General features: G+C 43.3%; 2 protein-coding genes across 11 annotated transcripts; both read right to left on the bottom strand.

Annotated features, from left to right (window-relative positions):
- Window positions 1–25,686: 25,686 nt before the first annotated feature.
- On the bottom strand, window positions 25,687–37,256 carry LOC146822960 (serpin B6-like). Its single transcript, XM_085606341.1, has 3 exons — window positions 37,138–37,256; window positions 26,591–26,654; window positions 25,687–26,091 (listed from the first exon to the last, which is right to left on the bottom strand). Exons 1-3 carry the CDS (start codon window positions 37,254–37,256, stop codon window positions 25,687–25,689), a joined length of 588 nt encoding a protein of 195 aa, XP_085462467.1.
- Window positions 37,257–67,984: 30,728 nt separating this feature from the next.
- On the bottom strand, window positions 67,985–251,435 carry LOC146822959 (serpin B6-like). 10 transcript variants are annotated; one of them, XM_085607120.1, is made up of 8 exons: window positions 251,236–251,284; window positions 250,695–250,767; window positions 202,866–203,043; window positions 196,643–196,780; window positions 166,855–166,972; window positions 153,247–153,389; window positions 111,126–111,293; window positions 67,985–69,062 (listed from the first exon to the last, which is right to left on the bottom strand). In XM_085607120.1, the coding sequence occupies exons 3-8, from the start codon at window positions 203,031–203,033 to the stop codon at window positions 68,655–68,657; spliced, it is 1,143 nt and encodes a 380-aa protein (XP_085463246.1). In that variant the 5' UTR covers window positions 203,034–203,043; window positions 250,695–250,767; window positions 251,236–251,284; the 3' UTR covers window positions 67,985–68,654. The 10 variants fall into 10 exon arrangements, with proteins under 10 accessions (XP_085463246.1, XP_085463254.1, XP_085463247.1 ...); XM_085607128.1 differs by lacking the exons at window positions 250,695–250,767; window positions 251,236–251,284 and adding exons at window positions 226,871–226,946; window positions 248,956–249,063; XM_085607129.1 differs by lacking the exons at window positions 67,985–69,062; window positions 250,695–250,767; window positions 251,236–251,284 and adding exons at window positions 85,225–86,140; window positions 226,871–226,946; window positions 248,956–249,079.
- Between the last annotated feature and the right edge of the window lie 36,923 nt (window positions 251,436–288,358).

The raw sequence follows: 288,358 nt of genomic DNA, 5'->3' as shown, positions 1-288,358 counted from the left end.
CCTGCTGTGCAGTTGGAAAGCAAATTCATTGTGGCGGAGCGGCCAAAGAATCAACTCAGCGCCTGCCGTGTGGCTGAAAGATCGCCGCAGCCTAAGTCCTGAGCACCGCATCACTAACGTGCGGTCCGAGTCCGCCGTGGGCACTGCTGAGCGGCGGGGAAAAAAATCAACGCATCACCTGCTTCGCGGCTGGGAAATCGACGCAGCACCTGTTCCCGTGCCGCCACATTGACTTAGCACATCTAAATTTTCAACACATCGTCCCTGTCCACCAAGCTCTTCATTGCCATTGCCCAGCAGTAAGGAACCAAGACTGCGTGTCTGGAGAGCAACGCATCATTTTCCCTCACAGTAAGCAAACAACGTATCACCTTTACTGACAGTAAGGAACTGATGTATTACCTCCCTTGTGCTGCAGTAAGGAATCAACACATCTCCTTCCCTGGGAGTAAGGAACCGACACATTGCTTTTCTTTTTCGGCGCCTCACCTTCTCTGCGCCTGTTTTTGTCTTTGATTTTGATGCATCCCAGGTATTTCGTGATAACAGTGACGTATCTATAGTTTCCTATGAACTAAACTATTTTGAGCCCTTTAAAAGTTATACCTTTACTTGTGTATGTTGGATTTTTGTTGTTTTGTTAAGATAAATATTGGGGTTTTTTCTAAACTGGTGTTTTGTTCTTTTATAGTGTTTTCTCACTGTTACTGTGTCTGTAGGCACAAATGATTTATACATAACCTCTGCGAGAAGCCTGACTGCTCATGTCAAGCTACCAGGGGTGAGCAGGGGTTATTTTAGCTGTGTAATCCCCTTTTTCTGACTAGAATAAGGGTCCCAACTTGGACAGGGTGCAAACCACTGTCAACTAGAGATCCCTGTTTCTAACTAACACCAATGATCTCAGGTAATCCTAATAATGTCCTTGAGGATACCATTGTTAAGATTATTGCTAGTAACTCAGCTCAGGTTCTCCACTTGATCTCTGTTCCTCTTTAATGAGAACTACATCACAATGCAGTAACAGTACACTTCTGACCCCAAAACTCAGCTAACTCTCCTCTCACTTTTTAACTATATGCATGGCTTTGAACATGTACATCTCTCCCTTGTCTTATGGCTTGGTCCATGCTATACACATACCAGATATATACATATCTACCCTATGAGGATTATTAAGACCTTTAAGCACTTGCATGCTCCCCACTTTAACTTTCAATGCAATTCTTTCAGTGAGGGGAAATTCCAGTGGCGTAGAAAATACCCATTATTTGCTTGAAAAATCAATTTTCAAAGACGTATATGCATCTCAACGAAACACACCAATTCCACATATAATCAATATGTACAGGTGACCCATATCATAGATCAGAGTGCACAGTGGCAGAAAAGCAATAGCTTGCATATATCCATGTGGACCAACGGACCAAGAGGGGCTTCAATGGTCATAGTTCAATCACTAGCCTGTCAAAAAGACAATAACTTGTCCCAGCAGGATCAGGCCCGGCTCGGCGAAGGTAGGGACGATAAGGTGCCCACATGTTCCTGGGTCACGCCATAGGTAGTTGTTCCTCTGCATATTGTTCCGTCATGTCACCACTAAAGGCCACCGATCGTAATCATGCCATTACCGCAGCACTTCTGGAGCTCAATCATACTACTTCCTCTTAGCCAGCGCAAGTATTATGGACAGGAGAAGCCTGTCTGCATCAGGTGTAGACAACACATCCTCCAACAAGGCAAACCTGAAGGGAGGGGTCCAGTACAGTGACGATGATTTCATGTAATGCTTGAAAAACATCTTGCAACTACTGGTGCCCGTTCACACAGCCCAAGGACAGGTGTAGGAAGTCTACACCTCAACCCCACACCTTTTCCATGCACTATGTACATTGCCTCTGAATCTTACCAAACGTGCAGATGTATAATATTGTTGATGAAGAAAATTAAAGTGCATCAATTTATGCCAATAATTCACTAGAGTATCTTCTACCTGCATGCAACAGTATGCCCATGTTTTATCTAGAATTTCACAGCCCAGGGCTATCTTTCACCTCTCCCTGGTCTCTGCTAGGAGATCGCCGATCGCAGCGAGGACAGCAGAGTATAGAAAGGATATGGAACGACCCTCATCCCTGTACTTAATATACACAGTAAGAAGCAAGATTTCAATTGGTTGTGCAGAGTATATGGTGAAGCGCACCTTAACTGCTGATCACAATCTATGGTAAGCTAAGATCGCCAGGGAAGATTCCTCTCTTCAAGCCTTGAAGCTAGTCAAGGACATGAAGCTTCCATTTTCCAAGAGATCACCAAGCATCACCAAATTGATTCTTTGGAGCAGAGCGTTGAAATAACATTTACAGGTTGGGGGAGAAAATAGTTATCCAGCAGGGGAATGAGAGGAGAGTATGGACAGTCTAGTCCGAGCTTTCCTTCCAGGAGCCACCATGCCCAGACTGTGCTGGCGAGCACATCAACATCTGCCCGTGCCATATTGGGCTGAAGTGACATCCCAGCCAACACATCCCTAGATCTAGCAAGGGCCCGCTCTGCTCTAACATGTGTAGCAGGGGGTGTAGAAGCAGTCCAATCACGCATGAAAGGCACCTGCACAACTAGATAGTAAAGGTAGAAGTCAGGTACCAGAGTCTACCATGCCTCAGCAGCCTAGTAAGAATCTACCATCTCCTTATATAAAGCCTCTACCGCCATATTAGTCTAATGAGCATGCTGCTCAATTGTATGAAAAAACATTGTGGGAGTATAATTGGAATATTGGCAAATAGATATGAGGACCACAGCAAAACCACCTATTTAATCAGGGCGATGCGGCCCATCATGGAGTGAGGCAGGCACTTGCATTTGTAATTTATCCCAATGCCTTCCCAAAATTAGCTCTTATCAGCTCAGAGCAGTCACGGGTCACCCAGATCCCCAGGTATCTAACCTCGTCTGGGCTCCACTGCAGGGTGTTCATCAACGATTTTGTCAGTACAATCAGAAAGTGGGAATATGTCAGACTTGGCCCAGTTAATACAGAGGTCAGAGTGTTACCCAAAGCAATAGCGGATGACATCTCGGAGTATGGGCAATAAGTTCTCTTACGGGCTTTGAACATATCGGATGACGTCATTCACATATAGCGATATGATGAGAGAGCCACTCTCAAGCTACGATGCTCAGGTAGCTCCGGAATGCTAGACACTAGTGGCTCTATTGCCAGAGCAAACATCAGGTAAGATAAGGGGCAGCCCTGTCTTGTACCATGTGCTATCTGAAGAGCGCTTGAGTGAAGTTACCTGACCCTAACTCTTGTGCTGGGAGCTGAATAAAGCAAGGACATCTGTGAGAGTAAAAAGGAGCAAAGTCTCATTCAACGCAACACCTCCATCATAAAAGGCCATTCCAAAGAATCAAATGCCTTTTATGTGTGTAGTAGAATGGCCACCATGGCCAGGTCTGGGCCAGCCCTATGCAAGACAGCCATCAACGTTTGCAAGTCAAAAGCTGTGGATCTTTGTTGTATATAGCCAGACTGTTATGGTAAGACCAGGAAATGCATGAGTGGTTGCAGCTGCATTGATATCTTATCATCTGTCTTCAGCAATGACAGTGGCTTATACAAAAAGCATAGCTCTGGGTCCCTTCCTGGCTTCTACAGCACTGTACCGATAGCCTTCATAGTAGATGGTAGAGACAAACTTTAGCGATCACAGCATCATACACATCGAGTAGTCAGTGCCAGTTGGTCTATATACATCTTATAAAGATCAACTGGTAAACCATCTCCACCAGGGGCCTTCCTGCTGGGCCATGATTGCCGTCTTGACATCCACAAGCGTTATCGTGGAATTGAGGAGGTCTCTTGAGCATTCCTGGTCAGTCACCTTCCCCAAATTGTCTCACTCGAGCTCTGTGCCCCAGATATAATACCTCCCTTGCAGCTTCTTCCCTGAACTCACTAAGCATCTCCTGCTGCTGTGCCAATGTACCCCATCCCTCCCAACCTCATACTGGTTCACTAGATCCTTGAGCTGTGGCTCCAAGCGATTGAATCTGCACCTGACAGATTTAAAGATCCCAGCCACTTTCACAATGCGTATGCCCCTTTTGTAGGCTTTAAAGGCCTCCCAGAGTGTTTCCAACTCATCTACTGTGTTTTTATTCAACTGAAAGTATTCTGTGATTTCTCTCTTATTTTACCACTGAATACAGAGTCTTACAATTCACTACATTTGAGACATCAACTGAAGAATCGAGAAGCCGGGAAGTAGCTAGTCAGTACCAACAAGACAGAGGAATGGTCGGACATTGTATGAGGGAATATCTCCCCAATGTGGAGCATAGGACACCGTGAGAGCACAGGAGCCAAAGGTCTAGGTAGGAGGGTACGCTGTGCACTTGTGAGTAGCACGTGTGCTTTTGATCTCTCAGATAGAGCAACCGCCGGGCATCTACCATGTGCAGAGCTGCATTGGTTGTTAACGGGTCAAGCTGGCCCGTGAGATAGGATGAGGTTTCTGCGAAGTTCTGTCTAGCAGTGATGGAAAGTTATGTTGAAGCTCCCTCATATCACAGGCCAGTCCCTGTATTTAATGCAGAGGGTGAGAATCTCATCAAAGAACTCTGGTGAGTCCACACTGGGGCTGTAAGAGTCACCAGCAACAGGGGGACCATCCAGTCTTGCCGCCACAGCTACTAATCTACCCACTGCATCTTTCAGGATATCTATAATGGTAAAGTCCAGAAACCTCTGAGCTAGTACTACCACACAGTGGGCATAAGTGGAACATGAGGGGGAAGTACCAGTGCTTCCCTTCAGGCAGAGGAGAAAGTAGGAGAGCCCATGAGTGAGCAATATGTCTCCTGCAGTAAGGCCACATAAATTTGATGCCTGTCTAGATAGACTAGGACTTGTCGTGCTTTAGATCGACTGTTCAGACCTCGCACATTCTATGCAATGAAAATCACCATGAGAATAAATCAACATGATCTTTACCCAACCTTCGCACTACCTCTGTTCTACCCAAGCATGGGGTATTGCAGAAATGTGAAGAGTAAGATCCCTGCATTGCTGAGTAGAATTGGTTAACATAGATTCACAACAACCTTAAATAATCAAAGTCCCCCAGACCCCCCCAAACACCCACCAACCCCAACTGTCAGAGAATACCCACCCAAAAGCAAACCAAAACAAATATGAGAGCCATGCTAGGAGCAAGGCTGTTTGTGTGCGCTCCACGCTTGGGGGACCTAGGAGCATTGGTGAATCCTCAGGCATGGTCTACCATAATGCGTATCTGTTCACATATTAACCAGTGGCAGTCAACTCCCATTATGCAGGGTGGCTGGAAGCCCCAACATTTAGCTTCATCATAAGAACATTAACAATTTCATAGCGTCAGTAGTGGAGGATGGGACCAATGATATGAGGTTGAGAGCAGGATCCTGTGCAGAGAAATTTAGATACTGTCCCATATCATAGATTCAGTTCACTGCTTGTCAATTCCAGGTGACAAAGGTTCACCTGAAGCTGGCAGACATTGCTCGATAAAATTCAGAGCCTGCTCAGGATTCAAAAAGAAGTGCATCTTTCCCTTATCTTCCAGTCAAAACTTAGCCAGCTATAGCAAAGAGCATTTCAGCCCCCTTACTCACAATATCTTTTTTAACCTCCATGAAGGTGCACCTCACCTCCTGGGCTGCTTGTGGGAAATTGGATTAAAAAGAATTGACAAGTTCTCAAACTGCAGGTCAGGGGTGACAAGGTTGAGCCTCAGAACAAGATCCCTGTCCCTGTAATTGAGGAGCCTTGCAATGATAAGCCGAGGAGGCTGGCCTGGTTTAGGGTCCGGGGCCAGGGAGCAATGTGCTCTCTCAACAATAAAAGCAGTGGAAAAATGGGAGAGCTCAAAAAGCAAGTGTCAAGAGCTCCTCAATGAATACTTCCATATTACCAGCAGTAGCTGACTCAGGGGCTCCCAAAGTACATTTATTGTTTCAAATCAAGCGCCCTCCAAATCTCCATTCTGGGTACAGAGTGTGTTCAGTTCACACTGCATTTGTGTCAGAGCCCCCTCCATGTTGTGCTGTGAGTCTTCTGTTTCCGATATCTGAGCCTCTGCCTGGGTCAGCCTGGAGTTGTGGTGATCATTCTGCTCCTGGAAGCCATCAAGCTGCGTTGCCAAAGAGTCAATCTTTGCGTCAACGGCATGCAAACTAGCCTTTACATCTTGCAGGGCCTGGGTGACAGGGTCCAGCTGAGCCCTAGATGGGGCACTAGCCTTCTCAGCACTAGGCGCGGTTGTGTTCTTTTTGTCACAAGGCAACTTGGATTGCCAATGGTCAGCTTTGCCCATTATGAGACTTCCTCTCTCCAGGTTCTGTGTCTCTGAAGTGGCAGGATTTAAAAGGGTACTGCAGCCTCCTTTGCGCCCCTCTTCTCACAATCACGGGGAGACGTAATCTGTGGAGCCAGTCGCTAGGTAGTGATAGGGACCAACAGGCTGCAGCCTGTGGCACAGCAATGCGCAGCCCAGAGGGATTGGGTATGAAGAGCCCCAACCTCCACCCGCTCAGCACACCAGTAGCAATACTAGCTCACAGGAGATGAGTTTTGAGGAGGCTGATTACAAGGAGTAGAGCTTAAAGCCTTGTTACACCACAGCAGGGCTGCGTAGGTTGCACGGGAACAGGAGGCACCAGGCTTCCTGATAGCAGAGCTGGCCAATAGGCCTCAACAGTGCCTCCCCACCAACCACCAGTGCCCGCTCACCCTAGTATTGAGGCACTCAGACCTACATTCTCACCGAGCACCCCTGAAAGCCTCAGCAATCAGTTTGGGTTCATGTCTTCCAGGGGCGGCATGTTGCTGCAGCCAGTTTGCTTACGCATACAGGCTGATCACTAATCCGGCTCAATCAGGCTGCCCGATCATCTTCTAGGGGTGCTTGTTGGCGTCAGGAAGGCAGGGTAGCCCCCAAAATCATGAGGAGATTTTTTTGTGCTGGTAAACATGATGTAGTGGCATGGTCTCAGCTTTTGTTCAGGCAGGCCACTCGAGTTTCGAGGCTATGCAGCCATCTTGGGAGATGGCTCCCAAGCGTCCCCCTTTTCTTGAAAAATCTAAAGTGGATCCTGCGAGGATAACCAACTTTTTTCCTTTATCATTTATGCCTTTTCCAGTCAAATATACAGAAAGGATGGTAAACAATAACTTATTGAAGACTGTTTTGCTGCAGAACCAGGTCAGAACAGGCTTATGTCTAGCAGATAACACAAAGCAATCCTACTTGATGCACTGAAGAAACAGAATTATTCTTAACTAAGGAAGCTCAACCAACCAGGTTCTTTTGAATCTACCCGAAGCTTTTGACCCAATTAAGCATCCAATTCTCTTTGAATGCCTCTAGCAAAAATTCGGTGCAACACTGTATCATGGTTTACTTTGAATCTTTTATTTCCCGGCACACTTGGACATCATCTCTTCCTCAGATCACCCCATCAGTAAATCCATGCCCACTGGGCTACCACAGGCACTGTGAGATAACTATGGATACCTCATATATAAACTACAAATTATGCGAGGTACCACTGCAAAGCTTATCCTGGGCCTTAGCAGAAGGGCACACATCTCCTTAATTCGCTTTCTCCACACTGGATCCGCATAGCTAAGAGGCTAACTTTAGCTCTTTGCACTAGTAACAGGTTTTTTGTAGAAACTGGTGCTTTATTTGTTCATATAAGTTTGGTTGCTATGTTACTCCAAACATGCTCCATCTTTGTTATCACTCGCATCTGTAAAACATTTCTTGGGGAAGGTTCCTTACTGCTCTTATGGCGTAAACTTGAAATAACCTTACAACCTGTCTTAGATCTCCTGAAAATCGCTTGAGTTTCACACAAAAAAGTTAAACCCGCTTCTGTTTACAATCTAGTGTTTTATATGGCCTTTTTTTTGCTCTTCACTTTAATTTTCAGCATCAAGACGTCCTGTTCCTGGTTAGCAGAGGGCTTTCCAAAATCCAGTAATAAGAATCAAAATAATAATTAATAACTCCTGGATTCCAAAAGCACAAACATTTGTTCAAAGAATATTTAAATACAGAAATTCAGCAGGCTCCAGAATAACCAATCATTGTACATGGCAGGAAAATACCTTTTTTGGGGGATGCTATGGTTATTTACTGCTGTATAACATTGGTCAATTAATTTGCTAATATCTTAGAATTCGGTATGAAATGGATAAGTTGAGATGTCAATTATTTTATTTCGATTAAGGAAGCAGTAAATAGTCTTCCTTCAGTTTTTTTTTATTTGCATTTAAGTGTGAATGTATTGAATGGGGATCAAAAGCTTTATGTATGTTGTCTAATCCTGCATATCTTGGCAAGGCTCTTATAAAGCAAAAATAAACTGATTGTATTATTATAATCCATGCATTTTAAAGGTTGATGGCATTGATCATTAGGAAACTCAGCAATGTATGAGGATTACCTATCATGTAACTTTCCAAGTCGGATCTTTTTTAAGTTTAAAGTGAAAGTTTATTAAAAGAAATTGCAATAATAACATTTAAATAACAGTATGATCATTGAGTATATAATCATGAAACCTGAATAAAGAACATAACATAACACAAGCAAGGAAAGTAAATGATAACAACGACATAGTTACTCGTCAATAAAAAATATAAAAGTCAGAGAGTAAAACATAATAAACAGGACAAAGTTTCTTAACCTAAATAAGTCAAGGAGGCTTAGGAACTTCTTCAATTTGAGGATTGTGAGTTTGTGTGTCATGGGCAGATTTACCAAAAACGAGGTGACAGGGAGCCATAGAAGGTCTCTTTTATTAGCTAATGAAATAGGGTAAATGTATGCCCTATCAAGTCTATGGTGGTAGCATACACTGTACTACCATGCTTGAAAAGACACTTGAGAAGTGTCCCTCCAAGATTTGGTGATTTGTTGAAAAGCCACTGCAAGAAGTAAATCAATTATATGAAATTTGTGGGATTGAGATGACCAATAATCAGAGGTGCTGCCCAGAAAAAGGTTAATAAAATTAAACGGAAATTGTGAATTAAAAATGGAATTTATCAGTCTCCAAACTTTTAGCGAAAAGTCCTATATGAGAGGGGATTCAAATAACATATGTTTAAGGTCTGCAAACGGTTGAGAACAGGACCAACAATGGCAAGATATTGTAGAATGTAATTTATGAAGTTTAACAAGGGTAATTAATAATATATTATAGATAAAAAATAGTTTTTGGGTGGTGTTAGCCGCTCTAGAAGACTTTCTTATTTTGGACCAAAGCTTATTCCAAAGAGAAGAAGGAAAAATGGTTTGTAGATCTTTTTCCCAAAAATGTTCCACTTCAGTTTTATCCCTATCTACTGGGGTGAGAGTTATGTGTTTATAAATTTGAGATGCAGATGGTAGAGTGTCTAATAATTTACATATAGGAGAAGGAGAGAAGGAAGATCATTATTCAGAAGAGAAATTGTGAAAAGCCGTTTGTATTGTTGAAATGAGTAATGTATATTTTATCTTCGTACGAAATTGGAAGTGAAAAAAGTGACTGTGCTTCAGAAAAAGAAAGACAAGAACCATCATGATATAATTGAGAAATCCTTTTCAAACCCTTAGACTACCAATCTTTCAAAAAAATAACTCTATTGTTAATTTTAATCGAGATATTGTACCAAATGGATGAGGCTAAAAATGTATCTCTAGGTGATTTGAAGGAAATAAAAATGGGGGAAAGTAGTTTACACGTATTTTTGAAAATTGAAGAGGATAAGAATGAAGGCCTAAAAGTGAAAGACAAACATTCCAGCAAGGAAAAAGGACTGAAATACAATTTCTACAGATCTGCCCATAGAGGTATAGATATAACATCCTTATCCTGCAATAGCAAGGCAGAATGTGTAAGACAAAATGCTTGATGGTATTTGACAAAGTCTGGAATATTAACTCCTCCCAAATGTTTTGGCTTTTTAAGCTTACACAGAGACATCCTAGAATTCCTCCCATTCCATAAAAATTGAATACATTTTTTATAGTAAGTTTGGGGAATATTAACAGGAATATTAGAAATGTAAAATAACATAATAGGGACAAGCATCATTTTGATGGAACCAAGACGTCCCCACCAGGATAAAAATAAGGGATTCCAGCGAGATGTAAGTTCTAGGAAGATTGAAGACAAAGAGTTAAAATTCAAAGTGACAGAATTTTTAACAGAGTCCGAGAACAATAGCCTAAGATATTTAATTTTATATGGATTCCAATGAAACGTAGATGCATTAAAATCAGCATGGAAACATAAGTGATTTAAAGGAAGAATTTCACATTCGTCTGCATTTAATTTATAACCAGAGACTGATGCACAGCTTTCCACTTCTGATAAAATGGCTGGTAAAGATGACTGTGGGTGAGAAATAAGCAACAGGATGTCGTCAGCATATGCTGAAAGTTTAAGTTGAGAGTTTCCATACGAGAATCCAGTAATTTGTGGATAAGAGCGTATCTTTATTGAAAAGGGTTCTAAAGCGAGAATAAATAATAAAGGGGAAAGAGTGTAACCCTGTTGCACGCCTCTATGAAGTGAAAAATAGGAAGACATCAGGCCGTTAACTAAAATAGAAGACCTGGGGGGAGAATAGAGTAATGAAATAAGTTGAATAAAGTTGGGACCAAAACCAAACCAGGAGAGAGTAGCAAAAATAAAAGACCAATTAACTCTGTCAAAGGCTTTTTCCGCATCTAAAGAGATCGCTGCTAAGGAGGACTTGTAAGATTTGGATTTACTGTTAACATTAAAAAATAAACGAATATTATCGGAGAGGAGTCTACCCTTAATAAAACCACATTGTTCCCTCCCAATTAAATAAGGCAAAAAATTCTCGAGACAAAGAGCTAAACTTTTTGCTAAAATATTATAATCTAAATTGATTAAGGAAATTGGACGATAATTTTTGCATAATTTATGCTCCTTACCATCTTTAGGGAGAAGGCATATCAATGTCTCTTGAAAAGAACCACTGGATGCCTTGGATAAGTAAGAGTTGGTGTAATTTAGGTATAAGAAAAGATGAAAAGCATGAGTAGAATTCAATAGTTAACCCGTCAGGTCCAGGAGCTTTGCCTTGTTTAATGGAACGAATAGCAGTAGAAATATCTTGTATCTGAATATCTTGCTCTGCTAAAGAAAAATCTAAATCAGGATGAGTAGGTGTGGGAATAGAGGATAAATAAGTGGAGGCATCATGTATGTCCGACTGAGAGTCTGGGGAATAAAGTGTCTGATAAATGTTTGTAAATTCTGAAAGAATATCTTCGCTCTTATGTAGATTTTGATTAGAGGGAGTAAGAATGGAATCAATAATAGTACATTCTTTCTTGATTTTGAGGTAATTCGCAAGGAGTTTGCCTGATTTATTTTGACCACCATAATACTTCGCACTGGCCTTAAGTAAAAAAGAATTAGCATTGACTGTAGAAATGTAATCAAATTCAAATTTAGCTTTCAAAAGATCATTCAAAGTATTCGTAGATTGGGAGTTATAATCAGAATATTCTAATTTCTTAATTTGTGAAGTGAGAGACTAATTTATTAGCGGCTGATTTCCGTTTTTGAGATACAAAATTGATAATAAAGTCTCTAGAGGCGGCTTTAAAAGCATCCCAAACAACTTGAGGTGATATCTCAGGGGATTCATGTTTCATAAAGAAAGTCTGAGCAAATTATTCAAAAGCACGTGTAAATGGTGAGTCTGACAAAAGAGAGTTATTGAACCTCCACCGTCGGGTTCCCCGAAGAGGAGGCAAAAATTCCAGATCTAAAGTGACTGGTGCATGGTCACAAATCAATATTGATCCTATATCGGAGTCAATAACTCTCTGGGCAAGATTATTGGAAATAAAAATATAGTCCAACCGAGTCTGAGAAAAATGGGCCAGAGAGAAAGAAGTATAGTCTTAAAGAGTGGGATTACATAATCTCCATGCATCAACAAGAGATCTCTGGGAGATAGTCGATTTAAATTGCGAATGTAAATGTGAAGGAATACATTTGGTTTTGGAATGTCTGTCTAGAATAGGATCAAAAATCATATTACAATCGCCACACACAATCAAATATTCATCAGTATAGGTCATCAACTTAGATAATATTCCTGGCCAAAAAGACATATCCGAAGTAGTAGGTGCATAAAGATTAGCAATAGTGACTGGAATTTTATCAACAAGTAAAGAGACTGAGACCCATCTGCCATCACAATCCACATCTTGGGTAAGCATTTGTATATTAAGACGCTTATGACATAAATTGCCACCCCATTACGTTTACCCGAACCTGGAGAGGCAAAAACCTGACCAACCCATTGACGCTTAAGCTTCGCAATCTCTTTATCTACAATATGTATTTCTTGCAATAAAACAATATCTCCCTTTAAAGAAGAAATATGAGATAAAACCCTTTGATGTTTTATAGGGGAACCTAAACCTTTAACATTCCATGAAATGATTCTTAAAGTCATTTATCACGCAATATTAAATCTATAAAAATTATAATATGTAACAATAACTGTCACTGGTGTTCCATAAAAACAATGTGAAGATACTAAGAGATAACTTTGGAGCAATGAATGCATAATAGAAAACATTGCAAATAGAATAAAGATTAGAAATAGAAAATGAAAAAAGGAAGAGGGAAGAAAAATAGAATAACGTGTAGAACTGCTGTTGAAAAGCCTTAGAGAAAGAAAAGGAGAGAAGAAAGATAAATAGATATTTGATGAAAGCCTCTGTAAGAGAAGAGAAGAGAAGAGAAGAGAAGAAGAAGGATAGAAAGAAAGAAAAAATACAAGAAAGAGAACCATGTAAAAAGAAAAATACCAAAACCATGAATAAGCTAAAAAAAATAACATGCCAAAAAACACACAAAAAGGTCGAGGGTGGTGGAGCTACAAAAGGGGGATGGTACATCAACCGGAGCTCTCGCAACGGACGCAGGAGGAAGACAAAATACCATCCGACGAACGGGTACCACATGAGAGGAAATGAGAAGATTGAACCTAATGAAAAAGAAAAATAGAACACGTTGCAAACAAAATAGCAAGTACAATATACAAACAAATAACCAGAACATTTTAATAGAGTATGAAAACATAACAAAATGAATCCTTGGATCTTGAGACTTCCATGTCCTCCTGTCTGCAATTCTCCAAAAATCGTTGAAGAAGACGGGGATCCTCATAGGCTGTAGTTGTATTCTTATATGTGACCTTAAAAAGACTATCGTGGATAAGGCCGAATCTGGCATTGATGTTTCGTAGTGCCGGTCTCATGTCCAAAAATTGCTTCCTGCTATCTGCGTTGCTTTGGCATAGTCTTGCGAGAAGAAAAGAGTAGAGTCTTGCCAAGAAATGTTACCTTTGACCTTAGCGACTTGTATGACTTTCAGCAAATCTGTGTATTCCAGAAAATACAATATTACTCCACTTGGTTTACTCGATGAAGCTGTCAAATGCGAGACATGACCCAAACGATGAGCTCGTTGGATCTTCAAAGGTAGAGAGACTGGGATACCCAAAAGCTATGGAAGAAAAAATTGAAAGAAGGAGAGAGGATTATTTCCTTCAAGTCCCTCAATGAAACCATAAATGCGTAGATTGTTGCGTCTCTGTTGCGGTTTTCAAGGTTTTCAACTTGCTTTTGAAGACTTGAAAGTTGAGACTGCATAGAGGGAACTTGTACTGCAGTAGAATGAAGAGAATCCACTTTATTCTCCAGTTGGACAACCCTACTCTCCATATGAGACCATTTGTCATCTAGTTGCTGGAAACGGATATTAGTCTCTTCCACGTAGGGCTTAAGCGCTCAATTTTCTTCCAGAATTAATTCCATTGAGATTGGGGGGAGGAGACACTGTTGGAGAAGGAGGGTCCTGTTTAACCCTCTTCACAGGCGACTGCGTTGATGTGCCAGGCAACTTCGATAAAGCTTTAGAGGCAGGCAATGAAACATTAGTCACAGGTGAGGTCAACAAGACCTGTTCTGAATCAGACATATTATCCTGGAGAACACTGAAGGGATTATAATCCACCACAGGATTAGAAGACATTGCCTTGGAGCGTTGAGCAGATTTAGTTCTACCCATACATAAAAGTCACAAGATATCAGAAGCAAAAAAGTTGGAGAGAAATGTAGCAAAACAGTACATATCCAATCAAAAATATCCAAGAAAGCCAAAGGTATCAGGAATTACTGAATATATCTCGAAAGTTAGTCAGTAGGCATAAAGTAAACATTTTAAACGAAGCTAGTATGCAAAAATCTGAAGGTAAAGCTTGAAAAGCTCATTTTCATGCACCTGAAATATATTTCCTCATTCTGTGAGAGAAAACGCCGCTCGCGGCGAAAACAAAATGGAGGACGCGAATCTCAACTCACCCCCGTCGGCACATGAAAGCAATAAAACTCGTCTGCTTACCGCGGGACGTCCTGGGATAAAGGAAACTGTAGTGAGCAAGTCCACCGTTGCTCCACTTCAAGCCATTCGTCGAGGATTTAACCGCCGAAAAAAGAGAAAAGCTCCTGGTCCGTTATGGAGCTCACGAGAGAGCAGCCATCCTGGACGGCGTCCAAGCCACGCCCCTCCAAGTCGTATCTTTTTATTGAACAAAGTGAGAGATTTGCAGATGTGCTGCTGATTCACCCTGGTCTAAAATGATTAGATCTTCTTATGTTCACCAGGATTGACTCATGTCCCTCAAACACAGAGGTCTTCAAACCTTTTGATGCCGAGACCACCCTGTCAAACCTTTTTAAGCATAAGGACCCCCTCCTGATAAAAATTTCAAGAGCTTGGTAATCCCCATCATTGACAACCATCGACAACCATAAACACCCCCAATTCCCACGCAAATCATTTTTACAGTTGGGAAATGGTATTAAACAGTGTTTAGCAAACCAAAGGTCAGTGAGCGTGGGGGCTTGGTCAAAGGTGTGGCTAAAAACAAAGGGTCTCATTTATGAGGAATTTGCGTAAGGCAGTGCAGCAAGTCTTCTTGCTGCGCTGCGCTGCCCTATGCCAGTTTACAAGGGTAGGAATGCACCTTATTTAAAATATGGTGCATTCCTATCCTTTACCCCTGATTTGGTGCACAAATAGCTGCCTAGCGTCAACATAGGCAGGATTGTTTTGTGCAGGAAGGGGCACCTTCCTTCACAAAAACAATCCTGAGAGGGGTTTTTCACTTTTCATGCTTGCTGCAGAATGCAGCACACATCGAAAGAGGAAAAAACTAGGAGAAATGAAAAAATTTCTCCTCGTTAGACATGCTGTAAGGAGGTGTAAGGTTTCGGCGCTGCCCCAGGTTTACATGATTTTGTAAACCTGGGGCAGGATCAAAATCCATGGATGTTGCATGGAAACACCCACTGCAATGCCCATAGAACGCCTTCTTGACATAGAGTAAGGCATTGCAGTGATTTGCGCTGCTTTGTCTTATTCCATATCTATAATGCCATGCAAAGCCAGGCATGGTGACTTTGCGTCACCTGATAGATATGATTATGATGCTAGTGCTGCCGGAGCTTCAAAAAAAGTGTCGCTCTGGAGGCGCAAGCCTCTCGTAATTCAGCCCCAAAATATTTTGTTTGCTTTTTAGGTCTTTCAACATCAGGTATCTACATATAAATATTGGGTAGCTTAAATGAAAAATACATTTTAAAAAGTTGTTATTCAGTGGAATATGCACTGTAGTACATTATGAAACCTCTATCACTTAATACACTGCAGAGGTTTGTGTGTAACCAGAGAGCCACAAAATAAAATTTGATTGGTGCAGAGGAGAGTAGTGACTTGTGTATTTTTAGTGCTACGAGGTTACAGCCTGTGACAGAAAGCACCGTGAATGTGTAAGTCATTATTTTATACTTGCATTACACACATTATAAGATAGACTGCTACAAACTGTGCAAATAGTTTTAGGATAAAATGGAGCTTCCAAAATGTAGACTTTAGTCATACCAGACCATAAGTAATGCCATTTTTATTTTTTGCATAACTGTCCCTTCAACACTTTCTCAGTGGTACTAAGCCCTGTGTAAATTATGATTAAAAGCATGCACTTCACAGCCTAGTTGCTAACTATTCGTACTATCACTAAAAAAAAACAAATCTTTGCAATCACAATGCTTGAAGTGAATAGAGCAATTAAAGCCAGAACCACTCTTTACATTTCCAGATTAACACCTAGTGCACATTCGCATTTCATTCAAGCAAGCAGGCACCCTGGAACGCAGGATTGTTTCACATGTCTGCCCCGCCTCTTTGTTTCACAGCACAGGAGACTCAATTAATTTTAGCTGAAACATTTTAACTATCGGAATGAAGCATCCCAGACATTTGTCTTATTCCAAAAGGAAGAGCACATGTCTTGGAAGTGAGGCCTAGAAATGCACAACCCCTTCCAAGACTCCAGAGCCACCCTGGAGGTCGCCCCCCACAGATTGAAGACATCTGCTCTAAAGAGAAATTGGCAGTTGTGGAAAATAAATCTTAAATTAGCAGTGGCTTTTGAGACTTGAGAAATATTTCTGAATCATTTTCTCATTGAAGAAGAGGATGGAGACAACAAGATTGTTCTAAAGTTCCCTTGAGTCTGAAGACGAGGCTTTTCTAAACAGTGCATGACCAATGCTTATTTGAGAAGGATCAGGGATTTTGCAATTACCAAGCGATTCATTCAGTATGGGAGATTAGTTGGCACCAGAATTTTGGTTGTTTTGTAATTAAACCTGAGAAGCAAGGTTTGACGGGTCCTCCGAGACTTATTTGGAGAATATTTCCATGGAAAAGGATTCAACATTTCAAAAGTGGACAGTGGTGGTTTTGAACATTCCTAAGTAAGCTGTTTGTGGGGAGTTTTATCCTACACTGTTACAGACTCCTATTTTAAAAATCATTTCTACCTGGTTATCTTATTTTGCCACCTGTGCCCCTGACACTTAACACTGTTACTGTTAATAACTGTAAAGCAGGGAACAAAGGGTTCCTGTAGAAAAGTCGAAATATCAAAGTCTCTCAGTCAGCCTCATGCCAATGCTTGCTATACAAGGTGTGTCACAAATTCCTTCCCAATATATGCTGTTATACAAATTTTAGGTCAGGTATGTTCTTTTGTTTATTCCACAGAAGAGAGACATGGTATAAAAACGAAATATTCCTTCAAATAAGGACGGTCAGCTATTTGGACATCAACAAGAGTTTTCAGTTGTTTTGTGTGGTGATGCAGAATTTGATTTTTAATAGTCATGTATTCCAGGAGGCCCTGTGTACCAGGCGTAATATTTGAAATTTGATTCAGTGAAAGTTTACTGCAGGTTTCATGTCTTCTCACAGGACCTAAGCTGCTATGAGATTTTAGCATAAGTAGCATTTCCATAGATTACCGAATCAGAGCTTTAATTGGGCTGTAATAAATTAGGTTTGTGTGAGGTTGTGAAAATTTATATTTTTGACAGTTTTAGTTGGGTAATGTCTTGTTTAACCAGTTGGTTTATTTGGGGAGTAGAATAGTTGACTTTCAGTTAAGAAATTGCATCAATAGTGCTAATGTCCAATGATTATATCTTACCTTTTGCAGATCTCAGTCAGCAGTTGCTGCTAGAACATTATGTATAAGTGATAGTTAGAAGGAATCTCACAGTGTATTTCATGGTTTTCTCTGGAATCTCTGACCAGCCAGGATTGTATGTTGTTAGACACATGTAGATGTCACTGGCATTGGCAATAGATAATTGTGTGATCTTAAGAGGGGACATCCATTAGAGCCTAGTTACTTTTCGTGTTTCTTTCATCACCAATATTCTTAGAAATAACATGTTCATCATAAGTCTTCCATTGTTAACTGAATTGCAAACTTATAGCCCGTTGAGTTTCCTGTTTGATGCTGACTTTTGGTCTTCCTATCTAATGATGTGGAGATGTGTGTTACCGCTATGTATGTCAAATACACATAGCATCATCACTCGTTGGAATATTAGAAAGACAAAAGAGGTCACAATGCTCGCAGAAGAAGAAAATGTAGACTGCAGTTTATTGCTTGAAAATGTAGACAGTGACCCGCATTTGCCCAGCAAACGGCCTCCTTCAAGGTGTCAGCAGGAGTGTATCAAAGCAAAAGAAAAGTGGGTGTCAGATCATGAACAGGTATATGCACTAGAACGGTTAGAAGATCCATGGACGGGGCCTACTCATGGTTATTTTTTGTGTTGAGTAAGAGACTAAGCAACTCATAGAAGAACTAAAAATGATGTCTCATATTTACATGTTGAAGGTGTAAGTTATCAGTGATACTATGTACAAGTGGCTCACATTCAAGACTGTTGCAAGGGCACTGCTCACATTCTCAGCCCAAAACTGCTTTCTGGGAGACTTATTACAGAAGACCTATAAAGGTGATGCTCTGGACAGTTTAGGATTAGGAACTACTTTCCATGGTTCCTCCACAGTAAAGATACCTACTGTAGGTTCCAGGATGCTCACTGCTCACCTACTAGTAGTCTATATAGTGAGTACCTGCAAAATAGGTAATTGTGGGTGTCAACAAGAGTCCGAAGAGTCATTGTTGCATTGAGACTCTATAACCAACACTAGACCTCCAGCAGGTCTAGGCACATGATGGAGGACCATGATATGTATGTAGCTTTCCCATCAGCTTCTGTGTTCCCAGAACTATGACAAACCAGGTAACAGCAAACTGGGCTTTAATAAAGAATGTTTTATGGTCAACTAGATTGGCAGCTTCAAAGTATTCAGAGTATTTGCTAAAATAAAGGAACATCAATACCGCAACATTTATATACATTTATAACCCTTAAATATTGTACATCAAATTTTTATTAAGATTCAATGGAGAACTGAGGACAAGCAAGACAGTGACTTCTTTTGTAAGGACTCTACTTAATTGTACTATAACTAGTCTTCTTTGGAAAAGTGTAAAAATGGGTTATTGTTGCAAATACCTACAGACTGCAGGACAAGTCCTGCTGCTTAAAACAATAGAAAGTTAATTCTTGTGATGAACAAATTAGTTACCTTCAGAATTGCTCTTTCTGTTGGATACGCAGTCTAAACATAGATTTCTCAACTTTTGAATCTTTCTAGACACCAGACTGGATTTGGAAACTCTAGCAACAGATCCTGTGCATTGCGATTTCATCGTGACATGACATGGAGGTGCATATTGGTGCCACAGAGGTGAGCTGACATGAGTTTATTCACTGGAATTTTCCACACCCTACCCTCAGACACGGAGTGTGACTCAGAGATTGAGAAACACTGGCAGTGTGCACATTTAAGGTGGAGCCATATTAACTCCCAAATATCGGCTCTACAATATGTGAAGGAGGTCAGGTGGCGAGGAATCGGCAGTTAAGATGAGTATCCATCCAAATGAGTACTACTGAAGGTAAACATGATTGATGGATTCTTCCAACCAAAGATTTCTCACCTTGTAAATTGATGCCAAAGCAGATCCCACTCCAAAGACAGCGGTCTGAGGAGCGGATTTTTTACCAGACGTTCTGCAGGACAAGGTGGGCAAAATTACCCTCTCTGCGAACCTGAGAATCAAGTACAGTAGAGTAAAGCATGGCCAACATGGCTGCCTGGTAGATGCCCAAAATAGGAACATCAAGAGCCTAGGCTTTAGTAGTGGTTTTTGCACTGGCAGAGTGAGTTCTAAAGACTGCAAGAGGGTCTTGTTTGACCAAGGCATAACACGGTTTGATGCAAAGGACAATCCACTGCGACATGCTCTGTTTATGAACCTCATTATTTTTCTTCACAATTGCAAATCCAACAAAGAGCTGCTCTTCTACAATGTACTCCATAGTTCTATCAATGAGGATGCTAAGGAAGCCACAGTGGATCCAAAAAGTGTGGCCCCTCCTCCATCTTAGACAGATGTGGTGGAGAGATGAATGTAGGGGAACCTGATGAACTGCCCCTCAGGGAAGGGGGACATCTTCCAAAAGAAAGGATGCTCAACCCTTAGGTACCAACAAGTCAGGGTGGAATGCAGTGCTTAGTTTGAGCTGGTGGTTGCAGTTGGGCCCCACTGGCACACGTTTGGGGACCAGCACTTATTAGGTCTCGCCTGACGAAAGCAGCGCATGCGCTGCTCTCGCCACGGAGAGCACCTTTTGTAATCGATTCAGCCAAAGCTGAATGCATGCGCATCCAAATGGACAAAGATGGCTGCTCTCGCCATCGGCAAAGCTAAACATGCATGCATGCGTAGGGAAACAAATGCACGCGCATGTGGGCAGCCGAATGCCATCTTTGTGCACACGCGCGTGCATTTTTTTGTAACTATGCGTGCAAGGAGGCGTGCTTTTGCTTTCCCAGACAGGCTAAAGGGCCCGGCAGCAGTGCTAAGGAATCCGCCATTGTGCATGCAGCCACCGCTCGACCCCAGAAGCTGGCGCGAGGCTTCCCATGAGCATTGCTTGTTTATTAGCGCCAGGATATCCACCCAGGCAAGTTGTGTGCTTTACAAGTACACATAACGTCATTTAACATAACATACAAGTTATCAACACTCGCAATGAGTGAGACTGGGAAGTCTCTGCATATTCTAATGGTAGACAAGCTTAACACGGAAGAACTTCTCTAAATAAGGCAACTAAGTCACCACTTTCGTGTACACAGACAGCTAGCAGTACGTCTACGAACTACACCAATGGATGTGAAAATACTGGGAAAACATCAATAATAAAAATGTGGTTTTATACTACATCACATATGCAGGACGTATAACTATTTCGTAACTGTGCTACATTTTTTCTGTTCAACATCTTCCTATGGAACCCTAGGACATATCGTTTCTTTTAAATACAAGGAGCAGAGACCTGCAAAACGTTAGTTTTTGATCTCCTTTTCCCCACATCAACGTCAGCTTGCGATGCAATCTATATAGTGATGCTCATTAAAGATGGCCACCAGATTCCACCATATCTACCACTTAAGCCCTTCTCTAGTTTTGTCACCTCCATGAGTGTCTCCTGCAGGCTGTCCATAGTGTGCGCACTGGGACTCGGTGACGTAATACCGCCACGTGCGACGTGCGCGCCGCCTCCTGTTTGGAACTTAGCGGCAAGCAAGAAGACACTGAAATCATGAACCAGCACCTGCAGGAGATCCGAGAGCGGCAGAAGCTGCGCCGCCAGCTTCTGGCTCAGCAGGTGAGGGAGTTTGGCTTTCAGTCTGGAATGGAAGTCGCCACGTGTTAGCCGCCGCTTAAAGACGTGTGATATGCACCGAAGTCCAAGCAACGTAACAGGCATTTGTCCTTGCCATTCTACTGCCCATCATTTGGAGGTGACACCATAATCTGATGGGCATTACTTTCATTTTGAGCGTATTGCCTTTTCGGAACTCATCTTCATGTTACAATGAAGTAATATCGCCCATAGACTTCTGTTGATTAACCCAGCCTGCAAACCTTTTCCAAGAAAACGTAATCTTCTTTGGGATCAGTTTTCGATCATTCCTGATGTCACTCTCTTTGCGGACTTAAACGGTTGAGAAAAAAAAGGCATCTAGCTCCCAGCATAAGTCCTGGCTACATGTGGAACAAGCATTGGCATAGCAAATAGGTCTTGCCTTTGGGAGCTTATAAGTATTTAGTTATGCAGCACAATATCATTGGTACAACAGCATCAACTGTTGCATGGCTAAAAACTTATAAGGTCCCAAAGGCAAGACCTATTGGCTATGCCAATGCTTGTTTTTCTTCACTGGACTGCCATCCAGAGCAGGAGAGAGAAAACATAACAGGGGAAATGAGGAAGAGAAAGAAGAAAAAACAGTGACAAAGAGGAAAATCAGGGATGAAAAGGAACCAACAAGAAAAAGTGAGATAAAGAGGGTTGGAGTGTTCGAAGGTGGATTAAAGAGGCACAAGGTGGAACCAAAACTATACAGCCTTGGTATTTAGCACCCAGCCTTTAATAGCACCAGCCTCAAGCTCTAAGCAAACCTTTGGGACCCAGCACTTAATCTTTTATAATTAAGTATTGGAGAATTGTAGTGTATGGAGGCTGGACTGAGAAGGCCTGTATCTCACAGACAAAACATGCCGATGTGACTGCAATAAGAAACATGGTCTTCGGAGTTAGGACCCTCAAGGTAAAATTATGTACTGGCTTGAAAGGGACACACATTAAGTAAGTGAGGAATACATAGGTGTCCCACTACAGCATAATGAAAGGGCCAGGGAAAACACATGTGAAAAGTCTCTTCAAAAAATGCATTTGAATAAAGAAGACAGATCAGGCAAACAAAAAGAGGGCCAATAAGTAACCATTAACCAGGCCAACACTAAAGATTTGTTGGGCCAAAAATAACACAAACAAAAAGATATCACACAACTAAGCCTGTAGAGGGTCAACCTGTTCTCCATGTACCATTCGATGAACTTGAACCAATATTCTGAGTACATCAACATAATGGAAGGGCAGTGAGGAGCCAAAATGACAAGTACCACCTCATATGAAAGATCATAACTTCCCAGTTGGATCCACCCAGTCTCCGTGTATGGAAGTGTCAATAGTGGAAGGATTGATGCAGTACTCTAGCCTGTTACTATGACAGCAGATCCTGCCTAAGAGGTAGTTTAGAATATCAGACCATCCTGGGCCAATCCATCGCCACCAAAATCACATGCACCAGTCCAATCTGACTTTCTTCAGTCCCAAGGGATCAGCACCAGAGGCAGAAAAGTAAATCACATCTCCAAGAGACCAATTAGAAGGAAAGTCTTGAGTGCAGAAGGCCTGACTAAGTGTTTTGAAAGGTAGTGAATAGACTAACCGAGCATGCCCTAGCGGGTGAAGATTCTTAGTTCCACATCCCGGTGTAGACCAGGAAGAACCTAGAATAGCAATTCAGACCCTCTTTGCCTCAGGTAAGAGTTTGATTGTTTCCTTGGTGAGTAACGTCATCATTTATTTGGTAAGAATATAAGCACAACCCACTGCCTTCTGAACAAAAGTTGGAGAAATGTTGGCAGGGAGATGCCCAGAAAGGGAAGGGCAAAACTTACTGAACAATTTCAACGACTCAGAGTAATAGAATTAAATATAGTGCCACTGGGGTAGACAGTGCTATATACTACCAGATTCTGGTCCTAAACTTCTGGCAACAGGCAAGGCCCTGCAAAAAAAATCTCCAAGACATCCAATTCGGCTGATGGAATTGGTGTGTGGGGATAGTCACCCCAAGAAATGAGCTGCTGTATTTAAGGTGTTCTAGTGCAGAGTGTGCCTTTTCGGCAAACAATAGAGCTCATCAAAAGGCACTTTCTTGACTAAGGCTTGCTTGAATGGCTCCAGAAAACCCAGTAGCATGCATCCAAGCATGGCATCTGAAGGCATGGTGCCCATAGCCAAGGCGACAAAATCCAAGGTGGCCGGACCCAACTGTAAAATATTTTTTGCCATGTCCTGGCTATCCTGTACTGCCTCAAAAAGGAGTTTTGTAAGAGTTCTGACAAAGCAGGTGCAACCACACCCACCATGTGCCACCAGGCATGAGTGTAGTAACACAAAAAAAATCAGCATTCATAGATCTAGGCACTAGGCTAGCTGATGAATACTCTCTCTTGACCATAGGATCTATTCAATTTAAATCTCGGTCTGCGGAGCAGCAAGAAAGAATTTGTATTGACTTTGCTCTGTAATACAAGGCTCTTAAGATTAATATACTGTGTCAGGAAAGAAATTAGATCACCTGGCACAGGTGTGTGTCATCTTACAATAGGGTGATTTAATGGCAGGGTCTAGGAAAGCTTAGAGCAGGCCACCAAGATGAACTCAGTCAAGACCTTGTTAAATTGTTAAATGACTGTAAGGACTATGAAGTCACAGGCCGGGACTGCAAACGTTCCATCGAGAGGATGATCTTCGTCTTTCATGCACTCTTTTCAGTTGAGGGAATTCAGCTCCATTTCTGCTGAAGAATCCAAGGGACTAGAATTTGGGATATCAAGATACAAGCCTGTGTCAATTTAATGAGAAGGAAGCAAGTGGTCAGCCTCCTTGTCATCATTATCATTATGGGAACAAGTTCAAGACCTTTAAGAGCATCCAAATCAGAGACGAAGAGGATCTACATTCTCCTAAAATATTGACTCCTATGCAATGGAACAGGAGGAGAGTCTTCCTCAAACTCAGCTTGCGTCTTGTTTATCATATATCAAAACAATTGGCGTTGGATCTGTTACCAGTGCCTCTGACGTCAGCGCCATCTCCAATAAGGGCACAACTGTTGGAGTCTGTGGAAAAGGAGTTGAGGCACCAACTGGCATGGCCTCAATTTGTTCGGGTCAGTTTGGGGAGGACCCAATGACAGAAACTCTACTAGAGACCCTGCCTGAGTTGTGTGGCCGAAAAGCCCACCAAAAGGATCCAAAACAGCCTTCAAGAGCTGCAGTATCATCTCCTTAAAGGCTGTTATTTGACAGATTCAACAATTGCATCAGCTACATAACTGAAAATTAATCAGAATCAGATATCAAAGCTAGGATCGGGACTAGAGCACTGATTATGAGGTCTCTCCTTGGAGCAGGAGCATTAAAAAGTCTAAGGGCCTGATTTAGATATTGGCAGACGGGTTACTCCATCATAACGGTGATGGATATTCCATCTGCCGAAATATAAATCCCATAGGACATAATGGGATTTATATTTTGGCAGATGGGCTCTCTGTCACCGTTATGACGGAGTAACCCATCTGCCAACATCGAAATAAGGCCCTAAGAGTTTTGGGTGGACTTCTTGTGTTTTCTCTTCAACGTCTGTCTCCAATGTGTTTTAGACTTACCTGAGGAGGGTAAATAGGACAGGTTAGGGCCTGCGATTTGGAATGGGATCAACAAACGTTTCCTCTATTTTGTTATGTAGCGTTTACCTTTTTGCTTCCTGATGGCCTTTGAGTGCATCAGAGATCATTTGACATAGGACTTAGTTATGCTTGAAACAGAGGAACCAACACGTGGCATGATTTAAACACTGTGGTTGTGCGTGGAATTTTGGAGAAATATTTTTGGTGAACAAATGGCATGGACAGATCTCCAGATCCACTTCAAATTGAGCAGAAAACGAGGTACTGACATCAGCACTCAGTGGTGATGCCTACATGAGAGTCCATGTCGTATGGTCAGGAGGCAGGATAGAGTCATTACTGAGGCCTATAGCACCAACTCTCAGCATGCAAGAGATATTGTGTTTCCTGTTCCAGTCTGGCACCTGGGAGGGATTCACAAGGTGAGGAATCTGCAGATAGAAGTATCTATCAGAAATCATTTTTTCAGGTATATATATTGTAGTTTACATTCAGTAGCAGTTCCTCCTGAAAGGACAACCATACAATACTAAATGGCATGGAAATGCATCAACACAATACAACCCATGCCTTGCTCCAACAAAATCCTTGGGATGTCAGCATTTAACAATGAATAACCAGATTGTGTGTCCTAAATTCTCATCTTAACAGTCAAATGTTGCATTGCTAAGGGTTTCTCAAAACCCACCAATCAGTCAAGAGTGAAACATAATATTTTCTGGAATGGAAGTAGGCATGTTTATGGCATTTTTCCTTTCAGGGAGAGCAGAATCGGCCACAGAACAGGAGGTTGCGTGTCTTATTGTGTCTGATAAAAAACAGGAAAGGATGGTTTACAATGAATCTTTGCACAATGATTAGACATTCCACCATCATGAAAGCTGCAGTTGCAGCCGCAGCTTCTGTGCCTTCCTCGTTCACATCCACAAATGCCTTGTGAACCACCTTGGATAGGACCAGATCATTACTATCAGACATTCCAGAGAAATCAGAATTGACAACATCAAATGCATCCCTCATTCCCAAACTTTTGAGGGATGATTTCAGATCATAATTCTCCTCCAGCTTAAATCGGGGTAGATATAGCTCCACCTCATCAGTCTTCATAATTTCTGGGTTTGTCCAATCTGCAAATTTCTCATAGGTAAGTTGGTGTTCAAGCTGGAAAAAAAGACAAGAACTGATTTGCAAAAGAGAGCATACATTGCTAGTCAACACACATTCTATTGATTTTAACAACTTTATACTTTTCTAAATGCCAACATTTTCAATAATATGTAGACTCAGAAGTGCAAAAGCTCTTACTTTGTAATACAGCTGTGTTAGCCACAAAATCCCTTAAAATGACAAAAAGCAGTATGAGATAGGATGAGAAAATTTAAGTCAGAACTACCTAGATTAACAAAGCTTTAACAAGATTAGAAGCAGATTGAAAACCTGATTTATTTAAATATGTCACATAGGTAGTGGCCAGTATTTACTAGAAACAAATACTCCTATATGTGTTTTTCATCCTAAAAAAATACAACAGACACTGACTGCCTTGAGAAAATATGAGGCCTCCAAAATTTCCTCAAACCAGTGAAAACAGTATTGGAAGACAACGCATTTATATCAAAATGTGTATTATCTTCTAAGCCCTCCAGGCCTAAGCTTCTACTTCCATCATACACTGTCTCAGAAGATACAATCTTTGTAATTTTCTTCGTTCTTCCACAGCAAACCTACAAGAGGTACCAAAATTCATCAAAAACATAATTAGTGGTCACAGCTTCGCACTGTACTTGGCCAAGCTATGGCACACTCTTCCGGAAGCAATCCGACATGAATCTACCATACTTTTAATTTAGATGTTCTGTCAAAACCTGGCTGCCTTTTTTTTTTTGCAAGCTTGTCTATCATCTCAAATACTGCTAGCATTGCCTGCTCCTACATGTCTAGCACCAAGAAACCAGGGGTTAACAAATACATTAGATTAAAAAAAAAAAAGCCCTTAACACGGACTAGTTATTTAGGGTTGCTAGTTTTATGGCTTTACTTATGGATGGTGTGGGATGGGATACACACAAGTAGTATCTACAGGTCTGGCTTTAGAGATGATGGCCCTCGGTGGGACAATCTTGGTGGTACCTCCCAATGACCTCCTTCTCCACTGATTCCCTCACTACCACCCTAAGCAGTGCTCGTCATCTCTCCAGAGCCCCTCTCTTATATGTATATTATTGTTTTTATAGCACTACTTATACCTGTGTACGGTGTCAGAGCACTTTACTTCTCACACACACACATTGTACAGAGACAATGAATCATATATGTGTAAATCAGTGTATAGGAAATGTTACATAAGACAATGAGAAAAAGAAAGTGTAGGAATCACACGTCATCCATCATAGCAGGCAGTATATTTTAAGGGCGCTTGTCTGGATAAGCATAAATTCAGGATATAAAATTTAGCATGTGGCTGAGGTTGGCTTTAATAATAAGAGTTTACTTCTACCCAAAGGAACCCTTTTTAGCAACAGTAGGACAATGAAAGACTGTGGGAAAAAACATAATGTTTAACCTATAATTTGCAGTTTGCATGCAGCTGTTTGATCATAGTTAATATTAGGATTATAATTTATGACCTACAAGTAACAAAAAGTTCCCTGTGACAAAGGCAGAAAAAAACTGAGCTATCCACATAAAATAAAGTTCTGTGATGTGCATAGTACACGTTCTTTGCAGCAGGCATACTAACCCCTTGTGCGGCTTTATTTATGAGTCAAAACTCCCACTGGATAACACTCTGATCTATCCCCAGCAGGACCATTAATCACCAGAGTTATCATGACACCTATTGTTGCCGGAAAATTGCTGGACACACAACACATCTGCAGCAGGTACCTTTAAACCCATAAAAGATATCAAAACACAGCAATCCCCAAGCTCTGCGCACGGTGAGATGGCATTGGTTGCACAGCCCGGAGTATCTACTAGACTATGGCAGAGAAATACGTCAAAACACAAATGTCTTTCAGCAAGTTGTACAGGAATACATGTTTTGTGAAACAGTATGCATGGGTGCCTTATAAAATGAAGGGCCTGGGTTCAGCGCAGTGCACATACATGGTAAATGAGTGGGGTCGGTACATAGAAGATGTAAGCAACTTTAGCAACTCGAAGCCTGCCAAGAACTCAAGGTTCAAGAAGTTATTGTTTTATTGAACAGTATTCCTGCCCTAATCCTGCAAGAAAATATTATTGAGCAGTATACTGTCCTAATCCTGCAATAAATTAAACAAAAAACAACAGGGGATTGGGCAGTAAACTATTCCAGATAACCATGTTGTGGGCTTCGTGATTTTCATTCTATTAGAGAGAGACAATGCCACGGAGATGTTAGTGGAAGTGCCTACTCTCTTAGGCTCTCGTGCAGGACAGACGAGAAATAAATTAGAATGTTCCTTGAAGAGATGGACACGCACTTCTTTTATGAACATCCTTTGTTTGGATAAGTTATTTTCTGAAGATGGTTCTGGCTTTAGAGGTGGATGAAATGAGCCACACTTTATTGGGGTAGTCAACCCAAGAAAAACACAGGAAGTTTTCAGTGCAGAAAGAGCACATGAATATGTGCCCTCTCTTCGATCCCAGGTTCTCCACGGTATGCCGGATCAGAATGTACTTGGAACATTTAGAATTTTAGTTTGAAGATGTAAAAGTTGTATGTCAGAAGGTGCGTGCATGTTAAAACTCCTTTGTGCTGCCAACTAGTCCTTATCGCAGTTCCAGTTTGGTACTTTTAACTAAAAAGAACTGTTACAAGTACAGTGCACCAGATCTGGAATGATGTGTTTGCATTACTCCAAAAAATGTTTTAAATGTTTTCATAAGAACACTTAAATACACAATTCCTACATTGCTTGGAATGGCCAAAGCGTGTTCTTTCCAAAGACATACCTCTTATGTATCATACTATGTGCTTTATAATTCTAATATAATACTATTTAATTTGGAATGTTCCTGTAAAAGAGATGAGAGTATTTATGCGTATGTTTACACATGTTCCAGACTTTGTTGTAGAAGAGTCCTTGTGAGGTCACCAAAAATGAACATGTGCTGCTTGTGGGGAAAGGACTGGAAAACGTAATACGCTGATCAATTTGCCATGAAATATTATTTGTTAAAAAACTGGGAACTCATTTATGATATGATATGCATTAAATTGCCTTTTTTTTAGCCCTAGAATCACCAGTGGGTGCAAATCTTCCTACTATTTTAAGAACTTCAACAACAGTAGGTTTTAGTAGTAGGATTAAGATCTGTAGATCACAAATATTATTTGGGTAGGCGATAAATATAATAACTTGTTGCAAGTTTATGAAATAAGGAATATTATCATTAGTGCATTATGATTTTAAAAGTTGTGAATAATTTTTTTAAGTAATTTAACTGAGTTTATTTAAAACCATGACAATAGAATAAATATAAGATACTTCCAACAGTAACAATTGAGAAACAAGTATATACCTAAAATAAATAAAGAATAAGATGTATGAACCCTAGGTCCAGTGATCATTAAAGTAAGTAAAATATATGTTATTTGGAGGGCATGGGAAAAGAGCCTATATTTATATAGACATTCGGTTTTCAAACCAGTATGTGAATCCTGGCCCAGAACTCAATGCAAAATTGAGGAACTTATTAGTCACAGGGCTCTGAAGGAAATCTAAAGATGTCTATGATTGTTATTTAATTGTGATATAGTTCTGTATATAATTGTCAAAAATTTAACCAGACCAGCCATTAGCATGCCGACTTCACCTTTAAAAATAGCCTGAATGGTATTGGAAAATGCCTGGAGGCCGGAGGCGGCTCCCCCGCTAAAGTGGAAAAGCGTCCCCTCACTGCTTTTCAGCAGTGAAAAATCAAAAATAAAATGATGATAACAAAGGTTATCATTTTATTTTTCCTCGCTCACCTCCTAAAGTCGCAGGCAGGGTGGGGCTATCCATTGTCATACAGTGCAGGAAGGAGGAGTGGCGGCACTGCTTCAAGTGCGCATGACCGTTTGACTGGCCGTCAAAAGCTGTCCGAACCATTGTGTGCACTTTGAACTCTCCACCCGAGCTGTTCTGCACAGCCGGGTGGAGAGCAAGTACAGGGTTGTAATGAGCGCCTAACTAGGGTGCTCACAGCAATCACGGCGCCGCTCTCGTGCTGGGTAATACCAGCATGAGACAAGCATCTGGATTGGCATAAGGGAGCCTGTGGCATGCTGGGAGTCGAGGAGCAGAAGCCAGAAGAGCACCGACGCTGTAGATGGTAGGTAAGCATTTTTTAAATTCTGCTACCTGCTCTGCCCCACCCCCCTGCACTGCCCCAAAAGCCGCCGCTGCTAAGCGTTGGAGCCAAGTATCGGGCCTGGCTGACAAAGATTCTGGGAAGCACCAAGGGAAATTGATGCCCTCAAACAATTTCAAAAGTGGCATCTAATGCTGTAACTGTTATTTTTCCATGTTTGCCTTAGTTCTCCCACTTCTAACGACCCAAATCATAGCTGCATAAATATCACTTTTACCTGCCACGATGTTGCATTTACTTAAAATGGCAGGCACTAATAAATGAATGTCAGTTATCGACCTTATTTATGTTGTATTTGCCCAGATAAATGTCATTTGGCAGATTGACAGGAGATTGCACTGTATATATTTTAAGACAGCATGCACTAGTAGTGGTTGTGCAAATATGTATCATTCAATTCCCTGACTGTGTCACAATTCAAGCTGTTTTTGAAAAAAGCACGTGATAATTGCTCTGCACGGAACCGGAGCAGGATCAATTATACACCCTCCAACTAATGCCAATTATTGTTGTCGACAGCGTGTTCTACAAAGTCAAGTGCATGGCTTTCTGATCCCTGGGATTTCTCGTTGGCATGTAGTTGTGATCACCAGCGCTGCTATAAAATTGCTTGGTGCTGCTGTTCATTCAATGTTGTTCAAAGTCTGGCTATTCTCGTCAATGCTGAATAATGCAAATTTGGTGTGCTGTGCCAATTATTGTTGTCAAAAGTATTTGCTGCATAGGGTGACCAAATTTTCAGAACAAAAAACCAGGACAGCCATTGACATAGCAATAGGGCTAAATGGTGGCACTGTCAGTACAGTGTCAACATTTAGTCTTATTTCTAGGTCAATGGCTTCTCTAATATATGTATATATATATATATATATATATATATATATATATATATATATATATATATATATATATATATATATCAGGACAGCCATATGGAACACACTGCAGCATGGCCAAGGAAGTCTTTAACTTTCATGCTACAGAAACACGCACCTCTGTAGCATAAAAATTAAAAGACTTCCTCTGCCATGCTGGTGTGTGTGTGTTGCAAAGGGGTGCTCTGCGATTCTGGCCCGAGGTGATGGGCTCTTAAGGGGTTGATTCACCACCGCACCCCTATTAAATCCTACTGTGCTGCCTGAATTAAGTTACACTAGGAGACTCTTTTTAAATAAAACGCTGTTCCCTAATGTAACGAGAGGGCCGGTGTGAACGTGAGCCTTCAGAGCACAGTGATAAATGTGCGTGCTCCCCCGACCGCCTCTCAAAACCGGGACATTTATATAGTTTTGTAAGAAGTGTCAGAACGCCGGGACAAGCATCTGCAATGCAATCGGTCTTGCCTTTGGGAACTTATAAGTATTTAGCTTTGCAACACATTAGCCTGGGTGCTGAAACATCTACTGTTCTTGAACATGGAGGGAAAGTAAGCACCAAACTGCTGACACACCAGGTATGGGAACACATGGAGAGAAATATTGCCTTTGAGCTGGAAATGTTATAGCCCAAAACTCTGTTTTTAATATAAAAGCAGGGCCTTCGGTGGTCATATCACTGAAAATACAAGATTTGAAAAAAATATTAATGTGTACGGGTGCTAGCGGGAGACAATTTCTTTGGACTGACAGGATGATTCATCTGAAAGGTCCGCAGGCGTGACCTGTGGCTGGATTTACTCCACCCCTAAATACAGCAGGAAGCCATCTAAGGAAGTGGTCCTTCAGAGATACAAGAACAATGGGCCGTCAAGCGCTGGCCTTCAAAGGCAGAAAAGATGCGAGTCTACAAGGTGTGGAGTGGGAATGATGTTTACAGACACACAGGGCCGGACTGGCTGTTGTGGGCACAGGGCAATCCCCCGGTGCGCCGCACGGGTGGGGGCCGGTTTTGGGCCCCTGCAGGCCGTTTTTGTTACTGGGCCGTTTTTGTAGCATAGCTGCAAAATCGACCCTGTAACAAAAACGGCCGAAAACCGGCCCTGGCAAAGAGCTCGGCGGCACCCCCAACCCCCTGGGGGGGCCGGCCGAGCACTTTGCCAGGGCCGGTTTTGGTTCCCAGTCCGGCCCTGCAGACGCACGAAAAGCACAGACACTATGGTAGATAGAAAGTGCTCTGAAATCCCTCGAGCAGTCCCCATGCGTAGGCACACTTATGAACCATGAGGGCAGCTATCTTTTTATAGGGTCTGTATCAATCTGGCACACAGGCAAACTGTGGAAAAGGAAACAAAAACACTATGCACAACACCAACAAGGCATGCGTATCAGATACAGACGCTACTTGTGCAAAGACACAACCAGGAGTGCACACAGACACGTAAACAGGAAGCATACAGACACACAGACATGCATACAAACAAGATATCCATAAAGACATGCATGCATACGATGAGCATAAACAAACAAACAATACAGCCATAAAAAAACACAACCCAGATATTCAGACACAAATAAGAAATGCATAAGTTACATGGACGTGTGACACATATACATACACAAAGAAGACTTTCAAATTGACACTCAGACATAAAGCATGTACATGAACACACAAACAAGATATATACACCACCTCACAAACAAGAGATGCATACAAACAGGCAAACAAGACATGCAGCTAGACACGCAGGCATAAGACCTGCGTAGCGACCCAAACAAGATGTGCATATAGACACACAGATTTACAATGTGCATACAGACACAAGGACATAAGGTAAGAATATCTATACACAGACATGGCACATGCTTAGGACAGGATATGAACAGGTCAAACAAACCCGACATGCATACAGAGCCACAAATAAGAAAGGCATACGGAAAGTATATAAGCATACACACACAAATTAAATATACATAAAACAAAACTAAAAAATATACATACAGGCACGCATACAGGCACAAAATCAAGACATATATACAAATAAGCTGACATAAAACATGCATACAGGCACAGTGGAAACACAGGCTCGTGTGCATTAAAGGTGCATACAGATTTAAGAAATGCAACAGACACACAAACCACATGAGTGAAGAGGCACACACATAGGCCATGCATACAAAACCATGAAATACATGCAGGCACAGAGACATAAGGCATGCAGACAGAGACACAAACTCGAGATATATACAGAGGTATATAACATAGACTAATATTAGGCCAGAAGCGAGTCATGCATACAGAAGACACATAGGAACAAACAATGGCAAGATATGGACACCGAAGAGCAACCATAACAAATGCAAAGAGATACAAAGACATAAAAGAAGCATACAGACACACCACAACAAAACATGCAGACCGACAAATACACAAAACAATGTACCCACTGAGCATGTTTACACACAGACAGCACCAACATACGCATATACACAATGTACACAGACACAGAGACAACACTTGGAAAACGTGCAGTCAGTCGTTATACAAAGAGACACCATAGACTGATACACAAACTCACAGGCACACAAACATAAGATAAGCACACATACGCACACAAACAGAATACATAGTCAAACATACATGAAACGAGGAGCACAGAGGTGAGTACAGAAATGCCAACAGACAACACACAGCTCATATACATGACATATACAGAGCACACAGAGACCTGGGACAGTGGCAGGGAGAACTCAAGTCGCAGACACACGTTACTCATTCATTCAGCGCTCCTGGGCAGTCTCCTACAAGGCACAGCTCCCGAACGTGAGCCTTCATTTTTGCTGATAACAGAAACCTGCACAGTACAGTATACCCGGAGACACCGATAGGAACACCATATGTGCGAACGCTCTTAACAAGATGTACTTAGACAGTCAGGACGGGCGTGGAAATATATCTAAACACGTGGAATCTTTGCATTTTAAACAATACAGGTTTTAAGTACTATAAAGTTTCATTTCTCTTTATTCTGAAGAAAAAATTGCTTAAGTTAACGTCTAAATTAAGTTTACGTGAAGTATACGAATGTCGCTTGATGTGTGCTATGCGCGTGAATACAAACTCTATTTACGTTGCTCGTTTGTCTCCTACAGTAACAATAACGATCAAGGCTGATCATCCTGGACCTTGTATATCACGTTTATAACAATGTATTGAATAGTGGGAATCCAGCGTGGCGCACGGCTGCACTTCTCTCTGAAACTTAGCAGCTGTTATATGAGCAGTACGTAAAGCGTGGCACTCTAAAACGGGCACGTGCTAGCCATGCAACGGGAGTCGGGGTGGCGAGAGAGAAGGCAGGGACAGCGGGAGGGGTGGCACTGGAACAAAGTAGTCCTCAAAAAACACACAGTAAAGGGGCCAATAGCCATGGAAGGAGACATGGCTGCCATAAGGCGGGACTAGCAGCCTCTAAAACAATCGGAAGGCAGCATTTAGAAAGCACAAAGCCACAAGCCAATGAAAATGTGAACGAGAGTGTGGGTGGGGCTTCCCTCACCTATAGTGTATACTGCATGCCTCGCAAAGCGATGGCAGCACATTCGTGCTGCAACGCTAGGCGAGACCTAAAAACCAGGACTGTCCGGGCAAATCTGGGACGTCTGGCCACCCTAGTGCTGCAGAGTAAAAATCAAGTGTTAACTAATGCCAGGAACTGATCATAGGCATACAGTTATGGTGGCCAGCTCTGCTGATGTAATATTTGTACTCCTGTTTCCTTTCGGCGTTTCTCACTGTCTATTAGGGCTCTTGTTGGTAAAGCGTTTCGCACCAGTAGCTTGAGCTATACCATCAGATGTGGGTCTAGCTACACCCGAGACTCCTTAATATGCCATTGTGATAACAGCACTCCTATGAAGGTATTTGATAATTCAATACCATTAAAAATTAATCTCTGCTTACAAATACTGAGTAATCAACGTTGCAAATCTTCCCAAACACAGAAAATGCACAAAACAGAACAATTGGATATTCAAGGCTTCTCTGTTTCAATGTTAGTAGTTCTCACTTGTATTCACCCCAATGAGTGCTCACAGTTAAATGTTTGTGCTAAAATTAAAATGTCATGGTAGTAATCCTCCCAGAATAACTCCAACCAGGAAGGTCGGATAAAGTTTCTTTATTCCACATCAAAGATAAGTCTTACCTCCGCATCCCAGCCAGCAACATTCCTAACCCCACGTAATATAACTAGAATTAAGAATGAACAATAACAGAATGAAGAATGCAGCACATGGACATTAAAATATACACACTAAGCAAATGTAATAGTAAATACACAATTGCCCTCCTTTTTAAAAGATTGTTTTTACAACTGTGCTAAGAAAGCTGCAAAAACAAACTACTAACAAATAAACATAGTCAATTTTTGGGGGTTTCTTAATTACTCTGCCTTTTGAAGTAATAATCTCTTTCACATAAGTTTCTTGAACAGTATCCAAAAGTTCTTGTTCAACTGCAAGGTGCGTATCTTTACACCCAATTGCAACATGTTCATTACTTTCAACACCACCATTTTCTGGGACCATACTCTCCGAAATAAGATTTTTGTGGTCTAACCACCAATAGTTGCTAGCTTTAGTTTTCTTTACTATCACCAACTATATTTCTTGCCAAGGAAAGGCGACTCAAATACCATACGTCTAACACAGCAGTGTTATTCATTACTTTTATCACTCTCTTAGGTTCATTGAATTTATTTTCACCTTTTGCTACTCGCACCCATTGATCGGCACTTAAGAATACTTGTTTCGTACCATGTGTACAATCATAGAATGACTTGTCCTGCTCTGGGACTCTATGATAAATGTCTTTACCTTCTGGATTTCAAACTCTACCATTTCACTTTTCCTCATCCAACCAGGATTGATTTTGGAGTACAGTACTCTAGCTCTCATCAATGAAAACAGATCCTCACAAATTGAACTGTGGCAGGTAGTCCCGTATGCCCACACCATTTTCTTAATTTAATCTTCCCATGACATGTTGCTTTTATTAGAAAGTTGCAAAATACCTGTGATGCTTCTCTTCACCACAATATCATTCCCACAGAGATGATATAAAGCAGAAAACGTTAGTTCCACGCCTGATGCTTTTAAACTTTCCTTTCAACTGTACCCCATTGTTGGACACTATAACTGCAGAAAAACTTTTACTCTGATACACTTCATCCAAACGTTTTATCACAGTAGTGCTGTTCACTTTATCCACAATTTCCACTTCTAAACAATGTAAGAACATTTTTATTTTTTTAACAGTTTCATATAGCGGGAACTTGACCCGAATCGGGTATCAGAGCGCTTTACATAGCATCAGTTGCATTACATGAGGTCACATTAATTTTTGTTAGGCACGGGAGATTAAGTGATTTGCTCAGAATCAGGATGTTCAGCGTCCTTGCCGAGACTCAAACCCAGTTCCCCAGATTCGAGGTCCGCCGCCCTAGCTGTTAGGCCAACTCCTCTCCCCTGTCCACTAGAACTAAAATGCATTTGCACGTACCATCCTACTAATTAACAGGTCCCGTGATGTCCAAAGACAGCTCCTCCCTAGGTAATCTAGGACACTCCAAAGAACTTAATAGGGGATTAAAAGTTTTTGGAGATATATCATCACTTTCACATTTAGCACACAACCTGACAAATCTTTCAACTTCTAAATCTACTATGGGCCACCAATACAACTCTTTCAATCTTTTTTGTTCGAGTAATTCCTGAATGACCTTCATGACAAAGGTTGAATATCTTTTCTCCTAAACCTTTGGGAGGAATTATTATTTCTCCACGTAATACAAACAGTTCCTCAAAGCTAAGTTTGTCTCTAACTTCCCAGAATCTTCTGTTTTCATCAATCATACTTTTTTTTCCAAAACACTCCATCTATTTACTATTTCTCCCTTAATTTTACTAAAAATCTCATCCTTACTCAGCTTCCAACCATTCCTTGCCGTCAAAGCTGTTCTGAAGTGCATCATCTCGTGAAATATTAGCTACTGAAAATTCATTCCATGAATTCTTGTCAATTTCCATTAAAGATAACGACATTCTGCTTAAAAAACAAAACAAAAAATATATCGTCTGTGAAATACTTTACACCTGGAACATATTGAATGTCATACCTGTAACCTTGCAGGCGCATGGACACCCTCGCAATTCTAGCAGTGGCCCTCAAAAGTCCATCTGTCATCAATAGCTTAGTCAAAGGTTTGTGGTCACTATGTAGTGTAAATTTCCTTCCCCATAGAAACGTTCTGAAATATTCTAGGGCCCACACGCATGCCAATGTTTCTCATTCCATGACTGAGCACCTCTCTTTTATGGGAGTAAGTGAATGGGAAGCAATCACTGCTACAACTTCTTTTCCATCCACCCCAATGTGGGTTGGCACGCTGCCTAACCCTTTACCACTGGCATCAGTAGTGACAACGGTACTTGCCTTAGGATCAAACCCTTGAAGGTTTGGTGCTCTGCTAATGGAGTTCATGATTTCCACAAATGATTGTTGACAGTCATCATTCCAAACTAATTGTACATTGTTTTTTAGTAGTGTTCTTTCTCATAGCATGAGTTTTTTCAGAACATTTACTCAAACTTTACGTAAAACTCAGCTAGTCCTAAGAATGGCCTATGATCATCCTTTGAGTTAAGGGAGGGTGCATCCAAAATGGCTCTCACCAACCTTTCCTCAGGTTGAATCCCTTTTGAGCTAATTTCATGACCTAAATAAGTCACCTTCCTTTCAGCAAATTTACATTTCGAGATCTCTGCAGTTAAACCTTTTTCCTATAGTACACTCATGACCTTTCTCAATCTGTTATTATGCATTGCTTTTTCACCACTCATAACCAAGATATCATCCTGGAAAAAGACAACTCTGGGCATATCACCAAATAGTTCTATCATAAGTTTCTGAAACACAGAAGCAGCAGACTCTAGTGTATAGGACATACGAGGAAACCGAAAATAGACGAACTGCATACACAACGCCATCAAACTTCATCTAGAAAAATGCAATGAAATTTGGTGATATGCCACATAAAGGTCCAATGTGGAAAATCACTGAGAATTCCTAGTCAAAGAAAGCATTTCGTCAATTCTTGGCACTGGACACTGATCTACAAGTATGTGGTCATTAGGATACCTGCGGTAAACACAGATTCTAATTTGTCCTTTGGCACGTCTTGCGACGACCAATGGAGACATCCATTCAAAAGCTTCAACAGGCTCAATTATGCCTGCATCCAACAGCTTCTTGAGTTCAGACTTGACTTCATTCCTAACAATTAGAGGTATGTTGTGTACTTTGTGTATCCTTGGGACAGCCAATGGTTTCAGTCTGATTTTGTGAGTGAACCCTTTGAGTTTCTCGATTTAGTTACTAAGCTCATAAGGAAATTCTTTCAGCACCCAACTCTTTGTTTCTTCAGCCTCACATGCAACCAAAACCTGTTCAGGACTGTTGAGATGATCGAGAAAAACATGTAAAGCTCTTTGGTCTTTCCAAACTAACACCGATGGGCTGCCCCATACAGCTTACACTTGACCCTCCTGCCTTTGAATTAAAAAATCAGTACTGTAAAACCTAACATTAATTTTTTCACCTGAGACACTCTACAGATTAATACTTGTGGCTTCTAAATGAGAGCCAATAACCTTAACAAAGTGGTCTTCCCACACAGAGCAGGCTATAATGATTAAAGAAGAACCCAAATCTGTGCCACCTGTAACGGAATACCACCAAAAGCAATAACACATATATAGGCTTGTTAAAATCACTACTGTTCACATTTCGGACAACACTTCTATTGTTACTACTACTTTTTGCATCCAAATCATCTTTGACATCATTCAACTCATTACCGGAAGAGTCAGAAGCACTTTCAACAGGGCAAGCACTTGACAATTTGATCTATCAACTCATTATGTAAATTTCCGAACCTGCATTTGATAGCCAGATATTTTAAGGCATAAACATAATCCGCCACAGATTCTGTTTTTTTATTAATCTTTTTTTATTAAACCAGCTCATTAGACATCACAAGGCTGAAAGTGTCTACATGTACATCACTAGGTTGAGTTTGATAACAATGATACATTGTGACGGGATCATACAATTACAATCACTTTGGGAACAATCAGAATATTCTCTTTGGCAGTTCTACCTTGCATGGGGGATGGGTCGCATCTGGCCTACTTTCTTTTAATCTGAAGCGAGTATAAGCATGTCTCGGGGAGCTCTAGGCCCTTCTATATACCCCTGTAGTTCTGCCATGAAGACCATATCTTTTCCCACTTGTTTAGGCACCCCCTGCTTTTGTATACTACTTCCTCCGTGCGTTGGCACCAGTCTAGGTCATTCTGCCACTGATGGGGAAAGGGACGCCCCCAATGACTCGCTATATTGCGCTTTGCCACTCCTGCAGACAATGCCAGCCAAAGCCCGCTGTTTTGAGGCCAGTCTCCCTCACCCTTGATTATCAGTAGGAGCCACCTGGCATCCATCGTCACCTCTATCCCCAACACCCTTGACATAATCCGCCACAGATTCACTATGCAGTTATTTCTGTTGAAAGAAGGCACGTCTAGTTACAGTGACACATACAAAAAGTGAGTAAGGTCTAAAATAGCATCCTTTTTTTTTATTACAATTTTTTATTGAAAATAAACTTTCGGCATATACAGGTCTTAGTAGTATATACTGTATCATTGAAAAGAAAAAATGTGCAATTGTATAAACAACATTACAATCAGTCATTACAGTGTCGTAAGTTTCGTTGTGACAGTTCAAGTTCCACAGTCGGTGAAGTGCCGAGTTCTCCCCGATAGGCATTCCAGGTCCCCCACTTTTTATCCCACTTCTTAGGACATCCTCTAGCTTTATAAACTTCTTTTCCGGTGACCATACATTTGTCCATTTCCGCCACCCAGCCAATCACCAACGGCTTGTCGGCAGTCCCCCATTTCATAGCAATGGCTCTTAACCAGGGTGTACCCCAGGGTGGTGAATTGCTGTTCAATGTCTGTGAGATCAGTTGCTTCCCAAACGTTCAGGATTCCCAGTGGGGGTGTCAGCACGAGCGATTTTCCCAGTGCGTCCTGCATCTTGTTTGTGGCCCGTTCCCAGATGTGTCGTATGTAGGGGCAAACCCATAACATGTGATAAAATGTGGCAATTTGGTGGCAGCCGCGCAGGCAGACCACATCCTGTCGTGTCCCTAACTTAGCTAGCGTCACCCCGGTAAAATATGTCCTGTGTAGGACCTTAAGTTGAACCAGTCTGAAGCGTTGGTTAATCGCGGCTTCCCTAGGGGACATCAGAGCCGCCTGCCAGTCCTCGTCGTCAAGCTGTCCTATATCTGATTGCCATCTGTCCCTAAGAGTGAGAAAGGGATCTGGGAGGTTATTACACAGTTTACGGTAAGTTAGGGAAATGGCCTTAGTAGGAAGGGGCTCAGAGAGGAGTCGGTCTTCCAGAGGGGACCAGTCCGGGACGGTAGTCAGGTCTGTTAATGCTGTGTTAAGGGCATGATGGATTTGTAGGTACCTAAAAATCTATTTGGGTGCCAGTTCATGTTTCACTTGTAGTTCTTTGAATGTGATTAATTTCCCTTTGTGTAAAAGGTCCCCAACCGTGGAGATCCCTATCGTCTCCCATCTGTCGAATCCTACCTGATAGCACAATAATCCCAGTTGTTGAGAGGACCATAGAGGAGTGGATTTCGTCAGCTTTCCTGCCAACCCAATCGTTTATTAGCCAACAGCTAGACGGAGACTGTGTGAGCCATAGGACCAAGAAATCTCCCCTTGCGGGGTTTGGTAAATAAGGCTCCTTAATACCCCTCCCGGCCAGTCTGATACCTTTTAAGGTGGTATGCCGGATTCGACGGGGGCTGTGCAGCCAGTGGTTTGTTGCCACTAATTGTGAAGCCCAGTAATAAAGACGTAAATCTGGGAGTGCAATGCCTCCATCATACCAGCTCTTTGTCAATTTACCTAGGGCAATACGAGGCATCCCTCCATTCCACAATAGAGTCCGAACCTCCGCCTCCACACTAACAAAATAGGAGTCCGGGATGGGATATGGGCAGTTATGAGTGAGTAGGGGAACCGTGGTAGTGCTACCATTTTAAACAGGGCCGCAAGCCCCAATAACGACAGCGGCAATGATCCCCAGTGTTTGACATCTTCCCTCAATCTCTGCAGAGGGGCGGCCAGAATCTTGTTATAAAAGGTTTTGGGGTCTGGGGTGAATAAGATTCCTAAGTACATGAAGCCATCCCTAGTTACTTCTACATTACATTCTTTAGGTAGTTGAGGCGTAGGGCCATGGAGAATATAGAGTATGGATTTTGCCCAATTAATGGCATAGCCGGAATATTTGCCAAAATTAGTAAAAATATTGAGTATAGTGTGGATCGAGGCGTATGGGGAAGCCAAATAAATGAGAATGTCGTCGGCGTATAATGATATTCTGTCCTCTATGTCGTCATCCCATTTTAACCCCCGCAGAGTGACGTCTCGTCTTACCCATGCGGCTAACGGTTCTAGCACAAGCGCGAAAAGCAAGGGGGATAGAGGGCAGCCCTGTCTAGTTCCTCAGTGCAACTGGAATTCCCTAGAGGTATGCTTATTCACCCGCACCTGCCCCCGCAGGTCAGTATACAACAAACGGACCCACACTATGAATTTGGGGCCAAAACCAAAGCGTGCGAGCACTTCGAAAAGGTATGGCCATTCAATTGAATCCAATGCCATTGAGGCGTCCAGGGACATTATCACTGCGTCCTCCTCCAGGCAGGGTTGTCTCGCGAGCACATTATTTACCCTGCGAATATTCAGTGCCATGTTCCGACAGGGTACGAAACCAGATTGATCTGCGTGGAACAGGGAGGGCAACACAGCGTTCAAGCGGGAGGCCAACAGTTTCGCCAGGATCTTGGCTTCTGCGTTTATTAGCGAAATAGGTCTATACGCCCCGCCGCAATCTGCCGCCTTCCCAGGTTTTCGTATGATCACTATAGAGCCTAGTCTTTGGTCTGGTGGCAATATGCCCTTCTCCAGGCTCTCCGAGTACATAAGATTGAGGTGGGGGGCCACCTTCATCGCCACGGATTTGAGAAACTATCGGGATACCGTTATGCCTCATCGCTTTCCCTGAGTGAACGCTATGGATGGCTTTACAGAGTTACTCATTTGTAATATCCGCTTCTAGATCAGCCTTTTCGGTTTCCGACAGGGAAGGCAGGTTAATATCCATCAATAATTGTCTGGAGTCTTTCGATGTGTAGGTGGTAGAGGGAGTATATACTCCCTCCTAGTGACTCGCGAAAGCATCTGCAATGTCCTGTGGGTCAGATATTCTCGCGCCCTTATCAGTGGATAGTTCTGGCACCCATCTGTGTCCCTGCTCTCTCCGCTCCAGCCAGGCCAGCATCTTGCCCGCCCTTTCCCCATCTCATACACTCTGTAACGTGTGGACAATAGGCGCCCACTTGCTTTCTCTCGCAGTAGGGCTTTATACTCAAGACGCCTGATCGTCAGGTGGTGCGCAGTAGTATCACAGGGTGAGGAGTTATGGAGTAACTCTAGTCATTGTAAATCGGTCTCTAATTCAAGTATGCGCTCGTTTGACGTTGGATATAGCCCAGCTTTAATGCTAATGCGTGGCCCTTCAATACTGCTTTAAATGCCTCCCAGATCGACTGTGCTGACTCCACCGATCCAACGTTTTCTGTAAAGTAATGAACAGTCTGTTCAGCTAGTTGGTCCCTTATATCAGGTATCTTGAGAAGCCACGGATTGATAACTATAGAGCTACGCTGTTTTGGGCGGTGAAAGGTAAGCTCGACCCACACCGGGGAATGATCCGAGATGCCACGCGGAAGTCCGCAGGGATTTTGAAATTGGCCTATGTCCGTCAGTAGAGTGAGAAAGAAATCAATACGGGACATGCTCTTGTGCGCGTTTGAATAGTGGGTGTAATACGTCACTTGTGGTTGCAGTGATCGCCATATGTCTGCAAGTCCCATAGCCTGAGTGAATTCCTTCATAAGGGTGTTTGGTCTGACATTTGGCCATTGGGGATATCTATCTACTGTATCGTCCACAGTCAGGTTAAAGTCCCCCCCCCAGTATCAGAGTGCCAGTAGGCAGTTCCAACAAACTTTTACCTAAGTCACTATGTGTTTCTTTTCCCAATGCGGGGGGAAGATACACCGAGATGATATTTTGTGCTTTCCCTTCCTAGGTGGCCTCCAAAACCGCAAATCTACCCTGTGGGTCCTCCCAGACACGGGTGGGTGCAAGTGCAAGGTTCTTACGCACTAGGATGCCTGTCCCCCTGGAGCCGGATGTAAATCCTGCGTGTACCAATAGCTTATAGCCCCATCTGTTGAGGGCCTTGCAGCTGTTTCCAATAAGATGGGTTTCGTGCAGTAGGACATTGTCTGGTCTGTGCCTCTTCAGATATTGTGACACTATGCCCCTCTTTATTTTGTCTCCTATCCCGTTGACGATCCACGTCAGGGCGGAAAGTGTTATGTTAGCCATAGTAGTCAGTGTGGGGTAATAATGTAGTCAGGGGGGGGCGTGGTAGGTATCCCCTCCTGGGGGGGGGGGGCCCAGGTCAATCAAGGTAAGCAATTGTGTCAGTGGGGGCTGGATATACAATGTGGGGGATCGAACGACTGTACATTTCGTAGATAACATCACTTGTGAACAGTCACAGCTTTTTAGGCCAAAGACAATACTGTCTGCAGAAAAACATTGATCATTAACAAAAACCTGAACCCTCCATCCACCCCTCCCCTCCGCCCTGCCCCCCTGCCAGTGGATTTCAAACTAACCACCCCCCAACTAGGCAGAGTGCCTGTCACCCCCCCCTCCCGTTGTGGGTGCCTGGTGTACAGCCTTCCAACCCTCACCGTGAATGAAGGATGGATCCATGTTATACAACTATCAAGTAAATCCTCGTGGACCACTCAGCGCTGCATTTGAGCTATCTAATACGGTCAATAAGAACACCCGGGTCAACCACAGTAAATTCTCAAATTACTCAGCTAGGGGTCCCTGTCACACACCCCGCCGCCCACCACACCTTACTTTGTTCCTCAAGGTCCCAAGTGTCCAGAAAATAGCATTCTTAAATACATCTGAGTAGCCCCCTCTTTCAGGTTTTTGCATCTAGTTATATACTCTGAGAGCCTCTGGACACAAACAGTTTAATAGTATTCTTTTATTCCCATCAGAGGACATGACACAACCGTTGACTTGCAAAGTTGCAATGTAATTAACAAAGTACTCTTTCCATTCTTGCCATTTGACATTGGGTTCTCAAGGATTAGTAAGAAATTCAATGGACAAGTAATGCCCACATTCAAAGTAGCACCTGAACATGAACTTGAGCTACCTTCCATGACACTGTACTTGCTCTGGCTGTGTGAGGAAAAGAAACCAGTTATACAGTAATATAAAAATACCAGAAAAGTTAGTTACTAAGGCCAGAATGTTTAAAAAAAAAAAAAAAAAAAAAAAATATCTATATATATATATATATATATTCACTGAAAAAACCATAGGTTTCACACATGTTATAGTTAGCTGGACATTTTACTGATAAAAAACCAATGAAATTCCCCCGTTATAGTTAGTGCAGGCAACTATAACTCGCGCGACCGCAATCCTCTGCTGATGCTAATACTGTATTTAGACACTCATTTGCCCATGTCTTCTTCCATTAAATTTTAGCTATACATATATTACAATTATTTTTTTTTCATAAAGACACATATGTCATCAGCAGAGGATTGCGGTCGCGTGAGTTATAGTTGCCTGCACTAACTATAACGGGGGAATTTCATTGGTTTTTTATCAGTAAAATGTCCAGCTAACTATAACATGTGTGAAACCTATGGTTTTTTCAGTGAATTTGCAAGGTTTTTTAAATGCTAATTCCTAACTATAACGTGTGTGAAACCTATGGAATGAGACCACAAGCCCCAGCATGCAGTTAATGGCAAGCGCACTCAGCGAGGCCCACTGGGGGTCAAGCATGCAATTAATTATTTAATCAGAGCTCTCTGTGAGACATTCATAGCTGCCTATGAGTAAGAGGCTGGAGCCTCGAAACGCGTCAGGCTAAAGGATTAATTACGCTGGAATGAAGATGCAAGTTTCCTTTTGAAAAATAAACCGGATGGTTCACATTTGCTGTTGTGTGCGTCCTTAAGCTTTCGGGCATATATATATATATATATAAATTCACTTAAAAAACCATAGGTGTCAGGCAGGTTATAGTTAGGGATTACCATTTTAAAAACCTTAGAAATTCACAGAAAAAAACATAGGTTTCAGGCGTATTATAGTTAGCTGGACATTTCACTCGTACAAAACCCTAGAAATTCCCCCGTTATAGTTAGTTCAGCTAACTAAACTCGTGCGCCCACAATGCACCGATGATGACGTCACATATTACATCAGTCATGACATGGTCAGTGACATCACTCATGACATCACTCATGACATCTCAAATGACATCACTGATGACATTACTGATGACATCATCCAGTGAATGTGTGTCTTTCTGAAAATTAAATATTTTTTATATATGTATATCTGAAGGTCGATGGAAGAATAAATGGGTAAATAAGTGTCTAAATGGATGATTTTTTTTGTAAAATTGTTTGTATAACTGACCGATTAAGTGTATCTTAGAGAATACATGGGCTAGCGAGTAATGTTTAAATAGGTAAATATCTGTATCAGTCTCTCAATGCATGGGTTGGTGAGTTGTTACACGAGTGTCTATATGGGTTATTAGTTGTTTTTTTGAGTATCAGTATGAGTGTCTGAGTGTCTGTATGGTTCGGTTGTGGGTATTACTTAGCGCATAGATGCATGAATGAGTGACTCACTGTTTGCATGTGTTGAAGACAGCATGTGTGCAGGACAGTATGGGTGGATGAGTGTGTGTATGGGTGTGTTAGTGAGTGAATGACTGTCTCAATAGTGTCTTTATGAGTAACGACATATGTTTTAAACTAGTATATGTGAGTATAGGTGTATATAAGCGAGTATATGTGAGAGTGAGAGATTGGAAGAGTTCCTGTATAAATAATGATGTGTTTCTATAAGTGATTGTTTAAGAGAGTAAGTATGTGTATGTTTCTGTAGAAGTAAGTGTAGTGGTGTGTGTATAACTGTATATGCAAGTAAATGGATGTTTGATTCTTTATTAGCATGAGTGACTGTGTGTGAGTAACTCTATGAATGAGTGGCGGTGTGTAACAGGATGTATAGGTGTATGAGTACATATGAAGAGTGAGTACATGTATGAGTGACTATATAGGACTGTTGGTGAATGAGTGGATGTGTATGTAGATCCTGGAATTACTGAAAAGGTTGTTGTAATTGGTATTGGTATGTCCATTTTTTTTTTAATTTTAGTTTCTATTTTTGAATGTGTGTATCAAAGGTTATATTAGGGTGAGAGGAGGTCTGCCACTATCACAAGGAAGATGTCATCAGTGATGTCATCTGAGATGTCATGAGTGATGTCACGGACCATGTCATGAGTGATGTAATATGTGACGTCATCATCAGTGCATTGCGGGCGCACGAGGGTTTTGTACGAGTGAAATGTCGAGCTAACTATAACACCCCTGAAACCTATGGTTTTTTTTCTGTGAATTTATAAGGTTTTTTAAATGCTAATTCCTAACTAACGTGCCTGAAACCTATGGTTTTTTTAAGTGAATTTCAAAGGTTTTTTAAATGCTAATTTCTAACTTTAACAGAACTGAAACCTATGGTCTTTTAAGTGCATTTCAAAGCTTGTTTAAATGCTAGTTTCCAACTATACCTACAGAGGTAGGACATGTGAAGAAAGAAGAAAACTCACAGAAAGAAGAAAAAGAAATGCAGACAGAAACAACAGAAGTCCTCAAAGGCGAAGAAAAGTGCAGGAAGAAGGAAGACGTGCAGAAAGAACAAACAGAGGAGCAGAAAGAGTCTTTGTTGCAAAATCATCCTGTACCCTCAACTTTTTAAGATGGGTACTGGTGGTAACTGACTCTGACTAACCAGTCCTAGAGCCAGTGCTATGCTAAAAGACACTTAGAATACAGTTAAAACACCTACATACACTAGGCAACACTATGCGTTGGGGTACCCCTGTTATTAGCATGACCTCCTCTGTAAGCCCCTAGTATATAATAGGGCAGGGGGATTAAAACTACCTCTTAAAACGAGCCACAGGGCGCGTTTGCACACTGGTGAAGGGAGGGAGGGCCTGAGCTGACGTGTGCAAACACGCACTGTGGCCGTTTTAATTTGGAGGTTAAAGTCCCCTTGAATCCTGAGTGTCCCTTGGGTACAACTAGCCCATCAGGTATCTCTCGTTAGCACCACAGAGCTGCGTTGCAGAGAAAATGGGCACGGCCTGGACCACCTCTCTGCAACGCATCACAGTGGCGCCTACAGGAAGCACCTGGTGGACTAGGTGGCCCCCATGGGCCCTCAGGATTGAAGGGGAATTATTTACCCGATTTAAAACGCGCTATAGGGAGTGTTTGCACACGTCACCTCAGGCCTCTCCCCTCCCTACTGTGTAAACACGCCCTGTGGCCGTTTTAAGTTGGGAGATTAACTCCCCTTGAATCCTGAGGGTCCCTAGGAGCAAATTAGCCCACTAGGTAAGTCCAGTAAGCAACATTGCAGAGAGGTGTAAAAAGGGGCACAGCCTGCGCCACCTCTCTGCAGCGCAGTGGCACTTATTGGAAGCACCTGGTGGGCTAGTTTGCCCCCAGGGTCCCTTAGGATTGAAGGGGAATTATTTACCCGATTTAAAACGCGCCACCGGGCGTGTTTGCACACGTCACCTAACGCCCCGTCCCCTCCCTTCATGACTGTGTAAACACACCCTGTGGCTGTTTTTAGTTGGTGAGATTAATTCCCGTTGAATCCCGAGGGTCCATAGGGTCCAACTAGCCCACTAGGTACCTACAGTAAGCGCCACCTAGCTGTGTTGCAGAGAGGTGTAAAAAGGGGTACGGCTTAGACCACCTCTCTGCAACGCAGCGCAGTGGTGCTTACTGGAAGCACCTTGTTGGTAGTTGGCCCTCTGGAGCCCTCAGGATTGAAGGGGAAATATTTCCCCAACTTGAAACGCGCCACAGGGTGTGTTTGCACACGTCATCTCAGGCCCCGTCCTCTCCCTTCGCCACTGTGTAAATACGCCCTGTGGCCGTTCTAAGTTAAGAAATTAAGTCCCCTTGAATCCTGAGGGTCCCTAGGGTCAAACTAGCCCACTAGGTACCTCCAGTAATGGCCACAGAGCTGCATTGCAGAGAGGTGTAAAAAGCGACGTGGCCTCTGAACACCTCTCTGCAACGCAGCTCCCTGGCGCATACTGGAGGTACCTGGTGGGCTAGTTGGCCCCCAAGGTCCCTCAAGATTGAAGAGGAATTAATTCCTCAACCTAAAACGCACCACAGGCCGCGTTTACACAATGCTGAAGGAAGGGGGCGGGGCCTGAGGTGACATGTCTGCAAACACGCCCTGTGGCGTGTATTAAGATGGAAAATTAATTACTCCTAAATCCCGAGGGTCCCTAGTGGCCAACTAGCCCACCAGGTACCTCCAGTATGCGCCAGAGAGCTGCGTTGCAGAGAGGTGTTCAGAGGCCACGCCCCTTTTTACAACACTCTGCAACGCAGCTCCGTGGTGCTTACTGGAGGTACCTGGTGGGCTAGTTGGCCCCCAAGGACACTTAGGATTGAAGAGGAATTAATTCCTGAACTTTAAACGCACCACAGGGTGTGTTTACACACATATCACCTCAGGCCCCGCCCCCTCATTTCACCACTGTGCAAACGCGCCCCGTGGCGCTTTTTAAATTGGGGGATTAACTCCCCTTGAATCCTGAGGGTCCCTGGGGTGCAACTAGCCCACCAGCTACCTCCATTAAGCATCACAGAGCTGCGTTGCAGAGAGGTTAAAAAGGGGCATGGCCACAGAACACCTCTCTGCAACGCAGCCCCCTGGCGCATACTGGAGGCTCCTGGAGGGCAGACAACCTGTCCTGGACTTTGATGGCAGGCCTCTGCCCTCCTCCAGTTATCTGCCAAGAACCCTCTGAGAAGCATCAGCCGCCCTGCTAATTGCCCCCGGGACTTGGCCGTGTTTCGTTTTTTTTTATTTATAAATTTCGGCCGAAATTCACGCTGGGTGCACGAATCTCGCCGGTTTTAAAACAAAACGTTTTTGGGGGGGCCCTGGGGGTCCTTGTGGGACCCCCTGAGCAGGCCTAGCGCGTCAGGGTGTTTCTACCCTGCCCCCTTTTTGCGTTTTGCGCGTTTGTTTTTCTGGCTGCCAACACTTCCTGGTTTGGAGTGTTGACAGCCAATTAGCATACAGCTCGTGATCGGGAGGGTACGAGGACCCTCCAAGGCCATAGATATATATGTGATTTTGATTTTCTCAGGAACTACTGAACGGATTTACACCATTTAAGCAAAAGGCATGACTCTGAACCAAGGGCTACCTCTTTGCCAAATTTGGTGTAATTCCGTTCAGCAATTCGGGCTGTAGCTGCGACTAAGGGTCCCTATGGAAAATTGCATGGGGAAAACATGTTTTGGGACCCCCCTTTTTTCTCGGCCCCTGCTTGACGAATCACCCTGAGACTTTCAGGTTAGGAGCGGACCGGAGCAAGCCACACGTTTTGTAAATTTCGCGAAGATTCGTCAACCGGCGCCAAAGTTATTTCAAATAGAATGTTGCGGATTTCCTATGGATAATAGGTCCTAACTATAACCAGTAGGTAATATGCATATATATATATATGCATATATATTGCTTACTGTATGTGCTCGGTTGCTTTCCCAAATTCATAATGTGATGCAAAATGCTCAGTACAATTGCAGCAGTTAAAATGCAGAACGCAAATGAACTAATAAACTACAAAGCTGATAGCGTGTGAAGTGCAAGCAAAATAGCGGCCACGCAAGTCAGGTAGCATGGCCTTACGTGCCGATGTTCTCTAAGAACAAGAGATTCGAAGAAAGGTTCAAGTTGCGGCACGGGATGGCACAATGGAAGCAGCTGACTCTTTGTACGAATGAGGAAATCTGAAGAAATGCTCACACTGCTGCACGGGATAGCACAATTGAAGTACTTGTGCACAAACCAACTCCTGAAACTTGCAAGCTACTTTGCAGATAAACACAACAGTTGAGGTACGTAAAGGGATCAAATAGTGAAAAATAGTACCACACCTAAAACGATTCCCAGTAAAATGCATACGCCGATTTTCACACTGTATAGTGTCTGCAAAGTGTCTCCAGGAAGAAAGATAAGTTTGCTGATTTTTCCCAAAAAGCTGATGGGTTGATCATGTGGATCCCATGAGGTTCTTGAGCATGTAAATCTGAGCAAGACTGATACACCAATCGTCGTCAATTTGTGTAGTAATACTCCCAGAATATCTTCACACGTTGAGTAAGGCTTGCTTGAATAGCCTAAGAAAACCGAGTAGCATGCATCCATGTGTGTTCTGAAGGCATGATGCCCATCGCCCAGGCAACAAAATCCATGATGGCCGGGTCCAACTAAAATATATTTTGCCATGTCCTTGCCATCCTGTACTGTCTGCAAGAAGGAGTTTTGTAAGAGTTCTGACAAACCAGGGCAACCACACCCACCATGCCCCAACAGGCATGAGTGTGGAAACACAAGCGAAAATCAGCATCCATGGATCAAGGCACTAGGCTATTTGATGAAAATTCTCTTGACCATAGGACCTATTCAATTTGAATCTTGGTCTGTGAAGTAGCAAGAAAGAATTTGTATTGACTTTGCATGGGACATGGAAATAAGGCCCTAAGAGTTTTGCGTGGACTTCTTGTGTTTTCTCTTCAACTTCTGTCTCGAATGGGTTTTAGATTTACCTGAAGAGGGTGAATGGGACAGGGTAGGGCCTGCGACTTGGAGTGGGATCGACAAACGTATCCTATATTTTGCTATGTAGAGTACCTTTTCGCTTCCTGATGGGTTTTGGGTGCATCAGGGATCATTTGACATAGGACTTAGTCATGCTCGAAGCAGAGGAACCAACACATGGCATGGCTGGCTTTAACACTGTGGTTGTGTGTGGATTTTGGAGAAATATTTTTGGTGAACAAATGGCATGGGCAGATCTCCAGATCCACTTCAAAGTGTGCAGAAAAAGAGGAACTGACATCAGCACTCAGTGGTTATGCCTATATGCGAGTCCTTCTCTGAACGTCCGGAGGCAGGATGGAGTCACGACTGAGGCCTATAGCACCACCTACAAGCATGCAAGTGATATTCCCAGTATGGCACCTGGGAGGGATTTACAAGTTGAAGAATCTGCAGAAGAAGTAACTATCAGAATTCATTTTTCCAGATATATTTATATACATATGATATTTAACATTTGTAGCAGTTCCTCCAGAAAGGCTAACCATGCAAAACTAAATAGCAAGGACGTGCTTCAACACAATATAACCCATGCCTTGCTTCAACAAAAACCCTGGCATGACAGCATTTAACAATGAATAACAAGACAGTGTGTCCTAAATGATCATCTTAACAGTGAAATGTTGCACTGCAAAAGGTTCCTAAATATTTTTGTTAAAGATTTACGTGATGCCAACTACTATATTATAAATTTATTTCAGACTAGGAGGTAAGCCCTAGCAGTCCAAGACAAAACACACCTATCAGTCAGCAGTGAAATATAATATTTTCTGTAATGGAAGTAGGCATGTTTATGGCATTGTTCCTTTCACGGAGAGCAGAATCGGCCACAGAATAGGAGGTTGCGTGTCTTATTGTGCCTGATAAAAAACAGGAAAGGATGGTCTACAATGAATCTTTGCACAAAAATTAGACAATCCAGCATCATGACAGCTGCAGTTGCAGCAGCAGCTTCTGTGCCTTCCTCGTTCACATCCACAAATGCCTTGTGAACCACTTTGGACAGGACCAGATCATTGCTATCTGACATTCCAGAGAAATCAGAATTGACTGCATCAAATGCATTCCTCATTCCCAAACTTTTGAGGGAAGATTTCAGATCATAATTCTCCTCCAGCTTAAACCGGGGTAGATATAGCTCCACCTCATCAGTGTTCATTATTTCTGGATTTGTCCAATCTGCAAATTTCTCATAAGTAAGTTGTTGTTCAAGCTGAAAAAAAGACAAGAACTGATTTTCAATAGAGAGCATAAATTAGTTAGTCAAACCATTCTACTGATTTTAACAACTTTATATTTTTTCTAAATGCGAACATTTTCAATAATATGTAGATTCAGAAATGAAAAAGCTCTTTCTTTGTAATTCAGCTGTCTTAGCCACAAAAAACCTTAAAATGACAAAAAGAAGCATGAGATAGGATGAGAATATTGAAATCAGAACTACCTAGATTACCGAAAGCTTATACAAGATTAGAAGCAGATAAAAAAACAGACTTTAAAAAAAATATATCACATAGGTAGTGGCCTGCATTTACTAGAAACAAATACTCTAATATATGTTGTTCCTCCTCGAAAAATACAACAGATACCCATTGCCTTGAGAAAACATGAGGAGTCCAAGATTGCCTCAAACTAGGGCAAACAGTATTGCAACTGCAAGACAACGCATTTATATCAAGATGTGTATTATCTTCTAAGCCCTCGAGGCTTAAGCTTCTACTTCCATGATGTGTCAGTAGACACAATCCTTGTCGTTTACTCCATTCTTCCACAGGCAACCTACAAGAGCTACCAAAATTCATCAAAAACAGGATTAGTGGTCACAGCTTCGCAGTGTACTTGGCCAAGCTATGGCACTCTCTTCCGGAAGCATTCTGACATGAATCTACCATCCTTTAATTTAGATGTTCTGTCAAAACCTAGTTTTTTTTTTGCAAGCTTGTCTATCATCTCCAATACTGCTAGCACTGCCTGCTCCTACGTGTCTAGCACCAAGAAACCAGGGGTGAACATATACTTTAATTAAACAAACAAAATCCCCTTAACAAAGACTAGTTAATCAGGGTAGCTAGTTTATGGCTTTCCTATGGATGGTGTGGGATGGGATCCACACAACTAGTATCTACAGCTCTGGCTTTAGCGATGGTGGAGAGCGGTGCGCCAATCTTTGGTGGCGATTCCCAATGACCTCCTACTCCACTGATTCCCTCCTTACCACCTTTCAGCAGTGCCCATCATCTCTCCATAGTCCCTCTCTTATATGTATATCATTGTTTTTAAAGCACTAATCATACCAGTGTACGGTATCAGAGCACTTTACATCACACACACACACACATTATACAGAGACTATGAATCATATGTGTGTAAATCAGTGTATAGAAAGTGTTACATTAGACAATGGGGAAAAGAAAGTGTCGGAATCACACATCATCCATAACAGCAGGCAGTATATTTTAAGAGTGCTTGGTCTGGAGAAGCACAAATTCAGGATTTAAAACTTAGCACAGAGGTTGAGGTTGGCTCAATAATAAGAGTTTTTTTCAACCCAAAGAAAAAACACGTTTAACCTATACTGTGCAGTTTCCATGCAGCTGTTTGAAGATAGTTCATAGTTCACTGTGCTAAATTAGGATTATAACTTATGAACTACAAGTAACAAAAGGGTCCTTGTGACAGTCAATAAACAACTGAGCTATACACATAAAATACAGTTCTGTGATGTGCATAGTACACGTTCTTTGCAGTAGCACACTATCCCCCTGCGTGGGCTTTACTTATGAGTCAAAACTGCCACGAGATAAAACTCCAATCCATCCCCAGCAGGACCATTAATCACCAGAGTCATCTTGACACCTATTGTTGCCTGAAAATTGATGGGCACACAACACATCTGCAGCAGGTACCTTTAAACCCATAAAAGATTTCAAAACAAAGCACTCCCCAAGCTCCGCGCAAAGTGAGATGGCATCGGTTGCACCGCCCGGAGTATCTACTAGACTATGGCAGAGAAATACGCAATAAACAAATGTCTTTCAGCAAGTTACCCAGGAATACATTTTTTGTAAAACAGTATGCATGGGTGCCTTATAAAATGAAGGGTCTGGGAACAGCGGAGTGCACATATAGGGTAAATGAGTGGGGTCGGTACATAAAAGGATGGGGCGATTCAGAGCCTGCCAGGAAGTCAAGGTTCACCAAGTTATTATGATTTATAGATTTGGGAAAAAGGGGGTGGTGATGGACAGAGTTTCTGAATGATGCAGAATACTCTTACCAAGTCAAGAGATCATGGTTTTAATCCATCACCGTTTTTTAGCTCACTGCACCATCCCAGCTCAGAGCCTGGCTACATGCAAATTAGTCTGTACCTGTCCCAGTCCATGATGGGAACAGGGCAAACCAAACTACCAAGCCAATTCTTATACTGGGAAGGAAACAAGCTTCCGGGGACCAGTTTCTGGCATCGCAGCCTTCGTCGGCCCGGCTTGCCTGAATCCTGATGGTGCAATGAGCAAGGGACTCACGTCTGAGCATACCCTCCCACACTGAGTGTGGATAAAATCGATTTGGGAAAAAGGGGGTGGTGATGGACAGAGTTTCTGAATGATGCAGAATACTCTTACCAAGTCAAGAGATCATGGTTTTAATCCATCACCGTTTTTTAGCTCACTGCACCATCCCAGCACAGAGCCTGGCTACATGCAAATTAGTCTGTACCTGTCCCAGTCCATGATGGGAACAGGGCAAACCAAACTACCAAGCCAATTCTTATACTGGGAAGGAAACAAGCTTCCGGGGACCAGTTTCTGGCATCACAGCCTTCGTCGGCCCGGCTTGCCTGAATCCTGATGGTGCAATGAGCAAGGGACTCACGTCTGAGCATACCCTCCCACACTGAGTGTGGATAAAATCGATTTGGGAAAAAGGGGGTGGTGATGGACAGAGTTTCTGAATGATGCAGAATACTCTTACCAAGTCAAGAGATCATGGTTTTAATCCATCACCGTTTTTTAGCTCACTGCACCATCCCAGCTCAGAGCCTGGCTACATGCAAATTAGTCTGTACCTGTCCCAGTCCATGATGGGAACAGGGCAAACCAAACTACCAAGCCAATTCTTATACTGGGAAGGAAACAAGCTTCCGGGGACCAGTTTCTGGCATCACAGCCTTCGTCGGCCCGGCTTGCCTGAATCCTGATGGTGCAATGAGCAAGGGACTCACGTCTGAGCATACCCTCCCACACTGAGTGTGGATAAAATCGATTTGGGAAAAAGGGGGTGGTGATGGACAGAGTTTCTGAATGATGCAGAATACTCTTACCAAGTCAAGAGATCATGGTTTTAATCTATCACCGTTTTTTAGCTCACTGCACCATCCCAGCTCAGAGCCTGGCTACATGCAAATTAGTCTGTACCTGTCGATTTTATCCACACTCAGTGTGGGAGGGTATGCTCAGACGTGAGTCCCTTGCTCATTGCACCATCAGGATTCAGGCAAGCCGGGCCGACGAAGGCTGTGATGCCAGAAACCGGTCCCCGGAAGCTTGTTTCCTTCCCAGTATAAGAATTGGCTTGGTAGTTTGGTTTGCCCTGTTCCCATCATGCACTGGGACAGGTACAGACTAATTTGCATGTAGCCAGGTTCTGAGCTGGGATGGTGCAATGAGCTAAAAAACGGTGATGGATTAAAACCATGATCTCTTGACTTGGTAAGAGTATTCTGCATCAATCAGAAACTCTGTCCATCACCACCCCCTTTTTCCCAAATCGATTTTATCCACACTCAGTGTGGGAGGGTATGCTCAGACGTGAGTCCCTTGCTCATTGCACCATCAGGATTCAGGCAAGCCGGGCCGACGAAGGCTGTGATGCCAGAAACCGGTCCCCGGAAGCTTGTTTCCTTCCCAGTATAAGAATTGGCTTGGTAGTTTGGTTTGCCCTGTTCCCATCATGCACTGGGACAGGTACAGACTAATTTGCATGTAGCCAGGTTCTGAGCTGGGATGGTGCAGTGAGCTAAAAAACGGTGATGGATTAAAACCATGATCTCTTGACTTGGTAAGAGTATTCTGCATCAATCAGAAACTCTGTCCATCACCACCCCCTTTTTCCCAAATCGATTTTATCCACACTCAGTGTGGGAGGGTATGCTCAGACGTGAGTCCCTTGCTCATTGCACCATCAGGATTCAGGCAAGCCGGGCCGACGAAGGCTGTGATGCCAGAAACCGGTCCCCGGAAGCTTGTTTCCTTCCCAGTATAAGAATTGGCTTGGTAGTTTGGTTTGCCCTGTTCCCATCATGCACTGGGACAGGTACAGACTAATTTGCATGTAGCCAGGTTCTGAGCTGGGATGGTGCAGTGAGCTAAAAAACGGTGATGGATTAAAACCATGATCTCTTGACTTGGTAAGAGTATTCTGCATCAATCAGAAACTCTGTCCATCACCACCCCCTTTTTCCCAAATCGATTTTATCCACACTCAGTGTGGGAGGGTATGCTCAGACGTGAGTCCCTTGCTCATTGCACCATCAGGATTCAGGCAAGCCGGGCCGACGAAGGCTGTGATGCCAGAAACCGGTCCCCGGAAGCTTGTTTCCTTCCCAGTAGAAGAATTGGCTTGGTAGTTTGGTTTGCCCTGTTCCCATCATGCACTGGGACAGGTACAGACTAATTTGCATGTAGCCAGGTTCTGAGCTGGGATGGTGCAGTGAGCTAAAAAACGGTGATGGATTAAAACCATGATCTCTTGACTTGGTAAGAGTATTCTGCATCAATCAGAAACTCTGTCCATCACCACCCCCTTTTTCCCAAATCGATTTTATCCACACTCAGTGTGGGAGGGTATGCTCAGACGTGAGTCCCTTGCTCATTGCACCATCAGGATTCAGGCAAGCCGGGCCGACGAAGGCTGTGATGCCAGAAACCGGTCCCCGGAAGCTTGTTTCCTTCCCAGTATAAGAATTGGCTTGGTAGTTTGGTTTGCCCTGTTCCCATCATGCACTGGGACAGGTACAGACTAATTTGCATGTAGCCAGGTTCTGAGCTGGGATGGTGCAGTGAGCTAAAAAACGGTGATGGATTAAAACCATGATCTCTTGACTTGGTAAGAGTATTCTGCATCAATCAGAAACTCTGTCCATCACCACCCCCTTTTTCCCAAATCGATTTTATCCACACTCAGTGTGGGAGGGTATGCTCAGACGTGAGTCCCTTGCTCATTGCACCATCAGGATTCAGGCAAGCCGGGCCGACGAAGGCTGTGATGCCAGAAACCGGTCCCCGGAAGCTTGTTTCCTTCCCAGTATAAGAATTGGCTTGGTAGTTTGGTTTGCCCTGTTCCCATCATGCACTGGGACAGGTACAGACTAATTTGCATGTAGCCAGGTTCTGAGCTGGGATGGTGCAGTGAGCTAAAAAACGGTGATGGATTAAAACCATGATCTCTTGACTTGGTAAGAGTATTCCGCATCAATCAGAAACTCTGTCCATCACCACCCCCTTTTTCCCAAATCGATTTTATCCACACTCAGTGTGGGAGGGTATGCTCAGACGTGAGTCCCTTGCTCATTGCACCATCAGGATTCAGGCAAGCCGGGCCGACGAAGGCTGTGATGCCAGAAACCGGTCCCCGGAAGCTTGTTTCCTTCCCAGTATAAGAATTGGCTTGGTAGTTTGGTTTGCCCTGTTCCCATCATGCACTGGGACAGGTACAGACTAATTTGCATGTAGCCAGGTTCTGAGCTGGGATGGTGCAGTGAGCTAAAAAACGGTGATGGATTAAAACCATGATCTCTTGACTTGGTAAGAGTATTCTGCATCAATCAGAAACTCTGTCCATCACCACCCCCTTTTTCCCAAATCGATTTTATCCACACTCAGTGTGGGAGGGTATGCTCAGACGTGAGTCCCTTGCTCATTGCACCATCAGGATTCAGGCAAGCCGGGCCGACGAAGGCTGTGATGCCAGAAACCGGTCCCCGGAAGCTTGTTTCCTTCCCAGTATAAGAATTGGCTTGGTAGTTTGGTTTGCCCTGTTCCCATCATGCACTGGGACAGGTACAGACTAATTTGCATGTAGCCAGGTTCTGAGCTGGGATGGTGCAGTGAGCTAAAAAACGGTGATGGATTAAAACCATGATCTCTTGACTTGGTAAGAGTATTCTGCATCAATCAGAAACTCTGTCCATCACCACCCCCTTTTTCCCAAATCGATTTTATCCACACTCAGTGTGGGAGGGTATGCTCAGACGTGAGTCCCTTGCTCATTGCACCATCAGGATTCAGGCAAGCCGGGCCGACGAAGGCTGTGATGCCAGAAACCGGTCCCCGGAAGCTTGTTTCCTTCCCAGTATAAGAATTGGCTTGGTAGTTTGGTTTGCCCTGTTCCCATCATGCACTGGGACAGGTACAGACTAATTTGCATGTAGCCAGGTTCTGAGCTGGGATGGTGCAGTGAGCTAAAAAACGGTGATGGATTAAAACCATGATCTCTTGACTTGGTAAGAGTATTCTGCATCAATCAGAAACTCTGTCCATCACCACCCCCTTTTTCCCAAATCGATTTTATCCACACTCAGTGTGGGAGGGTATGCTCAGACGTGAGTCCCTTGCTCATTGCACCATCAGGATTCAGGCAAGCCGGGCCGACGAAGGCTGTGATGCCAGAAACCGGTCCCCGGAAGCTTGTTTCCTTCCCAGTATAAGAATTGGCTTGGTAGTTTGGTTTGCCCTGTTCCCATCATGCACTGGGACAGGTACAGACTAATTTGCATGTAGCCAGGTTCTGAGCTGGGATGGTGCAGTGAGCTAAAAAACGGTGATGGATTAAAACCATGATCTCTTGACTTGGTAAGAGTATTCTGCATCAATCAGAAACTCTGTCCATCACCACCCCCTTTTTCCCAAATCGATTATGATTTATAGAGCAGCATTCCTGCCCTAATCCTGCAACAAAATATTATTGAGCAGTATCTTGTCCTAATCCTGCAATATATTAAACAAAAGAAAACAGGGGATTGGGCAGTAAACTATTCCAGATAACCATGTTGTGGGCTTCGTGATCTTCTTTCTATTAAAGACAATGCCACGGAGATGTTGCTGGAAGTGCCTACTCTCTTAGGCTCTGGTGCCGGACAGACGAGAAATAAATTAGAATTTTCCTTGAAGAGATGGAAACGTGCTTCTTTTATGAACGTGTTAATTGGGGGTTTAACTAGGACAGTGGCAAAGACCATCCTTTGTTTGGATAACTTATTTACTGAAGATGGTTCTGCATAAGAGGTGGATGAAATGAGCCACATTTTATTGGGATAGTCAACCCAAGAAAAACACAGGACGTTTTCAGTGCAGAAAGAGCACATGAATATGTGCCCTGTCTTCGATCCCAGGTTCTCCACGGTACACTGGATCAGAATGTACTTTGAACATTTTAGTTTGAAGATGTTAAAGTTGTATGTCAGAAGGTGCATGCACGTTAAAACTCCTTTGTGCTTCCAACTAGTCCTTATCGCAGTTCCAGTTTGGTACTTTTAACCAAAAATAACTTCTACAAGTACAGTGCATAAAATCAGAATGGATGTATGTTTGCATTACCCCAAAAAATGTTTTTAATGTTTTCATAAGAACACCTACATCCAAATGTCCTTCATTGCCTGGAATGGCCAAAGGGTGTTCTTTCCAAGAACATACCTTGTATGTATCATACTATGTACTTTATAATTCTAATATAAAACTATTTAATTTGGAATGTTCCTGTAAAAGAGATGAGTATGTATGCGTATGCATACACATGTTCCAGACATTATTGTAGAAGAGGCCTTGTGAGGTCACAAAAAATGAGCACGTGCTGCTCGTGGGGAAAGGATTGGAAAATGTAATACGTGGATCAATATGCCATGATAAATTATTTGTTAACAAGCTGGGAACCCGTTGATGATATGATATGCATGAAATTGCCGTTTTTAGCCCTAAAACCACCAGTGGGTGCAAATCTTCCTACCATTTAAAAAACTTCAACAAAGTAGGTTTTAGCATTAGGATTAAGATTTGTAGATCACAGAAATTATTTGGGTAGGCCATAAATATATTAACTTATTGCGAGTTTAAGAAATAAAGAATGTTATCATTAGTGCATTATGATTTAAAAAGTTGTGAATATTTTTAATTAATTTTACTGAGATTATTTAAAGCCATGTCAATAGAATAAATATAAGATGCTTCCAACAGTAACAATTGAGAAACAGATATATACATAAATTAAATGAAAAAAGATGCATGAACCCTAGGCCCGTGCTCATTAAAGAAAGTAAAATATATGCTATCTAGAGGGCATGGGAAAATAGCTTATATTTGCATTGCCATTTGGTTATTAAAACAGTTACAAAAATAAATCAATTAAAACCCAGTATGCGATTCCTCGCCCTGGACCTCAATGCAAAATGCATTTCTTGGAAGGAAATCTAACAAGCATTGGTAGATGCATTAGGTTTCACCAGTGTGATTAATAAGCTGATTTTGTTGTAAGTTGTAGCTTGCTGAGTAGTTGTACAATATAGGCTACAGAAAGTCTGTGAAAGTGTTATGACTTGTTTATATACAAAAAGACAATATATTGGGCTGTTACTATTGGTATAGGGCAGATAAGTAATAGCAAAATCATGAAAAATGAAATGAAAGAGGGATATAATAGAATTAATTGATGTAATAGCAATATTATGAGTTTAGAGGAGTTCTGAAAACATTTGGGCCTGGTGCCACTGTACCTGCTGAACCATTCAAATCATGCCCTTAGTGCCTCCAAGATAACTGCATTTGTGACTGCCTATTTAGTAGTGAACAATAGCAATATTTGGTGTTTAGAGTAGTTATGACAACGTATGGCCCCAGTGCCACAGCACCATTCGTATCATGACCCCATTACCTATATGGTAACTACACTTGTGACTGCCTGTTTAGTAGTAAAATATTGCAATATTTGCTTTTCAGAGAGGTTCTTAGAGCTTTGGGCTCTGGAGTCCCTGCACCTACTGCACCAATTAAATCATGACCCTAGTACTTGCAATGTAACTACACTTGTGACTGCTTATTTAATGGTTAAATATAGCAATATTTGGTGTTTAAAGGAGTACTGACAACTTTTGGGCCCGGTGCTACTGCACCTACAGCACCATGGCCCTAGTGCCTGCTAGATACTGCACTTGTGACTGCCTGCTTAGTAGTAAAGTTTAGCAATATTCTGCATTTAGTGGGGTCCCTAGAGCTTTTGGCAATGGTGCCACTGCACCTGCTGCACCATTCAAATCAAGCCCCCATTAACTGCAATTGTGTCTGCCTGTATAGTAGTAAAATATAGCAATATTGGGTGTTTCAAGGAGGTCATGACAAAGTTTGGGCCCAGTGCCACTGCGCCTGCTGCAGTATTGAAATAATGACCCTGTTGTCTGCAATGTAACTGCACTTGTGACTACCTGTTTAATAGTAAAATATAGCAATATTAGATGTTTAGTGAGGTGTCTAAAGCTTTTGGTCCTGGTGTTACTGCACCTGCTGCACCATCCAAATCATGACCCTATTGCTTGCTAGATAAATGGACTTGTGACTGTCTTGTTTACAGGTAAAGTTTAACAATAATATGGGTTTAATGGGGTCCCTAGAGCTTTCCACTCACGTGCCTCTGCACCTTTCATATCAAGTCCCATTTAACTGCAAGATAACTGCAATTGTGACTGCCTGTGTGGTAGTCAAATTTAGCAATATTATGTGCTTAGAGGAGTTTTGACAACTATTGGGCCCGGTGCTACTGCACCACCATTCAAATCATGACCCTGTTGTCTGCAAGGTAACTGCACTTGTGGCTGCCTTTTTAGTATTAAAATATAGAATAGCTCTTGTATATAAACTTTATTTTTAACGTGCAATGTTTATTACAACATTTAGAATTTGATCATAATGACCAAATATATCAAGTTGAAAAAAATCAATCTGATAATGCATAGAAAGTGCAAATAAAAGTACTGAGGCATGAACAGGAAATGCCACACACATTCTAAGGTTAAAGCACAACTAAGTGATAAAAAGCAAGTATTCCAGCATACTGTTAGAAGCTGTCTGCATTTTCAGTGGGAAGTGATCTTATGTTGAAAGCAAATGGGGCTTAAACAGTAAATGCATGCATCCAGGGTAAGTTAAAAAAAAAAACATCCACACAAAAGCGAATGAACACAGAAATCCGGCAATGGGAACTGATAAGAGCCCGCTTTTGAGATATATTAAATACAAGAGATTTCGCAAACACAGCGCAAGCATAACCTAAATAAAATATGTACGATTGTGATTTAATTGTGATACAGTACAATTATATTATGTAATACAATGATATAAATTCTCAAAAATTTAACCACATCAGCAATTAGCATGCAACTTCGCCTTTAAACATAGCCTGAATGCTACTGGAAATGCCTGAAAGTTCACCCTGCTAGGCGATGGAGCCAAGTGTTGTGGACTGGCTGACAACAATTCTGAGTAGCACCATGAGAAATTGATACTCCTAAACAATTACAAAAGAGGCGTCAAACAACCGAAATCATGGCTGCATAAATATCACTCTTACTCACCTCCAAGTTGTGTTTACTGAATATGGCTGGCAGGCTATTGGCATTACTCAGTCATGTGTTGTTCCAGTAACCGGTACTAATAACTGAATGTCAGTTATCGACCTTATTTATGTTGCATTTGCCCACATAGATGTCATTTGGCAGATGGACAGGAGATCGTGCTGTGTATATTTTAAGACAGCATGCACTAGTAGTGGTTGTGCAAATATGTATCATTCAATTCCCTCACTGTCATAACTGGCGCTGTTTTTGAAGAAGAAAAAAAACATGTGCTAATCATTCTGCATGGTACAGAAGCAGAATATGTTATACACCCTCCAACTAATGCCAACTATCATTGCAGACAGCGCGTACTGCCAAATCAAGTGCACGGCTTTCTAGTGCCTGGGATCTCTCTAGTTGGTATGTAATTGTAATCCCCAGAGCTGCTATAAAATTACTTTGTGCTGCTGTTCATTCAATGTAGTTGAAAATCTGGCTTTTCTCGTCAATGCTGAGTAATGCTAATTCGAAGTGTTGTGCCAATGATTGTCAACAATCTGTGCTCAATGGAGTCCCAAGGGGATCGCTGCACGAGCGGCTGTCCCTTTGGGGAATTTCACGCGGTGGAACAGTCCACGCAGCGCGTGAGGGCTCTAGGCAGGTAGGGGGTGGAGCTTAGCAGCTCAAGCAGAGCAGGCAGCAGTTAGGGAAAACGGTGTTTTTTTCTGTGAGGAGATTGGGAGGCTGTCGTTTTTGTGACCCACCCACCATCCCCATAAGAATACAATACAAAAAAAAAAAAAATCACGTTAGGTCAGGTAGCATTTTCCTGGTTCGCTGATTTTCCTTTGGAGGCGTTTTTTCTTGGGGGTTGGATGGTCTGGAGCGGGCTTATCCCTCTCTCTGGGGTGGGGAAGGGGTGTTGGAAAGGTTGATTGGGATTGTGCATTTCATGGAGTATTTTTGATGAGAAGTCTTGTGGGGAATATTTGGTTGGATAGCAAAACATTTCAAGAGTAATGACAATGGGGTTTTTGTTCCAAGAATGTTTATTGTAGCAAGATTCTAATTTATGTTGCCTGGCCTAATAAAGTGACCTTTTATGCTAAGTGCAAATATTTGGTGTGGTTGTTCTTATTGCGCGATAGGGTGACCACATTTTCACAACAAAAAAACGTTATAGCCATTGACCTAGAAATAGGTCTATGTGTTGGTACTGGTCAGTGCAGTGTCAACATTTAGTCCTATTTCTAGGTCAGTGGTTATGCCGATTGATCTATGGCTAAGGAAGTCTTTAATTTTCATGCTACAGAAACACACAACTCTGTAGCGTGACAATAAAAGACTTCCTCCGCCAAACTGGGGTGTGTTGCAAGGGGTGCTTTGCGATTCTGGCCTGGGGTGATGGGCTCTGAAGGGGTTAATTCACCATTCATTAAATCCTACTGTGCTGCCTGAATTAAGTCAAGGAGCACAGTAGGAGACACTTTTAAACAAAACTCGGTTCCCTGGTGTCGTGAGAGGGCCGGTGTGAACGTGAGCCTTCAGACCACAGTGATAAATCTCAAAACCGGGACATTTATTTATTTTTGTAATAAGTGTTGGAACGCTGGGACAATATTAAAAAAAATGGGGCTGTCCAGGCAAATCGGAGACATCTGGGCACCCTAGTGCATTGGGGTCACATACACGTCTTTACTAAAGCCTGGATCTGCTTGTAGGCTACAATTGCCATGGCCAGCACTGCTGATTTAATAGCTGTACTCCCATTTTGTTTCCGCATTTGTCACGGTCTATAAGCACTGTTGATGGTATGGCGCCAGCAGCGTGTGCTATACCGTCTTATGTGGCTCTCACATATACCTGAGAATTCTTATCAATATGCCATTGTGATAACAGCACTCTAATGAAGGTATTTGATAATTCAGTACCATTCAATATTAATCTCTGCTAATGAATACTGAATAATCAATGTAGCAAATCTTTCAGAAAATGCACAAAATGCAGGGTTTCACGGTTTCAATGTTAGTAGTTCCCACTTTTGATCTTGTAGTCACCCCAATGAGTGGTCACAGTTAAATGTTTGTGCTAAAATTAAAATGTCTTTGGGTGGTTTTCTTATGGCTAAGCACGAGACAGTGTTCCTGAGAAGCCACCAGTAACCGTTATTAGTGCTCGCATAAGATTAATTGAATAGCATTGCAATTATGTTGCTATTTTGATATGCTCCAGAATTTTCTGAAAAAGTTACTCTTTAAATGACACATCATTCAGCAATAACACAGTTTAGCTAGTATGTCTTTGCTGTACATGAACCATGAAGCAAATATCAATGGGAAATAGAGCACTTTTTATTTACGTTGAGAAAAGATTCTGTGAAGTTGAACACGTTCTCTTGAGCACACAAAAAATCTATGAACCTGAATTGGTGTGCTCCTCTTTGCCTTGCTGCGCTGTTCATGTGGCAGCAGGAACTGTGGTTTATGATGGACCGAGGCCATGGGCCATCACGGGCACCGGCAGCGCCTGGTCGTACAACAGCGTAACCTCGGTTACTACATTGGAAGAGGCACAGCGATGTTTGTTGCCACAATCCTATTATCTGAGCTTTTGCAGCCTAAAGCTCCACCCCAATTTCAATAAAGAAGGAGGACATTATGCTGCCGCTGCTGCTTAACCATTTAAGACACAGAAGTAGTCCATGAATACTTATGCCGTTTGGGAGCATAAGTCAGCTCTTTGGTTTATTTATTTACATTTGGTGAGAGTTTTCACATCTACAAGATCAAGCTCATATTTTAAAAACAAGTAATGTTCTTTTATATTGTATTGTAATTTGTAAAGTGTATAGGCAGCTCTGACACCGCTTCCAAGTGCAGCTTCTCAGGAGATTTGGAAAAAAACAGAAAAAGGAGTGTCTGTAACAATGATGAATGGCCACACCAGAATTTTAATAAGTGACTAGTTTGTAAATGATTGGGTTACAAGATATGGCTTGGCTACCTTCCAGACATTTCCCAGTTAGATACTTCAGCTCAGTATAGTCCCTGTCCATTCCAATGGAGGAAGCCATATGGGGAAATAGACCAATCACAAAATATTAGCTTCAAATAAGGATAGCTAGATATTTGGAAACTAGTGCTTGTTAACAGCTGTCTTGTAAGAAATTAATTGGTAACACACAATAGGATACACAGTAGTCATAAATTCTAAGAGACTCATTTATTCCAGGATCCACTGTCTAAGTATCTTGTGTTTCCCTTCTGTAAATCTCAGGAAGGATCTAAGGTGCTTGCTTCTGGAAGTACTGAAATTGATATGTCGAGATACCAGAATTATGCATACGATTCATAAACGAGGATTCCTTAGTTCATAAAGTTTATCACCGAACATGTTTTTTTATGGGTTTATAAAAACAGGTGTTGGTATCAAAAAGGTGTGTGTGTGTGTGTGTGTATACTGGAGAACAAACTGCGTAAATAGAAATATTGTCAACAACAACTACACATTGTTGCAAAAAATACAAAGCATAATCTTTAACATTAATGTTTTTTGAATACCCAGTAAATGCTAACTATTGACAAAGAAACAATTAAACAAGAAAAAAATACTTAAGTTCTAAACTCAAATTCTGGTTCAACGAGAAAGAAATGTGTAAACCAACAAATAATTCAGTGGAATCATAAGGCAAAAGCATACGAGATAAAGACTACACGCCGATTTTCCTTGGACTTCTTTTAACTATTGAGCAAATGCTAATGATACTGCTTCTTTGCAAGTAGACCAGGTGCTGTATTACAGACAGTGCCCACAGGCTGTGTTGCATTACAGAAGGGGCCGCAGACTGTTGTGCTCACCTTTCAGAAACATAATGGCACGGGTACTGCCAGCACTACCTTGCGCTATCTTCAGAGGGTGTTTCCTCATTGGCATGTGTGTGTGACAAACAGGACCTCAGGAGGTACCACAAAAAGGTGCTGAACTATCAGTGCACCCCCCTGAAGACATTCCTTTGGAGGGGGAGAAGAGTTATGCTACATATACAAATGCCAAACAACAGAATATTAAGGGCCAGCTAATCAGTCAGACAGAAAGCTCAGTAGACTGGCAGGAGAAACAGAAGACTGCTGTTGACTGCTGCGAGATTTAGACATGCTCCTGTTCTGCTGAACAAGAGTAACACCTTCAATGAATCAGTAAGTGTGTACACAGGTAAGTGCAGATGCTTTTCCTGGTTTTGGTATGGCAAATGAATGGGTACACAGCATGGCATAGTGAGTCAAGAAAAAGAAAGGCAGGTGCTAGGTGCTGCGCACACAGGCATACTGGACTAGTAGGAAGATCCATGCAGGAAACCTGCACATGGTCAATATTTGCTTTGAGTGAGAGTTCAGCAATTCGCAAAAGTGCTAAAATGAATGCCATATATTTCATGTTGAAGAAGTACAGTAATTGGGGTATTCTGTTGATGCAGCTCATTTTCCGGAATGTTTAGAGTACACTCCTTATGCTCTAACCCTAGACATGCATTTTACAAGACTAATTGGCCTGGACTTATAAAAGTTGATGGCCTGGGAAAATACCAATGTTTTGCAGCATAGATACATCTTGATCTGCTGATGTAGCTCCTCACTGGCCACTATACTGAATTCCGACAGGAGTCTGATGGAAGACAATCAGCTCCTTTTAAGAGCTTTCGAGTACTTTAGTAATTCGAGACAACTCTGGAGGTTTGGTCGTAGGGGCACTTTCCATGCTTTCCCAGTCTCTCTACCACAAAAATACTGTAGGTTCCATGTTGCCTTCTACTCACTTCCAAATCCTCTATGTAGAGGCTATTTACCAAATGTGTGCTTGTGGGTGTTACCAACCCTGCAGTGGAGTAATTTTGCTTTTGTTCATATAAAGGAGCAACATTTAGAAGAATCAGACCTCAAAACTCTAGATTAGTAAACCTCCAGCAGGCCCGTGTCCTGGGTGGACTGCAGTAACTTCTTTTTACCGCTTATTAAGACAAATCAATTTGTGACTACTGAAAATGTAACAGACGATTGGATTTTTAATGAACATATTGTAATAGTCAACTGGATCAGCAAATGTAAAATGTTCAGAGCATTAGAATGTTTTGCTAAATGAAAAACACTAGAATAACAAACTTATTACAATAACGCAAATATTAATTTGCATAAGATCTTTATTTAGATTGTATGGAGGAAGAGGACAAGCAAGGCAGCCATTTGTTATATAAGGACAATTTATTTTGAAACTAGTCCTCTGTAAAATTCAAATATGGTTGTTGCTTTGGAGGCTTACTGAGTGCAGTTCAAATGCGATCACTAAATCAGCTTACAGTTAATTCTTGGAACGTCGTTTTTTCAGTCCACAAGTCTAGCAGTCTACAATATATTGGGTTTTCTCCAGAAAGGCATACCATGCAACATTACCCTGCATGGAAATGCTGAATTTATACAACTCCGGCATTGCTTTTATGAGAACGCCGACATGCCATAATCATCATGTTTTTGAGTAACAACATACCTAAAAAATGACAAGTGTCATACAGGAAATATTTTTCTTCATTTAACAATGAAGAACAAAATGAAGTGTGTTCTGCATTCTGACCATAGCGGTTAAAAGGTGCACCGTAAAGACAATGGAAATAGTTCAATTTAAAAACTTTCGCAACATTTTCAATTTTTTCGTAAAATTTATGTGAAACCAATCACATTATTACAAACTACTGTGAAATTAAGGTTTACTTCTGGGAGTCCAAGACAACACATATCAGTTAGGAACGAAACATATTTTGAGGAGTTGCAGAGGGTCATTTTATGGTATTTTTCCATTTATGGAGAGCAGAATCGGCCACAGAAAAGGATGTTGCGGGTCTTGTTGTGCCTGATAAAGAACAGGAAAGGATGGTCTGCCATGAACCTTGGAACTCTGATCATTGCACAGCGCAACATCATGATGGCTGCGGTGGCAGCAGCTGCTTCTGTGCCTTCCTCATTGACATCCACGAATGCCTTGTGAACCACCTTTGACAACACCAGATCATTGCTATCTGACATTCCAGAGAAGTCAGATTTCACTACATCAAATGCATTCAGCATTCCGAGGCTGGTGAGGACTGGTTTCAGATCATAATTCTCTTCCAGCTTAAACCGGGGTAAAAATAGCTCAACCTCATTTGTGTCCATCATTTCTGGGTTTGTCCAGTCTGCAAATTTCTCATAGGTAAGTTCTCTTTCAAGCTGAAAAGGGAGACAAGAATTGTTTTTCAATACAAAAAAATATATATAAATTAGTTTGTCAAAAGCAGTTTAAAGGTCTTTAAAAGTTCATAACTTTTCTAAATATACAGGCACCAAAGTTTTCAATAATTTCAGGGAGCAAACCCAATGCCATTGCTCTCATTGTGCAACTCAGTTGTGCTTCATAGTCACTAAATTTCCTCCATTACAGTTGTATCAAAAAGAGTGATACAGGATGAAAATGTTTAAATAAAAAAAACTAGCCTAAAGCGCCTCCATTGATTTAATACTATATTAAAATAAAATTGATTCAATAAAGGTAATAGCAAGAAATATAAATTTGTAAGGACAAAATTAAACACAGGATATGGATTGCAACCTGAATATACCAGGAACACATGTGGTTATGTGTTCTTCACCCTAGGAAAACGCAAGGGCATGGACTGCCTTCAGGAAATATAAATATTCCAAAACAAGGTCAGCATTTGATTTCCTTTTCCCTCTAGTTGGTAACAAAGTTATGGTTTCGGCCATAAAAATTAATCTGAATCAAATAAATCGTACGAGACAAAGGATTCCACATTTTTAGGATAACATATGTGTGTGTACATGTATATTTCGTACACAGAGCAAATCTAACCACGTGGTAACGAAGCACTGTATATGATCGAGTTGACAAAATAATGTTCTATAAGTGTGTAGTGAAAAATCAAACAGAATATGTTAGGAAAGTAGTAAATGACATGTCTGATGTCTGGGTACAATTAATTAAAACAGAGGGATTCAAAAGAGCAAATCATTTCAGCAACTGGGTACAGATTTTCAGTAATCCTACAGGATTAAATTAGCAGAAGCATAGCGTTAATCACAACAGCCACTTTTATGGTTTTCCTTATAGATTGTGCTTGGTGCTATTCCAACAAATAGTATTCACCTGGTTATAACAAAGTCAAACAGCAAAGCAAATGTCCCCGTGCCTCCCAACACCTCCAGAGCCCTGCCGAATCTCAGAGGGCTCTGGGGTCTGCCCCAGCACATCGGACCCTGCTACACACCCCTAGAGCATCGCTTGGACCGCAGCGGGCTCTGGGGGCTTCTATTTTGAAAATAAGCGAACGCAAGAGCCACAGAGCACCACGTGGAACCCCACGGGCTCTGGGGCTTTTATTTGATAAATACTGGGGGTCTTGAGCCACACACCAAGGCCGCAACGATCCCCAGAGCCCACCCGGATCTACGGGTGCTCTGGGGGATGCCCTGCACGACGGACCCTACCGCACACTCCAGGGGCCTGCATTTGGGAATGCAGCCTCTGGGGGCTTTATTTAAAAAATATGGTGGGGGGGCCCTGCCGCCCCAACACCCAGCGGACCATGTCGCACTCGGCCCCTACAACCCCGGAGCACTGCAACGCCTCAGCATGCTCCGGGGGCTTTATTTTAAAAAATAAGCTGGGGGCCCAGCCGCCCAACACCCAGCGGACCATGCCGCACTCAACCCCACAACCCTGGAGCACCACTACGCCTCAGCATGCACTGGGGCTTTATTTAAAAAAATACGCTGGGGGCCCGGCCGCCCAACACCCGGCGGACCATGCAGCACTCTGCCCCACAACCCCGGAGCACCTCAACGCCTCAGCGTGCTCCGGGGGCTTTATTAAAGAAAATACGCTGGGGGCCCAGCCGCCCAACACCCAGCGGACCATGTACAACTCGACCATACAACCCTGGAGCACTGCAACGCCTCAGCGTGCTCCGGGGGTTTTATTTTATAAACTGGGGCCTTGAGTCCAATACCTCAGCACACCCTAGAGACCTCCAGGATCGCCGAGGGTTGCGGGTCTGTCTCAGTACAATGGTCCTTGCCATAACCATCCCGGAACCCAGCATGGAACACCATGGACTCTGCTGGCTTAATTACATTCACGATTGCCCCCTGTTTTGTGCCTCATGTATAAGCCTATGGCCACCTTCCACCAGAACCCACAGCCTGTGCCAGAGCCAACGCGCCACCAACTCAGCCTCTGGGTTTCTACTCCTTCAATCATGTATGCCGCAATTTCCCCATCCGTACCTCGCCTGCACTCACCCCGAGATGGAGGACGAGGCGGACGGTGCCTCCCTGTAACACTGGGACTGATGCCTTCTATGGAACTATCATGATGCCCAACGGGCTGAAACTATAACTGTTTGTACTTACCGCGGAACCCGAGTACCCTTGGCCACAGCCCGGTGGAGCGGTCAAATGCAGCTATAGCGGAGTCTGGCTCTGGGTCCCCCCCTCGGCAGTCACCTACCCAGCCGGACATCGGACATTGTATTTCACGGTTCTTCACGGTTTTATCTGTCTCTCCCCTGGACTGCTTTGTTCCCCCTGGACTACATTCCCCCTTCAGATCTACCTGACTCTGTCTGTTTTCCTCTCCCCTGTTTACCTTTCCCCCCACTACCTTCCATTTCCCATATGACGCGTGTCTTGGATATCCTACACGCTAATTATCTTATATTATTGTGTAAACTCATGTTTTTTTCTCCTAAGCATATACTGTTAACTGCAACTGTAACTGATGTAACTATGTAACAATGTTCTGAAACAATGTCCTATCTCATGTAAAGCGCTCTGATACCTCCGGGTCTAGCCAGCGCTATATAAAACTTTTCAAATAAATTCAGCAATTTGTATATAAGTATATTTTTCAACAACATACCATGATTAAGTAGAATGCAAAATAAGGGGGTTGTGAACAGCACAGTTCAAATAAATGGTAAATGAGTGGGGGTGGTACATAAAAAGTGTAAACAACTTTGACAAGTGACTGTCAGAAACAGACAATTGAACGCCAGATATAGGAATATGTTGCCCCAGTCTAAAAAATTAATAAACTAACAACACTGTTTCGGTGGCAAACAATTTCAGAGGACCTTGCTAAGGACATGATGACTTTCTCTAAAGGTGATTTCATTAACTAATTGGCTGTAGACTTTCATTGTCGGGGAGGGTTCTGGCATAACAGGTGGATCAAATAAGTAAGATTGAAATGCAGATAGTAAACCAGAATAATATTTCTGTTTCTGCTCCATTTAGGCACAGTAATAGTTCTTGAGTTCCAACATTCTTTGATCTATCTTTGATCCAGGTAATGCATAGATCAGTTCACAATTTTAAGTTGAATATGGATGTACTGTGAGACATATTTAGAATGGAAAAGATGTACACATATGCTCAGACTCATTTGTGGATTTACCGACTCCTTTTTGTCATCACCTACCAAGAATTACACCTGAGACAATTTTGTATCGGATCTGGATTGAACTGATGCCGTAAACGCAATATGTTTACCGGTATTTTTGGATTTAAAAAATGCATTCAAATGTATGCATAAATACTGAGGGGCTCATTGACAAAAACAAATAGGAGTATGGGGGGTAGAACTACAGGAGTACTCCTTTAGATATTTCCATTAGCCTTCAGGGTCGAACTGGCCGTAGCGTTTCACCGGTGGGCCGCCAGAGTGGGTCCAGTTTTGGATCCCTGGAGGGCCACTTTTGTTACCTGGGGCGGTTTGCAGCATAGCTGCAATACCTCCCCCTGTAACAAAAGTAATGCAGTGTTTTTCACATTGATGCCTCCCCCCGCGGCCGGTTTGACTGAATTGCCAGGGCTTGTTTATGTTCCCAGTCCAGCCCTGTCTGCCTTGGTTACTTGCCACTAAAATGGTAAATATGCAACAAAGGGGACACCTTCCTTTTTATTTGTATGAATTGTATATGAATATTCCAGGAATATTCAGATTTAATTCCAGTGTTAGATGTTTTAGGGCCAATTCATAAAGACATATAAGAAGAGTAAGTAAAAGAAAACTACTGGCGTACTTTTTGCGTACTCCAAAAGTGTTTGTAAGTTGTCCACGTAATTCATATATTCTCTACATGGCTAACCAGCATTCCTTGCAGGAAAAGACTTGGTAAAGAAGTATGGATTTACTATGTGTTTTATCATTCCAATACAAAACGATCTAAACTACTCAGGTAATGGTGAAGAGAGGAGAGTATTTATGCACCTGCAGTGCAGATGTGTTCCGAACTTAGCTGTAAAGGAAGCTAGGAGAGGTCTCTCAAAAAAATAGATTATTTATCGGTTGATAGAAGAAGACTAGAAGATAGAGGATATATACCACTTGAAGTGATTAACATGGGGATCTAACAGCCAAAAATGTGCCCCTTTTGTTACGTAGCAGGGAACCTGTTGATAAAATGGATGCAATAACTATTTAGCCCTGAAACTCCCAGTAGGTGCAATCCCTCCTAAAATAGTCAGGACTTCATAACAAACTAGGATAATGTAGAAGGGTTAAGTAATGTAAATCAGGACTATTATTTCACGAATGACAAACATTTGTTATAGTATTATGCAATTTACTCTCCAATATATTATGACTGTTTATGAATTGTGAGTGAAACGGATAAATTTAAATTTGGCAATTGGTATTATTACACTAGTTGTGTATAGAGGATCATTTCTTTTCTTTTATGCTTTTAAATGTGACTGAGTTGAATATGAATCAAAAGATTTATTTCTGTGGCATAATTGACTATTAGTCAACGTTTTTATAAACTAAGAATAATTGAATTTTAATAATCTATGCCTTCATTAGGACAGCAATAACTATTAGAAAGGTCTACAAGGTATGGAGATATCTTACAATGTAAACTCTCCAAGTTTAAGGACTGTACGACTCCTCCCAGTAGTCATGGTGCCATACCACACCAAGACGTTATGGAGACACTTGACATGTGAAAGGTGCATTGTCTCTCTGTAGGAAGGTCCCAGTTAGGAGGAAAATCCCACAAGACAAAAAATCTGTGGCAATCTAGTAGTTCTTGTTTAAAGATGACTATTAATTCATAAGTAGATAAACAAGGCACCCACATTTCTCACTGACATCAGGTAGACGGACGATGTAAGCCAGAAAATCCAGTAAAATATGCATAGCAGCGAAAAACAACGGAACACGTGTTGTGGTGCATACTCTACTTGTCAATGCATCATTTATATATGAATCAAACAGAACTGACATCACAAGAAAAGACACAATTTCATCTCGATTGGGTGGCTTACTCAGGAATCCTGAATAGACATCCTCTTGGAAATGGCATTTCTAAGACCTTGTAAGCAGCTTTCCTCCATTCACACATCAACGAGATACACAACGGAGACCAAGTTTGACATCTTTAGTTCAAAACCACACTCTGAAGTCTTTCCACAGCTCCTCCCACCCAAGGCTCCTTACAAGATTCACAGCACCCCTCACAGTGACTACCTGCAGAAACAATGGTCTGGTCTAATCTGGGTGGACACCCAACCACATGCTGAACATGAAGTCCTACAATCTTGTTTCTTGGTTGTGCAATAAGTGGACTGTCTTCCACTGCACTCTCGTCACTCAAGGCAAGTTCCTAGCACATGGTAACTTCAAGCAAACGTTCCACAGGATTAATCTGATGGTGAATGACAAATGGACTAAAATGTTGTGGCCAGTGAAGGAAGAAAAAAGGCGATAGTTAAACTTTAATTCCAGGAACAAAAGAACAGTTTGTTGTTGATTTCTCAGAATATTCCATCTTCTCAACTTCAAAACAGCATTCACCCTCAGAAACCAATTGTCAATGTTTCAGTAACTCATTCAAATAATCCGTAGCCACATGAACTAAAGGGTTACTGCAAAGAGAAGGAAAAACTCTTGGATGAAAACCTTACATACAGAAAAAAAGGTAAAACGTAACTAGCTCTGTGACTCCCATTGTTATAAGAAAATCGGGCAACTGGGAATCAGAAAGCCCAAATATGCTGAGTTGTATTACAATAGCATTGCAGAAACTATCCAACCTTTAATTAGTTTGCTCACGGTTGCCTGTGACTGGGAATGATAACCAGAGGAAAGAGCTTGTTTAATTTGTTAATACTTACACAGAGCCTTCCAAAAATGTAAAAGGTCAGGAGTTTCTCAAAAAAAAATAATTATATGAGGTAATCCATGACGATGAAATAGGTCAATTCAAAAACATTGAGCCATTTTATTTGCTGTAGGTAACATAGGTACAAAAGAAAAACTGGCCTTCTTGAAAAGGTGTCTATTGTAGCCATTATTATCTGAAATACTCCTGAAGGAAAAAGATCTATTGTAGAAATCTATCCACTGTTCAGGGGCCATTGGTAAAGACATTAAACATCTTGCAATGTGAGGATGTATGATGGGCAGACACTGGGCAGGTAAGAATGTATTATTGAACACTAGAAGGAACAGCTGGCCACCAGAAAGGTAGTAAAATCCAAAGTAGTCCAAGGCACTTCTAAACGTGAGAAATAGCAGATTGACAAAACATTTTCATCACATCTTGCAGAATTTCTTTTGTTGGATAAATGGCTAGTTGATTGAAATACAACTCAATTCAACACACTAACAGATTCCTACCATGAAGGTCTTTTAATTATTTTGCATCAATTTGTTCTTGAGCCATCTCATTTTGTTTAAGAAAGATTGGACAAATTTAGCTATTTGATGAGAAAATCATAAGCGCGGATCACTGAGTTATGACTAAGGATAGCCACAAGATAGTGCATCAGCCAAAAGATTCTTAGCATCAGAATTACATGCGATAGTAATGTCGCACTGTGCAAACAAAAGTCTATCTACCATGAAGTCTATTCCAGCATTGAAGATATCATTTATACTGTAAACTTTAATTATTGATTTCAATTAAAAACAGTTCTAAAGTGCCCATTCATTACAAGCCATCTTCATATCTAAAAGCTCTCTTACAAGCACCAAGTAATTCCAGTCACTCTCTGGCATAACATGAGACAAAGAACACAGGATGTTCTTGGCCATTATCATCTTTGTAACAATACTGTCCCTTTGGCTCTTTCAGAGATGTATAATTATCAGGGTGACATTGTATTGATTTCCTTTTTGGTTCCACTTTGGGTCTTCCTTAGTCTTGGATTTTAGCTGGTTTAGCCTGCCACTGCTTTGCCCAACCACATACAATACATTTGTTTTTGTGACACAATGTTATTTTAGAAATAAGGTATACATAGTATTTGCTATTCAGTGATTCTTCTTGGGATTCAGTCTGAACATTTCGTTCAAGGTCGAACAACACTGTGTACTGTTTTCTTGTACCTGGTAAGCAACATCTCCTAACATGTTTAGGTATGACACAGGAGTACAGCTGCATTTTTCCAACACAGTAGTTCTTCTCATATAAAACATGTCTTGCCCCCCTTGGAGGCAGAGAGGAGAATTCCAGCAGAGAGACAGGTCCTGGAACCGAAGCAGCAGCCTTGCGTAAACTGAGTTTACACCTATGATACGGACCACCTCAATACACACATCAGGTATGGGGTCTGTTGCTAATCCCAGAGATCACTGATTTATCCCTGTGCTCACATAGGGAGGGTAGGCCTAGATAGATATACAAGTTGCCATAGTTGGGTTGTTCATTGTATACAGCATGCTAGTAAGAAAAATGTCCACCTACCTTGCAGACTACTCCAGCATTGAAGATTTCATATTTATTGTAAACTCTAATGATCTTTTTTAATTATAAACAGTTCCGTAGTGTCTATTCATTACAAGCCATCTTCATATCTAAAAGCTCTCTCAGAAGTACTAAATAATTCCAGTAACTCTCTGGAAAACATTAGACAAAGAACACAGGATGTTCTTTTCCATCTTCTTTGGAACATAACTGTCCCTTTGGCTCTTTCAGAGATGTCTATTAGAATTATCAGGATGACAATAAACTGATTCTACAGTGAACATACTTTTGGGTATATTAAATGCTCATTCAGCTTGATTATTCCAGCAAAAAAAACCTTTTTGTATTTTTCTCTGTAGAATTTAACTTACATCATTGGTTATTTCTTACCGTTCTTAAAAATTTGCAATAAAAATGTGCAAATCTAAGAAAGGCTTGAGGCTATTTGTACATTAGGAGGAGAAGACGGCCATTCCAAATTAACGGATGTTGGTTGCAAATCCACGGAAAGGCCAAAAAGATTTAACCCAAATCCAAGACACTTAATTTCCTCCTTCTCAAACTCATTTCTCAGGTTTACAAGACAAGTGATGCTGCTTGAGTCCTGATAACACTGGGTTCAGGTATAGCAATACAAATTGGTTCAAAACATAAGAAATACTGAATACATAATATGTTGAAAAATGGCAGGAACATTGCAGAACCAAAACGGCATTACATAATATTAAAAATGCCCAAATCAGGTGCTGTATTTTCCCCTCTCTGCCCTCATTTATATACAGAAACGATAAGCAGCTTACAATTCAAGTTTAGTAAATATTCATGCTCCTCGCCTTTACTTTTAAATGCACTTTAGGAGAGGATATTTATCCTTGATTGTAATTTGATTTAAACCTCTAATCAATACCAGGTCAGAGAGTGTGATCTATCGGATACAAAATACGAAAGTGCTGCAGGGGTTGAAGAATATAGTACAGTAGCCCATTTTGCAAATGCTCCTGTATATAAGCCTTCAGTATCTCCTTCTCATTGAATATAAGGAATAAATGTGTTCAAAAGAAACAATGCTGCCTACTTCATTTGTTAGATCACAGTCAAACTGTCTGAGGGGGAAGAAGTGATCTTTGGGCTTGGCAACAACTTAGGAAAAAGCATGCATGGTACTGACTTGGCACCACATAAAGATAAGTCAGAATTAAATATGAGGAGGAAACCTTTATTTCATGGCTCATAAAACCCTAACTTCTTCAAGCACCACTCCTTCTCTCTTTTCATCTTTCCTGTAATTGATGTTCAATTTACAGAAATACATCAATGAATTAAATTAAGTAGGGTGATGCAAACAAATCAGTTAATCTTCCTTCTCTTATTTGCAACTTGTAGTAAATAAGTTAACCAAGTTCATTCTACACAAGTAGTTTGAGCTGCGAATTGACAGGATTGAGTCACATAAGTCTATCCATTACCCTTTGCTGAATATTACACAATGCTTCCTTGGCAGAATGCTCCAAATCATAATATCTCCCTACATACAAGTAAGAAATTATTTTTAAAAAGTCTCCAAACAGACGTATGAAGTAGTTTGTAGACAAGTTGCTCAGGCCAAGGCAGGTTTGACCAGGCAGCCCACCAAAGAAACCATCTTAACTCAGTCTTGATTAAACTCTGCAGGGATGAGAGCAAAATGCACAGTAACAAACTCTAATACTTCTATCACAGGGACCGCCGATAAACATGCAGCTCTTGAAGGAAAAATTGGGGAACCTATAGACCTGAATACCACAAGAGATGCATGTTGGGGGAAAAAATGACCGGTCGCCCAATATTTGCTTCAAATAAAAAGGGTCAGCTTTTCAGAAGTCAGTGCTATATCTTGGTTGTCTTGTCAGGTGGTATCGGGTGACACAGAATATGATACACAATAGTAGTGCAATCCAGGAGGCATTGTGTAGAAAGCATGGACTCTGGAATTAGATACAGTGAAGGAGCTTTTGTGCAGGTTCCACATTTTCTCATCTTGGCAGCTAAAGGAGGCAAGCTGCTAGGCCCAAAAGTACTGAAGATGAGAGATCGGTTAAAAGAGACAACATCATATATAGCATTTCCATAACTGTTTGTGTCTTGGCTTTACTACAGCTCCATTCAAAGTTTTTTTATACATGGAGAGAAAAGGTGTGATATTTGTGGCAGTCTATTTGGATGTAGCCTTTAACCATCTGGTTTATTTGAGGGGAACAGGACAGTGGATTTTTATGTTGAAAATAGATCAGTGATAGTAATGTCCAATGGCTGTACCCTACCCTTTGCAGTGGGCTATTTATCCAATATGATTCAAGTGGTGCTTGGATTGGCTCTGCCATGGATAGGCAAAAACATTTACTTCCAGGATCATACCGTGGGATCGCTAAATACCCAGAATTAGATCGGGCCGCACATCATTGGGAATCATAGTTATTAGATGTAGATAATTTTGTAATCCTAATGGGGGAGACCTGCTGTGGTTGTTTTCCACATTTCTAACTAACCATGTTTGGGACTGGGATAGTGTCAAGGTCTTAAAAAGTCCTTCATGGTTAAGTGATTCGTTCATTGTACCCCCCTGGTTCCCTCTTCAAAGTCGATTTTATTTTTCTTTCTGGCCCATTTGGGTAGATATCTCTTTCCCTTTAGTTGAACCATCCCACATTATTCCACTCCATGCTTTCCCTGGTACAAAATGTCCTCGCCCTTCCTTGTAACAATTCAGTTGGGCAGGTCAGAGGACACCTTCCACCCCCCCACCTCCATCGGAGGTCACCCTTCTTTCTGTCCAGTTGAATTATCATTGAGGCCGAGCCTGATCTCTCCTGGGCTCTCCTCTTCTGCTCCCCTTTCATCTCTTTTACTTGCCACTTCCTCACAAAGTCTTTCCCTTTTCTGTCAGATTCTAGCTGCCATGCTGAGCGCTCCTGAGTCAATGAAGTAGCCTATAGGGGCTCTCAGTGTGGCTACACGTCACTCCAGAGAACTCTCTTCTACACTTACACTTCACTACTGAATTATGTATATGGCTGGTGTCAAACTCTCATAACATATTTTATTACCAGAACATGTTTTTTCAGTGGGTTACTAAACAGAGATGTTGATTATAGAGAGTTGTTTGTATTGTGGAAATAATTTGACTTAAAATTAATATTATTAAGACCTACATAATTTCTAAGAAAAATAGCATTTTCAAAACAGAGAGGATAGTAAATTTGTATGTTAGATCTTTGATATAATTGATTGTTGATTGCACAATAAATGTAGATTAAGTTAATCTGCAAATGCAAAAAAATATAAAAAGTATGGTAACTGTGGTCTAAACATATGGTTCAACCAAAACAATGTATAGACTAGCAAATAATAAAACTGAAGTTAAATGCATGCAGGTTAAACATGAAGACTTAAATCTTTAGTTTTCCAATTATTTTATAGTTGACTCCATTTGACCAATGGTATATCTCTTCAATTAGACAAGGGGTGAACAAAATAAGAACAGGAGTGCTCAAACCATGCCAAGTTGTCAGGATATCCATATATTTATATATAAATAAAAATTAGATTATTTTACTTAGTGGTTGTCATGAAAGTTCAGGTATGGGCCTGGCACTCCTAGACCTGATTTGGCACCTTAAAATAATTAGTTTACTGCTAAATGATTAATTCCAACATTCGAAAATTGAAATCTCATTGATTGACAATTGTATTAAAATAGGACAGTTTTTTCCCCAGTTGATAATGAATGTAATTGTAGAGATTAATAGTTATAAGGACTTATGGTTTATGTTACTTGTACCAATGGCATATTAACAAACTGTAGGGGGCTGATAAATCAGTAGACAGAAGAGCTTCACAGCTTTAGCTTCTACAAGACTGACCAGAGAAACCAGAGATGTAGCTTATTGCTGTATGATTTAGACATGCACCTGTGTTTTGCCAGTACTCACAAGTGGGTGACTTGCCCTTAATTGACTGTACACCAGCCTCACCAACCCATGCTTATCCCACTCCATATAAAGACGGTGAAACTGCTAAATGGACCCAAAAAAGCATGCGCTTTCTCCACATTTCACTCTCCCAACAGTGGAACTCCTGGGGCAGCTGCTGCATTCTTGGCATAGCTACCTCTCTCTCTCTCCTCTTGCTTTTAGTATGTGATCATTCATATGTGCCCCCTCTAGGCAACTGGTTTATGATAACATTTAATGTTCATTCTTTTTTTGCTACTTTTATTGTAAGCCGGTTTCCATTCCCCAATGTTGTTTTACTTGTAAAGCACATCAAAGCTCTGCTTGCTTTGAGTTGTGCCACATAAAAATGGGAAATCAAGTTTTTTTAAAAATCTAATGCTGTCATGTAGGATTTCAGTTTATTGCTTTGCCCTATGAGGGTGCTAGACTATATCGGATTTGACTACATGTTTGTAATAATTAAGAAGGGAAGATTGCATTTGTACTGTGTATTATAACTCTGAGGATGAAACCAATCCTTTTAAGGTCCTCGTTCTTTTGTAAGCAAGAACATATTTACTACGAAAAAAGTATTCAGTTTCTTAATCATTTTGTTAGATATACAAGGTTTATGAATTATACACTTAGTTTTATCCGACGCAGGCAAATATGAAAGATGTTATTTGGGAGCTGGCAGTGAGTGGAAGAATTTGTCTTTCTGCCGAAAATAGCTGTATTGCCGAATTATATGGCAGAGTTCAATAACTCATATTGTATTAGCCCCCTTTTAGAATGTTAATCTTTGGAGGTTCTATCCCCTAGGAAGGTGAAATAGTATGTAAGGGCCTCCTGTCCAAACTGCAGAATATCATATTTTTAGAGGGCAATTTATCTTTTGCAGTATTTTCCGAAAACTGCTTTTGCAACACATAAATATGTATAGGTTATGTATATATTTTATATATAAAAATTACACCAGAGATGCTGAAATGTTGCAGAATGAAAGTCCTACTTGATACTAGAAGATAGTGGTGGAGCTATAAAATGCTCGTGAAGTTTTCAAGCTTGTGTTTGATGGATATTTAGGGATTATCTAGCATCAAAAGATTGAATTTTCTGTGACATGTTCCAAATCAAATCCATTTCGCAACTGTATATAAGCAGGGGTACCAATGTAATTATTAAATAATTACATGATTAAGAATAAGCAACGACCCTGAACATGTGCAGATCACATGACTAGACAATATTCATTAGAAAGTTTTTAGTGACCTATGTTCATGGAACATTATTGTTTCAATGTATACTTGTGAACTAAAAGTAGGCAGATAAATGTGACTATCGACCAGTTTAGAAGAATTGCTTTAAGCTACAGAGTCCAACGTATGTGGTGAATACTAATGTTACAACAAAGTTGATATTTAGATAGCGAACCTACTAACTACATAGGCACTGATACAAATTCCCCCAAAATATGCATGTAGCTTATCCAAACCAGGACAGCAGTCTTTAAAATAAAATTGCAAAGAATTACACATGCAACAGGTTATGTGTATTTATAAAATGCACCATTGCCTGTTAGAGTATTCTGGCGCTGAGTAGGTGTTTGTGCTTACAGGAGGTTCATTGAAAAGTCAGGTCTTTAGCTTCTTGCGGGATTGAAGAAGAGAGGAGGTGGATGTGATGTGGAGCGGGACGCCATTCCACGCTTTAGGAGCAATGTAAGAGAACGCCACGCCTCCTGATCTGGTACTATTTATGCGTGGGATGTGTGTATGAGATGAAACTGTTTAGGTAGGTTGAGCCTACATTATGTAGTGCCTTTTGTGTGCGCGAGAGGAGTTTGAAATGAGCACATTTGTGTTTCGGGAGCCAGTAGAGCTCCATGAGGTCTAGTGTGATGCGAGTTCTGTGTGGGAGGTTGTGATTGAGTTTGGCTGCCGAGTTCTGGATGGTTTGTAGTCTTTCTAGTGAGTTACTTGGTGTGCCCAGCATGGAGGGTGTTCCCTTAGCCCAACTTCCTAATGATTAGGACATGAGTGACAATTTTTTAAGTGTTACTTGGGAGCCACTTGAAAATCATTTTCAGGTTCTGGAAGTAGTGACAGTGTTGACTTGTACAGTCATGTCCAGTTTGCAGTTAATGACTATTCTGGGGTTCCTGGTGTGGCTCAAATTCAGCTGGCCACCAGCTGGAGTGCCATGGTGAGGTGTTCTTGCTGAAGATCACTATTTTTGTCTTGTCGGTGCTGAGCTCAAGACAGTTGGCTTTCATCCATTTAGTCTCTTTGGTCATGCAGGCAGTGAACTGGTTTCTCGTACTGGTGATCTTGTCTGAGAGGGAGAGTATATGTTGTGTGTCTGTGACATAGGAGAGTAAGTGGATATTGTGTGGGCGGATGACATTGGCCAGAGGGATAATTTATGAGTGGAGAAGAGTGGGGCTGAGCGATGAACCTTGAGGCGCTCTGCAGATGAGTTTGCTGGCTTCCGAGAAGTAAGGTGCAAGTCTGACAGCATGTGTTGTAAGGTGCAAGTCTGACAGCATGTGTTCTAAGGTGCAAGTCTGACAGCATGTGTTCTATCCATTCAAAAGGAGCAGATCCAACAGAAAGCAGGTGCTTGGGTGCCAATCTTTTCCAGGCGTATGAAAAGGATGGAGTGTCAGACCATATCAAATGCTGCAGAGGTCCAGGAGAATGAGGGCTGCCATCTCTCATCTGTCAAAGATCATGTTGGTGGTGAGTGAGGTTACTGTACTGTGGTTAGGCCTGAATCCAGACTGCTTGACGTTGAGAAGCTGATGGTTGGAGAGTTTGTTGGTGAAGTATTGTTTGATTAACTTCCTTGCTCCAGGATAACCACTGTTAAATGACAGTTATCCCCCAATGACTCAAGTAATTATCAAATAAGTATGAACAGGGCCACTGGAATTATGTGACAGGGAAGGACCAAATTATATGGCATGGTTGGCTAAATTATGTGGCAAGAAAAAGCAAATTATGCAGCACCATAAACCACATTTCGTGAGTATATATTTCTATATTATTTTATCATATTAACACCTGTTAACATTGACTGGGCAAGGTTTTACTCCATTACTACTAGCTTAACACCAACATATTGCAATAAGCAACAGAAATGTGAGCAGTAAAACCCTGCAAAGGGCCTTCCACTGCGTGCAAACATGTCACTGAGCTTTAGTAAGTCTGCTAAGAGAAGCAGAGGAGACATGAGGTTTGTTGAAGGCTGGAGCCTGAAGACATGGTGTGTTAAAGGCTAACTGTTGGTGACTGTGGGGTCCAAAGTCCCAGGTATCCCAGGGAGAAATGATCAGTGGCACTATGTTGTTGTGGTGGATCGGAAAGCAAGTAGCTGGTATTAAAAATATACTAGTGTGGAATGCATCGGTCCAAGAGCTGTGTTTTCGAACGCCAAAGCCTCGGGCAGAAGTAAAAAATCAAAGCTGGAGAAGGTGTCTTGGTGCATGTGGACAAATGTCTTCGAGGAAAAACAAGTTGCAACCATTTGGACCCAACACCAGATGGCAGGAGTATGCAGAGCATGAGTATCCACAGCAATACATACTATGAACACTGTGTTCTAGCTCAGCATTATCAGAACCGTTGAGACAAGACTGCTCATGCTGATAGCTCAGACTGGATTTCTGAATGACTTTTTGCCAAGGCCCAACTACTTGGACAGACTTTGCCTTGCACATGTCTATATAACTATTTCAAGCTGTTCTGTGTCTGTTGCTGGATTACCTCACTGCCGGGAGACATCGATTACATTGCGGTGTTTACACCGCAATACCTTTACAACGCGGCTATTACACCGCAAGTCATTAAAATGACTTGCGCTGGATGGCGCTCTAACCTAGAGAATAGCATGATTTACTATTCCAACACCTTCCCTACTGTACGTAGAGTGGAGTTGGAATAGTAAATCATACTATTCCAAAGTCCAGTGCCCTCCAGCGCAAGTCGTTGTGACGACTTGCGTTGTAATGCCTGCATTGTAAAAGGTATCGCGGTGTAAACACTGCGATGTAACGTGGTATATTTCTCACTGCCTGCTGTCCTGCTAGAGTTCTGATAGGAGTCTGATTAAAGACAACCTGCTACAATGTAAAAGACACATAGAACCTTAAAAGTTAGGGACAGTTCAGGAGGCTTGGCTGAAGTGGTGATTAGCATTCTTTTCAGGTCCCTAACTACAAAGGAAATTTTCGTTTTCCCATTTACTTGCTAATCTCCGCCAGGCACTTTGCACAAGTGTGTGTATGTTAGTTATATTTGTAGTTAGTACCGTGAATTTAGAAAGGTAATTATTTTTTTCATTTTGGTTTATTTGCATTAAGATGGTTGGGAGGAATCGGAGTTCAAAAGCGCAGGTCACTGATTCTACGTACTGCACACAGTAATCATTAGTCCATGGTTTTCGTTAAAGTCTTCTGTATTTTTGGAACTATGTAAAACCCAATTTTTGCCTCAAATGGGAGAAGTACATTTGACTATTAACAAAAACGATTTTATAGTTCATTACACAATGGACTGGAAGGTGCACAGATGTTCACAGTATCCCAATGCCTTGCAGAAAGGAAATATATACCCATACCACAACACATACATGACCCTAACTCCAATATCCACTTGACATTAGATCATCTTTATTTGGATGAATTCATAGGTACAGACAAGCAAGGAAGCCACATGTTTTAAGGAAACACGTTTTACTGACACTATTGTCTTCTTAGCAGAACACAAAGGAGGGTAATTGCCATGTAGATATAATTGCAGTCTACAGAACAGGTTTTAACACTTAAAATATTAGAAAGTTTAGTTTTTAGTTGTGAGTTTTTCCACTTGCATTGCTAGCAGTTTATCTTTTACAAGCACGTGTAAAATTAAAGTCTGTTTTTTCCAAAAACGTTAACTTGTCAAGTTAATCATAATTTTTCTATAATATGATACTAAAAATTGTACCCATAATATTCAAATGCTGTGTTTAATGGCATTGGAAATTGGTACGCTAATAATTAAGTTCTTATTAATTTTTGGGATTGCATGATTAAGTGAAGCCAGTCACATCAATACAAATCTGTTTAAACTAAGGAACTACATCTTTGCAATCAAGGACAAAGTCTGCATATCGGTCATCAGGGGAAGCAGAAACGGCCACAGAATAGGATGTTGCGTGTTTTATTGTGCCTGATAAAGAACAGGAAAGGATGGTCTGCCATGAACCTAGGCACCCTTAGTGCACATCCCCTCATCATGATTGCTGCAGTTGCAGCAGCTGCTTCTGTGCCTTCCTCGTTTACATCCACAAATGCCTTGTGAACCACCTTGGACAGTACCAGGTCATTGCTATCTGACATTCCAGAGAAATCAGATTTGACCACATCAAATGCATGGCACATTCCCAGGGTTATCAGACATGATTTCAGATCATAATCCTCCTCCAGCTTAAATCGGGGTAAAAAAAGCTCAACTTCAGTTGTGTCCATCATTTCTGGATTTGTCCAATCTGCAAATTTCTCAAAATTAATTTCCCTTTCAAGCTGAAAAAGGAGACAAAAATGATTTTTCAATGCAAAACAGTAAAAATCAGCATGACAGTATGAATGACTTAATATTAATTTATTAAATACATGAAACCCATCATTTCATGAATTTTTGGAATGCAGGAACAGGATCCTACTGTTTCAACCATACAACCTTTCTATTACATAAAAATCAAAAAGGATGCCATAAAATAGAAATCTTTCACAGAACAGAGCAACTTAGCCTAGCAAAACCTTGTCCACTTTCTAAAACTAGGTAAAGAGAAAATTCCTCTAAATGCAAGTGCAAGAAAAAACTACATATGACAATCTTAAGCACTCAATATACATAGGTCACCCGTATTTTTTAACAGAATAATACTTCTGATGTTCTTTTTTCAGTCAAAACCTAAAACAAAGTGGCCGGCTAACAACTTTTCCAAGTGGTGGCACCGGGGAGGAGGCTGGACGCATGCAGCACTAGGTTTTCTAGCGGGGAGTACGCCTTGAACTAATGTGGCCACAAGGTTTTCCCCCCTACCCCTCCCATGGGGCAAATAGGTTTTTCCAATAGGGTTTCTCTAAACAGGTGGCAGCTGGCTATAGGCCTACGCCCCCAGTGGTAAGATTGGAGCCCAATATTTAAGGTCCTGACGAATGCCACGTACCCAAGTGGACAATACAGGCAGAAACATGTTGACCCCCTATTAACAATCACTGATTCACAGCGGCGACGGGATGATAAGGTCCCCACTCACCGCACTTATATATTTTAATCCCACATAGTAACCCCATAGAATAAAAATTGTTCAGGTATACTATGATGGTTTTTAAATTCACTCACTCCTTTTTTTGTTTGGGCCCCCACTTAGTTTAGAAGTGCATCCCTGTCTTCAGGTGTATGCCCGCCCTCTATCAAACGCGGTTTTTAGAGGGCGAGGACTGGCAGGTGATGAAGCATGACACCTGGTGGTGTGTGATGCCAGTCCGTCAATTTTTGTGATTTGCCCCCACCAAATTGGGCATCTCTTAGACACAACTAGGGACGGTCCTTTCTGTGGTTCATGGCATAACACAAACTCCCTTTTACATTTGTTCTCGTCATCCTCTAAATGATACACAATATTGAGATTGTACATTATTCATACTTTCAGGACTACCTTTTCTGTAACCTCATTTCACACTTTAGTGATTTTGTAAAATGGGTCACATTTTTATTCCTTCCTCGTCTGCAGTCACCATTATTATTTTTTTCATCAAATGGAACTTAACATTGCTGGAATTGTAATGTCTACCACGTTAATGAGACTCTAGTAAGGGGCTCCCAAAAGTGCTCCCAAAAGTGGATTGCATGGCGAGCACGCGCACAATCACGTGCATCGTGCCGCCATGCAATCCACTTTTGGGGAAGCGCTTCAGCCCACTGGCGACGGGCGTGCGGTTCCGCGCACAATGACGAGCAGAGGCGCCATATGGCTTTCCTCTCTCGTCATGGTGCGCGCACATCGCACACCACTCCCCAGCCAGCCTGCTTTCTTGTGTTTCAAAGTAGTTTCGTGTGATTTCCGCACCACTCGCGGGCTTACCTCCTGCTCCCCCTCTCTCTTCACGTGGCCACTCCCCTTCCTGTATACGAGGCTCGCCGGGGCCGCGCTTGTCTTCTCTTTGTACTTTGCTGGCATTGTTTTTCTTCCATCAGCTTTGTTCCTATTTTCAAAGGCTTCCGATGTTTGCCGAGGGGTGTAGATGTGGAGCCTGGCTTCATAACTCTCCCCATCCGCTGTCAGTACCCTGTCCTTTCCTTCCACGCGGAGGGATGTCGCGCTGTCAGTGCTGCTTGTTACACGACGTAATACTCAGGTGCCAGGGGTGAGGGTTTCCCTGGTGTGGGCTGCTTCTCACGTGTAGCATATTTACCAGCCGTGCATGTCAAGCAGACCCAGGCCTGCCCGCTGAGGAGCGGCACTTTGTTCTGTTTCATTTTTGTCTTCGGGGTTTCACCCTCTGAAAGAGACTGAACAACAAAAGGGATTTTCTTGATTTCATCTCCTTTCCTCTGGTACAGGGAAGGATGTAACAAAGGGCCTCTGGGCAGTTCTCCTAAACGGATCTCTGATCCTCGTGACTCAGTCCAGAAGGGGGAGTGGCGTGAACTGACCCTCTTGGTGTCAGGACGAGAAGACCTTACTTTTGATCTTCTTTAATTAAAAGTGCTGCTGGTGGGGGTTGCAAGCTCGCTCGTTGTTTTTCTTTCTCTTGCTTCCACTTCCTTGGAAAGAAATCAGTTGTTTGTGTTTTCGCTGCGGTTCATTTAAATTCTAATGCAATCTGCAAACGTGATTTTCTGCATGAACCATTATTTCTCGATGGCAGCGGCTGCGGCAATCCACCCCCCGCCCCCAACCCCCTCCTGGGGCTGCAATGGGCTCAGACTACAGACAATGCAGGTCTTTTCTCACTTGAGTCAGGGCTGAGTCTTTTTAGTAGTCTGGGCATGCCTGTCTTTTTAAAAGCTGGAAACCGCAATTGCATCTTCTGGTTCTACTGCCAGTGCTCGGGTTGTTTTATTTGTGCTTGCTTCTGCATTAGCAGCGATGTGGAATGGCCGGATTGCACGTAGGGAGGGATTCTTGGGTGATTGCATTTAAGCTCGGAATTCGCTGTGAAAATAAGCCAGCGGGCTAAGCATAGACGATCCAATCTCCCCCGGAGGCGTGCACGCAGCCTGGTGTTTCTTTCAACAGGGCAGGCCTATCTTTGAAAAGAATATTCACTTTCCTGCAGTCTGGCAGCCGCTGCCAGGCAAGGGGTGTAGGCACCGAACTGTGTCCCAGGCTCGTAGGCAACCACAGGCCTGCTGCTCTTGCTACAGTAGAAACACTGAAGGGTTCTAGCCCTAAAAAGCAAGACTAGGCCAAAATCAATACGTAAGAAACAACAAAAATGCTCCAATTTTGTTTTTACAGTCTGTCACGTGTGATTTTGTAGAAGAAAAGTGTTGAGTAAGTATGAACATTGGCATTTTTGTTGTTCCTTAGGCCTCTTGCTACAGGCAGCTCTTCCCCATCAGTAAATATTTTCCCGAAATCGCAACCGGAGATTAGACGTTGCTGGTATGTTAAGTAGAAAAATACACAATGAGCGCAGCCTCACACTAAATGCCGTCGTTGTCATCCTTTTTTTTAATGAAATGTGGAAAACCCACCAGACTTTCAGGTTTCCAATTTAAAAATTCCCCGGTGCCTTTGGAGTGGAAAGCCTGTCATTGCATTCATTTTTTGAACTTAGTCGAACTTTTTGGCTGGCAGGTCTTTGAATGTGGTGTCTAACTATAAAGGCTGCAGACTGCACTCTGCATCTGTTTTTCCTTTTCACTGTAGTTTGGTGAATTGCTGGTTTCAGAGCTGTGTGGGGAGAGGGTGTACTTGGCTTCAGCCCATTCCTGTGGATAACAGGAGTGTTGGGCTGCAGCTCTGTGTGCTCGTGGTGTAGACTGTAACCATGAATCTGTTGCCGGTGCCATACTGCACGCAGGAGTGATGTGTGTTGCTGCGCTGTTCACTAGGCCCGTCAGGTTGTGGGCACTGGCTATCTTCTCATGCTAATGCCAGCAGCCCGAGAGAGCCGCTCTGCTTGACTTATTGATTGTCTCTGGACAAGACTTTCAACTTCTCATGCACGCCAAGACAACCATTAAATGCTGCGATTCAGCTGATCTGCGGTCAGAAAAGGCCAGACTTCTCAATAAATGGCGGGCGGGTGGTCGCCAGCTTTATATGCGGGTCTATTTTTAACTGTAAACTGCTTCCTTAGCGTTAGAATTCGGTTACAGCCTCCCTCCCTCCAAGATTTGACCGGCTGCCATTTGCTTCTGGTAGCTTTGTGTTTTCATTTTAGGTCTGGCGTTAGGCAATTAATATTAGTAAAATCAAAGGTCCTTGCGTTATACAGAACCTTTTTGATTTTAATAAAGCTATTTGTTGCGGAGACCAGCCTCTCTTCCCCCATTGGTCTATTGCTGTATCATTCTCATTTTTCTTCTGCCCATTACTGCCTAAGGTGTGGGGTAGTGGGTCTTCTTATGTGCCCGTTGTCTAACTCCACTGTGAGTGATGGTATTCTACTTTCTCAAGGAGCACATCTGCTCAAAGTTAGTTCACTTCAGGGCTAGTGACTACTATTGCAATGTGTGCTTTGAAGACCAAATTAATTTTTCCATTGGTGAGGGACCGGTCAGCTCCCACAACTTTTTGCAAAAAACATGGCAAAGCGGATAAGTATTGACAGCAACACTAGGCCAGTTGGTTTTGCCAATACTTGTTTATAGATCACCATGTGCTTGGAGCCTGGCAGTGCCTGTCGGGAATGAACATGGAGGTGTAAAATAGCTTAGTTCTCAGGGTGGAGGTTTGGAGGGAGGCAAATGGCATGTATGACACTTCAGTAGCAACTTGATTTCCAGGATACCCGGACTCCTGAGTAAACTCCAGATATCTACACACACACACATTCTTCCCATTCCATACTATTTGGGTGGCAGAAGCCTCGTCACTGCATGGGCTCTGTACCTCAGTGCTGCTTTTAAGCTATGGTAGCACACTCTCCTGCCAGACCTTTTACTAGGAAAGTCGCGCTTTCAGTCCTTCAGGTACATCACTGGGTGGGACAAGCTGTGAAGGCCCTTCAGAATAATTTCACCATCTCTAGCCGTGCATACATTCCTTACACTGGTGACTTCACCTGCTTTCTTAATGTATATATTTTTTTATTTTGTAGAATCGTTGAAGAAATAGTTTTTTTTTTTCCTGTTCTATGGAATAAGTTAGCTCTCATTACTATTGGATGCAATAGGTTTGGAATGCAGTTGTGTAGGAGGCATACATACTAAAGTCTGCAAGTTAATGGCCCATTTCGTTATAAGCTTACTGCAGCTTGCCACACACCGTACCTATAGTGAGCCAAGGCAAGTTTGCTAGTTTCATTGTGTCCCACCTTGAATTCCCATCGTACTTCACTTTCTATAAAACACAACTTGTTGCTTTATAGTTATTATTTTGGGTATCTAGAATGTTCCCCAGAGTCGCTACTTTTTTTTTTTACATGTTTAGGTTCAATGCTGCAGTGCAAGAGACTTCACTAACGTCTTTCTTTGGAAACCGTTTCCTGTAACTAGGTTCTGGTACGTGGAGGATCCTTTGTCAGCATCTGGGTTATGACTCGCCAATTCATTGTGAAAGACCACATTACCTAGACTGGAATTTCACACTTGGGCTCTATAGTTGGATCACCTCTTAAAGATCACATGAAGGACCACTTTCCATACCTCGTGGCTTCAGGTCTCGTATGAGAAAGTTTAAACAACCTAGCTGCACAGAGTATAGGCAGTAAATGATTTGTGAACAGATAATTGTGCTTTTATGATAAATATAATCTTGGACATCAGTGAAAAAAAGACTGTTTTCACTAGATTAGTCAAGGCACTATGCAAATATATTTACAGAACTTCGGCTGCACTTTTACTGGATCAATGTACTGATAAGGAAACCGTGAAATAATAAAGGAAAAATAAGGGGGTGCAAGAGACACTAGTATATACCAATGTGACAAGTAAGAACAGTGTTTACATCCTAAATGTGCTTTAAATTAGTCACGAATGCCAATAGCTCAAACTCTTATAAATGCGAGACCTATTGCATTGCAAATGCTTGTTTCAATTGCTCAGCACTTAAATTTGTGACTTTTGTTGGCTATGTAGACACACCACATACAGATAGTCAATATTGTTTCTCAAAAAGCATTTGGTATATAAATTACTGTTTTAGGAGGTCTAATATATTAAATGACATATCATATTATTCATTATTTTCAAAGGTCACAGGCTGATCATCTTACTAGAAAGAAGTAGGACGTTCTGCATAAAGTAAGTAATAAAAAAAATCATACTATAGGGCAACCATGGACTGGCAATGTCAGTGTCTTTTTTTCATTTTTTTTAGCATAGTTTCATCCTGGGGGCCAAACAGATGCTCACTATCAAAAGGGACATGTGCCATTTTGCACCTGGGCCAGAAATTTGGAATTTCTGAGTCAGGGAGGTCTAGTGTTAAACCCTTTAGCAGCAGTATCTGCGGCATCAGAGATGCATCGAATATATCATAGTTAAAACACAACAATGTTAATATGTATTACATTTCCATTATAAAATGTCACAAAAAAATAAATCTTAAAATTTCTTAAAATCCCGTGGTGATAGAGTATCTAAATTATTTAGCCAACATTTTTTGTGAACGTAGCTTATATATGTTTTTCTATGTGGTATGCTGTAATTTAAGTACAGAGACTACAATGTGAAACCCGGTCTCGAAACAGGAGATGTGAGATTACTTGTCTGAAAACATGTTGACAAATGTTTTAGTAACGTTAAATGGAGGTATTTATATTCAGTAATCATCTTTAGCTCAGTTGACCACAGAGGCATTCAAAGAGGCAATAGGTTCTTGTTCCCATAAAGTAAGTATTTGATACACACAAATTGAATTGTAAAAGGGAGCCCATTCAAAGGAAAGGAAGACACAATACTAATTGTAAGGTGTGCCAAGCAAGGATATGTTTCTAGCAATTTAGGCAAAATATTGACAAGCACGTCAATATGGATTGAACTCTGTAGCAAAATGCAATTCAAGTTATTTACTATAATAGAATATAGGGAGTGGTCATAGGATTTTTTAACTTCTCAAAGAATTCCACTGTGCAAACTGTTTCCTCTAGACAATTACTAATTTATCTTTTTTTTTTTACATTGGTAACATAACAGTATGGGAAGGTGAATATGGTAAGGGGTTATGTTATAACTTCGAAACAAAGATAATCAATAACAAAATATCTATATTTGATGTTTAAAGCTTGGACCTACCTAAAATAATTGCAGTTAATCACAAAAAGGGGGGTTTACATAAGTACTTTACACCTTTATGGCACAGTAGGCTTGTGATGAGTCAGATATGACATGGAGGAGCTTATTTGTAGCAAAGAACAAACAAGGGATAAAGGAAAAAAACAATTCAAATAAGGGTTTAAATAAATTGGACGAGAGTGAGATTTCGGTAGTCAATTTACTCTGGCTACAGGTATGTGGCCCAACTACACTGAAGGGACTAATTTAATAGTAGCTTATGGTATAGTGTTGATAATGGTTGCCAGTTTTGTGCCTTTCTTTTGAAGGATAGCATGGGGGATTCACACCAACATTCACCTAACTATGACAGAGAAATATAGCAAAGGAAACCTAGCAATTTGTATATAAATGCAATTCTTTTAACAGTGCAATATGTACACAGATAATATAAATGAATAAATATGTGGAGACAACCATCTATCGAGTGAGGAGACGCTGTGGAGAGCTCGTGCTGGCTGCCGTTCTCTTGCCGTTTTCTTGACTTCTACAGCCTGCCTGCCATATCACTGATCCTTGCTGTACCTGCTGCGCGGGTCCCGCATCGCCTACCTTGTTGGGACTGAGGCTACATCAGACTAGAGCAGCAGGGCTGTGAGCGCCAGGGCTGGGACTCCATTTCCCAGGAGTCCCTGCGTTTGGTATCACCTGCACCTGGACGCTCTCCCTGTTTGCCCCGCCTCCGACCACCGACTGAAGAGTGCAGGCTTGCACTAGTAACATTGGGAGACAACCATCTATCGAGTGAGGAGACGCTGTGGAGAGCTCGTGCTGGCTGCCGTTCTCTTGCCGTTTTCTTGACTTCTACAGCCTGCCTGCCTGCCATATCACTGATCCTTGCGGTACCCGCTGCGCGGGTCCCGCATCGCCTACCTTGTTGGGACTGAGGCTACATCAGACTAGAGCAGCAGGGCTGTGAGCGCCAGGGCTGGGACTCCATTTCCCAGGAGTCCCTGCGTTTTGTATCACCTGCACCTGGACGCTCTCCCTGTTTGCCCCGTCTCCAACCACCTATTTCCTTTATCTGGAACTGCTGCTGACGCTGCGCGGGAGAAGCCCGGGACAAGGGCGGGACAGTCTGCGACAGTCCGCGACTGGCAGAGACTGGACTGGGCTATTTACGCTGCCCATTTATTTTGGTAAAACATTATTTTTGTATTTCTAAGGGTAATCGTGTCCATAGTGTATTGTGGTGCACTATGTCTAATCCAAAGCTTCCTACGGCCATAAATACTATGGATAACTATCTGGTGCAGGTAGTAGCTAAAATCAACACCGAGAGGAGAGCCTCTCTGGGGTTGGATGTATCCCCGGAACTTGCATTGATGGATTTCCCCTCAGCTGATTTACCTGATTTAGCTAGTAGCAGTAATAATGTGATACTATCTGAATCTGCTGAAAACACCAACTTGACCCAGCCTAGTTGTGCTGCTGTGGCAAGTAATAGTGAGGAGGAGACTGAATTGTATACAATGGGGGAAAAAGCCCCAGTGGTTGTTCCACGTATGACAAGAAGAGTAGGAAAGGGTCAGCCTACTCGTGGAGGCCTACGCTCAAGTCGGAAAAAGCCGGCTTCCCCACCTAATAAAGCAGCTGGGGTTGAGGAAGAGGGGTCGACTGATGATATTTGTATGGCCCTATCCAACGCTCAGTTTAAGAAGCTGTTGGGTATGATTGACTCGAAAATTGGTGGCATCGTTAAACCCCTGTTTGGCAGGATAGAACAGTTAACTGCAGAAGTGAACAGGCTGGGGGATCTCTTGGACAAAACTTTAGTTAAAGTAGGGAGTCTACCTGACGAAATTGTAACTAGAGTGGAGACTAAAAAGGGTACAGGAAGTCCGGATGATGGAGGAGCAGTGACTGCTTTGCCTAGCCAGCCGGTGGTCCCACAGCTAGCCACAGGGGTGGCTGTTTTAGGGGATGCTGTCCCTCAAGGTGAATTTATGGCTGTGAACACAGCAAAGGGTTCGGCTGAGCTCATTGTTGAGGCTTCCCCTCTGGTACTTGTGTTAGCCAACATCCCCATATTGTCTCCAGGTCAGGAAGAGTCTACTCCTTCTCTGTTGTCTAAGGCTCTATACTGGCTGTCTAACAACATGGTGATAACTCCCTGGGGCAAGCAACAGCTGGCAGCAGAATTAGTTATGGCAAGGAGGGTGGAGTGGATTGGAAGCAGCCCTAAAAGATTTCAGGGTGATTGTGTTGTTTTAAATTTTTCAAACCCTGCAGTATTAATCGATATTCTTTCGAATCTGTTACCGCCACAGCGAAGAACTGCCGATATTATCCCTCTGACCCTAGACTTTTTCTATCACCGGAGAGGGAGGGGCCCCAACCCGTCTATGCTGCGGACGAAATGGAGCATGGTGCCAAAACTGGGAAGAAGGGGGTCACAATCTGCCGAATGCGGCTTTAACACAGGAAGAAGGGTTGTACATTCTGAAGAGTGGGGAATACATTTAGAAAATAGGTTCTCGGCTCTTTCAAACTTAGACGAATGCGACTGACTTCTTGGGGCCGAAAGTATTGTTCTATCTGAGTCAAATGATCAGGGTAGAAGCAGTCCATCTACATTTCAGGGTATCGATTGTGGAAATAAGTTATCTCCTTGTAAGGCTATCTGTAATAGTGGCCAGCCTAGTGCTGTGGATTTAGTTATGGGTAACCTTGGCACTCCTAATCTTATCCTTAATACGTTAGTGGGTACTATGACGGGGGCACCAAACTTAATCTCTTGGAACTTGGCAGGTTTTCACTCTAAAATTGAGTGTGGGGATTGGCTTGGTTTTGTTACCTCATTTGATGTATGTTTATTTCAAGAAACCTGGGCATGTGAACCTGTTTTTGTCTTGGGGTACTTAAATTTTTCTGTACCAGCTATAAAAGGACCAAGAGGGAGACCAATGGGGGGTCTTACCATCTGGGTTCGACAGTCCCTCAAATTTTCTATTAAATGTATGGTGACTAATTCTAAAGATATCCAGTTAATTAGGATAACTAATGATACTTCAGGTTCTCTTAATGTTTACAACGTGTATGCTAGAACCACCAAGGGTGGACAATCAGGAGTGTTAAATGCCCTGGGCGACCTCATTGACATTAATTCACAAGGCAAGAATATTGTTATAGCAGGTGATCTTAATCGGACCTTTGAGCCCTTAGCGACTGGCGAGGATTTTCTTGGAGCTGAAGAGGATTCACTTTGGGGTATCCCTGCTTTAGAACTGAAGCCAGTCACACGTTGGACTGAGGACATAATAGGCCTGAATGCTATGTGTCTCGAAAAGGGACTAAGAGCCTTAAATGGTAGAACAAGATCAGATATAAAAGGGTCTATGACTTTTGATAATGGGAGACACAAAAGTAGAATAGATTACGTAATTTGTAGCATGAATCTATGGTCGTCTGTATGTGACATGGAGGTTGTTGAGAGACCGGAGAGTGATCATCACCCTGTGTGTGTGGTGCATAAATGGTGGACAGCTTTGAACGATTTGAATTGCTCTAACGTCCTTGCCCCTCCTCTTGTCATTCCTGGCAATGATTTGCGCAGGTTAAGATGGGCTACTGTGGAGACCAACCAACAGGTGATTGACACTATTAACCTAGAAACTGATAAATCTATTATGGCCATGGAATTGATTAGTGCCCCTCTTGGCTTGGCTGAGGTGGTTAAGATCCACGATTCTCTCTTTGGTCAAATAAAAAAACATTTCCTGAAACCGGTTGCACGTAAAGGGGCAAGAGTATGCAAAAATGCAAAATGGTATAACGCCAATTGCAGAGCTGCCCGGCTCGCTTTGGGCCGTGTAATCAAAAAGAGGGATCCAGTGGCTATCTCCCTAGCCAGGAAGGACTATAAAGTCTGTATAGTAAATGCCAAAAAAGCTTGGGACGAGCAGCATTGGTTAAATCTGAAAAGAGCTAGTGACAATAGGGATTCCAGATTGTTCTGGAATATTGTTATGTGGGGTTGTGAGAAAGCAGCGGACCCCCCAAGTAACAATGTCCCCCAAGAAGACTGGGTGAAATTTTTCAGCTCTCAATACGCCAGTAATAATCAGATAGCTTGTGAGGATAGTATTGCCTGGTCTTTTTCTCAAGAGAATCTCTTCACCTATAAGGAGACAATGTCTGCCCTCAACACAGTAAAAAGAGGGCGTGCCCCTGGTTTAGATGGTGTCCCTGCTGACATCTTTGTAAACGATAAGGTGCGATGGTGTAAATATATTCATTTATTGATTAACTCCATCGCAAAAGGTGCTGAGGTTCCGGCATCCTGGCGAGGTGCTGTGATCATCCCAGTGTTTAAAAAGGGCGATAGAGCTCAGCCAGGTAATTACAGGCCAATAAGCCTCATTGACACCGTGCAAAAAATAGTTGGCCGCGTTGTTGTAAACAGGCTCCTTGACTGGGCAGAGGAGAATAATATATTGTCTCCCTTCCAAGCAGGGTTCCGAAGAGCGACTAGTACTGTAGACCAGGTCTTTCGCTTTCAATTATTGCAATGGAGGACTGTGGTGCTGGGAGAAGGCAGCCTATATGCGGCCTTTGTCGATTTACGGGCTGCCTTCGACCTGGTGCCACGGGCCAAACTGTGGCAAGTTTTACATAGCATAGGGGTTCCACCGGAGCTATTATCGCTGATAATGCGGCTCCACGAGCAAACTTTTGCGAAAATTCAGTGGGGTGGATACGGGATGGTCACAGCGGACTTTTCCGTTGAGCGTGGAGTGCGTCAAGGATGTTCAATGGCTCCGACCTTGTTCACTCTATTTATTAATGGTGTAGTCTCCCGCATGTTATCAGCGTCAGTGGATGCTCCTTCACTTGCAGATTTAAAAATTCCCATTTTAATGTTTGCGGACGACACCCTTATTTTATCAAAAACACCTAGTGGTTTACAGCGTGCTCTGACTATTTTTGATACATTTTGTGGCGAACATGGCCTAGAGGTGAATGTCACTAAAACCAAATTAATGTTTTTTAAGCCGCATCGTAATTTTAAACCAAAAATTGTCATGAATGGCCGGTCCCTAGAGGTGGTGAAATCATTTCTGTATCTGGGCATACAAGTTGCAGATAATAATAGGTGGTGCGAGCACATAGACATCGCTACATTGCGACACAAGCAATTATCTGGTGCCATTAGTTTGGAACATAGGAAGTCTTTGACTAAACCTATTAAGCCAGTACTGAAGGTTTACGAAGCGAAGGCAATTGGTTCCGCTCTTTATGGTGCGGAGATGTGGGGGTTCGAAAAATTGAGTTCCCTACAAATCTCCGAGAACAAGTTTCTACGTTCCATTACAGGTACCCCGAAAAGCAGCCCATTGTTGCCTTTAAGGTATGACCTTGGTAGGAAACAAATCACAGACCTAGCTAGACTCCGCCCAATATTGTACTGGCGAAGGCTCTGGACAACTCCAGAGCTTTCTCATTATGCGGAAGGGTTTATTGATGTTATTAAGGCTGACCGTTTCCATAAGATCGGATGGCTTAAATCATTAAAAGCATCATTGATTGAGCTTGAGCTAACCTCATTATGGGCAGACCCAGCTGGTGTAACCTTGCCTGCTAAATCTGTCATAAAAAATATATTTTGGGAATATGTTGTGCATAGGAGTCTGAGTAAAGCTAGTACTGGGTCCCTGACTGCTGGCTTTCTGGAAGTCAAATTATATCCCTCTTTGGAACCCTATTGGGACATTATTACAAAGCCGGGAGACAGAAAGCTCCTTTTTCAGTTGAGAGTGGGAGCTCTTCCCATAAGGTCCTTCACATCAAAATGGGTAGAAGGGGGGTGTGACTCTTGTCTGGTATGCGGGCAGGGGAAAGAAACTCTTGGCCATTTTCTGTTAGTCTGTCAGGCTTATTGTGAGCCAAGACGTGTTTGGTTATCACCTATGTGCAGGAATCTTGGGACTACCTGCAGTTCTGTTGCTCTGCGTATTATATGCACAAGCCCAGTTACTTGGATATTAATTGCCACCGCTAAATATATGGGATGGGCATGGACGATCAGGCAGAGACTGCTAGTTATTTAACTATTCTCTGTTTGAAAATGTTTCCCATGGATATTATCATTAATTAATTTTAGATAATTAGTTTTATATGTTGGCTAAATTTTTAAGATGTATCTGTATTTTATCATATTTTATGTTAAACAGGTATTATGGGAAATTGTCTGCAAATGAATGTACCTTAGTTGATTTAATATTGTATTATTTGATTTGAATCGATTGTATTTCAACTGCATTTTAACTATGAGTGTTTGTCCTGCTTTTATGAGTAATCACTCGAATAAAGCATTATTTGACCTTGACCTACAAAAATGTGGTTTGAGAACAGTGTAACACACACACACACACACACACACAGGTTAAAGAAGTATTGGCAATGCCAATAGGTCTGGCTTTAAAGGAATGCTGCATAGTAATATGAAGCATTACAAGTAAACAGCAGGAGAATAGAGATGTATTTGTGTAGAATAATACTGGTGTAGGTTTAAAGGTCAGGTGACAATTGCACAGTCAAGTCATACCTAAAAATCCATGTAAGTGAATGACTGCCATCTGTGCTTCTCCCAGAGAAAAGCAACATAAATGATCTAGTTATCTAAGACGCTTTAATAGTATCCCATTTTTATGTGTGTGACCCAGTAAATTCAAGCTTAGGCAGATTGATAAATAAACAAAATGATCACCACAGCTGCCTGGAGGGCAATCACTTTTTTGTCGCACAATCAAAACGTAGTTGTAGCTCTCAACATGGAGGCGGAGCAAAAGCCCCTCTCTAGTAATGATCACATAACTGTCTGGCAACAGCTGTACTTTCGAGTCAGACCAAGAAAAATGTGTTTGTTAGGTATAGGATATTGGCAACGTTGGCAGTTGAGTGACCGTGAGCAAAATGGTTCAAATGGCTCGAGCCATACTGAGTAGCATACTGTCCTGAGCCATAAAGATTTTTTTATTGCTTTTTTATTGCAGTTAGCCTTCTTCAAAGTATGATGGGTTTCGGTTTTTTAAAGACAATGCCAAACAAATATTGCTAGTTGTTCTTGGTTTCCTAGGTTCTTGTGCTGAATTAGAAGCACACACATTCAATTTTTCTAGACTAGTTAGAAGGGAGTTCCATTGAAGATTTGGTTAGTCAGAGATTTAAAAGATAAGGTAGGGTCAAAGAGTACCCACAGATCGTACATTTTCAAAAAAAGAGAAGGGATCTTGACCTACAGAAGTGGACCAAATGAGGAAAATGCCCCTGTTGGGTAGCCCAATAGAGAAGACCATTTTGATTTCTACTCTATTTCAGCACGGCAAGAGTGTATAAAAGAGGTATTCTGTGAAATATTTTCAATAAGGGATAAGCCCAGACTTATTCTCACTGAGAATTGGATGGGAACATTTGGAATTTAAGGTTGTAGATGCTAATGTTGTATGTTGAAAGACATATACATGCTTAATCTCATTTGCGGCTTTATTACCTTCCTAATTGCACTACAATATATTATTTTCAATAGCTACACTGTTCAACCTGATGTGATGAAATCACTATGTAATAGATAAGTTGTCTAACATTCTAGAATGCCTAAATAATAAAAAAAATTTACGAGTTCAAAAGAATGGTCAAATACACAAAGAGGACAGACATCACAAGTTTATTAGGTTGAAAACCTAATCTGCACTAACATACAGAAAATATAAATCATTTTAAATACAATTTTGCACACAGTCACACCAGCAAAAATAAAAATAGAGAAACATGCCTGACAAAACAGATTGTGGGTTTCTACCCATACAATATAGCTAAAGCACCCACGAAATTGAAAAACACTAAAACCTTCCCACTAAAGGTTGGAAAAGAGAAACAGATACACAATATGCTATAACCTGAAATGTTGGGCTCACTATTTGTACCTTAAAAAATAAAAAAGACTTCTGGAACATCCAAAGGCTATCAAGAGAAGTGAGTACGCAAGCACAATAGTTAAATACTATGATAATGTACATGGGAACAAAATCTTCAATATCATGCACTATATGAAGTCAGAAACCAAGAGAAAGTTAAAAACATAATAAAACAAAAACAAAAAAACACAAAAGACAATTGGAACCAGGCTAGAAAATACAAACAAAACAATTGTACCATTCAGATTGAGTAAGGGTGAGAAACTACATGTCTTTCTAGGAGAGTAAAGCATAATAGGGAATTAGTCTGGACCGAAACAATCATGGGACAATCTTGTAAAATCGAAATCAAAAAGGAGAAGATTTGGAAATCAAAATAGGATTAACACAATCCAGTGAGAATCATTTTAAAACAGCAAAGGTGAACTAGCCAATCCATTTGAGGAAAATATACCCATAGCTGTGATGTCAGGCTTAAAGAAATGTCCCTGTAAATCCACAAATGATCACCTTGTAGAAAAGCAGCCAAACAGAAAAAAACTATTCAAAATAATAAAAATGAAAACTATCCACCTGATAAATTTTAGAGTAATAAATGTCACCAGAGGACTCAATTAAATGAAAGATGAGTGATCTAATTTTCCATGAAAGAAGCCTCTTGTGAACTCATGATAAATTCCACATTTTAACAACATCGATCCAAGTGCACATGGGTGAGCTAATTACACAAATGTAGACTATTGGATACAAAAGAACACTATTTAAGTTAGAAGTGAAAAGATATTGTGAGAAAGACCTTGTGGGATACACGTGTGAGAGTATCTTTGCAGGTATGAAATAAAGGGACAAGCATTTCCTGAGTTCTGTCTTCTTTATAAAAGGTGGTATTTAAAGATATTTGGCATGGTTGACCCATTCAACAGCACTAACTGAACGCCGTGATGAAATACCTTCTCTGCATTAACCATTAAACACAAAATTACTGTCAGCTGTAGAATGGCAGACTATTGTATAGATCATGCTATATGTTATATAAATCTAATGCAACACCATATTATTTGGAATGCTCAAGTGATGGTTAGTATATGTGATTATGTATGCATATACATTTGGGACACTTTCCAGTTTTGTTGTAATCCAGAGAGACCTCCCAAAAATAATGTTTTGTATTAATAGGAATAGGAAGATGTACTCCACTGTAATCAATTTAGTGATCTAAAGGCAAACAGCAGACAATTGTTCTGGGTCTTCTTTCAAAAGTAGCACGGAACCTGTTTAGAAATGAGCGTAATCATTATCCAATTCACAAATGGCTACTGGGTGACACCCCTAATTTAATGTTTAAAGGCTTTAAGACAAAAGTAGTACCACTTTAGGATTAGATACTATAACCAAACGGTGGCTGATAATATTGAAAAAATATGTGGGGTGTGTGTAATTGTGTGTGATGTGCGGAATTTCAGCGAACAAGCCTGACTTCCAAGAAAAAAAATGTAAAACATAAGGGCAAATTGTGCGCTCACACGTGTATTTTCTAAGAAGTCATAACACCTGAAAGGGCACTCTAGTAATGTTTCACTACTGTAATGGTCTTCAAGCAGGCCTAGGATTCCTTAGGAGTGTTGCAGGTTGGCTCATCATAAAATACATTTGAGAAAATGATACAAAATGGCGAATTCTGCACCTATCTGACAATTGTTAGGACCAGAATTATACCAAGATGTTTGAACCTCTTGCAACAGAAATGCATGTTTCATCATCTGGGAATCGCCAATCACTTCCTCAAGGATCGAACATGATATAATCCATTAAAAGCCCAAATGGTTTATCCGGTTGTACATACCTTCACAATAAAAATTGACATTCACGCTGTAATGTAAATCAGCAGTGTGATCAATTAGCTATTTGGGACTTACTATTCACATCTAGTATACATCACCAACAAACAGCGCATTTCCCAATAACATAATCAAAAACACCTCGGTAAGAAGCTCCCACTAAGCACAGAGTTCTACTCTTGCCCTCTGTGTACTGATTCCTGTATTGTATGGTTGAATTATAGTTATTGCAAAAGGAAGAAAATGATGGACGGAATGCTGAACAATGCAAACCTTCACCCCCAGTCACAAAGATCTGGGTTTAATCCATCGTTCTTTTGCTCACCACGCCATCCCAGTTTGGTCTCAGCTGTATGTAAATCAGTCTTGACCCTGTGCCTCATGGTAACAGTACAGCCCAAACTGCCAAGCCAGGTCCTCCCTGTACCAAAAACAAGCAACATTGGACCGATTTTGGGGCATCACCCCTCATCAGCCAGGTTAGCCTGAATCTAGTGGCGCAATGAGCATGGGACCCACGTCTGAGCATACCCTTCCTACTTAGGAGCGACAAAAGCAAAGGGAACAAATGATGGGTGGAATGCTGAACAATGCAAACTTTCACCCCCAGTCACAAAGATCTCGGTTTAATCCATCGTTCTTTTGCTCACCACGTCACCTCAGTTTGGACCCAGCTATATGCAAATCAGTCTTGACCCTGTGCCGCATGGGAACAGTCCAGCCAGAACTGCCAAGTCAGGCCCTCCCTGGACCGGAAACGAGCAACCTGTGACCGGCTTTGGGGCATCACCCCTCATCAGTCAGGCCAAATGCTGGATGGAATCTTTGCCAAACATTCGGTCTTGGAGGTGGGAAACATTCTGCTGCTAAGCTGGTCAGACCACCTAGTGGTAACTTTTAGAATCACACTGCAGAAGGAAATAGAACAGACACGGCGCAAGCCCGCCTCTTAATAGATGTTGGAGTAGAATTTACCCCATGGATTTGGAATTAGCCATCAGTGAAATACTAGTGAAAAAAAACCAGCTCACAGCACCCTATAGCAGATGATTTCAATGTTTGGGTGATGGCCACAACTATACAAGTTTCTCCACTTAAATACAAGACTGGCACTAGAACTAAAGCAATCGCACTTTGGCTACCAGTTGAGTTTAAAGACCTCAGACGGCAATGTTGAAAGCAAGATCGGAAGTGGAGGGCCACTCCCACTTCAGAGGAGAAATGCAAACATAAAGAGCGGATTGCTACATACAAACGCGCCATTCTGGCTGTAAACTCATCTTATTATACCAACAAAATAAGATCCGCAAGCAACACTCCCAACAAACTCTTCAAAGTGGTGAAAGAGCTCTCCCGGTCCAGCAATCGTTGAACTCGCAAAGCTTCTGCAATAACATCACAGTTTATTTCAGAGATAAGATATTGAAGATCTTCTGGGATTTTAAGGTTAATAAGGATAGTCCTCCCCTCACTATGGGTGCAGAGGCTCCCGTTGATCGGGATTCCATCACAACATTGTCCACTCCCTCCCTCCCCATAGCCTGCATGAAAGTAAAAAAATCTTCTTATACACCGGACATCAGGCTCACTGGAGGACACCGGTTTCTCCCCCCACCCCCCAGGATTTACAACTTGCACCAGATCGGATTGCAACTTTTCTGGAAAGGGTCTACTACCAGATAATTACTATGAGAGTATTACCTCCACTCTAGAAACAGGCAGCAGTTATTCCCCTAAAAAAAGCCTAACAGGGTCCAGATGAACTTAAAAACCTGCACCCAATCTTTCCCCTGCCTGCACCGGCCAAAATCTTTGAAAATATATTAACCAGCTATTGGCCAAGTTTCTCATCACCCCAGGACCTTCTGGACCCCTCACAAATTAGCTTCCGGAGTGGTCATAGTACTGAATTGGCACTGGTTGCTGGGGCCGATTCCATCAGTTGCCAGGTGGCTTAAGGTGGCACATCCATCTTGGTAATGCTGGATCTGTCAGCTGCATTTGATATGATATCCCCATCTTGCTTGGTGCAAAGATTACACCACGCAGGGTTGAAGGATACCACTCTGGACTCTTACTGGGTTCCCTTCTGACCAACAGAACGCAGACTGTCAGCTGCAGGGACTTCAGGGCAGATCAGTTTCAGCTTCCTTGTGGGGTTCCACAGGGGTCTTCTCTCAGCCCCACCCTGTTCAATCTTTGTGGCCCCGCTGGCAAAATTGGTATGGTTATTCGGCTTCCAGGTTCTGTCCTATGCAGACGACACCCAGACCATTGCCTCGATATCTGGTATGGTATCAGTTGGAGAGAAAGTCAAACTCTGTAGGATGGATATCAGCATCTGGATGAAGGAGAACTGTCTGAAACTTAATGCTGAAAAGACAGATATCCTGGTATTTGGGGCACCAAAATTCGGTACAGTAAGAGCGGTGGTGGCCAGAGATGTGTGGCCCCTTACCTACACCAGATGTCTTCACTAAAAACCTAGGTGTCATCTTTAACAATACCCATACCTTCGATACCCAGGTCAATAGAATTGACATTTCAAGCTTCATCATCAAAATCCTGAAAACGATTTTTCCTCTTATACCAGCTGAGCTCAGATTAGCAGTGGTTATTGCGCTAATTACATCTCGCCTTGAATATCGCAATGCATTATATTTTAACATTAATAAGTCCTCGCTCAACAAACTACAGTCATTCAAAATGCGGCAGCCCGCCTGGTATTGGATGTCCCTAAATGCCTTTCAGTCAGGGAAGGCTTGCGCTCCCTGCACTGGCTGCCTGTTAGGAAGCGGGTGACTTTTAAAGTGCTTTTACCCCCGAGGTCAGTATTTCACTGGTACTCCCATAAAAGATAATGGAGATCTTACTATGTGAGGAAGGTGAACATTCCTAGGTTTCGGAAGGCCAAAAGGAGTGATCACACCTTTTTTGTAATAGCCGCTAAAATGTGGAACACGCTGCTGATCCACATTGCGAGCTTTAACTCTCATATAGCCTTTGGCAAGGAATTGAAAACTTGGCTATTGTCCCTTCTGTGACTGTAGTGCTGTGGTCTCTCCTGGCAGCTTCTTCTCCAATGGTAGCGCTTTGATGCCTATAGGAATAATGCGCTTTATAAATTTAAATAGAAGTGGGTGGCTCTCCAGGAACAATACTTAAGTAGTGGAAGTGTGTTACAACTTTCGATAAAAAGGTGAGAAAAATCTTATTAGCTTTGTGTACTCACACTAAATTCACCAATGGGTTCACTGGCACTTCACAGGCTGTGCACCTCCATTTTGCATTATATTTAACATTAAGCTTGGTAAGAAAGCAGGAAACATGTTGTTGTGTCACATGAGGTGCAAATATATTTACAGCAAATACTAGGATTTCACAGGTTTGTTCATTTGATCGTGTTCCCTTTCCTGCCACTTCATGCACCCTCCTATGTCTCGGTGTTCAGCTCCTGAAGTCTTCCCCAGTCTGCTTACTCAACCTGATAAAGATAATACTTTTTGCGTCTTATACCATTTCAGATTACCTTCAATTTTGCTGGGTACTAGAGCATATACAGCAAGCCCAGTGCTCTTAACTGCTTCCTTAACCCACAGGATATTTCTTGTTTCTGCACCAATAGCTTAAATCTGGGAAAAGAAAGATCCTCACATAATTCTAAGGTAATTTACCTTGAATACTGGCATTTTAGACCCCAAAGCTGTATCTCTGTATTTCAAGAACCTTGCAATAAGAGTTACACGGGGTAATCCAAGCAGTGGCAGGGTGGCATTCTAATAATGAAGCATTTGGTCCATACCTTCAAGCAGATGTTGAATATTAGGGACATATTCTCTTTCACTCCACCAATATTGTTTCTGAGGAATCTCTGGACTCATTGATGGCTTTCAATATAATGCCAAGGAAGTTGCAAAGGTAGTGACCAAGCCAGTAGGTTCACTGTAACCAATGACCATATTTTTCTTTCTTCATGTAACATCAATAGATTATGTGTACTTGTATGCAGCAGTGGAAACAGTGTTTACAACGCTGGTAAAACCACGCGGGTAGGTTACAACGTGGACGTTACATCGTCCGCGTTGTTACCACGCATTGCATTTCATCGCAAGTCGTTTCAACGACTTGCGCTAGATGGCACACAACACTAGGGAATGTGTTGGATTTTAAATCCAACACATTCCCTGCTGTTGCGCAAACTGGAGTAGGAATAGTAATTTATACTATTCCTAAGTTCAGCGCGCCATCTAGCGCAAGTCGTAGAAACGACTTGCGATGTAAAGCCATGCGTGGTAACAACATGGACGATGTAACGTCTGCGTTGTAACGTACTGTGGGGTAATGTATGGTGTAGTAATGTCATACATTCATGCAGCAGTTACTGCAGTTTCTAGACTTCCACTCATGGTTCCAAGGCCTTACATTACATTTCCAACTGTATACAGTCAACCACATTGGCCCCACACTTTCTTCATTTTGAGCAGGTGTTGGGAAGAGTTCACTGGGGGCCTGCAAAAGCAAAGTTATTCACCAAACCCCTTTCAGCGATGACCGTGATGATGCTTTTGATAATGCTAATTAAGGTGCAGTTTTTATAATTAACAGCTATATGTTCAATGATTAATGTGCAATTTAAAAGAGAAAATGACATGCATTTTAAATCTGCAAGCGGCAATTGGCAGCCACAGCTATTAGGATAGGCCTCAGAAATGCTAAAATAGAAGTTATTTTCTTTTTTTTAACTAGAAGTAAAGTCAATATTGCACCATATAATTTAGGAATTTGACCTTAAATGTGACATGCTTAGAAATGTTCGTCATAACAGCAGAATGTTCTGGTTTTAATAAATTGATCATTTTACTAAGCAACATATTTTGTAATAATTTAATTTTATGTTCCCACCATGGTTGAATAATATAGTTGTACATTTTAAAACAGTACTACTGCTTTATATAAATGAAATGCATTACTATACGGTATTTTGCAAGGTGATGTTTCTCTTTTTTTTTATAGCATAGATCATTGTTTACACAGTGAAACATTTAATAGTAGAAGGTTAAACTGTACAACCTGTACTCGCCCATGGGAACGGAGGTTCATGAATAAGCAGCCACATACGGAAGTTGTCTGTAACAAACTTTGTAATAAAACTTTGCAAGTTGCATGTTATTTTGAGAAAAAGGAAGGGCTGAACTCGCTCTCAGAAGATCATTTCTGTTTGATTAGATCGGAGGAGGAGAGAGCCCCTGCACATTTTCCAACAATATTTTATATTAGTGAGTGTTACCAGTTAGTTTCTATGCTTTTGGGCAAAATGCTTCTCTGTACTCTTTTTCCCAGACCCTTGGCAACTGTGGCTACCTCCGCTGTTCATCCTTTGCCTTACTATATCTGATGCTCGATTTGGCCGATTACTATTGCAATTGTGTGCTGATTTACTCGAAATACAGACTCTGCTTTCTGAGGAGTTTTGCTGCCTTGATCCGAGTCTTGGGCTTTATGTTCTCATATCTCACTATTTTGCTTCTGAATACGAACTCTTCATGGGTTCTACTGACCTAAAATTCTGATCTTAATCTTTGTAATAGGGAACATTTCCTTTATGGAACACGCTTGATGCATTATTTGATGATTTGTTCTAACCATTCTTTTTGATGAGATTTGATGACATTTCTGTAAAATTAGTTGATTTTATTGACAAATCTGAATAAAAATAAAGCGATACTTACTAATCTCTTTATGAGAAACAAAGGTTTTAAAACTATTCCAAACTCATCATTAACTGAACTTAAACTGTTAATGCGATTGGACTTGTGATGACGAAATAGCTCCCAATTCAAAATACGGCGGAAAAGGTCTTCCTCCTGGAGCGATTTGAGAAGAAGCCAGCGCGGGAACGAGGCTTAACCCTGTAAGACGTAGTAAGGTGAAAGGCTGAATCATATTTATTTAAATTCGATCCTGAACTGCACTATCACTTTCAAAGCTGCTACCCTCTTACCCTGCTTACAGAATACAGCTAGATGGCCACCAGTACTTGACTTCTTCATTTTTATCTCACCACAATGCCTATAGACTATTAGAGAACCTGGGCATAGTTTCAGCCCCCCCCAAGCACAAAACCAACAACAAGTCAAGTATTTTCAATAATGAGGCAGGTACTGGGACATTATTCCTCTTAAAGCTCCTTACGTTCCAGGGACCATCATCCAGTCATGGAGTTCTAAGCCGGAGTCATTTATGCTTCTCCCCTTGCATAAGACTTGCTACATCTAGTTGCTTCACCATGGTGAGACAGCAGCATCTGGCCTACCAACAATCCTTAATGGTCCGCTTCTCTTAGCGTGCAGTGCAGCATCACTGCATGCCAATGCCAGAGGGCTGATTACTGATGCAGCAGGCAGGTCAATGCTATTTAAATCATCATGCCCGACACCACTCTGGTTGTCGGGTGCCTCTTCTCTCCTGTGGTCCTGGAAATGTATCTACGATCTACCCTGTTCATACTCATCTGTTTCCAGTGACTTAATGGCCCCAGAGCTAAGCTGCCACACAATCTACCGTATTAGCCATCATGGCAACAGGGCAGGAAGGACTCAATTTACCTGCTTTAGGCACAGCTACTCTCTAGCACTAGGCACCATTGAGGACACAAGCATTAAACTATGTTCAGCAAAAAACCCAAGAGATCTCCCCACCAATTTCTACAATTCAATAAGAACTCTGTGCATTTGGTTTATTTTTATTGATTCTGAGGATATTTACAAATTTAGGGTGGGGGTTCATGGAGGATACTTTTCCAATTTGCACGCGCAGCTCATGAAGGAAGAGATTCATGTTAAATCCATTTCACACTATCATTGCATCTGGAAGACTCACGGCGTCACATTATAAAGCATAACAAGACCAAACTTTTAGTAGTCTTGATTAAAGGAAATGACATGGTGAGCAGGATTTGAAAGTTGGGCTTAAAAGAATAGATACATTAATTTGCTGTGGAAACTTGTATGGTTTCTTTTGATAACAGTCATGATAATGAGTTATCCACTGTGTGTGATTTGCTTTATGTCATATTTCTTTTCTCCTTGCAATTTATTACGGGGATGGTATAATACGAAGGAACATTTGACTATCTGAGAATCATCCCTTATCCATGTGCCACATAGATGTTACTCTAGATTGCAAGCTAACATTGATGTTCAGGATGGACTAGATCCTCTAGACAAAATCCTGTGGACTTCATTCAGTCTGTGTTCTACCTTATGAAAACTCCACCTTCATACATGTAGGTGGGTGATACAGAAAGGATCCACTTATGCACTAAAGTCCAAAGAAAGTTGGGAGTTGTTTCAAAGATCTTTAAGATAAGATCTACAGAGTTCATTAAGGTAAAAAACTGTGACCCGTGACAGGCAGCAGCCTAGGGTATTAGCAATTTGGGATAACATTTGTTCCAAGGAATTAATTTCACTACATATATGGCACAGAAAAAAGCATGCTCTATATAAGAGACCCCTGCAGATGTGAATGTGTTGCCTTCGTGTACTGCTGCTCCCGAGTGAGAAATCCAGGAAGCAAGTGGAAGCACATTAGGTCTAGACTACAGAACACTAAGAGCTCTTCAGAGAGCAGATGGGAGCACACACATTATTGCCTGCTTTCCATAACAAAGGCCACACATTCCCCTATCCTCCAGAAAGCTTGTACTTTGTGGTGCTATCCCCTGGTTCTAGTTTTAGACAGCTGACCACCCTGCTAAGCTCAGGCAGGTAAGTAGGGTGGAGTTTGGCACCCTTTCTGCCCAGCATGTTTTCTTGTAATGTTGACTCGATCTGTTAAATAGATTGCTCCATGGCTGGTATGCAGAGGTTGTTTTGGACAAGTGGGATAAATTGAACCCTGAAGAGCCAACTTCCTTAAACCATATAGTTAGTGTGCCAACAGGAGGACCACCCACCTGCAGAAATATGCTAATACAGTAACACTGTGTAACCGATGCAGTTTATTTTTCTCATGTAAACATGGTTTTACACTTTTCCATCTGGTTTGAACAAGGCACCTCAGTGCAGTAACTTCAAGGTCTTCTCATGCTTTAAATGGTGCATCCAGAACACTCGGTCACTGGTCAAATCTCCTCTTAATAAAGAAAGAAATGTTCCTTGGGAGCAAGAGCACTATTTTGAAAAGTGCAATTTCAGCTTATCAACTTGAAGGTATAATGGGGTGTAACAATTTGCCAAGTCAGATCCATGTTTCTAGTTCAGCCTATTCACTTTGTCACTACAGGAATTTCTTACCTTTTCCAAGCCAGTGGAACCGTCGTTGATGTCATCGGGAAGCATTACAATCATGCTCAGCTCTTTATCTTCATAGGGCAGCTCGATGATCCTAGTCTGTTGTTCTCCGACATAGGTCATAGGATATTTTCCCTTTCTAAACATCATTTGGACTGGCTTTGTTTCATTCTGGGGATAAAATAAAGAAAAAGACAAAATCGATACATTTGAAGCATGTAATTAATCATTATTATCTTTAAATGACAATTATAATTTTAGCATGTGGAAACTGCAGTGGAGAATACATTGGCTGTTTAATTCCATTTCTTTACCAGACAATCTGTCCATATTTTCTACCTCAGAGGTGGGTTCATGTCGTCTCTCTACATGTATTAGACAACTCTTGGGGCCTTGCTAGCATAGGCAAGCAACAGATATGTGCAGAGTGGGGGTGATGCCCAGGGTCAGATTGGGAAGACAATTAGGCCTGGACACTGAAAGAAAAAGTGGCCCACATATGTTTATAATGACCTTTCATGAAACGTTGCTTAGTATCGGGAGTAATTTTGGGAGAAATCTCTGGTAAATTAAGCGTTCTAAGCTCATGTAGTCGGTTGCATTGGCCAAGACTAGACACACTACTAAACATACAATGATTCCACTGCACCTCACCCACAGGTCTCCTCGCCTGATCTGCTGGCCTATACATTTCTCTACTTTGGGTGCCTGAATGTGTTAGTCACCTATTGGTCCCTTAGTCTGTGCTTCCCCCAAAGATCACTCGATATCCTGTATTATATCAGGCCATGAGTCAGAGAACCATCTGCATCCACTGTGTCTGGAGGCTTCTGTTCTACTTCAAGGAACCAGGGGTCTCCCTCTTTTGGTTGTCGCTCAGGAGCCTCTTTGCAAGTAATGTCCTTGAAGATTGCATACTACTTCGGACTTGATGTCTTTTGTTTTGTGGGAAGAGACTTGATCAGAATCTGGAAAAGCTGCAGGAATTCACTCAAATGCCTTTCATTCTCTCTATACCCCTTTCTTACTTGTGTGCACCACTTTCGTTCTCCATATCACTTTTTGCCCCTCTCCTGGTTCTTCCTTTTTCTCTCATACTCTACTTCTTTTACTCTCTTTGGTGTCTCTCATTTTACCTATGTGCTTCACTCAGTCTCTCACATTTCCCCTCTCCCTTTCTTTCTCTGTCTAAAAATCCCCCTCTCCCTCAAACTCCTGACTTGCCTGTGGGATGTTTTTTTTTAGTTATTTGTATATCTCGCAGGCCCTTATACCTCCTGTCATTTTGTATCTCTCCTTTAAGTTTTATTTCATTTCTCTGTATTGCAAAACTTTCCATTTTCTTCTGTCTTGCCCTCTCCTGTCAGGTTCTTCCACATTCCTCTGCCACGTGAATTTCATTGTACTATACTTACTGTTATATTCGAATGTGTCCCCTTTATTGCTTTGCTGCAGACAGTAACAGAAAGTCCTCGTGCCCTGGAGGCAGCGTTTAAACCAAAGAAGACTCCACAGGTATCATTTCCTTGATGGCCATTGATGAAGGAAATCCCACTGGTGGATTGTAGTCTACATTTAGCATTGCCTCCTGGAATGCCAGCAACTTCTAACATAAGCCCTAGTCTGAGGGAGAGAATTAGGATAGTGCATATGAGCAGTAACCATCCTTCCCTTTTCCTTGCAGACCAGGGAATGTTTGACTGTCTGGTCTGATTTCCTCTCCATCATTTTCTTCGCCATTTACTATTTTTGTAGTTTTATATAGTGCACTCTCTACCTAAAGGTATTGAAGTGCTTTACATATACACATTCCTTTTAGGTACTGGGTTAGTGATATGCCCAGAATCACAGAATGCTGAGCCGACACCAAGACTCAAACCTGATTCTCAAGTTCCATTACACCACATCCTCTATCACCACTTTCCTGCCTCCCTCTTCTCCACTTTCTCTCCATCTTTAACAATTTCTGCCCCTCTCTCTACTGCCTTCGATCACTTCTTTTCCATAATCTCTTCCCCCTCACTCCTTCCATCTCTCTGCACCTTTTCCACTCCTAGCCCCTCTCCTCAACCTTTGATTTCTTCCTTACTTGATTTCCTTTTCCCCTTCCCATAGTTTTGTCATTCTTCTCCACTCTGGTGTCTCACTTCTCCTTTTGTCTCTCTCCGCATTGCTCTCCTCGCTCAGTCCATTTTGTTACTGTCCTGCCATGTCTATTCTCCCTTCCCTTTGTCATTTTGGCCCCAAATGAACTTTTTTCACACATTGTTTTGTGTTGCCAAAAACCTCTCTCTTTTTGCTCATTTGGTCTGTTAGCATCATTTTTTTATTTTTGTTCATTGGTGAACCAGAGTCCTTCCCAGATGACAAGGCGGCAGAGGGCTGCTGCTGGAAACGAAAGTAGAACCTTTTAGATGGCTGTCACACTTAATCTTTCACCCAGCACAGCCCCCTTTCTTCCCACCCCAGGTAACATTAGAGCTGGCTGTGATGTTCTAAAAGAGCACAGCCACTCCCAATGGCCTCACTGTCACTCTGAGAGACTCGGGATGGGAGGGGACCTATCACATGCTGTGCCTGCTCAGTTTGGTACATTGTCCTACTGTACAAGATAATGAGCCAGCCATTCTCAGTTCTTCATTATAACGAGCTCCGATCTTCGCTCTAAGCCTAAGGCTACAGCAGCCTCTAAGGCTGAAAAAACGGCCACCATCTGTTTTTTTCCTCAGGCCCCTTGGGCAATGAATGCCCAATTGCCTGCCCTGCCAATCTGACGCTGGTGATGGCTGCGCGCCAATTTCTTTTTCTCCAAAAACTGTAATCTCATTTGTAAAGAGTTCTACAGAAATGTGATGCAATATAAACAGTGGACATTAACATAGAGGCCATTGCCAGAGGTGACGTCTTCTAAACAGAGACAAGTAATGTAATTACCCAAAAACAATAAATCTTTTGGACCCCTCTCAGACAGGATTCGCAGACAGAAAACAATACAGCATCACCAATTTGTACATGTTCACGCCCCAGACCGCTTCATTCCCAGTCTTGCAGCTTGAGCAAACCTAGATTGAAAGCCAGTGAAAGCATTTGGCAGCAAAGTGGCTAGGCGCTGTAAGAGCATCAGTGGAGTGTGGTTTATTGAGGAGACGTGGGGCACACCCATACCAACCTACTTGCACGGTGCCACTGTGTGACACACGATATCAGCTCCTATCACAGGTCTCCCAGTGAGGAGCGAATATCACACGGTGGCAGGGGAAATGAGCTGAAAACAACCATAAACAGTGGATTTGCAGCTCATTTTCCGAGGCTTTGAACTGCCGATGTCCATTTAGGGGTGTGAAAACACCCCAGCGCATCAGCACCAGCCTCAGCAAACTTTTGCGTTTTTAGGTCTCGGCTAGCGAAGGCTGCGCTTGCGCAGTCTCGCTCGCGAGATACATTGACTTGGAGAAGAGGGGCTTGAACCCGCCCCTCTTCTCCATTGGCTGGCCTCTCGAATGCTGGCCAGCCATTGGAGAAGAGGTCCGTCACTCCGAACATGCCCCGTCCTTTTCGGATTCGGGGGCGTGTTTTTTGCAACTTTTCTAATTATCTCCTCCAGCCAATGGCAAGAGGAGAGAACAGAAAAACACGCCCCCGAATCCGGAAACGCCGCTGCCTTTCTCCGAGGCATTTCTGCTTTGCCTCGGAGAAAGGCGGTGGTGTGCTCGTCCTCTCCCCCTGCAGACTCGAGTCCTAGGCGTGCTCTCTAGGAACGGACCACAAGTCCCGGATCACACACCCCACACGCACACAAGCTGCAACCCTCGTACAGATGAGGATGTTATATTTGCCTTAGCGCCGGTAATTAGGGCTACCCTTCGTCCTGACAGCTGGAATAATAGAAGCCGCCTCCAAAAGAGGGCAGATGAAGGAGGCCGTCTCTCAGGGCTGACTGGGGAGACATATTTTGATCTTCTGGTTTTGCTATCGTCTGGTCGCGAGGATCCATCCGTCCGGCGCCGTGCTGTGCTGGTGGCGGCGCTGCCGGGGCAGGCTCCAGTTCGACGAGCAGGGATCCACACCGTGCTTTGGACACCTTTCCCCCTTGTGCCTCCGGAGCTGGCATTTCCCCGGACTCGCAGTGATCCCGCCGGAGAAGGTGTTGGTTACAGACTCCCACGCTGGCTCCTGCGTGGTGTTTCCGGTTCAGGTAGTGCTCCAACTGTCTATGTTAAGCTTCGGGGCTTTACCACGGTCGACCGGACGTCTGTAGTCAAGATCGTTCTCAGAATTAAAGAGGCCCGGCCACAATTGCTTTAGAGGGGGAGCCCTGTGGCTATACCGCAAAGTCTGGTCGCCGTGTACTTTTAAGACCACTTATTGAAAGCGAACTTCATGCTCGGTTGATGTATCTTTTGAGGGCTGAATTTGGAGGGGGCGTGGCTTCCATGGGTGCAATGGCACCAGGGCCCACTGAGCCCTTATTTGATAATTCATACAGCAGCTAGAGGGGACATTTCTTTCCTGTCAATGGGGACCTGACACAGTGGTTACGCTACCGTGATTGTTGCTGCCCCCTCTCTCCCCCGGGGTGTTGTGCTTGCTGCTGCCCCATCAGTCCCCCGTGGTGCCTAGTATCCCAGGCCGTCCCGCGCGCCCTGGTCTGAGATCACCTCTCCGCTATGCCCTTTGGTAAACGCGTGCACAGACAGCGCGCTCGCCTGCAGATTACGGGGCTGAATACCCAGGCAGCTCTTCCACCAGCCTTTAAATTACACGTCTGCCGGGCAGCGCCGCGGCTCCAGACTGCTTCTGTGGGGGAGAGAGCGAGCTTGGAGAGGCGACTACCTTTGGCGCAGAGCTCCCCACACAGCAGCACCAATATCGGGGCTCGCCCCTCACAAACTGCGCCAAGCGTGCTGGTGGCGGTATCCTTCTCAAAGAAACTATGACGTGCTGATTAATAAGAGCCATTTAAATCTAAGAACAAGTTCTTGTGTTTTCTTTTCACTTAAGGCCAGCATGTCAGTAAAGACAGTTTTGAATAAAATCATGAATAGAATTCTACATATTTACATAATAAAACGTCGTTGTTGCATCCCTCAAGCGCAATCCGTGAAAGGCCGTAAATGTTCATTTTAAAGAGAAGACTTTTGGCTTTAAAGAGCGAGAAATCCGAGCTGTCAATCTTTCGGTGGTGCCTTGACAGCACGCGCTTGACAGGACTCCGGTGTACATGCCCCCCCCCCCCCCTTTAGTCCACACGCAGTGTCTGATAAACAAACCAAACAAAAAAAACATTATTTATATAAACAAGGCACTCCCTTTTTTATGGAAACCTATCTTAAGCTATATCTAATGTTAACTTGTTTTTCATATAGCGCTCCATACTGCTTTATTACCGTTTGAGCGCTGTAAATAATGGAGTGCTATTACCCAATGCATTTGTTCTCCCATTTACCAAACTAAGACGGATGGGTGGTCCTTGATGTGGCTGGAACTTGTGACCCAAAGAAACTCGTGTTTTAGCAGCAAATTTAACCCAGTGTGCCATCCACGTTATGTTGGCAGCGTGTCAGTTTCGAGCGAGTAAATCAATGTAGTTTTAAAAATAACTTACACCGATATCTTCTTTTCCAAGATTGCCCTTCAGTTTAATTGGAGTGCGGACATTTAAACTTTCAGAATCGTTGTCATTTATCAGGCTTGTATTTTCGATCCATATTGCTCTAAAACCTAAATCAATGGTATTCAAGAGCTCAGCTATCATACTGACGTATGCCATTCCAGCTCCTCTCTGCTGACAACATTTCCTTTACTTTTTATGATTTTCGTTTATGATACTTCAGTTTTTAGCGAAAATCCATTCGTAGGCCATTGCTCGACTTTTCTCCTCTCTTGCAAATGGATACCAGCTCTTGCAGGTCTGTACATTTTAGAATTTTTAGGTGTCCTTCTAAATTTGAACAATCCTCTCCACCTGGCTCGAAATGTGAAGCTTAAAGTGTCAGAAACACAAAGTATCCAAGGATCATGCCTGCTGCCTTAAACTGCTCCAGCGTGAATGTGCAAACTTACCTTGCACAAACACTGCACACGAAAACAAGCAAAAGTTATAATCCCACCGGAGCCAAGTTCAGCAGCGTGTGTGCTCCTCATCACGGGATCAGAACTCTGCAACATCTCACTAACTCACTTTCACTGTCTCTTTCACTACCTCTCTCTATCTCACTACATCACAACACCACTCTGCTTACATCTCACTATCTCACAACATCCCTCTCCCTCACTACATCACTGTTTCACTACCTCACTCTTTCTCACTACATAACTCTCTCTACCTCACTACTCCACTCTATCTCACTACCTCACTATCTCACAACCTCTCTCTCTCAAAACATCACTAACTCAGTCTCTAGCTCACAACTTCACTCTCTCACTCACTACCTCAACCTCTCTCTATCTCACTACCTCACTCTCACTCTCTCTTTCACTACCTCTCTCTCAATCTCACTACATCACAACATCACTCTATGCTTATATATCACCTCACAACATCCCTCTCCCTCACTACCTCACTCTTTCACTACCTCACTCTCTCACTACCTCACTCTCTATCTACCTCACTCTCTCTCACTACCTCACTCTCTTTTTCAATATCTCACTCTCTCTATCTCACTACCTCACTCTCTCTCTGCTAATGCAATAGGTATCACATATGCAAAAAAAAAAAGCTAATGCCAATAGAAATGACAATGCCATTTATTTAGGGATACAAAAATAATAAAAAAATAATGAACAATACCAATAGCTCTATCTATAATATTGCCGAGACCATTGCATTGTAAATGCTTGTTTTGGGAGGAGTGGGCTTCGGGGCGGGGTTCAAAAGTGCCCCGTAAGTACTTCTTGGCTTGAGGTCATGCCCCTTTCAAGGCCCCAGCCCCCTTCACACACAGTGAGATTGTACAACCAGTTGGCAGGTAGCACACCAGTGCTCATCACTGGCGGTCTACGGGGTACTATCGCACCAGTGTGAAAATGTCTGCCCAGCTGAAGGAAAACGCGAGATTGAGGATGAAAACTCTAGGTGCAGATGTATATTCTTAACGTTTCATGGACATTTTTTTGGACCACTGCCATACCTGCCACTCTAAAGAACAATCTCACAGTCTGGTGAAGGGGCGGGGCCTCGTGCCGAGAAGTACCTACAAGGAACTTTCTAACCTCACCCCACCCAAAAATACCCTCCTTCTCCAAAACAAAAATGTCATTTTTTTTAAAGTTTGCTGAGGCTGGTGTTGATGTCCTGGGTGTTTTCACACCCCTAATAGACGTCGGCAGTTCAAAGCCTAGGAAAACGAGCTGGAAATCAACTATTTACAGTGGTTTCCAGCTGTTTTCCCTGCCACGTGTCATATCGGCTCCTCACCGTGAGACCTGTGAAGGAAAACGATATCGTGTGTCACAAGGTGGCACCCTAGGAGTTGGCAGGTATGCACTGCACAGACACCCAGGAAAGACATTTGCGCTTCATTCAGGTTGTATTCACGATGAAGGTCACTGCCAGCAGTTCCAACAAGCTAATAAAGAACAGGGATCCTTAAAACAGCTGTGCACAGTGTCCGACTGCACAAGTTGATGGTTAACCAAAGGCCTTCGAGGGCCCAGTCAGGTGAGAAGCACTCCAGGTGACACACAACTGAAAACTGGATGTTGTTCTTGGAGGTACGATGTTCTGTTTTTTTCAAATTGCTAACTAGCAGAATGAGGACTTCACCGGAAATGATATCACATGATTGTTTTCACAGTAATGATGTAAATTATAAATCGACACTCAGGAAGGAGCCGTCCTAGCCAGACACATGATGCAGAGGGCAGTCACTGATAAAAATTGTTCTGGCTCACAGCAGTTTCAATAAGATTAGACAAAGCCGAAAGGTGTGGGGGTCCTTTTAATGGTTATTGCAAGCATGACACAAATATAGGAAAATCTGCCATTTGCTTAACGTGTCGGACATGTACGCAATTACAATTTTACATTCAAAAATAAACAATTTTAATAAAATGGTATGGGTGCTTCCTAGCAGGCCGGTGTGTTTAGAAAAAGGTACTGAGATTATTTTCAGTTTCAAAGCACATCACAGTGACACAATTAATGGCGCAAAGAAATGGCACGATTGGCTTAGATTTACTGTAACCTGAAGACATAGTTTAAACACAAAGACAAAAAAAATGCACTAAAATAATGCAAATGAAGGGAAACAAAGGTTCTACCAGACTGTGTGTGCAGGAGGCAAAGCCCTTTGAAATATAAGTGGGGCTGGGTACAGCTCCTCCCAGTCATCCTGCCAGAAAGTCCATCCTGTCATTTGTGTTAATTTCTGGAAGCAACACACAAAACCCCAACAGCGGAGCCATTTTATAGTCTTGTGACCCAGGACACTTGCAGAAGGCACAAATGGTTAGGACAAAAAACGCAAACTTTCTAAAAATGGAATTTTCAGAATTGGGGCTTAAAATCCGACAATATCACCAAAGAGGATTTTAAGTTACAATTAATTTGCGTGTAAAAGTATATTTCTACGTACTCCCAATCTAAAGTTATCAATTATTAAATGTAACAAGGTAACTCAGTGTTTTTCAATGGAAGAGATAGGCAGCGCATCAGTGAAAAAATTTTTAGGAGATTTTCCCTGCCAGGACATGTATAACTGAAGCACACAAATCGTACTTTTTAAATACAATGCACCATGCCCTATGTGTGATTAGAGTCTACCTAAGGTGTGATTATAAGTTGTAAAAAAGAAGGTTTAGGCCTGGCAAAAGGTTTATTTTGCTAGGTCGAAATACAAGTTTAAAACTATACTACAGGCTGCAGTGACAGGCCTGAGCCATGTTTTATAGGCTATTTTAGTGGGTGGCACAATGACTGTTGCGGGTCCACTAGCAGCATTTAACTTACCGGTCCTGGGTACATATAGTACCATTTACCAGGGACTTCCAAGTAAACTGAATGTGCCAATTAGGTCTACAATACGCATCTGACACCACCTCTATTCTATCTTTTCTTTTGGTTTCGGGGGAAAGAGAAAGGGTTTTTCCTTGCTTAACGGTTTGAGGCCCTCCACATTGGTAGGGTTCGAGTTATTACCGGTCCTGAATGCGGAGATAGACTAAATACTTAAACTAAGGTTCTAAGTTGCATGCTGTGCCCTGATAATGTTGGGCATTATATTTAAGCTGTCACATCTCAGAGCAGGAAGGGTACAAAGTACAGTGCTTTATGTTAATGTTTGCTAACTTTAGACTGGGTAAGATTTATATTCTGTCTTTAGATGACTTATTTTGGTGTAATATACCAGAATATACTTTTATGATACATGTAATGTCGCTTGACAAGGACCATGCTCAGATTTGCAGGTACTATAAATACTATACGGGTTCCGACGATGTCGATGGACCCCCTGAATGATTCTGTAACTACGAATTAGCCAGCTGTAAGTACTGTCCGACAGTCCTTAGACATTGTATTGTTCTGCTTATCAGTTTTCAATGTGAAAAAACTAAATTTAATAAATACAACTTTGGGAAAAAAAAATTAATAATCAAAATGACAAAAGTCAAATAAGGGGAAACAAGATATGCTTTTTAAGTTTTAAAGTGGGAGTAGAGCCAATAAGCGCAAAGTGTCAATGAGAATGTTTATGGTAGACCAGAACCTAGGTGCAAATTGAGGCTAGCCACGATTTAGGGCTGACGGATAAACCAACCAGGTTCATCTCAGTCAAAGATTTTACTGTGGGTCTTAGCCCTTTAACTCCCAATCCACCTTAACAGTACACTTTTAAAGCCATCCAGAAACTCATGGGAAGGTACTTAGAGAATCCCAGTGTGTCAGGCAGAGGTCTACAGCAGGTTCCAGTCTACATGCAGTTGCTACTCATCAGCGGGCAGTTGCAGAAAAGGCCTCTTATAGCTTGTTGCATCCCTGTAGCTTGAACAGGAGGTCAAAATTATGACCCTTGGAGTCCACTTCTTTGTCCCAAGTACAAGAGGAAGCATGTCCAGTTGTTCAGGGCTCCCCTCAGCTCAGCGAATAGGTCCATTCACCCTCTATTCCTCCTCCAGTCCAGAAGTATTGAGGTGGATGCCGCATTTATGTCTGACACTAGCTAGTGGGTGGAAATGACTCCAGGCATGCCCTAACCAATTGGGTAAAGTGTCCCCGGCCAAGCCTATCCACTTTGAGCAAGATAGCTGAAGCCTTGTTCCATACTAAACTTGTGCTCCAAGGGCTTGGGTTATGGGTGGAGAGTGTACTATGGAAATCCTGTGACCGCCCACATCTAACACTAAAATCCGGTTTAAGGCAGCCACCAAGTGCACAGCAAATCCAGACCGGAATCTGGCACCTGAAGTACCCTGCCTTTTTCATAATAGACAGTGGATACACAAGAATTGTCTTGGCATCCTGTTATCGGTCTTTTAAGTGTGCCACAAGTGTTCTATGTAAACCCAACAGACCTGTCAAGCAGGATTTGATACTCCTGCAGGATCTGAAACTGGAGTGTCATTAAAGATGCCTACAGCCCCCATTATCCATATTCTGGGAGGTTCAGAGAAGTCCTCTCTGTCCATTCAGGACAGCCTATTGTGTGAGCCTTGAAGGTAGTTCAGTCCTTTTGCACATGGAGGCATTTCATTCCTTTTGCACACCTACATAAACGCTAATAGCTGGCTGAGGGGAGTTGGAGAGCAAAGTAAATATTAGATGACAGGAACTTAAGGCAGGGAAGAGGTAACTTTCTAAAAGTTACTTTTTCATAGTAGTTATTGAAAGTCTGACTTCATCACTGAATTGGAATTTTAACAGCCATTAAAACAGTTTTCTAAATTATTGTTCTAGCTAGTCCCATTTCCAAGATACAGTATTATGATTTTAATACATACTCTGGTTTTCTTCATAGGACAGCTAAGTGTGCCGCAGTGAAAAATAGCTTGTGGATACTAGTCACTGTAGGAACATGTTTATATGAGTTTTCTACATGTCTTTCTTTTAAATACCATGTAGCATGCCGTGTAGGCTACTTGACCTTCATAGGAGTTGCTAATTAATATTTAAAAGGAAGATTTTGACCTCACAAAATGGTTTATTTGACAGGAGGACCTGCAGCTTTTACACAGTTACAATCAGGCTACAATTATAGGATGGAAGCCAGGTTTGCACTGCTACTGTAGTATATTGGCATAATAAGTGCTCCAGTCAACGAGTAGCATTAAAGTTCCAAGCCCTGTTTTTTTTTAAAAAACATATTCTAGTGACCTTCAGGAAAGTTTAATATCCCAATTGGGAGTATGTCAATTTGAGCATGTTAAAAAAGGCACACAAGCACTTCACTACTGGTTAACAGAGGTAAAGCGCACAGAGTTCTAAAGCCAGGAAAAAATATAGGGTTCCACCAAAAGGCAAAATAATCTGTGGTTACCCTGCACAAACAGTGGATTTACTACAACAAGGCAGAGATCAGGTGGGTACAAATAAGAATATGATTGTAAATGATGGCAAAGCAGTTAAGTAGAGCAGTAGTCCTGTGGAGCTTGTAATGGAGGGAGGCAGGTAGTAGGCTTCTAACATGCAAAGGGGCATGCATGCCTTCCAAATCCTTACATTTAGGACTGATCAGCTAGTAGAAAAGTCCACATTTCATCACACGAAAATTACAAAAGCATTAGAAGCAAATCTTAATTACGAAGAAGCAAATTCTAATTTTGAAATCCCCCTATGTCTTTTTACAACATAGAACGTAGTGTTTTAAAAGTTTGCTCCTTACCTCTGGAGTGCGAAGGCCCCGTCTAAGCCTAACATGTACCTGAAGAATTTGAGGGTGTCCTTCAAATTCTCACATATGTAACTGCTGAGGTGCATTCACTTTGAAAATTTCTTTCAAGTGAGTGTAGTGTTTCTGTGCATTTGTTAGCAAAGAGCAAGATATGAAGAAGCTCATAGGGCATCGTGGATGTTGAGTAAACCATGGAGATTATCGTAGATTCTTCGATCATATGTGTGTGGTTCCCTGAGATTAGGATGTAATCTATCCTCGTGTATGTCTTGTGAGGGTTGGAGTAGAAGGTGTAATCTCTTGCGGCTGGGTGCTGTAACCTCCATGCGTCTTTAAGATTGAATTTAGAGCATATGTTCTGTAGTGATGTGTGGGAGATGGTGGGGTATTTGCAAGAGGATTGCCTGTGTATTAGTGGGTCTAATGGGATGTTGAAGTCCCCAGCAACAACAGTGAGATCGTCTTGTGGGATTTTGTCTAGTGAGTCGGATACCTCTGCCCAGAAAGTGTGGTCATGTATGTTGGGACCGTATATGTTCGCTACATGCAGTCTTTCTCCCCCTCTGGAGAGGCTTGTTATAAGCAGTCTTCCCTCTTTGTCCTGTGTGTGTGAGTCTATTGTTAGTCTCAAACTCTTGGAGACTAGTGTCAGCACTCCCCTCTTCTTTTTGTCTGCGGGTGAGCTTTCTATCTGCGCTATCCATTTGGCTCGGATTCGTTTGGTGTCTTCCTCATCTAGTTTTGTCTCCTGTAGCAGGATTATGTCACTTTTGGACTTTGCTAGATAATCTATTATTTCCTTGCGTTTAATGGGGTGGTTTAGGCCCTTAACATTGAGTGATGTTATTTTAAGGTCTGTAGACAGTGTGAGATTATTGCTACCTGCCAATCCTGTACGCCCAACACTCAAGATTCCCCGGGGTTGCTCTTATCTCTGGCAAAGGTTCTTCCCTTCTACATTGTTCGAACTAGTCAATCGACATTTGAAAGGATATATAAAGTTTGGGAAAAGGAAAGAATGGAAAAGGAATAGAGTGAGTACCGGAGGTGTACTAACATTGCCCGCCCCCCCTCTGTAAGCCCCACCCCCCCCTCCCCTCCCCCCTTCTTCATTAGGATACGGAAGATGCGATGGCAGGATCGCCTTTCCACCTCCCGGAGCTTATTGTCTCATCGATTCCTGTTGCTATACTCCTTTTTGTTTGCGGACTACATTGTCCTTGGTGTTATCCAGGACTTCATCCAGAGGCTAGGATATATATTTTTTTCCGTCTACCAGTTTTCTGGTACCTTGTTCTTTTGTTCCCTCGACTCTTTACCTGAGGTCATGAGGTAGCAGTTGGCAGTTATTTGAGGTAGTTGACGTGAGGTAGCAGTTAGTGGTTATTTGAGGTAGTTGTGTTGCGCATATTCCTTGTTTCCTGGGATCTTTCCTTCTTTCCCCTTTTTTATTACTTTACCCAGTACCTCCTTCATTGTTGAGCTCTGGTGACGGGCCTCTTTTAGCAGTACCATGGAGCGCGGTGTCCATGGGTTGTGACAGTGGACCCTCTAGAGATCTGTGCAGTTCTCGGGGGTCTGAAGAAGTGGTTTTTTCCTTTGTCTATTATTTTGAATTTCGTGGGGGCCACAAACGAGAATTGTATGTTCATGTGTTTGAGTATCTGGCGCAGAGCGAGGAATCCTTTCCATGTGTCCACGGTGGGCTTCGAATAATCTTGAGTTAAAATAATTTTGTGGCCCTTCCAGTTGAGCTGGTGGTTCTTCCTAGCGTAGTTAAAGATCTCCTCCGCGTGTTGTGACCTCAAGGGTTTGCACATGATGGGTCTTGCATATTGGGAAGTCGGTATCTTGACAGCTGGCACTCTGAACGCCTTATCTAATTCAAATTGTCGGTTGAATTTTAGATTGGTGAGTTTTGGTATTAGGTCCTCCAGGAATGTGGAGCAGGATCCTGCTGCATCCTCTGCCCCTTCAGGGATCCCGAGTATTCGTATGTTACCCCTTCGGTTCTTATCTTACATCTCCGCTGCTTGCTTTTGTAGGGCGCTCGTGATTTCTGTTAGTGACTTTACTTCTTTTCTCACGCCTTGACCAACGTCCTCTGTGTCACTGATCCTCTGTTCTGCCGCTGTTAGCCTGATATTCACAGAGTTCAGATCTGCTCTAACCGCAGAAATCTCTAGTTGGATTGTTTCTGTGGTGAGCTTTGTTGATTTTGCAGAACATGCACCTCTGCTAGTTTCTTAAGAATTGTTTCAGGTGTACTATTTATGTCCGGTCTTTGTTTGATAGGCGAGTCAGATGTCAGAGGTTCTCCCTTGCTTTTCTTTTGCTGCTGGTGCAGCCTGCCCTCCCTGTCGGTCATATTCCTTGTTGTTTGGTGTCTGTGTTACTCCCTTTGCGTTGCTTTGGAGTCCCTGTCTCGTGTCTTGGTTCCTTTAGTTCCTTGGTTCTGGCCTTTCCCTTTCCAGTTCACTATCTTGTCCGTTCTAGGTCTTCTGTCCATGAGCGCCTTCTTTGGTCTTTCTGCCGTTTATCTTGCTCTGTCCCAAGTCTCCTTCTTCTGTACCAACATCTGGCGTTGTTCTAGTTATCCTGCCCTGTGTTGGTCCCACCGCTTCTGTATAGCCTGCTTTTGATCGGTGGTTTGCCTTTGTTAGTTTTTAGCTCTGGCGCTGTGACCCCCTTTTCCTGCGTATTTTTCTGCAGCTTCTGGGGGTGTTGGTTGTTGTCCTCAGGGCATTCGTGTTGAGGGTCGGGGTCGCGCTAGTTATGTCCCCTTCCTGCTGCGCATACAGGCATTTGCTAGATGTTTGTTTCGCTTGTGTTTACTTGTTGGTTGTCTTTCCTCCTCTTTACTACTTTCTTATTATCCTCACGTGTTGTGCTTTTAATTTTACTTTACTCCCACTTTTGCGCGGATTTATTCTTGCAAGCTATTATGGTTTTGTTAGCTCTGCCCCCAGCTCTGCCCTGTGCTTACGGTTCCTCTTTCGCTTTATTTATATTTGTTTGTGGCCATTACAGTCCGCTCTGTTGTCCTTGGATCTCGACTTATTCCCCGTTTACTCTCCGTGTTTGTGGTCAGTTCTGGCTTTCTCCTTTGTCTCCTACTTTCTTTTCTAGCGCTTTGTTTTAGTTTCGCTTTCTTTTCCTCTTGTAGTTTCACCCGCCGCCATTTTGTTTCTCCTTTCCCTCGCTTCACCGTTCACCCTTGTCTCCGCTCACCCCCTTCTCCTTGTTTCGGTGTACACAGGTTTGCCCTGCCACCTTGTCGGTTGGCAGTGTACGTCAGTGGAGGAGGGATAGGGACATTTGGTGCTCTTGTGGCCGGGGGGAGGGGGGTTCTCCCATCCGCCCCTCTCACGTTCTGTTTATATCCGGGCTTTTGCTAACCCCGCTCACCTCCGATTTTGTGGGCAGACTTTGTCTCTGTCCACTGGAGGTGCCGTCTTCTCCTGTGGCGTTCGGCCGGTCCCGCTCCTCGTTGTCGCGTTGAGTGCTTTGCTAGGATCAGTCTCCTTCGTTGCTTCCTATGGGTGCCATCTTGGTCCTCTCCGTCTACGCGAGGAGTTTCCGTATTAATTGCTATTCTGAGCCTTCCTGTCACTCCGCTTTAGTGTCAATCTTCGGCGTAGGTGTTCCGACGACCAGGGTGTATTTTTCCCCCTTGTGTGTCTCGCTATTACCGGAGTATTTTCGCTTCGCTAGCTCCGTTACGGCGGATCGGCATGATCAGGCAGCCATTAGCTCTGCCATCCAAGCCACACCCCCCAGTTGGTGCGATTTTTAAAGAAAATTTGTAGTTTGCAAAAATCAACACAGAAGAAATTTCACAGAAAAACAGTCAATGGTTTCCTATGGGAGAAAATTGAGTTAGTGGTAAGTACGGTTGGGAGTACTTTTCAGGGTCAGTGCTGGGCACCAAGATCCAGCACTGGGGTCTCTCCCAATAGCAGGTGAGTATTTCCGTTTTCGTTACTCGGTTGATTTTAGGTGAATATTTTAAAGTTTAGACACTCCACACTTAGAAGAAATTTCCAGAAGAAGCCAGTCAATGTTACCCTAGGGAAGAAAAGTGAGTTATCGGCTTTTGGGTAAGTACTCGACTGGCAGAGTTAAGGTCCTGGGCACAGACTCCGGGGTCTCCCAGGGTCAGGTAAGTACAGTTGTTACACCCTCAGCGGCACAGGGGCAGCCGTGTGCAGAGTGAGTTAGGCCCACTGTTATCATATGGTTAGGCAGGGGGGCCTTGGTTGGTGGTTGCTGACTAGCAGGCCACGCGGCTGTGGGAGTTGGGCTCCTGGTCACTTGCTCAGGGCAAATGGGGAAGTAGGTAGGAGTGCTTTTGAGCCTTCGGGCGCTCAATGGATTTCAATGGGAAAGCTCAAGGACGAACAAAAGCTGCTAGCTCGGAGACGAAGATTCTTCAGGTGTGCCTACCACTTCGAGAGGGGAGTTGGGTAGTTGGAGGATAGGTAGGTACCCAGGAGTCGGACACAGGGGGCCGCAGGGCGCCGGGTGCAGGGGTGCCTTTTGGTGTCGGGAAATCTTACCCTATGTTGATCGCGGTAGGGGTTCTGAGGCTGAGGGCGTCATCAGGAGCGTCGAGGTGGATCCTTGGGTGGCGGATTCGGGGTCACAGTCGCCGGGGGGGATGTCCTCGGGGTCTTTGTCCACTCCAGCACAGGCCAGGCTTGGCGGGTTCAGAGTGTGCAGGTTTCGCGGTTCCGGGCTGGTGCCAGGAGTTAGATACTTGCTTTGAGCAGAGCCACTGCTCGTGGGAGTCCCAGGTGCTCAGAGTCACAAGGTAGCCAGGTCCTCCGGGGTTTGTGAGATTGCTGTCCACAGGAGGTGCCGGGATTTAGCAGGAGCAGGTTCGAGGGTTGACAGGCCGGTAGGGCTGGGGCCAAAGCAGTTGGTGTCTTCCTTTTCTTAGCAGCTGCACGGCAGGTCTTCTTTCTTCTTGATCTTCTTTGCAGTTTTAGAATCTGGAATCTGAGGAAGGAAGGTCCAGGGTGCCCCAAAATACACATTTTAGGGGTGTTACAGGTAGGTAAAGGGCAGGGACCACTGGGTCCCTGTCCTGGGGTGGGTACACCCCCTATCCTGACACTCTCCTGTGGGAGGGGGGGGAATGGCCTAGTCCTGATTGGGTAGGGCTCCCCATCTTCAAGATGGCGAGGGCCCGGAGATGTGCTTCACCTCGCCTCCCCCACCTGAGGGGTGGGGTTGGCAGGGCTGGCACATCCCCTGTCCTTACTTGGATTTTCCGGCCAGTCTTTCCCCCCCAGAGTGGGGGTCAGAACCGGTGGGGGCCAGTTGCTGAGTACAGCAAGTGGCCTGTAGAAGCTCATAAAGGCGGTATGCCTTTGAAGCTTCCCCCTGCCCATCCTGGGGGAGGAGACCTAGCACCTCGCCCAGGATGTGCATTGGTGCAGGCCCAGGAGAGCGGGGGCTCTCCACCCAGGGGTCCAGCAACATGTCTGCTGCGTGGCAGCCTAGGCAGCCTCTCAGACAAGACGTGGATTGTAGGTTAGGCTTCAGGGGGCATCTCTAAGATGCCCTCTGTAGTGCATTGTACATTAAATCCCACACTGGCATCAGTGCGGGTTTAATGTGATGAGAAGTTTGATACCAAACTTCTCAGTCTTCAGTGTTGCCATCATGGTGCTGTGGAGTTCGTGTTTGACGAGCCCCCAGCACCATATACTCTTAAATGGCAGCACTGCACTTACAGTGCCCAGGAATGGACCTGGGTACTGTAGGGGCACAGGGCTCATGCCCCTGTGCCCACACCACTGGCATAGTGCACCCAGCTAAAGGGGTGGCTGATGTATGCCAGGGCAGTGTAGGTTGTGGGCATGGCACACAGGGATGTGTGCCATGTCTACTCTGTTTTGTCTTGTACCCAGACACTCAGCCTGCAAGGGCAGTGTGTTTGTGTTAGGGTACAGGGCCTCTGAGGGTGGCACAATAAGTGCTGCAGCCCTTAGAGGCCTTCCCTGGTCACAAGGCCCTGGGTACCTAGGGTACCATTTACCAGGGGCTGACATGTGACCAGGATTTGCCAATTAGGGTTTTAGGGAAGGAACATAGGCCCTGGGCACCTGATTGGCAGGAGTCCAGAGCACACTCAGTCAAGGTACATTCAGCAAAAAGTGGGGGTATACCATGCAAGAAAGATGGCACTTTCTCACAGATGGTGGTATGACAGACACCTGGGCAGGTAAGAGGGGTTTGACTGGGATGCATCTTGGCCCCCTTGCTGTTTACGCTCTATATTAACAAGCTAGGGGATTTTTTAATATCAAGCTGTAAAGACATTCCCAGGGCTGGTACCAAGAGGATCCCAGCACTCTTGTATGCAGATGACACAGTCCTACTTGCTAGAACCGCGGTGGACCTCCAACAACATTTAAATGGTTTTATAGCTTTTATGGATTCATTAGACCTGACCACAAACTTCACTAAATCACACTATGTCCATAGGCTCCCGAAAGGCTGCTAAGACTAAATTTTACTGCAAGGGGGCTGAGCTAACTAAAGTGCCTACGTTTCCCTATCTAGGGGTACTATTTGATGAACGAGGGTCCTGGTGTGCGCAAATAACGCATCAAAAGAACATTTTGGCCAGAGCGGCAGGGACCACTCTGAACTTCTCAAAAAGACTAGGGTCAAAACCTTTTCCTGCGCTGCTGAAGATCTACAAAGAAAAATGTATTCCCATTGCAACATATGGATGTGATGTTTGGGGTTACAAGGATGTAAGGAATATTCAGAGGGCTGAGAACAAATTAATGCATAAGCTCCTTGCAGTCCCGCCCGCTACCCCGACCTATATTTTACACGAAGAACTCGGATCTGATAGCGGTAGCTCCTCCGCTTCATTGGCTGAGAATCTGGGCCTGTCCCACCACTAACTTAAATCAACTTATAATTACTGAATGTACAGCACTGGAGGGGGCTCTACACATTCCCTGGCTAAAATATGTAATGGAACAGGCAAAATGGCTCGGCTGCCCCGACCTGTACCTGACCCCTAAGCTGTTGGGTAAAGTAGCTGCTAGAAACAAACAGCAGTTCTTGGACAAACGGCAGGGTCCAGGGAAGAGAATGAGCTAACAAAGCCCACAGTTAGAAGGTTTGTCACACTGACCTTGAGCCAACAGGTTCAACCGTATCTACCCTACGTTAGTAATGAGCACCATAGTTTTGTGCGGACTAGATTCCGTCTGCATTTGGTCCACTGGCTATTGGAGTTTCCCCAAGGATTTACGAAACCTGGCACTTTAAAACCCTTCCCATGTGACAACTTCTCAGAGCAAGATACCCTACATTTTTCTGTGACTATTATAACCCATTGCGCAGAAAGTGTATACTTCCGTTACTCAGAGATCGCCAATTTTCCCAAGTCAGGCCTGCACTATTTTACCTTCAAATGCTATCTTCTCCTTTGGTCTACTCTGGGGTTGCAAGTTTTTTAACAGGGGCTATTAGACACAGGAAAAAGCTGTCTCTCCTGTTTCGTGCTCAGTGTTTTCATTGTGTTAGCATGTGCACTTTATGTTATATAGCCCGCAGTATCTGGTTTTACCTTTAGCACTGTTGCACAATATATAATGTTCCTCCTGTAAGTGTAAAACTTGAACCCTAGCCGTTTTTATTGACGCAAAAAGCTGTTCATAGTTTATCTTTTTATGTGATTCTGGTTTTATAAATTGAATGTACCCTGACGAAATGTATTCTTTTTAAAATGTCTGTTTTTATGGATTTTAGTTGCTGAATAAAGTACCTTTTGACATGACAAAATTCAAGTGAATTTATTTCCAAGCAGTATTGCATACATATATATAGTCTGATATAAATGGAAACAATCTACATTTTAATTCAACACCGCAAAAATACACAATGTTAACAGGAAAATTGGACACAGAAGGAATATCAAATTGTATTCCTTTTATGCATCTGCATGTGAGAAAGTAAGGAGGTGTAAAAAGAGCCAACACATTATTGTGACTCCTGTTGCTTTTCAAGGCTGCAATTAAACAAAACGAAAAGAGGCACTGTCCTCAAATGTAGAACTTTTAATAGTCATACACAAAGATTTACAATGAGTTCCTCTATTAGGTTACCAATGTAAAAACTGTTTTGTCGGCCTGGAAAGAGCATATGGATTGGTGTATGTTTCGTGAAAAGGTGGTGTATGTGGCGAGAGGTAAGCCTGGGGCGTGGGTGAAACTCTGGGGCCCCTGGAACGCCTACCGCGGGGGTATTTGTGAGCCACCACTGCTACCGGCTGCCTCGCCTGCTCCGTCTCCCTAGACGGCCCCCCTCCCTCAGCCGCGGGCGCGCGGTCCCCCAGTCCCTGATCTATTCCCATTCCCCTCTCCGGAGTTCTGCTGCTGGTTTGGATCCCCCACTTATGGAGCACGTGCTGTTATTTTGGATCGCGGGTTGCCTTGCGGGTGTGGTTTTTTGGTGTTGTTTTGTTTCAAGAAAAGGGAACCGTACTGTGGGCTTGGAGCTGTGTGGCCTGCACCATTGATTACTCCTGTTTCACTGCTCTGCACTGCCTAGAGACTTTTACTGTATGTGTGCAATATGTTTTTGTCATTCTAGCGGCCGGCCGGATGGTTGTAGGCCCATACCTGTAACTTTTACGAACTGCAATAAACGGTTTCAAAAAAAACAAAAAAAAAAAACTGTTTTGTCTACCTATCAGTTCATCCTAAAATCAATGCACAACTTTAACACATAAACGTAGAACAGTTATTCCCTTCTTCCATCATGAAGGGAATTCGACCACTGAAATTGATTCTCCACACACATCTATAAGTTTTCCTCATATGTTCATCCATTTATAATTCCTCAACTTTATGCCAAACAATATCTAACTTTAGTCTAGAGCAATTGCATATATCAATCGCAATGACAAGGCATATTTGTAATAATTCTTCAGTAAGTTTGACAAAAAAAGGACCAGGTGCACCCACCACACATTTAATTAAAGGTGGCACGACGCGCACTGAATTTTAAAATGTGTCAGATTTTTTTAAGTTAGAAAAAACACACTGTGACATGGAGCACTGCAGCGTCAGAGCGATTTTTTGTTTTAAATAACTTTCAGGCATATTGGACAGTAGCTGCTGTACAACATGGCTAAAAGCTTAAAAAAGAAGAAATCGCTATGACGCAGCCAGCATGGACTGCGTCATAGCTCTTTTATTTTATTTTCTTTCAGCCATGTTGCACAGCAGCTGCTGCTGTGCAACACAACTGAAAATCATTGACAAAGCCAAAGATTTTGCTTAGTTGAGACCTCTTGGCTTTGGTTTAGAGAAAGTGACGAACTGCATAGGTCTGTTTTAGATTGTGTTGATTAACCTACTAACTCAGCTGATCGAAGATCTTATGTCGTGACTAACACCACATGTTTAATTTGCTTTTTAAGGAGTAAATACGCTTGTTAGGAATTTCATTTCAGTTACTGACTTGGGCGGTATTGTCAATTACTTTACCATCACTAGACTTGACAACCAATTTATTTGTCAAATTCAATGTCATAACAGAGACTGCACTGACTTTCACTAACTATCTTAGGTTGCCACATACTCAAGAGAACTGATATTGAGACTACTGCCAGGACTCCTTGAGGAGAGGGAGAGAGAGGGAGAGAGGGAAGAGCAGTGTTTCTTCAAGTCAACATTCCCTGGCTCCATCCACAGTCCCAAATCCATTTGGAGACGGAGAGGTACTGCAATGCCATTTGTACACATTATTTTATACTGTGAGGCCCCAGACAGTTTTTTGCTGTATTGCCTATGCTATGCTGCATTCACATTATGAGTAAGCCTTTTATTACATTCTGTAAGTGTTCTATGTTGTTGAATTTAGGCATAATCTTGCTTTGCACACAAGAATGTACAATAGAATTCAAATTCTCATGTTATTTTTGTCACCATACATCATGGACACCCTCTCGTGCTTTTCAAGGAAAAAGGCTACACATAGGACACCGTGCTTTATCTCAGCAGAGGGGGCATTCGCTCATTCCAGCAGGGCAGAACTGGGAATTTTAGATCAGCCTTGCTAAAAATTATAAATTTAGCCCCCATGTGCGTAGGTACTAATGTGCGCAGAACCATAGCAACTCTTTCAAGTTGCCACCGGGATCGCATAACGTGCACCAAAACTCTTGGAGGCCTCCAAGTATCAAAACCGACCTCCTGGGGCTCCAGCCTCCCAGGGGATTTCCCACTTGCCCGGATGGCCAATCCGGCCATGCACTCCAGAGAGGATAATCTCCCCCAAGGACAACTGGTCAACTTGGCCTTCACAAAACTTGGGGTCTGTTAATTGAGGGTGGCTTGCCCTTGGATGACATACACAAGTTCTGTACTCCACATCTCAAAATGGGAGATTATCTAGCTGCTAATGATTAGCAGCAGCAAGAAGAAAATATTCCAACTACTATCATGTTAGTTTTATTCAAAGTTCTTCAATAATGCAACTACCATTATAAGTGTGATATTTACCACTATTGTTTTGTATATGTTATGTACTAGTTTGGCTTCGAACAAAAGTCTCTACTAGTTCAGATGTCTTGTGTGTTTGCTGCGTCAGCAGAAAAAAGTAAGGGAGGCTCCTCTAACTGGCATGTCTCAGGCGAGTTTGACTGCTGTTGGCAAAATGGATCCTTTTTCAGGCGCATCATGCGAGAGGTTTCAAAACACACTGGTCCATTTTATCTGCTTAATAAGGTAGGCTCACATCGTGTGGGCCAAGAGAACTCTACAGGTGTGCTCAAGATTTCTTGTCATTGCACCAGCAGCACCATCGCTGCTGCCTTCCTTTGAATCCCCTTCGTCTGCACAGACTACGGGCAAAAGGCAGTAGAGGAAAATGGAGCTACAACACATCGAGTTGACTTTCATGCCTCCTTCAGGTTCATACAAACTGAAGGAAGAAATTAAATTGGACCACACTTAGCAGTAGCTCCATCAGTGTCACAGAACTGCTGCATGATACTGCTGCTGCTCAAGGAGAGATGGAGTGTATCAAGTGCTGTGGGTCAGGTGGCAGGATGCCAGGTATATTTGTTTGCTGGGAGAAAGGGGGCGAGTTTGAGGATGGCAGGGTAGAACATGCAGACAGAGAATTATAATGCTGGCAAGAGGCGAAGTAAAAGTCTGTGTTTGTGTTGGGGGGGGGAGGGGGGGAAGAGATTCTGAGAGAAGTGAAGTAGGACACCAAGTAATTTTTTTTTGTCTACATTTCATTGAATATAAATGAGGGGATGTGACATGAGGCCCACTATATTTTTTCGTGGGAGTTGGAACAGCAGATAGGACATTTCAGTTATTGCTGCCCAATTTTACCTCTCTACTCCTCACTTGAGTCTTATACCATATGCACTTGCACATAGGTAAGTATCGAAAAGGGGAAGTTTTCTTCCTCTGGGTTTCATGAAATAAAACACGGTTATCAAAGGGTGCCAGGGAGAGTCCCCTGTCTTCAGTTACGGTCTTGTGTTCAAGTCTTGTTTTTAGGTCTCGCCTGATCCAGCGCATGCGCTGGTCTGGCCGAGACATTTTGTATGCGGGTTTTCCAAGTGCTGCCTGTGGCCTAAAGCTTGCGCGCACGTGAGCATGCACGCGCACAGCCGCCATGTGTTTTGCCGTGCTTGATCGCGTCTGCAATCACTTTAACTACTTCAAATGCAGCGCGCGCATCCCTGCTTTCACTTTTGCCGTGTCCGCGATCACTTTAACTACTTCAAATGCAGCGCGCGCACCCCTGCTTTCACTTTTGCCGAGTCCGCGATCACTTTAACCAAATGCAGCGCTCGCGCCCCTGCTTTCACTTTTGCCGTGTCTGCGATCACTTTAACCAAATGCAGCGCTCGCTCCCCTGCTTTCACTTTTGCCGTCTTTTCACCCCTGCATTCACTTTTGCCGTCTTTATTATTATTATTTTTTCTTTTAACTACTTCAAATGCAAAGCACCTTGTTTTTCCTGCACGGCGTTCCATACCGAAGAAGCCTCCTGGACGAAGGATGACTCACAGGTTCGCTAGAGCAAATAAACGCCTCTCGTGTTAGTGCGCTGCTCGGATCAGTGGGAAATTAGATTCAGTCCGCCTCGCAGCTGCGCGCTTCTTCTGTTTCTCGCTCCTTTTGTTTACTCTCGCTCCCTAGACTAGCTCTGTTTGTTGGGCATTGCTCTTGCCGGAAGTCCTCCCTGAATCCTGGATGGGTGCTGGAGTACACCCAGAGTTCATGTTTTATTTGGAAGCGTTCCGTCGCAGCTCTTTTGATTGAAGTCTCTGGCTGGGAAGGAGGTTGGCGAGAGGTAAGCGTTTTCATTGACATTTGTGTGAGCTGATGCCCGCAACATTGAAGCACACGCGAGCCTCAGGTCTATTTTCACACATTTTCACGCTACGTGCACAAGGCAGGTCGCGCTCCCACCGTGATACAAATCATTACTTTTCAAACACTCTCATAGCGGCTGAAGAATAACAGCCTGAACGAAGCGCGACCTGCGTTCGCCCCATTAAACCCCGAGCAGATGAAATCGCCGGGCATTCACAGCGTTGCGCTGCGTTTGGCTCCCCGGTGATGGCTTGCACCATGTACAATTATGGCTTATTTTTAGAGCGGGGGCAGAGAAGAGGCGGTAACCCCCGAGGCGCGTGCATCCCTGTGTGATCGTGGACAAGACTAGTGCGGCGCTGTACACCTCAGTTTCATCTTCGGCCCTAGCCATTGATTTGAACCAGGTCTGAATCTCGCGTGAGTGGCTGCCTCGACCTTAGGGTTCAGGGAGCTGGCCAAGTGAACCACTAAAATACCGCTTTATTTGCATGACTTCAAAGGCTCAACAGAAAAAGACTCCTCTGTGCTGAAATATGACTGCCGGTTTGGGGGACTCCTACCCATGGTACACGGACTATGGCATTTTATGCATTTTTTTGCACTCAACTTTTTAATTCTGTCTGCCTCTCTCTACAACCCCCTCCACCCAGACCACCCCCCCCCCCTCCCGGCTCGTGGTCCTCTCTGCCATTCTTCACTCTTTCTTTCCTTCTGTTTCTTGCTCTCTATCACCCACTCTTTTCCAGTTTTCCGATTGTTTCTTTGTGTCTCTCCTTCTACTCTTTGTTTCTGGGTCTTTCCTGACGCTCCATGTTTCTGCTCCCCTCGGTACCACTCTGTGTGTGTGTGTCCCTCTCTCCACCACACTCATTCCTCGCACCCCTTATTCCCATCTCTCATCCCCTGGCTTCTCTCCTCTACCCTTGCCCCTCTCTTGTCCCATTGTCCCCTCTCCCTTCTCTGAATCCACTTTCCCTCGCTCCCTCCCCCATCTTTCCTATTCTCATCTTTACTCCTAATGTAAATCGATAAAAAGCGCATTATTGATCTAATTTGAGGCTCCTGGTCCCACCGGTTTCTGCTTTTAACACATTTCTCCTTCTTGCCCTGGTGGGTGTACTTTGAGGGGTCAGAGGTCTCGCCCTGCAGACCCACACATGCTAGGAGTGGCATAAAGCGGTCAGTGGGGTGGGGGCATCTGTTGGGAGCTCCTGCCTCCCTCTACTCCAGTCCTGCTGAGGATGGAGACAGTTTCTACCAGAAATACACTCTCATTACTGACATCCTAGTTGTTCGTGTGGACTATTTAAACATTTTGAGGAATCCTATCTCCCGAACTCCAAGGGCTGGCGAACAGTGGCCCACTGTGTGCACCGTACAATCTTAACCATTTACTCCCACGCAGGAGAGGAGGTCCTGACAGTAACATGACCACGCTTGTTTTAGTTGGTTCTGCCACAAGCTTCTATACATATACTGGTCAAGTGCACATCGCCCCTTTGGCAGGCTGCTCCTTGCATGTATATTGCTTCATTAGTCCCAGCCCTTCTATCCCATTCTTCTTCATACTGACTGAAATGGCCTCTCCCTAATAGAAAGCTCCAGAATGTCCAGAGGTCATGCACAGGTTACTGTACCCGTGTGTTGTACAAAGTAGGTATATTCCTACAAGTATCTTCCTGTGTTCTGTAAAGAATGTTGTCATCACTTACCAGTAATGGTCATTTCTCCTAAACTTACGCGCCAACACCCCAATCATTACTACTAGGATCAACTCCACCTCACTGAGGCAGGACTCTCCAAGAAATGCTGAAAATGAAAGCCCTGCCGCCCCCCCCCCCCCCGAACTGGTGAGAGAATTGTTAATGGAAAATACATCAGAAAGCTACATGAACAGGTATATATAAGGAACAATAATATCAAGAGTTTTATATAGCTCTATATACCGGGCAACTCACGTTTTTCACTATCCTATGTTATATAACTGTTGCCCAATTCATGGTTCTCAATTCACTCACCTCAGATGAATGGAGAAGGGAGTCTGACTTGCCATGATTCGAAACTCATAACCTCAAAAAAGTGCATTTCTTAGAAGCAAGCATGAGCGGGTATTACACAAAAGAAATTAAAATAGTTATACATTTTTCAACAAATCATTGTGCGAATGCGCGGCAGAATAACACTGCTACTGGTCCGTTTGCTTCCTGCATATCGTGATTCTTGCCCATCCGATTCCTGCTTGCACTTTATTTTATTTATTTATTTATCAATTATTCCAGTGTTGCCCCAGCAGCATCACACTGCTTCCACGGAGGTTGCTTCTATTGCTTTGCACAACACTGTGCATACATTTTTTCTATTTACAGTTCTAAAATGTCCATTCACCATATTGGAATGGTGCACAAAAGTTTCAAAGAATATGTCACAACAACTGCCACTGCATCACGCAGCAGACACACACATATGCACAGGTGGTCAACAATTTTGCAATGCTTTTTTATGAATAAATAGCATTGTGGGATGGCCACCCAGGTGTGCGCATACATGATCCTATGTTGTACCTTACCAGTGCCAATTTGTATTTAATTTATTTTCTAATGCCAATACAAACACGCTCTTGCAAAGCTAACAGCTTTCAAAAAGGTGAGTACTACATTTGTTGTTTATATTGTGCAACATGCTGCCTCATTCCTTGCTTCTAACAATTTCCAGACAACGATAAAAATGTCAAGATACCTGTAGTGATTAATGGTCCTCAGGTGTATCATTCCATTTTCATTAATGCGATTCCATTAAAATGCTCGAAGGACTATTTTGCCAGTGAAAAGTACACTCTGTCATCACAGGATCATATTAATTTCTTTTTCTTGTATATGCAACCAATAAGAAACCAATCCTTTTTGGGGAAATTGTCTGGCTTTAATGTGCTAAACTGCATTTGTAAATGCCTGTGATTAGATGCATCATTACATCAATCCTTTTACTCATTCATCCATACATGTATCCATCCATCTTTTCAATCACCCGCAATCCACCATTTCACTCACACATCTATCCATCCATCCATTTACCTTTCACTCATCCATCCTTTCACTCAGCCTTCCATCCATTCACTCATCCACCCGTCCAACCTTTCATCCAGCCATCCATCTGTCCTCCTTTTTACTCATTCATTCAATCTTTCACTCATCCATCCTTACACCCATCCTTTCACTCACTAATCCATCCATCTATCATCCACTTATCAACCCATTCAACACGTCCATCCATCCAGCCTTTCGCCCATACATCCAGCAACTCTTTCACTCTCATCATCCAACCTTTCATTCATTAATCCATCCAATCAACACCACATAATTCAACACTAAACCACATAATTGAACTCAACACAATTACACTACACGCCACATACATCCATTCCACACCATAGAATTCCACATCATGCCACACAATTCAGAAGGACACCACATAATTGAGTCATCGAGCATAGCCAATAGGTCTCGCCTTTGGGACCTTTTAAGTGCTTAACCATGCAACAGTTGATGTTGTTGCACCAAGGATATTGTGCTGCATAACTAAATACTTATAAGGTCCCGAAAGCGAGACCTATTGGCTATGCCAATGCTTGTTAGATTTCTGACAAAATACTCATAAAGCATGGAACAGCCTCCCACATCAGTACTGCCTCCACTCTTCTTGAGTTCTGCATGAAGCTGAAGACCTGGCTTTTTGAATGGCCCCGCCCTGGTGAGGATAGACTTCCCTGCTTAGCGACAAGATACCCTCCTGGGTAATAGTGTACTGTACTTAACAAATCCACATCACACATAACTCAATCATTATTCTGCATAGAAAACAACCAAGGATCCTATTCACAAAGGTAAACTTAGACCCGAAGTCAAAGTTTAGACCTGACCTGAAGTCAAAGTTTAGACAGAACCTGAAATCAAAGTTTTTTTAATGCGAAGCCTTACAGAGAAGGGGAAAAAGGCAACAATGCACATCACCACAAAGATCCAGTCCCTTGGACACACCTCCATTTCCATCTCAAAAGACTCTTTGGAATGAAAAAGTCTAAAAAAAATCGAGCTCTAACAGTGTGAATGGATTTTTTCTCTGGTATAGTAAAATAAAGTGCTAAAAGATGATTGAATAATCTCAGTGTGCGTATAAGATTTATAGCTCTTAGCTGCAGGAGTTTCTTGGGTTCTGCCAACAATGCCTTAAGATAGGATGAACAGGAGATGAGGTGGAGAGGGGAACACGATGAGGACTGAAACCCTGGTCATACAATGAAACCAACTAAGGGACCTTTGTGATCCACTCTCCGGCCTAAGCTTTTCTCTCTAGCACATCTCCTCTGTATCAAAGATGAAAGATGTCAGACAGAAAATGTGGTTCGGTGTCTCTTGCTCAGAGCAGGAAGAAGCAGAAAAGAAGCACTTATCTGCTTGTTTGCTTTTGTCTCTGCCTGATCTATTACGTCAGACCCTGCAGTACAAGCTGTATAGCATTTGTAAAATTAAAGGAACGCAAACATATATTTTTTTATATAAACTTTTTATTAAATCAAGTCACAGAGTCATCATTATAGAATCATAGTACATGTCAATAAAGAGGTACAGTGTATACTCACATGTTATACATTGCAAGCAACCAGTGGTTTTACTGTTCAGTTTTCCTGCGCATTGCCACATCATCTGTTGCTGATGTACAAATATTGCCTCTAATCTCGTTCCATCCCCCCCATTTCCGATCCCATTTCTTAGGGCAGCCCCGCATTTTGTAGACCTCCTTTCTCTGCTATCATGCAACGGTCCATTTCCGCCATCCATCCCACTGTTAAAGGCCGTGTGCTGGAACCCCAGAACCGCGCAATAGCTCTCTGTACTAATTGATATCCCAATGCCACCCATTGTTGTTCTATTTCCGTCAAATCAATGGCCTCCCATATGTTCAGGATTCCCAATCATGGTGTCAGATTGACTTGTTTACCCAACGTGTCCCTCATTTTTTTGGTTGCATTATTCCATAAGGGCGCAACCCTGACGGCGGACAGCGGTTTACCGGTAGGCCAGTTCCTCCTACATGCAGCCATCATACGGACGTTGACTTCGGCAGGGGGGGACTTGACAGACGAGCCACTGACACATCAGCTATTGCAGTATCTGCATGTGATGGGGGAGGGGTCACACGTGATCCACTGGCTAGTGCAGGCCTTACTTACTCACGTATTGCAACCAACACAGAGACTCCGTGCACGTTGGACTGAAGACAGGGGACGACCCTGGACTGATAAGGAATGGGAATGTGTCTTAGCCAGTGCCACACATATACCACGCAACTCACGATTTAAACTTATACAAACATATATATTACATAGAGCGTACCTCTCACCAGATAAGATTAATAAATACTTTAGCATCAATACCTCCGATTGTCCGAGATGCCGTCTATTAGGCGCTGACCTCCTACATATGCTGTGGTTTTGCCCCTCGCTTTTAACCTACTGGCGCGCGGTAACAGAGACACTTACAAACCGCACTAACACCGAGACACCCAACACATGGGAGGTCTGCATTCTGGGGTTTTACAAACAAACGAAAGCTCACAAAGTGAGCTCTAGATTTCGTGACCTAGGCCTCATAACCGCGAAACGATTGATAACCAAGAGGTGGAAACACAAGGACCCCCGGAGGTACCCCACTGGCTAAAATCCCTAGAGATCTGGGCACAGGCAGAGAGCACTATTTTGCACAGGGAAGAAACAGCAGGGTTACGCAAGTATCCCATCGCACAGGCCTGGGATGATATCCTCAAAGCCCTTAGACACTCTAATGCTACATCACATGCATCCCCCACGCAACAAACCCGGTAATGCCTAGCATGTCGTCCGGGTGCAGCAAACACGCTGTATTTACAAAGCAACTCTGCCATCGCTGTCGGGAGAAGCAATGACCCCACATTCCATCATAGCACTTCATAGGCACGACTTCAGATACAAGATGCCCTGGTGTCCATGCGACTATACACAGTACAGGAAAAGCTGCTCACACCCCCTACCAATACACAAGCCTAGACATGATTGAACTCGAAAGGCACCTAATATACTAGATACATCCTCTCAGTATCGGATATCTCCCTTTTCTTTTGATTTTATTTTGTTTTCGTTAGCGGTGGTTAAAATGTTTAAAATATGGATATCACGCAGGCGGTTATGATATTCACTTTTTATCGCCCAAGCAATTTTGTGTTTTGTGATACTACAGTTGAGCCACGTATGGGCTGCACACCTCTGTCTCTAATGAAATACCTGCATATTGAATACCATTGTTGGGATGAGACACACATGATAGGCATGTCCCGCTCTCCAATTAGAGGTGATGGTATACGTGGGCTGTTGATGCCCATGCTAATTTGCAATTGCATGTCACTTATCACAATGCCGATGTACACCACGATATGATTGTAAGATATATATATATTTTTAATTGTGTACACGATCGCATTGTAACACTGATTTTGTTGTAAGTGTGACCTGCACCAATGTTTGGTTTGTATGGAACAAGAAAAAGATAAAATGCAATAAAGATATTAAAAAAAATATATATTCCATAAGGGGCTATATCTGGGCAGTCCCAGAGGACATGATAAAAGGTACCATCTTGACCACAGTTTCTAAGACATAGTGTGGTTGCCCTGCTGCCTATTTTGGCAAGAAGTACCCCTGAGAGATATGAGCGATGGAGGATTTTCAGTTGGATAAGACGGAAGCGATGATTTATCGCCGTCTCCCTAGGGGACATCAGCGCGGTTTGCCAGTCCTCGTCGTCTATGGGCCCTACGTCCCCCTGCCATTGGTTCCGGAGGGTCTGAAAGGGATCAGGGAAGTTATTACATAGCTTGCGATATGTACAAGATACATCTTTTGTTAGGAGCGGTTCAGAGAGTAGACGGTCCTCTAGGGGAAAAGAGTCTGGTATGGAGGACATGTCAGGGATATTGGTCTGAAGTGCGTGCCTGATCTGCAAGTATCGAAAAATTTCCCCTGATGCAAGGTTATGTTTGGTCTGCAGCTCTTTAAAGGTGAGGAGTTGGGCAAACTGTATCAGGTCGCCAATATTCGTTATGCCAATAGTGTCCCATTTATCGAAGCCCACGTGGTGGCAGAGTAGTCCCAGCCTGTGTGTGGACCAAAGCGGTGTAGCTTTTGTGAGTTTGTCTGCCCATCCCAGACGTTTAGTTGCTTGGTGCCAGATGGCCACCGCCTGTGACATAGGTCCAAGGTATCGGCCCCGCCGGGCCTTACTATAGAGGGCACCCAAATAGCTCTCTCTCCCAGTTTGGTAATTCTCCAGGTGGAAGGCCGGATTGGACGGGGAGCCATGAATCCAGTGGTTTGTTGCCACTAGTTGTGTGGCCCAATAGTATAAGCGCAGGTCAGGGAGGGAAATCCAGCCATCGTACCACCCCTTTGTCAATTTGCGGAGAGCTATGCGAGGCGATTTCCCATCCCATAGCACAGTACGGATTTCTCCCTCTATAGCAGTGAAGTAGGTGTCAGCAATAGGGAATGGGCAATTTTGGAGCACGTACAAAATCTAGGGAGTGCGAGCATTTTAAATAAGGCTGCTCTCCCCAGGAGGGACAGAGGCAGCGTTCTCCAATGCTTAACATCCTCCTGTAGCCACCGGAATATTTTGGAATCAGATGTAATATAGATTCTCAAATATTTAAAACCTTCGGTGGCCACCTCAATTTCATACCCACGTGGCAGTCTGGGTGGAGGGCCATGTAAAACATATAATACTGATTTAGGCCAGTTGATAGTGTATCCAGAGTACTTACCAAAGTTAGCTATGACATTGAGGAGGCTATTAAGTGAAGCTCTTGGGGACGCCAAGTAAATCAATATATCGTCCGCATATAACGAGATTTTATCCTCTCTATCTTCACTCCATCGCATGCCCCGTATCGACACATCACGTCTAATCCAGTGTGCGAGTAGCTCCAAAGTCAATGCAAACAGAAGAGGGGACAGGGGACATCCCTGTCTGGTCCCTCTTTACAGTCTAAACGTACGCAACGTATGGTTATTTACTCTAACTTGGTCCAACAGTGCGGTGTAATACAATGCCACCCACTGTCGAAAACGAGGACCGAATCCGAACTTCGCTAGGACCTCAAATAAGTAAGGCCACTCTATGGAGTCGAACGCCATGGCAGCATCTAATGACAATATAACCACGTCTTCTTGTAGATATGGTTGTCGGCTCAGGACGTTGTGGACTCGACGGATGTTTAAGGCTGTATTACGGCTCGGTATAAAACCTAATTGATCATCATGGACTAGGGAGGGGAGAATGGAGATCAGGCATGTCGCAAGAAGTTTTGCAAGTACCTTGGCTTCTGAGCTTATTAAAGAGATAGGTCTATATGAGCTGCAGTTGGTCGCCGGTTTACCAGGTTTATGTCTGAGAGCAATAGAGGCCAATCTCTGATCCAAAGGAAGAACACCCTGTTCTAGGCTCTCGTTGTACATATTCCTGAGATGTGGGGCTATTTTAATGGCCATGCCCTTAAGGAATTTGATGAGAATCCCGTTGGGTCCCATTGCCTTCCCGGAGTTAACAGCAAATATGGCTTTGAAAATCTCCTCTGCCGTTATGTCCGCATCTAAGGCTTCTTTATCACTATCTGAGATTGTGGGTAGGGGCATTTCCTCCAAAAGCTGGCGTGAATCATCAGAGGAGGTGGTGATTTTGGAGGAATATACCGCCTCTAGGTGGTCTGCAAACGCTTCTGCCACCTCTTGCGGATCAGTTACCCGAGCCCCATACTCAAGTAGGAGTTCGGGGACCCATCTGGCCGCCTGATCTCTTCGCTTCAACCACGCCAGCATTTTTCCGGCTCATTCACCCAATTCGTACACTCTATGGTGTGTGTGGAGGAGTCTAGCCTGAGTTTTTTCCCCAAGCAAGAGCGTTGTATTCTAGCTGTTTATTTCGGAGATCCTGGGCCGTGGTGTCAGTAGGTGAGGTATTATGCACTGTTTCTGGGTGGAGTAAGTCGCTTGCTAGTTGAGTCAATTGAGGATTCTGGTTCCTAATATAGCCGATCTTTAATGCTAGTGCACGCCCCTTAATCACTGTCTTATAGGCCTCCCAGATAGTGTTGGCTGAGTGGACAGAACCAACATTTTCATTAAAATAATAGTCTGTGTTTTCGGCCAGGTCGTCCTTAATGTCTGGAATCATCAAGAGCCACGGGTTTATGATCATGGGGCCTCGGGTACATTGTCGATGGAAAGTAAGGTCTATCCTGAGGGGAGAGTGGTCTGATATACCTCTCGGGAGACAGTGGGGATGCTGGAATAGACCTATATCTGCTGATGACGTAAAGAAATAATCAATGCGAGACATGCTTTTGTGCGCGTTGGAGTAGTGCGCGAAATATGCTGTAGTGGGATTTAATGTCCGCCATGTGTCAGTGAGACCTAGTGCCTGGGTGAAGTCGGCCATATGAGTGGCCCGTCGGGGAGAAGGTCTTTGTGGGTGTCTATCCAGCGTCTCGTCCATTACCATGTTAAAATCCCCCCCAAGTATAAGAGTACCCTGAGGAAGGTCCACAAGAATCCTACCCAGGTCCTGCAGTGCAGTTCTACCTAGTGAGGGTGGAAGATATACTGAGAGTACATTGAGTGGTCTTCCCTCCCATAGCGCCTCAAGTACCGCAAATCGAACCTGCGGGTCGCTCCACACACGAGTAAGTGTGAGAGCAAGGTTTTTACGTATGAGTATACCCATGCCCCTAGAGCCTGACGTGAACCCAGCGTGGACAAAGTTTATAGCCCCATCTGTTAAGGGCCTTGCAGCTATTTCCCACTAGGTGCGTTTCTTGCAACAATATTAGATCTGGAAGTTGCCGTTTGAGGTATTGTAAGACAATCCCCCTTTTTATCTTACTCCCCAACCCATTAACATTCCACGTCAGTATGGACAGCTTCATATCTCTTGTGTCAATCATATCGGGCAATAGTGGAGATCCAAGGGGGTAGATAATGTGAGCAGTGGCTTCGCAGATTGCCCAACCCATCTAAAAGAATATTTTGACATGATCGCACCAACAGGGCTACTCCCGAGCACACGGACATTGTGAACACTGCAGAGCTCAATTCGGATGCAAATAAACTGCTTTGTGTTAAAATAAACATAACATTAAACAACCCATTCGTCCCCCCTCCCTGCTCCCCTTCCAGTGAAATTACAACTTCCCACTCCCCAACAAGGCAGAGTGCCTGTCGCCCACCCCATCGTGTGTGTAGGGTGCCTGGTTAACCACTATCACCCCTCGCCGTTGTTTAACAGAGCCGCAGCCTACAAGTCACCGGGTGCAGGAGAGACCCAGTGGAGTCAGTGAGGACAAATAAAGTTCAGTCGCTTAGCTCAGAGTCACCCATCAGGGTCTTCTTCCAGTCGATGTTCTTTGGACACCAGAGGAGCACGATGATTAACATTAAGGTCCTTTTTGTTGGTTCCCAAAGAACCATGACTTTCCCTCCGATTCCACTCGGAGTTTAGCCAGGAACAGCATAGAGTATTTGATGGCGGCGATGGGGATTTGGCTGGTGGGGATTTGTTACGTGGGCCCGTTGCAGGCCCCCCTTGTGGTGGGTGGATGTGTGGGATATCTTTGTTGCGCATGGCTTTCTTCACCGCCGTGAAGCTGCGTCTCTGGGCCTGGACTTTGACGGTAAAGTCCGGGAAGACGGTGACGTTAGCATTGTCAATCTTTACTGGAGGGCCGGCCAGTGCTGTTTGAAAGATAACGTCTCTGTCCTGAAAATTAAAGACTCTTGCACTTATTGGTCTGGAAGGGGCTCCAGGCTTTGGACGTCCGCCAGGGACCCTGTGGGCTCGTGGAGAAGTAACTAGAGAGGCGCTTAGGTTGGAGTTTATTGAGCGCCAAGTCCTCTATGAAAAGATCCATGGCCGGTCCTTCCGATCTTTCAGGGACTCCCAGGATGCGAATGTTGTCCGCCTCGCCCTCCCTTCATAATCATCCAAGAGCTCTTCCATCTTTTTAGGTCTCGCTGAGACAGCGAAAGCTGTCTCTTTGAGACATTTTGTAGTGGGCTTTTAAAAGCGCAACCAAGTCAGCCTAGACCTACAGTGCATGTGCGCGGGCGCGCGCGCCGCTTTTACCCGGATTACTTTCACTTTCGCGGCCGCACGGCTGCTTTGATGTTTGATCGCGATCGCGATCACTTTCGCTTAGCTGTCTGTTTGAAGTTTGATGTAGGGGCACCTACAAGAAGAAATCCCATGAAGTCCTACAAATGTCAGCTCCTTTGTGAGTATCTTATCCCAAGAGAAAGCTGCCGTCTGCATCATGAAGCGTATCTCTGCTTTTAAATGTAAAAGGGAGCTATTCTTGATCATCAAGGAACATGAACTCGGCAAAGTCCGAAACTTTCAAAATCAAACCTTTCCAATCGCTCGGTGACAATATTGCCTGAAATGCAACAGGAAACATTATTAAAATCTAAGAAAGCGTTCTGGTTTATTTGTTTAGGCCTGCTCGTGGTTTATAACCTGCTGCTCTTCCAATCATCACAGTACTTCTCTGCATCACCATTCCTGAGGAGGCCCATCTGCCCTTTTTTGAAACCCGTTCTCCCGACACTCAGTCCCTGCCTCATTTCTCTTCTTGAGGAACGCTTCCACTTGCGTTCATTTATTCAAAAATACTCGGATCCCTCCTTATCTTCAGAAATGGCCTCACAGGTATGGAAAAGAATGATAATCACTCCTTTGAAAAATCTTAGTTTGGTTTCTTAAGTTACCTTGGCCTATCTCTGCCACAAACTGGCTAAAACGTCATATCCAGCTGGCTGCGTGACCACATTGCGCTGCCTTTAGTATGGCTAGTGTTATGAAGTTGGTGCTAATTGCTGTCCTTGCCTGTGCTTGGTTCTAGACTCTGGTAATGGACAGTTCTGGTACTCGTCACCATCTGCTGCATTTGACATGGTCAACCAATCCGTTCTGATTGGGCGGCTAGTGATGCTAGGAGAGTAAGGGCCACTGTTGAACTGGATTAGCTCTTTGCTGAGCCATTGGCCACCGGTTTTCTGCACATCCATTTTTAGGTCTCGCTGTTGTCCTTTCTTTTGTGGCCTCTGAATTGTTCCCCAAACAGTTTATTGTGCACGCCAGGCTGCTAACAGTCCTTATCTGAACATTAAGTTTTTAGATTGTTTTGCTCTGCAAGTGACTGGAAAGAACTATCCAGCTAGTTAAAAATGTGATCCACATCGTTCCCTGTGCACTTCAGAAATCACCAGCAGTAATCCAGGAGGTCCCAGAGTAATGACAATAATGTCTAGCCCCTTGGAGAAGGGCTAGTTGTTCCAGCTATGTCAAAGCAAATTCCACTGCTTTATTTCATTCTTTCGCCCTCTCTGCTCGTTGGAAAAGGCCTCCCCCTTCCTACTCCTTCCTCACTCTCTGCCTCGGACCTGGATTTAATTCTCCCACCCACACGTATACAGACTTCAGGCCCGCTTGCCGCAGGCTTCCGGAAACAAAAGACTGCACGGCTACTTGTAAAATTCGGGGTTGCAGGGCCCTAGACTACAGACTATGCCAAGCTGCGCTGAGTGGGGAGGGCAAATGTTCTGACCCATTTAGCCACATAAAACCGTCCCTTTCACGTCTCCCAGGTAGGCCAGTGCAATGATCTTTTGGTGAACATAACAGTATTACAAATAAATAACATTTGGAAACGTAATTGGGAAAGCATTCTGTTTTTTTTCTCTCCATTTGTCATTGCTTTTCTGCTGGTAAAAATATACATTTTTTGCTTACGAAATGCTCATTATCTTATTCTCCCTTGCATAGCGAACATTTACTATGCCAATCTACAATGCCTACTTTGCTGTGCACTGGACTGTTGCAGACCACACTTGGTGACCAACTTACTATCGGCCATACTGGAAGGCTACTCTGATGCTCGTCTAACTATCTGAGAAATAATCCTATTTCTACTTACACTGCACCATTCATGTTATATGTGTATATGTATGAGTGTTTATATATATATGTGTATATATATATGTATATATATATATATGTGTGTGTGTATGTGTATATATTTATATGTATGTATGTATATGCATGTTTATGCCTATGTGTGTGTGTATGAGGGGTAGCAAGCACTATAAAAATGCAAACCCTTCCGTCCTCTATCCCGATTCGTTTACAATCCAAATAACAGACTAGCCTTCCCACAGCTCAAATCAAATTAATTTCATTTCCCTGCACTAATTCATCACTAATCCTTCTTGGGTTCCAGGGTAGCGTGCTACTCGCCAAAAAGCGTTTTGATACCTCATTTGGGGTAGCAAGCACTATATAAATGCACACCTTTCCCTCTTTCATACCTCCTCTATTCTTTTCAATCCAAATAAAAGACTAACTTGTCCACTGCTCATTTGAATTTCATATTTCCCTCACTAATTTACCACTTATCCTTCCTTGGTTACGGAGTAGCATGCAACTTGCCGAAATACACTTCAACGCCTCATCAGGGGTAGCAGGCACTATATGAACTAAAACCTTTCCCTCTTCTATCCCTCCACTATCCTCCTCAAGCAAAATAACTGACTAACATATCCACAGCTCAAATTAATGTCATATTTCACTATACTAATTCACCACTAATCCATTTGGGTTCGGGAATAGAATGCTACTCGCCAAAAAAGCCCTTTAACACCTCAAAAGGGGTAGTAAGCGCTACATAAAATCAATTACAATAAAATACAGTACATAAGCTCTGGTTTCATTACACATAGTAGCATTCTTTTTTGTCAGCTTGCCCATACAAATGGCAGTAGCAATGTTCAAATATCACTCAGCCGCATAAAAAAAAAAAAAAATTTGCAAAGCAATAGATCTCGCACTTGCAAGAGTTTGAGCTATTGGTATTGTAAATGACAATGCCTTTTATTTATGTGTTGGTTTTCAAAACAGATTAATAAAAGGCATCATCATTTACAATGCCAATAGCTTAAACTCTCGCAAATGCGAGACCTATTGCATTGCAAATGCTTGTTCTGTTGGTCTTGAAGGTGGGTGACTTGCCGTTGTAGAGTAGAGGCGTCGGATACCGAAGCTTTTGTAGTGATTTCTAAGTTTTTGACTCCATTTTTTTTAAAGTCCGCTCGGAGGAGGGTCACCTCTATGTTCACAGAGTAGTAGCCATCTTTAGCAAGCAGGGGACATGGGGGCCAGAGGGCATCCGGAAATACCCACAGAAATCTGAGGAACACACCTGTAGTATCCGCCGCCTTCACGGAGGAGGAGGGTGATCCACAGTCGGCCTGTTGGGGTTCCACGTGCATCGACTAGAGCAGGAAGGAGTGCACTCTTTCTCTGGTTGCCGGGTGTAACCGGTGCAACAGCAGCACACTGTATGTGGTGTGTCGCAGTCAGCAAAATGCGGGACACGCTGCAGATGAGACCCGTGGGGGGAAGCCCATCTCCATTCGCTCCCTGTGTACAGTGTAGGCTAGTTGGTTGTTGTGTTGTTTCCCGCCGCAACTTCTGCTGAGGGGGATAGTGGGACCAGCCGCCCTCGACACACGTCTAACGTGTCATGTAAGCCTGTGTAGGCCCTAGAGCACCTTCCTAGAGTAGCCGGGCCGCCTGATGCCCTCACAACTCCTCTCTCCGTAGGCGCCTCGGGTGAAAGCTCTCGGACACAGTTGACGGCTCAGCGGGCCAGTCTCAGCCACCTCTCCCCCAGCTGCAGTGTTCCTTGTGAGTACCGAGGTAGGGACAGGCGGGCCTCAAAGCCGGAGGCTCAATTTTCATTGTGTTGTCTAGCACCTCGCAATCGTCCTCAGCAGCAGGAGCACTCGACGGGTGCGTTCACCCACCTCTTCTGCTAAGCGTCTCGCTACAAGCTCTGCGCCGGCGGGTGTTCAGGATATGGAATGGTCTAGGGGGTGAGTCAGCGCCCCAGCAGGGAGGTCGCAAAGCCGGGCAGCTCGCCTCGCCAGTCAGCCGATGCCATCCCCTGGCAGGTCGCAATTGTGAGCTGCGCTCAGGCAGCGCTCGATCGCCTCTGTCTCACCAGCGGAGCCTGGAGGTCCTTTGCCCACATATCAATCGTAGCATACAGCGGCGCTGACAGCATACGCTGCTCCGTAGTCGTTCGCAGCTTTCTCACCCCTGTCTGCCATCTTCTCGGATCGGCAGAGTTTTAACGCCTCAGTGCTTGAGCAGCTCAGTCATCAAGTAGCGTTCGTGTACTGGATCAGGTTGGGAGGCAATTCCCGTGGTAGAAGGGGAATCTGCCTCGTTTCTGACGGAGATATGATCAGATATTTAGGCGAGGGCTGCGGAGATGCTTCAGAGTGCGACCATTTCCGACGGCCGCTAGCCATGCCCGAACGCAAACATATTAAGTATGAATACGCTAGACTGAATAAAACCCCAAGGTCAACATACAACAGTTACAGTAACAAACCTGAACCCCACCTCCTCAGTTGGCCCTCTAAAGCACACGTATAAGACAGGAAAATTAATTTTAGGAAACTGAAAAACGGTATAGGTTGGAGGGAAACAGGAAGAGGGGGGCCTCCCAGGAACAGATGGAGAAATGAAATATCACAGATATGACAGTTTAAAACATTAACATATCAACATGGATGGTGCCCAAAAGAATTCTGCGAGTAGTCAGTTGCTGGAGTATCAGATACATAATAATGCGGTCAGTAGGGAGAAGGTGCAACTAATTACCTGACTTTCAAACATAGGAGGTAATACTGAGAGGAATTGTGAAATTTGAAATTTTGCCTCAGTGTAACTGTAATAGGTGCAGCCATCTTTTTGCTCCCTACTAACCAACGCAACAAAGTCTGCGCCGGTCTCTGATGTGGAAATCCTTGGTCTCATTGCTGGCATTGTAACTGACATTTTTGCAAAGCTAGCTCAGTGCTTTATTTAGGTTTACTATTTCTGTATCCGTTTGAAGGTAGTTTGAATAATATCCCATGGCTTAAGATCCAGCATCTGTGTATTGTCTTTGGGGCCGATTACGACTGCGGAAGGCCCGTCACCGCCAGCCATGCGGAGGCGGTCCTTCCGCAGTTGGACCGCAATATTCCCCCCGCCACATTTCAATGGGAGTGGGTGCGGACTGTGGTGGACGCAAAGACCGTCCGCCACGGGACCGCCAGAAGCAATCATACAGATTAAATGGCAGACGGTCCAGATAACCTAAAATGGTGGCGGTGCCTAGCAGGCACTGTCCACCAAATTAGGATGCTGGCTACAGCCGGCCTTTCCATGGCGGCGATGCAGCCATGGAATGGCTGGTGGGGATTTGTTACGTGGGCCCGTTGCAGGCCCCCCTTGTGGTGGGTGGATGTGTGGGTGCACTTGGGGATACCCATGGTACCCCCCTACATTTCACAGCACTACGTGTCAGGCACCGTGTGGTGCCTGCCACGTAGTGCAGTGAAATTCACATCCTGCCTTTTTTGCATTGCGGCGGGTGCGGCAGTCAGCAGCACCCGCCGCAATGTTAAATGGCAGGATGCGACTGCCATGGTGGCGGTCGCATCCTAATTTGGTGTGCGGGAACGCCGCATGCATGGCGGACGGTCCCTGTAACCACCAGGATGGCAGACGGACTCCAGTCCATTCGCCATCCTAATGACCCCCTTTGTTTGGATTTCATCATGACCCACACTGGAGCACTATGTATGAAAACATATACATTTTTGTCTTGTCTCTGCTTGGAAAGCTTTTATGCTCAGGGGTACTGGGAATACTCTTGTTGCCAAACTATGATGACGGATTTGTCTTTTCTTAATAAACACTTGCAGACTTCGGATTACCGTATGCATTGGTTTTCTTTTACAGAGTGAAGTGTTTTTGCGGATGTTAAGAAACAAGATTGTTTCATGGGTCAGACAGACCGGACTACAGTTATACTAGGGCGTGGCACTTCTGAGAAGCAAGGATGTATTTTTTTGTAGGGTACTTGCAGCAGCTACTGGCAAGAAGGAGGGAGAGCTATTTTTCTTGTGCAGAAGCAGGCTACAGTGTTCTGGAAAAAGTTGTGGAATGAGCACTAGGTTTTTGCTTGGTGCAAACGCCACAGGTTTTCCTCACTTTGATATTGTACCACTGCGTATCTAATGTGAAACTAACAAATGTAAATGTTGTGTAAAATGTGCAGTGACTGGGGAGCAGTGACTCAAGCTTCCTACAAGTCCTTCAGTAATGACAAGGGCAGACGTCATTGGTTTGGTGCTGCTTTTGTTCATTTGGCACTCTGTGTAATCATGTGTTTTGTTATCCAAGGAAAAGAATGGACAAAAAGGAAATGCAACTTAAAACTGAGACGTTATAGTTAAGAAGGCAATTCAATATTATGATACTTGAGTAAAGTATACACCTGTGATATAAAGAGCTGAGCTAATATAAACTCTTAAATGAATGCACATTGACGACTGTATAACACAAATTCAATGAAAAATAGTTTTTATTATAAGAAATTCAAACTTCAGTTCTTTTCATATATTAAAGTTTTTCCAGCCAACATCTGGGAATATATTGAGCTCAGCCAAGATTTATAAACCCAGCTGCCACCCTAACAGTTAGCTCACCTTTTAGTAGCCCATCCATCTGAGTTCACGACCATAGAGGTGAAAAATAGCAACCCCTATTGTTTACAATGCTGACATGTTTGTTGTTGGTGTCAGAGATAGTTACTGTACTGAAAATTAGCAGCACTGAGAATTAGTGTATCCTCCAAGAGCAGACCACCCACCGCTCAGAGCACGATTACAGTATACATTTTCAATAATGTGTGACACATTTTCAATGCACCGCTTACCTTGTTAATTCTGAAAGGCATTTCCTGAGTATGATCTTTCTTGAACTGGTCTGCCCAGTTTCCTTTGAAGTAGATTGCGTTCACCAGGACTAATCTGGTAAGTGAATCAATCGTTCCCTCGACTAAAAGGTTCTGGATTTTGCCTAATAGAAGGAATGAAGACAACATTGTTAAGAAACATACATTTACCAGAAGACCTTCTTACAGATGTTTTTCACCTTATGAAATCTGAGGGCCCCCACTGAATCACTACTTGAAGCCAGGGACCCCAGCCAAAGCAATATCTACAATTCAAACCACAAAACAATACACAAAGATGCAGAAATAAGCATACATCAAATAAGTACATAAATTATTAAATCATTTATTTCACTACATTTTTTTTTCATCAACTCATAATTTTAATGGGAAAGTTAGAGCTTTTCAAAACTAGTTTTTATTTTTGAAAGATGGAGCAATAGGCTAGAATGTGGCATATCACTTGGTCTGTTTTCCCACTAATGAATACTGTATTTTTGCAACACGTACCAGCATGTCAATTGAAGCTACTAATCATTCATACTAGATTCCGATTCCTGTTCCTTTGCAGCTCTCCCAAATAAAATGTCACTACACTATTCTAAACTTGACACTGTAAAGGTACACATCACCACAATACTGCGAGGAAAACAACCAATTCAGAAAGAGTCTTACCAAGATGTCGATTTGAGAGAAATAGTTCTTTTTAAAAGGCGCTTATCATTGCACTGACTTGAGATCACCTACAGTCATCATAGCTGGTAGTCTGACTGAGGCTGTGATGCAGTTGAGTGGGGAAGGGCCTTGAGTGGTAAACCAGAAATCTGTCCAATTACTGGCAGCGTGACTGAACACCAGCACCTCTGTGTAAGCGGATGAAGCTTCATCATTTGTTCTCTTTCATCCAATCCCCCACTAGAATGGAATTTACGCACTAGGTGTGGTAAAATCTCCTACATTTGAAGCAGAAGCTGGGTCTGCTCAGCACTGACATGATCTGTGAGCCCAAGGTCCCATTAAAGTATACACATGCTGAAGTTCATGGGCAAGAGATTAAGCCCTTATGGAGCCGGGCACCTGTAGTCACCTTCGAGTCTGCTCAGTAGAATAGACAGGTCTCTAGTATCAAAAGCTGGCAACAGCTACAGTTACATCAGGGCTCTGGTCCCTCCTTGAGCTGTGAATTTTCTCACATCATTCAGAATGGACACCACTATTGATTCTGTTCGTCTCCATGTGAAAAACACAAGCCTGCGTGATGCACATCCAGAATTCTGTGGGATTCGATCAAATGATGCAAATACTGTAATGCTGTCTGTTCCATTACCTTCACCCTAAAGAGAAGCTGCAAAACTGACTGGTTCCAAGTTTGAGAGATAGACTTTGAAGCTCCTTGGGCAAGGTCCGGTCACAAAGGAGTTTGGCGAAAAGTAAATGCTTATCCAGCAGCAAAGTGGCCTTCTTAAGCAACGGAGGGGAGGAGGTGGTGGGTTCTGCGTGACCTGCATGCTATCTATCCATGATTTTCTTCCAATTTTAATCTTATTCTACGTTAAACAAGTTATTTATTAATAATACGTTAACAGCATATGCAATATGTCCCCCTATGAACCAAAAAGTTCATTTTCTGCATCCTAGTAATGTGGGATTACAAAAGCTTTAAAGCAAACACAATAATCCCGTTCCTAATTCTCCCTTCCTGCCTCAGATAACCAAATTATTGTCTGATACAGCTTGCCTGTGGTAGGACCAACATTCCTGTTTCTCACATTTTCCTTCCATAAGCACTAAAAACAAATACAAGCCTGGTGGTGGCTATGTGGACAGAAAGGCTCTTGTAAAGCACTCATGAGAAGAGCTAGAGTTACTGCTGGACAAGTGAGTGTTTCCCTAGCGTGAGGCTCTGTCAATGAACACACACTCTCAGAGTGCATTAAGGATTAGTACATTCACTAGGGATGGGAGGATTACAAGGCAATCTTAACAAATGTAGATTTTGTCTCTAGACAATAGTGTCACATACGGTTGGGTACCTTTTTCTGTCACGGTTCAGATAGCGTTACTTAACAGACACCAAAAGGTTAACGGAACGGCTTTTGATCAGCCTCTTCACCAACTGGTTTGTGTGGGTGAACTCCCTTCAGTCATTTTTTTGTATAAGTTCTGCACATTTTGAATTCACCCATGTCATTTCACCGATATTTGCATCTTCCACCTTACATTTTTCATACATCATCTTGCGGAGCTAACAAAGGAGTACCCACAGAACTTCGCAATTGCATTGACATCGAAGATGGTGACCGCATTAATGTTCAGGACGAACAGCATAAACTTAGATTCAGAGAGGAAACCTAAGGTGACCCTCCTCATCTAAGATTGCCACCATGTCAACTTCATGATTCAAGGCCATCTTAGATAAGAAGATTCCAGCTGGCCATACAGTAATAGTGGCAGCTGCATTTCTCCTTCTAGGTTACAAAAACAGAAGAGAGCCTGGTGGCTTTTCTGCCCATGCCAGCGTGGTTGGATCTTCTTGATTAACAAGAACCTTCAACACACAAATAGAGCTGTTTGATGTAAAGATGGACACTTTCAAGATACAATTGCCTAGTTGCACTAAAAACATGAGGGTGTCTTCACCCACTTCTTTGCACTTCTTCATAACCGCAATAAAGACTACTGCCTCCATAACTCAGCATGGGCATATTTTTTTAGGCCTCTGAATGGAAGCAAAAATAATTAAACGAGGAAGAGTGACTTTGGATCTTTAAAATGTTGAAGCCGCACACTATCTACAATCTGCCACCCTTATAACAAAAGTGCAGTTGAGTTTCTTTTATTTTAACCATTGTTCCATTCAACAAACAAATAAAAATAGACATTCAAAATAGTATCCTGTAATAGCTTAAGATTGAGACTGTAGTGGTGGACACCTACGAGGCCTTTAGGAACAGCCTAAGATATTGTGGCCTGGTAGAGCAAAGGCTTGTATCTCTCTCAAGAGAGACATCTAGTAACTGCTTGCAGTACTGTACTTTTCTGAAAGACTATTTGTAGGAAATTCACCTTTTTTGTATTGTCACCCCAGATTTTCCACCTTTTCCAAAGCCTATATTTTGCTGGCTTTAGAACTCTGTACATTTTACCCCTGCTAACCAACAGTAAAGTGCCTGTGCTCCACATGCATACATTGTTGAATTGCCTAACTCCTAATTGATGTATGTAATTTGACTATAAGTCGGTAGTATGCGATGTGGAAAGCCTACCCAAGGCCTGGAAACTAAATGCCATTAGTGGGCTGCAGCACATTGTGCTACCTTACAGTTGCAGTGCAAACATAGCATTAGGACTCACTGTGCAGCCTGACTGCGGCAGTTTTAGAACTGCAGTGACAACTGTCAAACTCAACCTTTTGACATTTAAAAAGGAAGGGTTTTACCTATTAATCAGCAACTCACCCCTATGTAAGCCTAGCAGCTCACAATGCAGGTTTTGTGGTTTTTAAAAGTAGGACATGTAGAAATGTAAAGCTAACACGTGCTTATAATGAGAAGCACTAAAAAACTATTTTCACTGTAGGAATGTTGGCTCGGAGAAATAATGAGAAGAGATATTAAATCTTAATACTATTAACTCCGCAAAGAGACTAGCTAGAAAATAATTAAACAATTATTTTTAATAGTTATTAAAATTAGATTTCAATAGTGAAGGTAGATTTTTAATAAATATTAAGGAAATAACTTTAAGAAAGTCACCCTTCACCTGCCTGGACTGTCAGAAGACTAATTAACATAAGCCTTTGCCAGCTGTCAGCCTGTGCTCAACCCTTGAATATGCGTCACTTGAGGTGCAAAATGCAACCCAGGAGCAAACTATAGGCTGACTTGTATGGGTAGAGAAAAATCCTCTGAGCTCAATATGATTTGCAGGGCGGGGGCCGTCAACTTCATTTGACAGCACAGTGTGAAAAGCTGCTGGACAGGTTTGTTGAGCCTGGGTAACACTTGAAAGTGAAACAGGACGTCAAGACAATTCTTGGGTATTAGAAGTCTTGGTGCTGAGGGGCTCTGCTAATGCCCTACCAGATTCCTCCTGGTTTGCTGTGGCTACAGTGCCCGTCTCAATTTGAATTGTAGTTTCAGATGAGGAGGGACCCCCAGAATACTATTGTACACTCCTCACTCACACACTCAGTGACGTTTAGTGTGGCAGAAGACCTTAGACATTTTGGTTTTGCCGTGACGCAATGCATTTTCAGCCTATTTGCAGAAAGGCAAACAGGGTCTTCTGCAAAAATAGGCAGGTCATGGGCTAGGAAACTTTACCCCATTGAATAGGGAGGTGCCATGAGTCACCCCCACCCACTGGCTTGTTCCAGGCATAAATGTGGTGTCTCCAGGCACCCACTTCAGAAGCTTTTCTGGACCTGCTTGTCCAGATCAGGAAGATCTAGAAGATTAGAAGAGGTATGGATCTGCGGTGTGTGACCCAAGAAGAGCCCTAAAGGATGGTACCTGCTCACTCTTGTACGCAGCACAAGGAAGTGGCCTCCAAGGGTCAGTTGGCTGACCTCCTTTGTGGCTACCAGAGATAACAAGCCTCAAGATACCTTTCCCTGGAAGTACTCAGCTGACCAGTGGCAACTGGACCAGGACTGGACTCTGCAGTTTGCCTCTGTCTGACACCCTAGGAGTCTAGAAGTGCAGCCACTGAGGTCTTAGGGCTTTAGAAGTGTACTCAGGTGTTTGGTTGGGACTTAAAAGACTAGGTTAGGAGGTAAAATCTTTTACCAGGACAAACCCAACTGGTGTTTCCAACCCGCGCTCTGTTGCAGTCGGCCTAAAATTCTACCCGGTCCTGGTCTACAGCGACCCTTGACTATCTTTGGTACTTTTGGGTTCCATTTTCTCTAAAAAAAGTAATATCTACTGTTCCTCTTATTGATTTTTTGTCATTGTGTTTATTAAATCATACTCTAGTTTTTAAATTTATTTTGGGAGTTTTATTGTTTTGCATTTTTACTTTACTATTGCATAATTACTTTACACATTGCCCTATGTTAAGCTTTTTCCATAGCTACCAAGGGGTTGTATTCAGGTTAATTTAGTCCCTTTGAAGGCCCCACCCTAACATGTCACCCACCCCAAATAATAATCTATTTTCTTACATTACTCCAGCTCTTGTGCAGGACACAAAAAGAACAACTCCTCCGCCATCCTCCACAACCTCAAAACACACCACCAAACAAACTGTGCATCCCCCAATACCACAGTAGGACCTTTCTCCTGCATCCATAAACTTTCAACAAATAGTTGCTGCATTTTACAAAATGATTTTGTCCAATCAATGTAGTGCATGAAGGCCCTCTAAGTCTAGTGTGTGAAGAGCTCTCCCCACTACTGAGTCTGGGTATGGAAAGAAAACCAGTAGTTTAATTGTCCGGTTGAGGTGGAAAGGAGAGACTAGCTTGGGTAGAAAATCTGGGTTATTACCAAGGACTACCTGTCAGCGTCTCTTCCATTGTGAGCTTGGATCTTGCTCACACGCCAGGGGAAGTGATAGCAACTAGAAACACTACTTTCCATGACAAAAATTGGAGAGTACAAGATTTAGCTGGCTCAAAAGGGGGTCCTATGAGCCTAGTGAGGACTGCACTAAGATTTAAGGACGAGACTGGAGGTAATCTAGGAAGGATAATCCTCTTAAGCCATTCCATAAAGGCTTTATTGACAGGGACTCTGAATACTACTGTTTCTTAGTGTTGAGTGAGAAGACTCAGCCTGTTGAGAAGGTACTAGTGAGGGACTACAGACATAATTGTGAACCATGTGCTTCCTGGCCCACATGGGAGCTACTGGGAGGATGGTGACAGAGGTTTGCCAAAACATCCGAATCACGAACCGCGAGAGAGGCACAAAAGCGTAAGCAAATATCGCTGATCAGATCATCCATAGTGCACTGCGGGTATGGAAACCTGGAGGCAGTTGCAAACAGCTTTATGTCGGGAAACCCCAAATGTTGGAGCTAGGTGAGCAGGACTTTGGGGTGGAGTTACCACTTGCGGACTTGTTGCCGCATTGTGCTGAGCAGGACTGCAAAGTTGTTGTCTTATCCATAGTGCACTGCGGGTATGGAAACCTGGAGGCAGTTGCAAACAGCTTTATGTCGGGAAACCTCAAATGTTGGAGGTAGGTGAGCAGGACTTTGGGGTGGAGTTACCACTTGCGGACTTGTTTCCGCATTGTGCTGAGCAGGACTGCAAAGTTGTTGTCTTATCCCAAAAGGTACTACACTAGCAGGTGCAGTCTGTGGTAGTTCGTTCAATGCCAAACACCTTGCGCTGACTCTGAGAGCTGGTGAGGAGTGCGTGCCCACCTGTTGCCGCAGGTAATACATGGCAGTTAAATTGCCTATTGTGGCCAGGACCATTTTGTGATGTATGTGGCAGAAGGCGGCTTTCAGAGTCAATTGAACTGCCAACAACTCCAGATAGTTTGTGTGAAGGTCTGTTGAAGGAGTATCCACAGACCCTGAACAGTCATGTCCTGTAGATGCATCCCCACCACCAGCCCTTGAGATGGGCGTTCGTGGTGATGGCCACCTGGGTGACTGAGTCTACAAAAGGCCAGCCCCGCAACAGACTATTGCTGACCCACAACTGCAGAGAGTGATGGGTGCCGACTCAAAACAACATTATATCTTCCATAGGCCCTCTGCTTGAGGCCACTGTGCTGCCAGGAACTCTTGGAGCGGAAGCTTGTGTAAGCAGGCATGGGAAACTATGGCGATGCAGGAGGCCATCATGCAGAGGAGGCGCATCACTGTTCAAGATTAACCGACAATTTGGCAGAAAGAGACAGCAGGAGCTGGAAGGCTTGGACCCCTGTGTGACTGGGATAAGCTTTACCGGTGACTGGCTGAGTAGAGTATTGCCCCTAGAAAGGGCTGTATTTGTACGGGTTGGAGGTGAAAACATTGATGGTGAAACCTAAATCATGGAGGAAATCTAAGGTGATCTGCGTGTGAACAAAAAACTGCTGCTAGCTTGCACTCGGCCTGTAATCAAGGTATGCGAAGACATGGACGCCGCTTTTTCGGACATCAGTGGCTACCCCTGCAAGACAGTTGGTGAAAACTCTGGGGGCGTTGGTTACACCGAAGGGCAGAACATTGAACTGAAAGTGTCAGGATTGGCCAATCAAGACCCCTAAGTTCCTATCTGTCTGGTTTTGGCCTAGGAAGAGAATCCTAAACTACTCCTGGAATTGGCTGCACCAATTCTCATTTTACAAGTTTCCACTTTTCCCCTTCCCCCTGTTGTCAGTAATGGTTGCCTTTTCAGGTAATTTTTCCCCTGGGAGTTAGCGTTCTAGTGTTTGGACAGCTGGTAGTGGAGGGCAGGTGTTCGCGCTCATGCACTATGAGCACAGCGCACTTCAACGGTCGTTTTGAAGCGTTCGGATGTTCCTTTGTCCACGCTTCAAGTTACCACAGATATTCTGTCAGGGGAGGCTTGAATTTGTGTCGCCACCTGATATCTTCAGCAGCATCATCATTTGAAGCCAGAGCAGCAGTTCTACTTCGTTTTTGTGAGACTTTCTCGGAACGCTGTCCTTTCCAGTCCTCTCAAGTAAGTGAATTCGCCTTGATATCAGTGCGCCCTCGTATTCTACCTGCTTTGGAGTTTCTTCAGCAGGTATCTGTTAAGTGCGCTTCTAGTTTTGGCTCAGACCCTTTGAAGAGCATATTTTTTCAGTTCTTCGTGAGACAAACAATAATTTGCAGCCTTTACAGAGTTAGTACTTTTTTACAAGCTGTACCTGCATTAGTTTCTTCGTCTCACCTACAAGAGCTAGTCCTCAGTTTGAACTGAGCAAGACAGTACATTGAATTCAAGAAACTAGCGTAGTTTTCTTTAAGTATCAGCACAAAGAAAAGACTCAACTCCAAGACAGTACTTAAGGAGAATTTTTGGTAGAAGTCTAATCTTTTCATCTCAACAGTGTATGTAACAATATATATATATATTTTACTTACCATCAGTATTGACTTCTTCCACCAAATAAGAAAGTCGGAGAAAATAAGTTTCTCACTTAACTTTTGGGTGTCCCAGGCAGTACAGCAAATTATATATGTCACCAAGAATTGGGTATGTACTTTTTGGAGGATTTAATTAAGATCCAACCTATCCTCCTTTGGCATAAAGGAGACGGCCTTTAACCGCCACATTAATAGATGCTCAGGCGTTGGAAGGAGTTAGGGGGATTGGATGGCTGGAATATGTAAGAACATTTTTGACCAATTTAGGCCGCCCTGAATACTACAAAGAACCACATCATTTGCGTACTGTATCTAGGAGAAACCCTAAAGCAAGCTGTATACAATACTTGTGTGAAATTAGAAACACCATAGAAATTGAGAATTCCACGGTTCAAATATATTCTATGACTTATACTCACACTGCTATACAAATGTATATCACTCTGATAACTAATGACTATGAGAGAATTCTGTTGACCGGGTTGAGACTTAATATTATACACAGAAGTTTGAGTTTTCGTACACTTAATGACTGGTCAAGAATTTTATGCAAATGTCCCTGTGATGATGTCTCGACCCAATCAACACTGCACGTTATGTTTTTTTGTAAATTTTATTCTAATCCTAGAAAAATGTGGATCATTCCAGTTTTAAAAAGATCAGGTCTGAGACAATATCAATTAGCGTTCCGTTACTTGCAGTCGCTAGAAAACGAATTTATTATTGACTCTGTAACTGTATTTCTAAAACATGTTTTTGAATATCGCAATTCCATCTTGTAATGTTTTTGTATGGTTTTTAAAGCTGATAGGAACTGGTATTTTAATTTGTATTGACTTAAGTATATGAACTTTTATGGTCAACTTTATCAGTTACTGAATAAAGTAATTTTGAATTAAATTGAGTCAGTGATTCACAAGGACAATATTTTACTGACTGCTTCTATCAAACTCAATCTAATCACAAGATAGAAGCTAACCACTGCGGAGTTCAAGGTAGGAGACACAATAGGATAGAAGGTGAGCATTAGTGGTGGAGAGGTAGTTTGGGAAAGTATTAATGTTGTGCGTTGTGTTACAGATGCCTTGCTGAGTAGGAAAGAACTCCTAACTTGAGCGGAAGAGGTATAGCAGTGGAGTCTCTCTTTTATCCCATCCCCCTTTCCCCCTCTCTACTGGCAGTGGATTTATCATCCGCTCTCAGTGGGGTGTGGGGTTTCGGGAATAGTCATCTGCTCCTGTGGAAGATCAAGTTTAAAGTTTGTGGTACTTGACAGAAAGTGCTGCCCACTTACCATGAACCTGAGGTAGCGACGATGTGCAGGTGTATCAGGATATGGAACTAGGCACCCTTCAAGTCGGGGGCAGCCATAAAGTTGCCGTGCTGCAATAATGGAATGAGGTCCTGAAGTGTGACAATGTGGAAAAGCACCGGGAGGATGTATTTGTTGAAGGGCCAGAGGTCTAATATGGGCCAGAGAGACTGGTCTTTCTTGGGAATTAAGACAGTATAGGGAGTACACTTGGATGCCATGTTGTTGAGGATGAGTGGGCTCTATGGCCCCCTTGAGTAAGAATGCGTCCTGGAAGAGCTGTTGGTGTTCAACTGATAGGGAGTGTTTGCAGCTGGATTTGTTTCGTGTTGGGGCAGTGAGCTCCAAGCAGTGACCCTGGTCTATTATGGACAACCCATTGGTCTGAGGTGATGTTTCGCCTTTGTTGAAGGGACCCCTGTAGACATCCCCAGACAGGTGTTGTGTGTTCGGGGGAGGAAGAGGAAGCCACTGCTTGGTGGGTGAGGCTTCCTCAGTCGCCCTATATCTACCCCTAAACTGGAATGGTTTCCCTAATAGGCACCCCCTCAAATAGACCCAGGAGGCTTGTGGCTGGTGCTGCTGCCTCTGATAAGAGGTAGAAGCCTCCAGGGAGGTGGCTTTGGCACTGTCACAGAACTGTGAGTGACGAAACGTTACATGGGATGCTGGAGACTGAATAGGTCCCCTTGCTTTAGCTGTGTCTGTGTCTTTTTTGATTTTTTTCAACCATGAGATAAACTTGAGGCCCAAAGAGGTATTTCCCATCAAAGGGCATGTTGATTAGATGCTGCTGTACTTCTGGCTTGAAGCCAGAGACACTGAGCCAAGTATCTTTGCAGATCAGGACACTGGAGTTAATGCCTCTGGCAGAGGTGTCGGCCACGTCAAAAGCACACATGATGGTGGTGTTGGAGAATCTTCGCCCTTCCGCTATCATCTCCTGTGTCTGTTTTTTATACTGGTCGAGGAGATCCTATATCAGGTCACACATTTTGTCCCAATGGCCACGGCAATATCCGGACAACAACCCTACAGAGTTGGCGATCTGCCAATAAGTTGCAGATTGTGTGGTAACTCGCTTCCTTGCGGCTTCGATTTTCTAGCTTTATCTGGCAACAGGGCTTCTCCAGTGCCCTGTGCATTTGCCAGTTTATGGGCGGTGTGCACCACCAGCGAGTCTGGTGGGAGCTGGCCTCTAATGTAGGGTGGGACAATGGTGAGGGCTTGTGAATAAACTAAAATAATAATACACCTTTGGGTGACTATCCTAGTCTTGGTTGGGTCTTTAAAGACATACTGTGTAGGTTTAAGCACCCCCTTAAGCATGGGCAAAAACTGCATGGACTGCAGTGTATGTGAGAGAGTCTCTACTAGGAAGTAATCCTCCTCTGCAATGGAGTGTAGGCCTACTTTGTGAAAAGTGGCCGCCCTGTGAATTATTTTGTGGTAAGAGGTGGTGTTGTCTGGAAGAAAGGCTTGGCAGGGTAGAGATCGGAGTTGTTGTCACCTCTTGGAACAATCCCATACCCCTAAGGCTCTGGGTCATAGGGAACGTTGTGAGGGTTCTAGTGCTGAGGACTCCCCTCCCTATATGAAGAATGTGTAGAGCCATCCCGGGAAGGAGGCTGATGTCCCTGTGGTGGTGAGGGGGAGGTAGAGCTGGTTGGTGGGGAGGAGGAGGTCATGAGGGCAGGGAACTGGTGCCCCTGTCTTGATGCTTCTTCAGCATTGGAGGTGGAGGGGGCTCCAAAGCTAGCTACTCCTCAAAAAGTGTCTCCTGCATCTTTGTGGTGATTTAACCGTATCAATAAACAGTCTTCACTGCCGAAAGTCCAGCTCCTTCTGAAGGTGTTGAAGAACTGGCAGCTCCTGATCCTTGAAGTCTGCTGTGGGCCGTAGACTGGGCACCACAGGCTGTTTCAGCTTTGAGGCTGTTAGACGTCGACTGTAGTTTTGACTCTCAGGTGCCCATAGGTGAAGGCGCTAAGACCACAGAGGTTATTGAGGGAGCTGTTGGCATTGAAGTGGGCCATGTCTCGGGCTGCTGGCTCAGCACCAGGTGTAGAGTTGCTTCCGAAGGCTTAGACCAGTGCCGCCCATGGCTGGTAGGCAGTGGCAGCCCAGAAGGCTGTGTCCCCGATTGTGGGTTTTAAGCCCAGCCCTGGTGAGGCAGTGAGTGAGTTGGTGGTGAGAACTCATACGCACTGTTGTTATCTTCTGACGCTGGCCTGGTGTGGGCTGCAGGTCTGGGATCTCAGAGTCCGAGGGTGAATCGGGTTCTGGGCTAAAGGCTGAAACTTGTTCAAGCTCGGCCTCTCCTTCCGCTTCTTCTTAGACATATTCCATAAAGATGTTGGGAATATCGTCATCTTGGTACAGTTCCATTGTGCATCAATCATTCCTATGATCCTGATGGTCCTTTAGGAGTGAAAGGTGAAGCAGGCAGAATAGTTATGCTCCTGCGGCAGGAAGAGGTTACAAACTGCATGTTGATTTGCCCACGAGTACTCGGAAAGGCACTGTGAACAGTGGTGAAAGGGCATTTTTTTGCCATTACTGTGATTTGCATTCTCAAGAGCATGATCCAATTGAATAGGCCCAAAAGGGGCGAAGCCACAAGCAGGGTGTCGATGAACCCAAAGACGTGGATCCAGTGGAGGAAGAGGTGGTGAAAACTCAGTGCAAAGACAGATTGTCCAAAGGTATTGGGAGTGGAAGACTCAGGAGGCCCTGATGAAGAGCTCCACATGGCGTCAAATCAGAGTCTCGGCGAAGCATGTCCAACCCAGATAGCGTAAGAAAACAATCTGACTATGGAATCGATGCCCATGCACCTTACCAGTCGCAGGAGGAATCACTATACCTCATAACTCAAAAGATTTCTTCAAAGAGAAACAAGTTCTACACGTCCAAGCCCAACACTAGATGGATGGGCATTCAGAGCATGCATATCTACAGCTATACATGCCATGAAAATTCGTTTCCAAGTTACAAGCTTCATATCAACAGTAAGCCAAGTGCCAAATGGATGTTAATTGAGCATGGAAAAAAGAGCTAAGTCATAAGTGAGGCATGGATATTCACAATAAGACAGTTTTTCCTAGGATTAGTATCCAGGCTGACTACATTTAAAATTAACGCCAAGTGCTAGCTGTGTTGGTGACTGTGTTCACCACCGGGTGAGTTGCATTCTCTGAGAAGATACTTCCAAGTGAAGCTAGCTTGTGCGAATCAACTAACATTTGTATGTATGCAAATGGACATTTACGTTAATGGCCCCATTGTTTTCCAATGAGAAAATTCAACTTAAGTAGGTCTGAGTGACGGACTAACTGGCTACATTATTAAGAACAGAATAATTATGGTTAAGAGTTTTTGACTAAATTGGATATATGGTGCAAATGGACCATATATTATCCTTGCAAAAATATCAATACATTTTAATAGTGTCCACACTTCATTTTCACTGTTGAGTCTGCATTTAAAGTCTGTTGCAAACCAGACCCCACACCAATGCATAGCCAAGCAGCTTTGGAAAACTAGAATAAACAGCAGGTTGCACCATGTACCTGAAATGTTCCAGAGAAAAGGAAAAAAAGGATGTCTCATATACGATTCTGGATACGGGAGGACTTTTTTAAAGAAACGGGTAGTACAGACCCATCAATCTGAGCAAAGAAGTGGGGTCTGTTCCCTCAAAATGGTATCACCCATGTTCACGTTTTTACCGGATATATGGAAAAAGATTCAAGTGTGAGGGTTGGCACAATCTAGTTTAAGCGGACTAGAGAATGCCCCTTCCTGCAAGATTAAAGATGCTTGTAAGTGCATCAAAAGGGTTACAGGTTTCCAGCTTTGGAGAGCACTGGTCATCTAGGCAAAAGTCGTAAGTTGTAAGAGGAATAGGAGTTATATCGCTCAGCTAGAATTTTTAGGGAACTCATTGCAAGTAAAAGACAGCAGAGATGGAATGAAGAGGCAATGCACCCCCCCCCCCCACACACACACCCCTTTTCCAGTTCCTTAACTTGTACCACATTTTAAAAACATGTGCAGCTGGATTTAAAAAAAACCACATAAATAAATCACGTTTGTGTAATGTAACTTTTCATTTGAAAGAACTGATTATTATGGACTTCAGCTTAAAACAGGTTCTGCAGATCATCAGTAATTGTAAGTTATCGTAGCGTGCACCAATTCTGCAGATAATCTATGGGTGATAAGGGGGTGCTCACCTTCAGTTTTTTCTTCTACCCAGTTATTAATTCGTCCTCTGGCTCCTTCATATTCCTGTTGGAAGTCAACTTGCTCTAGCTCTGACAGGTAGAATTTACTGCAAGAATCCAGGAACCCCTGAAAGGAGGAAGAGGTCAAAGCGAGGGGTTACTAAGACATCAGTCAAAAGTTCAGTTTAAGTGTAGGCCATAGTAGCCGCGGTCCAAAACATCAACATTGAGGTAAGTGCAGGAATGACCAAAGATGCAAACCTCACATGAGAGAAGCCTGCCGAGTGGACAGAAGGTACCAGATAGGGAGCCAGGAAGGTGCCTAGAAGAGGCTTTAAGGAGGAAAGTGTGCATGCTTCTTTTCAAGGGCAGAAACGTGAAGGTAGGGAGGTAAAATACTGAGGAAGTAATAGTAAAATCAGAGGTGAGAAGCAGCAAAAGACCGAAGTGACAACTATCAGGAGGTGGAAGAGTAGTCATGAGAGATTCGGTGGCGATTTCAGTGTAAAATGCACTAGCGTGTGAGTAAAGGGAGAAAACAGCGAGAAGAACATGGTGATGCAGAGCAGGACTAGACCTACAGATCTGGCACAAGTATAACTGCACTGTCACCAGTAAGTAGGGTACTGCACAAATTGTGCCCTGCTATACAGAACAAACAGCTTGCCTTGAAGTCAATGGAAGAGGAATTACTGTACCGGGACATAATTTATCTTTCAGTTTAAACGCCCTTACATGGAAATTCAATGCCACTTTCTTTGCTGTCAAGTGTGTCAACTAACAACTTCTGGCAAAGGAAACAGGGTCCCCCTGGCTGCACGACCCATCCATTTAAGGAGGACATAGACTGACACCTTTAAATAGACTGGAGTAAGAGTTCAAGGGAGATATGGAGACAATGTTTGAGAATCCTTTCGAGGAAGGAGAAGAGTTCTTCAGTGACAATTGTTACAAAGTGAACCTCTTTCTGGGTCATCACCTCAATTTTTCCATTTTTGTTTAGGGATTTACCTGCTGATCATCTTGAACTCAATCACTGGAACACTGCTATATAGTGCCCAATGTAGGTGCTCTCACCTCTAGAATGTGCCGAAAGTTTCTTCAAACAAGATTGACACATTTACCTTTCGTATAAAGCACAGTATGTGCAGAATTACACCCATGACATGAAAAGTTAAATGTGACTTGTGAACTGCAGCACCTATTGTGCCAATCACTATAGTGGCAGTGAATGCATAGCTTCATTCCTACTCTGTGCTGCCTGACAGCAGCACTTTGAACCCTATTGTCAAATTCACCCTTTTTAACAGGTAGGACAACTTTATTTGAAATAGTAAATAAGTCACCCCTAAGCATGTGACATTTCAAATTTGCTTGTTCTCCCAGTGACTAGACACATAATGATCTTGCCACTGGTCAAAAGTAGGTGTCAAATACATGTGAAAACTGCCCCAAAACAGATCCAATGGCTGGAAGTGGGAATGCATGTTTTCACCTGGCAGGAAGACCAGTTGGGGTGGTCCCAGGAACTTAATTAACTTTAAAGGGTCCTGTCCTGTCACAAGCAAATGCTAGATGACACCGGGAAAGCCCCAGCTTTTGTTCCCCTCATGAAGCTTGCACCAAACTCCGTGGGAGAAAAGCTACCGCCAGAACCAATTTTGGGTGACCACAGAGGAGAAGACTGCTTATTATCCATGCCACACCTCTGGGTGGACACACAGGCTCTGCATAAGGGGAAGCAGGGTTTGCCCCGTCTTAGCTCAGTAGAATATGTTACCGAAAAAGTGTGCTGGTCTGGATTTCATTTACGTAATATCACTCAACATTACAGGACCTCATCACAAGTGGATTTTCGGAATAATTCAAGTGGTACTTTTTAATGTAGTCTTACATGAGTTCAAGAAAATCTAAAATGGGAACATTAAGGGAATATACATACAGTTAGCACAAACAGAAAGAGCTGTGCTCTATTTGCTCTTTTACCAATTGAGAGTTGGACATTTCAGGGCGGATTCATAAAGACATGTACTACCTCCCCACTCATAAATGCTTTATTGAATCTGCCACTACATGTTTTACTACATTAAAGCTTGTATTCTATTCACTTTAAATGGAGGTTCCAGTTGTTCCCAGTCAATGGTACAGTGCCTTTGTCTCACCTTAGGTCCTTTGAAAGGTAGCTGACTGGAATCTACAATTCCATGATAATCTTGAGTGCGATCTTTGTAAGTGTGAGCGAATATTTTAAAGTCCCAAGCTATTAACAATGCTCGACAACAGCATCTTTTTGATAGAGAAACAAAACCATGTACTAATGGAAATGACGACTAATGTAACTTGCTGAATCTATTAAGTAGAAAATAAGACGCTAGTGTTACACAAAAAAAGAAGATGTATGCCAACCAAGAGGGACAATATATTAATAAAAAGTAAGCAATCGCAAACAATATTAAATCCCTAAATATTTAATAAAGGTGGCACCTTACTACAGCTTATCTCTACCTAGATTCTGGATTTTCATACCACTAACACATGCCTTCTAACCTGCCAAGGTACACAAGTAATATGCACAGGCTTGACAGGCAAAGAAGAAACCAAAGCAAACACCATTGTTCATATATACAAAGAAAGCATTCGCAGTGAAGGGGCAGGGCTGCACCTGGAGACACTTTTGTACTGTACAGAATGGAAAACATAAAAAAAAAAAAAAACAGCAAAAGTGCTTTAAAAGCATGTAAAGTATTCTCATATAGAGGTTATCGCTGCAGGAATTGCTATGAATAAAAAGGATACATTTATTGGCAGTCTCCTTAGAAGCCAGCTCTACATACAGGTCAGCAGCCTACCTGGCTCAGTGTATCTATGAGGTAGTGCAGTGTGGTATACAAGATACCTGGTGGAGATTGAGTGGAGACCAGTGTTGCTCCCGGATGCTCCCATTATCCCACCTTCCTATTCCTAAGTCCTATAGTTAGGAAAAGCGTATGCTCCATTGGAAGCGAAAATAGCAAAAGCAGTCTACCGAAAAGGATCAGCCTAAGAAAAGAACTTTGCAGGCCCCAGAGCAAACTCGAAATGCAAACCTTTCAGCAGAATGCAATCACCAAAGTAAGACTGCTCAAGCGGACATGTACAGATAAAGGAACCAAACGCAGAACGAACGAAATTGTGGGTTAAACACGCATTCAAACAAAACCGCATCCGACAGTCAGCCCTGCAGTTTTCTTGTAAATAAAACAGTAAGCAAACCAAGACTCAAGGACGGGATGTGTATACTGATAACTACACAAAGACAGTAAACAGTGAAGATACTGAATCACGTCAGATATAAATTGACATACAAACCACTTAATATATTCAAAGTCACTCAAAGCCATGCTCTCAGCTGAGCAACATGCAAATGAGAGAAGGAGTATGAAACGGCACGAAGCTCCCATAACAAGCATTTGCAATGCAATAGGTCTCGCATTTTAAGCTATTGGCATTGCAAATGACAATGCCTTTTATTGACCTGTTTTCAAAACCAACACATAGATAAAAGGTTTGTCATTTTACTATGCCAGTAGCTCAAATACTCGCAAATGCGAGACCTATTGCATTGCAAATGCTTCTTTTTACTATAATGGCATTTGGCATTTTTATTTTGTTTTGGAAGGACAGCTACAGACTTTAACCGACCCCATTTTGCCAAAGATAATGGAATTGTGTTTTTGCGTTTCTTTGCATAATGTTTAATTTTTTCCAGATACAATAGCTATGGACTACCCTGTATTAACACAATTAAATGCGTAGTTACTGTTGCAGGTAGGACAGCGATGGACTTTACCAACTTCATGTACACAAGAATAATGACATTTTTCCCTGTCTTTTTGTCTTGGTTCAGAGCTGTGCACATAATATAACCTGCACATTTCTCACTGGCAGTATGCATCAGTTAAGCCTCTGCATAATGTTAACAAATTATAGGAAAGTTGCCATTGCTTTTGTAACACTTGTGTCCCTATTATTGTCTCATACCTAATAACACCACGCTAACCGGTAACGTGTCCCTGTTTAGCATCTGTTATAATTTTGATAAAATGGCAAATATTAATTTGCCATTTTTATAAAATGTATTATTTGATGAGAGGTTGTGGCCTTACGGCCAGAGATGCTGACTTTGGAGCTGGGGAACCAGGTTGGAGCCTCGGCGTCTGCTCAACATCCTGTGATTCTGGGCAAACCACTTAATCTCCCCGTGCCTGACAAAAAATGAATGTGTTCTTGTGTAAAGTAACTGGTGCTCAGCGCTCCAATACCTTCGGGTCGAGTTTGCCCCATACAAATCTGCAAAAAATATAGAAAAAACCTGTACTTAACTGGTTTGCTTTCTTCAATTGTTAATAATAAATAGGAGTGGATTACAATGATGTACTGAACTAATGGTGTAAGCAAATCCTATTCAAACCAACGTGGTGTTTTTACCGGTACTTTTGTGGGAGCGTTCTGTACTCTCCCAAGTTTACTGCACGGTCTCTCAATCTCAAATGTAATCATCACTTCTTTCCTCTCTAAGTTGATACCTGCCATAAACATACAGATTTTGTAAGGTGTAAAGTCCTATATAATGTTCTGGTTCCAGGCTCCCTGTCTCACATGTAAGACTTGCTGTCTCAATAAAATGCAAACTGTCTCTGGGGTGAAGGGCACATGCCCCCTCTGTAATACACAGGTCGCAAGGTTTCCGTTTGTATCTGTTTTCGGCTCTGAATGCACCTTTAGGCATAAAAGCTTCTGACTTTTAGCTGTTGCTGCCCACTCAATAGCTTCTGGCTTCCCCGCATTTGCACAGTTATAATATGTAGCTACTGTCGCAGGCAAGACAGGTACGAACTTCACCAACCGCTTTTACCCGCAGCATATTAGAATTCACAGTTTTTTTCTTTCTCTGTTGTGTGTGCAGTTACAGACTTCAACGACTATTTCAAAAGCGTTGTAGTTTCGCACCGTAACATTTTAACATTATTTAACATGTAAACACTATTTTACTTGCCTACAAGATGCAGCTGTTTGTAGCAAGCTGTCTCTGTGGAGCCAACGGGGGACGGAAAGTGAAAGCATGCGATGCGCTTGTGAGCGCACGGTGGGAGCCAGAGACGAGACGCCATGCGGGCGCGCCGGTGGTAGCGTGTGAAGCAGAGGAGACACCATGCGCGTGCACATTGGATGTCCGTGCGCGCACATGTTTGTCTCCCTTCGCTTGGAAAAGCCACAACAATAGGGTCTCGCCAAGTGAAGCAGCTGCGCTGCATTTGCTAGGCGAGACCTAAAAATCAGTAAATTGACATACTAAGTACTGCATAAAGAGCCATCATATCAATGTATAGAACGTAAATGTAACAAACGTTGACGGAGTCAAAAGCTCGGACGTTGGCTGCTAGCCTTTTGGCTTTGTCGATGCTTCTTTTGCATTGCTATGATTTTTGTAAAACTTTGCTGTTGGGGAGCTGCTGGGCCCTCAACAATATAAAAAGAAAAGAAAACATTGGCTAAAAGCAAAAATATATTATGGTCTCAAAAAACACTCTTTATTAGAACATTGGAATGTGGAGCACTCCATTGTAGACAATGGAGTGCTCCATGCTTCTACGGGCTGGTGAAGGCCCGCAGAGCAACATTCCAATGTTTTACAAAAGCCTCTCGAAGCTCGAGGGGATTTAAATCCCCTCGAGCTTCGAGAAGCCTTTGTTTTATTTGTTAGAACATTCTGCCCTCTAGTGGCAGAATGTTCTAATAGCCTTATAGCCCTTCGTAGCAGGGCTATACCGCTATTAAAGTCCCGCTGCTTTTGTTAAAGTCCCCCGCCTTTGGCTCGGGCCTTTAACGCTGCAGCGGGCCTTTAATTGCCGGTATAGCCCGCTATGGCGGGCTATCAGGCTATATTATAGTTTCCTTGGCACTGAAGGGGACTACTTTGTGTGTGGATGTGCTCCTTGTGAAAGAGCAACGCACTGTCAATAAGTAAGCTTAACCAATAGCTAAAATGGGCTGGCTCACTGCCCCAAGATGTATGGAAGAAAACGTGACTAACAGCAACAGATCAATTGGAGAGGGCTGCCTGAAAGCCCCTATAAATATGTATAATGCACATATAATGCCGGACCTAAATAATTGAACAAACTGAACAACAACGTATGTAACTTGAACAAAACAGCAGGGTGCCCTTGTATAGTAGTGCAGCTGGGGAACAATAATAGGAACAAGATACATTTTGCCATGGCACTGTCAAACAGGATTTGTGTTTATCAAGTTTTTTCTATATATTTTGATAATGTCATGTGTCTCACTGGGCTTGAATCCCGGTGTAAGAAATTAAGGGGGGTGATGAACAGTGGTTACTTTGTAAAAATAAAAGTGCCAGGGCTCCTGGTACTCCCACTGCAGTGGACAACACCTTCAGCTCTGATCACTGCTACCGAATGCCAGCGCCAGCATAACATACTAACCATCATTTTAAGCATGTGTGACATTTTGGACTATTGAAAGTCAACTCAAGTTCTCAGGGTGGCCTTGAAGTGCTAGTTTTAATATTTTTATTTACATCTCCATATATGTGCTCTGCTTAAAATTAGAATAAGAACGTCACCATGTGGCGTATTCCAGTAAGTGCTGGCGCCAAGCATCAGCACAACTTAAACACTGGTGCTGACCCAGCTTAAGCAATAACCACAATCCTTGTTACAGTGAATCACTAAAGTCATTAAACTAACCTGAGCTCAACCTTGGTAGGTATGGCACAGAACAGACAGTCTTAACTTAGAGATGCAATGTAAAGTATTTATGTGTTACCAAAACAGTAATAATGTGAAAAGCACATGATAAGGAAAACCCCAAAACAATAAAAAAATAGAGTAAACCTTAATAAATAAAATGACATCACAACAAGAAAAATCCAATAGGAGGAACCAGAGATTTGATTTTTTAAAGCAAGCTTAAAGGTTAAAAGTAGCGACACAAAAGGTTAAGCACCAACCACGATCAACTAATCGCAGTAGATTGGGACCAAGGCAAGTATTGAGGTCAGCCGTGATAGAGCGCAGGTCAGCTTCAGAAACTAAGTTCGACCAGGTCAGAAGTTTTACATTCAGACTTAGTTACTGAAATAGGAGTTTAAAACCTTCAGCAAGGCAAGGCAGCAGGCCGTGGCCAACAAGGGCTCCAAGAGATCACACAGTCATCGGATGAGGTACAGGTAAATCCATTGATGTTTGTCGGGAAAGCACAAAGTGGGAAACATGTGAATTTCGCTCCCAAGGAACATCCCTCTCCAGCTGGATACTTTTAGTGCCTTTGTCCAGTGAATATTTCTACATTCAAACTTGAATCACATTTTGAGCAAAGCTGCAGGCTATAGCCAAAGAAGGTTTCCCAAGGCCAGATACCTTCTCCACAAGGTCCCACTGAAACTTAATCCTAGTGGTAACACACCTTGGTCAGATCAGCTTGGCAGGTTTGTCCTAATCCAACCGGAGAACATTGGAGTCCCAGGTTTCTCTAGATGTTAGAAGGAGTACACATTGACGCAGCCCAGGGTTCCAGACGGCAGGAACAGCACTTAGGGTTCAAGACTTACTCCAGCAGAAGCTACTAACAGGGTTCAGGGCAGATCCAGTTGGAACTGGTCATCTGGGCAGTTGCAGAAAAGGCTCTCGTAGCTTGTTGTGTCTCTGTAGCTTGAACAATAGGTCCGCCTTATGAGCCAGAGAGTCCACTTCTTTGTCCTGGGTACAAGAGGGAGAGCAGGTATAGTCCTTCAGGGCTCTACTCGGGTCTCAGACAGCATGTTCAATTCTCTTCTGATCTCTCTAAATCAGATCCAGAAAGCATTTGGAGGAGGGTGCTGGGTATGCCACATTTATGCTTGGTACTGGCTAGTGGGTGGGGTGACGCCTGGCCCCTCCCTAACCAAGGAGGTAAATGTTCCCAGGGCTTACCCTACCCACTTTCGTAGCATTTCCTGTATGCCCTACTGCAAATAATACTGCAGTGCCCATCTCTACCTAAATTCAAGATGGTGAAACCCTTCTTCCCTTGTGCAGAATCTGTGTGAACAACCTAGAGGTGTGGCCAGGGAAATGAGTAACCCCTCCTCTGTGGTCACTTCAGACCAGTTCGAGAGGCAGCCCTCCCAAGTACAATTGGAGCTCAGCTGACTGGGAGAACAAAGAAGGGGCTGCACAGGTGTCATCTGACATCTGCTTGTGACGAGAGGCGCCTCTGAAGACAATTAAGTACCTGTGAACTACCCAAATGGCCATCCTGCCTGATGAACAGAACAGATCCTCACACACAAGCCTTTGTCTTCTGCTCTGGGGGCAATTTTCACACCTCATTCAGGGTTAAGCACGCAGAGGGCTGTAGCTGGAGGCTAATGCAAATTGGCCTCCTGAGTTTTTAGGCAGGAAAAATGTAACTTTTTAAAAGTAAATTGACCATAGTATTTGTTAAACATCAGACTTCAACAGTGAATTGGTATTTTGATAAATGTCACAAAGAGTCCAAGACGGAACTTTCTTCCCATTTCTAGAGATTGCATTATTAAATGTAATATTGCATCCCAGTTTTCCTATGGAACCACCAGCCTTGCTACAGCAAAAATAGCCTTTGGTGGCTTTTCACTGTAAGGGCATAACACTAAATTCCTACATGTCCTACTTTTAAATACCACGCACCCTCCTTTCTGGGTAGTAGGGCGCTTCTTAGGGGGTGACTTAATATTTAAAGGGAGGTTTAGAGCTGTCAAAAAGGGGATTCTATTGATAGATCGAATTACAATTTAAAAGCTGCTTTAGTGAGGCTACAATGGTAGGCCTGAAGTCAATGTTGTGGGTGGCACAATGAGTGCTGCAGTCCGCTAGTTACATTTAAATTACAGGCCATGGGTACATCTTGTACCACATACTAGCGTCTTATAGGTAAGTTAAATACTAATGATAAATAGAGGTATACAAATGTCATCATATTGAAAGGAACAGCGGATGCACCTTAACACTGGTTAGCATTGATCAAGTGCACGGTTCTAAAGTCAGCAAAAACAGTGAAGGCAAAAATCTGGGGGTACACAAAGCAAAAGATGGTTATTTCCTACACAATGTAACAGTCTATACACTAAATAGATTGAAGTATATGCCAGAAGTGCTAAGCCGAAAATACAGGCTTTCGTTGATTCACCAATGATGACTTCATGTTGATATTTTTGCTAACACGCATTTTATGTGCAATATTTTCAAATGTTTTGCTGTTCCTAATATAACACCCAGAGAAGAATATTTCCATTCGCAAGCTCTTCATAATAGCTAGAATCCTGCTTGCATAGTAACCTAGTGCAAATTCAGTGGCAGTGGAATTAAATGATACAATGTAGCCAGCTGCCTTATGCTTCCTAATAAACTAAAAAGAGCACAGTTGTGTGCTCTGTGTAACAATTGCAGGGTGAGAGTGTGAGGAAGACCCTCTTGTCCCACGCACCTCAATGCATGTAAAAGGTAAAAAAGACCCTAGCAATCGGTGAGGGGCAAGCAAACTGACTAGCTGCTGGGGAGGGATGCTGAAAAATCAGGGCTCCAATTTGAGGCCTATTGGCAAACAGATATGTTGGGTGGAATTAAGATTTGCACAACTCTGCAAGTGTTATGATAGATTCTGGACTAATATATTAAGTAGTGAACAAACTAACAGTTTAGGTAGTTGTGACTGACTATGACTGGGGTGCACCAAGATGTCAGCCTTATTTAATTTCTGTTTGACAAGATATTTATTATTATGCTAATTAATTGTATTCACCAGATTTATGTGAGAATAGCACAAAAATGTCATGGGGTTAAGGAAGAGGCTGTGCAATATCACCTGCAGATGTAAGAGGTCCTCTGACCGGTTTGTCAGACTTCTAACACCCACACTCAATAACAGTACAATTCATTGGGAGCTGTAAGACCTTAGACAGTTTAGCTTTTCTCCCAAAAGGTCATAGTTTCGGTATGAAGCTTCGGAAATCAACTATGTGTGATCCCATGATAGGAATGAAAGAGGCTAACAGCATAGCGAAAAGTGAAAATGGTATCCACAGAATAAAGAGCAATGTTTTTATTGATTATAGGTGGAAATGAAAATAAATACATGCCGGAGATCTCACTGGAGGCGTACCTGGGCAATGAAAACACAAGAAAACTCAGGTGATTAATAGTGGTACATAAGGCAGCAGGAAGGCTCTGCAGAGTGTTGTTACACAGACTGAGTGACAGTCCGACTAATAGCGCCTTTCTAGTGGCGCTCTATAAGGAGGTGGACCAACGCTGATGAAAGGGAGTGGTGAGATACAGTTCGAATTTTCTTGCAGGAATTTTATTCATTTTTCTTCTAATGTTCAATGTGTAGATAGGATTTGGGAGTAGATTAAATGAGTAGCAGATAGGCAATGGAAGGATCACAGGGGTAGAGAAATTTGACCTCTAAGTTAGGAATGGAGTTTGGCTGCAACATTTTTCACAGAAGGCAGCCCTCCACAGAGACTGTAAGAGTACCTTAGGTGAGACAGGCCAGGGGCAATCATTTCTAGGACATTCTCTAGTACTATGGAGCATGGAAATATACTCACAAAATGCAGGTGGAAAGAGTAGATTCTCACTCTTGAGAATATTTCAGATATGCACACTGCCAGATGCTTTACTGTCTGTGAAGGGAGAGGCTACTGGCCTAGGAAGGAGTTGGGGTGGTGCAGCGGAAGGCAAGCGTATTGGAGAACCGGTTGCCAGGGAGGATTATTTAAGTTGCTGTGTACTTAGTTAATCTTGAGATGAAATGCCAATATATACTTTACTAGGTGGAAGGTATGGTTGGGCAATGATCTGTTTATTTTAAGAATAATGTACTTGTCATGTGCATAGTTTTAGAAGGTAGGCCCGAGGGAGGGAAACGGGTGTACCAATGAGTCAGGTAGTTGAACACGGGGATTGGAGGAAGAAGACTGAGTTATTAGTCAAGCAGAGGAGAAGCTTGAAGGATTGAAACGGTATACAAAAAGGCATACCATTTGCGATCCAAGAGAGACATAGAAGAGGAGACTGAATTGGATGTTGCTGTGTTCATCCACAGGATGGAGTTTGCCTCCAGGTATATCATGATTTCCCATATCAAAGTCTGTTTCGATGTCCATAGCACAAAACCTCATCATATTCTTAGTTTACTTCAATGTTAAGGTATTAAAAAATGGACACAATAATCGTCTCCTTGCCTCTGTTGAGCAGGAACCCTGCTGGAGCCCCCTGGAAAAACTAAAGTCCATCTCATATTATGTTTATTCTTGATTTTAGGTTGAGCACAAGTGGGCTTGTTAAGAAACAATGTTTGTGCCTATTTATTGTGCGTCAGTTTTTGTTCGTGGCGATTTGGTTGGTTGTGTTTTTGTGCGGCTATGCTTTTCTGTGCTGCATTATTGCAATGTGATGTGTTGCACTGTGATTGTGGAGGCAAACACCTACACAACACAAGAGAAAATAAACCTCAGTATCACTAGTGTCAAACGTATTCAAGGGTGCGGTGTCTTTGAATTTATGCACTTGCTTATTGTGTGCCAACTTCCTGAGTGCCATGTAACACACAGGGGGACGGGGGTTTTAACGATCAGGGACCCCATGGGACTCAAGGAGGACACTAAAGGTCTCCAGATCAGGCTAACATGGTCTGATGGGCAAGAGAGCAACAAAGCAAAAGATAAAAACACAAAAGTTGTTAGAGTGGGATTTGCTCACCTACAATTCAGAACTGTATTTGCATTACGATAAAACCCAATAACGTGTTATTAAAAAAAAGTACTTGTATAGCTAAATCTCATGCAGTCCATCACTAGTGTAGCGTATGAGGGGCACAGTGGTTGTTTGTGAAAGTCTGCATCCAAAAAGTTTTCAGCAGCCAGCAGCCTGCCTCACTCTCACTTAGCAGGGTACAAGAGGTTTGGTAGCAGTAGGTTAAGCAAACAGACCTTCAGCAGGATTAGTGCTAGCCAAAGGTTGTGGACAGGATATGTAGTCCGGTCTCCTGCTACAATTCAGCGACCAGGGGCCCATGCAGGTCTAATGTCAGAGAATGATCAGTGAACTGCTGGGCAGCTCAACATTATATTTACAAAAGTTGGCATTTGGCTGAACCACAATGTTACCTCAATAACCAGTATATCTCAGAGTTTCAAAGAGCTGCCTAAAAAGAAAGAGTCAAGTTTCCCTCCTTGGAGAGGAGTCTGGTATAGCAAACATCACTGCCTAAGTGGAGACGCTGCAGGTGAGCCATCCAAGTGCTTCTATGGTGGCAAGCTATGTGTATTCTCACCACAGTAGCTCAAACGTGAAACAAGTTGAAGTTTTTTTATTTATATATAAAGTTTTATAGAGCGCAAACATGATACTTTCGGATATCAGAGCGCTTTACAATGTTAAAGGAGACTGGTAGACTAGACAACATCATCAAGGACAGCACAGGGTATGACAGAATCCCCAGGAGAGACCACCTCAGGGTCCAAGATGGACAAACATAAAAACATAACATGCGATAAATAAGCATGCGCGTAGACTAAGGGACAGGAGTAGAGTGTGTGAGTTCTAATGCAGAAATGTGTTCATCAGTATCACTTTAACTTCTTTCTTGAATGAACCAGTTGAGGGGTTTATTCTGATTTCAGCAGGTAGGGTATTTCAGATTCTAAGGGCAATACCTGAAAAAGCTCTGTTATATGTTTTTGTGCAAGGCATCTCATGGTGTTGAAGTGTAGCGCTTTATGGGTCATGCATGCAATTTTCATATGGGGGCCAGTTTAGATATTTCAGATCAAGAGTTATGTGATTGTTTCTTTTAGATCCAGTGATGAGCCTAGTAGCAGAGTTAAGAGAGGCCCTTAGTGGCGCCAGCTTAGATCTGGGTAGGCCGCAGAGCGTTGCACTTCCATAGTCCAACCTGGGAATCACTAGGGCTTGAACAGCCGATTTGAACTCATGAGGTGGTAGGAAGGGTCTTATTTCTCTTAAGATGTTCATGTGGACACTAACTTCTTTGGTGGCAGAGCTGATGTGCTCCTGCATGTTCAGGTTCTTGTCAAGTGTTATTCCCAGAGATCTCATTTGATGTGGTTATAGGTCAGCCAGTTTTTTTTTTAAGCTGGTGTTTAGAGACTAAATACCTTCTCAGGTACAGTTGTTTGTCATCTGCGGACGCGTGATAGTGGATGTTAGATACATTCAAAAATTCAGTGAAGGCTCCATGAACAGGTTAAAGAGTCTGTGAGAGAGTGAACCTATGTGGGACCCCTAATGTACCCTGTGTAGGGTTGGATAGGGGGGTATTGACTTTGATTCTTTGAGTTCTGTTGTAGAGAAGAAGAAGCGAACCAGTTAAGTTAACAATGGACCCAGATAGCCCCTACCTACGTTCAAGCAGATGAGAGGTCAAGGTAAAAATGCAGGATTCTTTCTGATCCAACATTTTTAGCGCATTAGCAACTATGTGTGTAAGTGCCGATTTAGTGCTATGGCCCTGACGGAAGCCAGGTTGGAATTGACCTAAGAGACTGAATTGTTCCATGTGGCTGTATAGTTGTACATGGATATATTTCTCTAGGAGCTTTGCCAGGGTCGGAATATTAGAGATTGGGTGAAAATGGTTTGGATCTGCATGATCCGCCTTGAGTTTTTAAAAACAGGGGTAACCTGCCTAGCTTTAAGGCAGTCAGGTATCGATCCTTGAAGTAGTGAGGCATTAACTATCTTGGTCTAGAGAGGGAGTGAGGACATTTTAATCTCCCTGAAGACATTTGGTGGTAGAGGGTCGCTAAAGTGGTTTAGGGGGTTTACTGCTGTTAGGATTTTCAGAATGGTGCTTTCATCAAAGGTTTTTTTCCAAAAAGCATTGTTTTGGGGGGGGGGGGGGGGGGCTGAGAGACATTGTGGCTCAGAGATCCGGGGCGGGTGTGCTAATATGAGGTATAAAAAGAAGGTGCTCCCTAGCTGTCTGAAGGTCACTTTCGATCTTTCTTTTTCTGTGAACGAGGAAAAATTCTCACAGTGTGGCTGTGGATTAGCACCTGTAGGGGAAAGGTTGGGTTGGCTACCTGATTGTACCTTGATAAGTTCAAACTGTTTTTTGTGGGCGAATTCTAGTTTATCTAACTTTGTTTCTACAGAAATTCTCTTTAGAATTTCTGATACATTTGTTGTAAATGCTCCTCGTTGATCTCAGCTGTTTAATAAGGTGTTTATGGGAAGGTGAGAATCTCCACGATTGTTCAGCTAGCCTAAGCTTACGCCTTTCTGCATTTAGGCTGCCATTGAACCATGGTTTGGATTCTTTGGTGGACATTCTGTTTAGCTGAAAGGGTGCTACCAAGTGTAGAATGTTCGGCATGGAGTTGCGGTAGTGATCTTTGAGGTCATGGACATTTGCCACATCCAAGGGAGGTGGTAAGATGTTATTGTTGATGGATGTCAGATCGTTCAGGTTTATACTTTACTTGCTTTTTTCCATTGTTTGGGTTTCTTTAATTGAGCTTTTTTGTCCTCACAGATTCTGTAATGATGAAAGTGATGCAGTGGTGATCTTTCCAGTCACAAGGGATGACAGATTCTAGTTGGATGGTATTACTCTTGTGAATGATAGGGTGCAAAGTCGCACTAAAGTTGAGGGTAAAACTGTCGCAGAATTGAGCCAAGTTGAGGTCAGCTATAAAGGATTTAAGGCTGTTGACTGCTGGGTCATTAGCGCCATTCCAATGGAGGTTGAAATCTCCTCGGAAGATCTGGGTGCAGTGTTGTCCTGCGTTGGATGAGATGGCTTCCATATTTTGTTCTATGAATGGGATGTTATCTCCTGGTTGGTGGTAGATTGTGTGCAATTTGCACAGTGAACTGTTCTTCCTCAAAATATCAATGCATATGTATTCGCATGAGGATAGGGCAATGTTATGTTTCACTGAGAGATTGATTCAGTGTATGCAAGCAATACCTCCGCCTGGTCTGCAAAGTCTTTCTAATCTTATGATGTTGTGATTAGGTCAAACTAGAAGTCAAGCGTAGGTGTGGAGCAGGCGGGTAACTAGAGACAAATTTCAGGGGGGGCTGAAAAAGATTTCAGGGGGGGGCTAAGCTAATTCTTCCAGCCATAGGCAGAGTGGCTCTAAGATGGGGTGAAAACACAACAAAAGCCTCATTAACAAGTAAATGGTCTTTAAAAGACCTGTAAAGTACTCTGGTGCGGCTGCAATTAGTCTGTCGCCGGCCCGCGAAGCTGTCTCAGCTCGGGCTGACTCATAAGACAGGGGGGCTGAAGCCCGGTGAGCCCAAAGGGTGTTGTGCGCATGGTGTGGAGGCATCATTTAACCTTGTTTTGGTCAGGATTAGCAGGTCCAGCTTGTGTGCGAGGAGAAGGTCTGGGCTGTCCGCCGCATGTTTCACTGCCGATCTGCAATTGAGCAGCATGCATTTCAGGTGTGGTTTGGTGTCAGCAGAGGTTGACTGAGAAATGGGCACTTGGTTAAGGTTAGACTTGTTCACAGCTCTGTGGTTGGACCTAGGTTCTCTGTGTGGGTTAGTAAGAACTATCTGAATTTACATGTAGTGCCAAGTTTACTAGGGACTTATAAGTAAATTAAATGTGCCAATCAGATACAGGGTAATTCTACTATGTTTTAAGGCATGAGCACAAGCACTTTAGTACTGGTTAGCAGGGGTAAAGTGCACAGAGTCCTAAAGCCAACAAAAACAAATTTCAGCAAACAGGAGAGGAGATGGCGAAAGGTTTGAGGAAGGCCACACCCAAGCTTTCAGGCCTAACAACATGCAAGTGTCATGCAGCTTAAGAATGTGCAAAAGAAACAAAGTCTTATCAGCTTACTGTGCTTACTGAGTTTGTGAACATCTGGTGCTTATTTTGTTATGCAGAGGTTTGTGCTTCGTAGAGAGATTGAGAGGAGAAATCTATCATCATTCTCAGGTTTCTTACTTCTTTTGAGGTTGTGAGTGGTGAGCCTGGTAATCATTGTGTTTCCAATTGCCACCAGTTACAATCTTAGTTTTTGATGCAATGATTTAATGGTGGTTTATCATCATCAAGCAGCCATGGCTCTAATGCAACCCTTTAAATTTGAGGATGAAATATAGTTGTTTTTCAACTTAAGTATTTATAAGAGAACTGCCTGTGTAGCTGTAAAATGTGATGCATTAAAGATCTGATGAGCTCCAAGAGTGGTCTGAAATATGTCAAAAAGCAGTGCCAAGACGAATAAGCCTTTGCATACACCTGCTCTGATGCTGTAGGGAATGGAGGTGAATGGAGGTACTGAAACCATATTTTATCAGTCCATAAGTCATGAGGAGATCCATTTGAGGGAGTTTCCTCTTACGTCCGTTTCTTTTATTCTTTGTAGTAATAGTGTGTTATGGACTGTGCTGAAGTCTGCTGCAGGGTCAAGGAGTAGTAGTGCTACAACATTTTTATCCACCAATGTTCTTATGGAAATCATTGCTTATTTCAGCGCCTCTTCCAGAATAAGCCTTGCTTGTTGGTCAGATATAGACACTCCAGGAAATGTGAGATCTGGTAGAAAACTGCTCTGTCAGTTTACTGAGGAAAATACAGCGTGAAATCAACTGTAGTTGGTAGGATTAGCTGGTTCCAAGTTGTGTTTCTTAACTAGTGGTCGTAAGTATGGATGTCTCGAGTTCTGACAGAAGTGTGCTGGAGGATTGAGATTTGCTGATTATATTAATTACTGCAATGGAGACTGATATGGATAGCAATATTCTTTTAAAGATTCAGAAGAGTGTGGATCAGCTAGTGAGACTGCTGATCCACTTGATTCTTCCACATCACGTAGTTCTGCAAGGGTCAGTTGTTTGAAGGAAGTTAGTAATAGGGACTAATTATCTTAAATTAATCCATTACACTGGAGATCAAATAGAGCTCAAGTTGCTTTGCTTAGTAGATGTATAGTTCTTGCTTTGCTGACAAAGTGATCTGCCAGTTGATCAGAGAAATCTTGCGATTGTGGCATTGGCATTGAGATGCATTCCGCATTGTGAAATTCGGATATTGTATTATGAAATTTCTCTGTGGGGCATTTTTTTATTGGAGATCCTGTGTGTAGTGTGCTCTTTTAGGTATTTCATGGTGGCTTTACAGGTTCTGTTGTACATTGGGTGGGTGTTTTTTGTCCTAATGGCTCTTTATTTGGCACCATTTTGATGCAGCGGGCATAACTGTATGTATGTCTTTTATTTCATCATTCATCTGTGGCGTTTTCTGAATAATTTTGTTAATGACAAATGATTTTCAAGATATTATCTTAGTGAATACTCTGGCCATCCAGTTGTACAAATCTTACTACTGTGTTAATCTAGTCTAGGTTTATGTTTGCTGTAACATTAGCTTAGAGTTCTTCCACATTGCGCTTTTTCCATTGTCTGTAGGTTGAATTATGGGAGAAAACTTTGCCAGAAAGTTTACGTGAGATATAATAAATTAAGGTGGTATGGTGATGGTTGCTCCAGGGGACACGGTCAATAGCATTGACAATGTCTTCCTGATTGCTGAACCCAATTTCTAGAGTGTGTCCTGCCATATGGGTGGGGCCAGAGACAACTTGGAAGATTAGAGCTTCCAGGCTGGATGTGATTGATTGGTTGCGACATATTTTATCTGGTGAAGCAGATATTCAAGTTGCCAAGTATACATAGTTTAGGATGATTCAGGGATACGTTCCATGTGGCATCTGGAAATGTGTCTGTGAAGGCTCTCATGTTTGGAGGTGGCCAATATGTAGAAAAGAGTTCGAAAACTAACTCATTGAGTACCAGTATCATGACCAGTATCATGTATTTTCCTAGCCATGCTTATGTAATGACAAATATGTCTGGTTTTATGCTGTTTATATGTGATAGATACATTGTTTATTCTTGGTGATTGAGCACCGATTAGCAGCAGTTTATTTGGGGCAGTACTGTGATGGGAACTACAGATTAATAGGTAAAGACTGATGTGTGTTTTGCACCCAATATGATTGTGCAGTGGGCTTGTGATTTGCGTTGGTGGATGTGAGGTTTGTTAGTGCAGATATAGATGTACAAGTTGGAGAGATCAAGCGCTGAATTGTGGATTAAGTAGGTAAAGGTAAATTGTGTTAGAGTGATTTGAAACTAAGTGGGCTGGGAGGATGAATATTAAATGGTAGTGGGTTCACTATAGGTCTCACTACCACTAGAAGGCATTTTACGGACTTTGTTTGGAATGGATTTGAGAAGGTAGTGTATGCCAGTTTTGGATTAAGGTCTTTTTGGGGTGGTACATATTGTGTTTTGTGGTTGGGATTTGCTGGAGAAGGTTTTAGTTGAGAATGGGGGCTTTGTTCCCCTTTGTATCTTCTGAATATGGATGGGGTGCACGTTAGTGGTGGAAGGGGACTGTGGGGTCAACATTAAGAGCTTCGAAGGCTGAGGTGGCTGTTAATCATTTATTTCTGTGTTGCACAACTGACTTTGGTCCGGTGAGGATGAAGGCTATGCGTTGAAAGGTGTAGTTAAAGGTTGTGATGTTCTAAGTCTCACTGTTCTTTGTTGCGGTGGATGTGCAAGATGTTGTGATATGTGCCCAAGGTGGAGGGGAAGTAGGATTAGTTTGAAGTATAGAAGAGCGTGGGTTTAATATACGATTAATAAGATTGTGAAAAAAAGTGATTAGCTTTATCTTTGGACATGTGGGTGACCGTGGGTAGCTTACCCAGTGGTGGTGTTAGGTAGGAGGCAGCTGTGGTGGCGTAGGTGTCTGGATGGTAGTTATGATGACAGATGGAGAGCAGATGCTGGGGTTGGTCAACTTATGTGGAGTGAGGATGGAGAGGTTGGTTTATTGTTGAGGACTAAGTGCAGAGACAGTGTGCAGAGTACTTGCGGAAGTGTGTTAGTAGTGTATAGTAAAATATGAATTTCTAAGAAGAGTGCTTGGGGTTCTGGGGGTTTTAAAAGGAGAGGGCAGGGGTGGGGAAAGAAGACAGAATTGAATGATTTGAGCATAATTTTGGGTTATGTTTGTCATAAGGGGAAGGGTGGTCTGCTTTCATCCTTACTGTGAGTGGTCAGTAGATGTGTGGAATGTAAGAACTGAAGGAAGATTCTGGCTGGGAGGCTCTAGTCAACTATGGGGTTTGTAGGGTTGTTAGCATACATAGAGGTGTTAGGTGGAGAGGCGGTCTGATATGTGCGACGGTGATAAGGGGAATGGAGAGGTGGGGTGTTGCAAGTGGAACTATGTGACGGTGTGTGAATTGGAAAAGCATTGGAGGCGGGATAAGTATGAACAGGTTGTGAGTGATATTAGGGTGATGAAGGAGAGCATGTGCGACATCAAGTGTTAATGAGTCTTGTGTGTAGTTGCAGGATAAGAGTGGCAATATCTAGTAGTTATTCAGTAGTGGGATAAAGGCATGCGTCGACTGGGTGCAGTGAATAGAATGGAGTGGACTGGATTATAACTGCTCTTCAGCTGCCTGGCAATTCTGGATTAGAGTTTCTGACCCTAACCACTTTCCATGCCCAACAAGAAGAGACCCTTAGACTTCCACTCTTTGCACAGACGCCAGGAACATAAGCCCCAGGAGGAGGAGTTAAACAGTACCGGGCTTGAGGGTGGTGGTGGGGGTAAGACCCTTGCTGATGAAATGGGTCAAATTACCCCAGGTAAGCATCACCAATACAACATGCATCTGTACCAGAGTGTGGTCTATGGGAGAGAGTGCAGGCTTTTTAGACAATCAAAAAACCCACTAGGTCAAAACAGGAAGTTAGAAAGCCCTCATAGGGGCAGTAAATCCTACTTTAATATACAAAACGGTCTGCAGGCACAGGTTTCACGGCAAATAGCGGAACTAAAGCTATATTCTGTTTTTTTAACCTAGTATTCCTTTCCATCATGAAAACGGATCGTAAAAACTTCATGTAGTATCAGCAAACAGAAATAGTTTTTTCGGCTATGTCCTTTAAAATCAAAAAAAAAAAAAAAGTCTACTTTCCCTTTTTATGACATCATGAAATTCATTGCAATTCTTTTCAAATAGTTCAGTTGTTAAGAATAGGATTAGCGGACACAATTCACAACTTCCCACTCACATCTGAGTGCCCTCACCGATTACTGGGGTTATTAAGGACACAACTTCTGTTGTGTAGCCGTGTTCTACATGGTTTCCTTGCTGCCCAGTGTTCGCCTTCCCTAACACGTATCTTCAAGTACAGAGCATGGACAATGTTTTGAAGGAGGAATCAGTGATATTAGATTGAGAGACTGGCTTTCGAAACTAGGACGCTGAGAATAGATAAATGAGATTAGTGAGAAGATTGGGCGTGTATGTAATGAATGAGAGTATTTTAGCAGATGATTATATTTTTGCAAAGGGCATGTCATCTTGAGCATGGGGACATGGACCTTTTGCTTAGAGTTTAGGATTGTATGAGAAAGGGATTAAATGCCAGTTCAGAAGCTAGGATTTAGGGAGTGTATTGGTGCTTTGGTGCTGCATGTTGCTAATTTTCTGAATTTGGATTGTGTTGTGAATAATTGTTTTTGCAGTCAGACTGACACTCTAATCCACTCTTGTCAGATCACAAGTATAAGTGGCTAAAAAGAATATTGAAATGCAGAAGCAGGATGATGTAGAACTTGTCAGAAAGATCACCCAGTATAACGAACAATCATCAGGTGGTGCAAATCTTTAAAAAGAATAGGCACATCCTACAAACAGATAAAGTTTTGAGAAAATCAATTCCTCCTAGACCAACAATAACATGTAGGAGATGTAAATCTCTAGGGGATAATTTAGTACACAGCCACTTCCGTTCCACAAAACCGAAAAATGATATAATTACAGGATCTTACCCTTGCACTAAATGTAAGGCTTGTAAATACAGCAAGAAAGTCACACAATATAGAACTAAAGAGAATGATCCTAAAACATCATGAAAGATCAATTTATTGCTGAACCGCAACTCTGAATACACTGTTTACTGCCTGGTTTGCCCATGTAAAAAGCGATATATTGGGAGTACGATTCACTCTACGAAAAAACACATTTTAGAGCATATGCGGGCAATCAATAATAAGGACAGCAGTTACCCGGTAGCTCGTCACTTTGAGAGTACACATCAGAGCAATAGGGACTTACTGAGCTTCTTTTGTCTAGATCAAGTACCTAAAGACGAAAGGATTAGAAAACTACATATCCTTGAATCAAAATATATAATAAAACTTCAAACAATGGCTCCCTCTAGGTCTTAATAACGATGAAGAAATGTGGGTGCAACTTGATTGAGACAACTGGCCGCATTTCTGTATAGAGTCAGCCGGGTTTCTGTATCTCTACACTGTCCCTTGTCGTAAATGGGTTATTCACTCCCCCCTATTCCATTATATACACTAGGTATACATAATAACAGGAATCTAATGATCTGCTTCCTAGTGTATAGATAAATGAATTGTTCACATCCAAAATTTAATTTTGTAAATATGGACTTGGGTAAAAGTGATTTGAATGATGCACATGCCATTTAAAATATTTCCGTGATAAGGAGATGGCCCTTCCAGGGCGCAATTATGAATTGAATGTGTTAGGTCTTCTGTTTTTCCGCGTACAGGAGATGACATTTGTTAATATCTAACCGTACTACTCATGATTGATTGGACTTATTATACCGTCAGTATCGATTGCCCATTAAGGTGTCACTTGTGAGACACCATAGGAATCTGATGTCACCAGAGGGGGATACGTGATTGTAACACATGTATAATGTATTAAGATTGGAATCCCCTATGTGTCATTATCTAGGACAGTGTATATCCGAATGCGGAAATCATCACCCTTGGATATATAAGTTTTGTATACATTATTGTTTGCACTTGTATTATAAACTGTATTAATTTGAGCACATTCAAAGATGGCCGCCATTATTCTGGTGACAAGAATGAGGTCAGTGAACCATCTTTGTTGTACACTAGGAACACTTGACACATTGGGTTGCATTTAATGATGGGGTATGGGGTGCCCCTTCCCGTTTAAATTTTTTTTTTTTAAAGTGTCAGGCCCTGGGTGTTGAGGTCCCTAGGGCCCCAAAAAGACTAAAAGAAGGGGGTGGGGCACGCAGCCCCCCCTTCTAACAATATATTTGTAACCAAGCCGTAATCTCGCCGAAAGCCCTGTCCCCTCCCTGAACCACTCTGCAAATGCGCCACCTGCCGCGCTCTAAGCTGGGGAATTGAGTCCCTTGGAATACTGAGTCCCTGGGGGCCAACTAGCCCACCAGGTACCGCCAGTAAGCGCCACACAGCTGGATTGCAGAGAGGTGGTCCGAGGCCACGCTCCTTTTTACACCACTCTGTAAACGTGCCTCTTGGCGCACTGCTGGTGGGGCGATGAGGTCCTCTTTTGTCCAGAGGACACAAGTGAACTTCATCCCCCGAGCAGCAGTGCGCCACGAGTCGCGTTTGCAGTGTCATGTAAAAAGGGGGCGTGGCCTTCGAGCACACTCAGCAATCTACCTGTATGGGTCTTACTGGAGGTAACAGGAGGGCTAGCTGGCCCCCAGGGACCCTGAGGAGGAAAGGGGACTTCATCCCCCAACCAAGTGCGCACCAGGAGGCGCGTTTGCAGAGTGGTGGAGGAAGGGTGCGTGGCCTGTGTCCACCTCTCAGCAATCCCACTGTGTGGGGCTTACTGGAGGTAAGAGGTAGGCTAGTTGGTCCCTAAAGGACCCCCAGCAGCAAAGGGGACTTCAATCCCCATCCAAGAGTGTGCCAGGGAGCGTATTAGCAGAGTGGTGGGCAAAGGGGGGGTGGACTGCTATGAGAACTTAGCAATCTTGCTGTGTGGGACTTACTGGAGGTAATAGGAGGGGTAGTTGGTCCACAAGGATGTCCTTAGGGTCCAACTATCCCTCTTGTTACCTCCAGTAAGTCCCAAAAAGGGGATTGCTAACATGTCTTCGGAGGCCATGCCCCTCTTTCTCCACCACTTGTGCATCCTGGCAGACTACGGGATGGGGGATGAAGTCCAATTTACTCCTGAGGGACTTTAGGGGCTAAGGAGCCCTCCTGGTACCTCCTGTAAGTCCCATGCAGCGGAATTCCTGAGCACTGGTCGAAGGCCCAGCACCCTTCCTCCCACACTCTGCAACTACTAGTTAAAGAAGTGTTTGCAATGTAGTAGGTTTCGCATGTGCGAGAGTTAGAGCTATTGGCGTTGTAAATGTAAATGGTTTTTACTAATGTTTTTTGGAGTGGAGTGGATTCATGTTGTGTGTAGTGGAATTATGTGGTATGTTGTGCAGTGAAATTATGTGGATAGAAAGTATGTGGTATTTAATGTATAGGAATTATGTAGAGTGGGAGTATGTGTTATGGAGAGTAATTATGTGGTATGGTAGTCTGTGTTGTAGAATGGTAACCTCAGGTTTAGTCTTCCTTGTTTCCATAGAAGCTCAACTATGAACTCAGTGAGACAAAAAAATGAAGGAATCACTGTGGAGCACTTGTGGACCTAGTCGGAGGTATGAGAAGGGCCACTGGAATTATGTGACTGTTTGGCTGCACCGACTTGCGCACAATTGTCACCTGTTACTTATTGCTAAATGCAGGTGTTAAATTGGTACTAATGGTGTGCAAGCCACTCTTGCTTCCTTTTGCGCCCCTCTTGTCTCTTTCTGCATTTCTGTTGCTTCTTTCTGCACATTTCTTTCTTTTTCTACACTTCTCTTTCCTCTTTCTGCAAATTTCTTCTACTTTCTGCACCTCTCTTGCCTTTCTGCACGACTGTTGCCTCTTTCTGCACCTCATTTGCTTCTTTCTGTACCCCTCTTGCCTCTTTCTGCACCCTTCTTCCCTCTTTCTTTCTGCAACCTTTTGCCTCTTTCTGCACCTCTGTTCCTTCTTTCTGCACTTCTTTTGTTTCTTCCCACACCGGTCTTGCTTCTTTCTGCCCCCTCTTGCCTCTCTCTCTACCCCTCTCCTCTCTTTCTGCACTTCTGTTGCTTCTTCTGCACATATCTTGCTTCTTTTTACACCTCTCCTGCCTCTTTCTGCACCTCACTTGCTTCTTTCTATACCCCTTTGGCCTGTTTCTGCACCCTTGTACCTCTTTGTGCAACTCTTGTCTCTTTCTACACCTCTCTTCCCTCTTTCTGCACCACTCTTGCCTCTTTCTGTACCTCTGTTACTTCTTTGTTCACCTGTCTTGTCTCTTTCTGCACCCTTTGTGCCTCTTTTAGCACCTCTGTTGCTTTTTTCTGCAGTTCTCTTCCTCTTTCTGCACCCCTTCTGCCTTTCTGTACCCCTCTTGCCTCTTTATACACTTCTCCTACCCCTTTCTGCACCCCTCTTGCCTCTTTTTCCACCTCTGTTGGTTCTTTCTGCACTTCTTCTTAGTTCAGCACTTCACTTGCCTCTTTCTGCACCTCTGTTGGTTCTTTCTGCACTGCTCTGGCTTCTTCCTGCACCTCTGTTCCAAATTTCTGCATCCCTCTTGCCTTTTTCTGCACCCCTCTTCCTTCACCTCTCTAGCCTCAGTCTGCCCACCTGTTCCCTCTTTCTGCACCCCTTTTGCCTGTTTCTGCAACTCTAACCTCTTTCTGCAGTTCTCTTGCCTCCTTCTGCACCTCACTTGCCACTGTTTGCACCTCTGTTGGTTCTTTTGCACTGCTCTTGCTTTTTTCTGTACTTCTCTTGTATATTTGTGCACCCCACTTGCTTCTTTCTGAACCCCTTTTACCTGTTTCTGTACCTCTCTTGCCTCTGTCTCACTTCTGTTCCTTCTTTCTGTATCTCTGTTGCCTCTTTCTGCACTTCTCTTGCCTCTTTGTGCACTTCTCTTGCCTCTTTCTGCACCCGTTGCTTCATTCTGTACTTTGCATGCTTCTTTCTGCACCCCTGTTGTCTCTTTCTGCACTCTTCTTCCCACTTTCTGTACCTTTCTTGTCTCTTTCTGCACTTTTCTTGCTTCTTTCTACACCTCTGTTGCTCTCTTGCCTCTTTCTGCACTTCTCTTGCCCGTTTCTGCACCCCTCTTGCCTCTTTCTGCACCCGTCTTCCCTCTTTGAGTAACTCTCTTTTCTCTTTCTACACCTCTCTTCCCTATTTCTGTACGACTCTTGCCTCTTTTTGTACCTCTGTTGCTTCTTTCTGCACTTCTCTTGGTTCTTTCTGCACTGCTCTTACCTCTTTGAGCACCTCTTTTGCTTCTTTCTGCACTTCTCACTCCTCTTTCTTCACTTCTATTGCCTCTTTCTGCACCGCTCTTGCTTTTTTCTGCAGCTGACTTACCTCTTAGCAAATCTGTTGTTTTTTTCTGCAGATCTCTTGCCTCTTTCTGAACCTCACGTGCCTGTTTCAGCACCTCTGTTGCTTTTCTCTGCAGATCTCTTGCCTCGGTCTGCACCCCTGTTGCTTCCTTCTGCTCCCGTCTTGCTTCTTTCTGCAACCCTGCTGTCTCTTTCTGCACTCGTCTTCCCTCTTTCAGCACCTCTTTTGCCTGTTTCTGCAACTCTCTTGCCTCTTTCTGCAGTTCTCTTTCCTCCTTCCGCACCTCTGTTGTTTCTCTCTGCACTTCTCTTGCCTCTTTCTGCACCTCTGTTACTTCATTCTGTATGTCTTGCTTCTTTCTGCAGCCCTGTTGTCTCTTTCTGCACTAGTCTTCCCTCTTGCTGCACTTCTTGCCTGTTTCTGCACCTCACTTGCCTCTTTCAGCACCTGTTGCTTTTTCCCGCAGATCTCTTGCCCCTTTCTGTACCTCACTTGACTCTCTCAGCACCTGTTGCTTTTTCCGCAGATCTCTTGCCCCTTTCTGTACCTCACTTGCCTCTCTCAGCACCTGTTGCTTTTTTCTGCAGATCTCTTTTCTCTTTCTACCCTTCTCTTGCCTCTACTGCACCCCTGTTCCCTGTTTCTGCACCTTTTCTGCCCGTTTCTGCACCTCTTGCCTCTTTCTGTACTTGTGTTGGTTTTTCCGCACTTCTCTTGCTCTTTCTGCACCCTTTGCGCCTCGTTCTGCACCTCTTTTGCTACTTTCTGCACTTCTCTTCCTTTTTTCTGCACCCCTCCTGCCTCTTTGTGTACCTCTCCTACCTTTTACTGAACCCCTCTTGCTTCTTTTTACACCTCTGTTGGTTCTTTCTGCCCTGCTCTTGCTTCTTTCTGCACCTCACTTCCCTCTTTCTGTACTTCTCTTGCTTCTTTCTACACCTCTGTTGCTTCTTTCAGCAATTCTCTTTCCTTTCTGCTCTTCTCTTCCTTCTTTCTACACCCTTCCGGCCTCTTTCTGTACCTCTCTTGCCGCCTAGTGCACCTCTCCTACCTCTTTTTGCACTCCTCTTGCCTTTTTTTGCACCTGTTGGTTCATTCTGCACTGCTCTTGCTTCTTTCTGCACCTCACTTCCGTCTTTCTGCACTTCTCTTGCTTCTTTCTAAACCTCTGTTGCTTCTTTCAGCAATTCTCTTGCCTCTTTCTGAACTTCTCTTTCTTTCTGCACCCCTCCTGCTTCTTTCTGTACCTCTCTTACCTCTTTGTGCACCTCGCTTGCCTCTTTCAGCACTTCCCTTGCTTCTTTCTGCACCTCTCCTGCCTCTTTCAGCAGCTCTGTTGCTTCTTTCTGCACTTCTCTTGCCTCTTTCTGCATCTCTGAGTTAGAGGTAGTTTTAATCCCCCTGCTCTAGTATGTACTAGGGCCTTACAGGGGAGGTTATGCCAATCACAGGGGTACCCCAACCCATAGTGTACCCTAGTGTATGTAGGTGTTTTCACTGTATTCTAAGTGTCTTTCAGCATAGCACTGGCTCCAGGCCTGGTTAGTCAGTTACCAACAGTACTACTCAGCAAAACGTTGGGGGCACAGGATGACTTTGCAACTAGGCCTCTTTTTGCACCTCTGTTGGTTCTTTCTGCATATCGCTTGCTTCTTTCTGCACTTTTCATTGTCTTTCTGGATTTCTGTTGCCTCTTTCTGCATTTCTCTTGCTTCTTTCTGTGCCTTTCTTCCTATTTCTGCACATGTTCTACCTCTGTAGGCATAGTTAGAAATTAGCATTTAAAAAAAAACTTTGAAATTCACTGAAAAAAACATAGGTTTCAGGGACGTTATAGTTAGAAATTATCATTTAAAAAACCTTTGAAATTCACTGAAAAAACCTTAGGTTTCAGGGAAGTTATAGTCAGTTGGACATTTCAGTCCTACAAAACCAGAGAAATTCAGCCGTTATAGTTAGTTGAGCCTAGTAGAACTCGCGCCCCCGCAATGCACTGCTGATGACATCACATATTACATCACTCATGACAAGGTCAGTGACATCACTGATGACATCTCAAATGACATCACTCATGACATCATCCACGTAATCCTCTGATGTACCTCCTGACAGCCTAATATATCCTTTGATACACCCACTCTAAAATACAGACTGCCATTCTCGAAACCACAGACACACCAATACCAGTTACTACATACCCACTCACTAATTCCTAGGTCTACACACACATACACTCACTCACCCATACAGTCACTCATACATTCATCAATACAGCCACAATCACATGCACTCATACCTATACAGACACTCACACACCATCACTCACCCATAGTTACTTACACAGCTAGTTAGTCATGCAAAGAATCAATCATACTCCCATTTACTCACCTATACAGTTATACACACACCACCTCACTTATTCACACAGATACTAACACATACTTACTCTCTTATACAATCACTGACACAAGCACACACTCATCCACACAGCCACTCTCACAATCACTCACTCTCACATATAGTCATTTATATACTCCAACACTCAGATATACTGCCTTTCACATTTATATTTACTCACACATGCACCACTGAGATATCCATTCATCCATCAACACAGCCATACACACACTCACCCGCCCATACAGCCCCTCACAGACGCACTCTTGAACCCATACACCCAGTGAATCGCCCACTCACATCCATGCAGTTAGTCACACACATCCCACCCACCCACACAGACACCCATACAGATACTCAGACAAGCAATCAATAACCGATAGACACTAATGTAGCTACTCACCAACCCATGCCACTGCTTACACACCAACAGACAGACTGATACAGACATTCACACAGTTTAGTCACTAACCCATTCATTCAGTAAGACACGTTTAATCACTCACTTTTACAGTCAGTCACACACCCACTAAATCATCCATTTAGTTAGTCATACACTCACTCATTATTCAATACACCTTGGCCCACATATGTATAAAACATATTAAAACTTTACAGAAACACAGTCACTGGATTATGTCATATGAGATGTCATCAGTAATGTGGCTGACCATGTCATGAGTGATGTAATATGTGATGTCATTAGCAGTGCATTGTGGGGACGCAAGTTATACTTAGCGCAACTAACTATAACGGCCGAATTTCTCTGGTTTTGTACGACTGAAATGTCCAACTAACTATAACGTCCCTGAAACCTATGTTTTTTTCAGTCAATTTCAAAGATTTTTAAAAATAATTTCTAACTAGAACGTCCCTGAAAGCTATGATTTTTCAGTATCTATCTATATCTATATATTGAGATATAGAATATATATATATATATATATCAAAAGTCTTAACAGTCAGTTAGGAGCTTGGTGGTGCAACAGGCTAGCTTTCGAATGAAAAGCTGATGTACCATCATGCAAAGTACAGAATGAAAGGGCAAACTGAGAAGGTAGGTTTAAGCCAGTTGACGTACATGATCAAAATACCTTTATAAGAAGATCTGCTCTTGCATGTTTGAAGCACAAGAAAGCAATGTCGAAAACTGTAGATAGTCAGTATAATATGTAGAAGCCGATCCTTTTGCTGCCTTTGAACAGAGCAGCGCTGCAACCATGAAATCCTTTACTCTTTACCAAGTGTACTAAATTGGAGCTGGGGAAAAGGACTGCGCACTGAAAAATACAAGGTCCACCTCCCAAGCAAGGATTCTGCTGTGTGCCTCATAGCACCTGGCGAATTTTCACATACGAGTCTAATTTTTTCCTTTAGGTCACATTTTGCTGCATTTAGACAGCACCAATATACACATTTGGGAGTTAATGTGTGCTCCTTAAGTAAACTTAACGTAACAGATCACAGCACATGGCTATAAAAGCAAGATGAAAAGCCTGCCAAGCCTCATGTTTGGCTTCACTGCACTGAGACCCCCCGTTCAGCAAAAGGAAAACGTGCATTGATGCCATAATTAAAGGTACACTGAGAACCATAATTTGGGGAAGCAGTAAGCGGTCCCTTAGAATGGCTGCCTCCATCCCCAATCTTGGAAGCTGCGCCACACTTGGGTGCAGCTGTTCGCATAGATTGCTTCCGCTCCAGATGTGTATACTGTAAGCCATGAGAAGTCAATAATAATTCAATGCATTTATATCGCATGAAAAGGGGCTTCTCGCGCATATATTGCAACTCGCAATAGGAACTCCATATTACACTGCAAATTTAATTCACTGAGAATAGGGATTAAGTCAAAAAAACAGAAATTTGTGCCTGGTTTACAAAGTAATAAAATAAGGTTTGGTTCTTTTGAAGACTATTTTCATGACATCACTACGGAACCACGTCTAAAGTGCAACAGAGTTCAACAAGGATAAAAACTAATTTTAGTACATATATTATGTGCAACTTCCGTCAGGGACTAAAACATTTAAAAATCAACATAACTTACAGTGTTGAATGTGTAGCTCTTCTCCCCAAACAGTCTATTGGCAATCCTAAGTAGGTATTTCGTGTCAGATTTGTTAATTTCTGAGATCAAGGACTGGAACCCGGGATGGACATCTTTGGCCTTGTGCAGCTGGAGGGCCTGGAAAGGAAGGAGATGGTTGTTCATTCTCTTGAGAAACACAAACTCAGGATTTAAAACAACACAGTGGTTGGGGTTAGCTTGACTAATAAGAATTTATTTATACTCAAAACAAGCCCTTTCTAACAACGAAAGACTAGGCAGAAAAATATCAGATTATAAACCTATGCACTGCAGTTCATGTGTCTTTGATGCCAGTTCATAGCTCACTGTGTCAAAAGACCTTTTGTAATTCACGATGACGTATTAGTGCCAAATGGCACAGATTCAGGTGTCCAGATTGGGGTAGAATGCCCACCATTAGAATTTGGGATGATTTTCCCATTTGGCCGCGACTGTTCACAACTGACTCATTGAATTCGATCACTGCAAAAATGAATAATTATTTTATCATAAAGAGCCATAAGAGGGAGGTGTGTATAACTGGGTTGGTTGAGTGGTTGTTGGAGCAGGCTGGTGATGTTAGCACCTTGATGAGTGAGAAAAGGGGGGTGTAAAGGCAGAGTATAAAAGGAAACACTTTAGGTTAGTCTGATATAGGTAACTTAAATGTAATGTTTCATTCAGGGAGGAGGTTGAAAGACACTGAACAGATTCAGAGTAGATTTTAAGGTGATAATATTTTGGTTACAGCAGGCAGCCTGCATAAAGGTTGTAGGAGCAGTTAAGTTTGAATCACGCAGATCTGGGTGGGTGGTGAGGCAGTCACTGGGGTGAAGCCCCAACATCGCAGATGCAATGAAGAAATGTGAGGTGCATGTAACACACGATAAAGGTGAAGGGTACAGTTTATAGTGCAACAATCATTCCGATATAAAGGGGTACATGGTATGATCACTACTCACAGAGGTTAAAGGCACCACCCACTCAGATGCATGAGGTTGGTGCAAAGTGCAGAGCCTGGCTCATAAAGGTGCACTGCACACAACACACAAATGCAATAAACCCCACAGTTCACAGGGGTTCAGTGCACGAATCAGTGAAATGCAGAGGGGTAAGAGGTATAGTTTACAGGAGTGCCGGATACCAATCAGTGAACTGCATAGATGTCGGAAAGAGTTAAGGTAATTGGTTAACTTTGATTATGCAAAGAGTTCCACCTTTTGTACCAAGGACAGGACCCTTAAAGAGGGCAACACTCTCCACCAATCAAAAAGCAGAACGTACCCATTAATTTTTACAAAGCACCGATCTACATACCTAAAAGGCCAGCTTTCAGTCTTGCACTGCTGAAGCAGATAGTCCAAAGAACTGGCTCGTGAAATGATTGCAGAACCTCCTGAGGCACAAGCATCTCCCTCTTAAAAGGCTCAGTGATGTCCTACATTAGTACCAGAAATACCACACTACAAACCACCCTTGCTCATAATGCAAAACCTCAACAGCAAACCAGTGACTAGATATGAAACCTACCAATTTCCACAGGATATCATCACTAAGCTCAAACACAACTAAAATCCTCATACTTTTTTTCCCTCTAGCACAAAAACTATTTAATACTGCTAGTCTGTCAGCTCACTGATCAAAAGTTTTTCAATGTTTCGCTTGTGTTAGTTAGTGATCCTTACACAGAAAAGCATGCAATTGTAAAACTATTTCATGACAAACAGCGGAGCCAGCGGTTCAGACAAACTACATTCCGAGCTGTCTAAAGTCCTTTATGGAGATTCCTAAAAAAGGGGTTACCTTAAAAGGTCTGGCCACGTGGAAGAAAATAACCTCCTCAATAAATTGGTTTTAGACTTCTGGGGTACCACATACAACTTTAAATAACATTAGGTAGAGCTGCTCACTGTGAGTAGCCCTGGCAAGGACCTCACATTGGCCTTCCCTAATTGATTCTCCTCCTTGGATACATGGAGCATCAAATCCTGTCGACTGACTAGATTAAAATGGACTGGACTTCAGTAGTTTTATAAATTCCAGTCAAACATTACCCAAAGAACAAACGTTGGTCTGTTCTTCTGCAAATCCACTAAATTGTTTTACAAGTGCAAGAGACTTCAGCGGTTGGCTTTAACTGCCATGTCAAATTCTATCTCATGGCTAGACACAGAACCAAGATCTGCACCAGAATAGCTAAAGATAAGAGAAATAACAGTCCTCCTGATTGTCACTTGTAAGCATAAAAATAGAAAACAGTTTCTGCATGAGTGGCAATAAAACTAAAATCTTTCTTCAAATCGTGGGAGACTCTAGCTTGAGTCCATTTCACAGACACTGCTATTGGGTACCTTCAGGTAGCATCTAGCCTTTCTAACAAGCTAAAACCCTAAAGTCAGCAACTTGGGGATTATCTCTAGAGTTTTAATCTAACTTTCAAAATAACATGATCGAACACAGGCTCACCCATTTTTATCAACTTCAGGGATCCTCACACTATTGCTTACTCAACACGTTGCCTTCCTCCTTCCAGTGGCCCTCTTACGCATCACATGCAGGTCTTCCAGCGTAGATGAGGAGCAAGCTCCAGGGAACTTAAGAAGAACTGCTCACTTGCACTGATGTCACTGTACAGGTTGCCGATTAAACAACAGATCAATTTTAAAAGTGAACGTTTAGCTCATACAACCCTACACAAGACCAGAAGTGCATGGTTAGAGGACATACCGGATATGACCGATGATGACTGGACAGAAGCCTTGATTAGCCCTCAAAGTGCAGCGGTGTCATCGCGCTATCGTCTCACGCAATTTAAATATATACACCGCATATACTATACAAGATCCCGTCTTTGGAAGATGGGCGTCATTCAGTCCCCCTTATGTCTGAGATGTGGGATAGAGGAAGGGACTTTAATACACACTGTCTGGGCCTGTTCATCACTGCAGCCATTCTGGTGGAGGATTGTGGCATGTCTGGGCGAGGTGCTGTCGTGGGATCTCTCACTGGATCCTAGATTGCTGTTATTACATAGCACTAATGGGATAGGTGGGAACCGGTATAAGCAACACATGTTATTTTTAGCTATTACCGTTGCGAAACGGGATATCGCCCAGGTATGGAAGGGTGTGTCCCCCTGACGATTGCCAAGTGGAAAAGGCCATTGAAGATTGCATAAATGCTGAGATTGTGGTGTTTCAAGCTCGCGGCTGCCCCCAAAAGCATAGGAAAATATGGTTAAGGTGGGCGAAATATCAAGGCATAGAGTTACCCCCCCCCCCTTCCACCTCTAGACCCCTGGCAGGATACGTTCCCCTAATGTTATTGGTCATTGAGCAATCTGGACTATCATTTGAAACCTTTGGAATGTTTATCCAATTGGACAATTATAGATTTGCGGGATTTGGGACTCACTGCGCAATGTTTTTGTTATTGTACCTGCAGGTTTTACAGGAGTTATAATTTTATGTTTATATAGCCGTACATTGTCTTCAAACTGTATTCTTCGGGCTATGTATCATGTATCATGCAAACTTCAGAAATATATTGTTAAAAGAAAATTAACATTTATGCCATAAGGTATTGACAACAGCATCGTGGAGTACCTGATCATTCCGGTACTCCTCTACTACCTGAGCAGATACCATGGATGGCCTTCCAAATGTGTCTCACAGATCCCATTGGCATACAAAGAGTTAAAAGGAAGATCCCTGCTCTTTTAAGGCCCTACCTTTTGGAACTTCTGATCTTTGCCTCCTGACCTTAAGGTGGACTTCAAAAAGTAAACACTTAAAGACCAGCCTCTTCGGACAAGCTGGCAAGCTTGGAATAATAAAGATGTAGTTTCTCTGTTCTTCTGCTCATCCACACCTGTCACTACAGCTGTTCTACCGGCATCCTGAAAAATCCATCGAGTTGCACTATAGCTATACAAAAGTTACAAATAAAATCAAAGAAAAATAGGATTTACTAAAATAAGACTGCGTATACACAGCAACTGTAGTATAGCGACTCGAGCTTTCCAGTGCCGTGGCTCCAAGAATGCCATGGGGTTAATGTTCTGTTTTGCTTACTTACTCAACAACTCTCTATATTAAGTCTCACCCCAGTTTAGCATTAGATTCTCTCTTTAGTAATGCAATTGAACTTGGTCAGACAGCAGTAGGTGTAAGAGTTTCATGGCACACTAGGGCCCTTGGATTCTATTAAATGGGTATCCGAAATGATCATTTTCGTACAAAAAAAAAAACTTAGGGACAGTCCGCATGTGTGTCTTGTGTGCCAAAGTCAAAATTCAGTAATCATTTCTAGGGCTCGTAGATCAATGAGGCAGCCCAAAACTGGCAATCGTGTGCTAGTCTGTGCAAATGTTTGGCTGTAGCAGAACCCTTACAATTTGACACAATTTCACAAGATAGTTTACAATTGAAGATCAAATTTTTAAATCCAACTTTTTAATCTATAAATAGTCCATAACGGGAGATGGAAAGGTACAGATGGTAGATTCCAACTCAATAAAATTCCTGGAAATAAAAATCAGAGAATTTGAGTTCATCAATTCCACTCCATGAGAAGAATGCATAGCCAGGAAATAGGTGTAGGTAATGGGATGCTAAGTAGTGATGACTATTTTATCACTTTCTTTGCATACATTAAAAATTGTTCATTCCAGGTTCTTCTGCTCTTTAGAACATGGCCTATTGTTAGGATGAACCCCAGTTCACATATTGAGACAGCAAGGTAGGTCAATGAGTTAGGCCCCTGCTGCCGACATCTGTGAGTAAAATGGAGGTCACATCTTCAAATCCTGGCAGGAATAGCCCTTTGTTCCATCAGCTCCAAGTTGATGAATTGTGACATCATATTAAATTATGGTAACAACTTACTTAGTGCTTAGGAAACACAAAACGGTGATATTAAGAGCTAAATAAAACATGTTGATATTATTATTAGAAACCTCTATGATATGTTGAAATTGACGATCAATTAAAATGCTAAGAATTGCTGGCAACTCTTTTCTGCGTGGATTTTAAAGTTCAGTGGAAGTGAGGTTTAGCGATACAAACAGAGTGGGACAGTTGACGTGTTATATGGCTGTGTTGGATTAAATTGAGAAGAAGGGTGTTATAAGGGATATAGTACACCCTGCTGCACATTTTAAGGATACTGCAACTCATCAAGAAGTTCCATAACCATATAGAGGAAGCGAAGCTGAAGGTTGAGTTCCTTTATAAGGTTATGGAACTCCGAGGTGACTGGAATATCCTTATCATGTACCCAAAGGGGTACTTTATCGCATACAATACATGGTCACGCCATCACCTTTATCACAAACCACCCTTGGTGCATAGCGATTTGACATGAAAGAGAGAGCATGTTTACAAACATGAAGTATGAAAATAAAACCGCTAGTGCAAAATCAAACACACCAAAAACCAGTTAGATATTTGTGTCAAACAGATATTGAAACAGTTCAATTAAAGTAAGATTTTTTATTAAAAAATAAAAAGCTGCTGTAGCTCGGAATGTGTAGAAACATACAGAAAGATTCTAGCTTTATTCTATCCAAAGAGTGCAAAAAAAAAAATCTCTCACACTGTCATTGTAAGTTTAAGATGGGGCAGAAGAAAGAAAAGCAAAGTTTTGCTTCAATAATGCTCCGTGGCCTCACCTCAGTTGCTATCTCTTGCAGCAGGCATTGTGACGTCAGAACTACACTGTAATAAGTTATAATAGTCTCTTTATTATCGGCTACTGGGTGTGTCACAAGTCGCAGATTATAAAGAAATCAGATACTGCTTATAAAGGGATCACAGAATCCCACGTATTATGTTATCACCTATTGTGGTGCCCAGCATAAACAGCTGGTAATAGCCCTTCCTATCATTATGCAGCCTCCCAATCCTATCAGGACCACAATTGTGTGGGGCGGCAATTATTGATTGAATGAACCAAAAATAGGAGTTCGTGAGAATCGATTTTCGAGCTGAAAAAAGAAACCTCCAACTGTAGCGGTAACTGAATGTTTCACAAGCCAAGAAAAAATACCAGCAGCCATAGTATTAATAGAAGGTTCATCCAGTTCAACAGCTATAATATCCAATTGCTAAAGGTATATCAGCAGAGGTTGTCTAACAGCTCCCTTTACACAAGCGTATACCTGCACTGCAGCACTTTTACTGAACAATGGAAACAAACATACCTGTACCATCTGGGCTGCTGTGTCTCCTTGGGCACCCAAAAAAACCATAGCCAGCGCAGACGAAATACTCATTGGCGAATAAAATAAATTTTTCTTGTTGTCATTTTCACTCAGTTTTTTCCAGAGGTCAAGGGCGAATGAAGTATTGGCTTGGCTAAGAGAGTCCATTCTTGAGAATCTAGAACAGAAAGAGAAAACTAAATGTACAAACATATTTTTTTGTTTTCCTTAGACAAAGTGAATTTAGAATCAGAACGGACATCTAAAGAAACATGAAATATTGCATGGTGTGACCACATTCCTCTCAAGTCCGGGTTTTTAAGAAATGTAACAGTTTGCATGATACCCTAAGCTGAATGAGTTATTCAAATAAGTGTGCAAATCAGGGAGAAAACACTCTGCTGGTTACCTAAAACAGCCATCATTACAACAGCAATGCACTGGCACTGGGGCAAGGAACTACGGTATACCAATTACTGCTGCCTTGTACTCTAGAGCCAGGGGATGTCCCATTACTTGCATCATTTGACCCACTTGTCTGGTCACTATGTATTACTGTGGCGAAGGAGGCTGCAGCTCTGGATGAGATGTCCTGGGACAGTTTGTCACCCCAATAGAGATACCATTTTTTGTGTGCAGGCAGCAATTGTGTGTCCATCCCCATTTCTCATCCTTATTTCTCATGTATCATCCATCATCCCTACTTCTCGCTCATCATTCACATTTGTCATCCCTACTGCTCATGAATTATCCAAAATTCTACTTATCATGCCTACTTCTCAAAGTCCTGCAGACTGAACTTTGAAGTGTAAAGCAAACAACCATACCCTCACGATGTTTATTTGCCTAACCACCAAGATGAAATAGTATTTAAACCAACTGATATGTGCGTAGTCCAAGTCTCCTCGCTATAACTACGTTAAAGTGTTAACTTTCAGCGTAAAACTACTACAACCAGGTCTCACTAACAAGCAATTCATTTAATCAGATTGCTGTTTATGTTCGACAAATGCCAAAGTCTACATTTGAATTCAATCCAGCTTTGTAGATGCAGAAAGGTAATGTTCACAGGATTTCTTATCTTAGGTGTGTGCTGGACTGTAGCTTTCATACTTTGGTAGGGGAACCTACAATCCGACCTTCAGGCAGCAACGTGTCCTCTTAGAAGACAAGACCAGTCCTCCTTGAGTACACAGAAGAACACGTGGCATGCATGTGAAACTAACACGCTGGAGAAGACAAATATAGGCAAACATAACATCTGTTCGTTCTACTCACTGAGCAAATTATCCTACCACACGGAGACTCGGAGAGTGGTTCTGGCCTTGGCAGAACTCAGTCTAAATGGAATGATAAACCATTCCGGTGCAAGAGTGAGTTACCAAAGACTACTGAACTCACGAATGCTTAGTCTGGATGAAGAGCAAGGCCAGCATATGGCTAGCCCCATAATTTAATGGCCTAGATGGGTGTAAGAGAATTGAATGGTAATTGGAGGCAGCCTTATTGGTTAGGAAGTGCTCAAACACGTCCACCAGTCGCCTTGCTATTGTCCTGCACATCACTCCACTGTCTAGCACAAAGAGACTCTTCACGATGTGAACCTCTGACCTAGAGAGAATCTGTCTCTACAGTCTGCCAAAGTCTAACCTGCACTACATTTCTAAACACCGTAACATAGCATACAAAAGCACATATATATTCGACTTTCGAGTAAATGCACAGAAAATCCTCTACACTTGGATAGAATACCATAAAGTCAGATGGAAGACATGCAAGACACCTCTTCACGCATCCCAATAATATCCATTGCTCAGACTAAGGTTCATCATTTTCAGTTCCGAGATGGATGAGATTTTTCATAGAATTGGAGGTCAACAGACTGACCTGTACCTGAACATGCACAGGCAATGCTACCTGTAGACAGTTACCACAACACGCTTTGGATAATACCTTATGAATGAAGTGAGCCTGCCTTTAACAATCACAAATCAATCTCAGCCATTTCACATAAGGATTTCTATTAATTGCATCGATCCACGCTTATAGTAGTGTGTGTGTGTGTGGTAGCGAGGGGGGGTTGTGTTGTGGAATTGTTCTGTTGCCATTCTGGCTATTAAGAAACCTTAACGGACTCTCTGGGGGATCGGCTCTCTGACAACACACCAATTATATACTAGGGTATTGTCAGTAGGAAACATACACAAAATGGCGCAGAAATTATCCAAGCGTTTTCACATTCTGCTTCTCATTCTACTCCAATAATAAATTGTGGAATTCATGGTGAGATACATGTTAATTTCTCACATGTTCATTAAAATGCAACATCTCTCAACTCTGTCATACAGCTGTTTCTGAAAAAAATATTTATAACCTCAAGGGTTTGCATTATGATCAAAGTCTATGCTTTACTCATTGCCAGTTTTAGGACTGCTGTGCAATGAAACAACGGGACAATGTCCTCAAGATTTGTGCTACTACTATGCTGTTATTGCCTGTTTCATAACAGTTTTTAAAAGTTTGACCTCTATCCTTGTAGATTGTTATCACTGAAATTAAGTGTGGGCACGGAAGAAAGCATAAGCAGAGAGGATGGGACAAGTAAGCATGCATAAGATCAAGATCAACAGAGACCATAAGAGGATTGGTCCTTCAGTCACATTTGTTTGAATACCTAATATTGGCTTATTTAAATGAAAAGGAAGGACAAAGTACATTGAGCTCATTATCAGAATAGGAAGCAACTCCCATGGTGATAACATCTCTGCCAAATTCAAACAATATACTGATTTCATTCAAGTCCTGGTTTTGGACAAATAAATGGTGCAGGGAAACTCAAGAGCCAATGGTCTGCTTTGGATTCAAGAGATTTTCAAGATCTCGCCTTGTGACTGCCAGTAAACTTCTCACCTTGGGTTGCAGGATAGAGAGAAAGGAATTTGTTCAGACATTCACTCATGTGTAAAAAGAAGAACTTGAAATCATAACAGTTGCTACCAGCACACTATTCCATCCAGGTAAAATTGCAAACTTCAGTCTACCATCGTGCAACATTCTTTCAGAAGGAAGCATTTGATTCCATAACTAGGACAATCGGCAAGATGATCAATTTGTCAGGTAGATTCATTGTACAGACTTGGCCTGAAGAACACGATCTGGTTATGAAGCATATCCACGTGTGGTTAATGAAGAAATCAAAGTAACACAAGAAGGGAGTGAAGAGGTAATGCTCAAAACAGCATAAGAGGTGGATGCGTCCTCCTCAATGTATATTGTCAAAAAACAAAGTGATCCACCCTTATGGGAATGTATAGAAGTGTTCCTCCAGACTACGTGTGTCTCCTACAATGGTGGAAAGCACACAGCTTTGTTTAAATACCCCTCCCCCAACAAAAGGACCCTTGGTGGCATGCTTCAACGGGGCCGCGGTGAGGCAGTGCCCTGGTGAGGATGTAACCTTGATATTTGTGTGACTATAGGTACCCCTTCCAACCCGTTTTGAAGGCTCATGGGGCATTGTCTGGGCGATATAAGAAACCCATTCAGCAATATACCTACTGGGGTATAGAATACTGTGCATGTAGAATGCATGTGCACCACCTAGTTAGGATTACATGTAAATACACAGTTGTTTTGATTTAAGTGTAGAACGGATCTCTTCTAGGACCTGATGAAAGACAGGGGAGGGCTTCGAAACATGTCGACACTGCTCATTAAAGCATAGTATCTCCAGCTCATTCCACACTTTTAACGATACTAGCTCAAAGGAACATTAAAATTTATTTTTTCCACTGAGCCAGGTATTTTTAAAATTTTCACCATTCACTATTCACTCACTTCTGACCCTTCCAGTCACACTCCTACCCCACATATAGTATTGTTTTTCATAATCAGTGCTCCCACGTAGTCGTAGGTCGCAGCACGCCCCATCCCGCAGCGGGGCGGGAAGACCCCGATGATGAAGCATGCCACCAAGGGTCTTTTTGGTGGGTGAGGGGTATTTAAACAAATCTGTGTGCTTTCCACCATTGTAGGAGACACACGTAGTCTGGAGGAACACTTCTATAGTTTCCCATAAGGGTTAATGAAGAAATACCTGTGTCTGCATTGACCAAAGACATTAGTACCTCTAAAGAGCCAAAACAACATCAGCACCCTATCGAACACATGGCTGAAGGATGCTAAGGGATGCCTCCCCACGAAGTCCACAAATATGGGCACCAAATTTCATTTGGAATCGTACATCACAATCCAGGCTCAATCACTACAATGACTCCAAAAGCTAATACCTCCCCTACTTCTGTACTCCAAACACTGCACTACACTTCTGAGATGATTGATCTTGACTAATGTATCCCTACAAGTACTGGACATTCTACAGCCACGATGCAGAAAGTGCAAAATATCCTAAAAAAGTGGTGATAAGAAGCATCAGCTTCAAGTTTAAACAAATAATCCAATACTATAGAATACTCTACTGGTTCCCAGTAAAGAAAATAATTAAATGCAAGTTGTATACAACAACAAAACAATTTGGGGTCATGGCCCAAAGTATTAGAAAAGACTACTACTGCATCCATTTTAGGACACCCTCATTCCTACTTCTCTTCCCTATAACTCATCCATCATCCTTACTTCTCATCCATCACTCCTACTTCTCAAAGCTATTTCTCATCCATCATTCCTTTTTCTTATCCATAATCCCTACTCCTCATCCGTCATCCCTTCTTGTCATCACTGCATCTCATCCATAGCTACATCTCATTCACACGTCTCATCACTCATAACTGGAGCTCATCCTTACTTCTTATCCACCATTCCTGCTTCTCAATCATCATTCCGACTTCTACCTCTTATCCCTACTTTTCTTCCATCCTCCCTACTTCTCATCCAGCAACTATCATCCCGATTTCTCATCCTAACTTCTCATGCATCATCCATTATCACTACTTTCCACCCATCGTCCCTGCTTTTCATCCACCAATCTTACTTCTACTTCTCCTCCCTACTTCATCCATCATCCCTACTTCCCAGCCATCATCCATACTTCTCCTCCAAATGCCATCCCTGCTTCACATTCTTACTTCCATGAATCAGCCATTATCCATACCTCTCATCCATCATCCCTATTTCTCATCCCTATTTCCAGTGAACAATCCATAATTATACTTCTCATCCCTACTTCTCTTACCCAATTCATAATCCATCATCGCTACTTCACACTCCTCCTCCCTCAGTCATACCAGCACACTTTCAATGTTGTAAAACACACCTTCACACTGACTGATTGGAAACAGCCAATTAGACTTAGGAGAGAGGCCAGCATTATATTGGTTTAGCCACTGAAAAGCAACTGGTGTTTGCTTCCCGTGAATCCAAGGTTGCACAGCATTTCATTTTATTTAAGTAAATGTTTTTCTGTTTACACAGGCCTCTGCATAAAGAAAGCTCTGATGGTTTGGGGAAGACTACGGGTCTCCGCTAGGGCTATAAATTAACACATGGAGGAGTCAGCCTTTTCTGGTTTAGGTTTCATACCCAACAAAGAAAATGTTTACAAGCATCTGTCCCTTTTCTTTTATTGGCCGAGGGAAGAGGTTTTGGTGGCTGAAGAACGCAGCTAATTTGAGAAAAGCATGGTAAGGCCTATGCCACACCAGTAACAGGGATCAGCCTTAGGCACCAGCAGATTTGGAGGATATTGCCTCAGTATGCAGCACATTGTGCAAAATGTCACTTTTCTTATGGTGTCAAGGTATGTTTGTGTGTGTGTGTTTTGGTATCTAGACATCACAATACATGTTGTGGGGTAACCGTAAACAGATGAAACCAAAACTGACCGTTTCTGTTGCAGCACACATTCTTGAAGTTACTCTGTAGCCTGTGGACTTCACTGAGATCCTACTTGCCGTCACCGAAACCCCCTCTATGTTCCACGCTGATGTGTCACGAAACAGATGGCAGCGAGGTGCCAGCTGTCTGTGTGTAAAATAAAGGCTGCTTGATGTAGGTAGTCATCAGTTTCCTGTAGCATTGGCAAAGACAATAGGTTTCACCTATGTGAGATCTATTGGCTTTGTCAATGTTTTTTTAGACATGCTGCACAGCAGCGCAGCTGCGGTGGAACATGGCTGGAAGCAAGGACAAAGTGTAATGACACGGCGAGCTTTGGCAGCTTCATAGTGCTATTATTTTCTTTACTTTCAGCCATGTTGCACACCCGCATGTGCTGCTGTGTAATGTGTCTAAAAACACATTGACAAAGCCAATAGATAGCAGGATCCTTTCTACCAGCTCTTCCTGTGAGCGCCGGACTAAGTCCAACTTTTACAGTTCATGTCATCTGCCAATGCTGCTGTAAATTCCTTTGGAAGTGGCCTTTGTTTATCCGATTGCTGCTATTTCACAGCATAACATATTGTGTTCCTGTAGTCTGACTCACCAATGGTTCTTTAATAACTTTACCCAGGAAAAATAAAACTTAAGGGTGCTTAATTTGCAACACACTTGTAACACTTATTTAAATGTAGGTGGGGTGTAACTTGGGTTTTAGTAACTAATATTTTATACTGTGAACCACAATTCCTTCATCTTTTTCTTCCCTCCCACCTTTTTTGAGTTTTCCTCTTTTCTGGTTTGCCTTTTTTCCTTCTTTTTGCCTTTCCTTTTTCCCTTTCCTTGTTTATTTGCTTCTTTCTTTATTTCTTTTTTCATTCCTTTTTGCCTTTTTTCATCTTTGTTGCCTTTTTTCATCCCTTCCTTCTTTTTCTCTTTCGTTCCTTTTTGTCAACTTCCCCTTTTTCTTTCTTTTGATGTTGCCTTTTATTTCCTTCTTGCCTTTATTTTCCTATTTCCTTTTTCATTTTGTCTTCTTTCCTTTTTTGTCTTTCAACTTGCTTTTATCATTCCATCTTTCCTTTCTTTTTTGCCATCTTTCCTTTTTCTTTCCTTCATGTGTTTGCATTCCCTTCAATTTCTTGCCTTTTATCATACCCTTTCCCCTTTGCTTTCTTTCCTTCTTTTTTCCTCATGACTTTTCCTTCTATTTTCTCTGTTCTACCTTCTTTCATTCCTTATTTTGTCTGTTTTCCTTAATTCTTTTGTTTTTCTTTCTTCCCATTCCTTCCCCTTCATTCTTTTTGCATTCTTTCCTTTTCCTTTTCTTACTTTTTGTTTTTTCCCTTTTCCTTTCCTCCTTGTGTTATTCCTTTTTTCATCCTTCTTTACTTATTTCTTGCCTTCCTTCATTTTTTTCTCCCATCCTTATTTGAGTTCCTTCCCTTCCATCCTCCCTTCCATGCATTTTTACCTTCCTTACTTTTTTGTCTGCCTTAGTTTCTCTTCTTCCTTCCCTTTTATCGACCTTACTTCCTTTCTGTCCTTCTTTCTTGCAGTCTTTCTCAAAGGCAAGAGGCAGGCAACCAATACCAGACCAACTATTTTTTCAGGTTTATGTTAGTCAAGACCTTTTGGTTTCACTTAAAGTATGAATAACAGTTACTTATAAGAGATTTCAGTCAGAGTTTACCCATTATTTAGCGACTGATTTTTATTCCACCAAGCAAGCATCAACGGACAATTCGTAAGCCCACTTCACTATCAGTTATGGCATTCTTTCAATAGGCGCACATTCACACACAACATAGTTTCCTTCAGTGCCAGAATTACTATGTACTTTTTGGAGACCCCAAAAACATTTTTGGCTTTAGCCAAAGTTTTATTTAGATTTGATAAGGGCCCCGGCAGCTCTCTGAACAATAAAGTATTACAGAAACCATGACAAAACAAGTATTGCCAAAAGGCTGGTGGCCAATGCCACTACTTGTTTTCTTTCCTTGCAGATTTCAGGACCAGTTGGGTTTCCATCCGAATTGTCAAAAACAAGGAAAAGCAAGGCCTGGACAGAGTTTTTACATCCTAAACTGAAACTAGAATGGCCCAAGTCTGGATGCCCCTATCTTCACTAAAGCATCAAAGCTTTTCACAGAGGCCTTTTTAAACAGAAAAGCACTTACTTAAATAAAATGCAATGCTTTATGGCCTTAGATACACTGGAAGCAAACAAGCAGTTTTATTTCCTCTCCACTGTACTTAACCAGCATGTGCAATGACAAGGCTGTTCTTTTCAGTGGCTACACCAATAGAATGCAGACCTCTGATTGGCTGCTGCCAAACAATCAATGTGAAGGGGTGTTTCATAACATTAAAAGTGTTTTGGTATGACTGTGGGATAAAGAATGTGAAGTTGAGGTTATGGATGAGAAGTAGGGATGATGGATGTAGGGGTGAGAAATATGGATGATGCATAATGGATGAGACGTAGGGGTAGCAGATGAAAAGTAGAGATAAAAAGTAGGGATTAGGAGCGAGGAATATGGATGTCCTAAAATGAATGCTGTAGTAGACTAGCAATTCACTACGTCCGCACAGGCAAAATTTACAACAAAGTTTTCTGATCAGATCGCAAAAACAGATGTGGGTCCTGTTCTCACTGGGAGAAACCAGTCCTAAGTTGCTTCTGGTTCAGTGAGGACCTGGCCTGGCAGCTCTGGCTGGACTGTTCCCATGAGGAGCAGGGTCAAGTATGATTTGCATATGGCTGGGGTCAAACTGAGGTGGCATGGTGAGTAAACAAACAATGGGTTTGGATACTACCCCAAGTGAATGCCAGTCGTTAGCCAAATAGCAAGCATTCTTTCCATCACCGTTTGTGTGTTTGATGTCATTGCTTCACAAACATCAAACAAATATTCTACTTGAATTGTGACAGATTCCTATTAGCAGCTAGAATGGCCGTGGTAGAATATATGTGTTACTAATTTAATGTACATTCCCACTTCACAAACAGATAGGCGTGCTCTCTCTACAAGGAAGGCCGTGGATTTGGAGGTGGGTGGAAGGCAAGGGATTTGCCATCATGAAGAGAGTGCAGAGAAGCAAGAGATAGTTGCCTGCCTCACATCGGAGTTCATGGACACAGTGGGGGAAACATGGAAGGTGGGTGGGCAGGCATGGATAATGTACAGAGAAGATGAGGGGGTGAACATTTGATTTCATTTCAAGCCCCTGACGTTCTCATACTGAAGATGCATGGGTTTTAATAACCGCAGTGTGGAGGTCTGGAAGAGGTGGCAGTGGGACTAGAGACCAACAATGGAGCCGTAAGATGGATGAACACAAATGGAGGTGGGACAAGTGAGTGGTGCGGTGATTAAGAACGATGAAACCCAAGAAGTGAGGCACACACATTGTGTGGAGGAACTGGTGGAAGTGGAATGAATGCCTGGGACCGAACCCCATAACATAAGCCTGGACGAAACAAGACAAGGACACAGCGTGAAGTGAGAAGGAGAGAAAGCACGATGGGGCACTGAAAGGGTAAAGGCAAGAAGGTGATGGGACATGAAGCAACAAGACAAGGAAAGAACATAGACATTTAAATGCATTGGATGAAGCACTATGAAGGTGATGGAAGACTAGCACAGACAGGTACAGAAGGAGAGAAGGTTATAAAGGCCGGAGCTTTAGTGATCATTACACATCACTTAAGTCAAGTTTTAGTGTCATTGGTAGAATCTACCCTGAGAGACTGAGGAGGGAAAAGATACTGAAACACAAGAAGCAGGCTGGTACTGAGACAAGTCATTGGAAGCAAGGAGCTGGGGGATGGAACATGGTAAGGATTAGCTGGGAGGGTGGACTAGGTAGGAGGACCTGAGCTAGCTGGAAAGACAGGGAGACACAAATATGTAAGAAAGGAGAAGTTAAATAAGGGGTTGAGAAGAAGCTACAGGAACATGAGCAGCTGGGACAAAGATTTAACGATCAGGAACAGGTGGAGAGACTAGAAAAGCTGTGATGGGATGGGTGCTTATGGCAAAAACCAAAGGAAATGATGGACGGAGTGTTGAACATTGCAAGCACTCACCCCCAGTCAACTGATCTGGGTTTAATCCACCACCGTTCTTTAGCCCACTCTGCCACCCCAGTTCAGACATGGCCATATGCAAATCAGTCTGACCCTGTGCCTCATGGGAACAGTCCAGCCCGAACTGCCAAGCCATGTCTTCCCTGAGCCGTCTTCAGCCAGGCTTGCTTGAATCCAGTGGCAAAGTGAGCAAGGGACTCACGTCTGAGCATACCCTGCCAACTTAAGGCGAACAAAGCAAAAACCAAAGGAAATGATGGACGGAGTGTTGAACATTGCAAGCACTCACCCCCAGTCAACTCTGCTTTGTTCGCCATAAGTTGGCAGGGTATGCTCAGACGTGAGTCCCTTGCTCACTTTGCCACTGGATTCAAGCAAGCCTGGCTGAAGACGGCCGAAATGCCAGAAACCGGTCCTAGGAAGCTTGTTTCCGGTCCAGGGAAGACATGGCTTGGCAGTTCGGGCTGGACTGTTCCCATGAGGCACAGGGTCAGACTGATTTGCATATGGCCATGTCTGAACTGGGGTGGCAGAGTGGGCTAAAGAACGGTGGTGGATTAAACCCAGATCAGTTGACTGGGGGCGAGTGCTTGCAATGTTCAACACTCCGTCCATCATTTCCTTTGGTTTTGCTATGGGTGCCTTTGGGACACACATGCGGATGCTGCAGCTAGATCGCACTGCATCCTGGCTGACAGATGTACCAAGAACACAGTCGTCTCTGTCAATAAACCTGTAAGCTTTTTCCTAGAAAGTTAAAATTCATAGCGTGCAATTCAGGGTCAAGAAACTCAGTCTACATCCTCCAGCGTCAAGTTCATAAAAAGGTGAACTAATTTCACCCGGGTAGCAAGATAAAATGCAGACTTCAGCATGCTCAACTAATTTACAACATCCTCTTTTACTAGAACTTTCAAAAGGCCATGAAGGCAGCAGGGAGTGGCAGACAGCAATTTCTATTCTGCCCGCCACAAACTGTCCCACAAGCAAATCTGCTTGTTGACTCATCATTACAAAAGGGAAAAAAACTACTGTTACATGTGTGCAACGCAGATCACATTCCAGGCCAATACCACTCCCTTTCCAAAGAACACAATGAAAGGCTTTTTGGCAGAATCCAGGGCGTAAAATGCAATTTCATTGACAAGGCTAAGTCAGAGGCTTAGAGCACTGCAGCTCAAAGCAGGATTTCCATGGGGACAGTTTGATACAAACAATATAACAGTAATTAGTGGCATGGGCTTGAATGTATATAGCTATACATCCTGCATAGACAAACTTTACTTAAGGAAAAAAGAGCTTATATGGAGATGTGACATCTTACAAACTTGATTTCACCAATAGGAAGCATTTCAACATGCACATATTTCCTGAAAACGTAACTGCAAGGAAAGATGTGTATTATAAGGTGTGATTGTGCAACATCACTGTGTAATACACAGGAAAAGAGGTGTGGCGCAGCGGCCAGGGTGCCTGACTCTGGACCACAGGGTTCACGGTTTGATCCCCGGTGCCGGCAGCAGGTTATCCCAGCATCATGTGACTGGGCAATAGCTCGCTTAATCTTACCTACGGCCCCCAGTGCCGGGACACCTCTCCGGAGGTAACTGTGCCCTTTACAAATGCTGGTGTTTCATTTCAATACCATCTAGAGTCTGGTCAGGTTTGTTTGTAAAACCTTAAGAAGCCAGGCTTAAAATAAGGAACAAGTGTAAAGCATTTAGAAGTACCAAAACAATGAAATAAGAAAGCCACACAAAAGAAATCGGACACTAATTTATGAAACTAGATCCTATTTTTATGAACTATTGGACACCAAAACAAACAAAATCCAGGAGAGGGTTCTAGAAATATAGATTTTTAAGTAAAGATTCCAACAAGCAATGGTAATCATAAAGTTTGGAAACTTTGATTAATCTTTTTAAGACTTGTGTTTGGCTGCTCAGGCCTGCGTTGAGCAGTTCTAAGGGCAAACTGCCATTGATGTCAATGGAGTAGTCCTGATGCAAGGGATAGAGGATGCTGAAGTTGCAGTGAGATGCTGTGAGGTCGACGGGCGGCTTCCTTGGGCTATTCCTCAGTCCACAGGCCAGGTGGCGTGACTTTTGCCACAGGGGTCAATGTCCCTCGAAGTCCTCTATGGTCCAGCAAAACTACAGTGGCCACTGGACTACTGCTCTCCAGTCATAGCAGTTCCCTTTGGTGACAGCAATTGTCCGTCTTGGGTGACCAAACTGCACTCAGATGACTCTCCCAGGTCTTGGCAATCCGGGCTGCACATTGGCGGTCAGAGTCCAACAAGCAATTGTATCTACTGACAGGCCAGAATGGTCTTCTTCAGCCTTTGTGGCTCTAGTGCTGTAACAAATTCAGTTAGCAGTTCACATCACTGTCAGGCTCGGGGGGTGACTTGTCAATGATCTAGACATACCAGCCACAGACTGCTCTTTGCTAGCCCAAGAATTAGCAGGCACAGTCCAGCTGTTGTTGCAGCCTCTCTTTCCAGGTCACGGGAACAGCAGGGCAGCCCTTCTTCTGGCCTCTCTTCAGTCCAGATGTCATCGTAGGTCTGAGTGCCAGGGGTGCCATATTTATGTTTAGAAAGTGCCCTCTGAGATGTGGCAGTCACTAGCCTATGTGCAACTGGATCTTTTCTCTCTGGAGTGCATTATGCTGCATACTCCCAAGATGGCAGACCCTTCTCTAGGTGTGCGGGCCTTGGTACCCATCATAGAGGTGTGGTTACCTCAAGGATACCTGCCCATGGAAAAAACGGTTTGACAACTAGTCTCCCCTCTCTGCTCCAAGACGCCAACCTGTCTATCTCAACAAAAGAGCAGCCCCTCTTGTGTGTCCACCATTTGCTCTTCAAAGGTGGCTTAGCCTTTGAATGTTGCATTTAGGGTGTAGCTTCCTGCCTGGGAGAGGTGACACCTCTTCGAACGGAAGGCCTCTATTGTGCCTGCTTCTGGGAGTCGTTTACATTTCTCCCCAAGAGGGGAGAAGGCTGACTTGTGGCCAGCATCTGCAAATGACCACTGGAGAAATTGGACAACAGACTGGCAACTTTTTAAAAGTCACTTATACTTGAAAACGTTATATTAAATTAGTTTTGGGCATCAAGTCAGGTTTAATTTTTTAAAGAACTTGATGAACTGAATCTGCATTAACTGATGTTTGCTTTGTTTTTGTGATTCTTACTTCACCTTGGGAGCTTACCACTTGTTTGGGTGGAAGCTCGGGGGCCATTTGTACTCTTTGGAAATATTACTTCATAACCATCAGTTTGGAAGGCGCTCAGGTTGTTCTTAGTTGGTTGCCCCGCCTATTTAACTTGGCCGGGGCATGAACGTGCAGCCTATGTATAGTCTGCAACTTTAAACTGCTAAATCACTTTCACACATTAAAACTTGAATTAGGATTGCCTTTTTAATTTTGTCAAGTCTGCGTATTTTAATGTTTTTTTTTGTTTTTTAAAGAACTCGATGAATTATATTTGCATATTTACTCGGTTTATGTGATCCTCAATTAAGCTTGGAGCTTACCTTTTAATTTTGTTGGGAGCTCGGGACATTTTTACTCTTTGAAAGTATCCCTTCTGAACCACCATTTTGGGAGGTGCTCTAGTTGGTCTTGGTTAGCCATCCCGACTTTTTAATCCTGGCCAGGGAGTGGATGCATGCAGAGGGCACCCCACCAGCATGCCACTGGCAAGCCCTTCTGCACCCAACGGAGGCCAGCACTCTGCTGGGAAATATTCCTACTCGCCCAATGAACTCCGAGCACTTCACTCAGTGAGTCTCCCCATTAGCCTCCTAACATTAATGAATCAAACAAGCATTTGCAATGCATTAGGTCTCGCATTTACGCGAGTTTGAGCTATTGACATTGCAAATAACAATGCCTATTGGCATTGTCATTTACAATGCCAATAGCTTTAACTCGTGTAACTGCGAGACCTATTGCATTGCAAATGCTTGTTTAAAGCTGCAAGAGCAAATGCAGTAGCAAGCTGGTTGAAGTGCACTCTGCTAAACTCACTGACTGTGGTAGGGTATGTGCGTGTGTGAAAGTAATTGCAATCACATCAAAGCGGCCGTGCGGCCCGCGAAAGTGAAAGCAAAGGAGTGCTTTCAGGCCTATTTCTTTAAATATGTGTTCTAGTCACATTTTATGTTGCTGCAAGTGTATACTCTCACCCTATGGGACTTCAATGCGCTATATAAACATCCGAATTAATACACTAAATAAACACGGTAGAGAGTGTTTGTGAAATAAACAGAAGAGGTTCAATAAAGTAACAGCTGTGGGGAAGGTGGACAGTCTTGGGCCTGCCCAGGGCGCCAGGGGGCGGTAGGAGGGGGAATTCATTAACAGATGTGCTTTGATTAAGCCGCCGGAGCTGGGAGTGAAGTGCCCGCTTTGAAATGAAGTCTCGCGCCGATATGAATGGGGCTCTCGATGAATTATGGAGGGCGTGTGCGGATGTGTGCTGGCCGGAAATGGAAGGCACTCAGGAGAGAGGCATTTATCCATCACTCGACGGCCTGATTGCCAGGCACTTTTGTGATATTCAGGCTTCCAGATTCACTGCACAGGCATTGAGGGGAGGATGTGGCCAGTTCATTAAACTTAGAAACTCTATAGTAAAGAAGAACTATCTTCACAGCTTCAAGGCACATGTGGTTAATAAACACGTAGGGAATGGGGGAGGAGGGGTGTGGGGCGGGGGCAGAGAAGAGGGCGCACTGTGGCCCGTAAACAACTAGCTGGTTTTATATAGGGCTGGCTGCTGCAGTTTGTGGCTTTGTAGAACGCAGGGGCTGCTTCTGGCCATCCCAGAGGGCAGAGGCGTCACAAACCCCCATTCTAGCAGCTGCAAAGAGGGAGAAGGAAGGAGGAGTAGGTTGTCACAGGGCCAAACACACTTAGAAACTCCTCTATGGGACGCTTTTGTTTTCAAAGAAAACTTCATAATGGTGTGGCTCAAACATTCTAATCAAGACAAATACAGCAAGCAAGACAGAGAGCGAAGATAAACATGGGGAAAAGGAGAGAGCAAGAGATGGAGAAATATATTTGTAGAGAAAAGGGGGTAACTGTGAAAAGGATGGTTGAAATGAAAGAGGGTAAGGGAAAGGATGAAGCATGAACATGAAGCTAAAGCGAATAAAAAGAAGATATAAAGGACAAATCTAATAGTGAAAGAAACAAGAGTGAACAGAGGGAAAAGTAATCGCGATCACATCAAAGCGGCCGTGGGGCACCGCGAAAGTGAAAGCAAACGAGTGCTTTCAGGCCTCCAAATGGTGCGCGCGCCCGGCCGGCGCACATGCACTGTATTTGGAGGCCTGAAAAGCCACTGTTTGCACTTCCAAAACTCGCTTACTGTAAGTCTCGCCAGTGCAGCGCTAAAGCGCTGTCTCAGGCGAGACCTAAAAAACTAGTCAGTTTTAGTTCAGGCTGTCACTCCCTTTTTGCACAGCAGCAGAGACCTATTTAAACACAGCAAACTCGCACAGGAACCTTTCCTCCAACCCATTATGTCGCTTGATTACTCTATCTGTGGTTTATTTTAACACACAATCAGCAGTTAAGCACAAATTGGCTATTTTTAACTTGCTTGACTAAGTCAATCTGACATTTTACTCCTTTCTGAAACGTGATTAGCAGATGAATACACTCTGATACTTTAGGAGCTAAATCAGATAGGTATAACATTCTGCATTCTAACAGGCAGTCATGCAAGATTAGGTAGGGGGTGGTCACCATTAATCTTTACAAATGTCATACCCGCCCCCCCTCCACTGCCACAGTATTCCTGAAACTGACCTGATAATTTCTCCCGTTCTAGTAGATCATGCAAAAAGAATCATTGTAGGAGAGTAATCTACTGGGTAATTTGTTAGAATAGGTGTCATAAATCTTTATGGATTTCTTAATTTGCCTTAAATTTGTACATTTGTCTACATCTACGCACATTTAAGGCCATATCCTTGACCAAGTTTGGACAGCAAATCTCCCACTTAAAAGTTCTCCCCTGCACTTGGTCCGACCATTTCCTCATTACATTTAAACTGGAAGGTCTCCAACAACATGACACTAAATCCAGAATTAGTAAGTATGTCCGCAACTGGTCACATACAGACACGGAACGCTTCTGTGCAACTCTCATTGACACTATGACTGCCCACTGTCAAAATCTTCATTTAATGGAAACATAGGTTTTTCTTTTGCTTCTAAGTGCTAGCAAGAAACATGCCCCCTTGGTTAAGTCCAAAATTTAAAATCTTCAGTGGATTTATGAAGAATTTAAACTCGCTAAATTGAAGCTCCTTCAGTATGTCCATGATAATGAAATTTTCTTTTTTTTTTTTTTTAAACGGCTGAAGGGTTAAGAAGCTCTGTTATCACATACAAAGACTCTTATTGACTATAAGATATTGCAGTCTGCTAATAAATCCTAGGATATTTTTAAGAACTGTGGCTGAACTCTGTAAACCACATAGATTTTCCCTGCTAATAGCTCCCACCCAAGATTTCTGAACAACATTTTATTGATAAAATAGAAACAATTAAAGGCAGCATCGTGCCGGGCTCCAGGGAGCCTACGATATTCTCAACACATTTTTTCTGTAACATCAGGTTCTCTCCTGCCCTTTTTAGATCTCGGCTCGAAGGCTGCGCTTGCGCAGTCTCGATCCGAGATTTAATGACTTGGAGAAGAGGGGCTTGAACCCGCCCCTCTTCTCCCCTGTTCTGCATTGGCTGGCCTCTTGAATGCTGGCCAGCCATTGGAGAAGAGGTCCGTCACTCCGATCAGGCCCCGTCCTTTTTGGATTCGGGGGCGTGTTTTTTTCAACAAATCTAATTATCTCCTCCAGCCAATGGCAAGAGGAGAACACGCCCCCGAATCCGAAATCACCGCTGCCTTTCTCCGAGGCATTTCTGCTTCGCCTCGGAGAAAGGCAGCAAGGCTCAGGGCACCGCAGTCTGTTACCTTCATTTCTGGCTCCCAGAAACAGCCGTTTGGGTCTTTGTGTACCTTTGATTTGGGCCTTCGTCTCGCGTGCTCAATAGAAGGAAAGGCCGTGCCTTGACTGAGGAGCGCGAGGCGGAATACAGAGCAGCCGCCGCCTCCCGTAATGGGATTGAGAGCAGCATGCGCAAGTGTTTCAGAGTCAGAAGCGAACAGATGTGGGTATAAATTACCTCGGTGTCTGACGTGTTGCAAATTAAAAGCGCGGCTGGCATCGGTAAACTCTGTCCCCAAGTTAGGAGGGACGAGGGCTGTGATTACTGTCCCGCTCAACAGTGGTCCGAGTGCCTCCCTTCCCACTCCATCCCCGACTTGAGCATTCCGCATCGCTGAGCGCCAACAACCCACGAAAGAGAGAGAGAGAGAGAGAGAGAGAGAGACGCGCGGCTCACTTCAGCAGTCTATGAAAATACCATCACTTTGTGACAAATAAACAGTGCACGTTCGCCCCCTCCCCTCGCTGCCCCCTGCTGCCACCAGCTACTGCCCCCTCCATACCACCAACCCCCGATTGAGTCGCTGCGCTGCATTCAAAGCACGTATTTTATTCTGCAGCGAAGCCATGGGCATTCTGTTTTATTCGTGTTGTTCCCCTGGAACAGGAGGGGGTGAGCCCCCCCCCCCCACACACACACACCCCACCCCTCTGAACTTGTCTAGTGCCCGCAGAGGGTGATTTGTGTTCTCACTTGTGGGGGTATAACTGTCACCGCTGATCTGCTCAGGGCCCAGATTACACGTGATGAGGGCTGACCCCTCTTTGAGTGTTCGCACTTTCTGCACTCACTGCCGAGCGCGCTGCGCACAAAAGTCCCTCAGATGTCACGGCCATCAATCTCGCGCCCGGAGAGTTAGAAAATGCGTGGTTGGCTGCAGACCCTTGCAATGCATGGGCACTGAGCAACCACACAGCACACCACAGACTCTTTGAATTAAAACTGGTTAATAGCGGTTCGTGGAGTTATTATGCATCACTTATATCGTTTTTATAATTATTAGGAAAGGTTCGAGGGTCTTTCAGACGAGGGGGCATATGTCAAACACCAGACCCGACTTAGGCTCACAGGTCGGGCTCATCCGCCCCTCCCCCAACGCAGTGATTCCAGATGCTTGTCTGTCAGTGGGGTGAACCGAAGACCAACCTAACATAATAAAGGGAAGGCGGCTTCAGCATAATAATGAGCGTTTAGAGGGAACCTTTCCGTGCCCTGGGCTTTTCTTGGCAAACCAATAGTTCACAAACAAGCATTTACAATGCAACGGTCTCGGCATTTGAGAGTGATTAAGCTATTGACATTGTAAATAACAATGCAGTTTCTTTAAATGTTTTAAAAACAAAAACATAAAACAAAAATAATGTCATGAGCAATGCCAATAACTCTAACTTTACCAATGCCGAGACCATTGCATTGTAAATGCTTGTTAAACTGTCCTAAGGAAGCATACAAATGCCCTTTAAAGAGGCAGTAGTAATTCCCTTAAAAAAGACCACAAGGCAGCGATCCTTCCTTTACTCCTGAAAAACTACCAAGCTATTTCTCGGTTGTCTTTTCCCACCAAATTATTTGAAGCATATCTGGCACAGATTCTCTATTTACATGTTGAAAACTCGCAATTCTTGAAGTTGCACCAAGTGGGGTTTCACCCAGTTCATGGCATTGAATCAGTGGTTCTCTCAGTAGTGAGGACATGCGCAAAGATGGCGACAAAGGTTTGACCTCTGCATTGGTCCTGCTGGACTTATCAGCGGCCTTCGACATGGTCGACCACAATTTGCAGTTAGATCGAGTAGAGCCTGCTGGCCTTTAAGGTCCAGCCCTTGACTACATAAGATCGTTTTTGAAGACCCGCACTCAGTCTGTCATCTTGGGTCCTTTCAGGGCCACGGTGTTCAACTGAATTGTGGGTCTCTCAAAGCTCTTTATCACCTAATTTATTTAACATCTACATCAAACCCCTCATGCAAGCCTTAGGTGAGATGAAATGTAAAGTATACAACTATGCTGATGACTCCCAGTTAGTTTTCAGACAGGGAGGTTCCCTTGCATCCTAGAGAAACTTCCATTCTGTCATGCGTTTCATCTCGGACTGGATGGGCAGTAACTTCTCAAAGCTTAATGCAGAAAAGATCGAAATTGTCACGTTGAATAACAAAATGAACACATGGAATTTCTCTGCCTAGCCTATTGAAATGGAGGAACCCTTTACCCCTACACATTAGCAAAAAGTCTGGGCGTCATCATAGACAGTGAGCTAACCTTGAAACAGTAGATTGGATGAAATCATAAAACCAGTTTCCTGACTCTTAGAAAAAAAAAAATCATAAAGATTTCCTGGTACCTCACTGACAAAGCCTTTAATCTGGTTGGATATGGCATTAATTACACCTCGCCTTGATTATGCCAATTCTTTATATCTCTGCCTTCCTAAAAATCAATTTTACGTAGAGTCTCAAAAATCAGTTCAATGAACTGCCATATTACTCCTTTGTTGAGAGATCTTCATTCGCTCCCACTGGAACAAATAAATACTTTTAAAGCCTGCTGCATAATCTTTAAGGTTTTTGGGAATAAGGGCCATCAATTTCTACAAACTAGAATTGTGAAATATTTCCCAGCTGGGAAACTTTGCTTTTCCTTTTCCATTCTTTTGTCTATTCCAAATTCAACAGGAGGTGTTAGGTTCTCTTACAAGCTCCCACAATTCGGAACTCCCTGCCTCTAACAGTACACCTTCAGTCTGAATACTTTGAAATTCAGGAAAGAGCTTAAGACTTGCGTGTTCTGGAAAGCATATTAGTTTTAACTCCCTCCTAATGTGCAGTGGCTTGGTTTGGTTTACCTACTGTTCCCTAGAGCCAAGAAACCGTTTTTGTGAGCGTGCCCTTTATAAGTCTATTTTATCATAATATAACTAACGCAACAATTCATTGGATCCATGGAGGTACCAACTTTAGTAGTCGTATTTGGAAGCTAGCACTGCTGAGTTGTCAGCGTGTATCAATGTACACCAATGGGGCTACTAACCTTTCTGCAGTAAAAATGAAAATGAAAATAAGTGCTGCAGTCCTTGATGGGACACTATTTTACAGGCTTACACTAGGGACTTATAAGTACTTTAACATATACCAACTGGGGTAAGCCAATCAAACATACATTTTTAAGGGTCAAAGCACTGGCACAGTGGTTTGGTTAGAAGGCCTCAGTGCACTTTCAGACTCTTCAAACAGGCAGCATCAGTACAAAACTTTGGGGTGATCATACATTTCCTTATGCATTAGTTCAAAAATCCTAGCATGCAAAATACTGTTGTTGAATATGTCAGAACTGGCCTACCATGTCACAAAACATGGGGATCTTGAAAGCTATGCACCTGTCTATACCGGTCCAAAAGAATACTGGATTACAAAATAATATTTCATAGGTTCTTTGAGCTGGCAGACAGAGAGATGAATGTGATATGCCGCACATCACATATGGAGGTACACTAAGACTCTGTAAAGCACATGAGGACCAGTTTTTCTTAGTAGAATGGAGCTGAAGAATCACTCCTGCATGCAATGCATGAAACCTACACAATTCAATAAAAACTGCCCAAAACAAAATCCACAAAATGAAGGAACAGAAAGTACTTATAATTAAAAAAGCAATAATACATCACCATCCAGGATTAAAATTAATTACTATCCAATAATCGTTCAAAGTTAACATCCTAGAATAACATCTATTGTATAGACCATTAAAAGGCAATGGCAAAAGACAAATGTTCATCATAAAGTTGAAGTGTCAATAGAAGTCTTTAGTGACAAAACATTGTGAGAAGAAGGTTGGTCTGGTGGTGTGAAGAGGAAGTGGGAGTTGTTGGACAAAGCTAACTTCACATTTAGATCTCCAAAGTGGGGCTACTCCCAGGAAGATCTCTGTGAAGTTTCAACATCTCAAGTTGGCTTCAGTGAGCTATCAAAAAGGAAGCTTGAGGGCGATCAGACCAGTTTCTTACAAATGGAGGTAGTGGGCAATCCCTGTGGCAACTATTACCCATCATTTATGGAGCACCAACACTGAAAGCCAAGTACCTCAAATTTAGACTTCAGATTTCAGGGAGTAATGTACGCAGGAAGGACAGAGAAGCTTACTCTTGTGAAACCTTAAAATCTGAATCTCTCATTTTCTTAATTTAGCTGTGCTTCATTCATACTCACCTTTGATCTGTTTTCAGCCTGATTCTGTCCCTGACTCTACCTGCATAAACATTAGGTCACGAAGCTAAAGTTGAGACATTGTAGGCTGCGTAAACATGCAGAGTCAGCTTGCTCAAAGGTTTTCAGGCAATAGTTAATCCTTAAGTAAAGTCTACTCAGAATAGCACATTTTGTTGTTCAGCCTTAAAACATAGAAATTGCACAAAACACTGAGGCTGTCAGATTCTTGCCTTAGCTCATTTGTGTGTTCTTTCCAAAGTTCTATTTACCTCTGGGCGTTCCTTGTTTGTCATCTTCCCTATAAAAACCCATGTAGCTATTGTTCAAGTGTGCTCCTTTCCTTGAGTAACTCCATGGTGCTCGTTGGATGGAGACCCATTCTGAATGCTTAATAAATTACCTATGGTTTGTACTTCGCTCCACTGTTGATTCCTCCTTACTTGATAAGAACCCGTGGCCCAGTGCCATAAATTTATTAAATGGTGTAAGAATTTGATCCACATAATAAACAAATAGTTGAGTAATGTCGAATAGTTCCCAATTCAAGCGGTTTCCACCCTGAACAGAGACAATATGCTTGCCAATGTAATGCTGCTTAAACCTACATATTTTATGGGGTCCAGATTCTGCGAGAGTATTTTACTAATCTTACAATTTTACTGAACATTTATCACCATAGCATGCATTGTGTATGATGCAGTAGTTCAGATGTGCCATGTCTGGGGGTTGCAATAAACTGCCAGTCACAGGACTTCACTGGAGCAGATGTGTCCAGGGCAGATGTGGTTGATACTGGAAGGGGCTAAGCCTCATATGACACTTGAGACACAATCCCAAAATTTGTAGTGACAACCAGCCAAATCTGCAACACAACGAGGATTAAAGGACAGTCCGGGATGGAGGTTACTTCGGTGGTCTGAGTAGGTGGAATTGGCCAGAATTAGAAAAAGCAGAAGGGCCTCACTGCACCACACCAATGATATCTAGGACGAAACAGGCATAAGAGCACCCGAGATAGTGCAACAAAAAACAGTGGTTTATCTTGAAGTGCTTCATTGTCTAAAGCACTATATGTGGTTTTCTCCTGAAGGGTAACTGGTGATCAAGAACCAGCCTGTATTTTGGAGTGAGGCTCCTTGAGTAGGCTGCACAGCAGCACTACAACCTACAACAGGCCCCTCACCCCAGGAAGCAGGTTCTCACAGCAGGGCTAAACGTAGATCGCCTTTGTAGTTCTTGAAAATGGCTAGGACAGGTTTTCAGCACATACAGAAATCTACCACCCTTTCCTAAGATCACAGGAGCAGCTGTTTTTTTAAATGCAGTTCTGGGAATTTCTTCCGCAAAGACCTTCTTGGCGGTTTTCTCTTCCATTATGTCAGGGAAGAGTTTGGTGCTTTGCTTATCTTCTGCCTAAATCTTCACTTAAATCAAGATTTGAGAGCCTTTACCTCCTAAAAGCGATCCTTTGAAGAGGACACCTGATACCTTTCATGTGTAGTTTTACTGCAGTGTGGCACCATGGATACATGGAGGAGTCCCTATGTTCTACGGTAATCAAGAAGACAACCTGACAATCTCAAACCCTCACCCACATTTACTCGCGGTGTAGGAAGAGGCAATACAGACCTGAGAGCTGCCGCTCTCCTTGTGCGAGGCAGTAGTTGTCACCATCCTGAAACCTGGTAAATCGCTGCGACCTCTAACTCCTACAGCCCCCTTTTTGTTAATAAATCTAGATAACAAAATCCTCGCTGAACTGATAGCCATTCATCTAATACCGAACTGATAGCCACCACTCATCTAATACCGCTATTGCCGGACATTGTCAGGCCCGACCAGTCAGGCTTCATCCCAGATCATCCCACTGCTCATAACTTATGCACAATGTTCACACTTTTACACTCCATAGTCCCCAAACTCAGCATGGCCGGGGGTCCTCTTTCACGCCACAAAAGCGTTCAACTTATTAAGTGATTGTTAGACCTGCCACCTTGGCGTGGGTCTCCCTTCCATTTTTTGTTGTTGCCTCATATGTTTTTGCTGGTGTTAGATGCTATGGGCACTGTGCCACAGCTGTCCAGTGCAAGTGCTCCCTATTGTAAATTAATGTACGAATCAGTGATTCCATGATTGGTTGATTTGGTTTACCTGTCAGACCCTAGTACAGTGCACCAGGAGTGCCCAGGGCTGGTAATCCAAATACTGCTGGTGGGCTTGCAGCACTGGTTGTGCCACCCACAGAAGCAGCCTGTAAAAGTGTGTCTAAGGCCTGCCATTGTAGAGCCTGCGTGCAGTCTGATACTGTCATGCTGACTGGGCAAGTGCACCCACTTGCCAGTCCCTAAACCTTCCCTTTTCTTCATATCAGACACCCCTATGTTAGGCCCAAGGGCAGGGTGCATTGTAAGTATAAGGTAGGACATGCCCTGGTGTGTGTGGCATGTTTTAATAGTGAATTACAGCCATTTTTGTTTTTCACTATTGCAAGGCAACCTGTTCTCCATAGGCCAGAATAGGCAGTTTGATGATAACATCTTATAATCCTAACTGTCTCAGTGAACATGGAGAAATTCGAATTTAGTATGCCTGAACTCAGAATGATAAAATACATATTTTAGTGAAGTTGGTTTTAACATCCTCTGTTTGAAAATACCACTTATAGAAAGTAGTTATTTTCTTGTCTAACCATCCAAACCTGCCTCTGCTAGGCTGTGTATTCCTTGTCTGAAGTTTGAGTGACAGGGGCTGGGGGATTCCAGGAGACAGGGTGAGTCAGCACAGGGATGAATAGAGAGATCTGTATATAGATGGGTGGGAGGAGTTGCACCTGGTACCTGAATTGGGATGTGCCTTCCCTCCACAATGCTGGCTCCACCTCCTGTGGTGCAGCTGATGTCTCTGCCCTGCACTCTGAAAGGAAAGAAAGAATCTTGTCAACAAAGTGCTCCAGGACTGACCAGAACTGGTTTGGACTAGGCAAAGGACTCTCTGCCTTATGAGAACAAAGAGAAACTGGGCATAAATATTGGGACCCAAACCCAAGAACTTTTGATCACTTTGGGAAATAAGAAGAAACCTTTGCTGAGGAGTGGAACCAGAAGAAACTGAGGAGAGACTATCCCTAAGCTGAAGTGCTGCTTGGGGGATTGGTCTGCAGTGGTTGTCTGACTGCCAAAGAAAGGAGAAAGGACTTTGTGTGCACTTTATTCAACTTGTGAAGGATCTCCAAGGGCTTGGAAAAGAGCTAGCCTCCTGCTGAAGTCTTACAGCCAACAGACTTCACCCACCAGCTCCCCAAGAGTTCTTTTAAAGTGCCTGCAGTTGCGCTGGACTTTGAGAACGTGCGTGTCGCAAGGAGCTGGAAGCACGACTCAAGAACAGAAACCGTGTTGCCGAACTGCCGCTGCACAACACCCAGCGCCTCGCATCGCCGGAGAAGAGGATCGACGTCGCAGCAGACGCCACCGCATCACCGGGAAGTGTGTCGCAGAAGAATCGTTGAGTCATCGCAGGTCAACTGAAGCACTTCGCATCGCCAGGAGAAGAGGATCGGCGTCGCTGCAGATGCCGCCGCATCACTGGGTAGCGTGTCGCAGGGCCTGTCACGGCTCATCCCATGAGACGAGGATCGACGTCTCATCAGACGCCGCCGCATCTCCGAGAAGCATGTCGCAGGGCCTGTGACGGCTCATCGCCGGAGAAGAGGATCAACATCGCAGCAGACGCCGCCGCATCACCGGGAAGAGTGTCGCAGGGCCTGTCGTGGCTCGCATCGCTGTGGAAGCAACTCGCATCGCCAGTGGAGAGGATCGACATCGCAGCAGATGCCGCCACATCACTGGGAAGCGTGTCGAAGGGCCTGTCGAGGCTCGCATCATGAGGAAACATCTCGCATCACCAGAGAAGAGGATCGACGTCGCATCAGGTGCTGCCGCATAACCGGGAAACGTGTCACATCAAGAAGAAAGCACCATCTTTATTTATTTGCACCGGATCTTCAACGTATCACCGTCCTTGCAACACTTTCGTTGCCCTGCGTGTCGCATCTTAAGGTGCATTGAACTCTGAGTGTCTCATTTACCATCTTAAGAGAACTAAGCTAAATTCTAACATTTTAAAGTATCAGTATTGTGGATTTTTGTCGTTTATGGTCTTGTGTTAAATCTATATAAAGAATACTTATTTTTTATATAAAACTGGTGTGGTGTCCATCTGTAGTGTTGTCACTTGATTACTGCATGTGTTCACAAATGCTTTACACACTGCCTCTGAGATAAGCCTGTCTGCTCGTGCCAAGCTACCAAGGGGGTGAGCAGGGGTTATTTTAGGAGTGTACCCCTTTACCCTGACTAGACGCAAGGGTCCCTATTTGTCACAGGTACCTACCTATGCCAACTAGAGACCCCCAAATCTAACAGTGACCATATATATTTCAGCTTCTGTCCCTTGTTGGGATCAGTTCTCACTTAATTCACTGGATCAGACTGCTCTATACGTCCCCTTGCACAAGACTGCGCATTAATAGGATGATTAATCCTCCCTTCCCCATCATGAGACAGCACCATGGGTGCCCGGTGTGTGTCAGATAGCATGACCTCCAGCCCCTTGAGTATTGCTCTGTGGAGGGGCAGTAAGAGAGACAGTCAAAGGAAAGGTTTACAGCTGTCTTCAATGGCTACCTAACCGCTTGAGATTCTCAATCACACACACAACATAAACCCCCAAACTCACACCCACACCAGCATTCACACAGAGTAGAAATGTAGAAAAATAGAAACAGCTCAAGATTTAGCTCTTGCTCTGTGAGTTTCTGTTGGCCTTCGAGAAAAGCAAAGGAAATGTTCTCTCCATGTGAAGAACTCTTGACATAATTTACAGCTGTAACCTCGGAGCCTTATCTATGTAGTTGCTGGAAATGTTTAAACAAAGCCTCATTTCATTCTTTTCTTTAGCGAGAATAGAAAACACGCATTTTAAAAGTGCATTACCATGCTATGTTTAATGTTACTTGCTTGATTAAAAGGTTCTTTTCCAACTTTTGTTATGTGTTTAGTTAGAAATTAAATGTTTCTTTAAAGGAAGGTTAGGAAATGGAGTTATATTAAATAAGATGCAGAATATGCCGAGGGAAGGACTTTCGTCTGTCTGAGACACGACGCATGCAATCTGCCAAGGGGCGGAGGAGTCCTTTTGGAAAATGCTCGATTCCAGTTGGATGAAGTAGTCAAGCTACATACTTTTTAACATTATTCTTTGATAAACGCGTTCCTAGTTAGGAGATTCAGAACACTGGAAGGAACCCTTGCAGATAGATTTAGAGATGGAAGTCTGCAGAGGAGTTTCAGACTCAGATGAAGAAATGAAGGTAGGAGAGCAGAACGGAGGCAGATTAGATGTAGATTTTGTCCATTATGACTTATGTTAAAATCCCCAATCTTTATGCTTTGACTGACTGGCTTTGTTATGGCTTATTTGTTCTATGAATTATTTCTCTTTATGGGAGATTCTACAATTATTAATTTAGCTTCATGCTAAGCTCACTCTTGCTTCTATTCTTGAACTCTTCATGAGCTCTGACTGACATCATGTGTGCCTCATTGTCTTAGAATAAGAAATCTTTCCTTCATGGAACGCTTGGTGTGCAATTTATGATATGCTTTGCACTAACTTAATTTTTCTATTATCAATTCTGTAACCTGATTGATACCGGACTAATGAATGAAGAGTCAGAAAAACTTACATTTTGATAGGAAAATAAATCCCTTTAAAACTACTACTGGAAACAAGGGTAATGGAAATCACAGGCGATTGTGCCACATTTCCCAAAGAGAGATTACCGTGAGATTTCCGCTCCAACAGAACAATCCTTACAAACGTTGGAGGAGCTGCTCCATTTCTGAAGTGTGCCGAGCAGCTTACCCGTGTTAACCCAGTCTTGGCCACCAAGGCACTTGTGTCCAGAGTGCCTGACTGAAGCTGGGGCACTTGCTTTGTAGCATCTGTGGTTTACCGGTGAGTCCAAAGTACATAACCCCAGCACCAATTACATATGGCCACGTGGCTCTAACCATCAAGAAATAAAGATTTCAATCCAGAGGTACCCGTCATGGCAATCCCTGAGTGTAGTGTCCTAAAAATGTTCGGGGAGATTCGGGGTGGGCAGGTGGGGGGGGGGGGATTGGAGGCTACTCTGAAAAACAAGGCCATTGCCTCAAGAGACCCCATGCCAAAGTTAGTGCCTGGCAGCTATGGTGCCAAAGAATTCAGTGCCCGACTGGATTACTGCCAGCAGGTTCCAGCATGGTGTCTAGAAGTGTGTCGTTGGCACCAGAGACCCAAACCTGAAGTAGAGGACTCCCAACCACTTACACCCACGGAGGCCCCACCATGACTGGCAGACTCACCAAGGTGATGGAACCAGGGTCGCCGAACCCGCAAAACCCACCTGTGATGTCCTCCTGAGCCCGGACGCTTGCCTGCAACTTTCCTTTCCTTGTACGCAGTTTTGGGAGGTGCCTGGCTCCCCTCACAGGTCCCATATTGGAGGGGTTTAATCCTATTTAATCCTATTGGATCTTAGTGCCGCATTTGATACGGTCTCTCACCAAATTTTGATACAGAGGTTGAAGGAGGCTGGCATAATCGGTCTCGCCCTGGATTGGTTTACCTCCTTTCTCTCGGAAAGGTCCTTCCAGGTGTCGGCCCCCCCCTTTCACTCCAGATTCCATCCTATCAAACATAGAGTGCTGCAGCGCTCTGCGTTAAGTCCGACGCATTTCAACCTGTATGTTCAGCCCCTAGCTGCGGTAGCCAAGAGGAGAAGGTTGACTTTAGTGTCATATGCTGATGACACACAATTAGTAGTCGCCCTCTCCGATGATTGTTTGAACGATGCTGCAAAATTCCAGAGCGGTCTCGCGGACGTCCCAGGGTGGATGATAGCCAACTGTCTCCAGCTCAACACCAGCAAGTCTGAGGTCTTGCTGGTTGGGAAAGATACTGAGCTATGGAGTGAACAGTGGTGGGCCACCACCTTGGGCCTTGCACCCACCCCCAAACAGGTGGTGAAGAACCTTGGGGTCTGGGTGGATTCGGCCTGGAGTTTCCAAACCCAGACTAAGAAGGTGGCGGCGACATGTTTTGGCATCCTGCACTTGCTTAAACCCCTGCTGGGTTTTTGCAACCCTTCCATCAGACAGATGATTGTCCAGGCAACCGTACTGTTGAGATTGGACTACGCCAGCTCGCTTTACTTGGGGGCCAACAAGACAGAGATTGTGAGACTGCAAAGAGTCCAAAATGTCTAGGCTTACCTAGACACTGCCCCACCTCCACCGCTATTCGTCAGCTTCACTGGCTGCCAGCGGCAAAGCGGGTGGAGTTCAAGTCTCTCTGCATTGCGTTCAGGTTCCTGAACTCGACTGCTCCTGGCATTCTGGTTGGTCTGCTCTCCGCCTACGCTCCTTCTCGTTGCCTTCGCTCAGCAGGTCAACACCTCGCAGTTGTCCCCCGGGTCAGGAGGGCTCGCGCCAGTGGGCGCTCCTTTCGCATTTTGGCAGCTAAGCTGTGGAATGCCCTTCCTGTTCACATCCGGAGCTTAGATAACTACCTGACATTCCGGAAAGCATTGAAAACTCACCTTTTCCCATCTCCCTAGGTTTAGTTAGTCTATGCCCTCTGTCTGTCTCTATGGCTCTTTGGCCCTCGGGCTTCTCTTTCGCTCGATGGGCTTTGTGCTGCTAGCGGCCTTTTTTTTTTTGCTTTTAGCGCCGGGATGCCCCTTTGCTGGGGCACTCTACAAATCAGCCTAACCTAACTTAACTCCCCCATCCAGGGCAGGTGCCTTCCAAATATTTCGGAGCCTGGAAGAATATAGACCACAGGCTTCTTTCCTATGACCCGGACTAGGCAGCCTTGAGCTACACAGGTTGACTTCATGTCTCTTTTGCCAAATTAGTTCCCTACAAGTCAGACTCCAAAAACAGAACTATGCCCTCAGCCCTGTGATACTCGGAAGCCTTGAGGCTCGAGAAACAACGCTGTAGGAATCAAGAGACGCTTGCGACGGGATTATGATAGCCAGGAGAAACTTCTCTGTAAACAAACTTTAGCCATTTACAAACATCATCTTTTTAAGGAGAATAGCAGTTACTTTACAAGGAAAGTTGAATCTGCCCAAGATTCTGCCAAACTAATATTTCAGGTGGTATCCAAACTCCAGACTCCTCCTTCTAATTCGGCCAACCTAACGTCTCAATCATTCTGCAACTCCTTAGCCCTTAGTTTTCAGGCTACAGTAGACTTCAACAATTCAAACTTTAATGCCTCCCTCGTCTCTCCAACCAGCTCAGACTGTCCTACAGAATCCTTAGCAAATTACTCTCTGAGAAAGTTCACCCCTGTCTCCTCGGAGCTAGTAACAAACTTGGTGAGGGCTGCTAAATCAGGATCACCTTTGGACCTGTGTCCGCCCGCTACCCTTAAGGAGTCTTCCGAGCTAATTGGGCCAGTTTTGGCCAACATCTTAAATTACATGTTTACAGTTGGTGTCAATCCTTTTCTATGGAAAAAAGCTTCCATCGTTCCCCTATTAAAGAAGTCAAACCTCGACACGGAAGACACCAACAATTATCGGCCCATTACACGTCTGCCATAGCCTACCAAATTAGCGGAAAAGATTATAAATGACCAATTGACCCAATACATTCAAGCCCACAACTTGTTGGATGAAACACAATTTGGCTTTAGGAAAAGTCAGTACAGAAACAGCGTTCATGAAAGGTGGTGCAGCGACGTTGGTCCTCTTCCACCTATCTGCAGCCTTTGATATGGTTGATCGTGGTCTCCTAATCAACCATATCTCTTCCCTAGGCATCGGGGACAAGGTCAAAGCTCTGTTAGCATCCTTCTTAGCCAACAGAACCCAATCAGTTAAGTTGGGTGATTCTGAATCCCAGTCAACACAGTTTCCATCACGGTCACTGGCGTTTGGCTGGAGGAGTTCCGCTGTCATCAGACCAACCCAGAGAGGTCGAGGTAGGGCAAAAGGAAACCGAAAGGGCAACTTGTAGCAGGGTACGGGCTTTTGGGCACTGGCTAGGCACAGCTGGGGTTGTGAGGGCTGAGAGGATCCCTCGAGGAGGCCGAACAGCTGGGCTGTTTTTCTCCTGGCAGGGAGAGTCGCGTCTACACAAGTGTTGGTCCTCTACCACCACGGTTGGGGAGTTATTTTGTAGTAGTGAGTCACGTTGCCACCAGTGTCGGTCCTCACTGAGGTGGTTCTGGTACCAGCGGACGCCAGGGTCTCGGGCCTCTAGTCCGAAGGGAGAATCTTGGTGCTTTGGCAAAGGTTTCAGGGCCTCTGGGTTTTCTTGGAGGTCAGGCAGGGTTTCTGGAAGGACAGCAGGTCCAGTGGTCAACCCAGGTGGTGGGGTTCTTGCCAAGTTTTGTCTGCAGCGGTTCAGTTCCTGGCCCTGCAGCAGCCCATGGTCCTGGCCCAGCAGCAGCCCTGGTCCGTCTTCTTCTTTGGTCAGGCGAATCTGTGGAGGCAATGTTCAGGGGTGCCCCAAAATACTATTTTTAGGGGCAGTACAGGGGGTGTGCAGGTCAGGACCAATGGGTCCCTTCCTTGGGGGTGTCTACACCACCTAGTATGCCATCCTCCAGTGGGAGGAGGGCAATATCCTCTTCCTAATTGCGAGAGACCCCTCATCTTCAAGATGGAGGGCACATAGATGTGGGCTTCTCCTTGTCTCTCCCACCTGAGGTGTGGGGTTGGCAAAGGTGGGGACACCCCTCTTCCTGGCTAGGTTTTTCCGCCGCTCCCCACGCTCAAATGGGGGATAGAACTGGTGGGAAACAGTTACTGATAGCAGCAAAAGGCTGGGGGCACCTAACGAAGGCGGCAGACCTTTGAAACTCCTTCTTCGTGGACCCTGCCCATCCTGGGGAGGAGGCATGATCCCTCTGCCCAGGAACTGCTTGCTTTCCAGACCTAGAGAGCAGAGGGCTCTCTACCCAGGGGTCCAGAAACATGTCTGAGGTGGCAGATGGTTAGTAGCAACACAAGGGCTGGTCAGGTTTCAGGGGCATCTCGAAGATGCCCTCTGGGTACATTTTACATTAAAAATCTGACACTGGCATCGGTGCAGGTTTGATACCAAATTTTTCAGTGTTCAGTAAAGCCATCATGGAGCTGTCGAGTTCATGATGACATACTCTTAGACCATGTACTCAAAATGGCTCCACTGCACTTACAATGTCTGTGAATGGCACAGACACTGCAGGGGCACAGTGCTTGTGCCACTGGGCCCTCACCTGTCGTATAGTGCACCCTGGTAGAGGGGTGCCTGGTCTATGCCACAGGCAGTGTTCATTAGGCATGGCACCCAGGGATGGGTGCCATGTGAACTTTTGGGTTTGGGGCCCCACTCTGACACAGGCTGCAGGGTGTATGGGTCAGGTGAGGAGTCCCTGTGGGTGGCATAATACATGCCTCAGCCCTCAGAGGCTCTCCCTTGTCACAAGGCTCTTTTGTACCAGTGGTAACTTTTAAAAGGACTTACATGTGGGCCAGAGGTTGTGCCAATTGTGGGTGCAAAGGTAAAGTTTTGGGAAAGAACACAAGTGGTGGGGCCTGGTTAGCAGGATCCTAGCACACACTTCAGTCAGGCTGGCATCATTTCTAGGCAACAAGTTAGGGGGTGGCCATGCTAAAGGGGGCCCTTTGTTCACGCTGCACATAAAACTAGAACCACAAGAAACCCAGAGGCCCCAGGTACACATGGATGGGGTTAGAGTCCCTAGATTGGGACCACACTTTGAAGAACACTGGACACACACCTGCAAGTCAAGCAACAAATATGAATGCGGTGTGTTTTGGAATAATAAAGTATAGGTCTTTTTTGAAAGAGAAGCACTGGGCTGGACAATCGTCTTATTGGTTTGTTAGGTGTAGTGTTAAGTGCTGACCCACAATACCCCCATACTAACATCTCTAAGAAGCCTGTTACTGCTTGCCAAGTGTTGAAAGGGTTGTACTCCATCCAGTTTGCAGAGTCATAGTAGAACAGCCCAGAGGACAATGAAGGCAAACAACCTGGGCTCCCATGTCTGTGGCCGAATAGCATCTACCTGTCCTGTGGCATCCCGAATGGGGCCTGACATACAAATTTATGTTAAATATTAATTCAAATGTTCTGAAATGCGTGTCCACCCAGCTAATAAATGTATATGGGATTTGTGCTATCTACCTTGTACTTTTTTTTTTTTTTTTTTTTTTTTTTAAATATGAGGCAACACCACTCGGGGTTTCTCTAAAACGTCGAAGCTAACTTGGCAAAAGAGAGCTAAAATACTTAGTTATAATAAAGCTGTGTGAAGACTAAAGATTCGGCCATTTTGTGAGGTAATACTCCACTCAGGCCAGGAAGCACATCTCAAAGAAACACAACATGCTGTTGTGGCCCTCGTTGTCTGAATGGAATTTCTTCCAGGGCATTCATGTTAAGGGTCCCACGAGAGAGTTCTGTTATTTTCAAAAGCTACGTTTTCTAAGCTAAATGAAACAACCAGTGTCTGAATTAAAGGTTTACCAAACTTCAACAAATTAAACTAACTCTGATGCAGCAATGCCCAGTATAGCTAAAGTTGTATGTGACATAGACTCAAGTCAGCAGATAGTTGAATTAGATTAAAGGCCTCATGATCGGTCATCTTTCTGTGCCTCTCAGGTTGCAGGCTCTCAGTGCACTAATCTGAATTTCATAATTTGATCTGCAGATGCTTTAATCCTATTTTTGTAAATCTGGGTTGCTTGCGGGGTACTGATATGTTAATCTCTTTGGGCCCAATTCCCAAATAGCTCAAATTGATACTGTAGGATTACTCTTACATTTGGAACACATTTCTGGTTCTCCCAAGATTCAGGAAAAGTACCAGAAATATTTTACGAAGCCTTTGACAATCCTTGATTTCCTGAAGTACTCCAATCTGAAAACATTGATACAAACAGATTTTCCACCAAGTGATAACTTGTTTATGCATAATTGTGATGCAAATGTGTACACACAACTTATTACATGGCACAATATTGAACATATTATAAAATAATATTCACCCCACCAATAAGAAAATGGGGATGTTTGCTTTCCATTTTGACAGAGGAAGCATGCTTAACCATGCTTTTGAGCGGAGTATATCTGTGTATTTCCGTGGTTGAGCAGCATCATCAGGGGATATTTAAATATCCAAAAACACTAAGGTTTTCTGAGTGATCACCTACTTCTACATGGAATTCCTTCCAGAAATGCCCACATTCCCATTCTGCTGCAGTTAAGAATGCAGACTATTCATCGTTCTGACAGTTTGCATTTATGAATGTGTTTTGCCGGAGTAAAATACTGCTGTCCTGATTTTGTGAATCAGGATGTGGACTCGGTCATCTCGCGTTGCTAGTTTAGTGCAGCTAACTACAATTTAGAAAAATGTTTGCAATTTGAGCCCTTTACTTTTAGGCATCGCCTGAGACAACGCACATACACTGTCGGTTGCAATGATCTATTGTTTCTATAAAAAAAATAAACAAGAAATTCTAAAAGGGGACTTTCAGTCCACCTGTTACTTAGCATTGATTGGCTTTGTTGCCAATCTTACTTTCTTCCTTTTCATTGGAGAGTGTGTGTCAGTGCCTGTCGGCATCACTTCACCTCTGTGTGTTTTCTTTCCTTCCTTGGAGCATGAACCAAGTACTGATTGATTTTTTTAGCGCTGCTCTGGCGAAAGCTTTAGTAAATGGGGGATTTGGAAGTGCAAACTAGTGCTTTTCAGGCCTCCAAATACAGTGCATGTGCGTCGGGCGCGCGCACCATTTGGCAGCCTGCCTGATCACTTTCGCGGCCGCTTTGAGGTTCTCAGTGAGCCGCGCGGCCACTGAGAACATCAAAGCGGTCGCGAAAGTGATCACCATTTGCCACCCCCTCCCTTATCCCACTTCCTGCTTGTTATTTTATACTTGCCTCGTTCCTCCGTTGTCCCTTTGTAGCCCTTTTCGTTTGTTTTATTTCTTTCTGCAGTCTGGCTCTCTTATCTTTTAGAAGGGCTTTTCGGGTAGTCATGAGTAAGTAAAGTAAATTATTAAGTAATAAGATCTTCTGGTCTTGACTTTACACATCAGATAATAAATGCTAAAAAGGATAATTGGCTATTGAGCAATTCATTTGGCCTAATTAATCTGACCTTTCCTTTATAATGCTTCATTTTTGATGAGAAAAACTAGCTGAATTCATAAACTTACACCAAGAAGTAAATGTGCAAATTATGTAATTTTAGCTGATACTACTGCTTCCATGTAAGGAACTAGTAATCATACATTTTAAAATGACTTAGTATACCATAGAGCTACCAATGAGGAGTAGCTGAATAGATCACTGAGACCAATAGTATTGTAGCAGGAGTATCGTAAACTTGGAGCGTTGTATATGGAATAGTTGGCATAGGGACTCTAGAGCAGACTGATTTACAGAAACCACATTGTGATGGTATGGGGCTGGTTCTAGACATCACACTGCATTTTTCATATTTTCACATCTGGATGCATAGTTAATGTGTGGTTGTACGAGGTTGCAAAGATTTTCCTTCCCAAACTTTGTGAAGATGTCTTCAAAACTTTTCAAGGTTCACAACCTCCTTAAACACCGCAACATTTTAATTGCGAGAAACAAATCTGCAGGGTTTGCTAAATTAAACCTCAGCAAAACCAAACTCTCTCTAAAAAGTTTTACGTTTACAAACATTCTCACGTTTGTAAAGGGAAAACATACATTTAGTAAAACTATGCAGGCAGAATTTACATTTCACCAACTCGAAGTAATAGCAAGCATTTGCAATGCAATAGGTCTCGCATTACTGAATCTTTGAGCTGCTATTGGTGTTGCATTATCATTAGCAATGCCAGTAGCTCAAACTTTAATAATGCAAGACCTATTGCATTGCAAATGCTTGTTTGACTAGTATTCTTCCACGTACCTTGCACTCAGATTGTTGTACTTTTTTTTTTGCAAGATAGCTTCAAGCCATTAGAGCTAAAGCCTTCTTAAAAGTATTTCCAAAAGCTGAACGCAAACAACTAGCAATAATGAAACTTTGTTGCACGTGGCCAATTTCTGAAACATACACTTTGGCCACCTGTCGCTTTACCGCTGCCCACCCCTGAACCCTCAAGTCACCCTCATCTCCCTGTACCTATGACCCCCCTTGAATCCTCATCTCACTCTCGCCTCTCTTTACCTATAACCACCCCCAAGCCCTCAAGTCACTCTCACCTCCCTTTACCTCTACCCACCCGGAGACCCCAAGTCACCCCCACATTCCTGTACCTCCACCAACCCCTGAATCCTAAAGTCATTCACCTCCTTTTATAGCTACCCTCTTCCGAACCCTGAAATCATCCTTAACTCCCTTTACCCACCCGTGAACCTTCACATCAACCTCACCTCTTTATCTCTACCCCCGAACCCTCAAGTTGCCCTCACCACTCTTTACCTCTACCCAACCTGAAACGCTCAGCTTTCAGAGGTTCTTTTTCCCCCCTTTTATTCGCACACCCTTTCTCCCTGTCGAATTGTTGCTTGACCCGATTCTTCCCTCCTCCTATGCTGTTGCTTGTCTTGTGCGCCACTCCTCCCCCCCATGTTGCTTGCCCCAATAACTCCCAACCCTCCCCCTTTCATTGCTTGCTGACGTCCTGCCAGAAAACAAGCACCCAAAACTCCCGCCAACAGGTTTCAAGATCACACAAAGATGCAAACGGCACTTTGTTGATCAAAGATACTGTAAAGTACTCCCTCGATATTTATCTCTAGGCTCAGTTGAATCGCCTGACAAGATACATCTAAACTGATCGCTAACAATAAAGAGCACATAAGGGTGCGTATTATTGTTTTCTAGCTATGTTTAAGCTTAGACAAATCCTAATTTTGCCGTATTGAGAAATTACTTTTTCCTAGCAATCACATTTCTGGCAACTTGGATATTTAAATAAATCCCTCCTGCCCCTCTTATTTATGCATTTAAAGATCTTTGAAATTAGTGGCTTTCCGTGATTGCCTTTAAAGAATTGTTAACTCACAACGCAAGTCATAAACGCTCAGCTTACTAAAGAGAAAAAAGACAATGTCACGTGATTTCATAAAGCAGTTTTACTCTGATATGACACATACTCTTGCTACACTATGCCTTTGAAGCATAAAAGAACACAAACTCTTAATTCTTAGTGCAGGATTTGCAGCTTTCTTGGTCGGTAGGTCAGGCAAAGCCTTGCATAGTTCACACAGCACCTGTGGCAAATCGGTTTCCAACCTAATATTACGATAATAGACCTTCTGCTCCTCCCTGTTATTAAACATCTGTGGCAAGTCACACCCGATTAACATTGTTGGAAATACCAAATATCATGCAGAAGGTCATTACAATTTCTATCCGTGAAATTAGCAAAACAGTGAGAATATAATAGTGCACCCGCCTGTCAAAGGTCAACAAATCAGCGCCAAGTGGCCCCTGGCTGACTGACCAAAGTGGCTACCTAACTTGAGAACTCCAGTTTCTAGCCACAACATATCCAGAAAAAATTCTCAAGGGTGTGCACCATCAGCTGACAAAGCAGAGGGGGAACATATTTCCAAGGGACAGCTGGAATGATCCCTTCTTACATGCAACTTCAATGACTAACCGTGGCCTGAGCGTGACTGGCTGAAACAATGTCCAGGCATATGATGGGTGCAGAGAATGGGCAGTGGTTCCTCCCACTGAGGTCAGCGTATGGATTGCCCAGCTCCTGGCCTGCCTTTCAGCCTTGGGTGACAGTGTTGGCTGCAGACCAGGGCTGAGGCAATGAGTGGAGGCCAGTGAGCTCGAGTCTAATGTGGGGGCATCATATGCCTCTGCTAGAAGGAGTGTACCTGTGCGGAGAGAGGTCCTACCAGGCAGTTTCACTGTGTGTGCCAGGTCAAGGACCATGACCACTTGAAGATCCTACCCTGCAAAACCTGCTCCTCCAAAGGGGAGTGCTGCACAACACTAAAACATGCAATAACCGGAGATGTGTCTGGCTTGATTGTGCAGCGCATTCTCCAACTTTCTATGGCATGAAGTATAGACTTCCAAGCCTGTCATCTGCTATAGAAGGATTGCATATGGCCCATATATAATTATAATTGCTGAAGCCCCTCTGTTACAGCACTTACTGAGCCCCATGGAGTGTGGCATAAACCTAGGCACTTCTTCCCTATGAACGACTAGCTTTCAGGTGCTCAGCATGAGCAAAAGTGATCCCAAGGAGAATAAACTCACCTTTGACAATAGTCACTCAGATAAAGCCCCAGTTAACAATACTGCTAATGTACTGGACATGGCTGAGGAGGGGGATCTGTTGCCCAGAACCAATAAGGGCAGGACTTGAGAACTTCTGATGGAGATGTAAAATAGCCTCCAAACAATAGATGGGAAAATTGATCACCTAGCAGCCAGCCTAGCCAAATGAAAGACAGTCTAGACAACCATGGGCTTACCACTGACAATGCCAAACTCTCCACTAAAATTAGGATGAAGAATCGCATTTCACTGGTCTGGCACAAACCACTGAGACGGAGAAAATAGAAACTTGTCGAAAAGCTACTTGGTGATATATTTGTCAGTCACAACTTCTCTGATCCATTTGTTGTTGAGAGGGTCCGCAGATCCCTTGGCCCTAGACCCCTTTTGGTGCTCTGAATTGCCCAATTGCTGCAAGCCTCCTAAATTACACGGAAAGAGACATGGGTTTGAAACTAGCCAGAGAGAATTAGTGCCTGGATTTTAAAGGAGATGCTCTCCCAGTGTACCCAGGCCTTGCCACTGCCATGCACAAAGCTAGGCATGCATTCACATATGAAGAAGCATATTTGATCCTTGGACATCCGCAATGGTATAATATGTCCTGCTGGGCTTTGACTACAGCTTGTGGGCTGGACGCTGGTCTTCAACTGTCCAATCTAAATTCGGCAGACGTCCACTCAACTGCAGAGATGGCACGCAATGAGAGAAATGCTATGAGGGAGTGGATGCCATTAGTGTTATATCTTTTATCGCCTTGATATTGCCCTGCTTGAGTAACATTTGGAAATTAATCAGAAGAGAAAATGTGTGATTGATGGAAAGGACATGTTTCATACATCATTTTCTGCATAGTGATAATCAAGTATTGCTTGAATACCCTCGCGGTATTTAATCTAAGGTCATGCAGTATTTCTTATTGATTACTGAAGAGTTTCTAGAAGGTACATAAAGAGGAGTCCATTCATTGTTGTTGTTCAAAATAATACAATCTCACAAAATCACTGTCCAACAGTGATTCAATGTAGCCAGACAGACAAGCGTGTGCAAGTCTCTGGTGAAGGTGAGAGACCCAGCAGAGCTCTGTCCTGGCCGCTGTGGGCAGACTAGGCTTAAAATCGGGTGAAAAGATAACCAACAAAAATGAAAATTTGGACAGTTTTGTTGACTACCACAAAAACTTGTACACTTCTAAATTGTCTTATACCGTGGGATAAAGTGAGGAATACCTGGCTGAGATCACGCAAGCCTGGGTGGAAGGGGTTGCTGGACTATATGCTTGAAGCAGTAGCCCCTGGTGAGGGGTGCCCGCCACTGTAAATACTGCCATTTTAAAAGCAGGTAAGGCAAAGGAGAGCAGATCTTACAGGCCATGTTCCTTGCCAAATAGTGACAATGATATAACTGAATGGTGTACTTTTAACAGACGGAACAAGTTAACAGGGAAACTTATCCTATATGACCAGGCAGGTTTTATTCTCTCTTATAATTTGAATATATAGTTTGCAAAGATTCATAGGATTTGGCTGGAGAGTCATGTAGTCTATTTCTTCAAATGTCGAAAAGACACTGGACTCTTGAATGTCCATTTTTGCTGGCAGTGATTCGTAGGATAAGCCTGTGTAGATATATACATTTTGTATAGCTCGTCAGTCTGTTCTATGCCGTCCCCTCAGCTTGGGTGCATATCAGTGCGTGTGTATATCCCCTCTTAGAAATTGGCATGGACATATAGCAAGGTGGCTTTCTCGTTGATTGAGAACCTATACAGATAGGCATTGCATTCTGTACGTGGCGGTTCCCATTGCCACTCTATGCTGGCGACATACTACTGTTTGGAAAAAAATACGGAACACAAACTTGAAGCAAATAATACGGGATATTGTACAATTTGACGACATACTAGGCCACAGGGTGAATGGAGGAAAGTCTGAAATGTTGCGGCTTACTGATGATACTGTAAGCAAGTGCTGGAGTATCATCTGACGTGGGGGAAGACTCCAATAAATACCTGTGTATTCTTGTCAGCAACAGCAAAATGGCTCTTGAATACAACTATCTCCCTGCTGATCATGCAAATAGAATAGGCAGAACTGAACTCACATTGCCCATGTTTCTATACTTATTCACAAATGTACCTATACCACGAGGTACACAACGCCCCACATTTTCCTTTTGAGAGGGATCAAACAGAAGTGGGGACTGCACAAAGTACTGGCATTGAAACTTCCTATACCATGCAAATACATAGAAATTGGTGCACGCACATTAGGTGATTTGGACATCTGCAAATAAAGTTGGCGAAACAAAGGTATACTGTCGATAAAAGCCCACTACTAAAAACCCTGCACTACTCCTGACACTGGAGTAGTAGTCAATTGGTTTATTGTTTTAAGTTAATAAACTTCATTACAATATTACCACACACATAAACTTATGAAATATAACTTACAAATATTAGAGGAATTCTACCCACCGACCACATATTTATACAACAAATTCTAAGCGATGGATTGCTAGGCTATATACATTTTATAACGACAAATGACTCTTCCTGAATGAACTGCTAACAGAATATTGGAGTTTGCCTGGTATTTTAGGGTCCTGTAGATGCAACCCCATTTAGATTACAAAATTATATCAAACCAACTATTTTAGCCATTACTTGCATACAGAAGATCACAATTGCTTCGCCTTACGTTACGGTCATCAATAGGTGGAAGTCGGTGATTAATCTGAAACCTGAATCTTATATTAAAAGAAGGAACTAGAGAACTCCGATTGAATAAATGGTGTTAAATATAAAGGAGAGAAATCGGATTTGAGTAATAAGGGGTTGGAGCAGGGGGTAGCTGAAGTTAAGTCAGCAGATTCTTGAGGACTGTTTGGCCTTGGACCGGGCATTGAGCATTCCATGGCTGGTCCATGTTAAGGCATCTTTTCTTTCTTTTGGAAGGTCTGATATTTTTTTTTAACCCAACTGATCTCTCTGCTCATGAGCCGGGGAGTGTTAAAAGACTGTTTCTGGAACGCTGCCGCTTGGAGAGAGAAAGCCTAGACCTCCAGGAGCCAGCAGTTAGGGGCCACGTGCTTTTAAAAACTGTACAGGGTTTGGAGCCATACTTGGTCCTGGTTCGCTCACAGCATAATAGGTTCTTACTGGGCAGGTTTAGGTTTAATCACCTGTATCATTTTTAGGCCTCAAGGCACGGGTGGGCCCGGCCGGAAGGAAGAAACTCCTGTGGCTGCGACAATGCGTCTCTACAGGATTTACTTCACTTTACTATGCTTTGCTCCTATTATAGCTGGCCGAGGAAGGGTTTTTTAATCCCTTTACACAAAACATTGCAAGTTAGGCCTGTCTTCTTGTATTTACAGATGCTACCCACGGTCCAGGTCATTTTTACTGTTTAATCTTTTTTACAGGCTGTTCGGGCATCTAGGGAATCGTGACCGGACTAATTTTTTTGTGTTTCCTGTTTTTATAAGTAACTGTACTTTTTGGGGGGGTTTTTTGTCTCTTGATGAACTTGATTCTCTCACATGGAGTGCACTCTTTAAGGTGATTTTATTTACCGAATAAAGAAATATTGATGGAGTAATTTACCTGTACCAGATAATGTCACGGATTGGTATAGTATAAATTTAAACATTACAGAAATTATTATACCCTTTACTGGAATACAATGAATAATTACTCTGGTTACTTAAGCATGAAATTGATTACTGAAAGAAAAAAATACTTGGTTCTTACCTTTTTTTTTAATGTAACAGATAATTACTCCAGTTATTTTATCATGCAATACATTATGGAAGATTACTCTACCTCGTATTGTATTCCAGGAGCTTATTATGGTTATTGTACTCTGCATTAGATTATAGATAATGAATCCATTACTTTCCCCAAAGCTAAATTACATTATAGGAGATAACTTTCCCTTGCATAGATTACAGATGGTTACTTTGATTGTTTTACCGCACAATAGATTGCCAAAGAGATTAGTCAAATTGTTTTACCTTGTATAACATGACAGAGGGAGATTACTAAACACAAAATGTATTGCAGAATGAAAACACCACCTGTAACTTAACCATGTATTGGATTGCAGAAAGAGATTCATTTATGTGGTAGGTTAGGAAGGAAATTACACAGAGTAATTTACTCCACATTAGATTATAGGAGATTACACAAACTACAGCACACTGCATGAGATACCAAAGATTAGTAGTTAATTTGCTCTACATTCATTCACAGTAGTATGGTAGTCACATTCTTTCTCCAGCATCTAGGAAATACTGAAAGGAATAAAATCTTTAAAAAGCATCATGTTAAGGTGTCCGTCATCAGTGAACACTTTGTATAGTGTGTCTGACTGCAGAGCACGACATCCAGCTGGACGAGCAGAGGTAATGCCCTCCATATATAGCCCGCCTTCACGCCCCGTACAGCAATGTTTGTGCTGCACTCCTCTCTGGAAGCAGAGGAAGCCATATCCCTCCCACGGTTGGTGCACCTGCTAGGCATTTGGTGGAAAGAAATATATGTTTCATCCTGTGTCATTGTGAGATCAAAAGGAACAATACACTACATCAGGCTGGGACTGGGACCCAAAAGCAGCCCTGGCAAAACTGCTCAAACCAACATTGTTCCCTTCCTTCCCTCCCTCTTGCCATCTGAGCATCCTCTGTATTCTGTCTCTCCCCTCTTTCTGCTCACTCACTGACCCCTCTCTGATCTCCCTGACCTCTCTCACTACTCGCCCTCTCTCTCACTAATCTCCCTCTCTCTCACTAATCTTCCCTTCTCTCACTAAACTCCCTCCCTCATCTCCCTATTCCCTCACTCATCTCCCTCTCTATCTCTCTCACTCATCTCCCTCTCTCTCTCACTCACTCATCTCCCTCTCTCGTCTCTCTCACTCATCTCACACATACTCACCTCACTCATTCACCTCTCTCACTCACCTACCACTCACTCGCTCACCTACCTCTCACTCACACCTCTCATACCTCACTCACACCTCACTCACACATCTATGTCTCACTCACTCACCTATATCACTCATCTCTCTCACTCACCTCTCTCACTCACTCACCTATCACCTTTGTCACTTGTGCCTCTCACTCACTTGTGCCTCTCACTCACTCGGGCCTCTCTCTTTTCACTCACCTACTCATCACTCACTCACTTACTCATCACTCACTCACTTACTCATCACTCACTCACTCATCACTCACCCCTCTCACACTCACCCCTCTCACACTCACCCCTCTCACACTCACCCCTCTCACACTCACCCCTCTCACACTCACCACTCTCACACTCACCACTCTCACACTCACTCACCACTCACCACCCTCACACTCACTCACCACTCACCACCCTCACACTCACTCACCACTCACCACCCTCACACACCACTCTCCACTCTCCACACACCACTCTCACACACCACTCTCACACTCACTCACACACCACTCTCACACTCACTCACCACTCTCACTCACCACTCTCACTCACCACTCACCACTCTCACTCACCCGTCTCGCACTCACCCGTCTCGCACTCACCCGTCTCGCACTCACCCGTCTCGCACTCACCCGTCTCGCACTCACCCGTCTCGCACTCACCCGTCTCGCACTCACCCGTCTCGCACTCACCCGTCTCGCACTCACCCGTCTCGCACTCACCCGTCCCGCACTCACCCGTCCCGCACTCACCCCTCCCGCACTCACCCCTCCCGCACTCACCCCTCCCGCACTCACCCCTCCCGCACTCACCCCTCCCGCACTCACCCCTCCCGCACTCACCCCTCCCGCACTCACCCCATCTCCCGCACTCCATCTCCCTCACTCCATCTCCCTCCCTCCTTCACCTCTCTCCCTCCCTCACCTCTCCCCCTCATCTCGCTCCCTCCCTCATCTTGCTCCTTCACTCACCTCTCACTCACCTCTCTCACACACACATACACCTCACACACACACACCTATCTCACTCACCTTGTTCTCACTCACCTTGTTCTCCCTCACCTTGTTCTCCCTCACCTTGTTCTCCCTCACCTTGTTCTCCCTCACCTTGTTCTCCCTCACCTTGTTCTCCCTCACCTTGTTCTCCCTCACTCACACACCCACCCACCTCTCTCGCTCACCACTCACTCACCTCTCTCTCTCAATCAATCATCTCTCTCTCAATCAATCATCTCTCTCTCTAAGCCATTGCTGTAGTTAGCCTTGGGAAGAGTTAGAGAGGAGGCATCGGTAGAGCAAAGCTTTCTAAACCAGCCTCCAAACGCATGGTGGAATAGAAGGACTGACTAGTCCTGTCACACACACTTTGTAGTTGTTCTGGTCCAATGATTATATGAAATTAATTACAGAGATCCCCTTTCAAGTAGGAACATGTAGACGTTGATGCTTTATGCATAGAAATTTGCATGCCCCAATATTTACCACGTTTTTTGCCACAGTTATATTATGGTAGGTTTGGCCTGCTGAAATTAACACAAGAGCACAGACTTCCTTAATAATTACCGGAGGCAGCAAACACTGCACCACTTATAACTGTGATCCATGCACAAACCTGTTTCTGCACAGGGATCGTAAAAACTGCGTAATTCACTATTGAGACATTAACAAGAGCAAGCAACTACTGTTCCAAAGAATATGCCCCCATTTACATAAAAAATGGTCAATGTGGCATGCGTTCAGTAAACTGCATTACATCACGATGCTGTAAATAGGTGGATTATTTAATGTACAGAGAAACACAACACATTGTGGCCTTAACTGCAAGGTCCAGGGGTGCACCAAAGGCCCCTGCAATGTCAAGGGTCAGGCATTCAACATTAGAACTATGAATAGCTGTGAGATATGGGAGTTTCAGGGGCCCTTCCTCGCATTCTGTTGGACTGGCTTTAATTGATGGAATCAGTTGATGCTTTGTGATTACAGATTTATTCTTTTTGACTGAAAATGCATAGGAGTTACCAGCCGAGTTGTGAAGTGCGTACTTTTAACAAACAGTTAATATTTTAAAAAATGCCTTACATACAGTCTGGCCTTTACTAAAATCTATATTTCGGAAGCACCATTGTATCTTCAACCTTTAGGCACGTTTTGTAGCATTCTATCTTATTCAATGCGAGTTTCAAAATAATGACTTACATATTCACAGTGCTTTCTGTCACAGGCTGAGACCTCGTAGCACTAAAAATACACAAATCACTATTCTCCACTGCAACAACCAAGATTTAATTCTGGGGCGCTCTGGTTACACACAGACCACTGCACGACATTAACTAATAGAGGTTTCATAATGTACTACAGTGCATTGCCCACTGATTAATTTGACTTTAACATTTATTTTTCATTTAAGCTGCACATTAATTTATATGCAACTCCCTGAAGGTGAAAGTTGGAGAAATTTTTTTTTACTGAATACTTAGTTTTTTAGCCACACATTTGACCCCGCTCCCTGCTCACCTACTCCGCCCCATTGCATGCAGCATCACAGTTCCCATACTTTTTTATATTCACTTCGACCCCTGGTAGGGCCCATCATCTTCTATTACACCACTGTCCTGGGCCCTCACTTTTGTAAAGAAGTATGGAGAATTGCTGTTTATTTCAGTGAGGTGCCCAAAGTGTTACGACTATGCCCAGACGAGGGTCTCCTCCTCACTGTGTCACTGGAATCAAGCTGCTCCCGACTGAAGAGCCCCACCTAGGGTGAAACCGGTCCTGGGTAGCTTGTGTCCCAGTTCAGAGAGGGCCTGGCTTGAAAGTGCACACTGGACGGTTCCTACAGTAGCAAGATCAAGACTGATGTGCCTATAGACAGTTGGGTCTAATCTAAAGTGCCATTGTGGGCAACAACAAAAAAAGATGGACTGAGAGGCTATATAGAGAAATTAAAAGTGGGGGTGCACAAATGAGATAGTCCAATGAGCCAAAACGTTGTAATTAAATGTCCTGTTTAATTCAAGTTAAATTTCGGTAGAAAAAGAATGGTCAGCCAACGCGTTTCATTCCCTCAAGGGGAACTTCATCAGGGCTTGAGTCAATGTATATGTTCTTGAAAGTAGAACAAATCTTGGAATTTTCAAGGAGTATAGTCTATTTAACATATACTTCAGATTTCGGCAATCGTCTAAAACGGGTTCCTAGTATGTCAGCGTGTTCCTCAATTGGCTACCCTGAGTAATTACCAGTGGCTGAGAGTTCACAGATTCCATCCATTACTCTTGCTCACCTCTGTTTTCAAAAACACAATTGCTTCTAGCTGGGTGCATTAACAGTAAGTGCCTGATCGCACTAGTCTTGATGATGGGTACAATCGTGAGACTACTGATGCCTGTTACTTCGAGTGTGAACCGAAAAATCATAACATACTAAGAGAACAAGACCTGACCGGCAAAACTAAAGAAACAATATCCCCAAAGTGTATCTGTCTGCTTTCCTATGCGGCGGAGATGATCAGAAATGAAGTTCCGGACAAGTCTGTTACTAAACCCACGCGCGGCTGCTGTGGCCCTCGAACCGAGATACTCACTGTTTTCTGCAGAGGTGTTTTCCTGGGTGTTGCTGCTGTGGTTGGGGTGAACTCTGCCCTTGCTGCAGTGTAGCTGGTGCTGGTGCCCGAGGCTAATGTACCTGAATGGTGACGGCACAGCCCACGGCCTCGCCCAGAGGGGAGGGGCGGCCGCAGCAGCTGGGAGGACGCAGCACACGGCCACCCCCACCCCGGCGATGACAGACCGTAGGCGGCATGTGGAAGGGCGGGCACGCCCATCTCCCTCCCTGCAGACGAGCTATTGATTCTCTTTCGAGGAGAATTTCAGGAATAATTGTAGCAGTCTGCTATATGTAGTATATTTCATAGGAATCTAATATAGTAAAACTCTCAAGTTTCACAGGTTCACACGTGTGTAACTCTTCCATTCTAGGTTTCTACTTTGCACTGTGTGGCTTCTCGTTCTGTTTATCGGATTGAAATCCTGGATCGCCTAAGCTACTCACGCACACGTTTAGAAAATTGTAAAGTTCTGTGGTGGTCACTCATCTATCACGACGATCTGAGCTGTCTGTATTTGAGAAACCCGGTTTGCACCACACACTACCGCAGTATCAGAAATCGGTTGCCATGTTAAATCCCCTTCCCCGTACGAAAATGCAAATATCGATGCAATCTTGCTTGAGGCCTTGACTGCTGTTTCATCGAGTTTCTCTGCTTCACCCACTCCTACACAAAGCGCCGTGTCCGTGCAGAGCACCCCGAGTTACTCCCCTCTCTTCAACCTGCTATGGATCGGAATTCTAAACATTTTACTGCAACAACCCTCTGCTTAAGTCACCCGTTTAATAAATTATTTCAAAACGAGTCAGTCTGTTTAAAGTAATAATTAAATACAAGGTTATTAAATATATTTCGAGTTCTTTAAAATTGGCTTAACTCTGCATTATATAGAGCCGTGTAACTACCATGCTCTGCAAAGTTTGTAAACGGCTAAGAGGGAATGTTGCGATAGAACATCACCTCACGATATCCGAGCATCAGTTGTAAAGGGTTGGACAATAGCCTGGGGCATAAGAAGAAATCAAAAGCAGGCAACCTCGGTATTGGACAACCCCAGCTTCAATCTTCTAGAACTCTGCAGCCAGATTACAAATTAAGCATTGGTTTTAAGCGTAAAGACATGCGAGGAGGCCAGACCGTGCAACTTTAATTTGTGACACATATCAAGCGGTTACCGCTCTGGTAGGAAAAGGGGTCCCAGTTCGTCTTAAAAAAGGGCAGGGCGCCACGCCCTGCAACGCTTTCCGACGGAGGGAAATTCCTCAGCCGCCTGCGCAGAGGCCACCTTTGGACGGCTTCCCACAAATCTACCCCGCCCACCGTTTGCGAGTTTGAAATAAATACACTGTATCCCGTACAGACAGCCTCTCTGCGCGAGCGACAATAACGAAGCTCTAATTTTTGCACTTGAGCTGTATATTCACTTGAAAAATAACAACCACACCTCTGGACTCTTCTGTGTTGTGTAGGGGGCCCGGACTGACACGCAATCACCCAGTCAATTTTGAACTGCACATGCGTCGGTTTCCTAGGTACGTTTTGAGGGTCGCAGTTAAAAACGGGAAATTATTTGCAGATAACGTGTACAAGGGGGGACTGCAGAGCGAGGGTATGAACTACTAATACTAGTCTGCTCCTGCCCCTACCCATAACTCTTACTGTAAGACTTAATGGCACCGTGCGCTCGCTCTCAGGCAGAATGTCTCACTCCTCACCTGCTTCGGGACGGGCGTGTATTCTTCTTGGAGTCTTCCAGGGCGTGGACCGGCACAGTGGGACACTACTGTCCTGCAGATACAAGCACGAAAGAGCTTGAAAAACGACAAGCCCTGCCCCTGCACGGACGCATAAAGCCCAAAGGGTAAAGTTACTCGTAACACTGCCCTCTATTAGAAATTTTAGTATTGATTAACCTCATTTTTATGTGGCTGTATATTAGTCTGGTACTTCTTACTTAGCGTGTCCATAGCTAATGGCAGTGCTGGGAAGTACAAGCAAATATTGCGGCCATCTTGGAATAGTATATATTGTTTTGTTTTTTTTAATGCTCCTTTTTAGGAGTTAGAGATTCCAGGCTGTTAAATGAGAAAGTGTGCAAAAAGTGGAAGACACGAATTAAATGCATACCCTCGTTTAAGAAAAGCTTTGCTCCTAATATTTTGTAACAACTAGCGTGAACGTTCAATATACTTTTATGGTTCTAAGACGACCTTTCTTTGCAAAGAATGAAAAACCGCGTCCGGGCCGTTTACCTACACGTTCAGGTGCCTTCCCTCCTTTCTGTTTACACTGCAAGTTGCCCAATCACCAGAAACCCTTAGCAATTCCCGGTTTATTAGCCAGCAGTGCTGTGCCACGCCCAGTGGGCTAAAAGGGCTTCAGCCCCTCCCGTCTGTGTCTCTGCCCGGCCCTGGGCTGCTGCAGGCAGCTTCCAGGACAGACGCAGATCTTTATCTGATCTGTGCTGCGCTGGAGATGGGACCTCAATGACAACCGCAGATGTCTATGTGTAACCAGACAGTTACACAACTGAATCCTGGTTTGTGCTTGCTAGAATTGTGATCTGTAATTTTAGTGCTACACTGCCACAGCCTGGGACTGAAAGCACTGCGAGTATGCAAGTTTCTGTGTAAATTATACACTGTATAAGAACGTCTGCTGCAAAACGTGCAGAGATTCAGAGGGAGATTTACTACCTGTTTATGCAACGCAGCGAGCAACCAAAGTTGTGCTACGTTGCATGAAAAGGAGAGAGTAGAACAGCCAGGGTTGGATTGGGATACAAAATAGGCCCGGGCACGCAAAAAACAAGCATTGAAAATGCAATAGGTCTCCCCTTTGATTAAGTTAAAGCCATTTGCTTTGCTATACAATACCATTAGCAAATGGCTTTAACTTAATCAAAGGCGAGACCTATTGCATTTTCAATGCTTTTTTTATATATATATGCTTTTTAAGTGGCAAGCGCTGGACAGCTGGAACTTTATGTCTTTGTGCATACCCCTGTTTCTGAAGAGTTAGCATATTATTCATGTGCTTTTGCATCACCAGGACTTGAATCAAATGAAAATGTGTAAACAGTTCAATGTTATTGTTAACAGGGGCCCCCAAAATATTGCTTGCCCAAAGCCCCAAAAACTCTTAGCAGACACATCAGGATTCCACTAAGAAATAAGAACTAAATGCACCACCAATGTAACGCATAGCTATGCAATTACTGGCAGTCACCAATTATATATATCACAAAAAGGAAGTTAAACCTCAGATTCTCTGAATTACCAGAATTGGATTAAGATCATCAGGTCTATGGTTGAGCAATCACAATTAAGGGGGCAGAAACGGGGATTACAGTCAATTAAACAAGTAAGGGTAGATTTTAAAGCATATGAATCCATGCAAAGTGTACATGAAACGTGAAGTAACACGAAACCAAGGAAGCAGGCAGCCAACAGCAGATGCCTTTTTAAAGTCTATGTGGCACTGCAGAGCAGTGGAGAATCAACAGACATTACTGCTTAATTTTACTCTTCTTCAAATACCGCACAGGTAAAACAAGTACACAAGGTCTATCGGAACGCCAGATACAAGTATACGCATTTTAATTATTTACTCATAGCATACCTCCCCCCTCAGATTGAATATAATGAAACAAGCTGAAACGGTGTCCCGCTGTGCAGTTAGATGGCGATTATGTGCATATGGTGTGAACCTGCCCATTGATAGAGAGATTTGGGATCTAAGTGGTAGAGGAGGTAGAGTGCAGACTCAACAGACAAAATGTACTCCAAGTGGAAATATGTTTGATGGCTTATGTCTGCACCGGCCAGAAAAAGCAAATAAACGTGAGTAATAAAATCTATGCTGTAGCCTGAAGGCATATAGGATTACATTGGAAGTCGACTGAGGATGTGTAAAACTGTGCTGTTGTGGAAGGGGCAGCTCTGCGAAAGGGCAACGGGGGATTCCGCATTGCTGAACTCTGGTTGGTTGGAAGTATTGAGAGCCTTTCTGAATAAAGACAGTGGGGAGAAACCATGAGTTCAGACCGCTACATGACCAAGGCAGGAAGGGTATATGGGCCCATGGGTGAATTACCCGGCTTTATCAGCACATTGTCTATGTCACCTTATTAACAACACTCGTAGTATTAGGAGTGGTACTAGAGTCTAGGGGAGGTGGAAGGAAAGAAGGATAAACAGCAAATGAGAACTATCTAGAAGCACAAAGGTGAAATAGTTATCAAGGTTATGACATCTTGTTTACATGCTATGATTACAAAGCTCTGAACGGACAAGCAAAGATGTATAAATGACTCGATGGCATGCTCCCTAAATGTGTAACACCACCAACATCTGGGCTGACAATGTACATTTGGAAATGTTGCAGTGGCAATGCTTGAAAAAAAAATCAACAAATACAGTTTACATTTTGTTGTTGTTGAGTGATTGAGACTCTGAAGATCACAACCCGTTCAACAGGCCTCAGTAATGTTTCATTTAGTTTAAATTTCAGAATTGAAACATTTTCAATATTATTTACAAGAAAATCACTGTTTCTAATTTATCGTATACTGCTACAGCCACTGACAAATACAATAGTCCTGGCTGGTTTTAGATGTATGTCAGTTATTGTGGTATACATCTGGTGCAGTACAAAAAAGCTCAGTGGGGACCAATACTACTAGTGAATGACACGCTATTGAAACCACAGAAATGTAGTCTAAAGAGAGACGCCCTTAACGACATAGGCACCACCTCTTTTGGAGATCCCATTCACTTTTTCATCCCACTGGTATAACAAGGTAAAAGAGGAGGGGAGGAAAGAGGGGGGAGAGGAAAGGGGGTTAAAGAGGATGGGAAGAGAGAAGGGGAAGGGAGCGGAAAGGAGAAACAGAAATGGGAAAAGGGGAAAAAGAAAGGTAATTTAGAAAGGAAGGGAGAGAAGTAGTCAAAGAGAAAGCTATTTCTGGGCCAAGAAAGGAGGACACATTTTCACAGACTTTGGTTTTTACGACTATGGGTGCTGGACGTCAGTGTCAATTACACAGTGCAGGAAGGAATCAAAGCGACACTGATGCAAAAGAACGCAAGCCGTCACCTACTGTGAAACTTAGGGAAAATCCCATAAAAGACACTCATTATAATGTAGTAAGAAAATGTGCAAGAGAGCTGAAGTGCTAAAGTAGAAATTCAACTATATGAATATCTTTCTGATAGTTGTGACGTGAGTCAGCAGATTTGGAAGACAGAAATGTTTCTGCGTCAAGGGAATCGCGGCTGCACATAGAAAAATCTCAATCGAAAACATACAAGTAATAAAAAGTAGTCACTCTAAGTTGATCGCTGTTCATGGCTATCATACATTTCCATACATGTTACGAAACAGCTGTGGTAAACAAATTAAATTGCGGCATCTATATCACTGCTGCTTATATTTTTGGGATTGGATTTTACTTTTATCGATCTTCTGTAAAACTCCGGTCGCTGTGCGATTCTTCATGTGTATGCTTAGATGGTGAACAAACCTGGACCACCCTACTGCTTTCTTCCTTTATGATTTCCCCTATTATATCCCTTTTATTTTCTAGCTTTAATAATGTAATGGGGCGGTGAAGTATCCTACCTCCTCTGTCCCTTGCACCAGCCCCGTTCACCTTCAAACCACCATTTACCGTGTGCAAAGGCAACCTCACCGGCAAACGTGCAATCCGCTTGCCTCCTTTGACATGGCTTTAAACTTTTCCCAACTCTAGCGCATCTCCCCTTCCCCTGTACCTCTTCTTATCACTTTCGTCGTCCAGAACTCTCATTCCATCGTACATTTTCCCTTCAGCCCCTCCTTTGCCGTTTTCACCTTGCCTGCTGGGAAACATTTCGCTCTAACCATCATAAAGCATGGCGGCAATCTTTTAGTGTAGATGTTCTGCATTTTACAATGTTAATTACCAATGTAAGGGGCATATCAACAACAACCAGCGATAATTCTGGCAACCGGCACTTAGCGCTAGGATAATTATCGCCGGCTAGCGTGGATTTTTATCGCTGAGATAGCGTGCTATTAGCAACGCTTATCTCAAAAGCGATAAAAATCCTAGCGCTAACTGCCTAACGTGAGATTATCGCTGGAAACCCAGCGATAATCTCACGTCAGATTGTTGATAGGGACTCACAAACTTAGCCATGATATCCACCTTCCACAGGATATCATGGCTAAATCAGTCCTGAAGCAGGCATAAGGAAGGTAGCGATAACAGGTTATCGCTACTTTTCTTGCCGCTATGCTTCATAGGGTGGGGCTTGATGATAGGAGAAATGGCGCTTAGCGACATTTCTCCTGTCATGTCAGGTCAGGAACACCTACTTTGCATCTCATTAGAGATGCAAAGCTGGGCGTTAGGAATCCCCACGCTAAAGCAAGGTTTCACGCGTTAGCGTGACCTTGCTAATTAGGCGATAAAATTATTGCCGCTTTTCGGCCGAAAACGGCCGCTAAAGCAGCGATAATTTATTATAAATATGCCCCTAAATGTCCTGAGATTTACATTTTTATAATGAACAGCTTTTTACATTTTTTGACACCACGACCTTTTACTACACTAGCCTGTCGATTTTCGAGGAATGATTCTTTGTATAATAATTTTATTGTTCCAGGTGGCACCCTCCGCAGTCCCGTCAGCCTCTACCCCAGCCCTGTAGGTCTACCTCTTAACGCTGCTAACACATCGTCCCTACTTTATAACTCGCCCACCCTGCTCCTCTCGCCTCTCCGCCCCTCCTGCTCACTACCTGTCCTGCACCTCTACACTTCTGTCTCTTCCTGTTTCTGCCCCTCTCTGATGCCTGTCCGCTACCTTTAATCACTTTCCAACCCCTTTGCCCTCACCGTCCTCGCCGCCTGCCCTTTACCTCTGCCCTGTTTCTGCCCTCGCTCCACGTGTCCTGCCTTGCTTCTCCCTGCCCCCGAGTGCCCGGACCTGCAGCTCAGCGGCAGCGCTCTTTCCACAGCTCAGTGAAGCCCATCCTCTGCCCAGGGCTGTTCCAGACACCAAGGGGGTGAGTGTGAATGGACACGCACTTGGGGGCCTTTCACAAACAAAAGTGACACTCGGGAGGGAGAGCGCGGCGGAGGGGGCGGGGGTTAGGAAAGGCCAAAGTGAGAGCAGAGTCACCAGCAGCCTAGGTGCCCTCCCTATCTCCGCAGAGATCACACTGCCCCCACCCCACCCCTCCCGAGGAAAACACACACATACAACATGCACCGTGTCTGACCCGCAAGGGGCTGCTTTCCAACCCCCCAGTGCAGGGACCACCAGGGGAGGCTGCCTGGGAAAGCAAGCACGCCAAATGGGAGGACGTCTGAGAAAACAGGCTGTAGTGGGGGAGAGGGGCCCCTACAAATCAAAACGGGATGGGGGCCGCCTGCAAATTAAACACAGGAAAAAAAAACATTAGAACCATACGTAAGTAAAATACACCAAAGCAGCAAAAACCGCACAGAAGGCGAGCCCGGCTGATTTATACAGTGATAAAAACATTCTCTCCTCTGCCTGGATTCAGGGAAGTAAAAATTGAGTTTATGATGAAATTCCGCTTTAAAGCGTCGCTTTAGCAGGCTCGGCAAGAACTGGTGCATAATGCAAGCTACTGCTGCCATTCAGTATGCAGGGGCTCGCGAGACTCAAGGCTAACACAATGAAGGGTTTGGTTAAACAATAAAAAAACACACAGCACAAGTTCCCTGAAGACCCCAGGCCCTAGTTATCGCGTGCAAATAGATCATGAGTGTGCAGTGAGTAGAAATAAAAACCTCGATACACAACCCACATTGTGACCAAGTACCCATAAATGCAACAGTGCACCTTTGCGTCATCACCCACCTCTCTGGGCGCTACAATTAACAATTGTCTGTTCTGTAACCTTCGTCAGTGGGCACCTCTTGAAGGTTGCGCATGACTCCGTTTTTGTTGTTGTTCAAACAGACCTTGTCATGGGATCCTTTTACGAGTGTCGATCAGACAGTGAATGATAAAGGGACGTTCATCAGTTTCAAAGGATGCATAGGGGGATTGCTTTGTATGCAGGAGCTGCAGCAGCACGCCGTGTCGAGTGACTATCAATCAAAATGAATTTGTTTTCTTTGTTCGGTTTGTGTTAGAAAAGCATTCCCCTCAGAACCCTCCGAAAGTGAAAGAGGATCGCGCTGGAGCTTGTCTTTATGGGGCCATGTATTTGAAACACTTGGCCCTATAAAGATTAGAAACCTTTTGCGACGGGAGGAAAGCAGGCGAGCTCGTCCAAGTGGGCCGTCTGAAAAAATCCAAAAGTACGCGTCATAAAAAGCTCTTTTCCCAATGGCTGGCAACCGTTTAGCATAAACAGTGACGCCAGCCAATGGAAAAGAGAGGCAGGCTTAAAGCCCTTTACAGAAGTTACTCAAAGTCATTAAATCTTGCCGAGCGAGCTGCGCATGTGCGCAGCCATGCCAGCCGAGACATAAAAAAGTGGCCCGCGTTTGCGATTGCCTTTCCGCAAAACACTGCTTTGGCAAAGTTATATGAAAAGAAGAGGGGGGTCTCTGACAGAGGCATCTTTTCTTAACTTCACTTAGATAAAAAAATGCATGGATAAGTTCACACCGGTAAACTGCACCTGAATACAAGTGAGACCAATTCTGCTCAGGCCATCTGCCCCGCTCAATCTGCATACATTGATGGGCGGGCCCAGAGAGAGAAAGGGAGTGACACCTCTGCCCCATTGGTAACAAGCATTGGCATAGCCAATAGGTCTCGCCTTTGGGACCTTATAAGTATTTAGTTATGCAGCACAATATCCTTACTGCAACAACATTAACTGTTGCATGGCTAAACACTTATAAGGTCCCAAAGGCAAGACCTATTGTCTATGCCAATGCTTGTTTAAGGAAGGAGGCGGCTCTGATGTGTTACCAGAGGTTGTTCCAGGCTTTAGGAGTCGGGTATGAGAAGGCGTGCCCCGTGCTCTGCTTTTGTGTATGCAGGGGTGCGTGCTTAAGGTATTTTGAAATTAATTAGTGGCACTTTTTGCCACACTGAAGCACTCCGGTCAGATAATGGACTGGTTCTCTTGAGCAGTAAGTGTTGTCTGCCTCTAGATTGCCTTTGAATCACCAGCCCCCTGGTGCACGAGCAACCCATCAGTTTTTAACAGGCTTGCTTCATGAAGGGGTGGGGGGTTGAAAGCGACTTTTGAGTGTAGACGAGGTAACATTTGTAATCTGGTAGTGTGCTATCCCTTGAGTGGCGAGACCGTTCTCGTACAGGGCAAGCTTGCCCTTCCTGATTTGCCAGTTTGTATTTATTGTCAACTGTATTGATTTATATTTTGTCCTCTGTTTCCAGTACTCTGTGCTTCCGAGTGCAGCTATATATAGACGGCTGCTGTCTCCTGCTCCCTGAATAGGTTATAGGTGCACAAATTAATTATAAACTCTGAGAATTTAACCTGTTTCAAAGTCACTCGGGGAATTTGATAAGCAAATGTAGAGTAAAGTCCAATGTGAAGGTGTTCATAGCCAGGCCCTCATAAATGTGAAATTCCTACCTTATCTAAGGCAGCCGACCGAGCTGCATGGCAGCTTGAGCTGCTTTAAAATGATGTTGGGGAAAGTATGTTTTTACTTGTATAACTTTTGTAATTTTATTCGAAATGTTACTAACGGTCATGTTTACAGTGTAAATGCACTGTACATGTAGCTTTTAGGCTGACTAGGCATTCCTTTTTGTCCAGTTCGACATTGCTTTTTAGGTCTCGCCTGACCCAGCACATACGCTGGTCTGGCGAGACTTTTAGTAAGGGCTTCAAAAAATGCTACCATGGCCGGCCTACAGCTTGCGTGCATGTGCACGGGCGCGCGCTTACGAGCAGAGGCGCCACATGGCTTTCCTCGTCATGCTCATTAAGCGCATCGCTCGGTCTATTGCCCTGCAAAAATTCTCTCCGAGATTAGATGATTTTAAAATCTTCTGTAGATAGGACCAGTTAACCATATCAAAGGCCTTATTTGCGTCAACTTTAATCACTGCCAGCGGTAATTTATATGTGGTGGCTATATTTATATCCCTGATTAAACTATATGTAAGGTCTTTTATTCCCCTTCCTCATACAAACCTCTTCTGATCTTCATGCAGGAGGTTCCCTACCACCCCACTAAGCCTATCGGCCAATATTTTCTAAAAGATCTTTTAATCTGAATTAAGAAGCGAGATAGGCCTATAGGAATCACAGCAATTTGGTGGTTTATCAGGTTTGCGTATCAGCATCACAATGGCATCATCCGAGGACGGTGGAATCTCTCTGCCATTTTCAAAAATAGTTGATAATAGCTTGGCCATTATTGGAGCTAAACAATCCCCTAACTTTTTATAAATCTCGATAGGGAGACCATCCGGACCTGCTGCTTTATTTGATTTCCCTGCTCTAATGGAATTTCTTATTTCCTCTACTGTTATTGGGCTATTAATTGATTCTCTCTGGGCATCGGGAATTTTCCATGGGTTGTCTTGACCCAACCATTCTTCCACTTCCCCCTCCCCGTGGTTAGATATTCCGCATATACTTCTCCAAAATGGTTCAGAAAAGCCTCCTCTATACCTTCTCTTGTCTCAATTAGGCTCCCTGAACCTTTTTGCTTTAGCTTTTTTATAAAGTATTTTACCTGGTCAGTTTTGGTCTTCCACGCAAGCAGTTTGCCGCATCCTTCTCCATAATTAAAATGGGCAAGTTTACTTGCTTGCCACCTTTCTTGTAGTCTGCCTTCCACCACTCCTGCAAGGTCGTTTTTAGGTCTCGGCTGCGAAGGCTGCGCTTGCGCAGTCTCGCTCCGAGATTTAATGACTTGGAGAAGAGGGGCTTGAACCCGCCCCTCTTCTCCCCTGTTCTCCATTGGCTGGCCTCTTGAATGCTGGCCAGCCATTGGAGAAGAGGTCAGTCATTCAGATTAGGCCCCGTCCTTTTCGGATCGGGGGGCGTGTTTTTTGCGAGAAGTCTCAGGGAGGAGACAACAGCAAAACACGCCCCCGAATCCGAAAACGACGCTACCTTTCTCCGAGGCATTTCTGCTCTGCCTCGGAGAAAGGCGGTGGGCCTCTGATCCTCGGTGCCACCCATTGACGGACGCCTTGCTTCTTCAGAGACTCCGATTGTGTAGTTTCAAATTCAGACTAATACCCACTACCCCCATCGGCTCAATCCCTTAAATCGCAGCGGCACTCAGTGATCCCTCATGTTTCTGTGGTCCAAAGATCGGATACCTACCCCGCTTCCCGAGGCCATTTTCAAGCTGTAGTAAACTGGCTCTAACACAAACAATCGCCAGTAAAAAGGAAAAACCAACGAGACTTCAGACAGCCGCAAGAGCGTTCCCGAGGCCATTTTCAAGCTGTAGTAAACTGGCTCTAACACAAACAATCGCCAGTAAAAAGGAAAAACCAACGAGACTTCAGACAGCCGCAAGAGCGTCCTACTTCTTGCTCCCAGTAGGCATAAAAAAGGAACTGTCAGAGCCGAGCAACGCCGCCCCCTAGTAGATTCCCACACAGCTCGCTCCATTGCTGTTGTTTTGTGTTGTCCTCTGGGCGCTGCTTGCTGACACCCCCTCGGCGCTTTACAATGGATGTGCTCTCTGACTTGGATCCGCTGACTGGATGGAAAGTTTTACGGTAGGCGTCCACTGTCATAGTCGTTTCTGTTAACGCACAGCCCTCTCAAAAACGGCATTTAAGTTCCTTCTCGGACGTGGAACTGCCGTCTGCGTGTGTTTGGTGCCCCGAACAGCTCGCCAAATACGTCGCCCATGGGAGGGATGCGGGTGTTATTATGTACGTCTTCCATGACAGCCCATGGGCTGCAGGCAGGGCTCAGAGCGTGATGTCACTTCTGTTTGCAAAAAGAGCAACTTTCCAGCCTTCAGAACAGAGTAAGTGCTAACGCGGGCCAGTCCCGCTGCCTTTGTTACAAGGTGGAAAGTTATAGTTTGTCTCTGGAAAAGCGGTGAGCTCGTGCGTCCCTAAATGCCGCTCTGTTGGTAGGGTCAGGACAGTATCATGGCAGGTGTGAGAAGTTTACCAGTTCCGTTCTTTTCCTGGCTTTCTTATGGTTGTAGCTTTGATTGTCCTAATGTAAAACGGAGACTACAACTCCACAACTCCCATAATACAAATTAAACATCAAAAAATTAACGAGCTACTCACGTGTGCCACCGTTGGAAAACATGGGCTCCCTCTGTGTAATAATTTACAGTTCGTGGTATCATGTATTGCTGTGACAATTATGCTTTGCACATTGTTTTCTGGTGGTGGTACAAAGGCTGCCATCGCATAAACGTGCAAATGGGAAGTGTGTCAGTTGAGTGTAGGTCATAGGACCCATTTGTGAGATGCGCAACCTAGCCACGTGTTTCCATTGCATGCTGGGACTTGTAGGACAACAAGGGCATGCAGCCTATTGGAAATATCGATGTTTCTGAGCAGGAGTTCATAATACTGAACAGGTATCAAACTCAAACTCCCCCCATGTATTATGTCTTTCAATTCCTGTTTAAAATTAGCAGATGACTTCATGTTGTCAAGTGCGCATTTAAGTTCTGGTTTCTGGATTTTAAGGTACAAAACGCTGTTTTCAATTGTGTTAAAATCGGGCACCCGTGTTGTTAATGAAAGCGGGCGACCGCAGAGTTAATGTCCTGTGAGTGGTGTAAAAGCGGCCTCAGTTTTTATTTTAATTTATTAAAACATTGGTGGCGGGACCACCCTCAGACAGGGTACTGGAAGAGCCATGTTTGATGATTTATAAAACAAGCATTTACAATGCAACGGTCTCGGCATTGTTAAAGTTAGAGCTATTGGCATTGCTCATGACAATGCCGTTTCTTTAAATGTTTTAAAAACAAAAACATAAACAAAAATAATGTCATGAGCAATGCCAATAGCTCTAACTTTACCAATGCCGAGACCATTGCATTGTAAATGCTTGTTTAGAATCTGGATGGAGATTTGCAAGGGTCCTTGTGCTATCCCATTGTCTGACAGCTGTTGTTCTAAAAAACAAATCTTTCTCTCAATACTTGCTATCTCTTCTCTTCGTTGTTTATTTTTGTGGGATTGAATAGATATGTTTCCCCCCTTAAAAAAGCCTTATAGGCATCCCAAACTATACCTATTGATGCTGTATCTACATTTTTCTAAAAAAGTTCTTGGGTTTCCATCCCGAGTTTATCTACTGTATCCTCGTCAAACAATATAGTACGATCCATAGACCACCTCTTCTGTACTGCACTATTTAAGGGTGCCAAAGATAAAGTGATGGCCGAGTGGTCTGACGTGTGATCCCACGTGATTCACGCCTCCAACCTGATCCTTTATTTTCTGACTAATTAAAAATAGGTCAATTCTAGATTGGTGTCCATATTTTTTTTATTATTAAAGGTGTAGCTCTTAAGGGGTCCCTTCCTCTCTTTCCAGATGTCACACCAGCCTCAATCCTTTATTGAATTTTTTATCAGTGATCGCATTTTATTGTTTGTCACTGCTCTACTTTTGGTGGAGCAATCTAGATTATAACATCTTATTTTGGCTATCGCCCACCTACCTGCCCTATCTACTTTACTATACTCTATTATAATTTGGGGATTAGTTTTCACCAGAATCGCTACCCTCTGATGGTAAGCTGTTGATCAGTGAATACCGCTTTCTGTATCCATTTCCTTGATTGAAGAACCTCTTTCATCTCTTCACTCGTTAGATGGGTCTCTTGTAGAATTATGATCTGGGCTGGGGCGTCTTTTAAATATTGCAACAACTTCTCCCTTCTATGTTTCATTCTAAGCCCATTAACATTCCATGATAGTATTTCTATCTGCGTCTTCTGACTGGCTGTCATCTTGTATTCCTTAGAATCATTATCTTATTAGAGGCTTGACTATATCTTTTCCAATGAGGACCAATTTTTTTTGTCTATTTTAACCACTGCTCCCTCAACCGTGCACTAATAACTGCCCGTGACTCTCATCCCCTCCCTCCCTCCCTTGGAAAACCCTCCTCTTGCTTCTTGATGGCCTAAGCCTGCGGAGGCCCCCTGATTTTGAGAGACCATTCTAAAACAAAATGTACAGAGAAAAGGAAAAGAAATGAATAATAATAATTCCACTATTACCCAATAGCAATCAGAGAAAAAACAATCAAAACAGTAGCCAGGAGAGTGAGGTGGTGCAGACTAACTGCGTATTAAGTACCTATCAACTGCAGGAGAGTGCTAAAGAAGCACACACCTCTACCCCCGCCCTGTATCTAGCGACTTAAGAAATTTTGCAGCATCTTCTACCCTTCTAAAATTGTGCAATTTGTTGTTGTGCATCACCCGAAGACTAGCTGGAAATCTCAACTGGGCCGTCGCGCCCATTGTTTTAAAAGGCTCAATCATATTACTCATTTCCCATTGCTTATTGGCCGTAAATTGGGAAATGTCCGATCTTATTAAAAAAATTATGCCATCAACTGTTAAGGTTTTCTGTTTTAGGGCCTTTATAAGAATTTCCTCCTTGACCTTATATGTTCTAAAGTTAGCAAGAATTTTCCTTGGTTTTGTCTTATTTGTGGACACCTTAAAGGGGTCTCTATGAACCCTCTGTATATCCTCCACCAAGTCATCTAGCGTACACTCAATCTGTGTGCTTGATTTTAAAAGTCTTGCAACAAAGACCTTCAAATCTTCACAGTCTGAGCCTTCTGGGATTTTTAAAATACGGAGGTTGTTTCTTCTCTGATTCAATTTTTTCCTTCCAAATCACCTCATTCCCCTTTAATATCTTAATCTCCTTAGTGTTAGCTTCTGTGTGAAGTGTAAGATCCTTTACTGAGGTTTCCAACTGAGTGGTCCTACTGGCAAGGTCATCCATTTTTCTCTCTAAGCTATCACATGCTGATCAAATCTCTCTTTGATTTACTTCAGAAACTTCAAACCTATTTCTTACTTCCGTGTTAACACCGTGATTAAATCTATAACTGATTGAGACTGCGGTTGAACTTGTGGTTGGGAAAGGGATGTCGCTAGTATTTCAGGATTATGTCGGGCCTGGTTTACCTCCTCCCGCCCTTCAAAGGATAACAGAGGGACTTCCGAGGGCGTCCCCTCTAACTCTTGTTGCGTTTCACCTGTGTGCGGAGTACTAGGCTCCATAATCCTAAAGGGGGGGTAAACTCTTTCCTCGACCTGTGATAATCTAGTCTCCTTCGATACTACAACTTCCTGAGGCTCTGGGAGACTTGACAAAACCTGAAATCTGTTTGGGCTTTCTATATCTCTATCCTCACCCTGATTATTCTGTTGACGAGCTTGAGCTGGATTTTTTAATACCAAGGTCTTTGGCACTACTTTAAAGAAGGTCCTTAGTGATTGTGTAATCCTCAAACTTGTTGTCGGTATCTCCTCTTTTGTACCTCGCGGCTTCCTTCTGCTGGGGATCTCCCAGTCCCTTTCTATTATACTGTGTTGTTTTGAGGCAGTAGCCCCTACAACCTCTGCAGCTTTGGTTGCCGTGGAGTCTCCTTGAATTTTGGTTGGTGTTTTCCTCATAAGATTTTTCACCCCCCGGCTTCTCAGCTGATACCTGTTCTGGTGAGTGCCCCTTTCTGACTCCTCCTCCACTCTTTTAGAGATTCGCAACTCCACTTTACTTATTTGGTGTTTTCCTATCTGTCCAAGGAAAGAGCTACCAGTTTTTTTTGTATCTGTGTGTGCCCTCTTTCCTTCCCCCCACAGTTATTTTCCTCCACTTTTATTATCCGATATTTATCGGTTGTATCCGCTATTATAGTGTGCCACTGACCTGGTTCTGGAGCTGCGTATCCTGCCGTAACGCTTGTTCCCAAGATCATCCAAGACTTCAAACTTACACTGGCCAAAGGCACCTGCAGCCTGTTTTGACTGCCTTCTTGTTGAATGGAGCTCTCTATCGCTCTTGTTCTGCCTCTGCCTAAGCTGCCCTGGATGGGGCTCTGTGCTACCGCCCTCCTCCCCCTGCCGACCTCTCTAGCCGCGCGTATCCATCAGGAGTCCCGGTCAGACACCCCCGCGGGTTTCTGTGAAACCGGTCTCCCGCCAGGCTCTCTTGCCACGAGGCATCTCACCGCCAGCCGGCCGCGCCCTGAATTCCTGGAGCAGCCATAAATCTGCGTCGCTACTCGGTAAGATGTCGTTTCTTATGCCGTGAACCTGCGCCACTTCCAACTGCTACACAAAGTATTTTTCCATAATATTCTTTGCTTTGCTTTTCCTCTTAATCGCATAAATCAGGAGCACATTGGTCTCTCAGCTCGGGAGCCTCTGCGACCTCATCTCAAGCGGCTGCCATGTTTTCCCCCCACTCGTAGTACTGCCTTGAATGCAATGCATTATGGGTAGGCTGGATTTACCATATCTTCTGCAGGGTGCAGTACCATATGGGATCAAAGAGGTCCCCTTTTGGCCATATATGGCACTGCAATATGGCTAGGTAAAAAAACATTGCCATTTATAATTCCAATAACTCCAGCTTTGTAGACATGCAGTGCTGGTGCATTGCTCACTAGGGACCTCTAGGAGCAGCTTGCGGTACTGCACGTAGATGAGCAGTGCTGGTGCCTTGCTCACTAGAGACCTCTAGGAGCAGCTTGTGGTACTGCACCGAGACATGCAGTGCTGGTGCCTTGCTCACTAGGGACCTCTAGGAGCAGCTTGCGGTACTGCCCCGAGACATGCAGTGCCGGTGCCTTGCTCACTAGGGACCTCTTGGAGCAGCTTGCGGTTCTGCACCAAGACATGCAGTGCTGGTGCCTTGCTCACTAGGGATCTCTAGGAGCAGCTTGCGGTACTGCGCTGAGACATACAATGCTGGTTCCTAGCTCACTACACAAACATTTGCAATGCACTAGGTCTCGCATTACTGAAAGTATGATCTATTGGCATTGCATTATTATTTGCAATACCTCAAACTATCAGTAATGTGAGACCTATTGCATTGCAAATGCTTGTTCTATTTGTCCACAGCTATATTTCCCCATATTTTTCATTATTTATTTTTTTTGTTTCCTTTACTGTGCAGCAGCCCATAAGCCCTTTGTTTTTTTTTTAAAACATATTTTATTATTAAGATTTTCAGGTTGATACTGGAACAATAGTATTACATAATGCCTCCATACTTGCTTTCTGGTGGTACATGCAAGGTATCGAGTACAAACAACAGGAATCTACGGAAACAGTGCAATTGAATGGCCATCATAATCAGTCATTCGTAATAAAAAATAAGGAACAGTTGCCAAAACTCCCTAGCCCACCTCCCCAGAACGAGTTAGGGTGGTCCTAGTGTTGTTGAGATTATCAATAATAGGGGGGAGTGTAAGGGGGCCATTTGGCACAAGAGGTGGCAGGATGCCTAAGTACTTGACTTCTAGGATACAGGAGTGGGTGTTCTACTACATACTTCATATCCCAGATATGTGTTCCAGCAGTACGGCCCAATCCAATAAAATTGGCTTCTTACGAAGACCCCTATATTCCTCACGTCACAGTGCTTCGCTTTCAGCAGAGCCCCAGCGCAGCACCTCCTATCCCCAGTACCCTTCTATAAGAGCTCGTGGAGACTTCCAGCGCTGTGTTATTAATCTTTTTTGCCAGAAGTAATAAAAGGTTGACAAAGCGTTGCATCACTTTAGCCGCTTTAAGCAGTGGGGACAGACTCAGTATTCAGAAATCTAACGATGTCCAGGTATGCACTCCCGTCAGCGTGACAGTACCTCCGAATTTATAAAAACAAAGAGGAGCCCCTTAAGAACAAAGGAATAGGGCACTATACAGTGGTAAGAGAACAGTATCCTTTGGACCAAGTTATGATATCCAATAATCAACCAGTCTACACATTCCATTCAACCTAATTTATACCTTCCATAGAATCTCATTTACACTTGAGAAGATTGTGCCATATATTTCTCAAAGATAATTGAAACACATAGGGTATGCAAAAATATAAATCGATTTATTAGTTAAAAAATCATAAAATCACACTATGGTTTAAAAAGAGAACAATGTGTCTAAATAACACAGTCCATAGTATAACTAGTCAGCAGTGTTCACATTGGGTTCACTTCCAGTTAGCTGTGTTTATACCGTTTACTCTTGCCAATTGGCCTGTAACATTCCGCTTCCAGTTATAAGTGGAATCTGAAAAATACATATAGAGAAAATCAATTGTCTGCACACCTTAAGTGGAACTTTCTCTAGTGTATCGGAGAGTTATACGGTACTCCTGATATTACCTTCTACTTGTACGCCACAGTGTATTCTGGGACCGTAGATTCCTTTCACAGGGGGCTACACACTTAAGGTGTGCAGGCAGTTTATTTTCTCTATATGGATTTTTCAGATTCCGCTTATAACTGGAAGCGGGATGTTACAGGCCAATTGGCAAGAGTAAACGGTATAAACACAGCTATTTGGGCCTAATCAGGGATCTTTCAGGTGAGGTTTAATCTTTATTATCTTTTTATGCCTAGAATTATCTCAGCACATTATATGCCTAGACTAGAGGTGTTATACTATTATGCATTCACTGATATATCACTGTGGTTCCCGGATTTGACAGAGGACATAAAAGTCCATCAATTACCTCCTAAATCATTTGCCCAGTATCGCTGGAACGATTAGTGTCGCCAACATTAGGTGATGTATTTTTCCTTCTAAAAGAAAGCTAGGTGAATGTGTGGGAATGTAAGGTTATTCGTTTTTTGTATATGAACACACAAATGTTTCTAAGCATACATTCCAAATCATTTGTGTTGAAGTGTGGATGATGAGAAGAGTGCCGTATAATTTTGGATATAATTCTTGGTGACCTTGTTGTATTTATTGCTATGTCCAATAGTTGACTTATATTAGTTGTATCTCACCTTGATACTGTGCCAGTATTCTGGTTTTAGTTTAATGGACTTGAGGATAAGGATTTACCGGACCATTTGTGAATCTATGAAACAAAGGCGGGGTGGGCCAACTAGTTAAGAAGCACAGGTTCTTAATGCATATAGTTTGACTTAACATGTTAGTTTAGAGGCTGTTGCATTTTTGGACCAACTGACTGATATTTGTGTTTTACCACACAGGTGTTTTTAAATCATCAAATGCTCAAATTTTATGTTTAAGAGAGTCAAATATTTTGTCTTGAGAAAGATGGTGGCATAATACATCCATCGAAACGCGTCGACGCTTAACAAAGTACACAATCTGTGAAAGGGGCTGTGGTCAATGAGTATTTGAAAAAGCTAAAAATACCAGGAGCCACGCCTGTGTCATTGCTGTAATACGGATGTGTACCACGTAAATGACATACTGTGTTTGTCTATGTATTGTACTCTCTTTGTTTTGTTTTTTAATTTAATTGTTCATAAGTTTTTGGTTAGGATTTTGTGATTATGTATTGGGCCAATGTGAACACTGCTGACTAGTTATACTATGGACTGTGTTATTTAGACACATTGATCTCTTTTTAAACCATAGTGTGATTTTATGATTTTTTAACTAATCGATTTATATTTTTGCATGCCCTATGTGTTTCGATTATCTTTGAGAAATATATGGCACAATCTTCTCAAGTGTGAATGAGATTCTATGGAAGGTATAAATTAGGTTGATTGGAATGTGTAGACTGGTTGATTATTGGATATCATAACTTGGTCCAAAGGATACTGTTCTCTTACCACAGTACCTCCGAAACCTCCCCCCAGTACCCTGTTAGTGAAGGGCAAGACCAAAGCATATGTGTGAGTTCCACATTGGGAGAGCGACAACCAGGGCACTCCAATGCAGCTGCAGGGTACATTGCATATCAAATACGCTCTGTGTTGTATTGTGAAAACGGTATAAATTTAAATCGGGTATTACGGGAAATGCGCTTGGGGTACTCTAAAATATAGGCCCATTCTTTGTCTGTTAGTTGCCTTGCCAGATCGGATTCCCAATTACGTTTCAGGGGGTGGAACAAAACCATGAGGTGGTTCCACAGACCACAGTAAATCCAGCATACCAAATGGCTCCCATGCCCCATTGTGTGTAGTGCATGAAGCAACTCAGAAGTAGCAGGTTTCTTATCATCTACTACCCAATGTTTGCAAACATAATGGAGAATACTGGTGTGAGTTAGAAATAAAGAGTTGGGCAACCCGTGGACTTGTGCACACTCCACATGGGGGAGAAGGACTTCGTCCACGAACATGAATCTAACTGACTTCACCCTGGCCTGATTCCAGGGAGCTAGCCCTCGGGCCATCAATGTGCCCATTGAGGTCGGGAGACCACAGAGTAGAATGTTCAGTGCATACAGCATATGTGAATTAGAGTATTTTAAGGCCATTTTCCAATTCATCAGGGCAGTACGCAATTATAGTGAATCTACCCGTGATAACAAGGACTCTGGGCATAACAGTGTGTGGAGCTTTTCTTGCTGCAGTTGCATGGTTGCATATCCTATTTCAAACAAATTATGGCCTTCTAACCAGTATGATAACCATTGCAGTTATCCAGCTAAATAGTAGGCTTTAAAATCTGGGGCTCCCATCCCCCCTCTGAATGCTGGCAGCTGCAGTTTAGACAGGCTTATTCTGCAACGTCCCTTCCCTCAGACTAGCTCGATCAGAATGGAGTTCACAATCTTAAATACCCAAGTGGAGACCACCAGCAGGAGATTCACAAAATTGTACAGTAACAGCGGTAACATCACCATTTTTGCCAGCGCCAATCGGCCTGCCATAGATAAGGGTAACCTGACCCAGAACGACACCTGCAACCTCAGGGAATTAACCATATGCACCAGATTTCCCTCTTGTATATCCCATGTTTCCCTATAAATCTGGATACCCAAATAGCGGAAAGAATTGTGTTCTGTTTTCAGCCATAGCTCATCAAAGTGAAAAGTAAGCTCCTTATAAGTACCATAGAAGGAATTTCGGCAAGACTTGGGGGCGGTTATTTGTAGTCCTGACATGGAACCGAACTGTGAGAGTAGCTGGGCCAGTGCAGCCATATCTGTCCGGAGATCCTTAAGATACAGGAGCATATAGTCGGCATACAAGGACACCGAATGAATAACGTGTCTCACAGGGATTCCAACGGCCGGCATAATATGTCGGAAACACTGGGCAAGTGGCTCTACCTCCAACACAAAGAGGATCGTGTACAGGGGGCACCCCTGACGGGTCCCACGAAGTATCTGGTAAGACTGGGATATATATTGGCCTCTTTTGGCTCTAGCCGTGGGTAAAGAATACAATAGTTTCCCCCATTTAAGATACTTCGGATGGATCCCATACAGCCGTAGTCTTGCAAGCATATAGTCCCATCCCTGAGTGTCAAAAGCTTGCTGGATGTCCAAGGAGAGGCAGCCAGCATAGGAGTATTGATCACGGGCTGTATCCATTATCCCAAATAGTCGACGTACATTCGGTGAAGTACTATGGTGGAGTACAAAACCGCATTGATTAGCATGTATCAACCTAGAGAGCAACGGAAGCAGGCGGTGGGCCATAATTTTACAGAGTACTTTTTACTCAGTATTAAGAATTGATAAAGGTCTATACGAGGACAGTTCGGTAGGTGGCTTATCTGGCTTCCACAGAGAGGACACTAACAGTTCTCTGCCAGTGGGGGGCAATGTTCCCTCCGCTAGGTATGCACCATAAAGTTTTTCCAACTGTGGTGCCAATTTTGACACAAAGGTAGAATACAATTATATAGGGAGACCGTCCGAACCTGGCACTTTGTTACTAGCCAGGTCTTTGCTGGCCCCTTGTTTCTTCATAACTGTGATAGTGGCCGTCAGATCCTTTTGATCAGTGTCTAGAACAGTTGGCAGGGATACGGTAGACAGAAAGTTGGTCAGCGCCTCTGGGGTGGATGGCCGAGGCACAGAGTAAAGTTCTGTATAATAATCGCAGAATGCCGTATTCATCTAAACTTGTGTAGTCACTAAACTTTGAGTGAGTGTGGCCAGGGATAAGATAAGTGTGGGGGAAGTTGATGGCCGAATTAAGCTGGCTAGTATGGTGCCTGAACACGTCCGCTACCAAGCGTGTCCGTTGTATATAGGACCTCTGATCAATTAATCGCAGTCATTCTAGGAGTTCGGCATATAAAATCCTAGCCTCACGCAACTTTCCTGCATATGTTGCATTTTCCTGCATATGTTGCATTTTCCTGGGCTGCCACATCCAGGGGGCCCAGTTTGCGCTCTAGCTTCATTATCTCTAGTGACCTCCCATCTAACCCCCACCACCGCACCCATTGAGACTCCGCGAACTACCACCTTAAAGGCCTCCCACTCTATCAAACATGAGGAAGCTGTGGCAGCATTGTCGGAGAAATACGTGGTGATGGTCGAGGCTAAGGTGTCCCCGAATACTGAATCTTCAAGTAGCTGAGACTGTAAACACCACGTCAGAATTAGAGCAGGGATTAGTCCCCAAGTAAGTGTAAGCTCATGAGGGCTGTGGTCTGATATAGTTTTCCCAATACATGAAGTGTGAGTCACAAAGGAAAGTAAGGCATGTATGCAGAGGAATCTAATCAATCAATCAATAATCAACCAGTCTACACATTCCATTCAACCTAATTTATACCTTCCATAGAATCTCATTCACACTTGAGAAGATTGTGCCATATATTTCTCAAATATAATTGAAACACATAGGGTATGCAAAAATATAAATCGATTTATTAGTTAAAAAATCATAAAATCTCACTATGGTTTAAAAAGAGAACAATGTGTCTAAATAACACAGCCCATAGTATAACTAGTCAGCAGTGTTCACATTGGCCCAATACATAATCACAAAATCCTAACCAAAAACCTATGAACAATTAAATAAAAAACAAAACAAAGATAGTACAATCCATAGACAAACACAGTATGTCATTTACGTGGTACACATCCGTATTACAGCAATGATACAGGCATGGATCCTGGTATTTTTAGCTTTTTCAAATACTCGTTGACCACAGCCCTTTTCACAGATTGTGTACTTTGTAAAGCGTCGACGCGTTTCGATGGCTGTATTATGCCACCATCTTTCTCAAGACAAAAGTTTTGACTCTCTTAAAACATAAAATTTGAGCATTTGATGATTTAAAAACACCTGTATGGTAAAACACAAATATCAGTCAGTTGGTCCAAAAATGCAACAGCCTCTAGACTAACATGTTAAGTCAAACTATATGCATTAAGATCCTGTGCTTCTTAAATAGTTGGCCCACCCTGTATTTGTTTCATAGATTCACAAATTGTCCGGTAAATCCTTATCCTCAAGTCCATTAAACTAAAACCAGAATATTGGCACAGTATCAAAGTGAGATACAGCTAACATAAGTCAACTGTTGAACATAGCAATAAATACAACAAGGTCACCAAGAATTACCTCCAAAATTATATGGCACTCTTCTCATCATCCACACTTCAACACAAATGATTTGAAATGTATGCTTAGAAACATTTGTGTGCTCATATACAAAAAACTAATAACCTTACATTCCCACACATTCACCTAGCTTTCTTTTAAAAGGAAAAATACCTCACCTAATGTTGGTGACACTAATCGTTCCAGCGATACTGGGCAAACGATTTACGAGGTAATTGATGGACTTTTATGTCCTCTGTCAAATCCAGGAACCACAGTGATACATCTGTGAATGCATATTAGTATAACACCTCTAGGCTAGGCATATAATGTGCTGAGATAACATTCTAGGCCTAAAAAGATAATAAAGATTAAATCTCACCTGAAAGATCCCTGATTAGGCACAAATACCTGTGTTTATACCGTTTACTGTAGCCAATTGGCCTGTAACATTCCACTTCCAGTTAGCTGTGTTTATACCGTTTACTCTTGCCAATTGGCCTGTAACATTCTGCTTCCAGTTATAAGCGGAATCTGAAAAATACATATAGAGAAAATCAATTGCCTGCACTCCTTAAGTGGAACTTTCTCTAGTGTATTCGGGGAGTTACACGGTACTCCTGATATTACCTTCTACTTGTACGCCACAGTGTATTCTGGGACCGTAGATTCCTTTCACAGGGGGCTACACACTTAAGGTGTGCAGGCAATTGATTTTCTCTATATGTATTTTTCAGATTCCGCTTATAACTGGAAGCGGGATGTTACAGGCCAATTGGCTAGAGTAAACGGTATAAACACAGCTATTTGGGCCTAATCAGGGATCTTTCAGGTGAGGTTTAATCTTTATTATCTTTTTATGCCTAGAATTATCTCAGCACATTATATGCCTAGACTAGAGGTGTTATACTATTATGCATTCACTGATATATCACTGTGGTTCCCGGATTTGACAGAGGACATAAAAGTCCATCAATTACCTCCTAAATCATTTGCCCAGTATCGCTGGAACGATTAGTGTCGCCAACATTAGGTGATGTATTTTTCCTTCTAAAAGAAAGCTAGGTGAATGTGTGGGAATGTAAGGTTATTCGTTTTTTGTATATGAACACACAAATGTTTCTAAGCATACATTCCAAATCATTTGTGTTGAAGTGTGGATGATGAGAAGAGTGCCGTATAATTTTGGATATAATTCTTGGTGACCTTGTTGTATTTATTGCTATGTCCAATAGTTGACTTATATTAGTTGTATCTCACCTTGATACTGTGCCAGTATTCTGGTTTTAGTTTAATGGACTTGAGGATAAGGATTTACCGGACCATTTGTGAATCTATGAAACAAAGGCGGGGTGGGCCAACTAGTTAAGAAGCACAGGTTCTTAATGCATATAGTTTGACTTAACATGTTAGTTTAGAGGCTGTTGCATTTTTGGACCAACTGACTGATATTTGTGTTTTACCACACAGGTGTTTTTAAATCATCAAATGCTCAAATTTTATGTTTAAGAGAGTCAAATATTTTGTCTTGAGAAAGATGGTGGCATAATACATCCATCGAAACGCGTCGACGCTTAACAAAGTACACAATCTGTGAAAGGGGCTGTGGTCAATGAGTATTTGAAAAAGCTAAAAATACCAGGAGCCACGCCTGTGTCATTGCTGTAATACGGATGTGTACCACGTAAATGACATACTGTGTTTGTCTATGTATTGTACTCTCTTTGTTTTGTTTTTTAATTTAATTGTTCATAAGTTTTTGGTTAGGATTTTGTGATTATGTATTGGGCCAATGTGAACACTGCTGACTAGTTATACTATGGACTGTGTTATTTAGACACATTGATCTCTTTTTAAACCATAGTGTGATTTTATGATTTTTTAACTAATCGATTTATATTTTTGCATGCCCTATGTGTTTCGATTATCTTTGAGAAATATATGGCACAATCTTCTCAAGTGTGAATGAGATTCTATGGAAGGTATAAATTAGGTTGATTGGAATGTGTAGACTGGTTGATTATTGGATATCATAACTTGGTCCAAAGGATACTGTTCTCTTACCACAGTACCTCCGAAACCTCCCCCCAGTACCCTGTTAGTGAAGGGCAAGACCAAAGCATATGTGTGAGTTCCACATTGGGAGAGCGACAACCAGGGCACTCCAATGCAGCTGCAGGGTACATTGCATATCAAATACGCTCTGTGTTGTATTGTGAAAACGGTATAAATTTAAATCGGGTATTACGGGAAATGCGCTTGGGGTACTCTAAAATATAGGCCCATTCTTTGTCTGTTAGTTGCCTTGCCAGATCGGATTCCCAATTACGTTTCAGGGGGTGGAACAAAACCATGAGGTGGTTCCACAGACCACAGTAAATCCAGCATACCAAATGGCTCCCATGCCCCATTGTGTGTAGTGCATGAAGCAACTCAGAAGTAGCAGGTTTCTTATCATCTACTACCCAATGTTTGCAAACATAATGGAGAATACTGGTGTGAGTTAGAAATAAAGAGTTGGGCAACCCGTGGACTTGTGCACACTCCACATGGGGGAGAAGGACTTCGTCCACGAACATGAATCTAACTGACTTCACCCTGGCCTGATTCCAGGGAGCTAGCCCTCGGGCCATCAATGTGCCCATTGAGGTCGGGAGACCACAGAGTAGAATGTTCAGTGCATACAGCATATGTGAATTAGAGTATTTTAAGGCCATTTTCCAATTCATCAGGGCAGTACGCAATTATAGTGAATCTACCCGTGATAACAAGGACTCTGGGCATAACAGTGTGTGGAGCTTTTCTTGCTGCAGTTGCATGGTTGCATATCCTATTTCAAACAAATTATGGCCTTCTAACCAGTATGATAACCATTGCAGTTATCCAGCTAAATAGTAGGCTTTAAAATCTGGGGCTCCCATCCCCCCTCTGAATGCTGGCAGCTGCAGTTTAGACAGGCTTATTCTGCAACGTCCCTTCCCTCAGACTAGCTCGATCAGAATGGAGTTCACAATCTTAAATACCCAAGTGGAGACCACCAGCAGGAGATTCACAAAATTGTACAGTAACAGCGGTAACATCACCATTTTTGCCAGCGCCAATCGGCCTGCCATAGATAAGGGTAACCTGACCCAGAACGACACCTGCAACCTCAGGGAATTAACCATATGCACCAGATTTCCCTCTTGTATATCCCATGTTTCCCTATAAATCTGGATACCCAAATAGCGGAAAGAATTGTGTTCTGTTTTCAGCCATAGCTCATCAAAGTGAAAAGTAAGCTCCTTATAAGTACCATAGAAGGAATTTCGGCAAGACTTGGGGGCGGTTATTTGTAGTCCTGACATGGAACCGAACTGTGAGAGTAGCTGGGCCAGTGCAGCCATATCTGTCCGGAGATCCTTAAGATACAGGAGCATATAGTCGGCATACAAGGACACCGAATGAATAACGTGTCTCACAGGGATTCCAACGGCCGGCATAATATGTCGGAAACACTGGGCAAGTGGCTCTACCTCCAACACAAAGAGGATCGTGTACAGGGGGCACCCCTGACGGGTCCCACGAAGTATCTGGTAAGACTGGGATATATATTGGCCTCTTTTGGCTCTAGCCGTGGGTAAAGAATACAATAGTTTCCCCCATTTAAGATACTTCGGATGGATCCCATACAGCCGTACTCTTGCAAGCATATAGTCCCATCCCTGAGTGTCAAAAGCTTGCTGGATGTCCAAGGAGAGGCAGCCAGCATAGGAGTATTGATCACGGGCTGTATCCATTATCCCAAATAGTCGACGTACATTCGGTGAAGTACTATGGTGGAGTACAAAACCGCATTGATTAGCATGTATCAACCTAGAGAGCAACGGAAGCAGGCGGTGGGCCATAATTTTACAGAGTACTTTTTACTCAGTATTAAGAATTGATAAAGGTCTATACGAGGACAGTTCGGTAGGTGGCTTATCTGGCTTCCACAGAGAGGACACTAACAGTTCTCTGCCAGTGGGGGGCAATGTTCCCTCCGCTAGGTATGCACCATAAAGTTTTTCCAACTGTGGTGCCAATTTTGACACAAAGGTAGAATACAATTATATAGGGAGACCGTCCGAACCTGGCACTTTGTTACTAGCCAGGTCTTTGCTGGCCCCTTGTTTCTTCATAACTGTGATAGTGGCCGTCAGATCCTTTTGATCAGTGTCTAGAACAGTTGGCAGGGATACGGTAGACAGAAAGTTGGTCAGCGCCTCTGGGGTGGATGGCCGAGGCACAGAGTAAAGTTCTGTATAATAATCGCAGAATGCCGTATTCATCTAAACTTGTGTAGTCACTAAACTTTGAGTGAGTGTGGCCAGGGATAAGATAAGTGTGGGGGAAGTTGATGGCCGAATTAAGCTGGCTAGTATGGTGCCTGAACACGTCCGCTACCAAGCGTGTCCGTTGTATATAGGACCTCTGATCAATTAATCGCAGTCATTCTAGGAGTTCGGCATATAAAATCCTAGCCTCACGCAACTTTCCTGCATATGTTGCATTTTCCTGCATATGTTGCATTTTCCTGGGCTGCCACATCCAGGGGGCCCAGTTTGCGCTCTAGCTTCATTATCTCTAGTGACCTCCCATCTAACCCCCACCACCGCACCCATTGAGACTCCGCGAACTACCACCTTAAAGGCCTCCCACTCTATCAAACATGAGGAAGCTGTGGCAGCATTGTCGGAGAAATACGTGGTGATGGTCGAGGCTAAGGTGTCCCCGAATACTGAATCTTCAAGTAGCTGAGACTGTAAACACCACGTCAGAATTAGAGCAGGGATTAGTCCCCAAGTAAGTGTAAGCTCATGAGGGCTGTGGTCTGATATAGTTTTCCCAATACATGAAGTGTGAGTCACAAAGGAAAGTAAGGCATGTATGCAGAGGAATCTAATCAATCAATCAATAATCAACCAGTCTACACATTCCATTCAACCTAATTTATACCTTCCATAGAATCTCATTCACACTTGAGAAGATTGTGCCATATATTTCTCAAATATAATTGAAACACATAGGGTATGCAAAAATATAAATCGATTTATTAGTTAAAAAATCATAAAATCTCACTATGGTTTAAAAAGAGAACAATGTGTCTAAATAACACAGCCCATAGTATAACTAGTCAGCAGTGTTCACATTGGCCCAATACATAATCACAAAATCCTAACCAAAAACCTATGAACAATTAAATAAAAAACAAAACAAAGATAGTACAATCCATAGACAAACACAGTATGTCATTTACGTGGTACACATCCGTATTACAGCAATGATACAGGCATGGATCCTGGTATTTTTAGCTTTTTCAAATACTCGTTGACCACAGCCCTTTTCACAGATTGTGTACTTTGTAAAGCGTCGACGCGTTTCGATGGCTGTATTATGCCACCATCTTTCTCAAGACAAAAGTTTTGACTCTCTTAAAACATAAAATTTGAGCATTTGATGATTTAAAAACACCTGTATGGTAAAACACAAATATCAGTCAGTTGGTCCAAAAATGCAACAGCCTCTAGACTAACATGTTAAGTCAAACTATATGCATTAAGATCCTGTGCTTCTTAAATAGTTGGCCCACCCTGTATTTGTTTCATAGATTCACAAATTGTCCGGTAAATCCTTATCCTCAAGTCCATTAAACTAAAACCAGAATATTGGCACAGTATCAAAGTGAGATACAGCTAACATAAGTCAACTGTTGAACATAGCAATAAATACAACAAGGTCACCAAGAATTACCTCCAAAATTATATGGCACTCTTCTCATCATCCACACTTCAACACAAATGATTTGAAATGTATGCTTAGAAACATTTGTGTGCTCATATACAAAAAACTAATAACCTTACATTCCCACACATTCACCTAGCTTTCTTTTAAAAGGAAAAATACCTCACCTAATGTTGGTGACACTAATCGTTCCAGCGATACTGGGCAAACGATTTACGAGGTAATTGATGGACTTTTATGTCCTCTGTCAAATCCAGGAACCACAGTGATACATCTGTGAATGCATATTAGTATAACACCTCTAGGCTAGGCATATAATGTGCTGAGATAACATTCTAGGCCTAAAAAGATAATAAAGATTAAATCTCACCTGAAAGATCCCTGATTAGGCACAAATACCTGTGTTTATACCGTTTACTGTAGCCAATTGGCCTGTAACATTCCACTTCCAGTTAGCTGTGTTTATACCGTTTACTCTTGCCAATTGGCCTGTAACATTCTGCTTCCAGTTATAAGCGGAATCTGAAAAATACATATAGAGAAAATCAATTGCCTGCACTCCTTAAGTGGAACTTTCTCTAGTGTATTCGGGGAGTTACACGGTACTCCTGATATTACCTTCTACTTGTACGCCACAGTGTATTCTGGGACCGTAGATTCCTTTCACAGGGGGCTACACACTTAAGGTGTGCAGGCAATTGATTTTCTCTATATGTATTTTTCAGATTCCGCTTATAACTGGAAGCGGGATGTTACAGGCCAATTGGCTAGAGTAAACGGTATAAACACAGCTATTTGGGCCTAATCAGGGATCTTTCAGGTGAGGTTTAATCTTTATTATCTTTTTATGCCTAGAATGTTATCTCAGCACATTATATGCCTAGACTAGAGGTGTTATACTATTATGCATACACTGATATATCACTGTGGTTCCTGGATTTGACAGAGGACATAAAAGTCCATCAATTACCTCCTAAATCATTTGCCCAGTATCGCTGGAACGATTAGTGTCGCCAACATTAGGGGCCTCATGTAGGTAGCCAAATACCGGTCGGTAACGGCCGATTTTCGGTAATTATACCGTTACCGACCGGTATTTTGGCTATTGGTATGTAGGGGGACAAGTTTTGGCTTCGGAATTTACCGAATCGGTAAAATTACCGATTCGGTAATAATACCGAATCGGTAATGTTACCGAATCGGTAACTATTCCGAATCGGTAATTTTACCGATTCGGTAAATTCCGAAGCCAAAATCGAGATGTAGGGGGAGTGTGTGGGTGTGTTTTAGAGTCGGTATTTACCACCAACTTAAAGTTGGTGGTAAATAATTAATGTGTGTGTTTAAGCATTTTTACGCGCGTAGCAGTGTGCAATGTGGCATACATACATGCCCTTAGGGCATGTATGTGTGCCACATGTGCACACATGGCCGAATCAGGGGTGCAACAGGGTGTCAATGTGACACCCTGCCACCCTTTCATGTGTTCCCCCCATTACCGAATCGGTATTTACCGATTCGGTAATGAGGCATACCTTCCCATCAATGGGAAGGTATGCCTCATTACCGAATCGGTAAATACCGATTCGGTAATTACCGACTTGTAACGAATCGGTAAAAAATACCGACTCATTACCTACATACGAGTTACCACTTCTAAAATACCGATTCGGTATCGTTCGGTATTTTAGAAGTGGTAACTGGTATGCTACCTACATGAGGCCCTTGGTGAGGTATTTTTCCTTCTAAAAGAAAGCTAGGTGAATGTGTGGGAATGTAAGGTCATTCGTTTTTTGTATATGAGCACACAAATGTTTCTAAGCATACATTCCAAATCATGCGCGTTGAAGTGTGGATGATGAGAAGAGTGCCGTATAACTTTGGATATAATTCTTGGTGACCGTGTTGTATTTATTGCTATGTCCAATAGTTGACTTATATTAGCTGTATCTCACCTTGATACTGTGCCAGTATTCTGGTTTTACTTTAATGGACTTGAGGATAAGGATTTACCGGACCATTTGTGAATCTATGAAACAAAGGCGGGGTGGGCCAACTAGTTAAGAAGCACAGGTTCTTAATGCATATAGTTTGACATAACATGTTAGTTTAGAGGCTGTTGCATCTTTGGACCAACTGACTGATATTTGTGTTTTACCATACAGGTGTTTTTAAATCATCAAATGCTCAAATTTTATGTTTAAGAGAGTCAAATCTTTTGTCTTGAGAAAGATGGTGGCATAATACATCCATCGAAACGCGTCGACGCTTAACAAAGTACACAATCTGTGAAAGGGGCTGTGGTCAATGAGTATTTGAAAAAGCTAAACATACCAGGAGCCACGCCTGTGTCATTGCTGTATTACGGATGTGTACCACGTAAATGACATACTGTGTTTGTCTATGTATTGTACTCTCTTTGTTTTGTTTTTTAATTTAATTGTTCATAAGTTTTTGGTTAGGATTTTGTGATTATGTATTGGGCCAATGTGAACACTGCTGACTAGTTATACTATGGACTGTGTTATTTAGACACATTGATCTCTTTTTAAACCATAGTGTGATTTTATGATTTTTTAAACTAATAAATCGATTTATATTTTTGCATACCCTTTGTGTTTCGATTATCTTTGAGAAATATATGGCACAATCTTCTCAAGTGTGAATGAGATTCTAGGGAAGGTATAAATTAGGTTGATTGGAATGTGTAGACTGGTTGATTATTGGATATCATAACTTGGTCCAAAGGATACTGTTCTCTTACCACAGTACCTCCGAAACCTCCCCCCAGTACCCTGTTAGTGAAGGGCAAGACCAAAGCATATGTGTGAGTTCCACACTGGGAGAGCGACAACGTGGGCACTCCAATGCAGCTGCAGGGTACATTGCATATCAAATACGCTCTGTGTTGTATTGAAAACTGTATAAATTTAAATCGGGTATTACGGGAAATTCGCTTGGGGTACTCTAAAATATAGGCCCATTCTTTGTCTGTTAGTTCCCTTGCCAGATCGGATTCCCAATTACGTTTCAGGGGGTGGAACAAAACCATGAGGTGGTTCCACAGACCACAGTAAATCCAGCATACCAAATGGCTCCCATGCCCCATTGTGTGTAGTGCATGAAGCAACTCATAAGTAGCAGGTTTCTTATCATCTACTACCCAATGTTTGCAAACATAATGGACAATACTGGCGTGAGTTCGAAATAAAGAGTTGGGCAACCCGTGGACTTGTGCACACACCGCATGGGGCAGAAGAACTTCGTCCACGAACATGAATCCAAATGACTTCACCCTGGCCTGATTCCAGGGAGCTAGCCCTCGGGCCATCAATGTGCCCATTGAGGTCGGGAGACCACAGAGTAGAATGTTCAGTGCATACAGCATATGTGAATTAGAGTATTTTAAGGCCATTTTCCAATTCATCAGGGCAGTACGCAATTATAGTGAATCTACCCGTGATAACGAGGACTCTGGGCATAACAGTGTGTGGAGCGTTTCTTGCTGCAGTTGCATGGTTGCATATCCTATTTCAAACAAATTATGGCCTGCTAACCAGTATGATAACCATTGCAGTTGTACAGCTATATAGTAGGCTTTAAAATCTGGGGCTCCCATCCCCCCTCTGAATGCTGGCAGCTGCAGTTTACACAGGCTTATTCTGCAATGTCCCTTCCCTCAGACTAGATCGATCAGAATGGAGTTCACAATCTTAAATACCCAAGTGGGGACCACCAGCAGGAGATTCACAAAATTGTACAGTAACAGCGGTAACATCACCATTTTTGCCAGCGCCAATCGGCCTGCAATAGATAAGGGTATCCCGACCCAGAACGACACCTGCAACCTCAGGGAATTAACTGTATGCACCAGATTTCCCTCTAGTATATTTCATGTTTCCCTATACATCTGGATACCCAAATAGTGGAAGGAATTGTGTTCTGTTTTCAGTCATAGCTCATTAAAGTGAAAAGTAAGCTCTTTATAAGTACCATAGAAGGAATTTCCGCAAGACTTAGGGGCGGTTATTTGTAGTCCTGACATGGAACCGAACTGTGAGAGTAGCCGGGCCAGTACAGCCATATCTGTCCGGAGATCCTTAAGATAGAGGAGCATATAGTCGGCGTACAAGGACACCGAATGAATAACGTGTCTCACAGGGATTCCAACGGCCGGCATAATATGTCGGAAACACTGGGCAAGTGGCTCTACCTCCAACACAAAGAGGATCGGGTACAGGGGGCACCGCTGACGGGTCCCACGAAGTATCTGGTAAGATTGGGATATATATTGGCCTCTTTTGGCTCTAGCCATGGGTAAAGAATACAATAGATTCCCCCATTTAAGATACTTCGGATGGATCCCATACAGCCGTAGTGTTGCAAGCATATAGTCCCATCCCTGAGTGTCAAAAGCTTGCTGGCTGTCCAAGGAGAGGCAGCCAGCATAGGGGTATTGATCACGGGCTGTATCCATTATCCCAAATAGTCGACGTACATTCGGTGAAGTACTATGGTGGAGTACAAAACCGCATTGATTAGCATGTATCAACCTAGAGAGCAACGGAAGCAGGCGGTGGGCCATAATTTTACAGAGTATTTTTTACTCAGTATTAAGAATTGATAAAGGTCTATACAAGGACAGTTTGGTAGGTGGCTTATCTGGCTTCAAAAGAGAGGACACTAACAGTTCTCTGCCAGTGGGGGGCAATGTTCCCTCTGCTAGGTATGCACCATAAAGTTTTTCCAACTGTGGTGCCAACTGTGACACAAAGGTAGAATACAATTATATAGGGAGACCGTCCGAAACTGGCACTTTGTTACTAGCCAGGTCTTTGCTGGGCCCTCGTTTCTTCATAACTGTGATAGTGGCCGTCAGGGCCTTTTGATCAGTGTCTAGAACAGTTGGCAGGGATGCGGTAGACAGAAAGTTGGTCAGCGCCTCTGGGGTGGATGGCCGAGGCACAGAGTAAAGTTCTGTATAATAATCGCAGAATGCCGTATTCATCTAAACTTGTGTAGTCACTAAACTTTGAGTCGTAATTCCTTGGCTTGTTTAATTATAAACATTCCTGGGAGGGAGGTGTGAGTGGTCCAAATCGGTATCAAGTACTGCATTAAACCCCCCTTCCCAGGAGCCTGGGGTAATGTGACTAATTCGCCGACTCGGTCGATAAGTGGGCCAGAAATTCATCTTGGTCCGAGTTGGGTGCATATATACATCCCAGGACAATCTGTTCCCCATCAAGTGTGCCCCTGAGTAGGACATAGCATTCCTGAGTATCAATCTTGGATTCTGACACTGCAAATAGGACCCCTGCTCGTATTCACACTGCTGCCCCTGATGAGAAAGCAGAATAGGAATTGTAATGTAATTGTCCTCTCCACCGTTTACACAGTTTATGTGCTTCCGAGGTTACCAAGTGAGTTTCTTGAAGGAACACTATTTGTGCTTCGTTTCTGTGTAATTGTGTAAGTACTCTGTGCCGTTTGTGGATTTAAATCATACCCCGGACATTCTAAGTGATTCAGGGGTAAGATTTAGCTACTGTTGACATGATGAAACTGAGGGAATGCAGTACAAACATACCACCCAAATCTAGGCCCTCCCCCAGTGTTTGACCAAACAGGAAACCAAACTGTAACATTATAAACTGTGCCTTCTCCATAAGGGTGGGCAAAGAGCTCTCACTGAGCGGGAGTAAGTGAGTTACCAACATATGGTGATAAAACACAGTACCAACAGGACCCAGGATGTTAAACAGTGCACGATCCAGATATAATTCTATATCAAACAAACATATGTGCATAAAAAGAGGGTGCAAACATGGCGTCCATGGCTTTGGCCCATCATAAACAGAGATATATATACAGTGATGGCTCAGTCCATACATACTCCACCTGTTGTGTGCATCAATCAGCACCAAGGGCTCCCGGAAGGTACTGTCTGGACTTCAAACAACCGCCTGCCGGCGTCGGTGTAAGGGATCTACCCACCTCAGTCAGTCCAAGGGATCACTACTCAGTTGTGTGGACATCGAGGGAAACAGTTCCATGCTTCCCGCAGAGTCCAAGTCTGAAGCATTATTGTGTGAGGAACTGGAACTGATGGACGGCCAGGCGGATCGCAGTGCAGAAGATGAATGGAGCACCTCCTGCCAGCCCTTAGGGCCTGCTGTGGGGAAGGCGGTCCTCCAATACTGCCTTGTGTGGTTAGCCCTTTTCTATGCCTACGGGGGGCATGCTGTGATCTCAGTGGTGCCACCCCATGAAGTTCTCGTCTTGTGGAGCTTTGAAATTGTTGCTCCAACCAGTCCCAAGTACTCTCGGTGTATCAAAAAATGGGAGCGTCGACTATGGAGAATATTTTGTTTGACTGGGAAAAGAAGAGCATAAGTGGGGCCAGCTGCACGGAAGTGGGTTTTTATGCCCTGAAATGAGGGATGTTTATGCTGCAGGCCGTGGTATAATCAAGAAATATGGAGACTGTTGCATCATTGACCAATGTCGAACCCTTGTCGCGGGCCACTTGTAATAGCAAATCATGGTCTCTGAAGTTAAGAATTTTAGTGATGATTTGCACCAGTAATCAGTTTCTTGGAGGGCACCCGATGCTCCCTCTCCACAGAAAACAGTTCAGAAAGTCTAGAGAGGGCCACCTCCGTCTTGAGACATTCCTATATATGTAGTGTCAAGCAGGGGCCCACTATTCCTTCAGGGAGATCTACTAGGCACAGATTATTCCAACGGGATCTCCCTTCAACATCATTTGCGTGTGCCTGAAGATGCTCTACCTGTTGGAGCAGTCGCAAAAGCAGGGCAGTGTGTTCCTTCGAGCACGGAGCTATTGTCTTCAATACCAATTCGTTGGCTTTGACACAGTCTGCCAGTTTGCAGTTGTCATCCTTCAGCAAACTAAGATCCATTACATAAGTGTTCACCCCCAACTGTTGCGCTATGGCCGTTCCAGACTCCCAGATCTCTTGAGGAATAACATCTAATTTGTCCACAGTGAAGGACTCAATCTCTGCCCGAAGCACCAACTTCTGGCAGAGAATGAGTGGGAGAGCTCTCGGATGGTGAGGAGTGAGAGCGGGTTTGAGCCATAGGTGTCCCTGTCTTGGCTTTAGTGTGCCCCATAACTGACACTCAGATTGCAACCTCGTCGAGGCAACGGTGAATGGAATCTATAAGGGTGAACGCAGGGGTGGGTGAAGGGGGTGCTCCAATAGGGTCCACGGGGGCTTTGCCAGGCCTCAGAGTAAATCAGTGCTGTGCCAGTCACCTTCTAGAGCCCCACAGCTGTTCAGCCCACTAGGTGTACCCCAGGGAGCCTTAAGGTGGATTGGTTAGGTACTCACAGTTCGTGTGATCTGGTTCCAGGCGATTAACTGGGATCACCAAAGTTTTCTTACTGAACAACACTGTCCTCGACTGGTGGGCCTAGGCACTCCAGGGCTGATCCACAGCTGCGACTTGGGCAAATCGCCTGCACAGCCCGTGCAGTGGCATCTATGGGAGCGTCTACACCTTCTTGCAGGATGGCTGGCAGGTGTAGTCACACAGGGGGGCACCACAAGCGCCTAGACGGCACCCACACCAAATGCATGCCGGCTATGGATATCCTCTTCTATGTAGTTATCAGTGGTGGGCCCCAATGGCAGTCTTGTGCATCCCCAATTTCCAATTTCCTTTATGTGCTAGGGCTTCAAGACAAAGTTAGAAACATGGTTTAAGTGGCACTATTTCTGTTTCTGTTGGAGTGACCTTTTTGTTGGACATTAACCATCAGCCAAACTTTCGATATGTTCTTGAGCTTGAAGGAACACGTATGCTAGAACTGTATTCTAAAGTTATTACAAGGTAGGGGTGTTGCTGGCGGCTGTATGTGGGCACACCTCTTATCTAACTAAATTTCCCACCAGTCTTCCTGTCAAAAATTGGGTCAGGACAGGGTGTGGCAACTTCACTATCTGGAGAGGCCCAGGGGCGCACAACAAAGGCGGCAGGCCTTTGAAGCTTTCTGCCCTAGAATGCCCATCCTGCATGGAGGGGGTGTGAAAACCTCTGCTCACAGCAGGTTTTGGTCCTGTTCTCCGAGAACGAAAGCTCTCAACTCAAGAGGTCAAAAACCTGTCTATGTTGTCTGGCTGGTTGAGACCAGTCAGTCAACATACTAGTAGTCGGTAGGTTTTGTGCCCTCCGTGTGCATTTATGAATAAATCCAGAACTGGCATCAGTGTGGGTTTATTAAGATGATGTGTATGGTACCAAACATCTTGGAATACTGTGAAGCCCTCATGTAGCTGTTAAACTCGTAATAATGAGAGTCCAGCCCATGTATTGTTATGGCTTCCCTGTGCACTGGTAACATCTAAGGATGAACTTTGATATTACCAGGACATATCCATTCGTGCTTGAGCTTGGTGATTGGCCCCTTAGGGTGGCACAATTTGTGCTGGAGCCCTTAGGGGTCCTCTTCAGTTCCAATTCCCTAGGTATCAGGGTTACCATTTACTAGAGGCTTACAAGGAGGTGCCAATTGTGAAACAATCGTACAGTTTAGGAAAATAACACTGATGCTGTGGATCTGATTAGTAGGAACCCATCACACATTCAGTCAAAGTTGCAACAGACACCAGGCAAAAAGTGTGGGGGGCACTGCAAGAAAAACCCAGTCTCCTACAGTGAGAATAAATGAGAGTGACTGACAATGAGTGTGAGTGAGTGAATGTAAGTGAGCATGAGTGAGAATGTGATGTCATGCTTATGAGTCTGCAATTGGCATTGGTATACCGGAGGCACCTATGGCAAAATACTAGTGCTGCAATACAGTAGGTAATTCTTAGCATGATCTGCACCCATGACTAAATTCTCGCACTGGTATACTATTGGTAATATTTGGCATATGGGACACCCATGTCACAGTTCTGTCACTAGCATACTGCAGAAATAGCAGGCACCTGTGACAAACATTTAACACTGACATACTGGAGGTATGGGGAACCCATGGAAAATTGCTGATAGTAGCATAATTAACAACATTCTTGGTGTGTGACCACCTGTGGCAAAATGCTTGTGCTACCATGCTGGAGGTATGTCTTGGAATAAGGAAGGGCAAGGGTGCCATATTTGAGGGGAAACCACGCCAAACGTTGGCCCTAACGTTCTAGAAGTAATTTTTAACATAATGGTCCAGCATGGTGCTAGAGTACAGCCTTTGACTGGGCAGAAACTGTGTTCTTTCACTGAAAAGGGTGCTTGTATTGCACTTCTCTTGCTTTGTGGAAATGCTTATTCTCAATACACTTGGACTGTGCCTGTTATTGTGGCAAGCCAATTATCAAGGCTCTAGAACTCATCTGTTTGTTATGAAAAAATACTATAAATATAGTAGGCTTGATATATTTGTTGTCAAAAGCATGTTAAAATCAACAGGCATGTAAGGGTGGATTGTTATTATTCGGTATTGAGGCCTGTAGAGATGTATTTTGCTGTATGGACTCTCACAGATTACAATAGTAGGGAAGACTGTGTTGTTGGTGTCACTCTCTGACAAACTGTAGAGATGGATTTGCACTGTGATAATCCTTGATATGCCTTTTAGGAGATAAACTATTTTGCTTTGCTATCTGTAATCATGTGTATATTTGCAATAATGACCAAATGCCAAAGTTTCAGGTTTCGTACACCAAGAAAGGACTTGAATTTTTAATAAGTTCCCTTTCAAGGCTTATTGCCTATTCACATATTTAGGAGAAAATTGGGCTTTAAAATACACTGTTTGACTTCATTTAAAAAAAAATTATATTGGGAGAGAGTTTTCCTGAGCCCTCTTACACAAGGTCTTGCTTACTCGCTTCAGAGGCATCCTACAATTCTGTTCAAGTTTCACGCTCCACTACTTTCCAAGATAATGTCATCACCTTAGGAGAGATGATATCTAAAGTAGACATTTGTTCATGTTGTGTTGTCATATTAAACATTAGGGAACTTCAGTGGTCTCAATTGCTGTTACGTCATCAGATTTAAGATCATCTGACAACATTACTTGGGAATATTTAAGATCAAAGTTCATATGATGTCACTTCAGGTGATGTCATTAAGATCAAAGGGTGTGTGATGTCACTTCTGCTTCTCCTGGTATTTTGGTGAATCGACCGCCATGCTTAC

The sequence above is a fragment of the Triturus cristatus genome, chromosome 5_2 (assembly GCF_964204655.1).
Source record: "Triturus cristatus chromosome 5_2, aTriCri1.1, whole genome shotgun sequence".
Classification (NCBI taxonomy): Eukaryota; Metazoa; Chordata; class Amphibia; order Caudata; family Salamandridae; genus Triturus; species Triturus cristatus.
This window is presented reverse-complemented; position numbering and strand designations above follow the sequence as displayed.

Excerpts from the sequence above, each read along its gene's own strand:
- LOC146822960 (XM_085606341.1), bottom strand. The coding sequence starts at position 37,256 with ATGTCGTTATCTTTAATGGAAATTGACAAGAATTCATGGAATGAATTT. Across the intron at positions 26,655-37,137 it reads AAGGAATGGTTGGAAGCTGA|GTTTGCTGTGGAAGAACGAA; the intron begins GTAAGGATGAGA and ends TACCTCTTGTAG. Across the intron at positions 26,092-26,590 it reads TGAGACAGTGTATGATGGAA|CTTGAACACCAACTTACCTA; the intron begins GTAGAAGCTTAG and ends CTTTTTTTCCAG.
- LOC146822959 (XM_085607121.1), bottom strand. The coding sequence starts at position 203,033 with ATGGACTCTCTTAGCCAAGCCAATACTTCATTCGCCCTTGACCTCTGG. Across the intron at positions 166,973-196,642 it reads AGAGCTACACATTCAACACT|GGGTTCCTGGATTCTTGCAG; the intron begins GTAAGTTATGTT and ends TCCTCCTTTCAG. Across the intron at positions 69,063-111,125 it reads GTTCCACTGGCTTGGAAAAG|CTTGAAAGAGAACTTACCTA; the intron begins GTAAGAAATTCC and ends CTCCCTTTTCAG.